Source organism: Salvelinus fontinalis, chromosome 25 (assembly GCF_029448725.1).
Source record: "Salvelinus fontinalis isolate EN_2023a chromosome 25, ASM2944872v1, whole genome shotgun sequence".
NCBI lineage: Eukaryota > Metazoa > Chordata > Actinopteri > Salmoniformes > Salmonidae > Salvelinus > Salvelinus fontinalis.
In genome coordinates, this window is record NC_074689.1 from 14,633,165 (window position 1) to 14,889,409 (window position 256,245).

Genomic DNA, 256,245 nt, shown 5'->3' on the forward strand with positions numbered 1-256,245 from the left:
GGGAAAAGGGGGAGGCTTGCAAGCCGAAGAACACCACAACTGTGAAGCACGGGTGGCACCATCATGTTGTGGGGGTGCTTTGCTGCAGGAGGGACTGGTGCACTTCACAAAATAGATGGCATCATGAGGTAGGAAATGATGTGAATATATTGAAGAGACATCAGTCAGGAAGTTAAAGCTTGGTTGCATGGGTCTTCCAAATGAACAATGACCCCAAGCATACTTCCAACAAAGTCAAGGTATTGGAGTGGCCATCACAAAGCCCTGACCTCAATCCTATAGAAAGTGTGTTTAAATGTATTTGGCTATGGTGTATGTAAACTTCTGACTTCAACTGTAGATCTGTCTATCAACCAACAACATACTGATGTGCTCAACACAAAACACTACTATGAATAGCCCATCAGTAGGTTTATGCCTTTTCAGTGTTACACTGTAGCTGGTTGCAAAAGATTGTTACAGTAATGTATACCTACTCAATTGTAGATAAAACAAAAGCAATACAGTAACAAAAACATTTATTTCCAAAATTCTGTATTTTTTAACACTTGTGTTTTGTATGTAACACTTTCCATACCCAACAGCAGAAAACCAGGAAAAACATTCAGTAAGAAAGGGTTTTCTGTACAAAAATAAAGACAAACTCTAAAGACAAAAACACTTGCAAAATGTAAGAACAAATACAGGCTGCCTCCAATTTTGGTCTGGCCATAGCACCTCATCTAGATCACAAGCGATGTTCTTCCTGGCTAAACAGCGGGGAAAGAATCTTCTGGAGTGATGGTTCCAGCTGCCAAAAGCCCCCACATCAACTTCACCATATGCGTCCTCCATTGCCTCAGCAAAAAAAGAAATGTCCACTCACTGTCAACTGTGTTTATTTTCAGCAAACTTCACATGTAAATATTTGTATGAACATAAGACTCAACAGCTGAGACATAAACTGAACAAGTTCCACAGACATGTGACTAACATAAATGGAATAATGTGTCCCTGAACAAAAGGGAGGGGGGGTCAAAAGTAACAGTCAGTATCTGGTGTGGCCACCAGCTGCATTAAGTACTGCAATGTATCTCCTCATGGACTGCACCAGATTTGCCAGTTCTTGCTGTGAGATGTTACCCCACTCTTCCACCAAGGCACCTGCAAGTTCCCGGACATTTCTGGGGGGAATGGCCCTAGCCCTCACCCTCCGATCCAACAGGTCCCAGACATGCTCAATGGGATTGAGATCCGGCCTCTTCGCTGGCCATGGCAGAACACTGACATTGCTGTCTTGCAGGAAATCATGCACAGAATGAGCAGTATGGCTGGTGATATTGTCATGCTGGAGGGTCATGTCAGGATGAGCCTGCAGGAAGGGTACTGCATGAGGGAGAAGGATGTCTTCCCTGTAATGCACAGCATTGAGATTGCATGCAATGACAACAAGCTCAGTCCGATGATGCTGTGACACACCGCCCCAGACCATGACGGACCCTCCACCTCCAAATCGATCCAGAGTACAGGCCTCGGTGTAAAACTCATTCCTTCGACGATAAACGCGAATCCGACCATCACCCCTGGTGAGACAAAACCGCGACTCGTCAGTGGAGAGCACTTTTTGCCAATTCTGTCTGGTACCTCTCCCGTAGGTGTGATGTTTGGATGTACCTATCCTGTGCAGTTGTTGTTACACGTGGTCTGCCACTGCGAGGACGATCAGCTGTCCGTCCTGTCTCCCTGTCTTATGCTTCTCACAGTACGGACATTGCAATTTATGGCCCAGGCCACATCTGCAGTCCTCATGCCTCCTTGAAGCATGCCTAAGGCACGTTCACGCAGATGAGCAGGGACCCTGGGCATCTTTCTTTGGGTGTTTTTCAGAGTCATTAGAAAGGCCTCTTTAGTGTCCTAAGTTTTCATAACTGTGACATTAATTGCCTACCATCTGAAAGCTGTTATTGTTTAACAACCGTTCCACAGGTGCATGTTCATTAATTGTTTATGGTTCATTGAACAAGCATGGGAAACAGTGTTTAAACGCTTTACAATGAAGATCTGTGAAGTTATTCGAATTTTACGAATTATCTTTGAAAGACAGGGTACTGAAAAAGGGATGTTTCTTTCTTTGCTGAGTTTATTTACTTGCACATAGTCATAACGCTGTTCTTTAACTCTGAGTTTCGCTCAAATGGCACCTGTAGACCTGTTTCATCCAGATTCGGTTGCGCTGTAACACACGGTCCAATGTAGACAAGTCCACATGGAGAATGTTATTGAATTTGTGTTGTCTGCAATTATGTGGTTCTGGATTTCTCGTAGTCTAATGGTATTGTTTGCCACCACCATGTTCACAATAGCGGTCTCCTGTTCTGGTGTGAACAGCCGGTGTCTTCCACCATGGCCTGGCCAGCTCTGTTCTGCAGAAGATCTACAAATATGATATGATTGGTTACAGTAAGCTAAAATAATCTTTCTTTCAATATGAAATGACATTACTGACATTTGCTATTACTAACATTGGCCAACAATCACTGAGTAACATAGGCCTACTGATATGTCAGACTGCAGTATACATACATAAAGACCATAGTGTAGATGGTAGGTAACTTACCGGTTGTCATTTCTGAATGTACGGATGATAGATGCAGTAATGTAGATGGTAGGTAACTTACCGGTTGTCATTTCTGAATGTACGGATGATAGATGCAATAGTGTAGGTGGTAGCCGACTTACCGGTTGTCATTTCTGAATGTACGGATGATAGATGCAACTGTGTAGCGGCTCAGGTTGGGCTGAACTCTCTGCCCAGCCCCCCTCATACTCAATCCACGGTTGAGCACATGGTCAACCAAAGTGGCCCTGATCTCATCTTTGACAACTGTCCTTCCTCATCCTCATTCTCCTCTTCCTCTCACTCCTTCACCTCTAGCTCTTGCTTTACCATTGACTTCCATTTTCCTCCAGAACAGGAGAGCTCATCTGTGGCCTTTTATAGTGCTAAAGCTCTGATTTCTAAGTGAACAATTCAACAACTAGTGTTTACACCTGTGAGGAGTGGGTGTTGCCAATTGGTGTATAGAGCTTGGCATTGTGCTTGGCGATGCTTTCCAAAGGGGCTAAAGAAATGTTAATTTTGAATGTTGTGCCTAAACTGTGTGTCGTGTTTCACAAAAAGTGTGATGTAGAATTGAAAACTGAGTGTAAAGCAGGAATTGTGCTTGCAATTTTGCAGACTTGGTTTAGGTTTCGGTGATTGCGTTTCAAGTCCCAATTTTAGTATGTAAACAATTGGGAAAAACTGTAATATTTGCATGGAACACATTGAATCGCATTCATTGATCGCATATTGAGAATTTAAAATCAGACAACCATTCTACTTTCTATTTACAAAGACAAGATGCCTGCCTGAATGTTACAATCCCAAGCTATCACAACAGACTTCATACGCATATTAAATTAAAATAAAGTTTAATTAAAGTTAAATCACAGCATCTGTAAATCACTAAACACAGGTTAGTAGAAAAGCATGTATAATTTCCTGTTAAGGCCGTACAGTATAGCCTATGTACACTCTTGCGTTAGGAACAAAAATATACATAAAGTAGATAGACATAGATTACACCTATTATCAAGACAGTGCACTCTTGCCTCCATGTGACTAGGTCATCTTATGCACTGAGCTTCTTCAGAAGGTCAAGGGCTTCTTTATGGACCTATGAAGAACAGGAAATAAACCAATTAGCTCCTATACAATCAGAGTATACTGTGATAATGGTGCGTTCACGTGCTGTGGGAGTTCTCAAGTTCTGAGTTCCGACTGGGAAGTTTCACATCACACCCTCGAGGTCGTTGTGGGAAACTCAGAACAATGTGGATAATGTAACTAGTATGACCATATTGTCAATGTAAATGAATTCTGGCTAACTTGATTATTAATAAACTTAGCTTATTTAGCTAGCTAAAATATTATTGGTTGAATCATTTTCCGTCTTCAAAAGCACTTGAATATAATGTCAGACTTGCGACTTCCTTATTGGGAAGTTTCCCACTTTCGGCGAGCTTTCGGCGAGTAAATGTCCAATTAAATTACAGATAAGTTATAGGGCCGGTTTCTGGACACAGGTTAAGCATAGTCCTGGACACTAAAACACCCTTTCAATGGAGAATCTCCTGGACCAGGTTAAATATGTGTCCAGGAAACCGGCCCACATAGTATTGCATTTTACCTGCTTGTCTTCCTCTGTGTGAGGTGGGTAGTCCCGTGCCTTTCTCAGCCAGAGCACAGCATTCCCCTGGTCCTTCAATGCCATGTAGGACTTCCCCAGCATAAGTAGATTCTTACTGTAGAAGTTTGGGTCCACTATGGAAAGATGATCAAATGAGAGATAAACGTTGACTTGTAATTGCATAGAATTTGGCTTTAGAAACACAGACGGAACAATGAGACAGATATTTCATAGAATGTATAAGTGTGAAGCATCCAGTTGGCGTTTCTACTCACTATCAAGGCAGTGGGAAAAGATGGAGCGAGATAGATTTTTGCAGACATTATGCTAATTTTCTCATCAATTAAACATTTAATTTCAATACAGTTTTCTGTTCCCAAAACTAAAATATTTTACGAACAGAGTGGAATATGTTTGTTAGAGTTTTCGCTTTGCCAAAGTTTTAAAAATTGTGTTGATTAGAAGGGGTGCAAGGGCAAATTGGGTGAATGCACACATCAGAGTAGGCGTTCCCTAACGGAAATATGCAAATACATGCTAGAACGTGCCAATAGGATCTCGCTAGCTTGTGCTTTGCTCTGCCCCCCTCCTTGCTTGTTCTGCCCACTATGACTCATTTGTTCCTATTGGAAACGACAGGCTGTGGTCTATCATTACATTGTATTGTGTTCGAATTTTACATTTAGAACAACGAACCTTCTTCAGCTTTCAGGAAGAACGCCAAAGCCTGAGGTGAAACAAAAATGATAGTCAAACATGATGCCTTACATTTTTCAAAGATCTTGTACTGTTCATATACAAAGAACTGTGGGTAAAAAAATAAGTATGACATCACGTATCTCTCCCAAATTGCCCCCTATCACCTATATAGTGCACTTCTTTTGACTAGGACCCATAGGTCCTAGTCAAAAGTAGTGCATACAGTGAGCTCAAAATGTATTGGAACAGTCCAATGTTCCATCTACTGCGCAGCTCACCTCAGACTGCCGCACAGAAGAAATATGAGCCAGCACAGAGAAGCACGAGATTGAATTTCACTCAACTTTCTCAACGTTTCACTCTACTGTGGCAATTGTGATCGAATCAACACAATATTAGCCACTTTCAATGTAATATACCGAAACAAAACTATTCAGGATTTATTATGCAAAACGAACTATGCAAGAGATTTTATTGTAAGCAGAGCGCATTGGAGTAGGATTCTATTGCATTTACAGGCACGACCTGCTGCATAACCAATCAGAGCTGCAGTAGGCCTATATGTAAATAGCCATTGCCATATGTGGATCTGTGCCATTCGTCGTGAGTAGATGCGCTTGTTTTGAGATCAAAGTGAGAACTGCATATTCTTAGCTAGTTAGTGAGTTATTAGCCCAGCTCTAGTCAACAACGGGGGAGTGGTTACTGCCAACAAGAGCATAAAATGTGTGCATTTCTAGCCATCTTTCAAAAGCGAGTCAGGCTTTTCTATGTCTTAAAGGGGTAGTGTTGTATTTTGAGACGTCTTGAATAAACTAATTAGCCAATAGGCAGAGCGTAGCATAATTTGTCTGATTCTCTGTAATAATGGTATGAGAATAATAATTCATTGCATTTTGTAAAGTGGTTTCTTGCATCAAATACAACATTTCAGTCAACTCGTCTGAAGGACAAGTGAATAAACAGGTTAATACATGTTTTTTTTCTTCAGAAGTCTTGAGGATGTAGGCATTGAACACCATACATTGGCTGCTTCTGTAGGCTGAATGATAGAACAGTTATTTCCATGTCAATATGTTATGGGATGTGTTTTTCTCCATTGATTTTGATGGTAGGCAACTGCTAGGCCTACATTACGATCAAATAGCCACAGGATCCTACTTGGCCACTGTTAAAATGAACTTAAAGTGGGTACAGCCTCAGTGTTCACAGTAAACGCGCGCTGGAAGTCGCACAGAATTGTCATACTGTTCAAGTTTGCACTCATTGACAGTGACACATTTTCAGCAATGACATGTGTCACTGTCCCAATACTTTTAGAGCTCACTGTATATAGGGGATAGGGTGCCATTTAAGATGTAACACACCTCTTCGTATGTGGCAGTGGGAGGAGAGGCAAAGATCATGGCTGCCACTTTACGTTGATACCACGCCAACTCAGCGAAGGCAAAACACCTAAATGAGAAAACAGGCTGTGTCACTACCCCATTATTAATTTTGATATTGTTTTAGACAGGAAACATGTAATTAAAGATTGGGAGACAGACATAAAGAAGAGTACTGAAGGTACAGCACAGACAGTTGACCAAGCTGGGCCTCGAACCCCTGAAAACCTTGTTGCCCTGGTGCCATGTGTGGTCAGGAATCGGGAGCTTAGACCACTACCCCAGACTCCGGCAAAACAGGCTGTGTATCTTTAGACACGGAACAAAAACTTGCCTAAGAAGTAACAGTTCTATTTTATAAACACTACCGTTCAAAAGTTTGGGGTCACTTAGAAATGTCATTGTTTTTAAAAAGAAAAGCTAATTGTCCGTTAAAATAACAAAAAATTGATCAGAAATACAGTGTAGACATTGTTAATGTTGTAGCTGAAAACAGGCAGATTTTTAATGGAATATCTACATAGGCGTATTATCAGCAGCCATCACTCGCGTGTTCCAATGGCACGTTGTGTTAGCTAAACCAAGTTTATCGTTTTAAAAGGTTAATTGATCCAATGCTTCCCACAGTTGTGTCAAGTTGGCTGGATCATTCTTGATACACACTGGAAACTGTTGAGCGTGAACCCAATTCTTGACACACACCGGCACCTACCACCATACCCCGTTCAAAGGCACTTATATTCCTTGTCTTGCCCATTCACCCTCTGAATGGCACACATACACAATCCATGTCTCAATGCCTAAAAATCCTTCTTTAACCAGTCTCCTCCCCCTCATCTACACTGATTGAAGTGGATTTAACAAGTGACATCAGTAAGGGATCATAGCTTTCACCTGGATTCACCTGGTCAGTCTGTCATGGAAAGTGTATAACTCACCAATAACCCAAGATATGGATAGATGTGGCATCTTTTGGATTTAGCTCGATGGCCCTCTATGGAAGATACATTTTGTTTTAGAATGCTGCCAATATTTAAATGAATAATCATATGATATGACACTGTAAATTATTAAACACTTACCTGTAAATGTTCTTTAATGATGTAAGAATTTCCTATTTTTACTTTGACCCCCTCGTAATCGCCTATGTCACTGAGGCACACTGCATACCACTAACCAAGAGAGACGAGGGATAGAAGAATTAGAATACCCACATAAATAATACTGTAGGGGCCGACCAGGATGCCAAAACCATGACCAAGATCGTCGTCCATATTCTCACATATTTTTGCTTATGATTAGCATTAGCATTAATATGATTCGCCTACTTAATTGCTTGCACAACTTTAAAACGGTCTGAAGTAGTTTATAGATCTACAAGTGTTTTCTATTATCAGAGTTCAAAACACAGAATTATAGGTCTCAAAAACAGACAATCCTGCCTTGCACTTGGTTAACTGCCGAATTTTCCTCTTTGTACCAGTAAACATTACAAAGTAGCAAATGTTTCACTATTCAATTGAAAGTTGTATCAGTTTCCTATGAACCAACGTCTGTACTGATGCATGTATACATACAGTATATCACAAAAGTGAGTACACCCCTCACATTTTTGTAAATATTTGAGTATATCTTTTCATGTGACAACACTGAAGAAATGACACTTTGCTACAATGTAAAGTAGTGAGTGTACAGCTTGTATAACAGTGTAAATTTGCTGTCCCCTCAAAATAACTCAACACACAGCCATTAATGTCTAAACCGCTGGCAACAAAAGTGAGTACACCCCTAAGTGAAAATGTCCAAATTAGCCATTTTCCCTCCCCGGTGTCATGTGACTCGTTAGTGTTACAAGGTCTCAGGTGTGAATGGGGAACAGGTGTGTTAAATTTGGTGTCATCGCTCTCACACTCCCTCATACTGACTGGTCACTGGAAGTTCAACATGGCACCTCATGGCAAAGAACTCTCTGAGGATCTGAAAAAAAGAATTGTTGCTCTACATAAAGATTGCCTGGGCTATAAAAAGATTGCCAAGACCCTGAAACTGAGCTGCAGCACGGTGGCCAAGACCATACAGCGGTTTAACTGGACAGGTTCCACTCAGAACAGGCCTCGCCATGGTCGACCAAAGAAATTGAGTGCACGTGCTCAGCGTCATATCCAGTGGTTGTCTTTGGGAAATAGACGTATGAGTGCTGCCAGCATTGCTGCAGAGGTTGAAGGGGTGGGGGGTCAGCCTGTCAGTGCTCAGGCCATACGCCGTACACTGCATCAAATTGGTCTGCATGGCTGTCGTCCCAGAAGGAAGCCTCTTCTAAAGATGATGCACAAGAAAGCCCGCAAACAGTTTGCTGAAGACAAGCAGACTAAGGACATGGATTACTGGAACCATGTCCTGTGGTCTGACGAGACCAAGATAAACTTATTTGGTTCAGATGGTGTCAAGCGTGTGTGGCGGCAACCAGGTAAGGAGTACAAAGACAAGTGTGTCTTGCCTACAGTCAAGCATGGTGGTGGGAGTGTCATGGTCTGGGGCTGCATGAGTGCTGCCGGCACTGGGGAGCTACAGTTCATTGAGGGAACCATGAATGCCAACATGTACTGTGACATACTGAAGCAGAGCATGATCCCCTCCCTTCGGAGACTGGGCCGCAGGGCAGTATTCCAACATGATAATGACCCCAAACACACCTCCAAGACGACCACTGCCTTGCTAAAGAAGCTGAGGGTAAAGGTGATGGACTGGCCAAGCATGTCTCCAGACCTAAACCATATTGAGCATCTGTGGGGCATCCTCAAACGGAAGGTGGAGGAGTGCAAGGTCTCTAACATCCACCAGCTCCGTGATGTCGTCATGGAGGAGTGGAAGAGGACTCCAGTGGCAACCTGTGAAGCTCTGGTGAACTCCATGCCCAAGAGGGTTAAGGCAGTGCTGGAAAATGGTGGTGGCCACACAAAATATTGACACTTTGGGCCCAATTTGGACATTTTCACTTAGGGGTGTACTCACTTTTGTTGCCAGCGGTTTAGACATGAATGGCTGTGTGTTGAGTTATTGAGGGGACAGCAAATGTACACTGTTATACAAGCTGTACACTCACTACTTTAAATTGTAGCAAAGTGTGATTTCTTCAGTGTTGTCACATGAAAAGATATACTCAAATATTTACAGAAATGTGAGGGGTGTACTCACTTTTGTGATATACTGTAATTCAGAATTACTATATAATCTTGAGACACAGAAGAATCATTCAGATTTTTAGCCAGCAGCCCATTAAAACATTTAGCCTCTGTGCTATTAGGGTTTGAATTTTCACATGACCACCTTTCACCAAAGCTCTGTATTAGAATGTTTACCTCAAACGGACTTGTAGCAACTTGTCCACTTGGTCGATAGCAGCAAACCAGGCGTTAACGGATTAATCTTATTACCATAGCCCCAAAATTATGCAGGCAAATTAACCTGATCAAAACCATGATTTAGCTTAGTTTCACAGCAGTAATAGTGTAGTAGGTTGTCTTCAGCGATTCAATGAGAAGAAACCATAGGCTTTATTACTTTGTGTGCTGCGAAGCAGGCCTCATTTTTCTCCAGGGCCTTCTTGGCATATTCAAACGCCTCAAAGGTCAGCCTCTTCTTCTCGTCAGCAGCAATGTGAGCGAGGAGGGAGAGGTCACGAGATGCCCGCGCCAGCCTCCACAGGAACTCCGCATCATCACTGGACACACACACAAATATTTTATTTCCAAAAATGTCATTGCTGAATGGTCAGTAGAATATAGTGGGACAGAAACAGAAAGAACATTTTAACAGTATTTGGAGGGCATTCAGTGTTGTTGTTTTACGGCTTAAGTCACCTGACCTCGATTGCTGAGTTCCTGAACGGTACTGTAGCTTTGTCACGGATTTTTACTCGTTAGTTCAAAGACCCCAAACTGATGCCTAAACAGTGAAACAACCTGACTGGCAAAATCATTCTGGATCCCAGCCAAACCCAATCAATACATACTACCATTCTGTTTTTGCAATGGTCACTGTCTGTCTTATACACATGCCTTGACATGTTTATGAAATACAGTAGGGCTACCTGTCCTTATACTGTAGCAGAAGCTGGTAGAGTTTCTCTGTCTCCCCACAGCTGTACAGGTAGTCTGCTTGTTCCACAGCCTCTTCAGCTAGAATACAAAATAGAGATTGCAAAATGGAGGTGCCATTGGATAGGAAAAAGCCCAAAATCATACATTTGCATGTTTAATCATGCATTTTTGTCTGATTCAACAGCTGTATCCCTTTCAAATTATTTTTATATTACATATAATTAAAACCCTTCTGAATTACTCATTTCCAGGTGGTGTGTACCTTTTTCCAGAGCATGGACCACAGTTGCACTCTGCACCCTCCTGTAGGCTTCCAAGCCTAGATAAGATAGTACTGGTAAGGTGAGAAAGAATGCAGTTCTTCCACCCTGCACCAGAGAACGGGACAGACAGAGGTAGTTGAGTTGAAGACATAAAACACTTGTCAATGTCAGTCACAGCCTGATAAAACCAGATATGACTAAGGACTGCTTCACAAGACGTTATATGCTCAGTAGGTAGACCATGCCTATATCGAAAATTTCACCACAGTTACCTCTGGCTAGTCTATATTAGACCCTCTGCCACCCACCCTTTCACTACTTGTGAGGAATCCACTTGTTGGTGTGCATGAGACGTTTTGTTTTTCACACTGGCTCAGGTCCCTCTGACCGAAAGTAGCCCTACCGAAAGTACCCAAGTCACAACAGGTGCAGAGCGACAATTCTGAGGGAGAATCTCAATTGCATACTCCTTGCGTCCTCTCTCCTCAAAAACCATTGGAGGAGAAGGTTAAAGGTGCAGGACCTCTGGCTTTCTCATCCAATGGGTTTTGAGAATGAGGTGAGGAGAGAGGACGATATTAACTGAGATTCTCCCCTAATAAAGGCAGTAGGCCCCTTGCCCTATTTATTCAAGACACACTGTTGTTGTTTGTCTTGGAACCTGTCCAAGCTTTGCAGGGGAAAAAATGTATTGTATGCAAGTAATATCAAATGAACACAACAATAATGATAACAAAATGTCAATATTGTCAAATGTAATTTATATTGTCATGTGTATTCTGTATCATGTGCATCCTATTGTCCTTTCAATAGTGATACTGAACAAATGTTAAACAATGTGCAGAGACAATCACATCACATAAGAATACCCTACCTACCATACTGTATAACCCTACTGACCTTTCACCTACATCCATTCAGATAAGGGTAGTTTATCTAGTTACTGTATGTTTTACATATTCAGATACTTTCAACAAATAGCCTACCAATCTGGTTCTATTCTACCAGGTCGCATGTAACACTTTCACATCAGCAACTGTAGAAACTGGGCGGATGAAGTAAATAGAGGTTTATTTACGTTAATAGTTGAGGTATTGCTCCTGAAAGTAGTCAAGTATTGTCGATGATATCCTCGGATCTTGACGGCTTTACAAGCAGGTGCCGATAGCACAGTCCGGGCAGAAAATCGCATAAAAGTTGCTCCTGACATCTTTTTCCCAAATCAAGTCAAGAACTGAATGATCACTTCTAAGTCTGAGCCGAACAGCCTGGACTTTGAACGGTAGAATGCGATACAAACGCGGGTCATTCAAGATCCCAATTAGCTAAAACGTTGTGAAACAACACGAACTTCAAATCGGGTTGTTGTAAATCTGTTTAAGATTGATCGGGCATTTTTACAGTTTAACTTGTATTTCCCTCAGTATTTTCTCTGGTATCAATTGTTCAACTTCGAAACTATTGCACTGGTGGGTATGCTTTTCAAAACAGTTTTTCTGAATGGTTATCTTAAATGCATCTTCGTAAATTACGTCCTCGGTTTATGGTGTCGACTAGAAACCAGAAGCTACTTCATAGGTTCCGTAGTCAGAACTGACATCAACATAATATATAATTATATGAGACCAGTTTCTCACCGTTGGAAACCGTAGCAAAACGTTTTGCAACAAAAAAACAGGGGTTTTAATTGGACACGTTCTGTAGTCCCTCTCCATTTTGGTCCGTTTTTCTCCGTTTGTTTTCGACACAACGCAAAGTATGTATCTGGGACACACCTAAGGCGGGGTTTGAGCCGGAGGGTCCATTCGACACGGAATAGTTGTGGAACAGCTCTTGATCCGAGTAGCACACAGATTACTTCAGGGACTCAAAGTATTGTAAAGTAAGCTAATTTAGGTAAGAAACGATTTCATAAATAATACCGTGCATGGCTTGTTTATGTTTAGCTATTGCTGTGAAATGGTTTGACGCGTTGTGTTTCAGGAGCTAACAGAAACCGCTAACGTTAGCTAGAGAAACAGCTAACGTTAGCTAAGCTAGAGAAACAGCATGCTAGCCAGCTGTCAGTTACATGTCAAACCAAAACCAGGATAGAAAGACAGCAACAACTGTCATTCGATTACTGTGTCTAATATTTTATAGGTAATACCGGTATATGGCTAGGTATGTTATTAAATTAGCTAACAAGTAACATAACTCTGCTAACTCCCACGCACCATCTACAGTATGATATATTTGTGCTGCGTTCATAACCAAGTGGGAAGGTGGTAATTACTATTAGTTAAGTCGTAAATACTAGTTAGATGTGCTTTGAATTCGTTGAGAAACGCTAATTAGCCAATGGTCATCAAGCTGGGTCATAAACTAAAAGGTACAGCTATCATGCTTGTAAAATTTATGTTAAAAAATTATACGAATATGTTTTACATTTAACTCCCGAAAATGCTGTAATTTAGGTCTTTTTTTAAGTCGGTGGTGCCAGAGGCCAGCATGTGGGAGAAGTCAGAGCTCAGGGATGATAAACGATTTTCCTTTTACACTGAACAAAAATATAAACGCAACATGTAAAGTGTTGGTTTCATGAGCTGAAATAAAATATCCCAGAAATGTTCCATACGCCCAAAAAGCTTATTTCTCTCAAATGTTGTGCACAAATTTGTTTACATCCCTGTTAGTGAGCATTTCTCATTTGCCAAAATGATCGATCCACCTGACATGTTTGGTATATCAAGAAGCTGATTAAACGGCGTGATCATTACTTGACTCCCGAGTGGCGCAGCGGTTTAACGCACAGCAGTCCCTGGCTTGAATCCATGCTGCATCACATTTGGCCGTGATTGGGAGTCCCATAAAATAAAACAGGTGCACCTTGTGCTGGGGACAATAACAGGCCACTCTCAAATGTGCAATTTTGTCACAAAATGCAATGCCACAGATGTTTTAAGTTTTGAGGGAGTGTGCAATTGGTAATCTGACTGCAGGATTTCCACCAGAGCTGTTGCCAGAGAATTGAATGTTAATTTCTCTACCATAAGCTGCCTCCAACATAATTTTAGAGAATTTGGCAGTACGTCCAACCGGCCTCAACCGCAGACCACGCCAGCCTAGGACCTCCATATCTGGCTTCTTCACCTGCGGGGTCGTCTGAGGGGGTATTTCTGTCTGTAATGAAGCCATTTTCTGGGGAAAAACTCATTCTGATTGGCTAGGCCTTGCTCCCCAGTAGGTGGGCTTGGCTGCCAAGTGGGTGGGCCTATGCACTCCATGGCCCACCCATGTCTGCACCCCTGCCCAGTCATGTGAAATCCATAGATTAGTGCCTAATGAATTTATTTATATTAACTGATTTCCTTATATGTACTGTAACTTTTGATTTAAAGGTGCAATATGCAGAAATCACTCCTGGTTGCAAAAATTCTAACTTTTTGCCTAATTTCAGTTTGTGACAAAACAAGCAATGTATAGTGTAGAGAATCATTGTTCCATCTAAACTGCTGTGAAATATATTTTCAATTACCAAAAATATTGTATTTTCAGCTGTTTGAATCTGGTGTAGAAAAGTAAAAGACAAAAAACGAAATTTAAGAATGGGAAGCATAGAAATAGCGGACACAGAACAGATCTACCGCTTATTCAACTTGCTTTCAATGAGAATGACAGATCTATAACTCACATTTAGCCCAAAAAGTTACATATTGCAGCTTTAACTCAGCTGTATTGATATAATTTTTAAAACTAAAATAAAAATAATAGCTAATGTTTCCTACTGTAGTGCGTCAACAGTCAAAATAATAGTGACGTTAGACATTTAGCTTAGCTGTCCACACCCTTGCTACTCAGATTTATTGCCTAGCCTCACAGTTAATGTTGGTAAAGTATCTGTAATAAAAGCAAACTTTACATCAAACCTAGTTAGAAAAAACACATCTTTGGATGCTCGTATGTACAGTAGCTCACAGATTGTTTAATTTTGCCTAGGGACATTATCTGTCTCTTCTGTGTTACAGGCAGGTCCAATGGCGACACAGTGTGTGACAAAGGTGGAGCTGACTGTCTCCTGTGAGAATCTTCTGGACAAGGACATTGGCTCCAAGTCTGACCCACTGTGTGTTCTTCTCATGAACACTACTGGGTCACAGTGGTACGAGGTCAGTCACAGATTCTTGTTTGTCCAAGAAACACTGTGAAATTGTTAAATGTTAACCCAACTAGGCAAAAAAACGATTTCTCCCCAAAGCCATCATCATGCAAAATTGATTAGCTTGAATCAGTATTCCGCTTCACTGTTTGGAAAAGCATCTCAGCGTTGTAGAATGGCTAAAGTGAGCATGAACTATTTCCAGGAAGAATCTGAAATGTTGGGCCAATTCAGTATCACTTGATGTTGTTGATTAGTTTCACGAGGGTGTGAGAGTGTGTGTTTTGATTACTAATTGACTGAATTTGTGTTCGTAGGTGGGCCGCACAGAGAAGGTACAGAATTGCCTTGCGCCAAAGTTTGCCAAGAAGTTCATCGTCGATTACTACTTTGAAATAGTGCAAAAGCTGAAGTTTGGAATTTACGACATCGACAATAAAACTGTTGACCTAAGTGATGATGATTTCCTGGGAGAGCTGGAGTGTACCTTGGGACAGGTGAGATCTTTTTCTTTCCCCTCCTCTCTTAATAAAGCCCGAGAAGCCTGTGTTTGGAGGATATATTGGCACGGGTGTTGTTAGGCCAAACACCGACTTCGAGGGCATCACTTTTTATACAACGGGTTACCAACATGTTCAAATATTGATTGATATATTTTAGTTAAACTTTATTTTTATTAATTTATTCATACTATTTCATCCTTCCACGAGATATAGTCCTCACACAAATCTAGGGTTGCTACCCAAGCTGGCAAGTCGTTTGTTCTATCGGTTCGGTTGCCCGAGACGTGACCCAGTCGTTAAGTCTTTTTTAGTTCTGCATCTATCGAACCGACCCAGTCGTTCGTTCTAGATGTTCTATTGCCATACTGCCTGGCAAGATTCTTATCCCTTGCTTGCTAGCTAGCCAACTACGGCTAACTCAGTCACATCAAACAGTGCAGCTAGAATAACAACAAAGTATTTGCATTTGTTTAAGCTGTTTTCTAGAGACATTTATTTGTATATGTCTGTAGAAATTATGCTGATTCATGATTTCGACTGGCTGAGAAAAGCTGCCTGTCTGTCTCGTCCTGACTCCCACAAGTTTTATACAAATCTTTGCTATTGAAAATCTATTGCTAGTCTAAAAGAAATGGGAGATAATGTCTAGATGCTTTTTACAGTGGAAATCAAGTTTATAAATTGTCTGGCTAGGCTGATGAGACAGTGAATTGCGCAGTGAGATGGAACAGGGTAAATAGGCATTTCAACGTCATAGCTTTAGCCGGTGGTAACTTGTGGAATAGACACAGGCTGGATTGCGGTTTTAACCAATCAGCGTCCAGGATTAGACCGACCCATTGTATAACTATTGATAGACGTTGCAGTAGTCTTTTGGTGATTCCAGTCAGTGTCCCACTGTCACTCACGTAGAGAGTTAGCATCATGCACAGTCGATACAACCCCTATACAGACGTGCAGTGGCTGTGCAATCTGTAACTTGACACTAAAGGTTTCTTTTAACTGTTTGTTCAAACAATCTGTATGGACTTTGTCTGTCTCAAGTGCATCGGTGTCAATGCAGGCAATGAGCCCTGAGGTGGTGTGGTATTGTTTTTTTCCCACATTTAGTTGCGTTACAAAGTGGGATTGAAATAGAATTAATGTAGATTTTTTTGTGACATTGAACTACACAAAATACTCCATAATGTGAAAGTGGCAAGAACATTCTAAGAATGTTTACTAATGAATAAAAATGTCATTACTAAAATGTAGTTGTTGCATAAATATTCACCATTTTGTTTAGGCAAGCCTAAATTAGTCCAGGAGTAAAATGTGGCTTAACAAACCACATAATAGGTTACATGGACTCTGTGAAATAATAGATGTTTTACATGATTTTTGAATGACTACCCCTTCCTCTGTTCCCCATAGATACAACAAATAGTCCCTCAGTCATGTATTTCAAGCCAGATTCAACTACAATAGCTACAATAGTTCATTGGCTGTGATTGGAGAAAACTTAGAATGGATCAACAACATTGTATTGACTCCACAATAATGACCAAAAAATGTACAGAGTAAACATATTTCAAAACTTGTACCCTGTATATTCTCTACTTTACGTGCAGATAACAGGCTACAGGTGAGGTTAGATCAACATGAGAAAGCTGAATCGATGTCTGCAAGATCACGTAATGATCACAGGATTCTACTTAACATAACAGAACCGAATATAACAGTATAACCTTACTATAAGACAAAAAAAACATCACATTTTTCTCAACAGCGCGCGCCACTAGGCAAAATGCACAGGAAGGCTATGCTAATGCTACAGTTTAACACCATCTGCACTAAAACTAGCTCACTGTACATCATTCAAAACAACACTGTAGGCTACAACGACAACACTAACTCAAGATCAAAGTGCATATCCCGATGAAACTGATTGAGATCAAATGGCTGATTTACTATGGGTAAAACTCATTCACGATTGAATGCGGGGATGTTTGTGTCTTACAGTAATGTTATACTATGCTATTATATTTGGTTCTGTTCTGTAGAATACTGTGATCATTATGTGAGATCTTGCAGACATTGATTCAGCTTGATCTAACTTTATTAAACGACCACCATTCGCCTGAGTAGCCTGTTCTCTGCGCGTAAAGTAGAGAATACACATGTGCAGAATCTTCGGGAAGCTCTGGATCTTTTAGTCAGCTGACTAAAAGATCCCCAACCTGAAAAAGTTGGATCTGCAGCCATGGCCTAAAAATAATCTGGATGGAGCTAAGCACAGGCAAAATCCTAGAGGAATACCTGCGTCAGTCTGCTTTACAGACTGACGCAGGTATTTACCTTTCAGTCGGTCAATAACCTACAACACAAGGCCAAATCTACATTGAAGTTGCTTACCAAGAAGACAGTGAATGTTTGTGAGGGGCCGAGTTAGTTTTGACTTAAATCTGCTTGAAAAGATCCCCAACACCTTGACAGATAATGGGCAAATATTGCACAATCCAGGTGTGCAAAGCTCTTAAGAGACTTACCCAACATGTTTCTAATATGTATTGACTCATGGGGGAATGCTTATCTAATTAAGATATGTTAGTGTTTTATTTTTCATTAATCTTCACACAAAAAAAGACAGTATTTTGTGTTGATCGCTGACAAATAATTTGAAAACCTCTTGGACGTAACAGGGACCTGCGTGGTTCTGGTACCGGTTCCGACTGACAATTTTGCTTATAAATCGATCTATAGACACCGTAGATCAAAATGGCTTGCTTTGAGCGATAGCCCTGGTTCCCGCAGACAAACTAGTATTTTTTTCTGAGCCTGTGTTGACGTAGAATGTGAAATCTGAAACCACTTGAAGCTGGGATGTCCCTCCTACCATTTCATTTGCTCTTTTAACTGTACATAAACTCCTGGCTGAACCCTACATCACAGCCACTGACATGCCTGCAATCGTTACATCGTAACGCAGCAGGAGATAGTGGTTTCACCACAGTAGCCCATTCAGAGATCGATTTATAGCCATTAATCTAAAATAATTCATTGATTTTAAGCAAACACTTTCTGTTTGTCATAGACGGACAATATTGACATGAGATGAAAGGTGATTTCCCAGCGAGTTCAGGAAGCCAAGCTAGAGTTTTGTGAGACATTCACAGCAATAGGGGGCAAATGTTTTGATCAAGAGAGACCTTTAGAAAATATGCAAATGCTTTCTCTAACGCTAAACATACAAATATGTATTTTACAGTTATAAGGAAGGTGAAATCTTAGTTGGTCATTTTATTATTTGATTATGCTATATTTAGAAAGCATATGTAATTTCAAGCCTTATTCATACAGTTTTTTGTTGAATAGGAAATACATCATAAAATATTAATATTTTCAAATTTGTACTATGTACTTGAGCTTTTGTCCTCAAAAGTGACTACACCTCAGCAATTTATAACTCGTTTTACCAGGAAGGTGATATTTTGACCTTTGAGTATGCAGCATTTATAGTTATGGTTTATGGCCCTCATGATAAATAATGGATGCGTAGATTACATTTTTGATAATATTTAGTTACATTTAAGTGATTAATCCCACTTTGTAACACAATGAAAATTGAAGGAGGATGAATAATTATGATAGGCACTGTACACAATGCAAGGCGGAGCGCCTGGATACAGCCTTCAGCCATGGTATATTGGCTACAAACCCAACATTAATAGAACCGTAAACAAGTATTTTTGCATCATACATGTGGTATATTGTCTTATATACACACAGCTGAATGCTGTTTCAGCCAATCAGCATCCAGGATTCAAACTACCTGGTTTGTAGTACATTTTATAAACCGGGTACCAGTTTATAATAGTAGTAAGGCACTTCAGGGGTTTGTGGTATTTATTTTTATTTAACCAGGTAGGCTAGTTGAGAACATTTCTCATTTACAACTGTGACCTGGCCAAGATAAAGCAAAGCAGTGTGACACAGACAACAACATACCATGGCTAATACCAAGGGCTGTATCCAGGCACTCCGTTTCGAGTCGTGCATAAGAACAGCCGTTAGCCATGGTATATTGGCCAATGTACCACACCCCATCGGGGCTTATTGCTTAAGTGTCCATGTACATTACAAGTGTTTCTTACGCATCAAATTGTCTTTTTCAGGTGGTGTCTAGTAGAAAGCATACTAGACCACTGGTGTTGAAGAACAACAGGCCTGCAGGAAGAGGATCCATTACAGTGAGTCATTTACAGAGATGTTTGTTGTTTATCATGTTATGTTTGTCGTTGTCTGTTTTTTTTAAACTTCATTTTCTTTGTAGATAATTGCTGAAGAAATAAAAGACAACAGAGTGGTGAATTTTGAGGCTGAAGCAAGGAAGCTGGACAACAAGGTATCGATGCAATATTGAAGAATGTGCACCAAGCACGGGTCATCCCATGAGTGACGAATCTGTTGAAGTGATACTTGCTGCTGTGTAAAGTCAACAATTGAGGGAGATAAAGCCGAGTTGCTTGTGTCTGTTGTGACTGTTTATGACTTATGTTTTGACATTTTACTTTCTTTTTTTTAAATTATGGCTGTTTCCAGGATTTCTTTGGGAAGTCTGATCCTTACCTGGAGTTCTACAAGCAGACAGAGACTGGATGGCAGCTGGCTCACAGAACGGAGGTACAGTACAACATAGACATATTTCTACGGAGTACAACACAGACTCTCATACGGCCCATTTCAACTGAGACTTTTTAACTGGTTTTACAACTATACACGACTTCCATCCAGGTATGCAGCACATAGTGTACTCCTGGTCTTCTTTTGCAAATTGTGAATGTTAAAGGAAGTTTTATTGTCTGTGTGAAATGTGACGGCAATAACCATAGACTACGTAATATCCTGTTGCACACTAGAGATGGCACGGTTAATCGAATATCCGGATATCCTAACAGACATTAGGACCTTGTGAGTTCAATTTTGTCAACAAAGAAAAAGAGGCCTATTTTAACAAGCACACAAGGATACGACATTTGAAATGCTTAATTTAATAAAACAACAAACGTAAGAATGTAGTGTTTATGTACACCGCCTTGAGCCACTGCTGCTTTAGATATCATGTGGCTTTGACAGTACGTTGTTTACAGTTGGGCATTGTAAATGTAGCCTACAGTTCTGAGGACGCACAAAGTCGTTTTATTTTCAAGCTAATTGCGTTTTACATGAAAAGGCATTTTACTATCATAGCGTATTTAGCCCTTCAACGTTTTGCTATTTTCCCCACTTCGGGGATTAGCCTGTATGCGCGCCAACGGAGGGTCCACAAGACCTGACACAGATCAATGCAAAATACTCACCAGATATCCTTTTTGAAACAATCAGTTCTTTGATAGTGAACATCGGACTTCTTTCCCCTTTGCTGTTAGCCGAGGCTACCCTTAGCCAAAAACTACCGAGCTAGCACCCTGAAAACAACTGTGCGCTGTCTGCATTTTGCGTAATTCTAATTGGTCAAGAGAGTAGCGTTTTTTTTTTACTTCGTTATTATTCAAATAGTGAAATAATTTCAAATGCCCATCAGTATTGTGCACTGTGTTCACTGACTGACACTGGAAACAGTATAACATTTGCGTGGTTTCCTCCTTTTGTCTAGAAACTCATTACTCTCCTCCTATTCTTTGTCCAGATGCCTCTAATGTGATTGAACCAAATGCTATGTAGCTAATGAGTGTCTGCTCTTGTACTGTGTCCAGACACTGGTGTTGTGTTACAGATTGTGGTTAGTTGTAATGCGATACAGATAACGGTTACCATATTTGTCCCTGTGCCCTGCATAAGGTGGTGAAGAACAACCTGAACCCAACATGGAAACCCTTCAGGATCCCCCTGCAGTCTCTGTGTGGAGGAGACATGGACAAACATATAAAGGTATGCAGACCCACAACCACACCTGTACCAGTACTAACCTAACTTACACATCAGCAACTCTTACCGCACAGACACTGAACTATTCCATATCTTTTGTATTTGATTTGGTGAATGTTTTGGTGTAACACCCTTCCTGGAATTGTGTGTGGTTTGCATGATAATAACACAGGTAAATAACCTTAAGATACGGTCACCTCCACAATTATTGGCACCATTTGATAAAAAGATAAGCAAAAAAGATTGTATAAATAATACAAATATTGAGCTATATTGTATGCAAGAAAAGGGGGGAAATTATTATTTTATACGAATACAATTGCTCAGAGAAGGATTCTGTTTAACAAGTGTTTTTTGTTTTTGCATCAAAAAGATAGGTGTCAATTATTGGCATCTACTTTGTGCTTCCTCCCCTTGCAAGGCTAATGCCACTGAACCTTTTTCTATAATGTTTTGAGATTGAAGAATTTAAAATTGATTAAACTGAAATGTTGTGCCACTGATCTACACACAATAGCCCATAATGTCAAAGTGGATTTTGTTTGTATAATTTTTTTTAAATTAATTTAAAAAAATGTGAAGCTAAAATGTCTTGAGTCATTAAGAATTCAACCCATTTTGTTATTGCAAGCCTAAATAAGTTCAGGAGTAAAAATGTGCTAAGCAAATTGCATAATAATTTGTTGAGTAATAGTTGTTAACATGATTTTTTTAATGACTACCCTATCTCTGTACCCCACACATACAGATAATTGTAAGGTTCCTCAATTGAGTTGTGAATTTCAAGCACAGATTCAACCACAAAGACCAGGGATGTTTTTCAATGCCTCGCTTAGAAGAGCAGGCACCGATTTGGTAGATGTCAACAACAGCAAAAAAGCAGACGCTGAATGAATATCTCTTCGAGCATGGTGAAGTTAATTACACTTTGGATGGTGTATCAATACACCCAGTCACTACAAGATACAGGCGTCCTTCCTAACTCGGTTGCCAGAGAGGAAGGAAACTGCTCAGGTATTTCACCATGATGCAATGGCGACAATGGCGATTTAAAACAGTTTAATGGTTGTGATATGAGGAAACTGAGGATGGATCAACATTTTAGTTACTCCACAATACTAACCTAAATGACAGAGAGAAAAGGAAGCCTGTACAGAATAAAAATATTCCCATATATGCATCCTGTTTGCGACAAGGCACATAAGAAATACTGGGAGAAAAATGGCCGTAAAGAAATGAACACTTTCTATTCTAGACAAAAAGTTATGTTAGGGGCAAATCCAACACATCACTGAGTACTACTCTTCACATTTTCAAGCATGGTGGTGGCTGCATTATGTTATGAGTATACTTATCATCGGCAAAGACTAGCTATGGCAGGGGTGTCAAACTCATTCCAAAGAGGTCCTAGTGTCTGCTGTTTTTTGGGTTTTCCTTTCAAGTAAGACCTAGACAACCAGGTGAAGGGAGTTCCTTACTAATTAGTGATCTTAATTCATCAGTTACAAGGGAAGTACAAGGGAGGAGCGAAGACCTGCAGACACTCGGCCCTCCGTGGAATGACTAAGATGTTTTTTGGGGGGGATAAGAAAAGGAATACAGCTAAACACAGGCAGTTTTGACTTACATTTGCTTGAAAATGTATGGCAAGACTTGGTAATGGCTGTCTAGCAATGGTCAACATTCAACTTGACAGAGCTTGAATAATGGGCAGATATTGTACAATCCATGTGTGCAAAGCTCTTAGACTTACCAAAAAAAGACTCAGCTGTGATCGCCACCAAAGGTTCTTCTACAAAGTATTGACTGAGGGCTGTGAATACTTATGTAAATGAGGTATTTCTGTATTTCATTTTCAGTAAATTTGCTAAAACTTCTCACTTATGTTCTCACTTTTATTATGCGTTATTGTATGTAGAAAAAAAATCTAATCCATTTTGAATCCAGGATGTAACATAATGTAGAATAAGTCAAGGGGTATGAATACTTTCTGAAGGCAATGTATGAAGGGCAAAAATCATTAGTTTCTTCATTTTTGAGTTCTTTGCCTTTCCTCATTGTGATGGTTGACTTTTTTTTTTTTTTTTTTTTTTTACATGTGTGTTACCTCATTTTTATACCCCAGTTGAAACAGGAAGCCATGGTTGGCCACAAAGGTCCTTAAACTGAGATTAACGTGAAAAAAGTAGAATGTTAATGCAGATTTTATTTTGTTTGATTTTATAAGAATCTTTATGGGTGCCAATCATTTTGACACCTTTTTTTTTTAGATTTTTTGTATTAGTTTAACAATCTCTTTCTCTGAGCAATTGTATTAGTGTAAAATAATATAATTTCCCCAATTTTGGAGGCCATACAATATAGCTTAGTATTTGTATTATTTATTGTATAGTCTTTTTTTGTTGCTTATCTTTATCAAGGGTGCCAATAATGTTGGAGGTGACTGTACTTGTTAACGGTTTTAAACAGAGCGGGGGGGAAATAACTGCATTAACTCTCACATTTTATAATAGATTTTAAATGGTTCTTTCTCTACTATTAGCTAAGTGGACTACTACTGTACATAATCTGTACAGCATTAGAGGGCATTGATTGATGTTGACAATTGGTGATTTTTCAGCTGTAAATACCCCTAATGCAGTCTTTTAAGGAACAACTGATACCCACACTGGAGGACATGTGAGTTACCCTCGGACCTGGGTTCAAATGTTTTGGGGTTTGATTGAGCCTGCCTGTGCCTACACTTTAAGGACTCTTTCATTGGTGTCAATGTCACAGACAAGCTCAATCGAGCAGGAAACAAATCTTATTTAAACTCAGGTCATCTACCGTCATCAGCACGGTGTGTGTGTCCAACTCCAACCTCATGTGCCTTCAGTAGAAGGGTGAAGTGACTAGTCAGTAGTGGAAGACTGGAATGGGTGGGGAACACTTACCCTGTAGTAGGCTGTGTCCATACTGTACTGATAGCCACGGATCCAGCCCTTCCATAGACATCCATATTGTCTTTGTTGGACAAATGGCGGAAATTGATGAAGCCTCCTCTGTCATCATGGCATCATCTTTTTGTTGTGCATTAGTGTTAGTTAACTTAGTGTGTGTTACCTTTGCTCTGAGTTTGGTTTGCCGTCTTGGTTTGGTGTTTTCCATTGCATGATCTTCTTGTTCACCCGCTGTCTGATTCTTACTGAGTGTGATGTGAATGATGTTTGTTTGGGGTTTGAAACCGTTTGTATGTTCATGTTACACACACCTTTTTGAGGAGTATATTTGTGGCTTGTTGCTAACCTGTTAACTCAGACTCTATGCTCGTCCTAAGGTGGAGTGCTACGACTATGACAATGATGGATCTCATGACCTCATTGGAATCTTTGAGACCACCATGACACGTCTGCAAGAGGCATCGCGCTCCTCACCGGTGAGATGGAGTCCAAGGGTTACGCTGCGTGTGTCTGCCTGTGTGGTTTTTCTCATCGTTGCTCCTCTGTCCCTCCCCAGGCTGAGTTTGAGTGTATCAACAGTAAAAAGCAACAGAAGAAGAAGGGATACAAAAACTCTGGTGTGGTGAGTGTGAAGCTGTGTCAGGTGGTGAAGGAGTATACCTTCCTGGACTACATCATGGGAGGTTGCCAGATCAACTTCACTGTGAGTAAAGATTTCTCTCTAAATGACCTCCAGCACAGAAATGTCCCTTTCATGCTGAGGTTTTCTGTATTGTACGTCACACTTGTTTGTTTTTATTATTCATTGTCTTTCAATTTGTGTCCTATGCCTGCCAGCAAAAATGTCTTGAATAAAGTTAATTGAATTGAACTGCCACCACAATAAGCTCGGTCTCCCTCTCCATCTGTAGGTGGGTATTGACTTCACAGGGTCAAACGGTGACCCCAAGTCTCCCCAGTCTCTCCACTACATCAGTCCACAAGGGGTCAATGAATACCTGTCTGCCATCTGGTCCGTTGGCATGGTGATCCAAGACTACGACAGGTAATCTGACCTGTACTACTCCCCATATGCTACATTATATATGGTGCGGTGACTGGGAAACTCAAACCCATAATATGCTGAATAATTTTTTTTCCCCATGTAAATGCAATGGTGCTGTATGTTTTTACTTGAACTGCCTGCCCCTGGAACTGTTGGATGCAAAAATACCATTCTTACCATTTATCTGGCTTTGCATTCTGTTAACCTTAGGCAATAGTTGTATGTGTGAATATTAATGATTAGGAGTAGTGTCTGTGGATTGTCATGATTAAAGATGGAATGTGCTGATGCAGGTTAGCAAGTTAACTCTTTAGTTAGACTGAGGTGGTTTCCATAGACAAGGTGTGAGGATATGATCCTGCCTCTTAGTTTCCATTGTGGTTGTATCATTGTTTTGAATGATAGGGAAGTATCTGACTGAAATGTTCCCTGCAGTGACAAAATGTTCCCTGCCTTTGGCTTTGGAGCACAGATCCCACCTACCTGGCAGGTAAATATGGATTTTCATATGGTGAACATCATCATCTCTTGTGGACAGATGCATGTAACAGGATGATGCAAGGAAACCCTATCACAATGCTAATAAAATTAGCACAAACTAATAGCGAAATCACATTTTGCCGCCACTGTTAGCTGAACGCTAATGAGCGAAAACGAACAAACTAATTGCAAAGACATGCAAATCCATAAACTTAAACAAGCATAGCTAGTTGCTACCGAATGTCATTTTTGGTGGGTGTGGACATTTTATGAGCGAAATTGTGCAAAAGAACAAAGTTGTGATGCATGCTTTTCTGAAGGAAGAGTAGCATGTGTACGCAGAGAAGAACGAAGGACTAAAAAACACTATTAGGAAGCACAGGGAAAAAATGGCATCCAGAGCTCTGACTTCTGGCAGATATCGTAATAATGGCTATCTGATGGCAAACATTTAGTTGTGAATTGCATGCAAGGTTAACTTCATCACCTCGTGCACCGCATAACAGGGACTCACCGGTAGATGTAGAACGCTATCGACTCAACAGCTCCCACTTTCTCCCGTTGTGATATTTACAAACACCTGACTGGCTCAGCTGTTCTAGGGAACTATGGTAAGCTTCATAATGTAATCAGTGAAATGAAGAACGCAATCTGCTTTATCTCCTAACGTATTGCACAAGTTGACAGCAGGTATTAATTGTAAAAAGTAGCTACAAATATTCAAATTTGGTGAAACACTTCAAAGAAATAGGTTTGACGGTATTGAAAAACCATCCCGTGGCTTTTTCCAAATACCCCGGTATATGGCATATACGGAATACCGCCCAACCCTACCATGTAACTAAGAAATTTGCTGGAAAGAAAAGTATTTTTTGTTGAATAGTCATGACTGGTTTGAGATATCCGTCGTAAAATGACAGTGGAGAAGGATATCATTGCTACTTAACGCAGATCCAAGTTCAGTTTTGAGATCCAATGGTGTCATTAGTGTAGGGTTAGCTGGACATTTCTGATTGGTCTTGGAACTGTGACAACTGTCAGCCTCTCCCCGCTTGACTAAGTTGGATATTTAGTGATTTTGCCAACACAGCCAGATATGTTCACAATCTTTAACCCTTAACTTTGTTTAAACAATTGTATTTGTTGATTTAAATCAGACTTTATTAATGCAATGAGTAATCCAGGAATGTCACAAGTTAATTCACACAAGAAAAATAGCAACTCTACAGGGCACAATGACTAAAATGAAAGGCTAAATTAATTCCGGACACAAAGGATCCGCGGAGCTCTACCTTCTCACCAATCTATTAGGCAAGGTTTTAGTTCTGGGATTGTGAACATCGCGTTCCCACATTAAATGATGTTCAGTTTATAAAGGCTTCATAAAGCCATAATGCCTTTATAAGCACTACATGTGTTAGAAAGCATCTGTCATGTGGCGTAATCACCAATGTCGAATGTGACATAACCCACTGTCAAATATGATATAAGCACATGCTTTATAAAGGGTTGCTTGTTGTGCTAAAGGGTGGCATACGCTCTGAAGTGATGTGCTGTCACATTACACCTAATCTCATTCCCAGACACTTCTACCCAAATGCCCGGAAGGTCTGGTGGACCAATGCATCAAACTTGGCCTTTACTAGTTAGGGTTAGGTTTAAACACTTCATTTAAAGTCAGACCCATTTGGTAATTTTATAACACATACATATATTTCTTGTATCATGACCTTTGTGTTTTTTTACATTGGATAAAAGTAGAAACTCAGAGCTAGAAAATGGTATGTCACACACTACAGTTGATGAACAATGGGAAAGTAATTCTGCTTTGAAAGTTGAAAAACTTGTAACCCCACTTTTGAGAGAATTGCCCTTGAACGTTTTGGTACACCTACTAGAGAGCTTTTCTCTACACCCATTCAGCATTGTTCACACCCTCTTAAGCTTTAGCTCCACCCATCTCTTTAAGGATTCACATGTGAGGCCATGTGCTAAACAGAGTGAGTACGGTACTAAACAACCAAAGATTTCAAGACTAAAGGCTGCCTTATACTACGTCTAGCGTCATGTCTGTAGACAGTTGTCGCAGTGACATCATGAACATTCTGTTGTCGTTATGAAAAAGTATAAACACAAAAACGACAGGCTGCATGACATCAGCAGCCTGGTAGTCCAAAATAGCGTAGTGTATTTTAACAACCAACCCATCTGTTTAAAAATGTATTTAGTATATGTCAATCTAGCAACTAAAAGCAACTTTCTAAAAAATGTTTTGGTTCGTTTCTTGCTTGTTAACGTTAAGTTCGCTGGCTAGCCAATTCAAATAATGACCATATCATACCTGACAATGTCTTAACTTTAGATAATACTTAATAATGAATACAAATTAAGTATTTTTTGTTGAATAGTCATGACTAAAATGAAAGGCTAAATTAATCTACTTTGTGCATGATACAAGTAATTTTTCCAACGATTGTTTACAGACAGATTATTTCACTTATAATTCACTGTATCACAATTCCAGTGGGTCAGACGTTTACATCCTTGGGAGCAATTTCCAAACGCCTGAAGGTACCACGTACATCTGTACAAACAATAGTACGCAAGTATAAACACCATGGGACCCCTCAGCCGTCATACCGCTCAGGAAGGAGCATCTTCACAAGATCCTTTGCTGTTGTTTGCTCCTTCCTGAGCGGTATGACGGCTGAGGGGTCCCATGGTGTTTATACTTGTGATACAGTGGTGTTTATACTTGTGATATTGTGATACAGTGAATTCTGTGAGTGAGTGAATTCTGTGAGTGAGTTCTGTCTCCTAGAGATGAACGTACTTTGGTGTGAAAAGAGCAAATCAATCCCAGAACAACAGCAAAGGATCTTGTGAAGATGCTGGAGGAAACGGGTACAAAAGTATCTATATCCACAGTAAAACGAGTCCTATATCGACATAACCTGAAAGGCCGCTCAGCAAGGAACAAGCCACTGCTCCAAAACCGCTGTTAAAAAGCCAGACTACAGTTTGCAACTGTACATGGGGACAAAGATCGTACTTTTTGGAGAAATGTCCTCTTGTCTGATGGAGAAGAAAATAGAACTGTTTGGCCATAATGACCATCGTTATGTTTGGAGGGAAAAGGGGAAAGCTTGCAAGCCGAAGATCACCATCCCAACCGTGAAGGACGGGGGTGGCAGCGTCATGTTGTGGGGGTGCTTTGCTGCAGGAGGGACTGGTGCACTTCACAAAATAGATGGCATCATGAGGCAGGAAAATGATGTGGATATATGGGAGCAACATATCAAGACATCAGTCAGGAAGTTAAGGCTTGGTCGCAAATGGGTCTTCCAAATGGACAATGACCCCAAGCATACTTCCAAGTTGTGGCAAAATGGCTTAAGGACAACAGTGAAGGTATTGGAGTGGCCATCACAAAGCCCTGACCTCAATCCTATCCACTAGAAAATATGTGAGCAGAACTGAAAAAGTGTTTGTGAGCAAGGAGGCCTACAAACCTGCCTCAGTAAACCCAGCTCTGTCAGGAGGAATGGGCCAAAATTCACCCAACTTATTATTGGAAGCTTGTGGTAAGCTAGCCAAAAAGTTTGCCCCCAGTTAAACAATTTAATGGCAATGCTACCAAATACTAATTGAGTGTATGTAAACTTCTGACCCACTGGGAATGTGATGAAAGCAATAAAAGCTGAAATAATAAATCACTCTCTACTATTATTCTGACATTTCACATTCTTAAAATAAAGTGGTGATCCTAACTGACCTAAGACAGGGAATTTTTACTAGGATTAAATGTCAGGAATTGGGGAAAGCTGAGTTTAAATGTATTTTTCCTAGGTGTATGTAAACTTCCGACTTCAACTGTATATATAAGGACTTTTTTAAGCGGTGCTTATGCCATCTCTTGTAAAGCATAGGTTTGTCATATTTGACAGTGGGTTGTGTCACAGTTATGCCAAAACCTTTATAAAGCATGACATACAGTTATAGATTTAACACATTTATGTAGCGGTTATGAAGGCTTTATGGAGCCTTTATAAGCTGAACGTCATTTCAATCGGGACCCATTTGGGTCTACAAGTATTATTTCTAGCATAAATTCTCATAAAAATGTTCTGGATGTATTGTGTTTTTCAGGTTTCTCATGAGTTCCCTCTCAATTTCAACCCTGCAAATCCATTCTGTGCAGGTATGTGTGCAGACAGTTTTTGAAGGAAACAGTTATAATATGGTAACATAGGGTTTTGGAGTTTTTCAGTTTGTGTGTGCGTCTACAGGTATCGAGGGTGTAGTGGAGGCCTACAGAGTGTGTCTTCCCCAGGTGAAGCTCTACGGTCCCACTAACTTCTCTCCCATCATCAACCATGTAGCCCGCTTCGCTATGCAGGCTACCCAGCAGAAAACTGCCTCTGTGAGTAGCTATAGTATGCTACATATTGTACTGCCTCTGTCTGTACTGTAAGGTTTTCCAGCACACAGATTTGACCTACTACAGTAGCTATGTTGGTCTACTGTACTTCAAACAACATGTATGCATGTTGCTTAGGATTCCAACCTCAAATAGCCTAATTCATACTCCTCATCCTCTTCTCCTCCTCCAAGCAATACTTTGTCCTCCTGATCATAACGGACGGCGTGATCACGGATCTGGACCAGACACGCTCCGCCATCGTTAACGCCTCCCGTCTGCCCATGTCCATTATCATCATCGGTGTGGGAGGGGCCGACTTCACTGCCATGGAGTTCCTGGACGGTGACGACGGGCGGCTCAGAGCGCCAACGGGAGAGACTGCTGCACGGGACATCGTCCAGTTCGTCCCCTTCAGACAGTTCCAGAACGTGAGTAGATCGTCATGCTGCTTAAAGCTGCTCTGCTCTCTGGAAAGGCTTGGATGATGGTATCCATATGTTTCTACAACGTTGTTTATAGGATGACTGAGGTGTTGATACCATAGAAAATTGTCCACAATTATGGCATCATTGACTTGAGTGGGAATCCTGTTCTGCTCATTCTAGGTCTGTGGGTGTAGTCTGTCTCCTGTGCACAGGAGACAAACTGCCTGCTTTAACTAAGGCCACCCAGCATAGGTTTAACCACCTAAAATTATCAAAAACATCTCCTTTGCAATCATCATGGATCCTCAATTGCTGAAATCTGCGTCACTTCAACGATCCCCCCCAACCCTTAGAGCCTCTCCCACCCAGCATTGTTACTGTACCTTCTCATCTTGTTTCAGGCACCCAGGGAAGCTCTTGCTCAAAGCGTACTGGCAGAGTTGCCTGGACAAGTGGTGTCCTACTTCAGTATACACAAACTGAAGCCTCCCCATGACCCTGAGTCCCAGCCCTCAGCCCCGTCAGCCTCAGCCCTATGAGTCCCAGCCTCAGCCCAGTACTTCGTAGAAATGTAGGGATACATCCCCCAAATGCTTCAGCTACTTCCCATTGGCTTCTTCAACCCAACCCCTGCCTGTGTGCTTGCCTGTATTGTCAGCCTGGTATTTAATCATTGTCAAAATGCCTGCCCTATATGATCAGTTGTCACAAATAGATACTCATTTTCTCAAACGTTTTTTTTTCCCTCTCTGCATTTTCCTTTACTTTCTCCATTACCCCCTCTTTTCTTTCCATCTCCAGTCTCCTAAAGAAGCTCTGGCCCAGTCTGTGTTGGCTGAAGTCCCTGGTCAGGTGGTCACCTACTTCAACATGAACAAGCTGAGTCCTCCCAACACTGACACGCCCCCTGCCCCCGTCCCTACACCGCCAGCTACCGCAGACATGCCCACCCTCACCTCCTAGTGCCCAGGAGAGGAACCAACCCCAGTACCCAGCACCAACCCCTCCCCACCTGACCGAAGACAAAGTACACTGTCGGGATGAGTAGACAGTCGCTCATCTCAGTAGCTACCATAAGCACACTCTGCTATTTATCATTGTGCCAAAGGGATCATGACAGGTATACAAAGCTCTAGCCATTACTAACTAGCATGTGTCAGGTTGAATTGAGCAGGATGGAAGTTTTGTTGGAGGAAATTCTACAAAACACTGCATGTGTACTTACAGCAACCAACAACACATTGGTTCAGTCTGGCTTGTTCCCAATCTCCGTCAGCAGGCCAGTCCCAGAAGCATGTGTACATATACCCATATGCACAGTGTCTAGTGAAAGTCTACACATCCCTTGCACAGATGTCACATTTTGCTGCCTTACAATTTAATCTCTTTTTAGATTTAGTTTTATTTCTTCCTACGATATGTATTGCGATTTGATGTTGCAAACATATTGCTCACTATATGTCTGCTGAACGCATGATACATCTTTTGTTTGTTAATCAGTCATGGAAAGGAAAGTTAGCTTTACAATTTAAAAAGATGGAGAACAAGCTATATAGGATGAAAAATACAGGCGTTTTGGCGCAGGTACAGCCGACTAGCCAAACAATTGTAATAATTTTTTTTACAAATCAATACTTGTCAAAGTATCGATATAATATCGTCCAAAATAATATTACGACATGTAACTATCAATTACTGCCCCATCACTACTTTAATTGCTGCCAAAGGTGCTTCCACCAAGTATTAACTCTGGGGTGTAAAAGATGTAAATTTTTTGCAATTCATTTTGACAATTTTCTTTACTTCATTCAATTTGAAAATGTGGAGCAGGCTGTTTAGATCAGTATGAAAAAACATCTAATGAAATCCCTTTTTAAAGATGTAAAATGTGACAGCTGTGGAAGGGGCGTGTAGACTCACTAGGCAATGTATATATCCTTTTTAAGTAGCCTAATGCTTCTTAGTTGCTCTTATTTTATACTGTTTTGCCATTTTTAGTAGACCCTTAAGCATAATTGCTCCTGTAAGTTGCTCTGGATAAGTGCCTTGCTCAACGACATATTTTTCACCTAGTCAGCTCGGGATTCGAACCAGTAACCTTAGTTACTGGCCCAACGCTCTTAACCGCTAGGCTACCTGCCACCCTATTTCACTATAAACCTTGCTTCATCAGAGTTTTTTTATAGTTTGGTACATTTGTATATTTTTACTAAGTTTAATGCTTAGTATAGATTAGTTATGAAGCTGTGAGTAGCATTATATCTTCAGTAATTATCCAGTCCTCAAATTAATTTTGAGGTAAATTTTGTTTATTCAAACAGGCTAAATTCATGCTTCTTTTTAAGTGATGGTTTTTAAACTGACGGCTTAGCAAATTGGATATTGTGTTGTGAATGCAGCTTTTGAGTGAATGACATTCATAGTGTATTAATCGTTCCACTCCAGAATAAGGATGATTTCTGGATGTTTGTTTATTGAGTCGCTATAGAGCGCTCGCTTTTCTTTCTCTTGTGCCAATTATGCTTGCAGAGCCACTTTATGGACTAGCTTGCAGAGTTCCTATTCCATTAGAGCATAAATAATTGAATTCAATTATGACCATATTCATTATGTAAATGTCAGCTTTAGCTCAGAGTATACATTTTGTGTTAATATAGGTAATATTGATAAACAATTTACTTTATTTAACCTTTCCTTCCCCACTGACAATTGATCAGGTTTAAACTGGATTAGTTATTTTGTCATTCATAATTGTTTATGGGTTCCTAAAAATTGAAGGCCTTATATTATAAATACTACTACAGTATAGTAAGTAACACAATCAAATGGTTCTTTCTGCTCTTCCATGTTATGTCAATGCCCTATATTATATACTGGGTGGTTCGAGCCCTGATTAGCTTAAAGCAGTGGTATATCAGACGGAATACCATGGGTATGACAAAAAAAGTACTTTTACTGATCTAACTAGTTTCGTAACCAGTTGCATCGTGTATAAGAGCAGCCTGTAGCCATATACCACACCCACTCTGGCCTTACTGCTTAAGTATACTCATGTGTGCCTTGTGCCATTAAAGCTGTTTTCCCCCCCAAAGGAATTGAGCATATTTCTGATTATATGATGATCATGATTATATGATGATCACAAGTAAACGTTGTTTATCTACCACAATGTGTGTCTCATCCTTCTTAGGGGAAGAAAAATGTTACATTGATTCCATAAAATTCAAAGGCTGCGTTTACACAGGCAGCTCAATTCTTAATTTCATTAATTGGTCTTTTGACCAATCAGATCAAAAAAATATCTGATGTGATTGGGAAAAATATCATAATTGGGCTCGTTAACTGAAATGAAAAAGATGGCAAGACACTGCAGTTGTAGTAAACATTTTAATAGTTTTATGAAAAGTACTATTTACAGTGTACAAAGTTTAACATGCTGGTATTCTCCATCATATTGGCTAACAGCTCCGAGATCAGAACTCACTCACTCACTAATCAAAGCATAATAAATTGTCAACAACGCACGCAAAATTTGGTTCTGGGTTCAATCAACAAACAAAAATACTTCTAACATGTTGCTAAACGTTTTGCTATGGTGTGCACTAATGAATACACTCCAGCACAGTAGAGGAATATAAACGAAGATGGCGGATCCAAGTAAAGGATCAGATGTCTCACCCTCTACTTTTTTTCTTCTTTTTTTTTACTTCCCCTGCTGCTCCTTCGCTTGTGCAGCCTGGAAAGAAAGAAGAAAACATGAACCTCATAGATATTTCTACTGTAGGTAGCCTTTATCCTTATAAATCAAATACTGTATGAGATTTAAGGGTTGATCACCTAAGCCAGATAGCATCTACAGTGCCGTGAAAAAGTATTTGTTCCCTTTCTGATTTCTTTTTTTTATACTGGATGTTATCAGATCTTCAACCAAAACCTAATATTAAAGGGAATCGGAGTTTACAAATAAGAAAATGGATACCTATTTCCTAACAAAGTTAGGCATCACCCAATTCCCCTGTGTGAAAAAGTAATTGCCCCCTTGCGCTCAATATCTGGTTGTGCCACCTTTATCTGCTATCACTGCAACCAAACGCTTCCTGTAGTTGTTGATCAGTTTCTCACATCGCTGTGGAGGAATTTTGGCCCAATCTTGCATGCAGAACTGCTTTAACTCAGCGACATGTGGTTTTTCAAGCATGAACCGCTTGTTTCAAGTCCTGTCACAACATCTCAATTGGGATTAGGTCTGGACTTTGACTAGGCCATTCCAAAACTTCAAATTTGTTGGTTTTTAGCCATTTTCATGTAGACTTGATTGTGTGTTTTGGATCATTGTCTTGCTGCATGACCCAGCTGCGCTTCAGCTCACAGACGGATTGGTCCCATTATGCCTGGCGAAAACCAAACACTGCATTCCACAGTAAGAACCTTTTATACCAACGGTCAGGCATGGTGGTATTGTGTGATAGTTTGGGGATGCTTCGTTGCCTCAGGACCTGGACGACTTGCCTAATAGAAGGAACCATGAATTCTGCTCTGTATCAGATAATTCTACAGGAGAATGTCAGGCCATCAGTATGAGCTGAAAATAATCAAGTCTCATGAAAATAGTTAAAAAGCAACAAATTTGAAGTTTTGGAATGGCCTAGTCGAAGTCCAGACCTAATCCAAATTTAGATGTTGTGGCAGGACATTATGCTTGAAAACCCACATGTCGCTGAATTAAAGCAATTCTACATGGAAGAGTGTGTCAGAATTCCTCCACAACAACGTGAGAGACTGATCAACAACTGTTATTTGTTCACTCAGGTTTCCTTTATCTAATATTAGGTTTTAGTTGAAGGTCTGATAACATTCAATATCAAAAATATGCAAAAGAAAATTAGAAAGGGGCTAATACTTTTTCACCGAACTGTATCCCGGTAACAGTGCTCAACTCAATATTGAACACAGTCTGGTTGACAACATGGACATGCTGCAATGTCAAGAGCTATATCTTGTCAGTGGGTGCTTTGCCATGTGTAATGTGGGTGCTCTGTCGTAGTGCGTAATAATAATGTAAAGGGAGCTGTAGCTGAACTGTACCTTGAGTTTCTCCAAGAAGCCTCCTTTGCCAAAGCCTCCGAAGATGCGTGCCATTTTAGGAGTGGGGGGTTTGGGTCCGAACAGCGCCATTCCTTTCGTCTTGTCAACCTCACCCTTAGCACCAGCTGGACCCTTCGCCTTCATCAGTTTCCTTTCAGAGCAGACTCGCAACAGTCAATAATCTCAGTGACACACAACGATCACAATCTTGCAGAGCGGTTGATTAAAAACACACACAACTTGATTTAATTCTGGCAAGTCTAACTTTGCTCATTCTTAGTATAGGTCTCATACATTAGCTAGCTCACACAAAGAGCATACCTTCCTTTCTTGGCCAGCACTCTCTGGGAATTTGGGTAGTGGACCAAGATGTCAACCAGGTCTTTCTTATCCAGGACAAAAAGGTTGACGAAGCCATGAGCTTTTACGTTAGCTGTCCTTCTGTTCCCGCCATCTTTGGCAGACTGTAGCAGACTGAGGAAGAGCACCGATTCAGAACGCTGAAGATCCTCGACCAACACTCACACTTAGAAATTCATCTGTAATAGTAACCCACTGGGCACAGACAACAGTTCAACATCTGCTTTTGATTTATATTTGTTTGTATTGTCAACTAATGTGAATTTGCCGAATAAGAAAAAATGTCATTGGATTTAGGATAAGTTGTGTGGGAAAAAATGAATTAACTTACATTGACTTCTTTAAAATATAATCAGTTTTCCACGTTGATTCAAGGTCAATCACATAGATTCTTTGGTTTGAAATGACGTGGAAACAACTTTGATTCAACCAGTCTTTGCCTAGTGAGAAGCTCTTCTACTGGAGGTTAATATTATTACATTGGAATATTGTAGTGCAATGATATAATGATAATACCTGATTTCTCCAAACACACAGCCGGCCTTTAGCGTCACAAACACAATGGAGTTATCTGGTCCACCAACCACCTGCACCTCTCCACCCTTTATGATGTACATCTCTTTACCAATGTCACCCTATAGAAGACAACGATCAAACAGAACACAGATTGGAAAATGTAAACTCTGCAAAAAAAATAAAAATTCCTCTCACTGTCAACTGCATTTATTTTCAGCAAACTTGTGTAAATATTTGTATGAACATAACACGATTCACAACTGAGACATAAGCTGAACAAGTTCCACAGAAATTGAATAATGTGTCCCTGAACATAAGTGGGGGTCAAAATCCAAAGTAACAGTCAGTATTTGGTGTGGCCACCAGCTGCATTAAGTACTGCAGTGCATCTCCTCATGGACTGCATCTTATTTGCCAGTTCTTGCTGTGAGATGTTACCCCACTCTTCCACCAAGGCACCTGCAAGTATAGACTAAGACGGACCCTCCAAGTCCAAATCGATCCCGCTCCAGAGTACAGGCCTCGGTGTAACGCTCATACCTTCAACGATAAACGCAAATCCGACCATCACCACTGGTGAGACAAAACCGTAACTCGTCAGTGAAGAGCACTTTTTGCCAGTCCTGTCTGGTCCAGCGACGGTGGGTTTGTGCCCATAGGCGACATTGTTGCCGGTGATGTCTGGTGAGGACCTGCCTTACAACAGGCCTACAAGCTCTCAGTCCCGCCTCTCTCAGCCTATTACGGACAGTCTGAGCACTGATGGAGTGATTGTGCGTTCCTTGTGTAACTCGGGTTGTTCTTGCCACCCTGTCCCGCAGGTGTGATGTCCGGATGTACCGACCCTGTGCAGGTGTTGTTACACGTGGTCTGCCACTGCGAGGACGATCAGCTGTCTGTCCTGTCTCGCTGTCTTAGGTGTCTCAGTACGGACATTGCAATTTATTGCCCTGGCCACATCTGCAGTCCTCATGCCTCCTTGCAGCATGCCTAAGGCACGTTCACACAGATGAGCAGGGACCCTGGGCATCTTTCTTTTAGTGTTTTTCAGAGTCAGTAGAAAGGCCTCTAATGTTCTTAGTTTTCATAACTGTGACATTAATTGCCTACCATCTGAAAGCTGTTATTGTCTTAACAACCGTTCCACAGGTGCATGTTCATTAATTGTTTATGGTTCATTGAACAAGCATGGGAAACAGTGTTAAAACTCTTTACAATGAAGATCTGTGAAGTTATTTGGATTTTTATGAATTATTTGTGAAAGACAGGGTCCTGAAAAAGGGATGTTTCTTTTTTTGCTGAGTTTAGTTTAAAACCACACGGTGACGTTGTGGATGCTCTGAAATTACATATTGACTTTTATCCTCATTGCAAGGAAGAAGCCCCTCCCTCATGGAAGGAAGCCATCATAACTGTCATACCAAAAGAGGGTAAAGACAAAGAACATATCAGTAATTATAGGCCAATCTCGATTTTGAATTATGACTATAAGCTATACACCTCGGTTATTACCAAGAGACTTGAAACCTTTGTCGGATCAAATTGAGTTGGACCAAACTGGGTTTATTAGAGGCCGTCAAACCCAAGACAACTACATATCATAAATCAGATTAAGGAAAAGCACTATTGGTCCATTTAGATGCAGAAAAGGCATTTAACATAAATTTTACTCATGTCTAGTTTTAGAGAGATTTGGCTTTAAAAAGGACGCAATCCAATATTTAAAAAAAAAAAACATTTGTCATTAAAGTGAATGGCCATCTGACAAAATAACTTTATAGCGTGGCACATGTAAGGGATGTTGCACCTCACCTGAGTTATTGCCTTGTACATTGAGCAGAGCGATAAAGCAAAATTATGGTTTACAAGGTATTAGCATCAGAGGAAAAGATCATAAAATTGACTGACCCTAACACTTGCTTCCCAAAACTAATGAACATTCTGGAAGAATATGCCATCAGAACAGCCTCAATTCGTAAGGGCATGGACACGGTGTCGAAAGCGTTCCACAGGGATGCTGGCCCATATTGACTCCAAGTCACAAGGTCTGAGTCTAAAATCGAGTCCCAAGTAGAATGGGTCTAGACTCAAGTCAAGTCCAAGTCATGCATTCTAAGAGCAAGCCTCAACAAAAAAAATCGATACATGCAACGACTTTTTGTCAATTTATTGAGTCTACCAAACAACCCTTTTCATTACTTTGTCTATAACACATTTTAATGGTGTAAATTGTAAAATAGGGACCCCAGGACCATACATTTACCCAATTGGCAATAACAACCAATAAACTGGTTCTGCAATGTAAAAGGCCATTTCTACATCCATTGTTACATTGGTATATTAGTCTTAATCAGATTAAATGATTATTATCAGGGCTTGACTTGGGCTGAAATAGGTGCAGGTACTGTTTATATTTAGGTTCAGGAGCTCTACAATAATTTTGAGCTAATATTCTATAAGAGGAACAGGAGCTCAAGCACTAGAACATTTGAGGTGGCCGTACTCAGCTCTGATGAGGGACTGCCCAAGTCAAGCACTGATTATTCATGATATTCCAACACCATGCATATATGAAACAATCATTTTATCTTATTCAACGACTCCAACGTGTGGAGTGCAGGCCACGTAGCCTATTACACCCTCTTATTACGCACAACCAGAATGACAGAGGACACAGAACTCTGACATAACCCGGGAAATATGAACAAAGAAAACCAAACATTGAATTTAATAGAACTTCTACCTCGTGAGTCTTGTGAACATTCATGTGCAGAATAAACATTGTGCCCACTGAGGGTAAGAAATGGTTGGCTATATAAAAATGTATCGTAGGCCTATCAAACAGAAATGTCTGTGTTGCAATAAACTGTACGGGGATGGAATGATGAAACGCCAGCAGTTATTGTAGTATGAGATGGAATATAGATTTACCACATGGGGTCGGCCTATGCATTTAAATGTGTGAAAGTGAGAGCAAGCATTTCAACAAGAGAAAAAAAAGCACTCCACTGGCGGTAGTTTGGAGAGCGCAAGTTAAGAGCCGCGCCTATGGTACGTCTTCACCACAGTAATACACTATATATACAAAAGTATGTGGACACCCATTCAAATTAGTGGATTGAGCTTTTTCAGCCACACCGTTGCATAAAATCGAGCACAAAGCCATGCAGTCTCCATAGACAAACATTGGCAGTAGAATAGCCTTACTGAAGAGCTCAGTGACTTTCAATGTGGCACAGTCATAGGATGCCACCTTTCCAACAAGTCAGTTTGTCAAATTTCTGCCGTGCTAGAGCTGCCCCGGGCAACTGTAAGTGCTGTTATTGTGAAGTGGAAAGTCTAGGAGCAACAATGGCTCAGCCTTAAAGTGGTAGGCCACACAAGCTCATAGAACGGGACTGCAGAGTATTGAAGCGCATAGCGAGTAAAAATCGTCTTTCCTCGGTTGCAACATTCACTACCCAGTTCTAAACTGCCTCTGGAAGCAACGTCAGCACATGAACTGTTTGTCAGGAGCGTCATGAAATGGGTTTCCATGGCCGAGCAGCCGCACACAAGCCTAAGGTCAGCATGCGCAATGCCAAGCATAGGCTGGAGTGGTGTAAAGCTTGCCACCATTGGACTCTGGAGCAGTGGAAACGTGATCTCTGGAGTGATGAATCACACTTCACCATCTGGCAGTCTGACTGACTAATCTGTGTTTGGCAGATGCCAGGAGAACGAATGCATAGTGCCAACAGTAAAGTTTGGTGGAGGAGGAATAATGGTCTGGGGCTGTTTTTCATGGTTCGGGCATGGGGGAAATCTTAACACTACAGCATACAATGACATTCTAGACAATTCTGTGCTTCCAACTTTGTGGCAACAGTTTGGGGAAGGCCCTTTATAGTTTCAGCATGACAATGCCCCTGTGCTCAAAGCGAGGTCCATACAGAAACGGATTGTCGAGGTCGGTGTGGAAGAACTTGACTGGCATGCACAGAGCCTTGATCTCAACCCCATCGAACACCTTTGGGATGAATTGGAACGCTGACTGCCTAATCGCCCAAAATCTGTGCCTGACCTTACAAATGCTCTTGTGGCTGAATGGAAGCAAGTCCCCGCAGCAATGTTCCAACATCTAGTGGAAAGCCTTCTCAGAAGAGTGGAGGCAGTTATAGCAGCCAAGGGGGGACCAACTCCATATTAGTTCCTATGATTTTGGAATGAGATGTTTGACGAGCAGGTGTCCACATACTTTTGGTCATGTTGTGTAATTAATTTTAAACAAATTCCAAATGCAAGCTTCATAAGTAAATGATCTATTTCAAGCAATTGTTACATACCACAATACCAGTATGCCTATGCTAGTAATTGCCAGCAGCATACCACCCTGCATACCACTACTGGCTTGCTTCTGAAGCTAAGCAGGGTTGGTCCTGGTCAGTCCCTGGATGGGAGACCAGATGCTGCTGGAAGTGGTGTTGGAGGGCCAGTAGGAGGCACTCTTTCCTCTGGTCTAAAAAATATCCCAATGCCCCAGGGCAGTGATTGGGGACACTGCCCTGTGTAGGGTGCCGTCTTTCGGATGGGACGTTAAACGGGTGTCCTGACTCTCTGAGGTCATTAAAGATCCCATGGCACTTATCGTAAGAGTAGGGGTGTTAACCCCGGTGTCCTGGCTAAATTCCCAAGCTGGCCCTCAAACCATCATGGTCACCTAATAATCCCCAGTTTACAATTGGCTCATTCATCCCCCTCCTCTCCCCTGTAACTATTCCCCAGGTCGTTGCTGCAAATGAGAACGTGTTCTCAGTCAACTTACATGGTAAATAAATAAATAAATAATTGTTGCCCATTTGCTGATGAGCTTGCAAAGTAAACAGCTAATATTCTCGATCACCAAACCATTTAAGGATCTATCTATCCTCTCTTCCTATAATTTGACGTTGACGTGGCACCTGATCCGATAGCTGTACAGCAAGTCAGCAATCTCTGTTCGCTAGCTCACCACCCTTCCTGTTTTGATTGACAGTTTGCTGGAACAATCAGTGCCGAGTGTACGTTTCACTGGCCAATCTGTTGCAAGGGCGATGCTGCTGCGGCTACTCTCTCTGGCTGCGTGTAGAGTAATCCACGTAGACTCTGTGCCACAAAATGAGTGTCAAAACCTGGCCAGTTCAAATTATCAATCTCAAGTCAAAGTTGAGTCCCGAGTCTTGAGACGTCAAGTCTCAAGTTATTTTATATCAAGTCGAGTCTCAAGTCATCAAATTTGTGACTCGATTCCAAGTCATGTGACTCAAGTCCACAACTCTGACTCCAATGCTTCCCACGGTTGTGTCAAGTTGGCTGGATGTCCTTTGGTGGTGGACTATTGTTGATACACACTGGGAACTGTTGAGTGTGAAAAACCCTGCAGCGTTGCAGTTCTTGACACAAATGGGTTTGCCTGGCACAACCACCATACCCTGTTCAAAGGAATTAAAATATTTTGGCTTGCCCATTCACCCTCTGAATGGCACACGTACACAATGTCTCAATTGTCTCAAGGCTTAGAAATCCTTCCTCCCCTTCATCTACACTTATTGAAATGGATTGAACAAGTGACAATAAGGGATCATAGCTTTCACCTGGTCAGTCTATGTAATGAAAGGAGCAGGTGTTCATAATGTTTTGTACACTCAGTGTATATAACAAATTATAAACCAATTATCCTAAATATTCCTAAAAATATACAGTAGAAAGATGGTCCCTTCATTTAGATTTCAGCTCTATAATAGAGACAGTTAAATTAATATTTTCCCCAGATTGCTTTACCTATTCCAGTCTCTATCAGTTGCGGTCCCCCTGAAACAATTAATATCACAGTTCATTTAAAAGTAACCAAGGATTAGATATTAGACTCTTCAGCTCCCTAAAGACAAAGGGGGAGGGCACTACCTAATCTTAGGGAATATTACTTAGCTGCACAATTTAGGCCAATAGTGTGTTGGTGTGACTCACAACACAGTGCTATATGGAAAGATATTGAGGCTGCCGTTCAAGGTCGCCCAATCCAGTCTGTAGCTGGGGATAAAGACACATTTGGGACATTAACAGGAATGTTGAAATGGTTTGCGTTTTGATCCAAAATTTAAACCAGCTATTTATGATTTAAAAAATAAGGAATGGCCTGAGAGGCATTACAACATGTAATGTAACATTGTAGAAGATGGAGAACTCTTAGGTTCTCTTAGGTAGAGGAATATGGCATGGAAAACCAGGATTTCTTCAGATACTTAGTTAAGGGACTATTTTGAAAAATAGAGAAATGTATTCTTCAATAGCAAACCAAATATGATTAACCATGTGATTTGAAATGCATATAGTAAAATTAAAATTGGGAAAAGGAACTGAATATAGACATCTCAGAGGAAGACTGGGACAATATATGCAGTACTCAACGTACTTCTACAAACTCAAGAACATGGAGAGAGTTTTGTTGGAAAAATATTAGCAGGTTTTTTGTCACTCCTAGAATCAAAAGTCAACAGCTAGGTATACAACAGCCAAGCTGGCGGCTGTGGGACCATGTGGATGCCAACCACACCCATTGTTTTGGGGAATGTCAGAAGATGTCATTGTTTTGGGATTATGTATGTTCGGTGTTAAAAGATGTCCTAGTATATGAAGTCCCTAGAACTGTAATGTACCTTGGTAATGTTCCAGAGAATGTGATGGACAGATACCTGATAAAAGTTATCCTTGCTGCAAGTAGAAAAGCCATTACCAGGAACTGGTATAAAGTAGAAGCCCAAAATGTTAAGAATGGCAAAGTATAATCCAAGAAATCTTTAATATGGAAAGCTTGACATATGCTTTAAGACTCCAAAAACCTGTATTTGAAAGTAACTGGGACAAATGGATATTCACAAACCAGGAAGACCTGATTAACTAATATCTTGTTAACAAAACAACTCTGTATACTTACTTTATATATTATTCAGTACGTATTGGATGGCATCTTCTGTTTGCTTTTATTTATTCTTCAGTTTCATTGTTTCTGTTGCTTTTTGCTGTATTGTTTTGAAAAAGACTAAAATCCAAGTCAGTGGAGGCTGCTGAGTGGAGAACGGCTCATAATAATGGTTGGAACAGAGCGAATGGAATGGCATCGAGCACCTGGAAACCATGTGTTTGATGTATTTCATACCATTCCACCTATTCCGCTCCAGCCATTACCATGAGCCCGTCCTCCCCAATTAACATGCCACCAACCTCCTGTGATCCAAGTGTATATGAAGAAAATACATATTGACTATATTATGCAACAGTGACAATCCCATACACTCACCTTCTTCACCACAAAGTCCCCAGGTAGATATATAATAGACTTGAGCCTCAGCAACATGTCTACCAACATCTGCTTATCACAGCCCTTGGGAATAAAGACATCGAGAAAACAGTCAGATAACATTTAGCCAACATTCAGAGGGTGATGCAGGTGGGCTGTTAGTTGCCTGTTGGCATAATGACAAGTTCATTTTGACCTATATTTACCTGAAAAAGAGCAATTTTATCGAAGGTGGCAAAGTTTACATCCACACCAATGGCTGTTCTCATTACAAGAGGCATCTGCTCCAGCAGTATAGACTCGTCTGGAGAGAGAGATGTAAGAGGAAGAAACATTTTTTTCAAGACATTACTACAGAGCAAATGTACACCATGTTAGTTGACGATTTGCCATAAAATGACATTTTAACATTATTTACAGCACAATTATGACAGCATGGAGTCAAGATTAATTTATTCCCCACTATTATTTATTGCTTACCCAGCATTCCCTGGGCGTCCCAGGTGTAGTTGTACCAGGTGCGTACTCTGTTCTGCACCAAGTCGGGGATGGTGAAAGTGTTCATGTATTCCACACAGCCGTCCATGGAGGCCCGGAAATATGTCTGGCCCTGCGTGGCAGCCCCGATGACATCTCTCATCTGTACCAGAAGAAACAAATAAAATACTTTCAATCCAGGACCACACAACAAACCAGTGTTGGGGTCAATTCCATTTCAATCTATCAATTCCAGAATTACATTTTAGTCCATTTCCTCATTTGAAAGAAAAAAGAAATTTGATTTGCAATGTCAGTTGACTTCCTGAATTGAAATGGAATTTACCACAATCATACTTGTCACAAGAGGATGGCTGCCTCTTGCCTGGAGTGCATTCTGCATGTCTTTAGAATAGTGATACTGTACCTGTCCAATCAAACTGGAGAACACAAAGACACCAGTGAAGAAGTTGGTCATCTGGAAACAGATCTCAAACACAGTGCCAGGCTCAGGAAGACCCCCGATGTTGATCAGACTACGAACAGCGAAGTAATAACAACGCAGGTACCTGTAGGAAGGAAGACGGTTACTCACACCCCTAATCCACAGTGAAGGCAATGGAGACACTGGTTTAGGGAAAACTACAAATTGAGAAACTGTTAAACTGTAACAGAAGTCTCGGAGACAAGAGACTATATTGGAAGTATAGAACATTTTACTCCTCATGATGCAAAATTCTGTTAATTTCCTCAAAATTCCCAGGTTTTACCAGAAGTCCCAGTTGGAATAAGCAGGACAGCTGGAGTCCTCCTAACAGGATTTCTGGAAAACCTGCCAATTCTGAAACCCTATATACTCTACACAATAATATACGTACGCAGTTCCCTCTCCATCGTAGACCCATTTGGAGGTGCCGATGCCAAGGTACACTGACGCCACGTAGTAGAAACAGGCATTGAGATGGAGCATGTACAGCAAGTAGCCAGTAGTGCGACCAACTCTGAATAAACGGCAGGGAAGAAGAAGTCTTAGATAATGGTTTTCTGTTGCGGCTCTGCTAAAGCTACAGTATTCTAGCATCCTCCATTCATCCTGTATCATCTTCATAATGTATTACCATCATTCATCACTATGCCACATAGCAGACACTTCCATTTTATAGATTTGAAAAAAGTCACATCCGAAATTATTCGCACCCTTGATAAAGATGTCAAGGAAAAGGAATATATATATTATATATATATAATATCCGTACCAAACTTTAAATTGTATTTCCAGACGTTAGCATTTTACCCCATCCTGAATTGGTTTAGAAATGATTATTCCGCCCCCTGGTGTCTCCTATTGCCCTGGAACAGGTGGTCTTCACTGATATATCCCTTAAGAATGTAAACTACACTTTGGTCCTATTACTGCTCACACAATTTCCATTTGGTGCCACATTTTAAAGCAATGTAACTGGAAATCAAAATGGCATGCCCATACTCCAATATTTCCCAATAATGGCTTGCAATCTGGAGGGCGGTCCTTTGCATCCCCCCCCCCCCCCATTGTTCCAAATGTGGAATCCGTACCCTTACCAATTTCATGGACAGTAACGGTTTGAGAATATTCAAAGATTTGAAAGATACATACACATTACTGGGTAACTCCTTTTTATATAGGCCTGCCACTTGAGAGCCAGGCTCACCCACTGGGAAACCAGGCCCAGCCAGTCAGAATTAGTTTTTCCCCACAAAAGGGCTTTATTACAGACAGAAATACTACTCAGTTTCATTAGCTGTCCGGGTAGCTGGTCTCAGATGATCCCGCAGGTGAAGCTGCTGGATGTGGAAGTCCTGGGCTGGCATGGTTACAAGTGGTCTGCGGTTGTGAGGCCGGTTTGACGTACTGCTAAGTCTCTAAAACAACGTTGGAGGGTTATGGAAATTAATATTAAATTCTCCGGCAACAGCTCTGGTGGACACTCCTGCAGTCATCAGGCCAATTGCACCCTCCCTCCTAAATTTTAGACATCTGTGGCATTGTGTTTTAGAAAACTGCACATTTTAGTGTCCTTTTACTGTCCCCAGCAGTGTAATCATCATGCTGTTTAGTCAGCTTCTTGATATGCCACACCTGTCAGGTGGATGGATGATCTTGGCAAAGGAGAAATGCTCACTAACAGTGATGTAAACAAATGTGTACACAACATTTTTGAGAAATAAGCTTTTTGTGTGTATGGAATATTTCTGGGATATTTTATTTCAGTTCATGAAACATAGGCTCAACACTTTACATGGCCCGCTAATATTTTTGATCAGTATATATTTACAAGTTAGGTCAGCTATATTGGCCTATGGGGTCCCTTGGGAAACGCAACTACGAGGAACATCCAATGATGGGATTTATAAATAAATTATCTGTGCTCCTGAAAGGTCCGATCTCTATAATATATAAACAACTTTTGGAAAGCTCATATTCTGAGCTAGCCATGCAAAAAGTATGGTCCACAGATCTAATTGATTCTGAACCACCCTTTAACTGGAACAGAATATGGAAAAATATGACTTTGGCATCCTGTAATCCGAACCAACAATTTATACATTTTAAGTTTGTTCACAGACTGTATTTAAAACCAACTAAACATTTTATGATGAAATTGACCGCAACTCCTTACTGTTCACTGTGTCCCCTAAACCAGGTAGGCGGGGTGGGAAGCATGGGGACAGTGGGTTATGGGTTATCTTTGTATGCATTTATTTCATTCTTTTTGTACCTGCAACCTCTCTGAAAAATAAAATGACAAAACTGAGTCAAAAGTTGGTCACAAACAAACAAAAAAGGATTGGCACCCCTAACGATTCTTCCAAATAAAATCAAACAAAATGTAATCTGCATTAACATTCAATTTTTTTTATTTTATTAATCTCAATTTAAGGAACTGTATTGTGGACTTTCATGGTTACCTGTTTCACTGGAGTATAAAAACGAGTTAATGTGTATGTAAAACCAATTTGTCATTACCATGAGCAAAGAACTCACAAATGAAAAGAGACAACTAGTTGTTGACTTCCAATAATCAGCCAAATGGGTACAAAAAACCCACTGAAAACGAAATATACCACTTACACTATTAGGGCAACAATTAAGAAGTTTAATACTACTGGAACAATGGTAAACTTGACCCAAGTGTACCTTCTCCCCACTCATGTCCAAGGAAAGGAGTTGGAGAATTACAGAACTACAGAACGTATCTTGGGTCCAAATCTACAGTTAGATGCCACCTCCATACCAATAGGGGTTGCCATGACAAAGCCTTTACTGAGAGAAACCAACAAATGTAAACGCCTGAAGTTTGTTAAACACCATTGGCACTTAGATTGGAACCGGGTGCTGTGGTCAGACGATGCATACCAGTGGTGGGTTTGGCCTCAATAGAAGGATGCATATGCAGAAAATAACCTCATACTTACTGTAAACATGGTGGTGGATCATTTATGTTATGGGGCTGCTTTGCTTCTACTGGTCCTGGGGCCCTTGTTAAGGTCAACAGCATCATGAACTCTACCAAGTACAAGGACATTTTAGCCAAAAAAACATGGTTGTCTCTGCCAGGAGGCTGAAATTTGGTCACAAGTGGATTTTCCAGCAAGACAATGACCACAACCACACATCAAAATATACAAAATGGTTAATTGACCACAAAATCAACATTTTGCATAGTCCATCTCAGTCTCCGGACTTGAACCCTAAACCTGTGGTTTGAATTGAAGAGGGCAGTCCATAAGCGTACACCGAAGGATACAAAGCATCTGTAAAGATGCTGTATTGAGGAATGATCTAAAATCCCTCCCAATGTGTTCTTCAATATCATAAAACATTATAGAAAAAGGTTAAGTGCCGTTATCCTTGCAAAGTTTCAATAATTTTGACACCTATCTTTTATTTTCCCCCGAGCAATTGTATTATGATAAAATAATATATATTTCCCTTTTTTTTGCATACAATATACCTCAGTATATTCATAAAATATTTTATACAGTATTCTTTATCAAGGGTGCCAGTAATTTTGGATGTGACTGTGTCTGTTTGATGGGAATACCTCCAGATGTAAGCCTTGGCCATGATACTCTCAAGCCGATCGCTGAACTCGAAAAACATGTCTATCTGTGAAACGAAAGCCAGAAAAACTGTCATGAGAGAACAAAAGGAAACAAATTGCATCTATCATCAGATATCCATCATTATTTTTTCAAACTGAGAGTCAGCATACGTCAAAGCTTCATAGATGTGCATGCATGTTGTTCCCCAAACACTATCTAATGTCCTAATGTCACCCTCTAGTCTAATGTAATCTATAGCAATTTAATAGAAGATGAAGAACGAAACATATCATGTTTGGGGATAAAGATAACTGCAGTGTCTACCCTCAGTAGACGGTTGAGTCTGTATAAAGCAGAGAATCCAAACGGGATACCGAGCAGTTCGAATGGGATGATGCTGATCATATCCAACTGCCCCAACAGAAAGAAAATACAATGTTAGGTGGAAATAATATACTCAACTTGAAACAAGTACAACATATCTACAGTACAGTACATGGTCTTGATATTTCTACATCAATATGTGTGATATGTTACTTGAATTATGCCTCGAAGTGGAATGAACAATGGTGCACTGTGTGTATCTCTGTATAGTATAATGTACGCAGAGTGAATACCATCAACAAGGTTTATGGGTGTACACAAGGTGAAAGTGTGAGAAATGCTGAAATAAGAGCTCACATTAAACCTCGAAATCTCTCGATAATGTAGCTTCGTCACAGTCCGGTCTTTCTGAAATATAACACGAAGTCTTATTAACCTGCATGTTTCTCTACATTATGGTGGAATTGTTGCCTAATAATATAATATATGTTAGAAGTACATACAAAGCATATGCATGCGCACTTGCACATACACAAACTTGCATGTACGAACACACACAAACACACCAGCGGATGCCGCTGATTGGAGAATGTCTCATGATAATGGCTGGAATGGAATACATTGAATGGTATAAAAAAACATGGTTCTCATGAGTTTGATACCATTCCATTCACTCCATTCCATCGTACTGCATTCCAGACATTATTATGAGCCGTTCTCTCCTCAGCGGCCTCCACTCTAACACACACACACGCAGTATCAAGACCTTCATCTTTCTCTAGTGAGATTTAGAATGCCTTACAATAATGTCTCCTCCTTTCACAAACTGCAGTCGGGGTTGCCAGAGAACGATATCTATGACGTTGACACTGTCAGCAAGAATGTCAGCAAATATCCAGAAAGGAACGGTCACTGGAGTGTGGATGGGGAAGACCAAACGAACCGGTGTAAACCAAGCGTTGTAGTTGAATGCCAAACTTACAAGTGTTATCCAAGTAATATACTTGCGATCTAGAGAAAGAAAGAGAGAGAAAGACAGATACAGAGAAAGAAAATGAATGAACAAATGTTAAAGAAGCCGAAACTACTGTGTAGTCCATACCTCCTCCTGTAGTGTAGTGTGTAGCTGTAGTGTAGCTGTAGTGTAGTGTGTAGCTGTAGCATAGTGTGCAGCTGTAGTGTACTACTGTAGTGTTGTGTGTAATTGTAGTGTAGTGTATTGTTTAACTGTAGTGAGTAACTGTAGAGTGTAACTGTAGTGTGTAGTGTGTAGCTGTAGTGTGTAACTGTAGTGTGTAACTGTAGTGTGTAGCTGTAGTGTAGTGTGCAGCTTTAGTGTGTAAATGTAGTGTGTAGTGTGTAGCTGTAGTGTAGTGTGCAGCTGTAGTGTGTAAATGTAGTCTGCAGCTGTAGTGTAGTGTGTCGCTGTAGTGTAGTGTGTAACTGTAGTGTAGTGTGTAGCTGTAGTGTATTGTGCAGCTTTAGTGTGTAGCTGCAGGGCACAGCTGTAGTGGTGTGTAGTGTGTAGCTGTGTGTAGCTGTAATAGTAGAGAGTAACTGTAGTGTAGTGTGTAACATTAGTGTAGTGTAAGTGTAGTGTGTAGCTGTAGTGTGGAAGTGTAGTGTGTAACTTTAGTGTAGCATGTAGGTGTAATGTGTAGCTGTAGTGTGTAACTGTAGTGCAGTGTGTAGCTGTGGTGTGTAGCTGTAGTGAAGTGTAGCTGTAGTGTAGTGTGTAGCTATAGTGTAGTGTGTAGCTATAGTGTAGTGTGTAGCTATAGTGTAGTGTGTAGCTATAGTGTAGTGTGCAGCTATAGTGTAGTGTGGTATGTAGCTGTAGTGTGTAGCTATAGTGTAGTGTGTAGCTGTAGTGTAGTGTGCAGCTGTAGAGGTGTGTAGCTGTAGTGTGTAGCTGTAGTGTAGTGTGCAGCTGTAGTGTAGTGTGCAGCTGTAGTGTAGTGTGCAGCTACAGTGTAGTGTGCAGCTACAGTGTAGTGTGTAGCTGTAGTGTAGTGTGTAGCTATAGTGTAGTGTGCAGCTATAGTGTAGTGTGTAGCTGTAGTGTAGTGTGTAGCTGTAGTGTAGTGTGCAGCTGTAGTGTAGTGTGCAGCTATAGTGTAGTGTGCAGCTATAGAGTAGTGTGCAGCTATAGTGTAGTGTGTAGCTATAGTGTAGTGTGCAACTGTAGAGCTGTGTGGTATGTAGCTGTAGTGTAGTTTGTAGCTATAGTGTAGTGTGTAGCTATAGTGTAGTGTGCAGCTATAGTGTAGTGTGCAGCTATAGTGTAGTGTGCAGCTGTAGTGTAGTGTGTAGCTATAGTGTAGTGTGCAGCTATAGTGTAGTGTGTAGCTGTAGTGTAGTGAAGTGTAGCTATAGTGTAGTGTGCAGCTATAGTGTAGTGTGTAGCTATAGTGTAGTGTGCAGCTATAGTGTAGTGTGCAGCTATAGTGTAGTGTGCAGGTATAGTGTAGTGTGCAGCTATAGTGTAGTGTGCAGCTATAGTGTAGTGTGCAGCTATAGTGTAGTGTGTAGCTATAGTGTAGTGTGTAGCTATAGTGTAGTGTGCAGCTGTAGAGCTGTGTGGTATGTAGCTGTAGTGTAGTGTGTAGCTATAGTGTAGTGTGTAGCTATAGTGTAGTGTGCAGCTATAGTGTAGTGTGTAGCTATAGTGTAGTGTGTAGCTATAGTGTAGTGTGCAGCTGTAGTGTGGTATGTAGCTGTAGTGTGTAGCTGTAGTGTGTAGCTGTAGTGTGTAGCTATAGTGTAGTGTGCAGCTATAGTGTAGTGTGCAGCTGTAGTGTTGTGTGGTATGTAGCTGTAGTGTGTAGCTGTAGTGTGTAGCTGTAGTGTGTAGCTGTAGTGTAGTGTGCAGCTATAGTGTAGTGTGCAGCTGTAGAGTTGTGTGGTATGTAGCTGTAGTGTGTAGCTGTAGTGTGTAGCTATAGTGTAGTGTGCAGCTGTAGTGTGTAGCTGTAGTGTAGTGTGTAGCTGTAGTGTAGTGTGCAGCTGTAGTGTAGTGTGCAGCTATAGTGTAGTGTGTAGCTATAGTGTAGTGTGCAGCTATAGTGTAGTGTGCAGCTATAGTGTAGTGTGGTATGTAGCTGTAGTGGGTAGCTGTAGTGTAGTGTGTAGCTATAGTGTAGTGTGTAGCTGTAGTGTAGTGTATAGCTATAGTGTAGTGTGTAGCTGTAGTGTAGTGTGCAGCTGTAGTGTAGTGTGGTATGTAGCTGTAGTGTGCAGCTATAGTGTAGTGTGCAGCTATAGTGTAGTGTGGTATGTAGCTGTAGTGGGTAGCTGTAGTGTAGTGTGTAGCTATAGTGTAGTGTGTAGCTGTAGTGTAGTGTATAGCTATAGTGTAGTGTGTAGCTGTAGTGTAGTGTGCAGCTGTAGTGTAGTGTGGTATGTAGCTGTAGTGTGTAGCTATAGTGTAGTGTGTAGCTATAGTGTAGTGTGTAGCTGTAGTGTAGTGTGTAGCTATAGTGTAGTGTGCAGCTATAGTGTAGTGTGCAGCTATAGTGTAGTGTGGTATGTAGCTGTAGTGTAGTGTGTAGCTGTAGTTTAGTGTGTAGCTGTAGTGTAGTGTGTAGCTGTAGTGTGTAGCTGTAGAGGTGTGTAGCTGTAGAGGTGTGTAGCTGTAGTGTAGTGTGTAGCTATAGTTTAGTGTGTAGCTATAGTGTAGTGTGTAGCTGTAAAGCTGTGTGGTATGTAGCTGTAGTGTGTAGCTGTAGTGTAGTGTGGTATGTAGCTGTAGTTTAGTGTGTAGCTGTAGTGTAGTGTGTAGCTGTAGTGTAGTGAAGTGTAGCTATAGTGTAGTGTGTAGCTGTAGTGTAGTGTGTAGCTATAGTGTAGTGTGCAGCTATAGTGTAGTGTGGTATGTAGCTGTAGTGTGTAGCTATAGTGTAGTGTGGGATGTAGCTGCAGTGTGTAGCTGTAGTGTAGTGTGCAGCTGTAGTGTAGTGTGCAGCTATATTGTAGTGTGCAGCTATAGTGTAGTGTGCAGCTGTAGTGTGTAGCTGTAGTGTAGTGTGCAGCTATAGTGTAGTGTGCAGCTATAGTGTAGTGTGCAGCTGTAGTGTAGTGTGTAGCTGTAGTTTAGTGTGTAGCTGTAGTGTAGTGTGTAGCTGTAGTGTAGTGAAGTGTAGCTATAGTGTAGTGTGTAGCTGTAGTGTAGTGTGTAGCTATAGTGTAGTGTGCAGCTATAGTGTAGTGTGGTATGTAGCTGTAGTGTGTAGCTATAGTGTAGTGTGGGATGTAGCTGCAGTGTGTAGCTGTAGTGTAGTGTGCAGCTGTAGTGTAGTGTGCAGCTATATTGTAGTGTGCAGCTATAGTGTAGTGTGCAGCTGTAGTGTGTAGCTGTAGTGTAGTGTGCAGCTATAGTGTAGTGTGCAGCTATAGTGTAGTGTGCAGCTGTAGTGTAGTGTGTAGCTGTAGTGTAGTGTGGTATGTAGCTGTAGTGTAGTGTGTAGCTGTAGTGTAGTGTGCAGCTATAGTGTAGTGTGCAGCTGTAGTGTAGTGTGTAGCTGTAGTGTAGTGTGGTATGTAGCTGTAGTGTAGTGTGTAGCTATAGTGTAGTGTGTAGCTATAGTGAAGTGTGTAGCTGTAGTGTAGTGTGTAGCTGTAGTGTGTAGCTGTAGTGTAGTGTGTAGCTGTAGAGGTGTGTAGCTGTAGTGTAGTGTGTAGCTGTAGTGTAGTGTGTAGCTATAGTGTAGTGTGTAGCTGTAGTGTAGTGTGTAGCTGTAGAGGTGTGTAGCTATAGTGTAGTGTGCAGCTATAGTGTAGTGTGTAGCTGTAGTGTAGTGTGTAGCTGTAGAGGTGTGTAGCTATAGTGTAGTGTGCAGCTATAGTGTAGTGTGCAGCTATAGTGTAGTGTGCAGCTATAGTGTAGTGTGTAGCTGTAGTGTAGTGTGGTATGTAGCTGTCGTGTGTAGCTGTAGTGTAGTGTGTAGCTATAGTGTAGTGTGTAGCTGTAGTGTAGTGTGTAGCTATAGTGTAGTGTGCAGCTATAGTGTAGTGTGCAGCTATAGTGTAGTGTGGTATGTAGCTGTAGTGTAGTGTGTAGCTGTAGTGTAGTGTGTAGCTGTAGTGTAGTGTGTAGCTGTAGTGTAGTTTGGTATGTAGCTGTAGTGTGTAGCTGTAGTGTAGTGTGGTATGTAGCTGTAGTGTGTAGCTGTAGTGTAGTGTGCAGCTATAGTGTAGTGTGTAGCTGTAGTGTAGTGTGCAGCTATAGTGTAGTGTGCAGCTATAGTGTAGTGTGGTATGTAGCTGTAGTGTAGTGTGTAGCTGTAGTGTAGTGTGTAGCTGTAGTGTAGTGTGTAGCTGTAGTGTGTAGCTGTAGAGGTGTGTAGCTGTAGTGTAGTGTGTAGCTATAGTGTAGTGTGTAGCTATAGTGTAGTGTGTAGCTGTAGTGTAGTGTGTAGCTGTAGAGCTGTGTGGTATGTAGCTGTAGTGTGTAGCTGTAGTGTAGTGTGGTATGTAGCTGTAGTGTAGTGTGTAGCTGTAGTGTAGTGTGTAGCTGTAGTGTAGTGAAGTGTAGCTATAGTGTAGTGTGTAGCTGTAGTGTAGTGTGTAGCTATAGTGTAGTGTGTAGCTGTAGTGTAGTGTGTAGCTATAGTGTAGTGTGCAGCTATAGTGTAGTGTGGTATGTAGCTGTAGTGTGTAGCTATAGTGTAGTGTGGGATGTAGCTGAAGTGTGTAGCTGTAGTGTAGTGTGCAGCTGTAGTGTAGTGTGCAGCTATAGTGTAGTGTGCAGCTATAGTGTAGTGTGCAGCTATAGTGTAGTGTGCAGCTGTAGTGTGTAGCTGTAGTGTAGTGTGTAGCTATAGTTTAGTGTGCAGCTGTAGTGTAGTGTGCAGCTGTAGTGTGTAGCTGTAGTGTAGTGTGGTATGTAGCTGTAGTGTGTAGCTGTAGTGTAGTGTGGTATGTAGCTGTAGTGTGTAGCTGTAGTGTAGTGTGCAGCTATAGTGTAGTGTGTAGCTGTAGTGTAGTGTGCAGCTATAGTGTAGTGTGCAGCTATAGTGTAGTGTGGTATGTAGCTGTAGTGTAGTGTGTAGCTGTAGTGTAGTGTGTAGCTGTAGTGTAGTGTGTAGCTGTAGTGTGTAGCTGTAGAGGTGTGTAGCTGTAGTGTAGTGTGTAGCTATAGTGTAGTGTGTAGCTATAGTGTAGTGTGTAGCTGTAGTGTAGTGTGTAGCTGTAGAGCTGTGTGGTATGTAGCTGTAGTGTGTAGCTGTAGTGTAGTGTGGTATGTAGCTGTAGTGTAGTGTGTAGCTGTAGTGTAGTGTGTAGCTGTAGTGTAGTGAAGTGTAGCTATAGTGTAGTGTGTAGCTGAAGTGTAGTGTGTAGCTATAGTGTAGTGTGTAGCTGTAGTGTAGTGTGTAGCTATAGTGTAGTGTGCAGCTATAGTGTAGTGTGGTATGTAGCTGTAGTGTGTAGCTATAGTGTAGTGTGGGATGTAGCTGAAGTGTGTAGCTGTAGTGTAGTGTGCAGCTGTAGTGTAGTGTGCAGCTATAGTGTAGTGTGCAGCTATAGTGTAGTGTGCAGCTATAGTGTAGTGTGCAGCTGTAGTGTGTAGCTGTAGTGTAGTGTGTAGCTATAGTTTAGTGTGCAGCTGTAGTGTAGTGTGCAGCTGTAGTGTAGTGTGTAGCTGTAGTGTAGTGTGGTATGTAGCTGTAGTGTGTAGCTGTAGTGTAGTGTGTAGCTGTAGAGTTGTGTGGTATGTAGTGTAGTGTGTAGCTATAGTGTAGTGTGTAGCTATAGTGTAGTGTGTAGCTATAGTGTAGTGTGTAGCTATAGTGAAGTTTGTAGCTGTAGTGTAGTGTGTAGCTGTAGTGTGTAGCTGTAGTGTAGTGTGTAGCTGTAGAGGTGTGTAGCTGTAGTGTAGTTTGTAGCTGTAGTGTAGTGTGTAGCTATAGTGTAGTGTGTAGCTGTAGTGTAGTGTGTAGCTGTAGAGGTGTGTAGCTATAGTGTAGTGTGCAGCTATAGTGTAGTGTGTAGCTGTAGTGTAGTGTGTAGCTGTAGTGTAGTGTGGTATGTAGCTGTAGTGTGTAGCTGTAGTGTAGTGTGTAGCTGTAGAGTTGTGTGGTATGTAGTGTAGTGTGTAGCTATAGTGTAGTGTGTAGCTATAGTGTAGTGTGTAGCTATAGTGAAGTTTGTAGCTGTAGTGTAGTGTGTAGCTGTAGTGTGTAGCTGTAGTGTAGTGTGTAGCTGTAGAGGTGTGTAGCTGTAGTGTAGTTTGTAGCTGTAGTGTAGTGTGTAGCTATAGTGTAGTGTGTAGCTGTAGTGTAGTGTGTAGCTGTAGAGGTGTGTAGCTATAGTGTAGTGTGCAGCTATAGTGTAGTGTGTAGCTGTAGTGTAGTGTGTAGCTGTAGAGGTGTGTAGCTATAGTGTAGTGTGCAGCTATAGTGTAGTGTGCAGCTATAGTGTAGTGTGCAGCTATAGTGTAGTGTGCAGCTATAGTGTAGTGAGCAGCTATAGTGTAGTGTGTAGCTATAGTGTAGTGTGCAGCTATAGTGTAGTGTGCAGCTATAGTGTAGTGTGTAGCTGTAGTGTAGTGTGGTATGTAGCTATAGTGTGTAGCTGTAGTGTAGTGTGTAGCTATAGTGTAGTGTGTAGCTGTAGTGTAGTGTGCAGCTATAGTGTAGTGTGCAGCTATAGTGTAGTGTGCAGCTATAGTGTAGTGTGGTATGTAGCTGTAGTGTAGTGTGCAGCTGTAGTGTAGTGTGTAGCTATAGTGTAGTGTGTAGCTATAGTGTAGTGTGTAGCTGTAGTGTAGTGTGTAGCTGTAGTGTGTAGCTGTAGTGTAGTGTATAGCTGTAGTGTAGTGTGTAGCTGTAGAGGTGTGTAGCTGTAGTGTAGTGTGTAGCTATAGTGTAGTGTGTAGCTGTAGTGTAGTGTGTAGCTGTAGAGGTGTGTAGCTTTAGTGTAGTGTGCAGCTATAGTGTAGTGTGTAGCTATAGTGTAGTGTGTAGCTATAGTGTAGTGTGCAGCTATAGTGTAGTGTGCAGCTATAGTGTAGTGTGCAGCTATAGTGTAGTGTGCAGCTATTGTGTAGTGTGCAGCTATAGTGTAGTGTGCAGCTATAGTGTAGTGTGCAGCTATAGTGTAGTGTGCAGCTGTAGAGCTGTGTGGTATGTAGCTGTAGTGTAGTGTGTAGCTATAGTGTAGTGTGTAGCTATAGTGTAGTGTGCAGCTATAGTGTAGTGTGCAGCTGTAGCGCTGTGTGGTATGTAGCTGTAGTGTGGTATGCAACTATAGTGTAGTGTGCAGCTATAGTGTAGTGTGCAGCTAAAGTGTAGTGTGCAGCTGTAGAGTTGTGTGGTATGTAGCTGTAGTGTGTAGCTGTAGTGTGTAGCTGTAGTGTAGTGTGTAGCTATAGTGTAGTGTGCAGCTATAGTGTAGTGTGCAGCTGTAGTGTAGTGTGTAGCTATAGTGTAGTGTGCAGCTATAGTGTAGTGTGCAGCTGTAGAGTTGTGTGGTATGTAGCTGTAGTGTGTAGCTGTAGTGTAGTTTGTAGCTATAGTGTAGTGTGTAGCTATAGTGTAGTGTGTAGCTATAGTGTAGTGTGTAGCTATAGTGTAGTGTGTAGCTGTAGTGTGTAGCTTTTGTGTAGTGTGTAGCTGTAGTGTAGTGTGTAGCTATAGTGTAGTATGTAGCTATAGTGTAGTGTGCAGCTGTAGGGTAGTGTGTAGCTGTAGTGTAGTGTGTAGCTGTAGTGTGTAGCTGTAGTGTAGTGTGTAGCTATAGTGTAGTGTGTAGCTGTAGTGTAGTGTGTAGCTATAGGGTAGTGTGTAGCTGTAGTGTAGTGTGTAGCTGTAGTGTAGTGTGTAGCTGTAGTGTGCAGCTGTAGTGTAGTGTGCAGCTATAGTGTAGTGTGTAGCTGTAGTGTGTAACTATAGTGTAGTGTGCAGCTGTAGAGTTGTGTGGTATGTAGCTGTAGTGTGTAGCTGTAGTGTAGTGTGTAGCTGTAGTGTGTAGCTGTAGTGTAGTGCGTAGCTATAGTGTAGTGTGTAGCTATAGTGTAGTGTGTAGCTATAGTGTAGTGTGTAGCTATAGTGTAGTGTGTAGCTGTAGAGTTGTGTGGTATGTAGCTGTAGGGTGTAGCTGTAGTGTAGTGTGTAGCTGTAGTGTAGTGTGTAGCTGTAGTGTAGTGTGTAGCTATAGTGTAGTGTGTAGCTATAGTGTAGTGTGTAGCTATAGTGTAGTGTGTAGCTATAGTGTAGGGTGTAGCTATAGTGTAGGGTGTAGCTGTAGTGTAGGGTGTAGCTGTAGTGTAGTGTGTAGCTATAGTGTAGTGTGTAGCTATAGTGTAGTGTGTAGCTATAGTGTAGTGTGCAGCTATAGTGTAGTGTGCAGCTATAGTGTAGTGTGCAGCTGTAGAGCTGTGTGGTATGTAGCTGTAGTGTGTAGCTGTAGTGTTGTGTGGTATGTAGCTGTAGTGTGGTATGTAGCTGTAGTGTGTAGCTGTAGTGTTGTGTGGTATGTAGCTGTAGTGTGTAGCTGTAGAGCTGTGTGGTATGTAGCTGTAGTGTGTAGCTGTAGAGTTGTGTGGTATGTAGCTGTAGTGTAGTGTGTAGCTGTAGTGTAGTGTGCAGCTATAGTGTAGTGTGCAGCTGTAGAGTTGTGTGGTATGTAGCTGTAGTGTGTAGCTGTAGTGTAGTGTGGTATGTAGCTGTAGTGTGGTATGTAGCTGTAGTGTAGTGTGTAGCTATAGTGTAGTGTGCAGCTATAGTGTAGTGTGTAGCTGTAGTGTAGTGTGTAGCTATAGTGTAGTGTGTAGCTATAGTGTAGTGTATAGCTGTAGTGTAGTGTGTAGCTGTAGTGTAGTGTGTAGCTGTAGTGTAGTGTGTAGCTATAGTGTATTGTGTAGCTGTAGTGTAGTGTGGAGCTGTAGTGTAGTGTGTAGCTGTAGTGTAGTGTGTAGCTGTAGTGTGTAGCTGTAGAGGTGTGTAGCTGTAGTGTAGTGTGTAGCTATAGTGTAGTGTGTAGCTAAAGTGTAGTGTGTAGCTGTAGTGTAGTGTGTAGCTGTAGAGCTGTGTGGTATGTAGCTGTAGTGTGTAGCTGTAGTGTAGTGTGGTATGTAGCTGTAGTGTAGTGTGTAGCTGTAGTGTAGTGTGTAGCTGTAGTGTAGTGAAGTGTAGCTATAGTGTAGTGTGTAGCTGTAGTGTAGTGTGTAGCTATAGTGTAGTGTGCAGCTATAGTGTAGTGTGGTATGTAGCTGTAGTGTGTAGCTATAGTGTAGTGTGGGATGTAGCTGAAGTGTGTAGCTGTAGTGTAGTGTGCAGCTGTAGTGTAGTGTGCAGCTATAGTGTAGTGTGCAGCTATAGTGTAGTGTGCAGCTATAGTGTAGTGTGCAGCTGTAGTGTGTAGCTGTAGTGTAGTGTGTAGCTATAGTTTAGTGTGCAGCTATAGTGTAGTGTGTAGCTGTAGTGTAGTGTGCAGCTGTAGAGTTGTGTGGTATGTAGCTGTAGTGTGTAGCTGTAGTGTAGTGTGCAGCTATAGTGTAGTGTGTAGCTGTAGTGTAGTGTGCAGCTGTAGAGTTGTGTGGTATTTAGCTGTAGTGTGTAGCTGTAGTGTAGTGTGCAGCTATAGTGTAGTGTGCAGCTATAGTGTAGTGTGCAGCTATAGTGTAGTGTGTAGCTGTAGTGTAGTGTGTAGCTGTAGTGTAGTGTGTAGCTGTAGTGTAGTGTGTAGCTGTAGTGTAGTGTGTAGCTATAGTGTAGTGTGTAGCTATAGTGTAGTGTGCAGCTATAGTGTAGTGTGTAGCTATAGTGTAGTGTGTAGCTATAGTGTAGTGTGCAGCTATAGTGTAGTGTGCAGCTATAGTGTAGTGTGCAGCTGTATAGTTGTGTGGTATGTAGCTGTAGTGTGTAGCTGTAGTGTAGTGTGTAGCTGTAGTGTAGTGTGTAGCTATAGTGTAGTGTGTAGCTATAGTGTAGTGTGTAGCTGTAGTGTAGTGTGTAGCTGTAGTGTAGTGTGCAGCTATAGTGTAGTGTGTAGCTGTAGTGTAGTGCTTAGCTGTAGTGTAGTGTGTAGCTATAGTGTAGTGTGCAGCTATAGTGTAGTGTGCAGCTGTAGTGTAGTGTGTAGTGTGCAGCTATAGTGTAGTGTGTAGCTGTAGTGTAGTGTGTAGCTGTAGTGTAGTGTGTAGCTGTATTGTAGTGTGCAGCTATAGTGTAGTGTGTAGCTGTAGTGTAGTGCTTAGCTGTAGTGTAGTGTGCAGCTATAGTGTAGTGTGCAGCTATAGTGTAGTGTGCAGCTGTAGTGTAGTGTGTAGCTATAGTGTAGTGTGTAGCTATAGTGTAGTGTGTAGCTATAGTGTAGTGTGTAGCTATAGTGTAGTGTGTAGCTATAGTGTAGTGTGTAGCTATAGTGTAGTGTGTAGCTATAGTGTAGTGTGTAGCTATAGTGTATTGTGTAGCTGTAGTGTAGTGTGGAGCTGTAGTGTAGTGTGTAGCTGTAGTGTAGTGTGTAGCTGTAGTGTGTAGCTGTAGAGGTGTGTAGCTGTAGTGTAGTGTGTAGCTGTAGTGTAGTATGTAGCTATAGTGTAGTGTGCAGCTATAGTGTAGTTTGCAGCTGTAGAGTTGTGTGGTATGTAGCTGTAGTGTGTAGCTGTAGTGTAGTTTGTAGCTATAGTGTAGTGTGTAGCTATAGTGTAGTGTGCAGCTGTAGGGTAGTGTGCAGCTGTAGGGTAGTGTGTAGCTGTAGTGTGTAGCTGTAGTGTAGTGTGTAGCTGTAGTGTGTAGCTATAGTGTAGTGTGCAGCTGTAGTGTAGTGTGTAGCTGTAGTGTAGTGTGTAGCTGTAGTGTGTAACTATAGTGTAGTGTGCAGCTGTAGAGTTGTGTGGTATGTAGCTGTAGTGTGTAGCTGTAGTGTAGTGTGTAGCTGTAGTGTGTAGCTGTAGTGTGTAGCGTAGCTATAGTGTAGTGCGTAGCTATAGTGTAGTGTGTAGCTATAGTGTAGTGTGTAGCTATAGTGTAGTGTGTAGCTATAGTGTAGTGTGTAGCTGTAGAGTTGTGTGGTATGTAGCTGTAGGGTGTAGCTGTAGTGTAGTGTGTAGCTGTAGTGTAGTGTGTAGCTATAGTGTAGTGTGTAGCTATAGTGTAGTGTGTAGCTATAGTGTAGTGTGTAGCTATAGTGTAGGGTGTAGCTGTAGTGTAGTGTGTAGCTGTAGTGTAGTGTGTAGCTGTAGTGTAATGTGTAGCTATAGTGTAGTGTGTAGCTATAGTGTAGTGTGTAGCTATAGTGTAGTGTGTAGCTATAGTGTAGTGTGTAGCTGTAGTGTAGTGTGCAGCTATAGTGTAGTGTGCAGCTGTAGAGTTGTGTGGTATGTAGCTGTAGTGTGTAGCTGTAGAGTTGTGTGGTATGTAGCTGTAGTGTGGTATGTAGCTGTAGTGTAGTGTGTAGCTATAGTGTAGTGTGCAGCTATAGTGTAGTGTGCAGCTATAGTGTAGTGTGCAGCTGTAGAGCTGTGTGGTATGTAGCTGTAGTGTGTAGCTGTAGTGTTGTGTGGTATGTAGCTGTAGTGTGTAGCTGTAGAGTTGTGTGGTATGTAGCTGTAGTGTGGTATGTAGCTGTAGTGTAGTGTGTAGCTATAGTGTAGTGTGCAGCTATAGTGTAGTGTGCAGCTATAGTGTAGTGTGCAGCTGTAGAGCTGTGTGGTATGTAGCTGTAGTGTGTAGCTATAGTGTTGTGTGGTATGTAGCTGTAGTGTGTAGCTGTAGTGTAGTGTGCAGCTATAGTGTAGTGTGTAGCTGTAGTGTAGTTTGTAGCTGTAGTGTAGTGTGTAGCCTAAGTGTATTGTGTAGCTGTAGTGTAGTGAGAAGCTGTAGTGTAGTGTGGAGCTGTAGTGTGTAGCTGTAGAGTTGTGTGGTATGTAGCTGTAGTGTGTAGCTGTAGTGTAGTGTGCAGCTATAGTGTAGTGTGTAGCTGTAGTGTAGTGTGCAGCTTTAGAGTTGTGTGGTATGTAGCTGTAGTGTGTAGCTGTAGTGTAGTGTGTAGCTGTAGTGTAGTGTGTAGCTATAGTGTAGTGTGTAGCTATAGTGTAGTGTGTAGCTGTAGTGTAGTGTGTAGCTGTAGAGTTGTGTGGTATGTAGCTGTAGGGTGTAGTGTGTAGCTGTAGTGTAGTGTGTAGCTGTAGTGTAGTGTGTAGCTATAGTGTAGTGTGTAGCTATAGTGTAGTGTGTAGCTATAGTGTAGTGTGTAGCTATAGTGTAGTGTGTAGCTATAGTGTAGTGTGTAGCTGTAGTGTAATGTGTAGCTATAGTGTAGTGTGTAGCTATAGTGTAGTGTGTAGCTATAGTGTAGTGTGCAGCTGTAGTGTAGTGTGCAGCTATAGTGTAGTGTGCAGCTGTAGAGTTGTGTGGTATGTAGTTGTAGTGTTGTGTGGTATGTAGCTGTAGTGTGTAGCTGTAGAGTTGTGTGGTATGTAGCTGTAGTGTGGTATGTAGCTGTAGTGTAGTGTGTAGCTATAGTGTAGTGTGCAGCTATAGTGTAGTGTGCAGCTATAGTGTAGTGTGCAGCTGTAGAGCTGTGTGGTATGTAGCTGTAGTGTGTAGCTGTAGTGTTGTGTGGTATGTAGCTGTAGTGTGTAGCTGTAGTGTAGTGTGCAGCTATAGTGTAGTGTGTAGCTGTAGTGTAGTTTGTAGCTGTAGTGTAGTGTGTAGCCTAAGTGTATTGTGTAGCTGTAGTGTAGTGTGGAGCTGTAGTGTAGTGTGGAGCTGTAGTGTGTAGCTGTAGAGTTGTGTGGTATGTAGCTGTAGTGTGTAGCTGTAGTGTAGTGTGCAGCTATAGTGTAGTGTGTAGCTGTAGTGTAGTTTGTAGCTGTAGTGTAGTGTGTAGCCTAAGTGTATTGTGTAGCTGTAGTGTAGTGTGGAGCTGTAGTGTAGTGTGGAGCTGTAGTGTGTAGCTGTAGAGTTGTGTGGTATGTAGCTGTAGTGTGTAGCTGTAGTGTAGTGTGTAGCTATAGTGTAGTGTGTAGCTGTAGTGTAGTGTGTAGCTATAGTGTAGTTTGTAGCTATAGTGTAGTGTGCAGCTGTAGGGTAGTGTGTAGCTGTAGTGTAGTGTGTAGCTGTAGTGTGTAGCTGTAGTGTGTAGCTGTAGTGTGTAGCTGTAGTGTAGTGTGCAGCTGTAGTGTAGAGTGCAGCTGTAGTGTAGTGTGTAGCTGTAGTGTAGTGTGTAGCTGTAGTGTGTAATTATAGTGTAATGTGCAGCTGTAGAGTTGTTTGGTATGTAGCTATAGTGTGTAGCTGTAGTGTAGTGTGTAACTGTAGTGTGTAACTGTAGTGTAGTGTGTAACTGTAGTGTAGTGTGCAGCTGTAGTGTAGTATGTAGGTGTAGTGTAGTGTGTAGCTGTAGTGTAGTGTGTAGCTGTAGTGTAGTGTGTAACTGTAGTGTAGTGTGTAACTGTAGTGTAGTGTGTAACTGTATTGTAGTGTGTAACTTTAGCTGTAGTGTGTAACTGTAATGTGTAACTTTAGTGTAGTGTGTAACTGTAGTGTGTAGCTGTTGTTTGTAACTGTAGTGCAGTGTGTAGCTGTAGTGTGTAACTGTAGTGTGTAACTGTAGTGCAGTGTGTAGCTGTAGTGTGTAACTGTAGTGTGTAACTGTAGTGCAGTGTGTAGCTGTAGTGTGTAACTTCAGCTGTAGTGTGTAGCTGTAGTGTGTAGCTGTTGTGCAGTGTGTAGGTGTAGTGTGTAACTATAGTGTAGTGTGCAGCTGTAGAGTTGTGTGGTATGTAGCTGTAGTGTGTAGCTGTAGTGTAGTGTGTAGCTGTAGTGTGTAGCTGTAGTGTAGTGTGCAGCTGTAGAGTTGTGTGGTATGTAGCTGTAGTGTGTAGCTGTAGTGTAGTGTGTAGCTGTAGTGTGTAGCTGTAGTGTAGTGTGTAGCTATAGTGTAGTGTGTAGCTATAGTGTAGTGTGTAGCAAAGTGTAGTGTGTAGCTATAGTGTAGTGTGCAGCTGTAGAGTTGTGTGGTATGTAGCTGTAGTGTGTAGCTGTAGTGTAGTGTGTAGCTGTAGTGTAGTGTGTAGCTGTAGTGTAGTGTGTAGCTATAGTGTAGTGTGTAGCTATAGTGTAGTGTGCAGCTATAGTGTAGTGTGCAGCTATAGTGTAGTGTGCAGCTGTAGAGTTGTGTGGTATGTAGCTGTAGTGTGTAGCTGTAGTGTAGTGTGTAGCTATAGTGTAGTGTGTAGCTATAGTGTAGTGTGCAGCTATAGTGTAGTGTGCAGCTGTAGTGTAGTGTGTAGCTGTAGTGTAGTGTGTACCTGTAGTGTAGTGTGTAGCTGTAGTGTGTAGCTGTAGTGTAGTGTGTAGCTATAGTGTAGTGTGTAGCTGTAGTGTAGTGTGTAGCTGTAGTGTGGTATGTAGCTGTAGTGTGTAGCTGTAGTGTAGTGTGCAGCTATAGTGTAGTGTGTAGCTGTAGTGTAGTGTGCAGCTGTAGAGTTGTGTGGTATGTAGCTGTAGTGTGTAGCTGTAGTGTAGTGTGTAGCTATAGTGTAGTGTGTAACTATAGTGTAGTGTGTAGCTGTAGTGTAGTGTGTAGCTGTAGTGTAGTGTGTAGCTGTAGTGTAGTGTGTAGCTATAGTGTAGTGTGTAGCCATATTGTAGTGTGCAGCTGTAGTGTAGTGTGTAGCTATAGTGTAGTGAGTAGCTATAGTGTAGTGTGCAGCTGTAGGGTAGTGTGTAGCTGTAGTGTAGTGTGTAGCTGTAGTGTGTAGCTATAGTGTAGTGTGCAGCTGTAGTGTAGTGTGCAGCTGTAGTGTAGTGTGTAGCTGTAGTGTAGTGTGTAGCTGTAGTGTGTAACTATAGTGTAGTGTGCAGCTGTAGAGTTGTGTGGTGTGTAGCTATAGTGTGTAGCTGTAGTGTGTAGCTGTAGTGTAGTGTGTAGCTGTAGTGTAGTGTGCAGCTGTAGTGTAGTGTGCAGCTGTAGTGTAGTGTGTAGCTGTAGTGTAGTGTGTAACTGTAGTGTGTAACTTTAGTGTAGTGTGTAACTGTAGTGTAGTGTGTAACTTTAGCTGTAGTGTGTAACTGTAATGTGTAACTTTAGTGTAGTGTGTAACTGTAGTGTGTAGCTGTTGTGTAACCGTAGTGTAACTGTAGTGTGTAACTGTAGTGCAGTGTGTAGCTGTAGTGTGTAACTGTAGTGTGTAACTGTAGTGCAGTGTGTAGCTGTAGTGTGTAACTGTAGTGTGTAACTGTAGTGCAGTGTGTAGCTGTAGTGTGTAGCTGTAGTGTGTAGCTGTTGTGTGTAGCTGTAGCATAGTGTGTAACTGTAGTGTGTAACTTTAGCTGTAGTGTGTAACTGTAGTATAGATGTTGTGTAGTGAGTAACTGTAGTGCAGTGTGTAGCTGTAGTGCGTAACTTTAGTGTAGTGTGTAGGTGTAGTGTGTAGTGTGTAGGTGTAGTGTGTAGGTGTAGTGTGTAGGTGTAGTGTGTAGCTGTAGTGTAGTGTGTAACTGTAGTGTAGTGTGTAACTGTAGTGTGTAGCTGTAGCATAGTGTGTAACTGTAGTGTGTAACTTTAGCTGTAGTGTGTAGCTGTAGTGTGTAGATGTTGTGTAGTGAGTAACTGTAGTGTGTAACTGTAGTGCAGTGTGTAGCTGTAGTGCGTAACTTTAGTGTAGTGTGTAGGTGTAGTGTGTAGTGTGTAGGTGTAGTGTGTAGGTGTAGTGTGTAGCTGTAGTGTAGTGTGTAAATGTGGTGCAGTGTGTAACTGTAGTGTGTAGCTTTAGTGTTTTACTGTAGTGTGTAGCTGTAGTGTGTAGCTGTAGTGTGTAGTGTGTAGTGTGCAGCTGTAGTGTAGTGTGTAGCTGTAGTGTAGTGTGCAGCTGTAGTGTAGTGTGCAGCTGTAGTGTAGTGTGTAGCTGTAGTGTAGTGTGTAGCTGTAGTGTAGTGTGTAGCTATAGTGTAGTGTGTAGCCATATTGTAGTGTGCAGCTGTAGTGTAGTGTGTAGCTATAGTGTAGTGAGTAGCTATAGTGTAGTGTGCAGCTGTAGGGTAGTGTGTAGCTGTAGTGTAGTGTGTAGCTGTAGTGTGTAGCTATAGTGTAGTGTGCAGCTGTAGTGTAGTGTGCAGCTGTAGTGTAGTTTGTAGCTGTAGTGTAGTGTGTAGCTGTAGTGTGTAACTATAGTGTAGTGTGCAGCTGTAGAGTTGTGTGGTGTGTAGCTATAGTGTGTAGCTGTAGTGTGTAGCTGTAGTGTAGTGTGTAGCTGTAGTGTAGTGTGCAGCTGTAGTGTAGTGTGCAGCTGTAGTGTAGTGTGTAGCTGTAGTGTAGTGTGTAACTGTAGTGTGTAACTTTAGTGTAGTGTGTAACTGTAGTGTAGTGTGTAACTTTAGCTGTAGTGTGTAACTGTAATGTGTAACTTTAGTGTAGTGTGTAACTGTAGTGTGTAGCTGTTGTGTAACCGTAGTGTAACTGTAGTGTGTAACTGTAGTGCAGTGTGTAGCTGTAGTGTGTAACTGTAGTGTGTAACTGTAGTGCAGTGTGTAGCTGTAGTGTGTAACTGTAGTGTGTAACTGTAGTGCAGTGTGTAGCTGTAGTGTGTAGCTGTAGTGTGTAGCTGTTGTGTGTAGCTGTAGCATAGTGTGTAACTGTAGTGTGTAACTTTAGCTGTAGTGTGTAACTGTAGTATAGATGTTGTGTAGTGAGTAACTGTAGTGCAGTGTGTAGCTGTAGTGCGTAACTTTAGTGTAGTGTGTAGGTGTAGTGTGTAGTGTGTAGGTGTAGTGTGTAGGTGTAGTGTGTAGGTGTAGTGTGTAGCTGTAGTGTAGTGTGTAACTGTAGTGTAGTGTGTAACTGTAGTGTGTAGCTGTAGCATAGTGTGTAACTGTAGTGTGTAACTTTAGCTGTAGTGTGTAGCTGTAGTGTGTAGATGTTGTGTAGTGAGTAACTGTAGTGTGTAACTGTAGTGCAGTGTGTAGCTGTAGTGCGTAACTTTAGTGTAGTGTGTAGGTGTAGTGTGTAGGTGTAGTGTGTAGGTGTAGTGTGTAGCTGTAGTGTAGTGTGTAAATGTGGTGCAGTGTGTAACTGTAGTGTGTAGCTTTAGTGTTTTACTGTAGTGTGTAGCTGTAGTGTGTAGCTGTAGTGTGTAGTGTGTAGTGTGCAGCTGTAGTGTGCAGCTGTAGTGTAGTGTGTAGCTGTAGTGTAGTGTGTAAATGTAGTGTAGTGTGCAGCTGTAGTGAAGTGTGTAGCTGTAGTGAAGTGTAGCTGAGATGTAGTGTGCAGCTGTAGTGAAGTGTGTGGCTTTAGTGTAGTGTGTAAATGTAGTGTAGTGTGTAGCTATAGTGTAGTGTGTGGCTGTAGTGTAGTGTGTAGCTATAGTGTAGTGTGTAGCTATAGTGTAGTGTGTGGCTGTAGTGTAGTGTGTAGCTGTAGTGTGTAACTTTAGCTTTAGTGTGTAACTGTAGTGTGTAACTTTAGCGGTATGTTGTTAAGTTACAGCCTTGTTCTAAAATTGATTGAATGAATTGTTTTCCTCATCAATCTACACACAATACCCCATAATGGCATAGCTAAAACAGTTTTTTTTTTTACATGTTTGCAAATATATAGAATAAAATAAACTGAAATACCTTAGTTACATAAGTATTCAGACCCTTTGCTATGAGACCCTTTGCCACTGATCATCCTTGAGATGTTCCTACAACTTGATTGGAGTCCACCTGTGGTAAATTCATTTGATTGGACATGATTTGGAAAGGCACACACCTGTCTATATAAGGTCCCACAGTTGACAGTGCATGTCAGAGTAAAAATCAAGCCATGAGGTTGAAGGAATTGTCCGTAGAGCTGCGGGACAGGATTGTGTCGAGGCACAGATCTGGGGAAGGGTACCAAAACATTTCTGCAGCATTGAAGGTCCCTAGGAACACAGTGCCCTCTCTCGTTCTTAAAGGGAAGAAGTTTGGAACCACCGAGACTCTTCCTAGAGCTGGCTCCCGGCCAAACTGAGCAATCGGTGAAGAAGGGCCTTTGTCAGGGAGGTGACCAAGAACCCGATAGTCACTCTGACAGAGCTTGGGAGAACGTTTCAGAAAGACAACCATCTCTGCAGCACTCCACCAATCATGCCTTTATGGTAGGGTTGCCAGACGAAAGCCACTCCTCAGTAAAAGGCACATGAGCGTCCGCTTGGAGTTTGCCAAAGGGCACCTAAAGGACTCTCAGACCATGAGAAACAAGATTAAACTCTTTGGCCTGAATGCCAAGCATCACGTCTGGAGGAAACCAGGCACCATCCCTACAGTGAAGCATGGTGCTGCCACCACCATGCTGTCGGGAGGTTTTTCAGCAGCAGCAGGGACTGGGAGACTAGTCAGGATCGAGGGAAAGATGAATGTAGCAATGTACAGAGAGATCCTTGATAAAAACTTGCTCCAGAGTGGTCAAAACCTCAGACTGGGACAATTGTACACCTTCCAACAGGACAATGACCCTATGCGCACAGCCAAGACCACGCAGGAGTGGCTTCGGGACAAGTCTCTGAGTGTCCTTGAGTGGCTCAGCCAGAACCTGGATGAACCTGATCTAACATCTCTGGAGAGACCTGAAAATAGCTGTGCAGCAACACTCCACATCCAACCTGACAGAGCTTGAGAGGATCTGCAGAGAAGAATAGGAAAACTCCCCAAATACAGGTGTGCCAAGCTTGTAGCGTCATACCCAAGAAGACTCAAGGCTGTAATCGCTGCTTCAACAAAGTACTGAGTAAAGGGTCTAAATACTTATGTAAATGTGATATTTACATTTTTATAAATTAAAAACAGTTTTTGCTTTGTCATTATGGGGTATTGTGTGAAGATTGATGAGGGGGACAAAAACTATTTTATCCATTTTAGAATTAGGCTGTAACGTAACAACATGTGGGAAAAGGCAAGGGGTTTGAATACCTTGTGAATGCACTGTAACTGTATTATGAAGCTGTTCATTTTTTGTCATTTAGCAAAAGCACTTATCCAGAGCAATTAGGGATAAGTGCCTTGCTCAAAGGCATATCGAACGATTTTTCACCTAGTCGACTCGAAGATTCAAACCAGCGGTTACTGGCCCAGCACTCTTCACCGCTAGCTGCCTACCTAGTGTGTAGCTGTAGTGTAGTGTGTAGGTGCACTTTAGTGTGTAACTGAGCACTACCTGTGAATGGATCTATGGTGTTACCAAGCACTGAGTCCATGGCGTCTTCAACTGGTTGGATCATAGTGTCAATGAAGGAAAAGCTGATCATGGGACAAATGGATGCATCTCTAGCTGCCTGCTCCTCCTCCTGTTTCTTTAGCCGCTCTGCCTCCTTCTTCTCGGCGTCCGCCTTCGCTTTCTCCTCCTTTTTCTTTGCCATCTCTACTGCCTTTATCGCGTCTGCTTCTGCTTTTTTTATTGCGTCCTCCTCGGCTTTTATCCTCTCTGCCTCCTTCTTCCTCAGGTAGTCTGATTTCCTCAAGACCGGGGCTGTAGAAAACAAGCAGAAACCATTATGAATGATATGAGTGGTATGGAATAGCAGAGGAGTTTATAATTATATAGTCTAACATTTGTGCTTCATCATTGAGAATATCAGACCTTCTAAATTCTAACATGGTCGATATGTATTGAAGTATAATATATTATACGTACAGTATGATACATATACTGGTCCTTATTAGACGACTGGAAACTAATCAAAAACGAAAGTGATTGATTGATTGACTGACTGACTGAAACAACATCTGTTTACAGTAGGTCCACTTACTGATAGGGGGGCTGATTTCAGGTGTGGTAGCATAGGGGTCAATAGCGCTCTCTTTGTAGGTATTTGTCCGGTCTCTTAGCCGTTTGACAACTTCCCGGAGTGTGTCATCTGCATACCTGTTGTACACAACCGGCGGAGGTGGAGGAGGGGGCTGCTCTTCACTGCATCAAGAGACAAGATGACAAATTGTTTAACAGGGCTCTAATTAATTCAAATAATCAGAAGAACATGATTTGTTTTCAAATAAAAGGAGGATGAATGTTATGGCATGTTCCTTAAATAGATATTGCATGTAAGGGCAGTCCGGACCAGGTGCAGAGATTTTTTTTTGTGCACTACTGATTACATCAGTACAGTTGTGACCGGTCAAACATTTAAAATATATTTTTTGTTGTTGCCTGTTCTACATGTTATTTTGGCATTAATACGTGTCACATATCAGTTTGCAAACAATGTAAAAAATAAAATAAAATTGGACTTAATAGAGTTACAGTAGAAGTGCCCATCCAAGAAGGCGTCAAATACAAGAATCCATGTATATACACACACATCTTTAAAAAAAAAAATATTTTCCTTTATTACTTTCTAACCCTACCACTTCTCCCCTAATTGGAGTAAACTAGTGAACAACATTTCTTAGGCTTCTACCAGCTTATACATTCTATATACATTTTACAGGCACAGTAATTTTACAGGCACTATTATACAATAGTTATATTTTATTTATTTTTACTCCTGTCCTTTATCTAACCTCAACCTCTCCCATCTACAGTATTTCTTTCACAAAAGTTCTGAACCTATATGGACACAGTATGTTTTACATTAGTTATCTTGTTGTTATTAGTTGTTATTATTCCCAACCTTCAGGTCCATTCAACCGCTCCCATCTATTTCATAACACCATCCATATTGCAGAGTTAGCTTCAGGTAAAAGTTGCAATTCTTCAGCCATTCCTGAACCTGCAACCAAAAATAAGCTACTGTACGTATGGACAGTACCAAAACTGATCTAATGATTCTGTCTCTTCGCAGCAAGATCTGCAGAGATGGGAAGGTTGTACCCGCCATATATACAACTCTATTGGTTGCAAGAATTTGGGATAATAATTTAATTTGAAAAATGTTACATTTTGAATCCAGCGCTGTTTTGAGTATCAGTTCATAAACCATGTGCCATGGAATCGGTACGTTGAAAATCTCTTCCCAAATATTTTGCCATCTATATGGCACAGCTGTCCATTTTTTGGTCCTTGAAGGAAACTCGTATACTTTTTTATTTATCACAATTTTTCTTTAACCAATTATGGTGTTTAATGAAGGGCCGACAGATTCCCTACTTTCCCCCTTCCACTTTCCTCTTCCAATATTGCGGTAATGCTGCAATTAGTTGGTTGTAATTTTGGGTAGAGCACACATTTCCATATATTTTTGTTTGATGCACGTGTGACATAAATCTACCAGTCTTACAGTATTTGTAAAGTTTTAATCTGAATAAAGGGGAAAAGGCCTTTCTTGTACACGGGGTGAGACATTCTTACTAATTTGCTAGAGAATCAGTTTGGATTGAAGTATATCTTTTGTATGACTGAAGGCTTTAGTGAGAGATCTAAAGCATTAATATTTAATCATGTCAGCCCTGCAAATTCATATTCATTGTATAAATAGGCCCGTTTAATTTGGACTATTCTTTAATGCAAAATCTACATAGGCGTACAGAGGCCCATTATTAGCAACCATCGCGCTCCTGTGTTCCAATGGCACGTTGTGTTAGCTAATCCAAGTTTATCATTTTAAAAGGCTAATTGATCATTAGACAACCCTTTTGCAATTATGTTAGCACAGCTGAAAACTGTTGTTCTGATTAAAGAAGCAATAAAACTGTCCTTCTTTAGACTAGTTGAGTATCTGGAGCATCAGCATTTGTGGGTTCGATTACAGGCTCAAAATCGTCAGTCTATTCCTGTTCTGAGAAATGAAGGCTATTCCATGTGAGAAATTGCCAAGAATGAGATTGCCATCTCATAAAACGCTGTGTACAACTCCCTTCACAGAACAGCGCATACTGGCTCTAAACAGAATAGAAAGAGGAATGGGAGGCCCCGGTGCCAAACTGAGCAAGAGGACAAGTACATTAGTGTCTAGTTTGAGAAACAGACGCCTCACAAGTCCTCAACTGGCAGCTTCATTAATAAATAGTACCCGCAAAACACCAGTCTCAACGTCAACAGTGAAGAGGCGACTCCGGGATGCTGGCCTTCTAGGCAGAGTTCCTCTGTCCAGTGTCTGTGTTCTTTTGCCCATCTTAATCTTTTCTTTTTATTGACCAGTCAGATATGACCTTTTCTTTGCAACTCTGCCTAGAAGGCCAGCATCCCGGAGTCACTGACATTTCTAAGTGACCCCAAACTTTTGAACGGTAGTGTCAGCGATTGGGTGCAGAGATGTAGCGGAGTCAGGCGCAGGACACAGTTTAGAGTAAAACAACTGAGTTTACTCAATTAAACAAACAAGCAATATTCCAATAAGGTAAATACAAACTAACACCTACTAACAACCACTAAGACACCAACAATCACGGACAGAACAGAAAGGTATGCCAGAGGGTTAAATAAGGAACATGATATGGGAATTGAAACCAGGTGTGTGTAATACAGACAAAACGAAACGAAAATGAAACATGGATGGTGGTGACTAGAAAGCCGGTGACGTCGACCGCCGAACACCACCCGAACAAGGAGAGGGGCCGACTTTGGCGGAAGTCGTGACAGGTAGTGTATATATACAGTGGCTTGCGAAAGTATTCACCCCCTTGGCATTTTTCCTATTTTGTTGCCTTACAACCTGGAATTATAATGGATTTTGGGGGGTTTGTATCATTTGATTTACACAACATGCCTACCACTTTGAAGATGCAAAATATTTTTGGGTGTGAAACAAACAAGAAATAAGACAAAAACTGAAAACTTGAGCGTGCGTAACTATTCACCCCCCCAAAGGCAATACTTTGTAGATCCACCTTTCGCAGCAATTACAGCTGCAAGTCTCTTGGAGTATGTCTCTATAAGCTTGGCTCCCGTACGGACTCGGGAGGGACGAAGGTCGAGAGCCATGCGTCTTCCGAAACACAACCCAGCCAAGCCGCACTGCTTCTTGGCACAATGCCCGCTTAACCCGGAAGCCAGCAGCACCAATGTGTCGGAGGAAACACCGTACACCTGGCGATGTGTCAGCGTGCTCTGCGCCCGGCCCGCCACAGGAGTCGCTAGAGCGCCATGGGACAAGGACATCCTGGCCGGCCAAACCCTCCCCTAACCCGGACGACGCTGGGCCAATTGTGCGCTGCCTCATGGGTCTCCCGGTTGCGGCCGGCTGTTTTACTCCTCCACAGTTTAAAACTTTCTGAGAAGTAGCCATTATTTACTATTTTCCACCTAAGATTACTATACATGACTTTAACCCATTTTATAAGAGATTCTCCTAAATTGAAATGTTCCAGGCATTTATATATAAACTCCAGTCGTACTTTATCAAAAGCCTTTTTTAAATTCAGCTATAAATAGCAGGCCTGGTTTCCCAGATTTTTCATAGTGTTCTATTGTTTCCAATACTTGTCCTATATTATCTCTAATGTATCGTATATGTAAAAAAACATGTCTGATTAGAATTAATAATATCCACCAATACCTTTTCAAATCTATGCACTATACATTTTGCTAGAATTGTTTTCATCGCAACACTGAAGTGTAACGGGCCTCCAATTTTTTATATTTACCGCTTATATCCTGTTTCAGTAATAATGAAATCAGACCATCTTGTTGAGTGTCCGATATTCTACCATTGGTTAAAACATCCTAATACCGGTCCTCTGAGAATATCAAAAAGGTATGCCATCCAGCCCTGGAGCTTTCCCAGACTTAAAAGCTTTAATTGCATCAAGAAGTTCCTCCTCTGTAATTTTGCCTTCACATGAGTATTTCTGTAAAGCTGTTAATTTTACATTATTAATAGAAAGTAGCCACTCTTTGCCTTGATGACAGCTTTGCACACTCTTGCCATTCTCTCAACCAGCTTCATAAGGAATGCTTTTCCAACAGTCTTGAAGGAGTTCCCACATACAGTGGCAAGAAAAAGTATGTGAACCCTTTGAAAATACCTGGATTTCTGCATAAATTGGTCCTAACATTTGATTTCATCTTCATCTAGGTCACAACAGTAGACAAACACAGTCTGCTTAAACTGACAACACACAAACAATTATACGTTTTCATGTCTTTATTGAACACACTGTGTAAACAGTCACAGTACAGGGTGGAAAAAGTATGTGAACCCTTGTATTCAATAACTGGTTGACCCTCCTTTGGCAGCAATAACCTCAACCAAACGTTTTCTGTAGTTGTGGATCAGACTTGCACAACGGTCAGGAGGAATTTTGGACCATTCCTCTTTACAAAACTGTTTCAGTTCAGCAATATTCTTGGGATGTCTGGTGTGAACTGCTCTCTTGAGGTCATGCCACAGCATCTCAATTGGGTTGAGGTCAGGACTCTGACTGGGCTAATCCAGGAGGCATATTTTCTTCTGTTGTTGATTTACTATGGTGTTTTAGGTCGTTGTCTTGTTGCATCACCCAACTTCTGTTGAGCTTCAATTGGCGGACAGATAACTTAACATTCTCCTGCAAAATGTCTTGATAAACTTGGGAATACATTTTTTCCGTCGATGACAGCAAGCTGTCCAGGCCCTGATGCAGCAAAGCAACCCCAAACCATGATGCTCCCTCCACTATACTTTACAGTTGGGAGGAGGTTTTGATGTTGGTGTGCTGTGCATTTTTTCCTCCACATATAGTGCTGTGTGCTCCTTCCAAACAACTCAACTGTAGTTTCATCGGTCCACAGAATATTTAGCCAGTAGCGCTGTAGAACATCCAGATGCACTTTCACAAACTTCAGACAGCAATGTCTTTTTTGGACAGCAGTGGTTTCTTCTGTGGTGTCCTCCCATGAACACCATTCTTGTTTAGTGTTTTAAGTATTGTAGACTCATCAAGGATGTTAGCGTGTTCGTCTTTAGCTGACACTCTAGGATTCTTCTTAAACCTCATTGAGCATTCTGCGCTGTGCTCTTGCAGTCATTTTTACAGGATGGCCACTCCTAGGGAAAGTAGCAACAGTGCTGACTTTATTTATAGACAATTTGTCTTACCGTAGACTGATGAACATCAAAGCTTTTAGAGATAAAATCCTTTCCAGCTTTATGCAAGTCAACAATTCTTAATCTTAGGTCTTCTGAGATCTCTTTTGTTCGAGGCATGATTCACATCAGGCAATGCATTTTGTGAATAGCAACCTCAAATTTTGTGAGTGTTTTTTATAGGGCAAGGCAGCTTTAACCAACATCTCCAATCTTGTCTCATTGATTGGACTACATGTTAGCTAACTCCTGACTCCAATTAGCTTTTGGAGAAGTCATTAGCGCAATTTAAGCACACTATGTTTGTCTATTGTTGAGACTTAGATAAAGATCAGATCAAATTTGATAACCAATCTATATGCAGAAATCCAGGTAATTCCAAAGGGTTCACATACTTTTTCTTGCCACTGTACGCTGAGCACTTGCTGGCTGCTTTTCCTTCACTCTGCAGTCCAACTCATCCCAAACCATCTTAATTGGGTTGAGGTTGGGTTATTGTGGAGGCCAGGTCATCTGATGCAGCACTCCATCACTCTCCTTTGTGGTCAAATAGCCCTGATACAGCCTGGAGGTGTGTTTTGGGTCATTGTCCTGTTGAAAAACAAACGATAGTCCCACTAAACGCAAACCAGATGGGATGGCGTATCACTGCAGAATGTTGTGGTAGCCATGCTGGTTAAGTGTGTACTGAATTGTAAATAAATCACCAACAGTGTCACCAGCAAAGTACCCTCACACCTCCCCCCATGCTTCACCGTGCGTCATCATCCGCTCAGCTACTCTGCGTCTCACATACTCTGCGTCTCACAGACACGGTGGTTGGAACCAAAAATCTAAAATTTGGACTCATCAGACCAAAGGACAGATTTCCACCAGTCTAATGTCCCTTGCTCGTGTTTTTTGGCCCAAGCAAGTCTCTTCGTCTTGTCCTTTCGTTGTGGTTTCTTTGCAGCAATTTGACCATGAAGGCCTGATTCACAGTCCCCTCTGAACAGTTGATGTTGAGATGTGTCTGTCACTTGAACTCTGTGAAGCATTTATTTGGGCGGCAATCTGAGGTGCAGTTAACTCTAATGAACGTATCCTCTGCAGCAGAGGTAACTGGGTCTTTCTTTCCTGTGGCGGTCCTCATGAGAGCCAGTTTCATCACAGCGCTTGATGGTTTTTGTGACTGCACTTGAAGAAACTTTAAAAGTTCTTGACATTATCCTGATTGACTGACCTTCATGTTCTAAAGTAATGATGGACTGTCGTTTCTCTTTGCTTATTTCAGCTGTTCTTGCCATAATATTGACTTATACTTTTACCAAATAGGGCTATCCTCTGTATACCACCCTTACCTAGCCACAACATAATTGATTGGCTCAGACGCATTAAGAAGGAAAGAAATTCCACAAATTTACTTTGAACAAGGCACACCTGTTAATTGAAATGCATTTCAGGTGACTACCTCATGAAGCTGGTTGAGAGAATGCCAAGAGTGTTCAAAGCTAGATGGTGCCGACAGAGATGGTCGCCTCGCTTCAGGTCCTTAGGAAACGATGCAGTAATTAGATGTTTTATACATTATTTCTTACATTGTTAGTCCAGAAAATCTCAGGCGTCATTACATATAGCCGGGAAGAACTACTGGATATAAAAGTGATGTCATTTGACCAACATTATGACCAGGAATACGACTTTCCCGAAGTAGATCCTTTGTTCGGACCTCCACCATGGACATGGGATCTTATCCCAGAGGCCGACCCAAAACAACGTTGTCGCCGCAGGAGAGGCAGACGGAGTGGCCTACTGGTCAGACTTAGAAGGCGGGCACCCCATCCACCGCTTCCTAGCATATTACTCGCCAATGTCCAATCTCTAGAAAACAAGGTGGACGAAATTAGTGCACGAGTTGCCTTCCAGAGAGACAAAAGATTGTAACATTCTCTGTTTCACGGAAACATGGCTCACTTGAGACATGTTGTCAGAGTCGGTTCAGCCACCCGGTTTCTTCACGCATTGCGCCGACAGAAACAAACATCTCTCTGGTAAGAAGAAGGGCAGGGGTGTATGCCTTATGATTAGCGACTCATGGTGTAATCATAACAACATACAGTAACTCAAGTCCTTTTGTTCACCTTACCCTAGAATTCCTTACAATCAAATGCTGACTGTATTATATACCAAGAGAATACTCTTCGATTATAGTCACAGCCGTGTATACTCCCCCCCACCCCAAACAGATACCTCGACGGCCCTGAAAGTACTTCCCTGGACTATATGTAAATTGGAAGCATGTACCCTGAGGCTGCATTTATTGTAGCTGGGGATTTTAACAAACCTAATCTGAGAACAAGGCTTCCTAAATTCCTTCTGCATATCGAATGCGCGACACAAGTTGGTAGCATTCTGGACCATTACTACTCTTACTCTAACTCGACTCCGCCCTGTGCAACTGGGTCCTGGACTTTCGACCCCGCCTCCAACTCAATCATCAAGTTTGCAAATGACACCACAGTGGTAGGCTTGATTACCAACAACGACGAGACGGCCTACAGGGAGGAGGTGAGGGCCCTCGGAGTGTGGTGTCAGGAAAATAACCTCTGACTCAACGTCAACAAAACAAAGGAGACGATTGTGGACTTCAGGAAACAGCAGAGGGAGCGTCCCCCCATCCACATCGACAGAACAGTAGTGGAGAAGGTGGAAAGTTAAGTTCCTCGGCGTACACATCACGGACAAACTGAAATGGTCCATTCCTCCTGACAGAGCTGGTGTAACTGAGTCAGGTTTGTAGGCCTCCTTCCCCACAAATGTTCTATATGATTGAGGTCTGGGCTTTGTGATGGCCACTCCAATACCATGACTTTGTTGTCCTTAAGCCATTTTGCCACAACTTTGGAAGTATGCTTAGGGTCATTGTCCATTTGGAAGACCCATTTGCGACCAAGATTTAGCTTCCTGAATGATGTCTTGAGATGTTGCTTCAATATATCCACATAACTTTCCTCTCTCATGATGCCATCTATTTTGTGAAGTGCACCAGTCCCTCCTGCAGCAAAGCACCCCCACAACATGATGCTGCCACCCCCGTGCTTCAGGGTTGGGATGGTGTTCTTCGCCTTGCAAGCCTTCCCCTTTTTCCTCCAAACATAACGATGCTCATTACGGCCAAACAGTTCTATTTTTGTTTCATCAGACCAGAGGACATTTCTCCAAAAAGTACTATCTTTGTCCCCATGTGCAGTTGCAAACCGTAGTCTGGCTTTTTTATGACGGTTTTGGAGCAGTGGCTTCTTCCTTCCTCAGCGGCCTTTCAGGTTATCTCGATATAGGACTCTTTTTACTGTGGATAAAGATACTTTTGTACCTGTTTCCTCCAGCATCTTCACAAGGTCCTTTGCTGTTGTTCTGGGATTGATTTGCACTTTTCACACCAAAGTACGTTCATCTCTAGGAGACAGAATGCGTCTCCTTCCTGAGCGGTATGACGGCTGCATGGTCCCATGGTGTTTATACTTGCGTACTATTGTTTGTACAGATGAACGTGGTACCTTCAGGCATTTGGAAATTGCTCCCAAGGATGAACCAGACTTGTGGAGGTCTACAATTCTTTTCTGAGCTCTTGGCTGATTTCTTTTGATTTTCCCATGATGTCAAGCAAAGAGGCACTGAGTTTGAAGGTAGGCCTTGAAATACATCCACAGGTACACCTCCAATTGACTCAAATTATGTCAATTAGCCTATCAGAAGCTTCTATAGCCATGACATCATTTTCTGGAATTTTCCAAGTTGTTTCAAGGCACAGTCAACTTAGTGCATGTAAACTTCTGACCCACTGGAATTGTGATACAGTGAATTATAAGTGAAACCATCTACCTGCAAACAATTGTTTGAAAAATTACTTGTATCATGTACAAAGTAGATGTCCTAACCGACTTGCCAAAACTATAGTTTGTTAACAAGAAATTTGTGGAGTGGTTGAAAAACAAGTTTTAATGACTCCAACCTAAGTGTTTGTAAACTTCTGACTTCAACTGTATTTATATGTACATATTCTTATTAATTTACATTTGTGTGTATTAAGTAGTTGTTGTGAATTTGTTCGATTACTTGTTAGATATTACTGCACTGTCGGAACTAGAAGCACAAGCATTTCGCTACACTCGCATTAACATCTGCTAACCACGTGTATGTGACCAATAAAATTTGATTTGATGTGCTTTGAGCTGTCATCAAGACAAAGGGTGGATACTTTGATAAATCGCAAATATAAAATATATTTTGATTTGTTTCACACATTTTTGGTTACTACATGATTCCATATGTTTTATTTAATAGTTTTGATGTCTTCAGTATTATTCTACAATTTAGAAAATAGTAAAAAATAAAGAAGAACCCTGGAATGAGTAGGTGTGTCCAAACATTTGACTGGTACAGAATATATGATTTTTTTCTCCCACAGAAAACTTGGGGGGCCAAATAAAACCACCCCTGGGCCAAATTCAGTTGGGGAACCCGACAGTATGGTATTAGACAGGGCCTAGATTTGATCCTAGGTGTACAGAGTTGCATCGGCTACATTCAAATAACTCCTCGTAATCATTATGGTTGTGTTTACAAAGTCTGCCCAATTCTGATCTTTTGCAACTAATTGGTCTTTTGACCAATCAGATCTTACGCCAATAATTCGGCAAAAGATCAGAATTGAGCTGCCTGTGTAAACGCAGTGGGACCACCATGTCTGTGTTGTCCATGGGGACCTATTGAGTCATACTCAGCACAGCAGCATACCACCCACCTGCCATCTTAGTACTAGGAACAAATATAATCGCCGTCTCTCTCTCTCGTGCTCTCTCTCACTCTCTCCAGGCGCACTGGAGGTAATCCTGGTGCTAGTGATTAGTTGGTTACACAGTAATTGCCAGGTGTACCAGGAAACTAAGTATACTTTCCTTCTGTACTGTACATCCCTAATATACTCTGAGAAGATGCTGTATTTACACTGGACTGGTATTCACATTTTATCTGTCCCTTTTTAATTTACTGCAGTGGGCTAAATCAGGGTCACACATAATATTTATTGGTACGGTTAAACAATCTACTTTGAAACAAAAGTATACACATCACATACATGGTTGTACCATGTCAGATATAGAATTGTAATGTATTCAATTTTAGTTTGCATCCCAATATTACACTTTTATATACATCACAGAAGACTGAAAAATAACAAAACTGTTTGACATAGAAACAGCTGATTTTCAGCATATTCTTTGAAAAACTCTTTATTAATTATGAAATTATGAAAAATATTATTGACATTCCACCCATGAGGCCACTAGAGGGCACTTTGCTCAGTCAAATCAAATCAAATAATTCCACTGCAGGAAAGGGCTACAATGGTTCTCGTTTCTCTGCACTGTACTTAAAGATATTTCCCACTAGCATCTTATAAGAATTCTATACCAGATGAAGCGTTTAAGAAAACACACACACACATTAAGAGGTATGGAGCTTACTACTCTGTCTAGTCAGAAATAGAAGCAGGTGGGATTTCCGTTCTGTTTTTACCTGGCTGTACCTCAAGAAGGAAATAGGATTTCAGTACACGTCACACACACTGTATGTGAAATCAGCCTTTACAGAAGCCAAATACAGAATACAAGTTCTCTCAATCAAGACCAGCGACTAATCCACTCTAAAACGTAGCATACTTCCTTGAAGTCAGAAATTAGCTACAGTACAGAGAAAGCAAAGAAAACCTTTGCAAATAAAACTTACACGTGAACTACCACCACCCATCCCCTGACCTCATTAAGTCACAAATACCCATAATCCCATAATCTTATTCAGCTACTTTGGGAGTCACAAGCTGCAAGTCATTCTGTAGTGAGGAGGGAAAACATCAAGCCATCGCTAAGCAGCTGCCTGCAGACAAAATAGAGGCCTACACTGCACTATTAGTCTATTTGTAATCTTGCTTATGTTGTCCTTAGTACTGTAAACATGTAGACTATTGTCTTCCCACAAGCCACAGACACAGCCACAGCCACTGCAGTTGTGGGAAGAGACCAGTCTACATGTTTCTGTGCTGTGTACGGACACCACATGTATAAGCTTTGTACACATGTTGTATTCGGCACGTGTCAAATAAAATTAGACTGGATTTGATTTGTTTTAGCTACATGGAAGACACATAGATCTCTTTAACTAAACACTGAAGAGATTGAACAGAAAGTATTTGCTCTCTGGCTACCAGACTATTATCAACACATCTCATCTCAGTAGATGAACAGCCCCACTATGAACTCTCTCTCACTCCCCAGGTTCTCCCCTATCTCCTTAACAACTCTGTGATGTCCTACTACCCCTATTTGGCAGTTCCTGTGGGGTGTACTGGCTGAACTAATAGCCCATAGACAGTTTCACAGCTAGGTGTTATTCATGTTCTTACCCTTCAGCCCCATCAGCGGGTTTGTCCCCTTCTGCAGGTGCTGGGGCAGCGGCCGGGGCTGGGGCAGGAGCTGCGGCAGGGGCTGGGGCAGGAGCTGCGGCCGGGGCTGGGGCAGGATCTGGGGCTGGAGCTGGGGCAGGATCTATGGGTAGTGTACAAAAGATAAAATGAGCAAGTGGATCAGTGTAGAATGTGAGTAGAGACTGAAACTTAAGACCATACACTGAGTATATCAAACATTAGGAACACCTTCCTATTATTGAGTTGCATCCCTTTTTGTCCGCAGAACAGCCTTAATGCTTTGGGGCATGGCCTCTACAAGGTGTCGAAAGTATTCCACAGGGATACTGGCCCATGTTGACTCCAATGCTTCCCAAAGTTGTGTCAAGTTGGCTGGATGTCCTATCTGGTGGTGGACCATTCTTGATACACACAGGAAACTGTTGAGCGTGAAAAACCCAGCAGCGTTGCAGTTCTTGACACACTCAAACTAGTGCGCCTGGCACCTACTATCATACCCCGTTCAAAGGAATGTAAATATTTAGTCTTTCCCATTCACCATCTGAATGGCATACATACACAATCCATGTCTCAATTGTCTCGGCTTAAATATCCTTATTTAACCTGTCTCCCCCTCTTCATCTACACTGATTGAAGTGGATTTAACAAGTGACATCAATATGGGATCGTAGCTTCACCTGAATTCACCTGGGCAGTCTATGTCATGGGAAGAGCATGTTTTGTATACTCTATGTATATTACTTAGGAGAAAAACAACATGACAACATCTGAAAGTAATGGAATTGCTTACTGCCATCACACACAAAAAGCTATCATAAATGAAGCCTTTGTTGTTCTAGAATGCACTGAGTGTCAGTGTGTGTCTCTGAGATGTGGATTATAGTGAAAGAGAAAAGGTGCAGAGGGAATGGATATGTGTTGTTTCTGCTGCTGATGTATAGGAACAGACAGTTGGACTAGGGAGCAGGCTGCCATGTCTGTCCTACTTCCCAAACCAGCACTCGTGTCTCCACAACACAACCCAGGTAGACCAAACATTAGCTTTTCTTTCACCTCAGCAATGAAATAGTTAACTGGAATGATATGATAAACCAATTTAATTATATAATGGAATCAAATTTAGTTGTTACTAAATAAAATAATTGAATGATATGATGGAGTAAAATGTAGTATAGTAAGTTACTCTCTTTGAATGAGAGCCTGAGAGAAAGTGAGGATATTGAAGAATCAGGGAGCCAAAGCTTCACATGTCACAATCACTTTGGGAGTTTGGGCCTTGTTAAATCAAATGTAGAGGTCTGCCAGATTCCCAGTGTAAGAAAAGGTATTTTTGGAATAATGTAATCAACAAACAATGTTTTGTTTGCATTATACTCTGTTAGTTACACAAAAATAAACTCAACTGGATCCCAAATCAAACATACTTTTTTTTGCCAGAAACCTTCTGCTTTGTTTTTGTTCTTTACCTGAAACCCAGCCCATTGTTATAGTTTTGTTAGGTAAAATAAAGCAGAGATCACAGTAAACATATATCTCCTGGAGTTCCAGGAAATCCATAGACAAGAGGTTAGAATGAGACTTTGTTAATGTTGTGGCTGCAACATTTCTGGGTGTGTGCCAGAGGGTATGCCACAGCCAAAACACCAACAATGAAAAGTCTTAATTCTGTCCCCTTGTGTTTGAGTATTATACACTGCTCAAAAAAATAAAGGGAACACTTAAACAGCACAATGTAACTCCAAGTCAATCACACTTCTGTGAAATCAAACTGTCCACTTAGGAAGCAACACTGATTGACAATAAATTTCACATGCTGTTGTGCAAATGGAATAGACAAAAGGTGGAAATTATAGGCAATTAGCAAGACACCCCCCAAAACAGGAGTGATTCTGCAGGTGGTGACCACAGACCACTTCTCAGTTCCTATGCTTCCTGGCTGATGTTTTGGTCACTTTTGAATGCTGGCGGTGCTCTCACTCTAGTGGTAGCATGAGACGGAGTCTACAACCCACACAAGTGGCTCAGGTAGTGCAGTTCATCCAGGATGGCACATCAATGCGAACTGTGGCAAAAAGGTTTGCTGTGTCTGTCAGCGTAGTGTTCAGAGCATGCATGCGCTACCAGGAGACAGGCCAGTACATCAGGAGACGTGGAGGAGGCCGTAGGAGGGCAACAACCCAGCAGCAGGACCGGTACCTCCGCCTTAGTGCAAGGAGGTGCACTGCCAGAGCCCTGCAAAATGACCTCCAGCAGGCCACAAATGTGCATGTGTCAGCATATGGTCTCACAAGGGGTCGGAGGATCTCATCTCGGTACCTAATGGCAGTCAGGCTACCTCTGGCGAGCACATGGAGGGCTGTGCGGCCCCACAAAGAAATGCCACCCCACACCATGACTGACCCATCGCCAAACCGGTCATGCTGGAGGATGTTGCAGGCAGCAGAACGTTCTCCACGGCGTCTCCAGACTCTGTCACGTCTGTCACATGTGCTCATGTGCTCAGTGTGAACCTGCTTTCATCTGTGAAGAGCACAGGGCGCCAGTGGCGAATTTGCCAATCTTGGTATTCTCTGGCAAATGCCAAACGTCCTGCACGGTGTTGGGCTGTAAGCACAACCCCCACCTGTGGACGTCGGGCCCTCATACGAACCTCATGGAGTCTGTTTCTGACCGTTTGAGCAGACACATGCACATTTGTGGCCTGCTGGAGGTCATTTTGCAGGGCGCTGGCAGTGCACCTCCTTGCACAAAGGCGGAGGTAGCGGTCCTGCTGCTGGGTTGTTGCCCTCCTACGGCCTCCTCCACGTCTCCTGATGTACTGGCCTGTCTCCTGGTAGCGCCTGCATGCTCTGGACACTACGCTGACAGACACAGCAAACCTTTTTGCCACAGTTCGCATTGATGTGCCATCCTGGATGAACTGCACTACCTGAGCCACTTGTGTGGGTTGTAGACTCCATCTCATGCTACCACTAGAGTGAGAGCACCGCCAGCATTCAAAAGTGACCAAAACATCAGCCAGGAAGCATAGGAACTGAGAAGTGGTCTGTGGTCACCACCTGCAGAATCACTCCTGTTTTGGGGGGTGTCTTGCTAATTGCCTATAATTTCCACCTTTTGTCTATTCCATTTGCACAACAGCATGTGAAATGTTTTGTCAATCAGTGTTGCTTCCTAAGTGGACAGTTTGATTTCACAGAAGTGTGATTGACTTGGAGTTACATTGTGTTTTTTAAGTGTTCCCTTTATTTTTTTGAGCAGTGTATGATACAAACTGAGCAAGTTCAATATCATATAGAAGCAAGAGAAAATGCTAGATGAAAACAAAGAAACTTACCTGCTGGTTTAGCCTCCTCCTTCTTAGGTTCTTCCTCTTTCTTCTCCTCATCCTTTTTCTCTGCAGGCTTCTCCTCTTCCTGGGAAAACAACACTGTTACGTCACTGAAAACAATAGCCCATATTCACCAACAGACTTAGAGTAATGCTGATCTAGGATCCGATTTCCCATTTTATTCATTATTACCTGAAAAGGCAAAACTGATCCTAGATCAGCACTCCTACTCTTAGATATGGTCCAATGATACATGAAGACAGGTGCCCATTAGCACCGAAGTGACACAGTTTCTCTTGACCCCTGCAAGGTCATAGCTTTGCTTTAGCTAATGGATAAATGTTTATTGGTAGAACTATTTGGTCGATATTTTCTCATGTTAAGCCAAACATTTCACGAAGCAACAATAATATCATTCCCTCAGTCATTTAAAGTTGGAAATTCAAACATTGCAGATTGTCAAATTTATTTTCAACATGACAGCATACTAATCAGCGACCAATTGATTAAAAAATACAACTATCCTGTAGCCTACCTGAACCTGCATGACATGAGCCCTGCTCGCACTCTCTCCCAGCTTGGATAGAAAGTTGTTGTGCGTAAAACCAGTCTATTAATGCCAAGTAATATAGTCAGTCCACCCTCAAAACACTAGCTTACTATGGATTGTTTTATTATGCAGTGTAGCTACTATCTATAGCGAGATACCGTATTTAGCTGCTATTTATAAACCTTTTATAAAAATGATACCTCAAATAGCCTAACAATGAGGGAAAAAAAGTAATCGGCTTTAGGATAAATTTAGCCACTATTTATTGTTGAACTCAGCAGGTTTTGTCTGGCTAATAGCCTACACAAAAAGGGTAAATTAAATGAAATCCAACTTGAGATACTGGTCTTCTGAAGTCCTCCTGAGACATTATGCATTATATTGCCCCAGTGCTTCCTATACAGCTAATCTCTTTCCATAACGTGTTGAGGCCTGCAATTAAGGAGAATGCGAAAGGTTCAATTTGAATCCCCACTCCCTTCTGCCCAGTTTCCCTGATGTTGCTACTGCAATCAAACAGTTTTTAACCATCCCTGTAACTGTTGTTTCTGTTGAGAGATCATTTTCTAAATTAAAACTCATAAAGAACTACCTAAGAAGCATTAGGCTCTTGGTCTGACATGTGCTTTTGAACACCTGAGTAAGCTCCACTCATTGCACTGGCGCCGTAGCCTTGACCAAGGTATTTGTTCATGATATCCCCTTACTTTCAATCAGTTCAATTATTATTTTTCAAGGCCTGAGGCTTTTTGACCAGTCATATTCTTGAAGCTCAAGAAACAAACACTTAACTTTCCTAGTACATATGGAAATTAAAAAGGTTCATTAATTACTTTTTGGAGGGTTACTGTCAAAAATATTTATTACATTTATTACAAAAAAATAGGCATCGATGACAGGCGCGTGGGCCCTCCCGCCTTGCCAGGTGTGCGGGGTTGTCCGGTACGCCAGTACTCGTAAGTATGATGCTGTGGAAACAGTTAAGTGTATCACATCTCACAAAATCAAACTATTCTTTTTCGGAGAGCTTGGGTTCTTCATTCAATGCCCAGGATGCACTTGGAGGGAGGCAGAATCCATGTTGGAAATAAAGTGTATGAAAACTCATGGCTTGTAGACAGTACATCTGTCTAACTCCAAAGCGAGCATTTTCTTACTTTGGAGTCTATGATAGATTAATGGCTTTTGTCTTATTAACAAACATCTTACTTACATCCTAAGAAAAGGATGATCCAATAATGAATCACTGAAAATCATCTCGGTGTCTTTCATACACGAACTCCCTCCTCCTCTTCAATAACAAACACTTCCTATAAGAGTCTTTCCAGACTGAGAAGGCCAATTACTCAGGCCACTGACGGCCGAAACGTTACAGTTTGAACTTTAACTCGATAAATAATCAAGAATTTAATTGTGAGCAACAGTCACACATATTCCTTCTAAACGCCATTATGATGTTTGGTTACACCTCATCTCATGTTGGTTGACAACTTCTTCTCCTCCCCAAAAGCCAATTAATCAGCCTGAAACCCAGGCTATAAGTGCTTCTCCACTCTAGTGCTATTGCTATACTGTTGATAGGAGCTATTTGAGATAGCTTGGTTTCAATGCTTCAGAGTCCAGCATGTTTCAACCTGAGGCTTTCCCTAATCTGACTGACTCAGCTGTCATGGTTTGCTGTCCAGTCCATCACACCATCTCATGAGTCACTGCCCAGTGTCCTCACCCAGTGTCACAATCTTTGAGAGATACTGTTGAATCTAACATTCGTTTAGAACATGACATTTTGTCCACTTTAAAGGGACAATCTGGGATTCAAACAACAGCAGACTGGATGCCCCGACACTTTTTTGGTAAACAGCAAGCATTATTCAATATAAAGACAATATCGTTTCGAGCAATTTGTCATGGGATAAGGTTATTTAGTCAAACTGTATGTTGACTGTATAAATGTCAACCATATTATATGACATTTTTAGGGCCATTTAATCCTGTGTACAGTTTAAGACATTTAGAAACAATCCTAAACAACATTTACATACATCAATAACAGCCAGTCATTATACTAAAGTCCTACAATATCTATATAATCAGTGGTAATAATATAGGCAGTGTTTATTCAACCGCTCTAAAAAAATAAATACATTTCTACCCCTATGTCTAAGGATTCGTCCTGCCGGCAAACACTTTCAATGATATATCCTGCTGTAGTGTTTCGGAAAGAGAGGCGATGCCTTACCTTCGCTGGAGATGCTGGGGCAGGAGCAGGAGCTGGTGCGGGGTCAGGAGCAGCAGTGGCATCCGGCTTCGGAGGTGGCTCGGGCACCGAGAACAGTGCTTTGAGCTTTCCAAACATGGTGGTTGTTTGGCTAGTGGGCAGTGTGGGCAACAGAGAACCCGGCGAGCCTATCCAGGGTTACAGATCTGATCCTTAGACTCTCTCCTCTGTCTAACCAACTGTCTAACCCTGAACGCCTGACAGTCGGAGCGACAGCCTGCCTCAGGTAATTAATCTCCTGTTCCATTAATTCCTTCATAGGAACTCCCCCTCTGCTCTTCACACTTCTCCACTCTTCCTATGGGATGGGTCAACAAAGAGCAGCTATCACTGCCACCTATGGCTGCTTCACATCCCCAACACTCTTCCTGTGACGTTGGACTGTTTGATAAATATACTGTACTCAAAGGTGTTGAATGAGCAGCAACTCTACCGTAGGAGGCCATTTTGTTTCTTGTCCATGGCTGCAGCAATCTTGGCAGTAGGTTTGGATAATTGACAAATCAAATTCAAATCAAATAATTGATCAATCAGAGAAGTCCAGGAGTTGATCAACAAACTTCAAATAGGTTTAACACCAGATTCGGGTACATTTCTTAATACACAATAGTAAAGTAGCAACAGAATAATTGCACTGTGACTCTTAGGTAGGGACTAAACTCAGCTATGTTGAAGTGAATATAGTATTTGGGTTATTCTTAGCTTCGCTGGCTACTGTGTGTTAAAGCTGGGGACAGATACAGAGAGGAGACCACTTACTTAATTAAACATCACATTGTCCCACCCCTTTCCTAGCTAAGACTTCACAATGTCCCACCCTGGATAAGGGGATTACTGGACTGAGATCTCCATGGTTGGCTTTCTTTCACATTCAACTACTATTCAACACAACACACAATAGATCATGAAGAAGAATATGATACTATGGAGCTGATGCAGTCGTTAGTAAATGAGAAATGATTTATTTAGGTAAATGTGTATCTTACAAAGCAGACAGATCGTATTAAATGTCACTTAAGTAGCTTGTTTCGTAGCTAAACTGTTACCCACCCGTTACACAGACAAATAAATCCTTTGATTGGCACTGCATCCATAACTGTCACCACAAACTACATGAGCTGTGTATTGGCAAATAAAAATTGTGATTGGTCCAAAATATAACAGTTTCTAAACCTGAAATATCATTTATAATTGATATGAAAAGAAAAACAATCAAAATACTTCTAGACATATTCGTTTTTTCCACTTTGTCTTGTCTTTAAATATTGCACATCTTAATAAAGTTTTGAAAGATTAAACAATTCTAAAGGATAGTATGCGAGAGGGTAGTAGAATCCCTCAAAATAGTGTTCTGTACACACACTCACATACTGGTCATTCAGCTGTGAGTGTAAAGAGGGGATTGAACAATAATGCACTGCAAATTCACCACAAAAGTAGTAAATATGAGAAACGATGCAGTTTGATATTCTCAATCTTGTTGATTTTGAGTGGCATGCTACAAGAGAAAGAAAACCACAACACAATACAGTAGATTACAAACCAGCTTGAGCCACTAACAGTATTTATAAAGTTGTCTTGTACAATTATCATCTGTAACTGAACATCAATATACTGTACATACCTGCTGTTAACAACAGGTCAACGTGAGAGTAAGGAATGTTTCTTACCTTGAGTTTCTCCAAAAAGCCTTTGCCGCCCCCAAAGACACGCAGCATTTTAGGAGTGGGGGGTTTGGGTCCGAACAGCGCCAGTCCTTTCTTTTTATCTTCAACAGCCTTAGCAGCAGCTGGACCCTTAGCCTTCATCAGTTTCCTTGGAAAATAATGAGTTATAAAGGAGTCAAGTGTATCTCTGTTACATGACATGGTAACATTTTATTTGAATAGTCCATCTATAGCTCAATTAACTATAAATAGAGTTTGATGAGCTATTACTGTATAGATGGATTATCCAAATACCTATTTGTATTGATAAAGGTTAGCAGGGAAGCAGTATTCTTTAGCATTTTAAATGTTTTCCCTACAAGAGACTACTACTACTACTACTAACTAACTATCTTAGATTAAAACTAGGAACTAATCCAATGCAGTACCAATAATACAGCCAATCTCCTCTCTTACTTTCCTTTCCTGGCCAGAACTTTCTGAGCCATTGGGTAGTGGACCAGAATTTCAAAGAGATCCTTCTTTTCCAGGACGGACAGGTTAGCAAAGCCGTGAGCCTTGACATTAGCTGTCCTCCTGTTCCCGCCATCTTTAGACGACTGCAACAGGCTGTTGAATAAAAACACTCCAATTGTATAATGTAATCTCACAACAAGGCATCTCGGTGTAGGCTACACCATGTCTGCTTCTGAAATGGCAGCCTATTTCCTACATAGTGCACTACTTTGATTTAGAGTGCATAGAGGATTACTTTTGAACAGAGCCTTATTATATGGGCCCTGATCAAAAATAGTGCACTGTAGGAAATAGGGTGCCTTTTCAGATGCAGCCCATTGTTTCATGTTCACAGGAGAGCTCTGTTCTGTACCTGATTTCTCCAAACACACAGCCAGCCTTCAGTGTAACGAACACAATGGAGTTATCTGGTCCACCAACCACCTGCACTGCTCCAGACTTGATTATGTACATCTCTTTACCAATATCTCCCTACGGGACAAAATAGTCAGTCAGAAAACTGTTATGCTATAGATCTACAGAGCCTTCAGAAAGTTTTCACACCCCTTGACTTTTCCACATTTTGTTGTGTTACAGCCTGAATTTAAAATAGATTACATTTAGATTTTGTGTCACTGGCAATACCCCCATAATGTCTAAGTGGAATTTTTAACAAATTAATAAAACAGGAAAAGCTGAATGGTTTTGAGTCAATAAGCATTCAACCCCTTCATTATGACAAGCCTAAATAAGTTCAGGAGTAAAATTGAGTCATGTCTGGGCTATCATTAAATGTGAAGACTTATTTATATCAAATCATAGGTTTAATTATTGCGTGATTGAAATAATCATGTAAACATTCATTAACTAGGAAGTCGGGGCACCAAGGAAAATGGTGATTTACAGAGTTATAATTTCCAGAATATAACTCTTAAGATATTTTTAAATCTGATCAATTACAGTCTTCTATTAATTAATTATTATTACCTCATCAGTACTCATTACCGAACGTCGCAAACCCTTGGATATCTGCACGAACCCTAACTTAAATCATGAATCAGCGATATACAAATTGGCTTAATTATTTATTTACTAACTAACTAAATAATCACACAGAATTATATAACAAACAAACAGTAGACATTTGGGTTACCACATGATACAAATAAAAAGTCTCTAGCGGACAAAGCCGATATGACGACTTGGTAGACAAAGGAAATCACTGAGACTGAGGAATTTTTTGGCGAATGAGAAAGAGCGGGCAAGACAAAATGGATTCACTATACACAGTCTACAGTTATATTCATTGAAAATATAATCCTTTGCACATGAACGGCTGCTTTTTCGAGAATAATTGCAATGTTTATATTTACGCCCGTATGCCGTTGCTGTCTTCTCTGTTGGAATCGCCGGTCCGTCTACTGGTTAACTTCCCCAGAAGTCACAATGTTCTTTGTGGTTGTAGCTTTCTCCGCAGCTCTGGATAGTGTCTGTTGTAATGGATACGTCAAGCCTACAGGTGGTCGTTGCATAGATGATGCTATAGATGCTTCCGCGGTTGTCAGTATTCTTGTACTAGACTTACGTACAGTTGAAGTCGGAAGTTTACATACACCTTAGCCAAATACATTTAAACTCTGTTTTTCACAATTCCTGACATTTAATCCTAGAAACAAAACATGTCTTAGGTCAGTAAGGATCACCACTTGATTTTAAGAATATGAAATGTCAGAATAAAAGTAGAGAGAATGATTTATTTTAGCTTTTATTTCTTTCACAGTCCCAGTGGGTCAGAAGTTTACATACACAAGGGAAGTATTTGTTAGCATTGCCATTAAATAGTTTAACTTGGGTCAAATGTTTCGGGTAGCCTTCCACAAGCTTCCCACAATAAGTTGGGTGAATTTTGGCCCATTCCTCCTGACCGAGCAAGTGTAACTGAGCCAGGTTTGTAGGCCTCCTTGCTCGCACACACTTTTTCAGTTCTGCCCACAAATTTTCTATAGGATTGAGGTCAGGGCTTTGTGATGGCCACTCCTGTAACGGCAGTCTTCGTTCTCCTCATCTGAGGAGTCAGAATGGTCGGACCAAGATGCAGCGTGATGTGTATTCATATTTAATCAAATACTTTCAAGAACGAACAAAACAAAAAACTGACAAAAACAACCGAAGACGCTACAGTCCCGAAAATGTGAACACAGAACACAGGAACACACCAACAGGAACAATCACCCACAAAACACATTACAAAACAGGCTACCTAAATATGGTTCCCAATCAGAGACAATGACTAACACCTGCCTCTGATTGAGAACCATATCAGGCCAAACGACAAACCCAACATAGAAACACAAAACATAGATAACCCACCCAACTCACGCCCTGACCATACTAAAACAAAGAAAATACAAAAGAACTATGGTCAGAACGTGACAACTCCAATACCTTGACTTTGTTGTCCTTAAGCCATTTTGCCACAACGTTGGAAGTATGCTAGGGGTCATTGTCCATTTGGAAGACCCATTTACGAGCAAGCTTTAACTTCCTGACTGACGTCTTGAGATGTTGCTTCAATATTTCCACATAATTTTACTCCCTCATGATGCCATCTATTTTCTGAAGTGCACCAGTCCCTCCTGCAGCAAAGCACCCCCACAACATGATGCTGCCACCCCCGTGCTTCACGGTTGGGATGGTGTTCTTCAGCTTACAAGCATCCCCCTTTCTCCTCCAAACATAACGATGGTCATTATGGCCAAAAAGTTTTTTTTTTCCCCCAATAGACCAGAGGACATTTCTCCAAAAAGTACGATCTTTGTCCCCATGTGCAGTTGCAAACCGTAGTCTGGCTTTTTAACGGCGGTTTGGAGCAGTGGCTTCTTCCTTGCGGAGCGATCTTTCAGGTATGTAGATATAGGACTCGTTTTACTGTGGATATAGATACTTTTGTACATGTTTCCTCCAGCATCTTCACAAGGTCCTTTGCTGTTGTTCTGGGATTGATTTGCACTTTTCGCACCAAAGTACGTTCATCTCTAGGAGACAGAATACGTCTCCTTCCTGAGCGGTATGATGGCTGCGTGGTCCCATGGTGTTTATACTTGCGTACTATTGTTTGTACAGATGAACGTGGTACCTTCAGGCATTTGGAAATTGCTTGAAGGTAGGTCTACCATTTTCTTTCTGAGGTCTTGGCTGATTTCTTTTGATTTTCCCATGATGTCAAGCAAAGAGGCACTAAGTTTGAAGGTAGGCCTTGAAATACATCCACAGGTACCCTTCTAGTTGACTCAAATTATGTCAATTAGCCTATCAGAAGCTTCTAAAGCCATGACATCATTTTCTGGAATTTTCCAAGTTGTTTAAAGGCACAGTCAACTTAGTGTATGTAAACTTCTGACCCACTGGAATTGTGATATAGTGAATTATAAGTGAAATAATCTGTCTGTAAATAATTGTTGGAAAAATTACTTGTGTCATGCACAAAGTAGATGTCCTAACTGACTTGCCAAAACTATAGTTTGTTATAACAAGAAATTTGTGGAGTGGTTGAAAAACGAGTTTTAATGTCTCCAACCTAAGTGTATGTAAACCTCCGACTTCAACTGTAATTTCTCGCTTCAGACTAGTAATTATACGTCTAGGAAATTCTGAAGTGTTCGATAGTCTCAGAGTTTAACCATTTCCAGCCGTGTAGCCAAATCTACAGCTGTATGGTCTACGTGGCCTATAGAATTGTAGCCATTCCAACGTGGGGACTGTACACTTTAAGAGATACAGTTGTGTGTTTCCTGTCCTTGATGAGATCACCAAATGAAACACACTCGACATGACTCTCCCTTAAGTGTCCACAGACCATTCCCACATTCTCATTCACATCCCACATTCTCAACAATAGAAACATTGTTTAATTATTCAATCTTTTGATGGGGTCTCTCTGTTTCTCCATATATATGTATCTCCATATCTCCAAGGGCCTCTCTGTGTTCCATAGTTTACATTTCAATCTCAAACACTACAGAGCATAGGGGCAGCGTATTTTATGGCCAACCATAAAAACAGTCGACTTTCCGCTCTCCCCCTCTATGAGAGAGAGCATGTTGTAGAGCGGACCCCCATGTAACCTGATCCTTCAGATCGTCACAGGAGAGTTATGACAATTGTCACATAGTAAATTGCATGGATTCACTCTGTGTGCAATAATAGTGGAATAAATCAAGGGGTATGAATACCTTCTGAAGGCACTGTACATCTCTTTAACATTATCCCCCTATGGGGAACCAAATATACACACATATAGCTGATTTTAAAAAGCTGAGTATACTGCATGTCTTTACCAATATTACCCTATGCGGACGAAATAGTGTGAGCTGACCACATTTAACAGTTCCTTTATAGACTACATGAAACAGCTAATTCCATGTCTGCGTCTCTCTCTCTCTATCACCCCTTCTTTTTTATCTTTATCCCTCCTCTCTCTCTCTCTCTCTCTCTCTCTCTCTCTCCGTTCTCCCGCCTGTCTCGCTCTACGTAATTTCACCTCCAGCGATGACAGGATTATGTTTGACATGTTTAAGGAAGTGCTTCGGCAGCAGCAGATCGAGAAGGTAGTCAATAAAACACACACACACACACACACACACACACACACACAAAAACTCACCTTCTGCACCACAAAGTCCCCAGGTAGATATATAATAGACTTAAGCCTCAGCAACATGTCTACCAACATCTGGTTATCACAACCCTGAGGAAATACAATTCAACATCATAACTAAAGCATTACAATGTATTACATGTACACATTTCTGTGAGGTTGATTAAAGGAACATTCAAGGTATGATGCATGTATTTCTGTACTTTGAAAGTTTTATATCTTGAACATTTGATCGCTGACATGCAAAATATTTTGGGACTATATCAACAATGGCCTAATGAAACAAATACCGAAATATAGTTTTTGGATGGAGTTTTCCTTTAAGTAATGTTTGTCTGTGCTGTAAGTGTGTGTGTGTGTGTGTGTGTGTGTGTGTGTGTGTGTGTGTGTGTGTGTGTGTGTGTGTGTGTGTGTGTGTGTGTGTGTGTGTGTGTGTGTGTGTGTGTGTGTGTGTGTGTGTGTGTGTGTGTGTGTGTGTGTGTGTGCGTGCGTGCGTCCGTGCGTTAGTGATGTGTGGGTTGACTCATATCCTGGCGGGTTTAGGGTCATGAAATATTGTATGGATGAAGGGCGGGCGGGCGGATTGAATAAAGAGAAAACAATACCTTAAATAATCCATAAATGTATAATTCTTATGCAATTTATGTCTATAGGCTACATTTAGGTTTTCCTTTTATGAATATAGGCTATCTGGCATTAGTGTGTAAGCCTAATGCTTGATGTCCACCAGATGCATTTAGTTTGTTTTGCTGGCCAGCATTTTCAGTACTTGACCTACGTGCTTTGCTTTTCATCTTGCTAGCTGGTTGGAGTCTGTGTATGCACTTCTGTTTGTACCACCGCATGGTAAAGCAACAAATGAGCTGAAAATATTGAACACATGCTGTACACAGAACGCACCGCGGCACCCCTAACATAGCGTTGCAGACTGCTCCATTGACAATGAATGACTTCCAACTGAATGCAAAGTGTATGATGCATCTGGTGGACATGAGGCGCTCGCTTTAAGGCCTAACTGTACTGTACATGGGCCAAATAGACTACACGCCAAATGCTTTTGGGAACGGGCAGAAAAAATCCACAACAATCCACAGAGGCAAAAACCAATGTGTCATAGTTTAATTCAGTAAGTGAAAAGCTGCAAAATGGAGAGTTGAAAACAAAGAGAAGGGAGGGCCAGAAAAGTCATGTTTGGGAAAGATTTGGTGAAGTGGTAAAAAAGGATGATAGAAGTGCTTGCTATGTTATGTGTGATGATTGTGAGGTGTTATACAAAATCGACAATAACAAGATGGGGACTTAAAATCAGCCAGGTCACCAGTGATACAAGTCAGTATTCGACGTCCATCCATTTCGGAAGTACGTCAGGAGATGACGTGGATACCGGCCACAGCTGCGAGAGCTGTTACGTTCAAGTAGGTTTCGGTTTTGCTAGGGCATTGGGGATGGCAGATGGGCAAAGTATTTGCCTCGGATTCCAAAGGTTGCACGTTCGAATCCAGCGATAGAAAGTTGATTTTTACATTTGAGTTTTAAGCCTATCCCAAACCTTAACCCTTACCTTAACCATTCAAAGTTAATGCCTAACCTTAAGAATTTGGAGTTAATTCCTGAACTTAAGACTTTAACCTTTAACATTCAGAGTTAATGTCTGAACTTACCCTTAAACACTTGGAAATTTGAGGTTTGGAACAACTTTGAAATGTGACATTTGAGAGAAACATGGATGAACGTCTAATTCTGAAGTGAGACTGTGAGAGCTGGTCGCTTCAAATAGGCCTATCAAGGGAACTGTAGCCTACTGTTCAGTTGGGCTAAATGGAAACTGAAATCTGGACACTGACTGTAGGTCTATAACCTCTCACACAGTCTTAATATTAACTACTGCAGAATGAAGTATGTCTTGCATTAAAATGATACACCAAATGTAGGGTAAATATATTGACTCGGGAACAGGAGTGGAGTGATTTCTTTCTTTCACCATCTTGAGAGAATGTGAATTCGCAGTCTGTAGAGGTGCTATCTTCATTAGCATCATAAAAGCTGATAGTATTTCAACCACATAAATATGCATCCAATCCAACCTGAAATATTACCAGAAACATGTTGGGTCGTTTTCACAGTTTTCTATTTCCTTACAACTGGTCAAATGTATGTCATTTGGAAAATTTGCACAGAAAATATTTCCTGTAAAAAAAAAATTCCGCATTTTATCGCAGGTCCTTAAACGTCTTTGCTCCGCGAAAGAAGCAGAGATGACAGAGAACTGTATCGATGTCAACTAGATTGAATCATTCATTGTATCGATTATTGATATTATTCTGGTGAGCAAGGGTTTATTTAGTCTTCCAGGGCAACATATAAGGTCAAAAGAAAAGCTACATGTATCTAACTATAGACAAGTTAACTAACAAATAGCCTACAAAAATATGGAACATTATAAGCAGAAACATATCTAAATCAGGACCAAAACAATCCTGCACCCCCTGTCAAAAAATCATTCCGCAGTCTCTGATTGTAGCCTATAGTGCATGTTCGATATTAGCAGGTTAGGGCCTCCGATTTTCACTTTATCACATATACATGCTTTCGTGTGTACCTTAAATAGATCAATTTTCTGGAAGGTAGCCAGGTTGATGTCAACAGCAATGGCTGTCCTCATGACCAGAGGCATCTGCTCCAGCAGCTCAGACTCATCTAAAGGCAGGCAAGAAGAACCATAAATACACAGGTAATTACTGATGCATTATCGAACAGAACTCTTATTCACTTAGACCTGAGCCTCTGTTAAAGGTAGACTCAGCGATATGATGTAGACGCAGAAAGTAAACAGCATAGTGGGTCAATTTCTGGAACAACTAATTGCGAGGCTCAACTTCTCCACTGTTATACCACGCTGTACACAATGTGAAGCACACCCGTGCTTATGCATAGATACTGTGTGTGGCTGTGGGAGAGCCAAGTGTTGCATCTCGCTCATCTCACTATTTCTGGTGCTGCTCCTGGCAACGTCATTTTGTAGAGTCTACCTTTAATGCTTGAAGTAAAATATTGAGGTTGCGTCTCAAATAGGGAATACAGTGCCACTTGAGACGCAGCCTGAGAGTTTCCTTACCTAGCATACCCTGGGCGTCCCAGGTGTAGTTGTACCAGGTGCGTATTCTGTTCTGACACAGTTTGGGGATGTTATTTGACACCATATAATACACCGTGTTGTCCATGGAGGAACGAAAGTAGGTCTGGCCTGCGGTGGCTGCCCCAATGACATCTCTCATCTGGAATGGATCATATTAGACACATAGATCAGCTGAGGTCAAGCTCAAGTTCAATTTATAACTTCATAGGTGCGTTTGTTACAAGTTGGTTGTTAGCAAAATTATACATAAATACTTTTTTACAAACCCCCACCCCCGCGCACACACCAACTTGTAACAAATGTAGTAAGTGACATTTACAATATATCAAATAAACATGTCACAGGAATTCCAAGCTAAATATTGGTCAGTGAGGCTGGTCAGTAGGATAAAATCATATTTGATTCATTACCAACCCACCACCTGACTACTTACCTGCATTTTTACAGGTTTATAATCTACTAAACTCAGCAAAAAAAGAAACGTCCCTTTTTCAGGACCCTGTTTTTTCAAAGATAATTTGTAAAAATCCAAATAACTTCACAGATCTTCATTGTAAAGGGTTTAAACACGGTTTCCCCTGCTTCTTCAATTAACCATAAACAATTAATGAACATGCACCTGTGGAACGGTTGTTAAGACACTAACAGCTTACAGACGGTAGGCAATTAAGGTTATAGTTATGAAAACTTAGGACACTAAAGAGGCCTTTCTACTGACTCTGAAAAACACCAAAGGAAAGATGCCCAGGGTCCCTGCTCATCTGCGGGAACGTGTCTTAGGCATGCTGCAAGGAGGCATGAGGACTGCAGATGTGGCCAGGGCAATAAATTGCAATGTCCGTACTGTGAGACGCCTAAGACAGCACTACAGGGAGACAGGACGGACAGCTGATCGTCCTCGCAGTGGCAGACCACGTGTAACAACACCTGCACAGGATCGGTACGTCTGAACATCACACCTGCCGGACAAGTACAGGATGGCAACAACAACTGCTCGAGTTACACCAGGAATGCACAACCCTTCCATCAGTGCTCAGACTATCCGAAATAGGCTGAGAGAGGCTGGACTGAGGGCTTGTAGGCCTGTTGTAAGGCAGGTCCTCACCAGACATCACCAGCAATGACGTTACCTATGGTCGCAAACCAGACCAGACAGGACTGGCAAAAAGTGCTCTTCACTGACGAGTCGCGATTTTGTCTCACCAGGGGTGATGGTCGGATTTGCGTTCATCGTCAAAGGAATGAGCGTTACACCGAGGCCTGTACTCTGGAGCGGGATCGATTTGGAGGTGGAGGGTCTATCGTGGTCTGGGGCGGTGTGTCACAGCATCATCGGACTGAGGTTGTTGTCATTGCAGGCTATCTCAACGCTGTGCGTTACAGGGAAGACATCCTTCTCCCTCATGTGGTACCCTTCCTGCAGGCTCATCCTGACATGACCCTCCAGCATGACAATGCCACCAGCCATACTGCTCGTTCTATGTGTGATTTCCTGCAAGACAAGAATGTCAGTGTTCTGCCATGGCCAGCGAAGACCTCGGATCTCAATCCCATTGAGCACGTCTGGGACCTGTTGGATCGGAGAGTGAGGGCTAGGGCCATTCCCCCCAGAAACATCCAGGAACTTGCAGGTGCCTTGGTGGAAGAGTGGGATAACATCTCACAGCAAGAACTGGGAAATCTGGTGCAGTCCATGAGGAGATGCACTGCAGTACTTAATGCAGCTGGTGGCCACACCAGACACTGACTGTTACTTTTGATTTTGACTCCCCCTTTGTTCAGGGACACATTATTCCATTTATGTTAGTCACATGTCTGTGGAACTTGTTCAGTTTATGTCTCAGTTGTTGAATCTTGTTATGTTCATACAAATATTTACACATGTTAAGTTCGCTGAAAATTAAAGCAGTTGACAGTGAGAGGACATTTCTTTTTTTGCTGAGTTTATATCTATATCCGTCTGGATAGATCAGAGTCCGGAGACTGAGGTGGCTATGGGCCAGGGAAATAACGCTATAATCAAACATCTTCTTTTGTTCACTTAAACAGATTGAGTCTAATCCTGGACTTCAACAGCGATTCTCCAGTGAGATTGCTTTTTAGTCAAGGACTAGGCTTAATCTGTATCCAGGAAACTCAGTTTCTTTTGTAACCCCAATTCTCTGATATTATGAGTGAGATATCTCACATATGGGATTGACCTGAATCTCAGAAGCTCAAAGAACCAATTGCACACGTTTGTTGGAGACAGACAGGTCGAGTGGCAAATGAGGTGAGCCCCCACCTCACGATAAGGAGCAACTCACCCGCCCTCTAGTCATTTTCAAGCATTCCGAACTTCCTCACACTCTCACTCATAATATTAGAAAAACCGGGGTTACGAAAGTAACCTTGAGTTCTCTTTCAAAAATCCCACATAGTATCTCACATGTGGGATTTTGGCCAACTCCCGTATCGCAAGCATGCTCTCCGAAGCCAGGTAGCCTCAAAGGCCACGACACTGAGGACAATATGCACCAAAGAAGGTACAGTGATGTCTAGCTGGTAGAACCTCATAAAAGTATGAGAGGACACCCAACAAGCCACACCGCAAATCTCCTGTAAGGAGATGCCCTTGAACAGTTCCCAAGAGGTAAACATACCTCTGGTGGAGTGAGCCCTCAGACTATCTGCAGGCTGTAAGCCCTTGCTATTATAGGCCAATATAATAGCTTCCACAATCCAATTTGATAACCGTTGACAAGAGAGGGGCCTCCCCTTGCAAGGAGGTGCCCAGGACACAAAGAGTTGGTCGCTTTTGTGCAAAGCTCTTGTTCTATTCAAGTATACATGTAATGCACGTACTGGACACAAATTATGGATATGCTCTTCTTCCGTAGAAGTGAAGGGTGGCGGGTGGAAAGCCAAGTTTGCTGACCTTAGGCATAAAGACGAGATTGGGCAACAAAGAAACCTTGGAAAAGCCCGGGGCAAACTGTAGACACGAATGGTAAGCTGATAGTGCATGCAGCTCACTCACTCACTTTGCGGACATAAAGGCGACCAGTAAAGTGGTCCTAAGGAGAGATACCTCATCTCAACGCTTTCCAGCGGCTCAAAAGGCTGCCGTGAAATAGCCAAAAGATGGAGCAAAGGCTTTGATATTGGAGGTAAGTGGACTTCCCCTTCATGAAACAATAACAAGGGGTGTTTTCCTACTGTTATTGTTAAAGCCTATATGACAGGCCGAGATAGCAGCTAGATAGACCTTAAAACTTCTTATGGCTGAGATCCCGTTAACGGGATCGACTGGACAACAGCCAGTGAAAGTGCAGAGCGCCAAATTCAAACAACAGAAATCTCATAATTAAAATTCCTCAAACATACAAGTATTATACACCATTTTAAAGATAAACTTGTTGTTAATCCCACCACAGTGTCCGATTTCAAAAAGGCTTTACGACGAAAACATACCATGCGATTATGTTAGGTCAGCACCTAGTCATAGAAAAACACAGCCATTTTTCCAGCCAAAGAGAGGAGACACAAAAAGCAGAAATAGAGATAAAAATAAATCACTAACCTTTGATGATCTTCATCAGACGACATTTATAGTACTTCATGTTACACAATACATGTATGTTTGGTTCAGTAAAGTTCATATTTATATCCAAAAATCTCAGTTTACATTGGCGCGTTATGTTCAGTAATGATTTGCTTCCAAAACATCTGGTGATTTTGCAGAGCCACATCAATTTACAGAAATACTCATAATAAACATTGATAAATGATACAAGTGTTATGCATGGAATTATAGATATACTTCTCCTTAATGCAACCGCTGTGTCAGATTTCCAAAAAGCTTTACGGAAAAAGCACACCATGCAATAATCTGAGTACAGTGCTCAGAGACCAAAACAAGCCATACAGATACCCGCCATGTTGTGGAGTCAACAGAAGTCAGAAATAGCATTATAAATATTCACTTACCTTTAATGATCTTCATCAGAATGCACTCCCAGGAATCCCAGTTCCACAATAAATGTTTGTTTTGATCGATAAAGTCCATAATTTATGTCCAAATGCCTCCTTTTTGTTCGCGCGTTTAGTTCACAAATCCAAATTCACGAAGCGCAGGCCAGACAAAAAGTCAAAAAGTTCCATTACAGTTCTTAGAAACATGTCAAACGATGTATAGAATCAATCTTTAGGATGATTTTATCATAAATCTTCAATAACGTTTCAACCGGAGAATTTCTTTGTCTTTAGAAAGGAAAAGGAACGCAGCTACCTCTCACAGGTGCGCGCCTGACTGAGCTCATGGCATTCTGCCAGACCTCTTACTCAATCAGCTCTTATTCTCTCCTCCTTCACAGTAGAAGCCGGAAACAAGGTTCTAAAGACTGTTGACATCAAGTGGAAGCCTTAGGAAGTGCAATATGACCCCATAGACACTGTATATTGGATAGGAAAAGACTTTAATACCTACAAACCTCAGATTTCCCACTTCCTGGTTGGATTTATTCTCAGGTTTTTGCCTGCTGAGTTCTGTTATACTCACAGACATAATTCAAACAGTTTTAGAAACTTCCAAGTGTTTTCTATCCAAATCTACTAATAATATGCATATCTTAGCTTCTGGGCCTGAGTAGCAGGCAGTTTACTCTGGGCACCTTATTCATCCATGCTACTCAATACTCCCCCCAACCATAAGAAGTTAACAGTGGGGAATGTCGTCCCTCTGTTAATAAGGTACTGCAAAAAAGCATAAAACCTTGGATACAGAGAATTGGTAAGGAATGATCTGTTTTTGGTCACACCACTTCTCAAATAGGCACCACTTGTCGTGTAGAAGGGGCCCTGGCACTCTGGATAGTCTCAATGACTCCAAGCTGCAGGCCTGTCGCATCCAAATTTAACCTCTCACGGGCCAGGAGCAGCGGGCCATGGTATCTGGGTGAGGGTGGAAAATCTCTCAGTTCGCTTGGGTCAAAAGATCACTGCATAACGGGAGTTGCCAGGGCTCGTCGTACAACAGGAGAATGATCTCCGCTACCCGAAGCTTGCCTGGCCATCAAGGGGCTACCAAGATGAGGGATGAGCCTTCTTCCCTCACTCTGACTGAGCTGCCTCTATACATTTGTTGAATGTTTATGGAGCTATTTGTAGACTGTGCCTTGAAAAGCAAACCTTAGAAACCTCCTGTGTGCTGGCAGGATGCTTATGTGAAAATAAGTGTCCTACAGGTCGACTGATGTGAACCGAGACAGAATGTTGAATGTAAACATATGGGAACATGAACATTTTCAGATAGCTGTTGAGGCCCCGTAGGTCCAGAATGTGGTTTACCCCTCCACCTTTTTTTGGGAAGCAGGAAGTACTGGGAATAGAAGCCGAGGTGGCTCTCTGCCGCTGGTATTGCCCTGATAGCCTCTTTGCTTAATAGAGAGGAGATTTCCTGCTCTAGTATGCATGCTGAGTCGCCAATCGCCACTGATTCCAAAATGCAGTTGAAAACGGGTGGTCTCATAGCAAACTGCAGTCTGTACCCCTTTGTCACCATGGACCAGACCCAGGGCTGGACTGCGCATGCGCGCCAGTTCCCTGCTCTTGTAGCGAGTAGCCCACAGGTCAGTAGACTCTCACTCACCAGTGGTGCTGGAGTCGCCTTTTCATTTCATTTTTGCTCTGTGTCCTTAGTATGACGCCTGGATGCAGCAGATATTTTTTTTATTGACAACGGCAGTGTTGACACAATGGAAAATAGGGACAGTGGTTGGTCGCAACTGCCAATTCGTTGTCCTGCCCCAGCTGCTTGAACGAGAGTCGAGGGGGGGAGTCGTATCACAGAGGGCACTCAGGGGTAGAGTGGATTCCCCTTGTCTTCCTTGAGAGCGAATGCAAGGGAATGGGTTCCAGGAGCACAGAGGTGAACTGCTGGCTGCCCCTCTCTGCTGCAGGGGGTGTATCCCTTCCCCCATATAGGGAAAAAATCAGCTGGGTGGGTCCTTGATTTTCCCCACTGTCAACCCTTGTTCAGGGACCAGAATTGTGGGTTCGGTCTCTGCTGCGTTGCTGGGGGATTCAGCTAATTGTCCTCTCCCTGCCGTGAAGCCTTGGCTCGTGGAGGGTAGGCCGGGTAGCCACATTTCCCAGGTCTGTGGGATGGCTTGACAGGAGGGTCAAGGAAATCTGCTTTCTCTTTGTCCAACAGGCTGGACAATTTGAGCCACAAGGCTCTCCACCCCACCACTGCAAGGCTCATGGCACAGCCACAGCCTTGAATGGTGCCTCTGGAGGATCTGAGGTAGAGGTCTGTGACGACACAGATCTCATCCCAAAAGTCTGAGTTAGACTTGCCAACAGCTAAAAGATGATGCATCTCCAGCATCAAATCGGATTGGTAGGCAAGTAGTAAGGAAAAACGTTCAATGCTTGTACAGAACAGGTAGACTTTTTGGCAGATAAATGCGAAAAATTTGTCCATCTTACCACAGAAGGAAGTGCCTTTCAGTGACGAGGCACTGGGGTTGAGGTGGTTGACCAGTGAGGGCTCGATCACCGGTTGGAAAAAAGTCAGGTTTGAACCTTGTCGGTCAAGGGTTTGTCCCAGTTACGTTTGGCTTCCGTCACACAAGCTGGGATGGATGAGAGGAGTTGCTTGCAACAATGTGAACGTAGCTACCAAGGAATTTGAAATTCAAAAAAATTTGGCTTGTCACCAAAAGCACTCACAAACTTTTACAGATGCACAATCGAGAGCATCCTGTCGGGCTGTATCACCGCCTGGTACGGCAACTGCTCCGCCCACAACCGTAAGGCTCTCCAGAAGGTAGTGAGGTCTGCACAACGCATCACCGGGGGCAAACTACCTGCCCTCCAGGACACCTACACCACCCGATGTCACAGGAAGGCCATAAAGATCATCAAGGACAACAACCACCCGAGCCACTGCCTGTTCACACCGTTATCATCCAGAAGGTGAGGTCAGTACAGATGCATCAAAGCAGGGGCCGAGAGACTGAAAAACAGCTTCTATCTCAAGGCCATCAGACTGTTAAACAGCCACCACTAACATTGAGTGGCTGCTGCCAACATACTGACTCAACTCCAGCCACTTTAATAATGGAAAAATGGATGTAAAAAATGTATCACTAGCCACTTTAAACAATGCCACTTAATATAATGTTTACATACCCTAAATTACTCATCTCATATGTATATACTGTACTCGATACCATATACTGCATCCTGCCTATGCCGTTCTGTACCATCACTCATTCATATATTTTTATGTTCATATTATTCATCCCTTTACACTTGTGTGTATAAGGTAGTTGTTGTGAAATTGTTAGGTTAGATTACTTGTTGGTTATTACTGCATTGTCGGAACTAGAAGCACAAGCATTTCGCTACACTCGCATTAACATCTGCTAACCATGTGTATGTGACAAATAACATTTGATTTGATTAGATTTTACCATTCGCCTCATGTGCTAGTAACTTAGCTAGTTAGCACAATGTTAGCCAAAGGAAGCTAGCGCTTTGTTGGACTTGTGACGAACAAAAGCATGTCTCTCGACCTAAAAAAAGCTAGCTAGACTTGCAGCGACCTAGCCAGGTTAGCTAAGCCTTGCAGCTAAGCTAGCCAAGTCTCAGTAGCTTGCCATGTACCACAGGAGACAAAGGGAAGAAAAAGTAGAAAAGCAAATTCTTACCCGAAGCGAAAACATTCCTTTTGGTAAAGTCACCCAACACAGAAGATGAGAACTGAAAAACCTGCTGTTGAGATTCAGGTCAATTCCACATGTGAGATATTGAAACTAATAATTGAAAGAGAACCGCCCACCCAGTTATTCACTACAACATCTATGCTATGGCTATGACAAAGACAGAGACTAGGTTGTGGTGTAAGAAACACTGCTAAGGTTAAGGTTTCCAGATGAATCGTGGGAGAATGGGGGGCTTTGATTAGTTCAATAGGAACTCTAGATCCTAGATGGGAAAGCCAATGGGAGATCTATCTGACTATGTCTCTTCCTGTTACCTGTCCAATCAAACTGGAGAACACGAAGACACCCACGAAAAAGTTTGACAACTGAAATGTAATCTCAAAGACTGTGTGGGGCTCGGGAAGACCACCGATGTTGATCAGACTGCGGACTGCGTAATAGTAACAACGCAAGTACCTGTAGAGAGGAGGGGGGTATTAGACAGGTATCTGCGTGTGGAGAGGGGGTGGCGTTAGGAGGGGTGCTAGTCTCTCTGCTCCGCAGTAGCTAGGTCATTTGATTGTGTGTTTTTGACCACCCTGGCACTGGATCAAAGGTTATGACAGGAGTTGGGAAAAGTGTTAAAATTGTTGGGTGGAAAATCATTTTTGGGGAGCGGTCATTTTTGAAGAGAAAAACTGCACCAAAAAAATCAAGAATTGTAGAAAAAAGGAAATTGTCAAACACCAAAACAAAATAAAAGACAAAAATCTGACAAAAATCAAGCACACTAAGAAGACTACCTGGCCAAGAAAGATGGACAAAAAGAAGGCGCCGAAAAAATAGTTGGCCATCTGAAACACCTGGCCGAATAAGGTGTCGGGAAATGGCAACTCTGCGATCATCAGCAGGGATTTCTCCGCATAGAAGAAACTGCTCAGGTAACTAAAACAAAAAATACATTAAGGCAGTCCAAATAGAGAAAAAAAGTAGACATAGTCCAAAGTATGTCCAAATTATGTATATAGATAATCAACTACAAGTAACATGCATGGTCTCATTTTACTAATGTGTATAGCTTTAGAACAGTACTTCCTTACAGTATTGACATGGATATACAGTGCAAAAGTATATGACAAATGAACAAGTTGCAAATGACTAATGTTATACAGTAGATACGGTCATGCAGTAACTAAAATTGAACAATAACTTGAGCTCTGCATAGGTGTGCACTGACAACGGGAGATATACAATTGAGTTGGTGTAATGTACATACGCGTTGCCTTTGCCAGTGTAGACCCATGTGGTCTTGCCGATGCCCTGGTAGGCCGAGGCCACGTAGTAGGCACAGGCGTTAAGGTGGAGCATGAAGAGCAGGTAGCCAATGGTGCGGACCACTCTTGTAACACAGCAAGCAAGGGTATAGCACTTCAAGATACAGTACCAGTCAAAAGTTAGGACACACCTACTCATTCAAGGGTTTTTCTTTAATTTTACTATTTTTACATTGAAGAATGTAATGAAGACAATGAAGACGTCAAAACTATGAACGCATATGGTATCATGTAGTAACCAAAATATGGTTAAACAAATGAAAATATACACCACCATTCAAAAGTTTGGGGTCACTTAGAAATGTCCTTGTTTTTAGGGGCCTCCCGGGTGGCGCAGTGGTCTAGGGCACTGCATCGCAGTGCTAACTGTGCCACCAGAGTCTCTGGGTTCGCCCCCAGGCTCTGTCGCAGCCGGCCGCGACCGGGAGGTCCGTGGGGCGACGCACAATTGGGTTAGGGAGGGTTTGGCCGGTAGGGATTTCCTTGTCTCATCGCGCTCCAGCGACTCCTGTGGCGGGCTGGGCGCAGTGCGCGCTAACCAAGGGGGCCAGGTGCACGGTGTTTGTGTTTCCTCCGACACATTGGTGCGGCTGGCTTCCGGGTTGGAGGCGCGCTGTGTTAAAGAAGCAGTGCGGCTTGGTTGGGTTGTGCTTCGGAGGACGCATGGCTTTCGACCTTCGTCTCTCCCGAGCCCGTACGGGAGTTGTAGCGATGAGACAAGATAGTAATTACTAGCGATTGGATACCACGAAAATTGGGGAGAAAAGGGGTTAAAATTTAATGTCCTTGTTTTTGAAAGAAAATAAACATTTCTGTCCATTAAAATAACATCAAATTGATCAGAAATACAGTGTAGACATTGTTAATGTTGTAAATGAGTATTGTACTGTACTGTAGCTGAAAATGGCGGATTTTTTATGAAATATCTATATAGGCGTACAGAGGCCCATTATCAGCAACCATCACTCCTCTGTTCCAATGGCACGTTGTGTTAGCTATTCCAAGTTGATAATTTTAAAAGGTTTATTGATCATTAATAAACCCTTTTGCAATTACGTTAGCATAGCTGAAAACTATTGTGCTGATTACAACATTAACAATGTCTACACTGTATTTCTAATCAATCATCATCAATTTGATGTTATTTGAATGGACAAAAAAATGCATTTCTTTCAAAAACAAGGACATTTCTAAGTGACCCCAAACTTTTGAACGGTAGTGTATGTTATATTTTTCAAAGTAGCCACCCTTTGCCTTGATGACAGCTTTGCACACTCTAGGCATTCTCTCAACCGGCTGCATGAGGAATGTTTTTCCAACAGTCTTGAATGAGTACCCACATATGCTGAGCAGTTGTTGACTGCTTTTCCTTCTTTCTGCGGTCCAACTCATCCCAAACCATCTAAATTGGGTCGAGGTTGGGTGATTGTGGAGGCCAGGTCATCTGATGCAGCACTCCATCACTCTCCTTCTTGGAAAAATAGCCCTTACATAGCTTAGAGGTGTGTTGGGTCATTGTCCTGTTGAAAAACAAATGATAGTCCCACTAAGCGCAAACCAGATGCGATGGTGTATCGCTGCAGAAAACTGTGGTAGCTATGCTGGTTAAGTGTGCCTTGAACTCTAAATAAATCACTGACACTGTCACCAGCAAAGAATCCCCACACTATCCCACCTCCTCCTCCATGCTTCATGGTGAGAACCACACATGCGGAGATCATCCATTCACCAACTCTGCGTCTCAAAAAGACACGGCAGTTGGAACCAAAGATTTGGACTCATCAGACCAAAGGACAGATTTCGACCAGTCTAATGTCCATAGCTTGTGTTTCTTGGCAACTCAACCATGAATGCCTGATTCACGCAGTCTCCTCTGAACAGTGGATGTTGAGATGCGTCTGTTACTTGAACTCTGAAGCATTTATTTGGGCTGCAATCTGAGGTGCAGTTAACTCTAATGAACTTATCCTCTGTAGTAGAGGTAACTCTGGGTCTGCCTTTCCTATGGCGGTGCTCATGAGAGCCAGTTTCATCATAGCTTGATGGCTTTTGCGACTGCACGAAGAGCCACACATGTTAATTGAAATGCATTCCAGGTGACTACCTCATGATGCTGGTTGAGAGAATGCCAAGAGTGTGCAGAGCTGTCATCAAGGCAAAGGGTGTCTACTTTGAAGAATCTCAAATATAAAATGTATTTTGATTTGTTTTAACACTTTTTTGGTTACTACACAATTCCATATGTGTTATTTCATAGTGTTGATGTCTTCACTATTATTCTACAATGTAGAAAATAGTAAAAACAAAGAAAAACCCTTGAATGAGTAGTTGTGTCCAAACTTTTGACTGGTACTGTAAATGTTGCTGTAAAAAGGAATATAGAAATGTACTGTATTTGATTGATTGGTCGTTTGATTGATTGATTGAAGGGCCATCAGCTCACCGCTGACAGTCATGTCAGATTTCATCATATTTGGAGTTGGTACAGTATAAAGGATTGATTCTAGGCAAAACATAGGCATACTTAAGTTGTAAAGTTAGTGACATACCTCCAAATGTAGGCCTTGGACATGAGGCTCTCCAGACGATCACTGAACTCAAAGAATGTGTCTACCTAAAGAAGACCTCAAAATCAACACCCCAAAAGTAGCAAAAAAAGAGGACCACAATGAAAGTCTTTTTACGTTGTTTATCCTCGACTGGATCTGGTATATGTATCTGTTGCAGGGTTGTACATTTTTAAGCATTTTAAATTGTTAAATTGTCAAATAAAATCTAAAAGTAGCAAACATAAAACAGTAGAATCAGTGTTAACAGTTGAGTCATGCTTGTTTCAGCATAAGATGACCATAACAGAAAATGCTTTACCTTTATCATTCGATTGAATCTGAAGATGGATTTGTATCCGAAATGGAAGCATAGCAAGTCTATGGGTGCCATTGCTATCATGTCCATCTGAGAAAAGAGACAAATAAGTTACAGTAGGTGGTAACTCTGAAGCCCCTGCCTTGAAGACATTCAGAAAAAAATAAGTTTTTTAATCAAATTCATAAATGTTAGATGTTTGTGTTTAAGCCATGAAAAATGATCTACAGTTTACATAACAAACAATTACATCTTTGAAGTACCTTAAATCTCTCAGAGTTTCTGTAGTACGCTTTGGTTATAATCCTGTCTTTCTGAAAGACAGAACATTAAAAAGTTGAAATCACATCTACCTTAGCAATGTTTATGCAGAATACCCGTTTACACAACTACTGCCAGTCCACTGCACACAAGTCTCATTTTGAATACCGGAAGACTGAAAGGGTCGACCTGTGTGGGGAAGTCTATCTGGTCTTTCTAAACACCTTATAAACCATATAATTATGAGATTTCATTGGATTATGGGAAAGACTGATACATTTATACACTGCTGCAAAACTTATGCAATGCAGGTATGCTTAAATTGAGCTGAAATTGTCATCTTGGCCATTTATTTTTCATATTTAATTGTTCATAAGTGTTCAAACTGTAACACTCACAAAATGCACTCATAGTTTAAGGACAGTAGTAGTCCTACTTCCTGAGGGACTTACAACCACGTCCCCTCCTTTGACGAACTGCTTGCGGGCCTGGAAGAAGATTGAATCAATGAGATAGATGAAATCAGCCACAAGGTCCATGGCTATCCAGTAAGGGATCCACTCCGGGGTGTGGTAGGGGAAACACAGACGAGCCGTCATGAACCAGGTGTTGTAGTTGAAGGCCAGAGTCACCAGAGTGAGCCACACGATGTACGCACGATCTACAAAGAGAGGAGGAAAGGGAGAAAGTATGAGGAGAGAGAGACAGGAGGGAGAGCGAGAGAGAGAGAGAGAGAGAGAGAGAGAGAGAGAGAGAGAGAGAGAGAGAGAGAGAGCAAGAGAGGGAATCAATGTAAAAGCTACTGTTCAAGTAGCTGCAAGGCTCGAATCCAAACTCTTTACTATTACTGCATTAACACTGAAAAGGAACATACATGCAATAAATCATCGTATTGCATGGTCAATTATTTACAAAACAATTTCAGTAGATGTTGCTTAGCAGTTTACCAGAGCAGCAGCAGAGTCGGCATACAGTACGTACCTGAGAATGGATCTATGGTGGATGGCAGCACTGAGTCCATCGCATCCTCAATAGGTTTTAGCCTCCTGTCAAGGAAGGCGGCAACTTCCTGGCCAAAAGTTGGTTTGACCACAGGCTCCGATGCTTTTGCTTCATCTTTCGCTTTTTGCTCTGCCGCTTTCTTTTCCGCCATCTCCTGCTTTTTCCTCTCTGCCGCCTCTCTCTTTTTTAAGTCTTCCTCTTCTTTCTTTATCCTATCTTGCTCTTCTTTTATTAGCCTCTCTTTAATTAATATTTCATAATCGTTTTTTCCATAAATGGGAGCTTGAGTAGAATAAAGAATTAAAACATTACAAAGTTACATCCTATGATAACCCATAGTCAACAAATATAGCTAAGGAGTCAGAAAGATATTTTACACAAAACGGTGCTAAAGCTAACAGGTTTACTAAATAAACTAAATAAAGAACAAACTAAATATGTGTATCCTCTGTGTATTTGAATCCCTTATGACTCCCAATGAATCCACTTTATTCCTTATGACTACCTTGAGTGTGGAAACTTACTGACTGGAGGGCTGAATTCAGGTGAGGAAGCGTGTGGGTCTATGAGCTTCTCGCTGTATATTTCTGTTCTCTCTCTCATCCTCTTCACTATGACCCGGAGCTGATCATCAGAGTACCTATTTACCACTATAGGAGGTGGTGGAGGAGGGGGAACTTCTTCTCTGGAATGGAAAATAAAATAACTTGACAGTGAGTTTCACCATTACTGCATCACAGAATAAGACTCCCATTACATTGCCCTTATTGCAGAATTATTTCAAAATACAGCTCTTTCAGAAAGATAACTGTGTCAACACTGTCTCAAGTTTTTATTCTGAGTGGCAGTCTTTTTGTGCCAACTCATGCCAGAGCACAAACAGATCTGGGACCTCAGACAATATCTCAGTTTTGCTCAATTTCAACTGAATATGTTGGTGAAACACTATAAACGAATAAAGTGTTCCCTCTGCTGGAAAAAGCCCCACATTACAACCATGCTTTAAAAGGGAACTGCACCTGCTGATTTGGCCTCGTTTTTTGGTTTGCTCCCCAAGAAATGCTGACGACCATGACAGAAGCAAGATATGTTTTTTAATTGATCTCATTGTTCTATCTGTGCCTACCATGAGTTGGCTTGGGGGTGTGGTTTGATGTGCGTGTTTCCTGCGTGTGTCCTTGCCACCAAGACACATATCTGTCAGAACCTTGCCTGCAGTTGTCTCCTTCCACTATATAACAACAAACAAACGCCCTGCAGGTTGATTTCAATAACTACAGGCAGATGTACAGTATGGTGAGATGTCGGATGAAGCTTTGAATAGGTCAGTAGCCTATAGAGTAATATGAGAACAATGACATTGCTTTATTTCTGTGGACATTCTAAATTACAGTGACTTCAGAAAGTATTCACACCCCTTGACATTTACCACATTTTGTTGTGTTACAAAGTGGGATTAAAATGTATTTAAGTCATTTTTTGTCAACGATTTACACAAATTACTCTGTCAAAGTGGAAGAAATATTCTAAAGAATATATATACAAAACTGATCAAAAAAAGAAACGTCCTCTCACTGTCAACTGCATTTATTTTCAGCAAACTTAAAATGTGTAAATATTTGTATGAACATAACAAAATTCAACAGAGGAGATGGGTATGTTCCTGACAACTTGTCCGAGTTGAAAGAGACAGACTGGCTGGGCGACTTTGCTTTCGGTGGTGACATATTGGGGCATCTGAACGATCTAAATGTGAAACTGCAGGCAAATGGTATTTTTGTGCATGAACTGTATTCCAACGTGAAAGCATTCAATGCTTATGTTATTCTCCAGACAAATGAGCAGCCGGTCTCTTGCTCATTTTCCAACACTGGCCTCACTGAACGCGCCCACATCGCAGTGCCGCACTGAGACATACAGTAGCACTTCCATCGACCTGCATGCTGAGGTTTCCCGCCGCTTCTCAGACTTCACCAAGATTGAGACTGAGCTGGAGCTTGTTTCATGCCCCCTGTCTTTCGACAGTGAGAAAGCACCACCACACACACAATTGGAGCTCATCGACATCCAATGTGACAGTGCTTTGGAGGAGAAGTACAAAAGAGCAACAATAGATCAGTTCTATGGCTCCCTGAATGAAACACGCCCAAAGGATGCTTGTTTTATTCAGGTCCACATATGTGTGTGAACAAACGTTCTCATTCATGAATTACAACAAATCGAGTCACAGGTCAAATTTAACAAATTACCACTTGTCAGCTGTTCTGAGAATCTCTACATCAATGATGACACCAGACTTTGATACCATTGCCAAGAGAGGTGACCAGACCCATTGTTCATATTAAGACTCAAATAACCGTGACTGGGGTAGGCAAGGATTATGCTTTTTCATGGTGATGGTTATGCAGTGAGAATTATCCAGCAATGCACTTGGATACAGGTAATAATTAATGAGTCAGATTTGGGCTGAGATGATTGGATAACTGTAAATATGTCTCACAATGGAGATAAGAATTGTTCCTTACTATGCTTTAAAAACAGACCATTCCAAATTAAACAGATGCCCTTACCATATGATTCACTCAAATTTGAGAATAGTTTTTTTTTACACATCTGCTATTACATGTTGCATGTCTCCAGTCATGAAATATACAGTATATACATTTTTTTGTTTGCATATTGTGACTACGTTTGATTGTACTTTACAAGGGTAGAGATGCAGGATCTGTGTGTGTTTTTGACTGTGTCTTTGTAGTTAGAAATTATATACATTTTGTGAAAAACATATGAAAAATCTGTTCACAAAAAACAAGGGTAGTGATGGTGCAAGGGAATAATTGTTCTGCAAGCATTTGTACACCTACAGTACACTAGTAGTTCCGTGTCAATTTGCAAATGAATAAAGGCTTCACATGTTTTGTCACGCATATAGTGTCCCTTCACTTGGTTTCAAAAACTCAATGTGGCCATTGAGCCAAAAGGTTGCCCACCCCTGGGTTATGGTATGGGCAGGTATAAGCTACGGACAACGAACACAATGGCATTATATTGATGGCAATTTGAATGTACAGAGATATCGTGATGAGATCCTGAGGCCCATTGTCATGCCATTCATCTGCCACCATCACCTCATGTTTCAGCATGATAATGCACAGCCCCATGTCACAAGGATCTGTACATAATTCCTAGAAGCTGAAAATCTCCCAGTTCTGGGCCTGCCGAGTGGCGCAGTGGTCTAGGGCACTGTATCGCAGTGCTAGCTGTGCCACTAGAGATTCTGGGTTTGAGCCCAGGCTTAATATCCCTGATCTTACCTGTTTCAATACGCAGAGGCAAAATCCCTGATCTTACCTGTTTCAATACACAGCAACAATATCCCTGATCTGACATGTTTCAATACACAGAGACAATATCCCTGATCTTACCTGTTTCAATACACAGAGACAATATCCCTGATATTACCTGTTTCAATACGCAGAGGCAATATCCCTCATCTGACATGTTTCAATACACAGAGACAATATCCCTGATATTACCTGTTTCAATACGCAGAGACAATATCCCTGATCTGACCTGTTTTAATACACAGAGACAATATCCCTGATCTGACCTGTTTTAATACACAGAGACAATATCCCTGATCTGACCTGTTTTAATATGCAGAGACAATATCCCTGATCTTACCTGTTTTAATATGCAGAGACAATATCCCTGACCTTACCTGTTTCAATATGCAGAGGCAATATCCCTGATCTGACATGTTTCAATACAGAGAGACAATATCCCTGATCTGACCTGTTTTAATACGCAGAGACAATTTCCCTGATCTGACCTGTTTTAATACACAGAGACAATATCCTTGATCTTACCTGTTTCAATACGCAGAGACAATTTCCCTGATCTGACCTGTTTCAATACACAGAGGCAAATACTCTGATCTGACCTGTTTCAATACGCAGAGACAATATCCCTGAACTTACCTGTGCACATTTCGATCTCTTGTTGTGTTTTTATATTTTTGATCAGTATAAAATGCAACATTTTGGGTTTGGCTTTAAAGTGTTATTTTTCCTTAGTCCACTGTTGATACAGCCCCAACAAGTTTTGCGTGTCAGCAGTCAAGTTTTCAAGATATTGGACTCTCAAGAACCAAGTGTCACCGCCACATGCTTCTTGAAAGTCCATTCCTTGAACACTTGACTGCTGACATGCAAAACATTTTAGGACTGAACAGTGGTATAATGAAAAAAATACTAGAAGAGAGTTTGAGTGGATTACCCTTTAACAAGCAATATTAGTGTGCAAAGCCATGGTGTTTAATTTTTTTTACCTTACTAACCAAAAGCAGCTCCAGTGAGCTTCGATCAGCTAATCTTCTTATCTCGTTTCAGCTCCTCTCTCTCTCCTTTAATCTGCATGTTTCTTTGCTGTGGGATATAGATCCTATAGATCACGCTTGTGTTTGTCTCACACGGACTGAGAGATCTTCTCCACTCTCTGTGTCAGCCTTGATTAGATTATTAATTTGATACTGATTTGGTGTTAAGATCTCTTGGGAGGTGGCCATTTTGGAAGGGGTTCAAATTCGGTCATCCTCCCATTGTGTGGTTCAAGAGAAGGTGAGTAGGTTACTTTCACTCACACTCTTCTCCTTAAGGGTGTTATCAATATTTACTATACATACTGTAAGTAAGTGCCAGTGTTGGAAGTTGAAGAGAGCCTTCTATGGACAGTTACCAAAGCCATAACCAAATCTCCAGCTATAAATGTTGGTAGAGACTAATGGAGAATGGTACTACACAAGGTACTGCACTTACCCCTCTGCTCCCTCCTGGCCAGGGTTGGCTGGGGTAGCGGCTGGGGCTGTAGCTGGAGCGGCAGCAGATGCTGGGGCAGTGGCTGGGGCCGGGGCAGTGGCTGTGGCCGGGGCAGTGGCTGTGGCCGGGGCTGGGTTATGTGCAGGCTCTGCTAAGACAGGCGGGGATGGCAGTTTCAATCAAGGTGTATAAGGAAAACCAGAGAAACAAACAATATATACCAGGTCTAAGAGGCATACTGACGTCTTTATTTAATAAGAGAAATCCATAAAATAACTATCAACTATTTAATCTGCCACAGAAATATCTAGACATTAAATTTTGGGGTGTATGAGCCTTTGTGAGGAGCTTCCTAAGTAGTTTCCTGCATGGTCACAACAGAAAGGAGATGGGGGACATGGGGGGCCTTCTCTGTGACCAGTCTTGTGAATCTTGGGCATCTGCTACAGTAACAGACTGGCGCTAATGCATTAATGCAGATGAACCAATGTGACCATTGACCTGCATAGCTTTAACTTCTTGCTCACCTCGCTGCTCCACTTAAAGTATAAACAGACAGTTGAGCTGTCTATATCCAACTACAATAGCTAACCAGCCAAGACATGCCCCCACCTCAGCCTCACAGTAAAGTAAAACATACAGCACAACAACCAGCATTTTGAAATAAGTTGTGTTTTTGTTTGCTTGTACCTTGTCAGTAACGGCTTGCCTTACAAGGACAGTAAAAAGCTCAAACTATATTTAATCAAGCATAAACATGATCCAAAATATTCAGTAGCTAGCTCTAAGCAATGAGAAGCAGCAGGAATGAGCCAACAGTCGAGTCTCTTTACCTGCTGGTTTGTCCTCTTTCTTGGCCCCATTTTCTTTATCTGCAGGCTTATGTTCCTGCTGAGATGAGTAACATTGCCTCAAAGTCAAACTCTCATCTTCATTATTCAAGTCATAGTGATTAGAGGACATTTTAATTTAGAAGACAATTTCCAACAGAGGGAGTAGATCTACCATTCAGCAACAAAACACTACTTGTGATAGACAGTTTCAAATGAAGGCCTAATCATAATGCAATGAATTTGAATGTGCCTTTAAGTAATGAACAATTGATATGGGACAAATGAAAGAAAAAAACAACAATCATGATTCAATTGTTTTTTTGCCTGAAGAATAGAAACACATGGAGAATGGAGAATAATTGATTGCTACAAGTAAAGCATTGGAATCCAGAGTGCAAATCTCATAGCAAAAACATGATAATGCAAAATGAAATTGCTTGATATTTCTGAATGTTAGACATTGTTGGTCCTTACAAAATGTGACGAGGAAATAGAAATGAAAAAGACAGGGAAAAAAATGTTGCAAAAAAAATAAGTAGGATAACCATTATTAACATAAGCATTACTTTGTCCAAGCATCAATGGACAGTGATAATCATTCAGCTACACTAGCCTACAATATGTTGTTAGTATGCTGCATATAACACAATGGATCAGCCTAATGCTGCTACAGTATTGGGATGGACCAGTGGTATCTTACCTTAGCAGGTGTAGGAGCTGGGACTGTGGCCAGGGCTGGAGCATGGGCCGCGCCTGGGGCAGGGAACACAGCTGGGGCAGGGACCGCGGCAGAGGCCGCGCCTGGGGCAGGGAACACGGCTGGGACAGGGACCGCGGCTGGGGCAGAGGCAGAGGCCGTGGCTGAGGCAGAGGCCGAGGCTGGAGCAGAGACCGGGGCTGCTGGGGGTTGGGGGATAAACATCCTCTTCAATTTGCCGAACATGGCTGTATAGCTGGGTAGCTAACAGACTCTGCTGTGGACAGAGGTGGTGGTAGTGAGTTCCCCTCCAAGCCTTTCCCTTCTGTTCTCTTCTCTCTCTGTCTCTCTATGTCATGCTCAGCAGCAGCTATACAGTCCTCTAGGTTGCTGTCCCCATAACCTGCGGACCTCTGATGGAATTAGACCTCTGATGCTGTTATACCCACTAATGCAGAACACTAATACACCCTCTGAGGCAAGCAGCCCCCACTTTAGGGGCCGGCCTGGCAGGGTGTGTAAGTCCATTGCCAGCTATCATAATAAGAACAAATTGGCTTTGTAAGTCACCACCGAGGTGGGGGTGGGAATCAGGATAATCTCTGAACACTGAAAGTACAATACAGACTATCTGCCAGACTCAAGAAGTTGTCCCAGTGTATTTCATCAGAGGTTAAGTTATTTGGCCTATATCTACTGACGATAATATGATATATGCAGAATTTGTTTTGCGCCCACGCTACAGACGGCTATATCGGCCCACTAATAAATGACTAGTAAACGCCCAGTGCAATACTTTTGTGAATTTTTGTATTTTTTATTAATTCTGATTTTTTTTCAGGGCGTGCTGCAGCACCCTCAGCACCCCTACTTCCCGCAGCTATGATAATGTCCATTCCTCTTGTGAACCATCAATTACATAGTCCACAGCCAGGCAGGCATTCAGTAGAGTAGATAAAGAACTGGCAGACAGACATACTGGAGCTTAGTGCGTCAATTGGCCAATAAACTTAGATATCACTTACTTAATTAAACCACAAGCTATACTTGCCAATGAGGGGATTACTTTAGTGTCTCCTAGGTGAATGTGACGCAGGTAAACATATACAATATGCTACAGTGAAGAAATATTTTAAAGTTCAAACCAAGTCACTGCCAACAGTATGCCCACAATATATAGGCAACTATTTGCCTTCTGCACAGACCCATGCACCAGAAAGTGTAATGTAAGCTACTTTAGTAGGCCTATTATAAAATGTGCCATTGTTTTGCATTTAGTTTTAGAAGGGATGCAGGGTATTCTTCCATGTTCAAGCATCTCAACTGAGTTTTGATGCACTGTTTGGTTCCAGAACTAAGAACCTGCCATAACATACTGCTGAGGTCAAATCAAATCAAACTGTATTTGTTACATGAGCCAAATACAACAGCTGTAGACCTTATGGCGAAATGCTTACTTACAAGCCCTTAACCAACAATGCAGTTTTAAGAAAAATATCTAAGGTTCGCTGCAACTTGGTCTCAGAGCATTTCATATTATTCTGTATGTAAATCCGAGAGACTACATTTAGTATGATAGGGTACGTTTCGTATGGTATGTATTAATTTGTTGACATCCAACACCCATGTCGTATGATAGGAAGAGTGGGTCTGAAGGAGATGGATGCCGTTTTACTATCCCATAACCAATTGTGCTATTGTGTATGTTTTTTCGCGTTTTTTGTAACTTATTTTGTACATAATGTTTCTGCCACCGTGTCTTATGACCAAAAAGAGCTTCTAGATATCAGGACAGCGAGTACACACCCCATACTGGAGGAATACTTTTTGTTCAACAAGACAGACGGGAAAGATTTAATTCAGGCGCCTGACAAAGGCCCTCATCCCCGTCATTCACAGGAGAAAGAGACGGAGGTATCGTAGACGAAGGTCCGGGTACCTTGTAAGGATCCGTCGCCGAGAGGGTAATCTACCTTACCATCGGTCCTATTAGCACATGTACAATCTAAAATAAAATAGACAAACTACGATCACGTATATCCTACCAACGGGACATTAAAAACTGTATTATCTTATGTTTCACCAAGTCGTGGCTGAACAATGACATGAATAACATACAGCTGGCGGGTTTATGCTTTTTCGGCAGGATAGAACAGCGGCCTCTGGTAAGACAAGGGGTGGCGGTCTATGTATAATTTGTAAACAACAGCTGCTGCACAAAATCTAAGGAAGTCTCAAGGTTTTGCTCGCCTGAGGTAGAGTATCTCATCATAAGCTGTAGACCACACTATTTACCAAGAGAGTTTTCATCTGTATTTTTCATAGCTGTCTATATACCACCACAAACTGATGCTGACACTAAGACCACACTCAATGAGCTGTATATGGCCATAAGCAAACAGGAAAACGCTCATCCAGAGGCGGCGCTCCTAGTGGCCGGGGACTTAATGCAGGGAAACTCAAATCTGTTTTACTTCATTTCTACCAGCATGTTAAATGTGAAACCAGAGGGAAAAACAAACAAAATGATTGTGGGGGCTGTCTTGTTAGACTTCAGTGCAGCTTTTGACATTATCGATCATAGTGTCCTGCTGGAAAAACGTATATGTTATGGCTTTACACCCCCTACTATAATGTGGATGAAGAGTTACTTGTCTAACAGAACACAGTGGGTGTTCTTTAATGGAAACCTCTTAAACATAATCCAGGTAGAAGCAGGAATTCCCCAGGGTAGCTGTTTAGAAAAAAGCAAGGGGCCTATCTTTACTAACGACATGCCACTGGCTTTGAGTAAGGCAGTGTGTCTATGTATACGGATGATTCAACACTATACACATCAGCTACTACAGCAACTGAAATGACTGTAACACTTAACTTAGAGCTGCAGTTAGTTTCGGAATGGGTAGCAAGGAATTAGTCCTAAATATTTCCAAAACTAAAAGCATTGTATTTGGGACAAATCATTCACTAAACCCTAAACCACAACTACATTTTCCAATGAATAATGTGGAAATTGAGCAAGTTGAGATGACTAAACTGCTTGGAATAATCCTGGATTGTAAACTGTCATGGTCAAAACATATTGATACAACAGTAGCTAAGATGGGGAGAAGTTTGTCCACAATAAAGCGCTGCTTTGCCTTCTTAGCAACACTATCAACAAGGCAGGTCCTACAGGCCCTGGTTTTGTCGCACCTAGACTACTGTTCAGTTGTGTGGTCAGGTGCCACAAAGAGGAACTTGTAAAACTGCAGTTGGCTCAGAACAGGGCAGCACAGCTGGCCCTTAAAAGTACACAGAGCTAACATTAATGACATGCATGTCAATCTCTCATGGCTCAAAGTGGAAGAGACTGACTTCCTCATTACTTGTTTTTATCATAGGTGTTGACAAGCTGTAGTTAACGAGTACACCACTCCTCAATGGCTTCATCAATAAGTGCATCGATGACATTGTCCCCATAGTGACCGTATGTACCCCAACCAGAAGCTATGGATTACAGGCAATATCTGCACTGAGCTAAAGGAGCGGGACTCTAACCCGGAAGCTTATTAGAAATCCCGCGATGCCCTCCGACGAACCATCAAACAGGCAAAGCGGCAATACATGACTAAGATTGAATCCTACTACACCGGCTCCGATGCTCGTCGGATCTGGCAGTGCTTTGAAACTATTACGGACTACAAAGGGAAGCACAGCCGCGAGCTGCCCAGTGACATGAAACTACCAGACGAGCTAAATTACCTCTATGCTCGCTTCAAAGCAAGTAACACCGAAGCATGCATGCGAGTATCAGTTGTTCCGGGCGACTGTGTGATCACGCTCTCCGTAGCCGATGTAAGTAAAACCTTTAAACAGGTCAACAATCACAGGGCCGCAGGGCTAGACAGATTACCAGGACGTGTCCCCCGAGCATGCGCTGACCAACTGGCAAGTGTCTTCACTGACATTTTCAACCTGTCCCTGACTGAGTCTGTAATACCAACATGTTTCACGCAGACCACCATAGTCCCTGTGCCCAAGAACACTAAGGTAACCTGCCTAAATGACTACCGACCCGTAGTCTTCATGTAGCCATGAAGTGCTTTGAAAGGCTGGTCATGGCTCACATCAACACCATTTTCCCAGAAACCCTAGACCTACTCTAATTTGCATACCGCCCCAACAGATCCACAGATGATGCAATCCCTACTGCACTCAGCACTGCCCTTTCCCACCTGGACAAAATGAACACCTATGTGAGAATGCTATTTATTGACTACAGTTCAGCGTTCAACACCATTGTGCCCTCAAAGCTCATCACTAAGCTAAGGACCCTGGGACTAAACACCTCCTCTGCAACTGGATCCTGGACTTCCTGATGGGCCGCCCCCCAGGTGGTAAGGGTAGGTAACAACACATCCTCAACATGGGGGCCCCTCATGGGTGTGTGCCCAGTCACCTCCTGTACTCCCTGTTCACTCATGACTGCATGGCCAGGTACGACTCCAACACCATCATCAAGTTTTCTGATGACATAACAGTGACACCAACAACGATGAGACAGCATATAGGGAAGAGGTTAGAGACCTGGCCGTGTGGTGCCAGGAGAACAACCTCTCCCTCAACGTGACCAAGACAAAGGAGATAATTGTGGACTAGAGGAAAAGGAGGACCGAACACACCCCCATTCTCATTGACAGGGCAGCATTGGAGCACATTGAGAGCTTCAAGTTCCTTGGTGTTCACATCACGAACAAACTATCATGTTCCAAACACATTAAGACACTCGTGAAGAGGGCACAACAAAGCCTATTCCCCCTCAGGAGACTGAAAAGATTTGGCATGGGTCCTCAGATTTTCAAAAGGTTCTACAGCTGCACCATCGAGAGCATCCTGACTGGTTGCATCACTGCCTGGTATGGCAACTGCTCGGCCTCCGACCGCAAGGCACTACAGAGGGTAGTGTGTATGGCCCAGTACATCACTGGGGCTAAGCTACCTGCCATCCAGGAACTCTATACCAGGCGGTGCCAAAGGAAGGTCCTAAAAATGGTCAAAGACTCCAGCCACCCTAGTCATAGACTATTCTCTCTGCTATCGCACGGCAAGCGGTACCGGAGTGCCAAGTCTAGGTCCAAAAGACTTCTTAACAACTTCTACCCCAAAGCTATAAGACTCCTGAACAGCTAATCAAAGGGCTACCCAGACCCCTCTTTTACGCTGCTGCTACTCTCTGTTTATTATCTATGCATAGTCACTTTAATTCTACGAACATGTTCAACATGTACAGTACATATTACCTCAATTACTTTGACCTTGACTAACCGGTGCCCCCGCACATTGATTCTGTACCGGTAACCCCTGTATATAGCCTCGCTATTGTTATTTTACTGCTGCTGTTGAAGTATTTGTTACTTTAATTTTCAATTTTTTACTGAACACTTTTTTAAAGCATTGTTGGTTAAGGGCTTGTAAGTAAGCATTTCACTGTAAGGTCTACACCTATTGTATTCGGTGCATGTGACAAATACAATTGTATTTTATTTGAATTTTCAAAACGTATGACATGTTACAAATTCTAGCTACGTAGCGAGGTGGCTAACGTTAGCTAGGAGGTTAGGGTCAATGATTAGGGTTAAGTTTAGGAGTTATGTTAAATGGTTACGAGAAGGGTTAGCTGAAACGGTTATGGTTTGGGGAAGGATTATCTAAAATAGTTAAGGTTAGGTTTAGGGGAAGAGTCGGCTAACATGCTACGTAGTTGCAAAGTAGCTAATTACCTAAAATGCTAAAGTTGTCCGTGATGATATTCAAACTCGCAACCTTTGGGTTGCCTTAAGTCAGTGCTTCTCAATTATTTTCTGTTACGCCCCCCCTAGGAAGAAGTAAACATTTCGCGCCCCCCAATTCTCCGCCGCTACTATAAATAGTATCATCTGTCTATAAAATTGTTATAAGTACACCTCTGCATAACATTGTATCCTTAATAACATAAAAGAAAATAAAAAAATAAAAAATAAAGAAATATAGATCAACTTACAACAAAGAATAACTTTATTAACATTGGTTTTTAGTCTGTAACAGAAAAGACTTAAAGTGCATCAATTTGCCTGAAATGTAAAAAAAAAATCAACCCTTATGTAAAAAAAATGTAATTTTTTTTTGACCATTTGATACTGAAAAATAAAATAAAATATAATCAATAAATAATAATACATTCAAATTGATCAGCAACATTAACTCAGGAGCACAATATATTAAACACTTTGACCTATAAAACAAAAATGAATAAAACAATTTGTGCTGATTTTTTAAAATCAAAATGAGGAAGTCAGGATTAATGGCTACAATGAGCACGTTTTGCAGAGCACAGCTTTTCGAAGCGGGGTTTGAAGCATGATACTGCAACTCTCAGCTCCTGCTCAATGTTTAGCTGGGACCTGTACTTGGTCTTCAGTGCAGCAACAGCAGAGAAGCCAGTCTCACAAAGATAAGATTGCAAAAGGAAGAAGAATGCCCATGGCCTTCTGCCCTAAGAGTGGATACTGCCTCTCTACACTCAGCCAGAATTCACTCAGTGTCTGTGATGTGAACCTCAGGCTCAATGTGGAGTCAGACGTCATATCAATAAACTGGTCCTCCTCTGCAGAGCTGAAACCAGTTGGAGCTGGTTTCAGGGAAGTACTTTTTAAAGAATCCCATCAGTGATGAAATATGCTCCTTAATATATGGAATCACTGAGGTGGCATCATAGTCAGTAGTGTCAACAAATTCATGCAAGTTCTCGAATGAATCAGTATTTCCTTAATCAAGTCGCCTGCCCCACATTGCAAGCTTTCGAGTGAAAGAGCTGATGTTGTCTGTGACCTGAGGGAGGTGTTTATCTTTCCCTTGAAGCTGTAGATTTAGTTCATTTAGCTTTCCAAATATGTCACTTAGGTAGGCCAGTTTTGCCAGGAAGTTCTCATCACTACATTTTTCTGCGAGGTCATATTTGTGGCCCTGCTCTGAAAACATTCTTATCTGCTCTCTGAGCTCAAGAACTCTGGACAAGACTTTTCCTCGTGACAGCCACCTTGCTTCACTGTGAAACAGCACAGCTTGATGTTCAGCTCCCATCTCCTCACAGATAGCAGAGAAGACTCTTGTTTTTAGTGTCTGGTCTTTATAAAATTGACTACACCTACAATGTCAGTCATAACCTCCGTTAATTAGGAGGAAAGGTAGTTTTTTTTTGCCAAACTAACAATGTCTTACTGTATTTAAATTATTTTATTTGATTTCAACTAACTTATGTTTTAATTCAATTTAATTCAATTGATGCCAGTGCTTCTCTGTGTATAACACAGTGTGTCCACTCAGCATTAGGTGAGGCCTTCTTGATGAGTGCCCGAAGTCCTTTTCTCATCCCTGCCATGGTCTGTGCACCATCACTGCAAACACCAATGCAGTTCTCCCACTTTAGCCCATTCTCAGTCAGGAAGCAGTCCAGCATTTTGAATAGCTCTTCAGCTGTGGCTCTGTCTCTGACATATTTACAAAAAAGTAGATCCTCACACAGGGAGTTTGTCATGTCAAAACGTACATAAGCGATAAACAAACAGTCTTTGTTGCTGTAAGTTGCTTCATCGAACTGTAAGGCAAAACATTTATCTTTGAGTTTATCTACCAGCTGTTCTTTAAGATCGTTAGCAATGTCATTTATACGTCTGGCAACATTGTCATTGGACAGAGGGATAGTTTTTATTTTTGCAGCACTTGCGTCATCCAGCATGACAGAGACCATGTCTAATGCTGCAGGCAGTATCAGCTGCTCTGCTATGGAGTGTTTTTTTTTGCACTGAGCAATTTGGTACGCCACCTTATATGATGCTAACAGTGCTCGCTGGTTTACTGAAGTAGCATTCACAAAGCGGGACGATTGTTGGCAATATTCGTCACGTTTTCGCTGAAAAAACTCAAGCGGCTTATCAGTGTCATTGGGGTGTAATGTCTTTAAGTGACGCCTTAATTTATTTGGCTTCATGCTGTCCTCTGCGAACATTTTTAGACACAGTAAACATACCGGTCTTTCCTCGTCTCCCACCGTAGTCACAGTGAAGCCAAGCGCTACATACGCTTCGTCATATTTCCTCGTCTCAGCTTTCGGGAGACTTACGCTTGTCTCATTATCTCCGTCTCTCTCCGCCTTTCTTTTCATCCCTGTTAAATATTTTTCCATGGTGTCTCTTAAGGGTTTGTTATCTGCACTTCATATCTCCTGCTCTGTGCTGTGTGCTCTTGTTCAGTGCAAAAAAAAACTACTCCCTGCGGCAAAAAAAAGCATGTTCCCCGGGGTCACACGCGCCCTCCCCCGGCATCGCTCCGAGCCCCCCCAGGGGGGCGCGCCCCACTATTTGAGAAGGACTGCCTTAAGTAACCATCTGTCTTATGTAACCATACCAAACGTTACATATCATACTAATACCAGATTTACATTTAATATGTTACGTCTAGTCTGAGACCAGGCTGTTCCAACCTGTGAGGGTGTTACCATGGCGAGAGGAAACTAGCCAAACACATGTCAGTAGTATCTTTTCAAAGCTTGTGGGACACTGGGCTGTGGGTTGTCAGGGGTATTTTGTTATTTCGTTTTCTTTCTCTTCTTTACCTTAATTCTATTATTTTATCCCTAGGGAAATGCAGCTTCATCCCTCTAGTTTGCAGCGCACGGGTATGTTTTGCTTCTTTCAGGTGGTCAAAAGAGAAACAATGTTGCAGTAGCTAGCTATCATGCTAGCATCGGCAGCTAACTTTATAGAGATATCATGTTGATACATTGTGCGCACAAAAATGACACTTTGTAGCTAGCTAGCAACTTACTGTAGGTGTAGCATCACGTCCTTCCTACAACAATGTGGTGGTGACCTTGGAAAAAAAAAGTTTTACCTTCTACGAAACATTGTCGGAGCTAACTACACAAAAATGGACCAACTGCCTGCCAAGTGAAGTTGCTGTTGATTTATTGAGTGCCACATTTATTACGCCAACCTCTATTCATGTATCTCTCATCAGATGATCAGAAAATCCTGGGGATAGATTACACTAATTTGAAGGCTTTGTGCAGAATCCACGGGCTTAGACTCAGAGACAGGTAGGCCTATGACTCTCTACTCTACCTTTCATGAATTACGCTTCTTTCAGTTTCAGTTTATTCATATCAGTCAGTGACAGTGTACATCGGAGACTGTATTTAATGTGGTGGTTTCTAAAATACCAACAGATGCCTACTATATCAATATTGTAGGCTACCATGGGCACTTTTTAAAAAATTCATCATGATTCAGAATAGCTCTTGCACTCTAAATCACATCATCACATGTAATCAGTTTGTTGTTTGCTCCTTTGATAAACTTGTTTTTACAGCAACAGATACCAATCAACTGAAGAGGCCCATAACGATTTCATGAAATCCTATCGAAATATATTTCTCCTGCCAAAGAAAATGGTTGCTCGGAACCCTTTCCAGGCAGATAGCAAAGTGTAAGTATCTTACAGCTAGATAACAACACCCTATGCAAAACCGATGTCTTCTTCTGGCTAGACTACTTTATAAATGAATCAAGAACAGCCAGATAGCAGCATACTGTTTTCAAGCATCATTATTTCAAATAAAAAGTTAACATAAGAACATTTTCAATTTCACAGTAGGAGTGGTTTCCCGGACGCAGATTAAGCCTAGTCCTGGACTAAAAAACAAGTTCAATGGGAAATCTTCATCGGAAATGTTTTTTAGTCCAGGACTAGGCTTAATCTGTGTCTGGGAAACCGCCCATAGAAGTTTGTGAAGAAGAAAATGGGATCACTGCTTTTCTGTGCACTGTGCTTTTTCTAGATACCAGCAGATGTTAGTAGCTAATTGTTTTCAAAGCCAGACTAGTGTCGCAAGAAATGATTGAAGTTTTCCACGTCTTATGAGGCTACATGTTTATGAACCTAGAGGGGGATGCTTTCAGGGGGATGAGGGGGATGCTTTCAGTAGCATCCATTTAAAAAAAAATTAAAAAAAGTTTCTCCATGTAGTAAATAATCAAATGGCAAGGGGGGGGGGGGGGAGTGCAGATGCACCACTATTTTATACCTTTCCAATGTTTACTGATGCAAGTAGGGCGGTCATTAGATCTCTCCATCTCATCCATTAAACTGATTAAGCTCAAAGAGTTCGAGCTGTGGACCTTTTCGCCAAAGCTCTCACTCACTCCCTAAGCCAGAAAGCTAAGTGCATGTAGATCTTGCTTTGCACTGTAATGAATTCACAGAACGTTTAAGAAGTAGACCTCTCCATAGTGGAAGGACAATGTAAAAAAATAAAATAAAATCATAACATTTTACTTTAACTTTGACAAACGTTTAAGCAAGAAAAAAAGGTAAACAAGTGAAAAGCAGCGTGGGATGTTTTTACTAAGTGCCCTGGAGTGGAGTGACGCACAGTAGTGAAACCTGTCAATCAAACATGGTTTGACAACACAACAACAAACCCACTCACAGAGAGACAGATGCATTGAGTAAAACATAATGTGGTACAGTGGAAAGAAAGGAAGCGCTACTTTCAGCTACTGTAGAAATTAGTGTTCTGGTGGGCAGTGACATATGAGTCACAGCTTTAATTGCCGTGAATATAGATCCGCTCTCAGTCGGGGTTGGGCCGCTTGAAAAGGCCTTGCCATGAGAATGCTGGTGCCGGGGTACTCATTTTGGGTGCCAGTATTCTTTATATGTACTCTACCGTTCAAAAGTTTGGGGTCACTTCGAAATGTTCTTGTTTTTGAAAGAAAAGCACATTTCTTGTGCATTAAAATAACATCAAATTGATCAGAAATACAGTGTATACATTGTTAATGTTGTAAATGACTATTGTAGCTGGAAACGGCTGATTTCTAATGGAAAATGTACAGAGGCCCATTATCAGCAACCATCACTCCTGTGTTCCAATGGTACGTTGTGGTAGCTAATCCAAGTTCATCATTTTTAAAGGCTAATTAATCATTAGAAAACGCTTTTGCAATTATGTTAGCAGAGCTGAAAACTGTTGTGTTCATTAAAGAAGCAATAAAACTCTCCTTCTTTAGACTAGTTGAGTATCTGGAGCATCAGCATTTGTGAGTTCGATTACAGGCTCAAAATGACCATAAACAAAGAACTTTCTTTTGAAACTCTTCAGTCTATTCTTGTTCTGAGAAATGAAGGCTATTCCATGCAAGAAATTGCCAAGAAACTGAAGATCCCTTCACAGAACAGCTCAAACTGGCTGTAACCATAATAGAAAGAGGAGTGGGCCCCGGTGCACAACTGAACAAGACATTAGAGTGTCTAGTTTGAGAAACAGACACCTCACAAGTCCTCAACTGGCAGCTTCATTAAATAGTACCCGCAAAACACCAGTCTCAGCGACTCTGGGATGTAGGCCTTCTAGGCAGAGTTGCAGCGAAAGCCATATCTCAGACTGGCCAATAAAAAGAAAAGATAAGCAAAAGAACACAGACACTGGACAGAGGACAATTGTTAAAAAGTGTTATGCACAGACTATTCTAAGTTTTTAGGTGTTCCGATCGCAAAGAAGAACTTTTGTGAAAAGATGCTGAAGGAGTGCTTGATGCCATCTGTCAATTATGGTGGCGGCAATGGGATGGTCTGGGGGTGCTTTGGTGGTGGTAAAGTGGGAGATTTGTACAGGGTAAAATGGATCTTGAAGAAGGAAGGCTATCACTCCATTTTGCAACGCCATGCCATACCCTGTGGACGGTGCTTAATTGGAGCCAATTTCCTCCCACAACAGGACAATGACCCAAAGCACAGCTCCAAACTATGCAAGCAGTCAGCTGGTATTCTGTCTATAAGGGAGTGGCCAGCACAGTCACCGGATCTCAACCCTATTGAGCTGTTGTGGGAGCAGCTTGACCATATGGTACGTAAGAAGTGCCCATCAAGCCAATCCAACTTGTGGGAGGTGCTTCAGGAAGCATGGGGTGAAATCTCTTCAGATTACCTCAACAAATTGACAACTAGAATGCCAAAGGTCTGCAAGGCTGTAATTGCTGCAACTGGAGGATTCTTTGACGAAAGCAAAGTTTGAAGGACACAATTATTATTATTTAAATAAAAAATAATTTATAACCTTGTCAATATCTTGACTATATTTCCTATTCATTTTGCAACTTATTTAATGTATGTTTTCATTTCTAAGTGACCTCAAACTTTTGAACGGTATTGCGGGAGCTGCACAATCCTTTTATCTAATATTATAGAAGAGGAACAGGAGCTCAAGCAGCAAAACATGGTAGGCGCTGGTACTCAGCTCCGGTGAGCTCCTGCCCAAGTTAAGCACTGTTAATAGGATTAGTCTACATAGGACATGCCACTATGATTAACTTAACCTAGTTCAATTAAGTGAGTTTGTCGGTGGGGTCTCTTTCTCTGGTTGACAGAAAGTTAACATGCTCAATGTGACTTTTCCCCTGAGAGGACTTAAGTGTCGTCAGTTGAAATGTGTTTCCTCCTACACATTGGTGCTGCTGGCTTCCGGGTTAAGCGGGTGGGTGTTAAGGATCGCGGTTTGGCGGGTCATGTTTCGGAGAACGCATGACTCGACCTTCATCACATGACTCAGGTAGCCTAGTAGTTAGAGCGTTGGACTAGTAACCGAAAGGTTGCAAGATCGAATCCCCGAGCTGACAAGGTAAAAATCTGTCGATCTGACCCTAAACAAGGCAGTTAACCTGGGCCGTCATTGAAAATAAGAATTTATTCCTAAGTTCTTAACTGACTTGCCTAATTAATAAAGGTAAAATAAGACTCTCCCGAGCCCTTGGGGAGTTGCGGCGATGAGAGAGGATCGCAATTTGGGGAGAAAAGGGGGGTAAAAAATAACTGTTGTCATTGTTCCAGCGCTCCCGGCCCTGAGAAGCTGAAGGCCAGTGAGAGCCAGGAGCCAGTGAACAGGAACCAAGGTCACGGGAGACAGACTCAAGAGACACTCATCAACCAAATGATCAAAGCCCTCAAAAAGTTGTGAGTAGAGAATTGTCTGTCAGAGTGATACAGCCATGTCCTGATCTACCAGCTGGTGGGCAAGATAAATCCTGATCTAATACTGAGGGGAGTTCAATAAAGGCTTGTTTGCAGCGAACATGTTGCCAGAGTGACAATTTCAGTTGAACGATTTGAATGAGCATTCCAAAATGCTAGGTGAAACATCAAACAGTTTTTTAATTTTATTTATTTCACCTTTATTTAACCAGGTAGGCAAATTGAGAACACGTTCTCATTTACAATTGCGACCTGGCCAAGATAAAGCAAAGCAGTTCGACACATACAACAACACATAGTTACACATGGAGTAAAACAAACATACAGTCAATAATACAGTGAAAATAAGTCTATATACAATATGAGCAAGTGAGGTGAGATAAGGGAGGTGAAGGCAAACAAAATATATATATAAATAAATAAAAAAATATATAAAAAGGCCATGGTGGCGAAGTAAATACAATATAGCAAGTAAAAAAAATAACACTGGAATGGTTGGTTTGCAGTGGAAGAAGGTGCAAAGTAGAGATAGAAATAATGGGGTGCAAAGGAGCAAAATAAATAAATACAGTAGGTAAAGAGGTAGTTGTTTGGGCTAAATTATAGATGGGCTATGTACAGGTGCAGTAATCTATGAGCTGCTCTGACAGCTGGTGCTTAAAGCTAGTGAGGGAGATAAGTGTTTCCAGTTTCAGAGATTTTTGTAGTTCGTTCCAGTCATTGGCAGCAGAGAACTGGAAGGAGAGGCGGCCAAAGGAAGAATTGGTTTTGGGGGTGACCAGAGAGATATACCTGCTGGAGCGCGTGCTACGGGTGGGCGTTGCTATGGTGATCAGCGAGCTGAGATAAGGGGGGACTTTACCTAGCAGGGTCTTGTAGATGACCTGGAGCCAGTGGGTTTGGCGACGAGTGTGAAGCGAGGGCCAGCCAACGAGAGCGTACAGGTCGCAGTGGTGGGTAGTATATGGGGCTTTGGTGACAAAACGGATGGCACTGTGATAGACTGCATCCAATTTATTGAGTAGGGTATTGGAGGCTATTTTGTAAATGACATCACCGAAGTCGAGGATTGGTAGGATGGTCAGTTTTACAAGGGTATGTTTGGCAGCATGAGTGAAGGATGCTTTGTTGCGGAATAGGAAGCCGATTCTAGATTTAACTTTGGATTGGAGATGCTTGATGTGAGTCTGGAAGGAGAGTTTACAGTCTAACCAGACACCTAGGTATTTGTAGTTGTCCACATATTCTAAGTCAGAGCCGTCCAGAGTAGTGATGCTGGACAGTCGGGCAGGTGCAGGCAGCGATCGGTTGAAGAGCATGCATTTAGTTTTACTTGTATTTAAGAGCAATTGGAGGCCACGGAACGAGAGTTGAATGGCATTGAAGCTCGCCTGGAGGGTTGTTAACAAAGTGTCAAGAGAAGGGCCAGAAGTATACAGAATAGTGTCGTCTGCGTAGAGGTGGATCAGAGACTCACCAGCAGCAAGAGCGACATCATTGATGTATACAGAGAAGAGAGTCGGTCCAAGAATTGAACCCTGTGGCAACCCCATAGAGACTGCCAGAGGTCCGGACAACAGACCCTCCGATTTGACACACTGAACTCGATCAGAGAAGTAGTTGGTGAACCAGGCGAGGCAATCATTAGAGAAACCAAGGCTGTCGAGTCTGCCGATGAGGATGTGGTGATTGACAGAGTCAAAAGCCTTGGCCAGGTCAATGAATATGGCTGCATAGTACTGTTTCCTATCGATAGCGGTTAAGATATCGTTTATGACCTTGAGCGTGGCTGAGGTGCACCCATGACCAGCTCTGAAACCAGATTGCATAGCGGAGAAGGTATGGTGGGATTCGAGATGGTCGGTAATCTGTTTGTTGACTTGGCTTTCGAAGACCTTAGAAAGGCAGGGTAGGATAGATATAGGTCTGTAGCAGTTTGGGTCTAGAGTGTCTCCCCCTTTGAAGAGGGGGATAACCGCAGCTGCTTTACAATCTTTGGGAATCTCAGACGACACGAAAGAGAGGTTGAAAAGGCTGGTAATAGGGGTGGCAACAATTTCAGCAGATAGTTTTAGAAAGAAAGGGTCCAGATTATCTAGCCCGGCTGATTTGTAAGGGTCCAGATTTTGCAGCTCTTTCAGAACATCAGCTGACTGTATTTGGGAGAAAGAGAAATGGGGAAGGCTTGGGCGAGTAGCAGAGGGGAGGGCAGTGCTGTTGACCGGGGTAGGGGTAGCCAGGTGGAAAGCATGGCCAGCCGTAGAAAAATGCTTATTGAAATTCTCAATTATAATGGATTTGTCGGTGGTGACAGTATTTCCTATCTTCAGTGCAGTTGGAAGCTGGGAGGAGGTGTTCTTATTCTCCATGGACTTTACAGTGTCCCAGAACTTTTGAGTTTGTGTTGCAGGAAGCAAATTTCTGCTTGAAAAAGCTAGCCTTGGCTTTTCTAACTGCCTGTGTATACTGGTTTCTAGCTTCCCTGAAAAGTTGCATATCACGGGGGCTGTTCGATGCTAATGCAGAACGCCATAGGATGTTTTTCTGTTGGTTAAGGGCAGTCAGGTCAGGAGAGAACCAAGGGCTATATCTGTTCCTGGCACTAAATTTCTTGAATGGGGCATGCTTATTCAAGATGGTGAGGAAGGCATTTAAAAAAAATATCCAGGCATCCTCTACTGACGGGATGAGATCAATATCATTCCAGGATACCTCGGCCAGGTCGATTAGAAAGGCCTGCTCGCTGAAGTGTTTCAGGGAGCGTTTGACAGTGATGAGTGGAGGTCGTTTGATCGCTGACCCATTACGGATACAGGCAATGAGGCAGTGATCGCTGAGATCTTGGTTGAAAACAGCAGAGGTGTATTTGGAGGGCAAGTTGGTTAGGATGATGTCTATGAGGGTACCCGTGTTTACGGAATTGGGGTGATACCTGGTAGGTTCATTGATAATTTGTGTGAGATTGAGGGCATCAAGCTTAGATTGTAGGATGGCTGGGGTGTTAAGCATGTTCCAATTTAGGTCGCCTAGCAGCACAAGCTCTGAAGATAGATGGGGGGCAATCAGTTCACATATGGTGTCCAGAGCACAGCTGGGGGCAGAGGGTGGTCTATAGCAGGCGGCAACAGTGAGAGACTTGTTTTTAGAGAGGTGGATTTTTAAAAGTAGGAGTTCAAATTGTTTCGGAACAGACCTGGATAGTAAAACAGAACTCTGCAGGCAATCCTTGCAGTAGATTGCAACACCGCCCCCTTTGGCCGTTCTATCTTGTCTGAAAATCTTGTAGTTAGGGATGAAAATGTCAGAATTTTTGGTGGTCTTCCTAAGCCAGGATTCAGACACGGCTAAAACATCTGGGTTGGCAGAGTGTGCTAAAGCAGTGAACAAAACAAACTTAGGGAGGAGGCTTCTAATGTTAACATGCATGAAACCAAGGCTATTACGGTTACGGAAGTCATCAAAAGAGAGCGCCTGGGGAATAGGAGTGGAGCTAGGTACTGCAGGGCCTGGATTCACCTCTACATCACCAGAGGAACAGAGGAGGAGTAGGATAAGGGTACGGCTAAAAGCTATGAGAATTGGTCGTTTGGAACGTCTAGAACAGAGAGTAAAAGGAAGTTTCTGGGGGCGATAAAATAGCTTCAAGGAATAATGTACAGACAAACGTATGGTAGGATGTGAATACAGTGGAGGTAAACCTAGGTAATGGGTGATGATGAGAGAGATATAGTCTCTAGAAACATCATTGAAACCAGGTGATGTCATCGCATATGTGGGTGGTGGAACTGAGAGGTTGGATATATAGTGAGCAGGGCTAGAGGCTCTACAGTGAAATAAGCCAATAAACACTAACCAGAACAGCAATGGACAAGGCATATTTACATTAAGGAGAGGCATGCTTAATCGAGTGATCATAAGGGTCCAGTGAGTAGAGGTTGGTTGGGGGCACGGCGATCCAGACAGCTGGCCGGGTAGCTGGCTATCGGTAGCAAGATAACATAGGATGGAGGTCTGTTTTTATTTTATTTTATTTTATTATTTTTTTTGTCACCTCGTTCGTTTCCGTCGGTAGATTAGTGGGGTTCCGTGTGGTAGAGGGGATCGATCCAATTGGCAAAATAGATATAGTGACCCAGGAAAAAGAAAAAAAAAAGTTGTCCGGTATATTTATTTAGATAGCAGCCGATAAGACAGCTAATAATTAGCAGATGGGTATTCAGAAACGTCGCAATGGAAAAGCCTGTTGAAACCACCTCGGACAATTACGTCGGCAGACCAGTCGTGATGGATCGGCGGGGCTCCGTGTCGGCAATAAAGGGTCCAGTCCAATTGGCAAAAGAGGTATTGTAGCCCAATAATTCGCTGGTAGGCCTCTTCGGCTAGCCGGCAGATGGGCCTAGCTCGAGGCTAGCTCAAGGCTAACTGGTGCTTGTTTCGGGACAGAGGTATTAGCCAGTAGTAGCCACCTGGTTGCAGCTAGCTAGCGATGATGATCCGGTGTAATTGTCCAGAGCTTGCGTCAGGAATCCGGTGATGTGGTAGTGAAAAAGCAGTCCTATATTCTCTGGGTTGATATCGCGCCTGCAGACTGGCAGGTATTTGCCCGAGCTGAAGCTGGCTGGTGTCCGAGTTAAGGGCGAAGACCGCAGCAGTGGCTAACTGACTACTAGCTAGTAGCTAGTTATCTGGCTAGCTTCTGATTGGGGTTACGGTTCTAAAGTATAAAAAATAGCAGATCCGTACCACATTGGGTGAGGCGGGTTGCGCGAATGTATATTCAGTTCCAAGATGGAAAGTGAAATTAAAATATATACGAAATGTATACAAAAAATACGAGGACTATTTACGCGGGACAGGACGGGACAAGACAAGACAAACACACGTCCGACTGCTACGCCTTCTTGGTTTTGCTGGTGTTAATAGTTAATTTTGGAAGGATTACTGTGGCTTTTTAGCGACAATATTCAAACGTAAAACAACTTAACTATTCCTACTAAATATTGTAGAAATTCTACATGGCCACTTTATTATTTTTAGCGGCAGTTTATACCCGAAACACACTTACGTTCGCTGCACATTATCATCTCAGACTGTAGGCTAACACAAAACAAATGGAATATGTTAGCCAACGTAAGCAAATGATTTCCCTTGTTGAACGCAACTCTAGTTATATTGAAGTAAAGAGTATATACTGTGATGTATGCACATTTAAGTGCAAGAACTCCTGTCCACGTCCGATATATTTTTGCATGCGTCCGTTGCGTCTTAAAAAAACATGGTATTACCTTGAAGTAGTATATATTACTGTATAATATCCTTGCACATAACTTCTGTAGCTTAAATTAATTCAGGTTTTTACTGTACAGTACAGTATCTCTGGTTGAGTCAAAGACAAACAATGCTGTGAATATTGCACTTCTCTCCAAAACCAGAAGGGGGCAGTGTATTCCCTTTGTAACTGTCTCATCAAATTTTCTGAACATGTGCTGAGCTGCGCTCCTTCTTCACATTTCCCCCCTTGGCTGGCCAACAGATGATGAAGTACTGTTTTCATTAGAATTAGCCAGATGCAGTCGAGGATCATTCTGGCTGCATTCCAAATGGCACCCTATTCCTTTTCCCTATACAGTGCACTTTTTGACTGGGGTCCATATGGCTCTGGTCAAAAGTAGTGCACTTTGTAGGGAATAGGGTGCCATTTGGGTCAGAGACCTGAGTTCTACAACAACAACTCCAGCAGCATGACATATTAAGAATGTCAAATCAATAGCATTTGGTGCCTCCACTACGCATGGAACTGTCTCAAAGTAAACAAACCAAATCACTATACCAGCCCCAGACCTCCTTGTAATGATCAAAGCTCCTTGTAGCCTTGATTCATTTGGATGGGACAGACAGTTTATGTATGCCCTTTTGCCTTCATGTTTTGATTTCCCTGCTATCATGGTTAATCATTGTGAGATTATCCCAGACCAGCATGTTCAGTAAATGAGTTTATTTGGGCCTCCCTGACCATATCGTGACAAAGGCTGTGTCTGAAATGGCACCCTAATCCCAACATGCAGTGCCTTCAGAAAGTATTCACACCCCTTTACTTTCCCCACATTTTGTTGTGTTACAGCCTGAGTTTAAAAAATATGACATTTAGATTTTGTGTCACTTATCTACACATAATAGCCCATAATGTCAAAGTGGAAATGTTTTTAGAAATGTTTATAAATAAATTACAAATTAAAAGCTGAAATGTCTTGAGTCTACTGTAAGTAATCAACCCATTTGTTATGGCAAGCCTAAGTAAGTTCAGGAGTAATATTTGCTTAACAAGTCACATTGACTGAGTCCATGCAACTTTATGTATAACAATAGTGTTTTACATTTCTTTTTTATATGACTACCTCATCTCTTTACCCCATACATACAATTATCTGTAAGGTCCCTCAGTTGAGCACTGAATTTCAAACACCTATTGATAGATGGGTCAAAATAAAAATAAAACATACCATGACTATCCCTTTGAGCATGGTGAAGTTATTAATTACACTTTAGATGGTGTGTCAATACACCCAGTCTCTACAAAAATACATTTGTCCTTGCTAACTCAGTCACCATGAGGCCAATGGTGACTTTAAAACAGAGTTTAATGGCTGTGATGGGAGAAAACTGACGATGGATCAACAACATTGTAGTTACTCCACAGTACTAACCTAATTGACAGAGAAAAAGGAAGCCTGTACAGAATAAAACGTCTAAAACATGCATCCTGTTTGTAACAAGGCACTAAAGTAAAACTACAAAAAAAAATGCCAAAGCAATTAAGTTTTTATCCTGAATAGAAAATAGTATGTTTGGGGCAAATACCACTCTTCATATTTTCCACTCTTCATATTTTCACACATAGTACCACTCTTCATATTTTCAAGTATTGATGTGGCTGCATCATGTTATGGGTATGCTTGACCTCATGATAAAAAACAGAGTGGAGCTAAGCACAGGCAATATCCTAGAGGAAAACCTGGTTCTTTTCACCAGACAATGGGAGATGAATTCACCTGTCAGCAGGACAATAACCTAAAACACAAGGCCAAATCCACACTGGAGTTGCTTACAAAGATGACAGTGAATGTTCCTGAGTGGCCGAATTACAGTTTTTACTTAAATCTGCTTGAAAATATTTGTCAAGACCTGAAAATGTTTGGGTGATCAATTTGACAGAGCTTGAAGAATTTTGAAAAGAATAATGGGCAAATGTTGCACAATCCAAGTGTGAAAAAGCTCTTAGACTTCTCCAGAAAAACTCTTTAATCACTGCCAAAAGTGTTTCTAACACGTATTAACTCAGGACGAGGGGATGAATACTTATCTAATCAAGATATAGATTTAATATATATATATATATATATATATATATATATATATATATATATATATATATATATATATATATATTTTTTTTTACAAATGTCCACTTTGACATTTGAGTATTTTGTCTAGATTGTAGACAAAAAATGGCATTGAAATTCATTTTATTCTCACTTTGTAACACAACAAAATGTGGAAAACGTCAAGGGGTATGAATACTTTCTGAAGGCTCTGTAGTGCACTACTTTCTTCCTATAGCGAATAGGGTGCACTTTCAGATGCTGAGATGGACATCCCTCTGGTGAAATAAGGTAGCAACATCCTCCTGGGCCTCATGTTTCTATTTGGGGTGTCTGTTTCCAGCCTGCCTGTGTAGAATTGATTCATTGACATTCCTAGTGTTTTTATTTAATCTTTCCTTTTCATCGAGGCAGTGGGTTTTACAAAGTTGCATTATTATGTGGTGTTTTTGGCTTCTCTTTGCCTGGTAGTGTTGGACAGGACAAGACCTGTGCAGAGAGAGAGGCCTCAGAGTGCTGTAGTATTTCATTGAGGGGATCATTGGGGTCTAATGTGTTGTACAGTAGGTGTGTGAAGTACTATTAGAACGAAGCCCCTCAGTGTCATCACCAACTCTCTATTCAAACATTACATCAATACCATTTCAATTAGTCAAATCAGAAAGTACACTGAAATTCCAATTCCATTGAATGCTTTTGAATTAGGAAAATTTGAAATTTGAATTTGGTTTTCTTTCTGAATTGACTGTAATTGAAATGGAATTGACCCCAACTCATGTCTTCTCTATGTTCCTGACACAGTGCTCTCTTCAATGAAGACAAACGATTTAGAGAAAGCATTTTATATTACTGCGGTAAGGCTCCCAGAATTGCTCTGAATCCGAAAAAGCGCCACACAGGGTTGGCAGGGTTTTGTACAAAACCCATGTTGCCCACCTGCCTCGAAATATCCATTGTCTGAAGCAATCAGAGACAAAACTAACTGCACCAACCTTCCACCAACCTTTGTGCAGTATTAAGCTACTGTATTATTCTTACTTAAAGCTCTGTCAGTGTGTTGTTTTACCATCGGCTTATCTTCTGATCTGAGGTCAGTGTGTCAGCATCAGCAACAACAGGAGGAAGGTCAAGGTTAATGAAAGGTATCTCTCTCTCCTCTCTGCCACCTGGCCTACACAGATGGAACTACAGATATCCTTTTCCTCCCATCCATATGCCTGGTCTGACTGACTATGAAGCCCTGCCTGCACTGTTTTGGCCCTAGGCTCCTGCCCTGTTTGCCTCGCTGCTTCCCTAGTTTTTCACTTCCTCTCTGTAAACTGTTTGCGCTAGGCTGGGGTATCTTCATATCTAGGCTGTGGATGCCAACTGCAATCTGTCAGGTTTAAGAATAAGTCTGTCTAAAAGATCTGCGCTCTGGCATGAGGAAACAAGGGTTGTGGTTGTTTCTATGTTAAAACATTTATTAGTTGTTCAAATCAAATGTTATTTTTCAAATGCTTGGAAAAACAACCTGTGTAGACTAACTGTGAAGTGCTTACTTAAGGGCCCTTCCAACAACGCATATTTTATTTATTTAAATAAGAGGTATTAACACGAGGAATAAATATACAATGAATAACGATAATGACAGGGGTACGAGGTAAATATGTACTCATAGGTAGTGACTAGGCAACAGGATAGATAATAAACACTATGTGACGAGTCAAGAGTTAGTGCAAAGGGGGGTCAATGCAGATAGTCCGGGTAGCTATTTGGTTAACTATTTAACTGTTCAGGGTCCTATTCAGGGTCCTGTTGGTTCCAGACTTGGTGCATCGATACCGCTTGCCGTGCGGTAGCAGGGAGAACAGTCTATGACTTGATGGCTGGAGTCTTTGACAATTTTTAGGGCCTTCCTCTGACACCGCTTGGTATAGAGGTCCTGGATGGCAGGGAGCTCGGCCTCAGTAGTGTACTGGGCCATACACACTACCCTCTGCAACGCCTTCCGGTCGGATGCCAAGCATTTTTCATACCAAGCGGTGATGCAGTCAGTCAAGATGCTCTTGATGGTGCAACTGTATAACTCTGAAGATCTGAGGTCCCAGGCCAAATCTTTTCAGCCTCCTGAAGGGGAAGAGGCGTTGTCGTGCCTTCTTCACAATTGTGCTGGTGTGTGTGGACGTTGTTAATTCTTTAGTGATGTGGACACCGAGGAACTTGAAGCTCCTGACCCGCTCCACTCCAGCCCTGTTGATGTGGATGGGGGCCTCCATTTCCTATAGTCCACCATCAGCTCCATTGTCTTGCTGACGTTGAGGGAACCACACTGCCAGGTCACTGACCTCCTTCCTATAGGCTGTCTTATTGTTATCAGGGATCAGGCCTACCACCGTGGTGTTGTCAGCAAACTTAATAATGGCGTTGGAGTCGTGCACAGCCATGCAGTCCTGGGTGAACAGGGAGTACAGGAGGGTACTAAGCACGCACCCCTGAGGGGCCCCTGTGTTGAGGGTCAGGCCTAGTTTTAATCTATTCTAACAAGTGCAGTTATTGTAGTTCTCTGCCTGTGAAATATGTATACTCAAAATAGAGTTAAGGGAATAATCTGTCTGTAGCCCAGTTACGGTATTACACAAGTCTCTTCAAAGAGAAATACAACAGTCGTGTTGAAATAACAAAAGAAAATTGGCATCAGTGAAAGGGTGCATGTTGTGCTTCCTATTGATCTTTTGAAAATAGATTCACACTTTTCTTTTGAACATGATGTCATGAACAGATAAATGGGAGTTAAAGGCACTGAATGTGTATTGCACACACAGTGTGATTTCTACATTCTGTGCTGACACACATACTCGTTCTTCTATCCTCTTGGGGACCTAAAATGTTTTTCAATTCAAAATCCTGTTTTGCCTAACCCTAACCCCTAAGCTTAAAATAGCCCTCCCCACGAGGGAGACTTTTCCTTGTTTTACTATCCTTGTGGGGACACTCGGGGATTTCAGGTCCTCACGAGGATAGAAGAACAAGACCACGCACACACACACACAAGCCAGGCCGATGGCCTCAGCGCCGGTGCTTCTGGGTAATGGTCCGAGGGAGAAGGGGGCCTCTGATGCTCTGGCCAGCAGGAAGAAATAGGCTTGTTTTATGAAGGAAACTGGCCCGCACAACCTGCTTTGTCTGCACTTTCACTCTGTTTTTGTTTTATTTCATGTATTTATTTTTCTTTATGAATCAGCGCCCTGCTCTGCTCTGTCCTGTCCCACTCCACTCCTCTATGCTTTCCATTCCGAAAGGATTTCCTCTTTCCAACCGTTCTAGTGTTGGGAGCTTCCTCAGCTACGTGATGCCGGTACGGGTTGGTTTGGGGAAAAATGGTGTAACCTTCTTTTCTTTTGTCCGTCTGTCTTGTCTGTAATCCAATCCAACCAGGTTGTGGGCAAAGATGTATTGTGCTGTGTGTATGCCTTTATTTACACGTGGTGTAGGGTTGCAAAACCTACTGGTAATTTACCAAAGTTACAGGAACTTTCGGTAATTAACAGGCAATCTATGGTATCTTTGGTCATGTATTTATGTATAGTATTATTTTTTGTGTGTCCATATTGTTCATGAGTTTCTAGTGGATAGACCATATGGTTCAAGAGAGATTAGGCATTATTTTCAATAAGCTCTACAATTCTCCCAACTATAAACCTTTTTCACCACTGCCACCAGTTTGGCACCAACACTTTTAAAACAAATAAATTGACACAGTAAAATAAATAAGTGTGTAAAAAAATATAAAGGAGATTTCATTCTCATATTAAACACAATAGTATTCACTAAGTTGATAGTTTACATTTAGCATAATGTTTTACAGCTTTCCCAGGCTCTTATTTTATTATTTTATATTTTACCTGTGATAAGGCAGCACAGAGGGCCAGAGATTATTACAGACGTACCCAAAAGATGTCATGCTATAAAATGTCCCCCAAAACCTGGTAGTTTACCTCTAAACTTCAAAAGGTACCAGTAATATACCCTCTCTTTGCAACCCTAGAATGGTGTGTGTGTGTTGTGACTAGATTATTGTACCTAGAAGGATTTATATCAATAGCACAATGACATAACAAACCAGAAATCCCCGAAAATCTTGTAACACCGGAGCCCAGATATAAGCATCTCATTATGAGGTAGTGATGGGAGAGAGATACTCAAACCATTCAGTATACTGTCTGTCTGCACATTTAGGCGTTTTCAATCTATTTCATAAGATAAGTCAAATACAATAGACACAGAGAGAGAGAAGAGCCAGACAGACCTAGAATCTACCTCTATGTGATATACTCTCAGAACACAGCAAATCAATGTTGCTGTATGCCTTCAGCTATTAATTTCCCTGATTCATCCTCCTCCACTGATGGGTTGGTGTTCCGAAACCCATCTATTATCATTATCCATCTATTTGGCAGACACCATTATCCAATATTACCTCTTACAGTAAATCTGTGTGTGTATATATAAAAAATATATTATATATATATTTCTTCATCTTTATGGAGGGTAATAACAGGGTGTCTTACTCCAAGCTAAAGGGGATATACAATGCTGTGGGGATCTGTATGAAGGATGCAAACTTGTATGGCTGAATGCTTCAGAGGTATTTATCAGACAATGTGTCTTTGACGACTATCGTGATGTCTAAAACCACAGGTCCAACCATCACATGCAGCCCAGGCAAATCAAGTCTTCTCAGGGTTTTACTAGAGAACTAACAACTACATTACATTTTTGGGGCTCTTATCTAGAGTGACTTAATTTGAAGTGTATTCAACTAAAGTAGGCAAAACAACCACACACTACTGTTCAAAAGTTTGGGGTCACTTAGAAATGTCTGTTTTTGAAAGAAAAGCAACTTTTTGTCCATTAAAATAACATAACATTTATTGATCATTAGAAAACCCTTTTGCAATTATGTTAGCACAGCTGAAAACTGTTGTAAAGAAGCAATAAAACTGGCCTTCTTTAGACTAGTTAAGTATCTGGAGCATCAGCATTTGTGGGTTCGATTGCAGACTTTCTTCTGAAACATGTCAGTTGATTTTTGTTCTGAGAAATTAAGGTTATTCCATGCGAGAAATTGCCAAGAAACTGAAGATCTCGTACAACCCTGTGTGCTACTCCCTTTACAGAACAGCGCAAACTGGCTCTAACCAGAATAGAAAGAGGAGTGGGAGGCCCCGGTGCACAACTGAGCAAGAGGACAAGTACATTAGAGTGTCTAGTTTGAGAAACAGACGCCTCACAAGTCCTCAACTGGCAGCTTCATTAAATTGTACCTGCAAAACACCAGTCTCAAAGTCTCAGTGAAGAGGCAACTCCGGGATGCTGTCCTTCTAGGCAGAGTTGCAAAGAAAAAGCCATATCTCAGACTGGCCAATAAAAAGAAAATATTAAGATAGGCAAAAGAACACAGACACTGGACAGAGGAACTCTGCCTAGAAGGCCAGCCTCCCGGAGTCACCTCTTCACTGTTGACATTGAGACTGTTTTTTCTAGACCTGAACCCCATTGAAAACCCCATTGATCAAGGGGAAGATGGATGGTCTCAAACACATACCTATAAATAGTAAAACCAGAGAAACTGATCATTTTGCAGTGGTCTCTTAATTTTTCATTCCAGGGTTTTTCTTTATTTTTACTATTATCTACATTGTAGTATAATAGTGAAGACATCCAAACTATGAAATAACACATTATGGAATCATGTATTAACCAAAAAAGTGTTAAACAAATCAAAACATATTTTATATTTGAGATTCTTCAAAGTAGCCACCCTTTGCCTTGATGACAGCTTTGCACACTCTTGGCATTCTTTCAACCAGCTTCATGAGGTAATCACCTGGAATGCATTTCAATTAACAGGTGTGCCTTGTTAAAAGTTAATTTGTGGAATTTCTTTCCTTTTTATTGTGTTTGAGCCTATCAGTTGTGTTTGTGACTAGGTAGGGATGGTATACAGAAGATAGCCCTATTTGGTAAAATACCAAGTCCATATTACGGCAAGAAAAGCTCAAATATGCAAAGAGAAACGACAGTCCATCATTACTTTAAGATATGAAGGTCAAACCGGAAAATGTCAAGAACTTTGTGCAGTCGCAAAAACCATCAAGCGCTATGATGAAACTGTCTCTCATGAGGACCGCCACAGGAAAGGAGGACAGAGGGTAAGTTCATTTAGAGTTACCAGCCTCAGATATCGGCAATTAACTGCACCTCCGATTGCACCTCACAGAGTTCAAGTAACAGACACATCTCAACATCAACTGTTTAGAAGAGACTGTGACTCAGGCCTTCATGGTCAAATTGCTGCAAAGAAACCACTACTAAAGGACACTAATAAGAAGAAAAGACTTGCTTGGGCCAAGAAACACGAGCAATGGTGGAAATCTGTCCTTTGGTCTGATGAGTCCAAATTCCAACCTCTGTGAGATGCAGAGTAGATGAACGGATGATCTCTGCATGTGTGGTTCCCACCGCGAAGCATGGAGGAGGAGGTGTGATGATATGGTTGTGCTTTGCTGTTGACACTGTCTGTGATTTATTTAGAATTCAAGGCACACTTAACCAGCATGGCTACCACAGCATTCTGCAGCGATATGCCATCCCATACTACAATTTATACAGCAAGACAATCGGTTCAACAGGTACAGCAAGCTCTACAAGTAGATTGTGAAAATATCAGGGAGTGGGTTTGTCGGAACAATCTTTTAAACACCAAGAAAGAACAACATAACTTTGGTTGTTTCACCAGAAAAAAGCCAACACAGCAATGGATACAATGAAGTATGGGGGGAGTACAAATTCAGCAAGTGGCAGAAACCAAACTACAGGGAGTGCATCTAGACAACCGATTATCATGGTCGTCTCAAATAAATAATCTATGTGAAAAAAAAAAGTATTACAACTGCATGCATGATCAGAAGCATAGCTAAATATTTACCGGAAAACATTCTTAAGCAAATAACACAAGCATTAATTGAGAGTCAGGTGAACTACTGTTCTGTGGTCTGGGGAAATGCATCATCAAGTAAAGTTAGGAGGCTGCAGAATGCACAGAACAAAGCAGCAAGGAATGTTATAAGGTGGAGATATGGTTCTTCTGTTGCAGTCATGCTCAGTGCTCTTGGTTGGTCATCAATCGACAAGATAATTGAAAAACACATGCTTATTTTATTTCATAATATACACCATTTAAAAAACTATATTCACAACAGCAAAACTATATTCACAACAGCAAAAACAACGGCAAAACTATATTCACAACAGCAAAAACAACGGCAAAACTATATTCACAACAGTATTCAGTTGGTAAGGGACAGACATTCAGTAAATACTTGGAATAGATTGTCCAACATCTATGTGTTATCCAGACAAAAAAGAGAAATGGGCAAAGAACATTTAGTTTTGGAGCAATTAAGAAATATAATAATTTATCTGAGCAAATCAGAAACCTCTCAATATATACATTCAAACAATACTTTAAAACCATTTAAATATAATACATAGGAAAGTTGTGCTGGACTATGGTCGATGAAGAATCAATCTATCTTTTTAGACTGTTAGAGTATTTATCTGGTCAATATGTTAGTGTATTATGTCTCTTTGTAACAGTGTGTTATATGTGAAAATGTGACCATATTATAAATTCTATTTTAATGTTTATGGACTCTTGGAAGATTAGTCCAAATCAGGACTAAAAGATATCCAAATCAAATGCCATCTGGTTTGCGCTTAGTGGGACTATCATTTGTTTTTCAACAGGACAGTGACCCAAAACACACCTCCAGGCTGTGTAAGGGCTATTTGACCAAGAAGGAGAGTAATGGAGTGCTGCATCAGATGACCTGGCCTCCACAATCCCCCGGCCTCAACCCAATGAGATGGTTTGGGATGAGTTGGACCGCAGAGTGAAGGACAAGCAGCCAACAAGTGCTCAGCATATGTGGGAATTCCTTCAAGACTGTTGGAAAAGCCAGGTGACTACCTCATGAAGCTGGTTCTTGAAATTGTACGGCTTGACTGACCTTTGTCTTAAATTAATGATGGACTGTCGTTTCTCTTTGCTTATTTGAGCTGTTCTTACCATAATATGGACTTGGTCTTTTACCAGATAGGACTATCTTCTGTATATCACCCCTACCTTCTCACAAACACAACTGATTGGCTCAAACACATTAAAAAGGAAAGAAATTCCACAAATTAACTTTTAACCAAGGACACCTGTTAATTGAAATGCATTCCAGGTGACTACCTCACGAAGCTGGTTGAGAGAATGCCAAGAGTTTGCAAATTTGTCATCAAGAGAAAGAGTGGCTACTTTGAAGAATCTCAAATTAAATATGCTTTGATTTGTTTAACACTTTTTTGGGTACTACATGATTCTATATGTGTTATTTCATAGTTTAGATGTCTTCACCATTATTCTACAATGTAGAAAATAGTAAAAATAAAGAAAAGTCCTGGAATGAGTAGTTATGTCCAAACTCTTGACTGGTACTATATATACAGTGCATTCTGAAAGTATTCAGACCCCTTTTCCACATTTTGTTACGTTTGTCTTATTCTAAATTTGTATTAAAAACAAAAAAATCCTCATCAATCTACACACAATACACCATAATGACAAAGCAACAACAGGTTTTTAGAAATTTTGCAAATGTATAGAAAATTAAAAACTGAAATACCTTACTACATAAGTATTTCCAATCCTTTGCTATGAGACTTGAAATTGAGCTCAAGTGCATCCTGTTTCCATTGATCATCCTTGAGATATTTCTTCAAATTGATTGGAATCCACCTGTGGTAAATTCAATTGATTGGACCTGATTTGGAAAAGCACACACCTGCCTATATAATGTCCCACAGTGCATTTCATGGTAAAAACCAAGCCATGAGGTCGAAAGAATTGTCCGTAGAGCTCCAAGACAGGATTGTGTCGAGGCACAGATCTGGGTAAAGGTACAACAAAAATGTATGCAGCATTGAAGGTCCCCAAGAACACAGTGGCAGCCATCATTCTTAAATGGAAGATGTTTGGAACCACCAAGACTCTTCCTAGAGCTGGCTGCCCGACCAAACTGATTAATCGGGGGAGAAGGTAATGGAGGTGACCAAGAACCTGATGGTCACTCTGACAGAGCTCCAGAGTTCCTCTGTTGAGATGGGAGAACCTTCCAGAAGGACAACCATCTTTGCAGCACTCCACCATCAGGCCTGATGAAACCAAGATTTAACTTTTTGGCCTGAATACCAAGCATCACGTCTGGAGTAAACCTGGCACGATCCCTACGGGGAAGCGTGGTGGTGGCAGCAGCATGGTAGTGGCAGCATCATGCTGTGGGAATGTTTTTCAGCGGCAGGCACTGGGAGATTAGTCAGGATCGAGGGAATGATGAACGGAGCAAAGTACAGAGATCCTTGATGAAAACCTGCTCCAGAACGGTTCCATCAGGACAACGACCCTAAGCACACAGCCAAGATAACGCAGGAGTGGCTTCTGGACAAGCATCTGAATGTCCTTGAGTGGCCTAGCCAGATCCCAGACTATGTATATGTGATATTTCAGTTATATATCTTGAATACATTTGCAAAAATGTTTTAACCTGTTTTTGCTCTGTCATTATGGGGTATTGTGTGTAGATGAGGGGGGAAAAAACGATTTAATACATTTGAGAATAAGGCTGTAATGTAACAAAATGTGAAAAAGTCAAGGGGTCTGAATACTTTCCGAATGCACTGTATATATTGAGAATATCATTGCAAAGAATATTTAAAAGATTGAATGTTGCCCAAGAACTGTAGGCAGCAGGCTTGTGTTTCTGGGTGGGACCGCATGATGCCTATGCCTCATGAGTAAATGGCTTAACCATTATGTCTGTTTAACATCCAGATCCTAATGTGGTTTGTACGCAAAATTAATCAAAGCTGACGACTGCAACATGTTTTATACAGTACAGCCAGTGTGTGTGTACCAAATACTACCCTTTTCCTTATTTATTGCACGTGTTTTGACTATGGCTCTGGTCAAAAGTAGTACACTATATAGGCAATAGAGTGCCATTTGGGATGTAGAAGTGTCATTTGCATTGCAAATACTGAGCAGATGGATTGGATGTAGTGGGAAGGTTTAATGCCAGCAGTCTAACGATGCGTCATCTCATGCAGCAGACCCCATGTCGATGTTTCACTCCATGTGAGATCTAGCATGGCTACAGAACAGTAGTTTGCCATGTGTGGTGTTATGGATGACCAGGCTGTTATATGCAGTAGTCATAAGGATTCACCACATGTGTTTAGAGTAACAGAGTGAGAAGTGGTCCTTTATAGCTTAGTTGGTAGAGCATGGCGCTTGTAACTCCAGGGTAGTGAGTTCGATTCCCGGGACCACCCATATGTAAAATGTATACACGATAAAAGTGGCATATATTATATTATTGTGTATAGGGGTGTACTCGTGGGTGTGCATGTGGGGTGCCAAGCCAACACTATGCTTGCCTCCGCATGAATTATTAAGTGATTACCTCTACTGGCCCTGTTCATCACTCTCTGGTATTAGACAGGTGCCTGGACCACACTCCTACCACCACTGGTGATAAACCCATCTCCCATCCATAACTACAGTGTAGGAAAAGACTTGAAATACCCTGCCCCTGTAGATTACTCTCTGCTCTTTTTTCCACCCAATCTGTCTGACAATCCGCCGGCCACGAAAAAAAAGACTTCGGAACATAAATATCAAGTAGGCGTCCATCTTGTTGTGGAAACATCAACACAGGCGAGGGGAGTCGTTGGAGAGAAACGGGAAAGTTCCTGTCTGGTCTGTCTGGTGTGTGAGAGTGAGTCACCCTATGGTAAATGTATTTTCCTGACACAGTGGAAGGTCAAAGGAGGTAGCGCGTCATTTCAGATTGCAAGTGCGGGAACTCTTCACCAGCTGTCTGTCTATGGAGAGACTAGTCACTACACCATCCAACTATGTGAGAAGAGAAGGGAGTACATTAGGTTGTGGAAAAAAAATAGGGGAGAGAAGTCAAACTGGAGACAGACAGGTCTGGGATGTCTGGCCACGTTGAGATGGATTGTTGGACCTGTCTCTCTGAGTTTCCATTTAATTAATAATCCTCAAGTCTATTGATGCGCCCGTGCGCCAATCAATGTAACATAATAAGGAAATCCCCATCAGAATCAGTCAGTTTAAGCTAGAGATATCTGTTTTTTGCATGGGCTGCGTCTCAATCCATAGCATCCGCCTATGTCGGCCTTCCGCATCTGCGGTGGAAGGCGGCTGAGCTACAGGACTTGTCTGAAGTTGGTACCGCCGATGTGCCAACTTCTGTCTGTAGCGTCCGACCCGTTTGGGATACAAACTAATATGAGCTTTTGTATAGCTCCTAGATTTAGGACAGACACTTCAAAACCTTATTCCTTATGATTTATGTTTTGACTGTCTGTTTTACCATGTATTATTCAATGTGTTTCTATGGGCTATATTAGTAAAGGCCAAATTCAGTATTTTATCAAATACACTACATAACCAAAAGTATGTGGACACCTGCTCGTCAAAACATATCATTCCAAAATCATGGGCATTAATATGGAGTTGGTCCCCCTTTGCTACTATAACAACGTCCAATCTTCTGGGAAGGCTTTCCACTAGATGTTGGAACATTGCTGGCGGGACTTTCCATTCAGCCACAAGAGCATAAGTGAGGTCGGGCAATGATGTTGGGCGATTAGGCCTGGCTTGCAGTCGGCGTTCCAATTCATCCCAAATGTGTTTGATGCGGTTGAGGTCAGGCCTGTGTGCAGGCCAGTCAAGTTCTTCCACAACTATCTTGACAAACCATTTCTGTACGGACCTCGCTTTGTGTACGGGGGCATTGTCATGCTGAAACAGGAAAGGGCCTTCCCCAAACTGTTGCCACAAAGTTGGAAGCACAGAACTGTCTAGAATGTCATTGTGTGCTGTAGCGTTAAGATTTCCCTTCACTGGAACTAAGGGGCCTAGCCCGAACCATGAAACACTGTCCCAGACCATTATTCCTCCTCCACCAGTCTTTACAGTTGGCACTATGCATTGGGGCAGGTAGCGTTCTCCTGGCATCTGCCAAACCTAGATCCGTCTGTCGGACTGCCAGATGGTCAAGTGTGATTCATCACTCCAGTGACTTATACATCTGTTAGCAACGGGTGGAACTGAAATAGCTGAATGCACAAATTTGAAAGGGTGTCCACATACTTTTGTATATAAAGTGTACTTTTTATAACTACAGTGGTCCTAAAATTCTAAATGAAATAGCTAAATGATCCATGGTATGACCATCTTTAAACAATTTCACGTCATCTTAGTAGAACCCTCATCCCCCCAAAGGCTTCGACTTTTAGAGGTTTTTACCCCAGTCAGCAGATAACACAAACAGCTATAGGTCTCAGTCCCTCCTGTCCCCAAGCTAAACAGAAGAACTCTGATGTTGCGTCTCATCGGTGTGAGTGTCGATGCTGTAATGTTACTGTATGATCAAGATTACGATCAGTTATGGATATTGCTGAAATGTAAACAAGACTGAGCAACAGCCACTCTTGCCACACCTACTGGGCTCTGCCATGGAACGCTCTAGTGCTTTGTTGAAGCTGTGTTATTGCAGTCCACTCATATCAGCAGGACACGTATCTGATTGGCGTTTTCAGTAGAGGGGGGATTAAGCAATATTTTTTGGAGAATATACAATCTGTCCTTTTCGGTCTGTCACTTATTGCAAAATATCTCTATTTCTGCATTCGTCGTTGCAAGGTGCCCAGTTTTTATTTCTACTCTCTCTCTCCCAGCTGACTGTGGTCCAGAAAACCGTCCCCCAGATTTGATGACACACACATTGGCCTGGGAATCTGATTTAAACTGAGTTATAATAGTTTTCTAATCTTTTTTTTTTGTCGTTGTCAAGACTCTTTCTGGCACACAGAGGGACATGACCTCAGATCCAGCTGTCTGTCCTGGCCTCCAGTCAGTTCCATCTCTCTCTCTCTCTGACAGCTGCTGTTGGGTTGGGTTTGGGGGGAAACCCACAGAAAAGGATGACTTCTTCCTCTTCTGAATGCCCTTCCCCCCCCTTTCTTTCCCCCAGGAATGTAAACAATAACAGGAGACAGGGTATTTAATCATGTCCAGTGTTAGATGGCTTGGCTGGCTGGCGGGATGCTCTCCAAACTGGGTGATGGTAGACAATTAACCTCTATCTCCACTGCCACGGCTACCCTGCCAAGGCCTAGCTAGCTGGTGTCGGTGGTTCCAGCCATACTGCTGAGCTTTAGCAGTACTATCAGTGGCGGATGCAATACAGAACATTTCTTAATGATATGATATTACCTTGATGAAAATGGTTCACTTGTGACTATGACGATTTCTGTGTCTGGCTCATTTTAGAATCTGTGTTAGGGCTGTAACGTTTCACCAAACCAACGGTTTTGCGCTTTTGGGGTCATGATTCGGTTTCGGTACAGCAGGAAAGTTAAATTCCGACAGTTACTGTAGTTAATGTTTGTTACAAAAATACAAAGCGTTGGTGTTCCTAATTCCATATATGATCATGCGTTCTATAATACCTGATGAGAGCACAATCAGGAATCCTAACACTTTGTATTTTCTATAACAAATGAAAACACACAATTACTCAACACTAAAATAAAGTGCAATATGCACGTGAAATCAATATGTACAGTTGAAGTCGGAAGTTGACATACACCTTAGCCAAATACATTTAAACTCAGTTTTTCAAAATTCCTGCCATTGAATCCTAGTAAAAATTCCCTGTCTTAGGTCAGTTAGGATCACCACTTTATTTTAAGAAAGTGAAATGTCAGAATAATAGTAGAGAGAGTGATTTATTTCAGCTTTTATTTCTTTCATCACATTCCCAGTCAGAAATTCACATACACTCAATTTGTATTTGGTAGCATTGCCTTTAAATTGTTTAACTTGGGTCAAACGTTTCTGGTAGCCTTCCACAAGCTTCCCACAATGAGTTGGGTGAATTTTGGCCAATTCCTCCTGACAGAGCTGGTGTAACTCAGTCAGGTTTGTAGGCCTCCTTTCTCTCACACGCTTTTTAAGTTCTGCACACATTTTCAATAGGATTGAGGTCAGGGCTCTGTGATGGCCACTCCAATACCTTGACTTTGTTGTACTTAAGCCACTTTGCCACAACTTTGGAAGAATGCTTGGGGTTATTGTCCATTTGGAAGACCCATTTGCGACCAAGCTTTAACTTCCTGACTGATGTCTTGAGATGTTGCTTCAATATATGCACATAATTTTCCTGCCTCATGATGCGATCTATTTTGTGAAGTGCACCAGTCCCTCCTGCAGAAAAGCACCCCCACAACATGATGCTGCCACCCCTGTGCTTCACGGTTGGGATGGTGTTCTTCGGCTTGCAAGCCTCCCCCTTTTCCCTCCAAACATAACGATGGGCATTGTGGCCAAACAGTTCTGTCAGACCAGACGACATTTCTCCAAAAAGTATGATCTTTGATTACGTCTCCGTAATCTAGCATGGGTAGGATGTTCCTCTGAATTAGGGTTAGTTTGGCAGTTTTGGTGAAAGAGGAGTGATTACGCTCTTGTAATTTCTTTGGCCCGGTCAGAATCAACTGTGAAGGGTTGCTTGAATGCAGAGGGGAGACGAAGTTGTGTTGTTTTTTTGCCTTTCGGTCTTGCTCCGGTGGTAGGAATACTGGGTCGACGTCGGGTACGTAGGGTATTCTCGTTGAGCAGTGGCGACATGCTCTCTCTGTCCATTGCCATTGTAATCTACTGGGAAGACAAAATGTAGCCAAACTGAAGATTTAAACGATGGAGAATTCTCCTGGTTTATCGACGCCACCACTCACCACTCGCCATTGTACAGAACTAGTTCCTGGCTGCGCCTCACAAAAGGGCAGTTTGAAATGCGGCAATTAAGATTTGAATTTATATTACAACGTGACCATAGGCTCTTTAATGTTTTTTCACCTCAAATTTACTCGACAAGGGTGTCCAATTCCTCCCCCAGCCTATTGTTTTCATTTTTTATTTATTTCTGTAGTCATTCGGGTTCACAGTGTGGACCAAGAGTGGTCCCCGGTATGAATACATGTACCGTTACACCCCTACTATGAAAGGAAGTCACGCTGCTTGCTTAGCGAGTACCGCTTCCCCCTGATTCAGCTCATACAGAGACTCGGGACCTTTGCCTCGCAAACACACGTGACCGCCCTCGTGAAGTTTTCCAACCCATCAGGCCATTGGAAAAGGCAATTTATAATTGCGTAGGGGGCGACACTCACTGAGGAGTGAGTTTCAGAGATCCCCGTCTGCTACATTCACACCCCAAACTCACTCCACAGCGACCCCAGCGGTTGAGCTGAGCGCAAGTGCAGATCCGGGTCACAGCACCACTGTAAAGGATAATTGTGCAAGGGGCGACACTTCAGGCTGAGGAGTGAGTTGGACAGATCCCCATCTGCTACATATGTGTGTGAACATTAATGCAGTATATGTGATCTATATGTGTTCACAAAGGCTCTTTGTTTTTCCCTCAGAATGAATTAGACAGTGGCAGAAAGTTTCAAGGCTCTCTTGTCTTCTCCCCTCCAACCAAAGATTGATTGGCTCCCTTGCTCTGCACAGGCCGCAGGCATCAGCCATCTCTGATAAAGGTCTAAACTGCTGTATAACACACATCGTATCACTGTGGTCCCCAAGACATTGCCTTTCTACGTCCCCTCTCCTATGGGAAGTGTATTGTGTGAGTGCTCAGTCAAAGACAAGGATGTCCAATTCCCCCCCTATAATTTTCTTTCCCATTTTCGGAAAAAGTGCAGTTGAAAAGATTAAAAGAAGAAAAGAAACAGAGGCATCGGAGCTGTGATTTGAGTCTTCCTGATTAAATTGATTACCTCGAAGGTCCCCCCCTGTTATCTTCAAAGTGGACTTTGAATTTGAATTAAGTTGGCTAGCCTAGCCAGCATTTTTTTATTTTTTTGCCCCGGCCGGCCATCTGAAGAAAAGTGCCTTGTGGCTCTAACTTCCAGACAGATAGCTCTTATCAAGCTCTTCTCTCCCTGTGATTTATGTCACTGGCTGGGTCCGCTTTAGGGGCAATTTTCCCCCAGCGTCCTTTGGTGATAGGTGAGAGGGAAGGAAGGTATTTGGTGCGGCGATAAGATGGTGATGGAGCGGCCGGAGCAGGCTGTAGGAGGCTGTAGATAAGGCTGATTACAGTTATTTGTGAGAAGAAAAAAAGTGTTCGCTGCCTCTCCTCTCTTAAAAGCAAGGGTCCAGTGTTGAAACCGATCTGATAGGACTTTCGTCTTGTCTAAAGGCTCTCGATGGTGATGACACTTTAAAAGCCTGTAAGCCAAGGAGAGTGCAGGCCAGGGTGTCTTCTCTCCTGAGCTTCCTGAACTTTGGTAATAACGTTTGTCCTGATAAGACCTTGTAGACCAGCCATACTCAACTGGCGGACCGCAAGTTGAATGCTCCTTTGGGCTTTGAACTTGCTGCTGTTGATGGTTGTAGTAGCAGAATGCACAAGGTGCAATTTCAACATTTGGAAGTGCATGGGCAGTTTTCCTCTTATTTCATTCACTGACAGACCCTTGAGCTATTTATAACCTGTCAGACATGTCCAGTTGATCAATTACTAGCCCATGTTAGCCATATTGCTGGTTAGTTTAATTTACCTATCTAATTCGTGTAGTTAATATGTCTAGATTTACGTGCCCAGGGACTCGACCACCAGGGGTCCCTCATTTGATTTTGGTGAGTCACTTAGGTATGATTTGAACACATAAGGCAACACATTTTTCAGTAGAATTTCAGGAAATCTGCAAACATTTCTGTCCTCCAACAAGAGGGGTTTGAACAGATTGGGGGCGCATGGGTTGCGAGGTTGGTACACCGAAAAATAACAATATCCATCCGGACCTTTGCCACTTAGGAAATTTGTGTGACCGTACATTCTCAAAGTAGTTGAGTACCTCTGTTGTAGAAGATTTGTGTTTTTTTATTTTAATTTAGTGAGAAATTAGAAATGTGCTGCTTAGTAGGGCTGTGACGGTCATGGAATTTTGGATGACCGTAATTGGCCAGCGAAAGGACTGCGGTCACCGTAATAACCGTTCGAATGGCATTTTTGTTTTGTTTTTTTACATATTTTCTCCTCTTTTCCACTCCTGATTTGCATGTATTGCAATAGAAATATAACGACTAGAACGGTCATTCCCATTCAAGTCAATGATGGCATAATGAGCGGACTGGCAAACATTGCGAGTGTACCCATAGCAAAGCAGGAAGTAAAATATGAGCTAAAAACTGTGCTGTGATTTGTTGATTCAACTCAACTGACATTACAAGAAATACAATCCATTGCATGAGCCACATCAGTTGACATAATTTGAATAGAAATTTTACATCATCATGGAAATTATTGCATCACAATATCAGGCAGCCATTGCGAGTATACCCATGAGTTTACCAGTAAAATTGCCAGGGTTAGAGGTTCCAAACCTGTTCTATTCATTCTATTTCTGTGTGCTGCTGCTGCATTTGTTTCAGCAAGGACCAACGTTTCATCACATTGTTAAGAGTCCATGTAACTACCAACACGGCAGTAACGTTGTTGTTTTATTTGAACAACAATGTGTGCTTTGGATTCGGCTTGATCCAATGCTTGACTCAAATGCTAGATAGATTGAAAAAAGAGAATGCGAGTCAGGAGTGGAGCAGGCGGATGGACTGTGTCAGCATCCCTCCAGGCCTGAGCTAAACTGAGCTGAGCATCTCTCTCCCTCTCAATCCCCCATGCTGTTCTCTGAGCCACAAACCCTCTGGTGTGTCCTCTACAGGATCTCTTCTCTCAGCTCCTCTAAGCACCACGGTTAGTACAGCGTAGCCAGCAGCCCCCTTCGTCACACACACACACACACACACACACACTGCCTCAGCCCCGCACCCCGCAAATTAATCTGCCACTCTGTTTACACAACCACCACTTTCTGTCTGCTCAGCTCCTCACTGTGTGTTTGTGAGAGAGAGCGGGAAAAATAAATGGGGAGAAAGAACCTTGTGTGTGTGTTAGAGGCTACAAATCCTTCACGTTTGCAGAAATGACTTATTCACACAAATGAGTCTTTCCCTGTCCTTCGAATGATAAACCTTCATCCAGTTAATTAGAAACTTATGGAAAGGGATTAGCGATAGCAATTACTATTATCATTGGGGAATTTATGATTAATACCAGCGTATGGAAATGTCAACTGGAAGTCTTGGAATTGGTGGTGTAAAAATGTTTACATTACCAAAGTGACCCTCATAGTTCAACCTTTTGATTATACATGTATCTTATAAGCTACTACGTTGTAAATCAAGTTAACTGTTTAATTAACCGATTTTTCCAGAATATGACTGAGGACCATTGCAATTTAAGGGACTGATGTTTTTTTTAGACGGGATTAAGTTGAAAGGAAAAAATTCCTGATGTAATGTCTATACTGTAAACATGTAGTAAATGTGGCCCTAGAATTTCCAAGGACATCACTACGAGCTAACAATTAAGATATGTAATCAGATGCTGTGGGATGCTCTAATAGGACGTATCTGGATAATTGTGTGGAAGGAAGGCAGTGGTATACACATTTCAGACACCAAAGCATTCCAACGTCCAACCTCAGATGTGTCTGATGGATGCTGCGTCAAGCAAGCAGGAAGTGCATAACTCTGGGTCAAAGGTCATGTTGGGGGCACGGGAAGGGTACCAGGAAGTGAGAAGGCAGGGTGGAGGGGTGCTGTATGTACTCTCAATGGCTGATGTGGAAGAGAGGGTAACACTTTTACAGATGTGGTCAAATATACTGGCACTCTTGCAATGGAGCAGAATGTTCTGTTTTTTCTTTTCAAAACTGGTTGAATGGCTATTTTTGCCCTGTAGGCACCTGCAACTTACCAGAGGTGAAATTGCACAGTAAATGACAATCATTGCCTACAACATAATTTAGTCAAGGCCATTGTTTGTCTTTGACATTTCTCAATTTCAGTGTTTTCAATTTCAACTTATTTTAGAAGAAAAAGTGAATCCAATATATTTGACCACATCTGTATGCCAGTAGTTTTCAAGTCTCAGACAAGGCTAGTCATCACACAAGTGTAGATCACTGAACCACTTCCACCTACACAGACACTAGGTCATCCCGTCTATAGGCCTGTTGTGAAGACAGTCAATGAGGTTGAATTTAGCGCTGCACCGCTTCGACATGCAAAGCGTAATTTGCTTGCAAGTCTCTCCCCTTTCTCCCGATGACAGAATAGATAGTACCACTACCCCGCCCATGTTAATTTATATTTCCCCCTAAACAGCTGCTATAGCAATCATTATATGGTAAGGAAATGGAATACAGATGCCCATAGTCCCTTGATATTTCCCATGGGCTTAGTGTATATTGAGTGTATGCTGTACAGTGTGTGCATGTGCATTGATTTAGATGTGATGTGTTTAGAATTATTAGCTCATCGCTGCTGAACCTTGAAATAGCATGCTGCGATATTAACCAGAGCTCAGCATAAGTCACGCGTTACTATCAAAGAGGATACTCCCTCGGGATGCTGGGTGGGTTACACCACTGACTTTATTGTTCCCGTATAGGGAAAAGTTGTCGCAGTATCATGTACACATTTAAAAGACGTTTTAAAAGGACAAGAACAATGAATTCCCAGTGACAAATTTAGAACCATTTCTATACAGTTTGAAAACTTAAAGCAGCAATCTGCCGTTTCAAACAGTAACAAAGCCATCACCCGCCTCTGTTTTGGTAAAAAGCTGAGGAATGGGGCTGGAAAATTGTAACCACTCTCAAATGCATAGACAGCTTTGGATACAAGGACTTGCCATCCATGATTTTAAAATTATAGTTTTAACTATGTTTTGAGGCTGTATACAGTGTTCGTTTAGATGTATATTGTTTGTAAACATTGGAATAAGACAAGCTTATATTTTGGGTTCTGATAGAGAACGACAGTTGATGTAAGCTCATGAAGCATGTATAAAAGTTATATTATTCAAGAATCAATGGGTATATATCATGTGTCAATCGCAGATTGCCCCTTTTTAATGGATGGGTAAGGAGATGACCCCGGACCCGTTAGGACGGATATGGCGCGAATGATTGTCTAGTCCCGTTTTCCATGCAAGCAGGTGACTGGCTGGCTTGTCACGTTTGTCTTTTTTAAGACCTAATTCAGATCTTAGACGTGTTCTATATCTGTCGTGAAGATGAGTGTTTTAAGAACTTAACTGATAATAATAAGAATCTCACATTGTTATAGTTCAGGTATGCCTAGAGATGAGTGACTGGTGTCAGAAGTCTCCGTCTGAATGTGCGCGATCTTCAATCACACAACTGTCTCTCATCGTTTTGATACTTTTGTGCATTGGCCGTTCAATAGGTTGTGTGTTTCTCCATAGTTCAGAGAGTCTGACTCAAAGTATATGTGAACCATGGTAGGGAGACACCACAATAGCACCCATCTTAACATTGCCTTCTGGAGAGTGAGGGTGAAGTCGCTTCCTTCCCGGTCTCCTCTCTCAAGCGGTCCGTCTCAGTTGTGAGTGAATCTGAGATGAAGGAACAGTTGCTTTGTTTTTTAACCTGCTGCTCTCCTATGCACACTCATGCCGTCTCTCTCTGACCACAATATTTAAACATAAAAAAAATGTACCCTGTATTTAATAGACAAGTCAGTTTAAGAACAAGTTCTTATTTACAATGACGGCCTACCAGGGGAATAATGGGTTAACTGCCTTGTTTGGGCGCAGAACGACAGATTTTTACCTTGTCAGCTCGGGGAGTCGATCCAGCAACCTTTCGGTTACAGGCCCAACACTCTAACCACTAGGCTACCTGCCGCCCTGCAGAAGTATTCATCCCACTTGGCGTTTTTCCTATTTTGTTGAATTCCAACCTGTAATTTAAATGTATATGTATTGGACATACACAAAATAGTCCAAATTGATGAAGTGAAATGAAAAAAAAAATTCAAAAAGAAAGAAGGACCAAGGCACACTTCATATAATTATTTTAAATGCCTTTATTTGTATGGCATGTTCAATAGAAACAAAGTGTTAAAAATCTGACGCGTTTTGGCTGCATGGCCTTCGTCAGGGAGTACAAAGAAATAATACAATGTCCTCTTTTGAACAGCTTTTCCAATTAGCCCTAATAGCCCTAAAACTTTGTTTCTATTGAACATGCCATACAAATAAAGGCATTTTAATTAATTATATGAAGTGCCTTGGTCCTCCTTTCTTTTTGATGACCAATTTACCCCTTTTACCAAAGAGCACCTTCAGTCTACCAAAATTGACTATTGTGTACCTTAGCAGCGCTTCCCGTCCTCTTCTTTCTACTAGAAAAAAAATTCTTATTTAAAAAAAATCTTAAAAATAAAACGGAAAAGTGGTGCGTGCATACAGTGGGGAGAACAAGTATTTGATACACTGCCGATTTTGCAGGTTTTCCTACTTACAAAGCATGTAGAGGTCTGTAATTTCTATCATAGGTACACTTCAACTGTGAGAGACGGAATCTAAAACAAAAATCCAGAAAATCACATTGTATGATTTTTAAGTAATTCATTTGCATTTTATTGCATGACATAAGTATTTGATACATCAGAAAAGCAGAACTTAATATTTGGTACAAAAACCTTTGTTAGCAATTACAGAGATCATAGATTTCCTGTAGTTCTTGACCAGGTTTGCACACACTCCTCCATACAGACCTTCTCCAGATCCTTCAGGTTTCGGCGCTGTCGCTGGGCAATACGGACTTTCAGCTCCCTCCAAAGATTTTATATTGGGTTCAGGTCTGGAGACTGGCTAGGCCACTCCAGGACCTTGAGATGCTTCTTACGGAGACACTCCTTAGTTGCCCTGGCTGTGTGTTTCGGGTCGTTGTCATGCTGGAAGACCCAGCCACGACCCATCTTCAATTCTCTTACTGAGGGAAGGAGGTTGTTGGCCAAGATCACGCAATATATGGCCCCATCAATCCTCCCCTCAATATGGTACAGTCGTCCTGTCCCTTTTGCAGAAAAGCATTCCCAAAGAATGATGTTTCCACCTCCATGCTTCACGGTTGGGATGGTGTTCTTGGGGTTGTACTCATCCTTCTTCTTCCTCCAAACACGGCGAGTGGAGTTTAGACCAAAAAGCTATATTTTTGTCTCATCGGACCACATGACGTTCTCCCATTCCTCCTCTGGATCATCCAGATGGTCATTGGCAAACTTCAGACGGGCCTGGACATGCGCTGGCTTGAGCAGGGGGAGCTTGCGTGCGCTGCAGGATTTTAATCCATGATGGCGTAGTGTGTTACTAATGGTTTTCTTTGAGACTGTGGTCTCAGCTCTCTTCAGGGCATTGACCAGGTCCTGCCGTGTAGTTCTGGGCTGATCCCTCACCTTCCTCATGATCATTGATGCCCCACGAGGTGAGATCTTGCATGGAGCCCCAGACCGAGGGTGATTGACCTTCATCTTGAACTTCTTCCATTTTCTAATAATTGCGCCAACAGTTGTTGCCTATTGTCCTGTAGCCCATCCCAGCCTTGTGCAGGTCTACAATTTTATCCCTGATGTCCTTACACAGCTCTCTGGTCTTGGCCATTGTGGAGAGGTTGGTGTCTGTTTGATTGAGTGTGTGGACAGGTGTCTTTTATCTAGGTAACAAGTTCAAACAGGTGCAGTTAATACAGGTAATGAGTGGAGAACAGGGGGGCTTCTTAAAGAAAAACTAACAGGTCTGTGAGAGACGGAATTCTTACTGGTTGGTAGGTGATCAAATACTTACGTCATGCAATAAAATGCTAATTAATTACTTAAAAATCATACAATGTGATTTTCTGGATTTTTGTACAGTTGAAGTGTACCTATGATAAAAATTACAGACCTCTACATGCTTTGTAAGTAGGAAAACCTGCAAAATCGTCAGTGTATCAAATACTTGTTCTCCCCACTGTATGTATTCACGCCATTTTGCTATGAAGCCCCTAAATCTAGATCTAGTGCAACCAATTACCTTCAGAAGTCACATATGTTAAATAAAGTCCACCTGTGTGCAATCTAAGTGTCACATGATCTGTCACATGATCTCAGTATATAGAGTCTGCAACACCAAGGGGCACCACCAAGCAAGCGGCACCATGAAGACCAAGGAGCTCTCCAAACAGGTCAGGGACAAAGTTGTGGAGAAGAATAGATCAGGGTTAGGTTCTAAAAAAAATTGAATATGCCACGGAGCACCATTAAATCCATTATTGAAAAATGGAAAGAATATGGCAGCACAACAAACCTGCCAAGAGAGGGCCGACCACCAAAATTCATGGACCAGGCAAGGAGGGCATTCATCAGAGATGCAACAAAGAGACCAAAGATAACCCTGAAGGAGCTGCAAAGCTCCACAGCGGAGATTGGAATATCTGTTCATAGGACTACTTAAAGCCGTACACTCCACAGAGCTGGGCTTTACAGAAGAGTGTCCAGAAAAAAGCCATTGCTTAAAGAAAAAAATAAGCAAACACGTTTGGTGTTCGCCAAAAGGCATGTGGGAGACTCCCCAAACATATGGAAGAAGGTACTCTGGTCAGATGAGACTAAAATTGAGCTTTTTGTCCATCAAGGAAAACGCTATGTCTGGCACAAACCCAACACCTCTCATCACAACACCATCAACACCATTTTTTTAATCGGCAGGAACTGGGAAACTGGTCAGAGTTTAAGGAATGATGGATGGCGCTAAATATAGGGAAGTTCTTGAGGGAAACCTGTTTCAGTCTTCCAGAGATTTGAGACTGGGACAGAGGTTCACCTTCCAGCAGGACAATGAGCCTAAGCATACTGATAAAGCAACACTCAAGTTGTTTAAGGGGAAACATTTAAATGTCTTGGAATGGCCTATTCAAAGCCCAGACCTCAATCCAATTTGAGAATCTGTGGTATGACTTAAAGATTGCTGTACACCAGCGGAACCCATCCAACTTGAAGGAGCTGGAGCAGTTTTGCCTTGAAGAATGGGCCAAAATCCCAGTGGCTAGATGTGCCAAGCTTATAGTGACATACCCCAAGAGACTTGCAACTGTAATTGCTGAAAAAGGTGGTTCTACAACGTATTGCCTTTGGGGAGGTGAATAGTTATGCACGCTAAAGTTTTCTGTTTTTTCGTCTTGTTTCTTGTTTGTTCCACAAGAAAAAATATTTTGCATCTTCAAATTTCCCAAAATCCTGAAATGTCCTTCCCTAACTAATTTCTGACAAGATAGAACTGCCAAAGGGGGCGGAGTTGCAATCTACTGCAGAGATAGCCTGCAGAGGTCTGTCATACTTTCCAGGTCTGTGCCCAAACAATTCAAGCTACTACTTTTAAAAATACACCTTTTCAGAAACAAGTCTCTCACCGTTGCCCTGGACACCATATGTGAATTGATCACCCGCCATCTATCTTCAGAGTTCGTACTGTTATGTGACCTAAACTGGGACATGCTTCACACCCCGGCTGTCCTACAATCTAAGCTAGATGCCCTCAATCTCACACAATTTATCAAGGAACTTAACAGGTACAACCCTAAATCCATAACCATGGGCACCATCTTAGATAGCATCCTGACCATCTTGCCCTCTAAATACACTTCTGCTGTCTTCAACCAGGATCTCAGCAATCACTGCCTCATTGCCTGCGTGTGTAATGGGTACGCAGTCAAACGACCACCCCTCGTCACTGTCAAACTCTCCATAAAACACTTCAGCGAGCAGGCCTTTCTAATTAACCTGGCCCGGTATCCTGGAAGGATATTGACCTCATCCCGTCAGTAGAGGATGCCTGGTTGCTCTTCAAAAGTGCTTTCCTCTACATATTAAATAAGCATGCCCCATTCAAAAAATGAACTAAGAACAGATATAGCCCTTGACTGCACTTGACCAGCACAAAAACATCCTGTGGCGTTCTGCATTAGCATCGAATAGCCCCCGCGATTTGCAACTTTTCAGGGAAGTCAGGAACCAATATACTCAGTCAGTTAGGAAAGCTAAGGCTAGCTTTTTCAAACAGAAATTTGCTTCCTGTAGCATTAATTTCAAAAAGTTTTGGGACACTGTAAGCCTATGCAGAATAAGAGCACCTCCTCCCAGCTGCCCACTGCACTGAGGATAGGAAACACTGTCACCACCGATAAATCTACGATAATCGATCATTTCAATAAGCATTTTTCTACGGCTGGCCATTCTTTCCACCTGGCTACCCCTACCCCTGCCAACATCTCAGCACCCCTTGCAGCAACTTGCCCCCCCCCGCCCTCGCTTCTCCTTCCCCCAAATCCAGACAGCTGATGTTCTAAAAGAGCTTCAAAATCTGGATCCCTACAAATCAGCTGGGCTAGACAATATGGACCCTCTCTTTCTAAAATGATCCGCCGAAATTGTTGCAACCCCTATTACTAGGCTATTCAACCTCTCTTTCGTATCGTCTGAGATCCACAAAGTTTGGAAAGCTGCCGCGGTTATCCCCCTCTTCAAAGGGGAAGACACTAGACCCAAACTGTTATAGACCTATATCCATCCTGCTCTGCCTTTCTAAAATCTTCGAAAGCCAAGTTAATGAACAGATCACCCACCATTTTGAATCCCACCGTAACTTCTCCACTATGCAATCTGGTTTCTGAGCTGGTCATGGGTGCACCTCAGCCACGCTCAAGGTCCTAAACGATATCATAACCGCCATCGATAAAAGACAGTACTGTGCAGCCGTCTTCATTGATCTGGCCAAGGCTTTTGACTCTGTCAATCACCACATTCTTCTCGGCAGACTCAATAGCCTTGGCTTCTCAAATGACTGCCTCGCCTGGTTCACCAACTACTTCTCAGAAAGAGTTCAGTGTGTCAAATCGGAGGGCCCGTTGCCCGGACCTCTGGCAGTCTCTATGGGGGTGCCACAGGGTTAAATTCTCGGGCCGACTCTTTTCTCTGTATGTATCAATGATGTCGCTCTTGCTGCTGGTGATTCTCTGATCCACATCCACGCAGACGTCACCATTCTGTATACATCTGGCCCTTCTTTGGACACTGTGCTTACAAACCTCCAGACAAGCTTCAATGCCATACAACAGTCCTTCCGTGGCCTCCTGCTTTTAAATGCTAGTAAAACTAAGTGCATTGTCTTCAACCGATTGCTGCCCGCACCCTCCCGCCCGACTAGCATCACTATTCTGGACGGTTCTGACCTAGAATATGTGGACAACTACAAATACCTAGGTGTCTGGTTAGACTGTAAACTCTCCTTCCAGACTCACATTAAGCATCTCCAATCCAAAATGAAATCTAGAATCGGCTTTCTATTTCGCAACAAAGCCTCCTTCACTCATGCTGCCAAACAATTCCTCGTAAAACTGACTATCCTACCGATCCTTGACTTCGGCGATGTCATTTACAAAATAGCCCCCAACATTCTACTCAGCAAACTGGATGTAGTCTATCACAGTGCCATTTGTTTTGTCACCAAAGCCCCATATACTACCCACCACTGCGACCTGTATGCTCTCGTTGGCTGGCCCTCACTACATATCCGTCACCAAACCCACTGGCTCCAGGTCATCTATAAGTCTTTGCTAGGTAAAGCCCCGCTTTAGCTCAGCTCACTGGTCACCATTGAAACACCCACCCGTAGCACGCGCTCCAGCAGGTATATTTCCGTGGTCATCCCCAAAGCCAAAACTTTCTTTGGCCGCCTTTCCTTCCAGTTCTCTGCTGCCAATGACTGGAACGAATTGCAAAAATCTCTGAAGCTGGAGTCTTATATCTCCCTCTAACTTTTAAGCATCAGCTGTCAGAGTAGCTTACCGATCACTGTACCTGTACATGGCCAATCTGTAAATAGCACACCCAACTACCTCATCCCCATATTCCCTCATCCTCATCCCCATCCCCTCATCCCTAACCCCCAAAAAATCTATTTTAATTCTTGGTTGTAAGGCAACAAAATAGGAAAAGTGCCAAGGGGGTGAATACTTTCGCAAGCCACTGTATACGCACACACATGTACACACACTCACACATACACCAGGCAGTTTTAAGGGGTTGCTTGATTGATAGTTCTAACATTTTCTGGGCTCAGACATACTGACACGTCTGCATCCTAATTGCCCGGTCATCATCATCTCTCCAAATTAGTAGAGAAACACCCAGCGATCATCATCAATTAATGCACACGTGTGCACGTCCGTGCTCCCATGCACACGCAAAAATACACTGTGTGTAGTCATTTTTTGGGGAGTATTGAAAAATGTTGCTTTCTCTTTCTCTGTGTGTGTGTGTGTGTTAGCCCTATAGAGCGGTCCCAGTTGGAGCACCATTCTATCCATAAGATGCTGAAGGTGTTCCCGTGTCTGACAGCCCACCTCTCCAAACATGAGTTACAGCAGATCAGCACCATCGCCATCATAGAGACCTGGGATAGGGCACAGATCAGTGAGTCCCACACACACACACCATATATTTCTTGCATTGTAAACTTAAACATGCTCTAGCATAGCATTGGCAATATATAATTTTGTCTTTGGAAAACTCCCTGCATTTTCCTGAATACTGCGTTGACACATAAATGCATAAGAACACAGCCTTATTTAGAGCTTTTTATCACACAAACACAGAGAGAAATACTCATCCAGGTTTTTATAAGGCCTTGATTTTGTTCTCAGGTATTCATTCTAGTCCATTCCCATGGTCTTTAACAGGAGATGCTGTCTGTCAGAGAGCTCACAGTCGGTGTTATAGCTACTGTTTGTCTTAAGAAGTACTGGAGGGCTGTGCATGCGGTGATGTTATTGATTGAGACAGCACTATTCCAGCGCTGTAGACCTCAATCATCCCAAATTCACCATCTATTATTCATGCTATTCAACAGTAATCTGAGTACATCACACGTGCTTCTAGGCTGTTCTATCTATCACATTTCACTGGCGGAGGCTGGTGGGGATAGACAAACAACAAACTCTCATCACGCATGCCTAAGCTGATACACACACACGGTTATACATTATGCATAATGTTCATGCGCACACACGCATACAAACACCCTTCAGCCTCACCCCAAAACACACCCCTTCACCCCAAGAAGTACATCGCTCCCTTCACGCCCCTGCCCACAGTGCATCTGACTGTGAACATACAGTACTGAAATGGAGTCTTTTTGCTTCCCTTCTGTGAGGCCTGACTGGTTTCACAAGAGCAGTTTTATCTGTGTCCGTTTCTTTTCATCATTCATCCCTCGTGTGTGCGCGTATACCGTGTGTGTGTGCGCCGATTTGGGCAGATTGAAACCCCTCTAGCTACTCTCTGAGATAGAACATCTACAAGTGGTGGTGAGATATGCAGCAGAGCACCGCAGGGAAATATAGAAGCTGCTTGTATATGAAACTCTGCGAGCTGGTTTGGCTTCTGAAATGACTGTCATCCATAGAGGCAGGCAGCACTATCAACGGAATGCTTAGACTCAATCCCCTCTCCTGTTATGTTTGATTTGGTGGTTGGATATTGCTTTTCTGTTACCTTTCCCAGGAGCTTGAGTCGGGAGGCTGATATTTTTGTAGATTTTGATGAGGGGAAAGAAGTACTCTATATTCTAGAGAGGGAAATGAATACTTTAAATAAATTGATCTCTGCTTATGTACACACAGTGTGTATATATATATATATATATATATAGTACCAGTCAAAAGTTTGGACACACCTACTCATTCCAGGGTTTTTCTTTATTTTTAAGCGCAAAGCAGATGGGATGGTTTATCACTGCAGAATGCTGTGGTAGCCATGCTGGTTAAGTGTGGTTAAATTTGCCTTGAATTCTAAATAAATGATCTTCTTATTGGTGTTCTTTAGTAGTGGTTTCTTTGCAGCAATTTGACCATGAAGGCCTGATTCACACAGTCTCCTCTGAACAGTTGATGTTGAGATGTCTGTTACTTGAACTCTGTGAAGCAATTATTTGGACTGCAATTTCTGAGGCTGGTAACTCTAATGAACCTATCCTCTGCAGCAGAGGTAACTCTGGGTCTTCCTTTCCTGTGGCGGTCCTCATGAGTGCCAGTTTCATCATAGTGCTTGATGGTTTTTGCGACTGCACTTGAAAAAACCTTCAAAGTTCTTGACATTTTCCGGATTGACTGGCCTTCATGTCTTAAAGTAATGATGGACTGTCATTTCTCTTGGCTTATTTGAGCTGTTCTTGCCATAATATGGACTTGGTCTTTTACCAAATAGGGCTATCTTCTGTATACCACCCCTACTTTGTCACAACACAACTGATTGGCTCAAACGCATTAAGAAGGAAAGAAGGCACACTGGTTAATTGAAATGCATTCCAGGTGACTACCTCATGAAGCTGGTTGAGAGAATGCCAAGAGTTTGCAAAGCTGTCACCAAGGCAAAGGGTGGCTACTTTGAAGAATCTCAAATATAAAATATGATGGCAAGGTTTTAATGTCTGAGACGTGTGATGTGATAAGCTATTTGAAACGTTCTGAAAAGACGAGACCGGTGCATTTGGGATAATTGTTTTGCTGTGAGAGAGATGTTTCTGTCTACTATAGTGTACTGGTCTAAAGTAGTGCACTATATAGAGAATAGGGTGCCATTTGGGATGCAGGCAGATTATGTGATGTTCCTCTATGTGATGGACAGAGGCATTTCTTAACTTTTTTTAGTTTTTATAACACTTTAACATCCCTTTCCTCCTGCAGTATTTGGACACAATGGATTCTTCCTCATCCTGAAAGGTTCAGTAGCTCCGTACACTCAAGACAGATCCAAGGAGGCTGTTGATCCAAAGGGCTCAGTGGTAAGCAACCACACCATGGCATTGCCACAATGTTACTCCGGAGTGTTAAAGATGGTATCTGCAGTAGGGAGAAACGGCGACACTGGCCGCCTCACCACCATTGTTATCGTTTTTGTTGCCGAGCTGAGGAGCATCGTGCAGCATGGTAAAAGCGGAAAGAACGGTGTTCGTCGTTTGTAGTGACTTCTCTGTTGTAATCTCGCAATCGAATGTGGCTGTTTCACCATTAAGGATTCTTTAAGCTTTAAGGTATTTTCACAGTTTTCGTTAGTTGATTGATTTGTTGGTTGATTGAGTGATTGATTGCGTGTTTCAGATAGGTGTGGGTAGCAGCTTTGGATCGTTTGAACCTCCTGCAGGTACTGAGGCAGGCATCACCATCCAGTGTACATTAACACAGGAACCCTGCGAGATCCTGAAAATCTCTCACTCAGGCTACGCCAAGCTGAAGAAGGTGAAGGAGCTATATTTATTCAAAATGAATATGCTACGTACCTGATTTATATGCATACCAGCATATGTGACTGTATTAATCAACCACAAATACAAGTTACTTATACTTCCATATGTTTCAATGTCTTTAGACATCCCCTAATGTTTTCAACTTTATTTGTACACTAAGACATGTGTCCTTGCCCACTGTCTTGAATCTGTATTGTGCTGTATGTCTCTTGTCGTAGGAGATCTTGGCCCAGAACTATGCTCTGAAGGAATCTCTGATCCAGGGTTGTCACTTCTACCTGCATTGGCCCAAGCTCTCCATCGATAGGCTGGCCAACCTCATCCAGATGAAGAACTTACCAGCCAAACACGGTACAGTTCAGTAATAAACTCCCCTCAGTCAGCCAATCACGGTAAACCCATTTCTGTCACCCAATTATGGTACAGTAATACCCTCAGTGAGCCAATCACGCTAATACTCACCTCACAGTCAGCCGATCATGGTAATACTGTACTACTACCTTATTCGAATCATGGTAGTACATGGTAATTCCATAGTGCATGGGAGTTAGGCTGTGTGTTCCTGTAATGAATAAAATATGTTCTCTTTTCCACACATTTATCTCTGTATGAGTTAAATTAAATCCCTTTGTTGTTTTTTATCTGGGAAAATATGATACATCATGTATGAAATAAGTCTTTGTAATGTGTGGCAGTTTTTTTATTACATCTTTATTTGTCAGTAATTAGGGACAGATGCTGTGTGCTTCATTGAAAACAAGACAGACTTAGACCTAGACGCAGATGGTTGCATATGAAACAGAGGTTACTATCGTATACCACTAGATCTTAACAACTTCAATACATTGTCAAAGCGACATGAACGGCTTATGCATTAACTTCCCCGCCCTAGTTTGTGCCGTCTGCCAAGCAAACAAACACAAACAAGGCGACAGTAAACATGTCGTCCCCCACGAATGATACAGCGCCCCCCTTCGGCCAATCAGTGTAATTTGTGTAAATGGCGGCTCTCTCGTGTAGGACTAACGTATCAACAGTTGATTGACTGGCTCAAGAGGGCGCTACAGTAATATAATTTTGTAAATGCCGGATCACTATGGCAAGACGCATCATTCACCAATTTCAGTCAAACAGATCAAGAGATATAAATAATTGCCCGTTATAGCACCACCGGGTGGTCAATATTAATATTCTTGCACATGTTGAGTGATGATAGTGTTTGCAATATGTGTGCCACATTTTGTTACAATACGAATATCCTTGACTAATTTCTATTTATTAATGTGCTAGAGCACGCCTGCTTGAATATTTATTCGTCAATATCGGCCAAATTGTTTAAGGTAGTAGTCTGGAAAAAAATTGCATTGAGATACCTTTGTCCATAGATGTCACGTATGAAGTTTCTTGCAGATTGGTCATTCGGGGCCAGAAAAGTAGCGTTTTGCCCAAGATTTTAAATGGAAGAAAATCAATCATGGCGGACCTTATGGGTCCTTGAGGGAAATGTGTTCTTTGTAAGAAGAGGGACCTATGTACCAAATTTCATGACTAGGTCAAATGGGGTGAGGGGCGTGACCTTTTAAAGTTTGCTTTTTCAATCTCCTGTTATAGCGCCACCATCTGGCCAATCAGTAAATGCCAGATCTCTATGACAAGATGCATCATTCACCCAAGTTTAGTCAAAATCGGGCTAGTGCTGTCTGATATTGCGTGACTAACGTACTAATGGACAGAGACAGATGCATAGTCCCCGCCCCAATTTAATTTGGTGGGACAACAAATTAGATCCATCCTCTACTTCTGCCTCTCTCTCTGTCTTTCTCTCTTCTTTCTCTCTAGCCTCTACCTATTCCATCTTTAGATGTGGTCGAGGCGACAGGAGAGCATATGGCGAACGTTGAATGGAGACGTTACCCAGTGCAGCTAAAGGCACCGTACCAAATGTTTTATATCAAACACTTAACTCAGAACCTTGTCTTTTCCACTACTTGTAGTGCATGTCATTATCACTGATCCCCTCCCTCTTCTCTCACCTTTCTTCTTGTCTTTTATGGAGAGAGAGAGCCAGGGCCTTCCTACAGCTCCCTCCATCCCCATTTTCCTCTTCATCCCCTTCATCTGAATGCAATGATACATTCCCTTTATCAGAGGGAGAGTGAAAGGGAAAAAATGGTGGATACGTGTAGTGTGCATACGTGTATACGTGTAGCCGCTAGTGATTGGATATGTTGGTTGGAGGGTAAGGGTGGGGTATAGGATAGTATCATACTGTCAAACGATAGGATCTCATTGCAGGCTGGAATAAGCCGAGCGAGTGGTGTGTGCTGTGTGTGCCGTTCGTTGATTGCTGTAGGGCCGATCTCTAGCTCTATTTGCCTAGTGGGGAAGCTGAAGCTAGCCAACCGGCTGAATCTGGCTGGATCTGGGTTTATGTATCCTGGATAGATGAACGGTCTGCCTGGAGGGCAGGACTCCTGTCCTGAGGTTTGTACAGATGAATGACTTGTTTACATGCTGCTGCCTATCATCAGAGGCCTAGTCTGCCTCCCAAATGGCACCTTATTACCTATTTAGTGCACTACTACCCATAGGGCTTTGGTCAAAGGTGGTGCACTATATAGGGAATAGGGTGTCATTTGTAATTCAACCCTATAACACATAATCCCCATTTGTCTCTCTGTACTTTGGCCTGTGACATGGAGAGGATACCTTAACCATCTGGCTTACCTGCCTGCCATGTTAACCTATACGGACGCCTAAGACTGTCTCTCGATCCCCAACAGGCTACTTGATCACCTTGATTGGCTCCATGTTGATGCTTCAGTGGCTTTGAGAGGGATAGTGTTTCATGTAAAGGTTTGTGAGAGCAGAATGAATGTTATCTGCTGATGCCACCATAGAGACGTTCAACTACTGTCTGAACAGACAATTACTCTGGAGGTTAGGCCTGGCCATGACATTTGGGGCCATCTCAATTTGGGGCAAGTCAGTGGAGAAAGGCAGTGTAACAGAAGGCTATTACCTCACCACTGCAGTGGGACTCTTCATCTCAGAGGGGTGTGTGTCTAACTCTGGTGTTAACACTTCATGTCACCACAGGCACAACTGTCCTACAGTAGCTGCTTCAAGTTTCCACATACTGATCCTTTGTCTATATGAGATGACCTCAGTCACAGTGAATGTGTTGGACAGGCTGGCTGGCCGGCTGACTGACTGACTGGCCGACTGGCTGGCTGGTTGCTTTAACTGCGCCAACAGCTCTCCAGGCTGGCTCTGGTCCATCCAGTACCCTTTTTACATTACTATGCGTTTCACATTGTCCTTTCCAACATGGTTCAAGCAACTAAGGAACTGTAATGTAACCAAGCCAGGTTCGGCTTGGCTCGGTAGTGTAAAAAGGGTACATTCGTTTCCCTTCTGGCTCCAGCACAACAGAAACAGCAGTCTGCCTGGAGACCAAGGCGTTTTCCCACGCGAGGCTTTTTCAGAACGTCCGATAGACAAGACTGTCTGTATGGGAATACTGTGTCCCCATCCCAGACGGTCATGCTTGTCCAAGAGCTCTCCTCTGGAATGTAGTCCTCTTACACACGCGGGCGCGTACAAACACACACACTGCACATAGTCTGGCAGATTGTTTTACATTGATTGTTCACGGGGATCAAACATCCAGCCGGTATCTTAATCCAAGCAAGAGATGGATTACATTACGCTTTGTGTGTAAAGTGGCTGATGGATATTTTCATAGTGGTGCATGGCATGAATGAAACACATGTTTTCGGGGTATTGTAAAGAGTTGAGTGATTCACCATGCCTTTAGCTTAGTCTTACAGACTCGCATACGTCTTCAGCGAGGTATCCTGTTACACTTAATTGAATATGACCGCTCTGCCTTATGACGTACGTCGAATGCCTCCGAGGCCGACAGGTAGAGTAGTGGTTGATCACAAGCAGATAAGTATGCTTTTCCCCTTCCTGGAATCTGGTGAGGCCAAGACAATTTCGACGTATACTGGTAATAGAAAATAAAACGTTTCATTTAGAAAATATCCCTTTCCTTCCGTTGTAGGCATTTCCTCTTCTTAATAATTCTCAGCTGTCATCTTTGTGCCCTTTTCACCCCTTCTTCAACCACCTCACCCTCCTCCCATTCTCCAAACTGTGGCAAGGCTCTACTATCCATCATTGGTTGATTATTGTTTCAGAGAGCTCATTACTGTAGACGAGGGCCTCAAACAGACTAATAACTGACTATTAGGGCCCTATTAGAGTGGCTAATTCAACCCCTATTTGGATTTCCTCCCTCCGTCCCTATATACAGTGAATGAGGTCTACCACAGTGTTTGGACAAAACTCCCTTCCGAATCTTTCTCTGTCTGGCGCATGAATGCACATGCACACACAGAGGAGAGGAGAGAGGGTTTGGCTGTCCCCCATCACACCAGTAAAAACACTGGCATTAACTACCCATTAGTTCTGTGACAATCAAAAGTCTGTCAGGCAGCAACTTAAACGTTAAGGGGAGAGGACAGTGAGGCTAGAGACGATATGGCTTGTCAGTCAAGAGGTACTATCAGCTCCAGGAAAGATTATGGACTGCACGCTTGTTGTTTTGATTTCACGGTAGATGCTGTATGCTTGGAGATATAGTAAGCACAACCAATGCACTCTGATGTATGGGAAAATCACACCAAAGACAACCTCACACTAACCCTGCCATCTAGCAGTTTATCCTAAATACCCTGCACATTGCCTATTTTTCATTTTCTATGTGAAAAATGATAACAATACAGACATGGCCACTAAATTAACCTGATCGCCAGGGGAAAACAGCCCTCTCACTTAATATGTGACGGCAGTTTGAGTGAACCTTGGCCCCAGCCTGTTCTGGAGAGAACATTGACTATGACTGTGTTAGAAATTACAGCCTGTTCCCTATAAAGTGCACTATTTTTGACCAGAGCCCTATGCGTCCTGGTCAAAAGTAGTGCACTAGGGTATAGTGTGATATTTGGAATGCAGACTTTGACAGAGAGTTGGAGCAGACAGACACAGTCCAGGGGATCCTACTGGGTAATTTCCCAGGTGAGGCCCTGTTAACTGTTTGATTATTCTGGGGCCTGAGTGAGTGAGAAAGGTCAAAGGGGATCTTGAGGTTCTGAGGTCTTAAATAAAAGCTGCCAAGCGTTTCATTGGAATAGGCCGGGATGAAATTAGGCCCGAGAATGACACACACACACACACACACACCATGGCTCCCCCGGTACTGGGGAGCACACATAACAAATGGGCCCCGTTTGTCCAACTTTCCCCTACATAGAGATAGCATTTAAAAACACCTGTCAGCGCTAATATACCGTGTTTCTCCTAGCCGTTAAAGGCTAGAGGGCCGTGAATCAATATAATGCTCACCTCCCAATGCACACAAACCAAAGATTTGTCACATGAAAAAATAATCCTCCAGCACAGACTTGCTAAAACAAGAGGACTTCTTCTGTCATTTACAGTGTAGCCTACTTTTTTTTCACAATACTTTTGGTAGATTTTGTCGGTTGTGATGCATTAGTCAAAGAAGCGGTGGATTGGGTGTTGCTGTGGGGGTTAGTAGGATGTGTGTGTGTGTGTTTGTCTGTGTGTGTGCGCGCAGTAACCCAAGAGTGTTCGAGGCGATGAATAGACACATAGAGTACAGCTTCAAGTAAGGTTAAGAGGGAGATGTGTGTCTCTTTGTTAACTACAGCTGGTGAGCGATCTCTAATGCTAAGGAAGTCTCAAGGTTTTACTCGCCTGAGTTAGAATACCTCATGATAAGCTGCAGACCATACGTAGATGTCTGTTTACTTGAGCGAGCTAAGGCCGCACTCAAAGAGCTGTATAGGGCCATAAGCAACAAAGAAAATGCCCATCCAGAGGTGGCACTCCTAGTGGCCGGTGATTTTAATACAGGGAAACTGAATTCTGTCTTACCTCATTTTTACCAGCATGTCTCCTGTGCAACTAGAGGCGACAAAACTCTAGATCACCTCTACTCCACACAGAGAGACATACAAAACTCTAGATCACCTCTACTCCACACACAGAGACACATACAAAACTCTAGATCACCTCTACTCCACACACAGAGACACATGCAAAACTCTAGATCACCTCTACTCCACACAGAGAGACACATACAAAACTCTAAATCACCTCTACTCCACACACAGAGACACATACAAAACTCTAGATCACCTCTACTCCACACAGAGAGACATACAAAACTCTAGATCACCTTTACTCCACACACAGAGACACATACAAAACTCTAAATCACCTCTACTCCACACACAGAGACACATACAAAACTCTAGATCACCTTTACTCCACACACAGAGACACATACAAAACTCTAGATCACCTTTACTCCACACACAGAGACACATACACAACTCTAGATCACCTTTACTCCACACACAGAAACACATACAAAACTCTAAATCACCTCTACTCCACACACAGAGACACATACAAAACTCTAGATCACCTCTACTCCACACACAGAGACACATAAACTCTAGATCACCTCTACTCCACACACAGAGACACATACAAAACTCTAAATCACCTCTACTCCACATACAAAACTCAGCCCAGTGCTGGTTATTCCACCTCACCGCACCGGCCGGGCTAAGGGGAGTATTCAACCAGGTAAGGTTGGGCAGGCTCGGTGCTCAAGAGCTCCAGTACGCCTCACGGTCCGGTGTATCCGGTGCCACCTCCCCACCCCGGCCCAGTACCACCAGTGCCAATATCACGCACCAGGCTTCCTGTGCGTATTCAGAGCCCTGTTCCTCCTCCACGCACTCGCCCTGAGGTGCGTGTCTCCAGCCCGGTACCTCCAGTTCCGGCACCACGCACCAAGCCTCCTGTGCGTCTTCAGAACCCTGTATGCTCTGTTGCTGCTCCCCGCACTAGCCTTGAGGTGCGTGTCCTTAGCCCGGTACCACCAGTTCCGGCACCACGCACCAGGCCTACTGTGTGCCTCAGCAGGCCAGAGTCTGCCGTCTGCCCTGAGCTGCCTGTCTGCCGAGCGCCGTCTGAGCTGCCCGTCTGCCCAGCGCCATCTGAGCTGCCCGTCTGCTCAGCGTCATCTGAGCTGCCCGTCTGCCCAGCGCCATCTGAGCCGCCCGTCTGTCCAGCGCCATCTGAGCTGCCCGTCTGTCCTGAGCCGCTAGAGCCGTCCGTCAGTCAGGAGCCGCCAGAGCCGCCCGCCAGTCAGGAGCCGCCCGCCAGTCAGGAGCCGCCCGCCAGTCAGGAGCCGCCCGCCAGTCAGGAGCCGCCCGCCAGTCAGGAGCCACCCGCCAGTCAGGAGCTGCCAGAGCCGCCCGCCAGTCAGGAGCTGCCAGAGCCGCCCGCCAGTCAGGAGCTGACAGAGCCGCCCGCCAGTCAGGAGCTGACAGAGCCGCCCGCCAGTCAGGAGCTGACAGAGCCGCCCGCCAGTCAGGAGCTGACAGAGCCGCCCGCCTGTCAGGAGCTGACAGAGCCGCCCGCCTGTCAGGAGCTGACAGAGCCGCCCGCCTGTCAGGAGCTGACAGAGCCGCCCGCCTGTCAGGAGCTGCCAGAGCCGCCCGCCTGTCAGGAGCTGCCAGAGCCGCCCGCCTGTCAGGAGCTGCCAGAGCCGCCCGCCTGTCAGGAGCTGCCAGAGCCGCCCGCCTGTCAGGAGCTGCCAGAGCCGCCCGCCTGTCAGGAGCTGCCAGAGCCGCCCGCCTGTCAGGAGCTGCCAGAGCCGCCCGCCTGTCAGGAGCTGCCAGAGCCGCCCGCCTGTCAGGAGCTGCCAGAGCCGCCCGCCTGTCAGGAGCTGCCAGAGCCGCCCGCCTGTCAGGAGCTGCCAGAGCCGCCCGCCAGTCAGGAGCTGCTAGAGCCGCCCGCCAGTCATGAGCCGCCCTCCAGTCATGAGCCGCCCTCCAGTCATGAGCCGCCCTCCAGTCATGAGCCGCCCTCCAGTCATGAGCCGCCCTCCAGTCATGAGCCGCCATTCAGTCCGGAGCCGCCATTCGGTCCGGAGCTGCCATTCGGTCCGGAGCTACCTCTCGGTCCGGAGCTACCTCTCGATCCTGAGATACCCCTCGGTCATGAGATACCCCTCGGTCATGAGATACCCCTCGGTCATGAGCTACCTCTCGGTCAAGAGCTGCCCTTCAGCCCGGAGCTGTCCCTCAGTCCGAAGGAGTTTCCTCAGTCATGAGGCGCCGCTCAGTCCAGAGGCACTCCTCAGTCCATTGGGGACTTTTGTTAGGGTTCCTAGGCCAAGGTCGGCGGCGAGAGTCGCCACTCAAAGAACGCTAAGGAGGTGGACAAAGACAATGGTGGAGTGGGGTCCACGTCCAGCGCCAGAGCCGCCACCGAGGACAGAGGCCCACCCAGACCCTCCCCTATAGGTTTAGGTTGTGCGGTCAGAGTCCGCACCTTCGGGGGGGGGGGGGGGGGGGGTACTGTCACGTTATGACCATAGTTCTTTTGTGTTTTCTTTGTTTTAGTGGTGGTCAGGACGTGAGCTGGGTGGGCATTCTATGTTGTGTGTCTAGTTTGTCCATTTCTATGTATGGCCTGATATGGTTCTCAATCAGAGGCAGGTGTTAGTCATTGTCTCTGATTGGGAACCATATTTAGGTAGCTTGTTTTGTGTTGGGGTTTGTGGGTGGTTGTCTTCAGTCTTAGTGTTCATTGCACCAGATAGGACTGTTTCGGTTTTGCCACATTTGTTATTTTGTATTTGTAGTGTTCACGTTTATCGTCTGTTATTAAAACATGTTGAACACTAACTACGCTGCGTATTGGTCCGATCCCTGCTACACCTCCTCTTCAGACGAAGAGGAGGAATGCTGCCGTTACAATAATTCCATGTGTATAACTTGTATTATCATCTGTATTTATGAGTATTTCTGTTGAAACGATGTGGCTATGCAAAGTCACTTGATATTTTTGCCACTAGTGAATCTAGTCGCCTCAATGTAAACTCAGATTTTTTTATATAAATATGAATTTTATCAAACAAAACATGCATGTATTGTGTAACATGAAGTCCTATGCGTGTCATCTGATGAAAATAATCGAAGGTTAGTGATTAATTTTATCTCTATTCTGGTTTTTGTGAAGCTATCTTTAGCTGGAAAAAATGGCTGTGATTATTGTGGTTTTGTGGTGACCTAACATAATTGTTTGTAGTGCTTTCGCTGAAAAGCCTATTTGAAATCAGACACTTTGGTGGGATTAACAACAAGATTACCTTTAAAATGATATAAGACACATGAATGTCTGAGGAATTGTAATTATGAGATTTCTGTTTTTTGAATTTGGCGCCCTGCACTTCGACTGGCTGTTGTCATATCGATCCCGTTAACGGGACTGCAGCCATAAGAATTAAAGGCACAGTCAACTTCGTATAAACTTCTGACCCACTGTGATACAGTGAAATATAAGTGAAATAATCGGTCTGTAAACAATTGTTGGGAAAATGACTTGTGTCATGCACAAAGTAGATGTCCTTACCGACTTGCCAAAACTATAGTTTGTTAACAAGAAATTTGTGGAGTGGCTGAAAAATGAGTTTTAATGACTCCAACCTAAGTTTATGTAATCTTCTGACTTCAACTGTATAAGAAATCCCGATACGAACACCGACAAGCCATCAAACAATCAATACAGAACTAAGATCAAATCCTACTAAGTTGGTTCTGACACTCGTTGGATGTGGCAGGGCTTGCAAACTATCATTGATTACAAAGAGAAACCCAGCCACGAGCTTCCTAGTGACACGAGCCTACCAGACGGGCTAAATGCCTTCTATTCTTGCTTCGAGGCAAGCGACACTGAACCATGCATGAGAGCACCAGCTGTTCCGGACGACTGTGAGATCTCCGTACCCAATGTGGGTAAGACCTTTAAACAGGTTAACATTCACAAGGCCGCAAGGCAGATTACCAGGACTAGCTGCATAGTGTCTTCATTGACATTTTCAACCTCTCCCTGATTGTCTGCAATACCTACATGTTTCTAGCAGACTGCAACAGTCCTTGTGCCCAAGAATGCCAAGGTAACATTTTTTTATTTAACCATTATTTTAGCAGGTAAATTGACTGAGAATACATTCTCATTTACAGCAGCAACCTGGGGAATAGTTACAAAGGAGAGAAGGGGGATGAATATCGCCCCGTAGCACTGCTTTGAAAGGCTGGTCATGGCTTACATCAACCCCATCATCCCAGACACCCTGGACCCACCCAAATTCGCATACTGCCCCAACAGATCCCCCACAGATGATGCAATCTCTCTTGCACTCCACACTACCCTCTCCCACCTGGACAAAAGGAACACCTTTTTGAGAAAGCTGTTCATTGACTACAGCTCAGCGTTCAACATCATAGTGTCTTCCAAGCTCATCACTAAGCTCAGGACCCCGGGACTGAACACCTCCCTCTGCAACTGGATCCTGAATTTCCTGACGGGCCGACCCCAGGTAATGAGGGTAAGCAACAACACATTCGCCACACTTACCCTCAACACGGAGGCCCCTCAGGGATGCGTGCTTAGTCCCCTCCTGTATTCCTGTTCACCCAAGACTGCATGGCCACAAACAACTCCACAGCCATCATTAAGTTTGCTAACGACGCAACAGTGGTTGGCCTGATCACCGACGATGTTGAGACCGCCTATATGGAGGAAGTCAGTGACCTGGCAGTGTGGTGCCAGGACAACAACCTCTCCCTCAACATCAGCAAGACAAAGGAGCTGATCGTGGACTACAGGAAATGGAGGGCAGAGCACGCCCCCATCCACATCACTAATGAATTATCACGCTTCACACACACTAACACAGTCGTGAAAAGGTACAACAATACCTCTTCTCCCTCGGGAGGCTGGGAGAGAATCTTGACTGTGTTAGTGTGCACCATTGAGAGCATCTTGACTGGCTGCATTACTTCTTGGTATTGCAACTGCTTGGCATCTGACCGCACAGCACCACACAGGGTGCCGTGGAGGAGCTGATCGGAATGGCCGATTTAATTACGGCCGATTTCAAGTTTTCATAACAATCGGTACCGGCATTTTTTGACACTGATTATGGCCGATTTACATTGCACTCCACGAGGAGACTGCGTGGCAGGCTGACTACCTGTTATGTGAGTGCAGCAAGGAGCTAAGGTAAGGTGCTAGCTAGCGTTAAACTTGTCTTATATAAAACAATCAATCTTAACATAATCACTAGTTAACTACACATGGTTGATGATATTACTAGATTATCTAGCTTGTCCTGTGTTGCATATAATCGATGCGGTGCCTGTTAATTTTTCATTGAATCACAGCCTACTTCGCCAAACGGGTGATTTAACTTCCTATGGCTGCATCCCGCTAACGGGATCGATATGACAACAGCCAGTGAATGTGCAGGGCGCCAAATTCAAACAACAGAAATCTCATAATTAAAATTCCTCAAACATACATGTGTCTTATATCATTTTAAAGGTAATCTTGTTGTTAATCCCACCAAAGTGTCCGATTTCAAATATGCTTTTCAGCGAAAGCACTACAAACGATTATGTTAGGTCACCACCAAACCACAATAAGCACAGCCATTTTTCCAGCGAAATATAGCAGTCACAAAAAGCAGAAATAGAGATACAATTAATCACTAACCTTTGATGATCTTCATCAGATGACACTCATAGGACTTCATGTAACACAATACATGCATGTTTTGTTTGATAAAGTTCATATTTATATCAAAAAATCTTAGTTTACATTGGCGCGTTACATTCACTAGTTGCAAAAACATCAGGTGATTTTGCATAGCCACATCGTTTCAACAGAAATACTCATCATAAATGTAGATGATAATACAAGTTATACACATGGAATTATAGATATACCCCTCCTTAATGCAACCGCTGTGTCAGATTTCAAAAAATAATTACGGAAAAAGCAAACCATGCAATAATTTCAGATGGAGCTCAGAACAATAGCCAAATTAGCCACCATGTTGGACTCAACAGAAACCAGAAAATACATGAGAAATGTTTCCTTACCTTTGATGAACTTTGATGCAGTCCTAGGAATCCCAGGTCCACAATAAATGCTTGATTTATTCGATAATGTCCGTTATTTATGTCCAATTAGCTACTTTGGTTAGCGCGTTTGGTAAACAATTCCAAAGTCACAAAGCGCGTCCACTATAACGTGACGAAATGTCCAAAAGTTCCATAACAGTCAGTAGAAACATGTCAAACGATGTATTGAATCAATCTTAAGAATGTTGTTAACATACATCTTGAATAACGTTCCAACCGGAGAATTACATTGACTTCAGTTGAGATATGGAATGGAGCTGCCTATCACGTGAACGCGCGTGTTCAATGCGTGGTCACCTCATGGCAGTGATTACTCATTCCTGTCTCCTTCGGCTCCCCTTCACATTAGAGTCATCAGACAAAGTTCTATTGATTGTTGAAAACTCATCCATATCTCGCTGTAATTTCATTGGGAGCTTGGTTGAAAATCTAGCAGCCTCAGAAAAAATCCAAACAGGAAGTGGAACTTCTCAGGTTTTTTCCTGCCATATGAGTTCTGTTATACTCACAGACATAATTCAAACAGTTTTAGAAACTTCAGAGTGTTTTCTATCCAATACTACTAATAATATGCATATATTAGCAACTATGACTGAGGAGCAGGCCGTTTACTCTGGGCACCTCTGTGCACCTTTCATCCAAGCTACTCAATACTGCCCCTGCAGCCATAAGAAGTTAACAAGCGCATTCGGGAAAAAAAGCACTGTCGTTGCACCAATGTGTACCTAACCATGAACATCAATGCCTTTCTTACAATCAATACACAAGTATATATTTTTAAACCTGCTTATTTAGTTAATATTGCCTGCTAACATGAATTTCTTTTAACTAGGGAAATTGTGTCACTTCTCTTGCGTTCTGTGCAAGCAGAGTCAGGGTATATACAGTAGTTTGGGCCACCTGGCTCGTTGCGAACTGTGTGAAGACCATTTCTTCCTAACAACGACTGTAATTAATTTGCCAGAATTGTACATAATTATGACATAACATTGAAGGTTGTGCAATGTAACAGCAATATTTAGACTTATGGATGTCACCCGTTAGATAAAATACGTAACGGTTCAGTATTTCACTGAAAGAATAAACGTTTTGTTTTCTAAATGATAGTTTCCGGATTTGACCATATTAATGACCTAAGGCTCGTATTTCTGTGTGTTATTATATTATAATTAAGTTTATGATTTGATAGAGCAGTCTGACTGAGCGGTGGTAGGCAGCAGCAGGATCGTAAGCATTGTGTCAATGGTATATGAAATACAAATGGTATAGAGAGAAATAGTCCCATAATAACTACAACCTAACATTTCTTACCTGGGAATATTGAGACTCATGTTAAAAGGAACCACCAGCTTTCATATGTTCTGAGCAAGGAACTTGAAAGTTAGCTTTTTTACATGGCACATATTACACTTTTACTTTCTTCTCCAACACTTTGTTTTTGCATTATTTAAACCAAACATGTTTCATTATTTATTTGAGACTAAATTGATTTTATTGATGTATTATATTAAGTTAAAATAAGTGTTCATTCAGTATCGTTGTAAATGTAAAAATCGGCCGATTAATAGGTATCGGCTTTTTTTGGTCCTCCAATAATTGCTATCGGTATCAGCGTTGAAAAATCATAATCGGTCGACCTCTAATCTGCATTGACCCTTTTTGCGCTAACTCTTTTGACTCCTAACATACGCTGCTGCTACTGTTTATAATCTATCCTGTTGCCTAATCACTTTTTCCCTACCTATATGTGTTTATCTACCTTAATTACCTTATATCATTGCACATCAACTCGGTACATATCCCGTGTATATAGCCAAGTTATCGTCACTCAGTGTGTATTTATTCCCCATGTTATAATTTTTCTCTCTGCATTGTTGGGAAGGGCCGTAAGTAAAATGTCACTGTTAGTCTATACCTGTTGTTTTCAAAGCATGTAATGAATAACATTTTGATTTGAGTACAGAACATACTTACAAGGTCTCTGTTACACACACCGACCCACACTACTCACGTACTGTATGCTGGTTCATAACCTCATCCATCCTATGATAAAGGAGCCCACACTCTGACCTGAAGAAGCAGAAGAACATTACTTGATCTGAGTAGGCATGCAGGTAGAGAACTTATTTCCCTATTTCCTCCTCTTTTTCCTTCTCTCTTCTTTCTGTAGTACTGGTGAAGGAAGGTAAGGTGTGTCCCTTTGTGGCCTACATCCGAGAGGGGGAGTGTAACATCCTCCAGGACATTAACTCACTGATGAGGACCCCACTGGAGAAGGTGTCAGTCTGCGCACACACATCACACTGTAACAGTAGGCCTTCCTCCAGGCTGCTGCATGTTCCCTGTTTGATTAAAAACCACTTCGTCTAAATCAAGGAGTGAAAGAGCAGGACTTGATTTGAATATTAATTACATGGTTAAGACTGATTACCATAATTGTGTTACATTTTATACCGAGAAATGGGAATATTAATTCCAGGAACATGTCATTTGTGATAATGATTGGGCCTTGGCTATTTTTCCTTCATTGGTTGTTGATTTCCAGGGCAGCAGGATAAAGTTTGTTGTCGTGGGGAAGCTTGGACCAATGGAATCGTTCGGTGAGGTGAGCATCCTGCTTGATCAGCCCTCCCCCTGCAGCATCGTCACGGCGACAGAGGTGCAAGTAGGGATCCTCCAACCAGATGCTCTGAAAGGTTAGTCACATGTTCTTATATCATATCTGGTAGCCTATACAATCTCCTGTTGGATGTTTGAAAGGAAATAAAAACTGAGTTGATTACTGTGCGTTAATTTGATTTATGTTCATATTTTGATTAGGACTTGATTCAGTGACATCGGCACTGATGTTACAAACAGCACAGCCGATTTACGGGAACTTGAGTCAGGTACTGCAGTCAATTTGTCCAACATATTAACCTTACATTATTCACCCTTTCCCTTTACCCTGATACTATTGTGTTATAGAACAAGTGGAAAAGCACTGGTTCGAATAGTGAATAATATTCTGTTGCATTCACCTAGAATACGGTTGACCACTTGGTTCTGTATGACTTGTCCCTGTCTTATTCCAGGAAGAGATTAACAAGGAGTACATCAGACAAGAGCGGCACAAGGAGTGGGACCACATAAAGGTGTAGTGTACAGTACGTCAGTAAAGCGTATTGTTACAGTACTTTCTTTCCTTTTCTCACTAATGAGCCTTTTCATTCTACTAAGCCTTTTCACATTACAGAGCTGTACAACACTGGCCTGATTATGCATCCACCAGAGTTTCTGGACCCGTGCTGTGAAGGACAATGTGAATGGAAAATAACAAGCCAGCACAGTACGGTTCGGCTCAGTAGTGTGAAAAGGGTCTCTCTCTGTCTTAGGCTCTTATGGAATACCCAGCACAGTACGTTATAATCCCTGTGCCTTGTCCAAACCCAGAACACAAACACAACGTTTCTTCTGAGAATCAGCAGCCATGCAGCCAGCCCTAACTAATTCCCAGGCCTGAGTGCCAATGTCTGCCTTTGTTCTCAACCAACAGTGTGTGTGTGTGTGTGTGTGTGTGTGTGTGTATATTTGCGCATGTTCGCTTGTGTATGCGTGTATGCGTGCCAGTTTCCCATAGATGATTACACCACTGTGTAGCTCTGCTCTGTTATTGCCATGGCAAAATCCTTACTTGGAAGGAAATTCATTATGGACGCTGGCTAACTGGCTAACCGGTCCAGTGCAGTCCTCTCTGACGTACCTTTCTACAGCTACAGCTTGTGTATCTCCCATGTAATAAAGACAGACGGACAGGCCGGCCAACCTCCCTTTCTCTGGCTGCTTGTTTCACAGGAATATAACCTTTCAGACCCTTCCCATGTAGTTCTGGGTTGTAGGCCAATAGAAAGGGTCTCTTTGTGCATTTTGTCAGGAACACTATACAGTTTGTCTGTCAGGAGGCTAAAGTGATCATCAGCCCCAGCTGTCTGCCTCTGTCATGGTTTGGTTTGGTTTAGTGTGTGTGGTCTGGATCTGGGTCTCGCTGCCAAGCTTTCTCGGCTGAACAGACAGGAGGCGTTGGAGGTTGGGAGCCCCGGCCTGTTGGGGTGTGGTGGGAACCGACATGCAGTGTCCCACGGCCAATGAGAGAGGAGGATCTTGACCGATGAAAGCCTCACAAAGCAAACCGTTACCGTAACAATCAACTGTCATAAACAGTGTTCTGATAGTGACATAGAGCTCAGTGGGGGCAGGGTGTTGAGTGTTGTCATCCTAGCTAACACATAGAGACAAAGACAGACAGGTGTAGCTAGTTGTTTCAAACAGTATGTTGCTGTACAGTATATGGTCAGCTGTTCTGCACTAGTATGAATCGGCCCGTTGTTCTACAGGGAGGCCGCTGTAGCACCACTGTAGCTTCTCTCTTATATGCAGCCTTTTCCTGATCCCAGATCTGCTTGTGCTGTATTTCCAAGATCATGGGAGTTACCTATACAACCCATCAGGTTAATGCAGCCTCTCTCTGCATGGAGCCATATACGTCTCCTTCTCATGTTAAATGCCTTTTGAACTGTGGTTCATGCCAGTTCATGCCGTTTAAAAGACATTTAAAGCTCCAGTGTCAGTGCTTGCTTGTATGTCATGCTTGTTTATCGCAATTACGCAGTCTGACAAATGGACACTGATGAACCTAAACAGAAACAAAAGATATGTGTCTATTGAAACCTTTCGTTCTTGCTACGTCTGATGGCATTTTCCATCTGCCATTGCTAAATGGTGTTAGATCATTTACGATCTGTAGCAGGAGCACAGAGCTGGAAAAACGACTGTAGCCTCTCTTTGATTGAGACGGGCAGTTATTATGCCTGTTTGATTGCTAATCTTACTGTTGAGCTGACGAATGACAACAGTCACAGCGTTTGTTTGCTGTCAGGCTTTATTTTTCAGCTCCAGAATAAGGACAGATTTGTTTGTTTCTGCTCTCATATGGAGAACCCAGAGTGGCTATGATTAATAGGACTGTGAGTGTTCACGTTTCTGACGCAACACCCCATTTTTAGCCAAACATCGGAACTCTTTTTTTTGCCTTTGAAATAGATTTAGGAGTTAAGAGTTTCCAAAGTATTGGGACAAGGGTGAATCACCTATAAATTATGTGTTATTCCTATGTTATGCTCAGTAATCTAGGCTGAGTGTGTGTAATTTTGGGCGGTGGAGTTTTACGTCAGACGGTAGGTTCTAAATATGGGTTGGAGAAGAGGTTCTGTGTCTTCCTGGTTTATTTAGACTCTGGTCACTCTTACTACAGACATCTACAGACATGAATGTTGGTGTGGTGGGGGAAAAAACGCAAACAGACAGACAGTGACTATTATTCCTTACTTGTGTAACCTTGTCTGAGACCTAATGACTTGAAATAGCTCCCCGAGTCACAAACAGACAGCGTTTGAAACACACTGTACTCCTAGGTAACAAAGATAGTGAACAATGCTCACTTGATGAGTAACCTTGCTTGAGACCTGAAGACTTCTATTAGCCCCCGGAGCTAACGCCCAGTTTTTGGCTCAGATCGCTAATCAGTCTTGAGGTACACTACCATGATTGCAAGTGTCATGCCCTTGAGAATATGGACGGATCACTCAAAAAAGAAATGACTTAGAAATTTCACCAGACAACGACAAAATGTTCAGCAGCTTTTCCTTTCAGAATGTTCCAATTTACATTTTCTTATTAAAGGTTTTGAGTCCCTCAAAATATCACTCAATCCACACAAAAGAAAAAATCCTAACAAATACACGATTGTCTAATAGGAAAATAATAATGAGCAAAGCCTTTTGTTCAATAAATTCTTAACATTCCCCAAAATAACAAGTTCTAACCGTTATGTGATTGTTTCATACTGAGGAACTGCATGAATTAATTTCTCAGACAGAACCATCTGAATTGAACCAATCAATATCTGACCAGACTGAATACAGAGCACCAGTTTGCAAGAGAGTGTTTGGGCAAGATAAAATTCTGCAGCGGAATATGAAAATGGTCCTGATGTTACATCTTAGCCACACTGATATGTAGGATGATGATAATTGTGTTGAATGCTTCACTTATAACCAGTGCTATATAGTGGGAGAGCGTGTGGGTGTGGGTGTGTGTGGCGCGTGTGTCGAGCAAGAGAAAAGGTGTCAGAAAGACAAAATTCATCCACAGACAGAATGCATTCACTTTAATCATTGCAAACTTTAAACATGATGGCCCTTTGAAAATGTGTGTTCATAAACAAATTGATATTGATCTGTGATTTGTGTGCTCACACATCTGTTTAGACTGCAGCCCAAATAAAGGCTTCACAGAGTTCAAGTAACAGCCACATCTCAGCATCAACTGTTCTGAGGAGACTGCGTGAATCAGGCCTTCAGGGTCGAATTGCTGCAAAGAAACCACTACTAAAGGACACCAATAAGACGAAGAGACTTGCTTGGGCCAAGAAACACGAGCAATGGACTTTAGACAGGTGGAAACCTCTCCTTTGGTCTGATGAGTCCAAATTCCAACCGCCGTGTCTTTGTGAGACGCAGGGTAGGTGAATGGATGATCTCCAAATGTGTGGTTCCCGCCATGAAGCATGGAGGAGGAGATGTGATGGTGGGGGGGGGGGGGGGGGGGGGGGGGGCTTTCCTGGTGACACTGTCAGAGATTTATTTAAAATTCAAGGCACACTTAACCAGCATGGCTACCACAGCATTTTGCAGCGATACGCCATCCCATCTGGTTTGTGCTTAGTGGGACTATCATTTGTTTTTCAACAGGACAATGACCCAACACACCTCCAAGCTGTGTAAGGGCTATTTGACAAAGATGGAGAGTGATGGAGCGCTGCATCAGATGACCTGGCCTCCACAATCACCAAACCTCAACCCAACTGAAATGGTTTGGGATGAGATGGATCGCTGGGTGAAGGAAAAGCAGCCAACAAGTGCTCAGCATATGTGGGAACTCCTTCAAAACTGTTGAAAAAGCATTCCAGGTGAAGCTGGTTGAGAGCATGCAAAGCTGTCATCAAGGCAAAGTGTGGCTCCTTTGAAGAATCTGAAATATAAAATATATGTTGATTTGTTTGACACTTGTTTTGGTTACTACATGATTCCATATGTGTTATTTCATAGTTGTGATGTCTTCACTATTATTCTACAATGTAGATAATAGTAAAAATAAAGAAAAACTCTTGAATGAATAGGTGTGTCCAAACTTTTGACTGGTACTCTATGATTGATTATCTGTTTTCTATAATCAGACCCATGTTGTGTGGGATGCCAAAGACCAATGTAATAACGCTCCATTGATTGGTGCTTCTGATCTTTAGCACTGGGCATACAGTGTGATATACTGACAGGGGCATCATGCACAGTGTGATATACTGGCAGGAGGCACAAAGTATGTGAGGATGGCTGAAGGGTGGTCCGTAGGGGCGCTAGGCTCCCCGTCCGGAAGTTGGAGAATTTTAGTATTTTTCAAACACGTGAAATAGCCTTTTCCTGCTATGTACAGCCATAATCATTATGCTTAATTCTATGTAAAAAAAAAAAATCTGCAGATCTTTCTGCATATCAAAGCATACCTCTTGAGCTCTCTCCTTCTGACTGGTGGTTATTTTCTTTGTAACGGTCGTTCTCCTCCTCTTCGTCTGAAGAGGAGGAATAGGGATTGGACCAAAGCGCAGCGTATGTTGAATCCATAATTACGTTTATTAAAGAAAAGACAAAACACGAAGAACACTTGAAATGATTACAAAATAACAAAACGAACGTAGACAGACCTGAACTATGAGAACTTACATATAACACGAAGAACGCACGAACAGGTACAGACTACAACAAACAAACGAACAAACGAAACAGTCCCGTGTGGTGCACAGACACAAACACGGAAGACAACCACCCACAAACAAACAGTGAAACCAGCCTACCTTAATATGGTTCTCAATCAGAGGAAACGTCAAACACCTGCCTCTAATTGAGAACCATATCTGGCAACACATTAAACCCAACATAGAAACACAACACATAGAATGCCCACCCCAACTCACGCCCTGACCAACTAAACACATACAAAACAACAGAAAACAGGTCAGGAACGTGACAGAACCCCCCCCCCCCCTCAAGGTGCGAACTCCGGGCGCACCCCTAAAACTCAATTGTCTTTGTCCCCCTCCTTAGCGTCCTCCGAGTGGCGATCCTCGCCCCCGACCCTGGTCTAGGAACCTTAACACCGGTCCCCCCTAGATAACTCAGGACAGAGAGGTAGCTCAGGACAGAGAGGTAGCTCAGGACAGAGAGGTAGCTCAGGACAGAGAGGTAGCTCAGGACAGAGAGGTAGCTCAGGACAGAGAGGTAGCTCAGGACAGAGAGGTAGCTCAGGACAGAGAGGTAGCTCAGGACAGAGAGGCAGCTCTGGACTACTGGCAGCTCCGGGCTGAGGGGCATTTCCGGACTGGGTGGCAGCTCCGGACTGGAGGGCGGCTCAGGACTGGAGGGCGGCTCAGGACTGGAGGGCGGCTCAGGACTGGAGGGCGGCTCAGGACTGGAGGGCGGCTCAGGACTGGAGGGCGGCTCATGACTGGAGGGCGGCTCATGACTGGAGGGCGGCTCTGGCTGATCCTGTCTGGCGGACGGCTCTGGCTGATCCTGTCTGGCAGAAGGCTCTGGCTGCTCCTGTCTGGCGGAAGGCTCTGGCTGCTCCTGTCTGGCGGAAGGCTCTGGCTGCTCCTGTCTGGCGGAAGGCTCTGGCTGCTCCTGTCTGGCGGAAGGCTCTGGCTGCTCCTGTCTGGCGGAAGGCTCTGGCTGCTCCTGTCTGGCGGAAGGCTCTGGCTGCTCCTGTCTGGCGGACGGCTCTGGCTGCTCCTGTCTGGCGGACGGCTCTGGCTGCTCCTGTCTGGCGGACGGCTCTGGCTGCTCCTGTCTGGCGGACGGCTCTGGCTGCTCCTGTCTGGCGGACGGCTCTGGCTGCTCCTGTCTGGCGGACGGCTCTGGCTGCTCCTGTCTGGCGGACGGCTCTGGGCGGCTCCTGTCTGGCGGACGGCTCTGGCGGCTCCTGTCTGGCGGACGGCTCTGGCGGCTCCTGTCTGGCGGACGGCTTTGAAGGTTCAGGACAGACGGGCGGCTTTGAAGGCTCAGTACAGACGGGCGGCTTTGAAGGCTCAGTACAGACGGGCGGCTTTGCAGGCTCAGTAAAGACGGGCGGCTTTGAAGACTCAGGACAGACGGGCAGTTCAGGCGGCGCTTGACAGACGGACAGCTCAGACGGCGTTGGGCAGACGGACAGCTCAGACGGCGTTGGGCAGACGGGCAGTTCAGACGGCGTTGGGCAGACGGGCAGTTCAGGCGCCGCTGGGCAGACGGCAGACTCTGGCCAGCTGAGGCGCACTGTAGGCCTGGTGTGTGGTGCCGGAACTGGAGGTACCGGGCTAAGGACACGCACCTTCAGGCTAGTGCGGGGAGCAGCAACAGGACGCACAGGACTCTGGAGACGCACAAGAGGCTTGGTGCGTGGTGCCGGTACTGGTGGTAATGGGCTGGAGACACGCACCATAGAGCTAGTGCGTGGAGGAGGAACAGGGCTCTGGAGACGCACAGGAGGCTTGGTGTGTGGTGCCGGTACTGGTGGTAATGGGCTGGAGACACGCACCATAGGGCTAGTGCGTGGAGGAGGAACAGGGCTCTGGAGACGCACAGGAAGCCTGGTGCGTGGTGTAGGCACTGGTGGTACTGGGCTGGGGCGGGGACGTGGCGCCGGATATACCGGACCATGCAGGCGTACTGGCTCCCTTGAGCACTGAGCCTGCCCAACCTTACCTGGTTGTATGCTCCCCGTAACCCGCCCAATGCGGGGAGGTGGAATAACCCGCACTGGGCTGTGTATGCGAACCGGGGACACCATGCGTAAGGCTGGTGCCATGTATGCCGGCCCGACGAGACGCACTGGTGGCCAAATGCGTAGGGCCGGCTTCATGACATCCGGCTCAATACTCAATCTAGCCCTGCCAGTGCGGGGAGGTGGAATAACCCGCACCGGGCTATGCACACGTACAGGAGACACCATGCGCTCTACTGCGTAACACGGTGTCTGCCCGTACTCTCGCTCTCCACGGTAAGCTCGAGGAGTTGGCGCAGGTCTCCTACCTGACTTCGCCACACTACCTTGTATCTTCCCCCCAAGACATTTTTGGGCTTGCCTAACAGGCTTCCTACTGCCTCCATTCACCGGTATCCCTCCTCACACTGTGCCAGAGAATCCCAGGCGGGCTCCGGCACTCTCTTAGGGTCGATCGCCCACCTGTCGATCTCCTCTCACGTAGTGTAGCCCAGATCCTTCTCCTGTTTCCGTGCTGCCTCCTCATACCGCCGCCTCTCGGCTTTCGCTGCCTCCAGCTCTTACCGAGGGCGGCGATATTCTCCAGGTTGAGCCCATGGCCCTTTACCGTCCAGTATTTCCTCCCATGTCCAGAAATCCTGCGATCGCTGTTGTTGCTTTTCACGCTGCTTGGTCCTTCGTTGGTGGGTGGTTCTGTAATGGTTGTTCTCTTCCTCTTCGTCTGAAGAGGAGGAATAGGGATTGGACCAAAGCGCAGCGTATGTTGAATCCATAATTACGTTTATTAAAGAAAAGACGAAACACGAAGAACACTTGAAATGATTACAAAATAACAAAACGAACGTAGACAGATCTGAACTATGAGAACTTACATATAACACGAAGAACGCACACACAGGTACAGACTACAACAAACGAAACAGTCCCGTGTGGTGCACAGACACAAACACGGAAGACAACCACCCACAAACAAACAGTGAAACCAGCTTACCTTAATATGGTTCTCAATCAGAGGAAACGTCAAACACCTGCCTCTAATTGAGAACCATATCAGGCAATACATTAAACCCAACATACAAACACATAGACACATACACATAGAATGCTCACCCCAACTCACGCCCTGACCAACTAAACACATACAAAACAACAGAAAACAGGTCAGGAACGTGACATTCTTAAAGAAAAAAAATATGCTTCTCTACTAAAATCTGGGTAAAAGATTCAAAGGAATTTGAGTGTTATTTGTACATTTAGTTATTGATTGCTTTTCTAAAGTCTACCAACCTTGCCAGCAGGCATGTCAGCTAAGATAGACAAGCTAGCTACTCTAACTAAATTGATTGCCTGAAATGGCTTCTTGGTAGCTATTTATAAGGTTGGGAAATTTGGAAACCATCTGGGCTAGCTAAAGCCAACTTCCTAAAATTGCTAAGTCGCTAGTAGTATTACAGAAGGAAAACAAATGTGTAATTACAATTTGTATTATTATAATATAGTTTTTTTTACTGGACAATTCTGAGGGAGCACGTACCCCTGTGCCCCTTATGGGCATGACGCCTCTGTACAGCAATGCAGTGTGACATCCTGTAATGCTCATCATAAGTGTGTATTTTAATCTCATGTTTTGTCTCTTATTTCCTCCACAGAAGAGAGTGTTGTCTGATGCCCTGCTCTACAACGGGATCCAGCAGGGGAACGGGAAGTGGACCTTCACCAGGGGAGGTGGAAGAAGATCTGTGGACAAGAGCAACCCCTTCCAATAAACACAGCTTACACACAAACACCCCAGCGTGTACTGCCTGCTTTGACTCCAGATGTTACAACAACAACGCAAGAAAACACAGGAACTGACATTGCCAAACCCTAATTTGCTGTTTAAAAGTATAACTCCAGTCCCATGCTCCAATCCAACTTCTGGAACCACACCCTCCAATATCCCGCCACATACACTTTTGTTCTCTGCCTGTATCTTTGGACTCAACGTACAGTGACCACTCCAGATGTACACTAATATAGCATCAAAGAAAATAAACTGTTATTCTCCCCAGCTTTCACTCTCACTCAAAGCCTTTCAAATAAGAGGCAGTTATTGTCAATCAGCTAGCAGCTTTCACTGCAGTGCTTCCTATATCCCTGCCAGGGCCAGAGGAACTCTGAGGACAGTGACACATCATGTTGTCTTTCACCCACTTAGTATAACCTAACCAGACATGTCCTACGTGTGCAAATACAGAGCCTGACCCAGCCCAAAACAACCCACCCTAACCATACACCCCCAACACAGGTCAAAACAACACAGCCTTATTGGATCTTATACTTGTGTGAAACAGTGTTGGGTAAGACATACAACAAGTCTGCAATGACATACAGAGCCCAACACAACATCTTGTTGCGCAGACACTGTGAATACTGTAGAGAACTGAAAACAATTCTTTATGAAAGAGAAAATACTGAACCGTATCGTAGAGAAACTGAAATGACATTTGACCGTATAATTAGTTTTATGTCTAAATATTTGGGTCGAGACATAGACTTTTTAGATTGCTGGAATCTGTATGGAAACAGAAACACAGACCTTAAAATACATGGTGTTTGTTTAGATTTGAGACCGTAACTGACCTTGACAGAGACTTTTTCACATTCCCAAAGGAAAATAGCTCTTTATTGCTTCTTTGTATATATTTTTGTTTTCTCCTCAGATGACAGTTCTGTACTGAAATGACCTACTGAAATTGTCCCTCAGTTTGGAGAATGATTTGAGATGAGAATGGGCTTGAAACGAGCTGTGGTAAATGATCTGGTTTTATTGTAGCAAATATTGTATCATCTCCTCGTCTGCATAAGCCTAATTTGATTAAATGTTTTTGTGCGTGTGTTATGGAAATTTTACCTGAATAGAAATACATTTAGCAATTTTGGCTCTATTCATTGGTTAATATTTTATCCCCGCCAAAAGTGTTCCTTCATGTTAGCAGAGATTTCAGAAACTCAAACAAATAGCTAATTTCAAAGATGAGTGAGGCTCTTAACCCTTAACATTGATACAAGTAAGATGAATTATGCTTTCAAGTGGTTTTGTCCACACACATAAGCGCGCGCACACACGGTCATTTCACACAGTCCAAGAGCTGCTTTCAATACAATGTTTGGGAGGTTAGGTTGGTGAGGTGAGGCCTCTTTGATGCGGGCTCTCTGTCCGCATCAAAGAGACAATTTAACAAGTCACAGGCGTGTTGCTCTGCGTTTTGTTGCCAACCTTACTTTACTAGCTGACAACTTTACGTTTGTTTTTTTTTTCTTTTTAATTACCGTTTATATTTTTAGTTTTTCCATCACAACTTTTTCCCTCATTCAACTTTTTCACTCCGGACGCTTTTTCTGGACATGGTTCGTCAGCACTTTCAACAGCCGAAGCTAAGTAGTAACATTAACACGATGTCTTATAATTGCAGTCGCTGTACTCATAATATACAGGAGAACGATCGCCTTATGGCGAGGATAGCTGTGCTGCAAGCCCAGCTTCAGACGCAATCGTTAGGCAAGGGTAATTTCAGTGTAGGAAAGGATGAAACAGCGTCTGTGCCACCAGTAAGTACAGATAGTAACGTTAGTATAAATCCCCCCGCACAGTCCCCGCAGCCGGACAACTTTCTCATGGCTTCTGGAGGGAAATGCTGTAGGAATGCTCAACTGGTGTCGCTCATTCAGCCGAAAGAAACTTTCAACCGGTTTTCCCCATTAAGTAGCGAGTCGGAGTCTGAGGCCGAGTCTTCTCTTGTCTCTACTCCTCCCGTTACGGGGTCTGAGATGCCGAAGGCTCTCACCATTAGCTCTGACAAATTGAAAACCCTAGTCACTGGCGACTCCATTACCCGCAGTATTAGACTTAAAACGAATCACCCAGCGATCATACACTGTTTACCAGGGGGCAGGGCTACCGACGTTAAGGCTAATCTGAAGATGGTGCTGGCTAAAGCTAAAACTGGCAAGTGTAGAGAGTATAGAGATATTGTTATCCACGTCGGCACCAACGATGTTAGGATGAAACAGTCAGAGGTCACCAAGCGCAACATAGCTTCAGCGTGTAAATCAGCTAGAAAGATGTGTCAGCATCGGCTAATTGTCTCTGGCCCCCTCCCAGTTAGGGGGAGTGACGAGCTCTACAGCAGAGTCTCACAACTCAATCGCTGGTTGAAAACTGTTTTCTGCCCCTCCCAAAAGATAGAATTTGTAGATAATTGGCCCTCTTTCTGGGACTCACCCACAAACAGGACCAAGCCTGACCTGCTGAGGAGTGACGGACTCCATCCTAGCTGGAGGGGTGCTCTCATCTTATCTACCAACATAGACAGGGCTCTAACTCCTCTAGCTCCACAATGAAATAGGGTGCAGGCCAGGCAGCAGGCTGTTAGCCAACCTGCCAGCTTAGTGGAGTCTGCCACTAGCATAGTCAGTGTAGTCAGCTCAGCCATCCCCATTGAGACTGTGTCTGTGCCTCGACCTAGGTTGGGCAAAACTAAACATGGCGGTGTTCGCCTTAGCAATCTCATTAGGATAAAGACCTCCTCCATTCCTGCCATTATTGAAAGAGATCATGATACCTCACATCTCAAAATAGGGTTACTTAATGTTAGATCCTTCACTTCAAAGGCAGTTATAGTCAATGAACTAATCACTGATCATAATCTTGATGTGATTGGCCTGACTGAAACATGGCTTAAGCCTGATGAATTTACTGTGTTAAATGAGGCCTCTCCTCCTGGTTACACTAGTGACCATATCCCCGTGCATCCTGCAAAGGCGGAGGTGTTGCTAACATTTACGATAGCAAATTTCAATTTACAAAAAAAAAAAGACGTTTTCGTCTTTTGAGCTTCTAGTCATGAAATCTATGCAGCCTACTCAATCCCTTTTTATAGCTACTGTTTTCAGGCCTCCAGGGCCATATACAGCGTTCCTCTCTGAGTTCCCTGAATTCCTATCGGACCTTGTAGTCATAGCAGATCATATTCTAATTTTTGGTGATTTTAATATTCATATGGAGAAGTCCACACCAAAAGGCTTTCGGATCCATCATCGACTCAGTGGGTTTTTGCCAACATGTCTCTGGACCTACTCACTGCCACAGTCATACTCTGGACCTAGTTTTGTCCCATGGAATAAATGTTGTAGATCTTAATATTTTTCTCCTCATAATCTTGGACTATCGGAACCCCATTTTATTTTATTTTGCAATCGCAACAAATAATCTGCTCAGACCCCAACCAAGGAGCATCAAAAGTCGTGCTATAAATTCTCAGACAACACAAAAATTCCTTGATGCCCTTCCAGACTCCTTCTGCCTACCCAAGGACGTCAGAGGACAAAAATCAGTTAACCACCTAACTGAGGAACTCAATTTAACCTTGCGCAATACCCTAGATGCAGTTGCACCCCTAAAAACGAAAAACATTTGTCATAAGAAACTAGCTCCCTGGTATACAGAAAATACCCGAGCTCTGAAGCAAGCTTCCAGAAAATTGGAACGGAAATGGCGCCACACCAAACTGGAAGTCTTCCGACTAGCTTGGAAAGACAGTACTGTGCAGTATCGAAGAGCCCTCACTGCTGCTCGATCATCCTACTTTTCCAACTTAATTGAGGAAAATAAGAACAATCCCCCAAAAAAATTGATACTGTTGCAAAGCTAACTAAAAAGCAGCATTCCCCAAGAGAGGATGGCTTTCACTTCAGCAGTAATAAATTCATGAACTTCTTTGAGGAAAAGATCATGATCATTAAAAAGCAAATTACGGACTCCTCTTTAATTCTGCGTATTCCTCCAGGGCTTAGCTGTCCTGGATCTGCACAGTTCTGCCAGGGCCTGGGATCGGGAGAGACACTTAAGTGTTTTAGTACTATATCTCTTGACACAATGATGAAAATAATCATCGCCTCTAAACCTTCAAGCTGCATACTGGATCCTAATCCAACTAAACTACTGAAAGAGCTGCTTCATGTGCTTGGCCCTCCTATGTTGAACATAATAAACGGCTCTCTATCCACCGGATGTGTACCAAACTCACTAAAAGTGGCAGTAGTAAAGCCTCTCTTGAAAAAGCCAAACCTTGCCCCGGAAAATATAAAAAACTATCGGCCTATATCGAATCTTCCATTCCTCTCAAAAATTTTAGAAAAAGCTTTTGCGCAGCAACTCACTGCCTCCCTGAACACAAACAACGTATACGAAATGCTTCAGTCTGGTTTTAGACCCCATCATAGCACTAAGACTGCACTTGTGAAGGTGGTAAATGACCTTTTAATGGCGTCAGACCGAGGCTCTGCATCTGTCCTCGTGCTACTAGACCTTAGTGCTGCCTTTGACACCATCGATCACCACATTCTTTTGGAGAGACTGGAAACCCAAATTGGCCTACACGGACAAGTTATGGCCTGGTTTAGATCTTATAAGTCGGAAAGATATCAGTTTGTCTCTATGATTGGTTTGTCCTCTGACAAATCAACTGTATATTTAGGTGTTCCTCAAGGTTCCGTTTTAGGACCACTATTGTTTTCACTATATATTTTACCTCTTGGGGATGTTATTCGAAAACATAATGTTAACTTTCACTGCTATGCGGATGACACACAGCTGTACATTTCAATGAAACATGGTGAAGCCCCAAAATTGCCCTCGCTAGAAGCCTGTGTTTCAGACATAAGGAAGTGGATGGCTGAAAACTTTCTACTTTTAAACTCGGACAAAACAGAGATGCTTGATCTAGGTCCCAAGAAACAAAGAGATCTTCTGTTAAATCTGACAATTAATCTTGATGGTTGTAAAGTCGTCTCAAATAAAACTGTGAAGGACCTCGGCGTTACTCTTGACCCTGATCTCTCTTTTGACGAACATATCAAGACTGTTTCAAGGACAGCTTTTTTCCATCTACGTAACATTACAAAAATCAGACATTTTCTGTCCAAAAATGATGCAGAAAAATGTATCCATGCATTTGTTACTTCTAGGTTAGACTACTGCAATGCTCTACTTTCCGGCTACCCAGATAAAGCACTAAATAAACTTCAGTTAGTGCTAAGTACGGCTGCTAGAATCCGGACTAGAACCAAGAAATTTGATCATATTACTCCAGTGCTAGCTTCCCTACACTGGCTTCCTGTTAAGGCAAGGGCTGATTTCAAGGTTTTACTGTTAACCTATAAAGCGTTACATGGGCTTGCTCCTACCTATCTTTCCGAGTTGGTCCTGCCGTACATACCTACACGTACGCTACGGTCACAAGACGCAGGCCTCCTAATTGTCCCTAGAATTTCTAAGCAAACAGCTGGAGGCAGGGCTTTCTCTCATAGATCTCCATTTTTATGGAACGGTCTGCCTACCCATGTGAGAGACGCAGACTCGGTCTCAACCTTTAAGTCTTTACTGAAGACTTATCTCTTCAGTAGGTCATATGATTGAGTGTAGTCTGGCCCAGGAGTGTGAAGGTGAACGGAAAGGCTCTGGAGCAACGAACCGCCCTTGCTGTCTCTGCCTGGCCGGTTCCCCTCTCTCCACTGGGATTCTCTGCCTCTAACCCTATTACTGTGGCTGAGTCACTGGCTTACTGGTGCTCTTTCATGCCGTCCCTAGGAGGGGTGCGTCACTTGAGTGGGTTGAGTTACTGACGTGATCTTCCTGTCTGGGTTGGCGCCCCCCCTTGGTTTGTGCTGTGGTGGAGATCTTTGTGGGCTATACTCAGCCTTGTCTCAGGATTGTAAGTTGGTGGTTGAAGATATCCCTCTAGTGGTGCGGGGGCTGTGCTTTGGCAAAGTGGGTGGGGTTATATCCTTCCTGTTTGGCCCTGTCCGGGGGTATCATCGGATGGGGCCACAGTGTCTCCTGACCCCTCCTGGCTCAGCCTCTAGTATTTATGCTGCAGTAGTTTATGTGTCGGGGGGCTAGGGTCAGTTGGTTATATCTGGAGTACTTCTCCTGTCTTATCCAGTGTCCTGTGTGAATTTAAGTATGCTCTCTCTAATTCTCTCCTTCTCTCTTTCTTTCTCTCTCTCGGAGAACCTGAACCGTAGGACCATACGTCAGGACTACCGGGCATGATGACTCCTTGCTGTCCCCAGTCCACCTGGCCTTGCTGCTGTTCCCGTTTCAACTGTTCTGCCTGCGGTTATGGAACCCCTACCTGTCCCAGACCTGCTGCTTTCAACTCTTAATGATCGGCTATGAAAAGCCAACTGACATTTATTCCTGATTATTATTTGACCATGCTTCTCATTTATGAACATTTTGAAAATCTTGGCTCTCTAATTCTCTCCTTCTCTCTTTCTTTCTCTCTCTCGGAGGACCTGAGCCCTAGGACCATACGTCAGGACTACCGGGCATGATGACTCCTTGCTGTCCCCAGTCCACCTGGCCTTGCTGCTATTCCAGTTTCAACTGTTCTGCCTGCGGTTATGGAACCCCTACCTGTCCCAGACCTGCTGTTTTCAACTCTTAATGATCGGCTATGAAAAGCCAACTGACATTTATTCCTGATTATTATTTGACCATGCTTGTCACTTATGAACATTTTGAACATCTTGGCCATGTTCTGTTATAATATCCACCCGGCACAGCCAGAAGAGGACTGGCCACCCCTCATAGCCTGGTTCCTCTCTAGGTTTCTTCCTAGGTTTTGGCCTTTCTAGGGAGTTTTTCCTAGCCACCGTGCTTCTACACCTGCATTGCTTGCTGTTTGGGGTTTTAGGCTGGGTTTCTGTACAGCACTTTGAGATATTAGCTGATGTACAAAGGGCTGTATAAAATAAACTTGATTTGATTTGATTTGATTTTCCCTCAAGGTGCAGGGGGAAATGACAAAGCTGTTTCCTTTGTTTGAACAAGGCCCCGTGAGAATGTAGTCCAAGGCTAGAGGAGAGGTGTTGCATGTGTCTCCAAGGCGAGAGGAGAGGTGTCACTAGGTGTGGTGTGACACAGTCACGGTAGGGGGTGTTATTAGGAAACGAGGTGATGAAGCCTGAAATATCCCATTCACTTCCCATGACCTCACAACAGGACATGCTATCCCACACAACCCTTCACTGGACTCCTGGGCATTTCAACACGTGTATATAAAAATGTTAATAGCCACGCATTGTGTAGTTTTCATTTAGCTTTCTCTTATCTGTAAAATATCAGAATACTTGTCAGATAATTGATTGGTCAGATCAGATGATTATTCCAAAAATGACTGGTGCATATCTTGTTCAATTACACTCTGCATTTATTTCCCCTGTCTTTGGGAATTTAATTCTCCTGGCATTTATTTCCCCTGGGATTTCATACAACATGTTATAATAAACACAGTGTAGACTATATGGAACATGGATAGGCCTAAATGGCACCCTATTCCCTATGTAGTGCACTACTTTTAAATAGAGCCCTTATGGCCCTGGTCAAACGTATTGTACTAGGGAATAGGGTGCCATTTGGGAGACACGCACTGTCTTGGGCCTGTCAAGGTGATCCATCATAGCTGCTGCTGACCTGTTAATTTCTTGTTTATTAAGCAGTAGAGAGGCTGGAGCTCTTCCCAAGGATCTACACATCACACACACTGTATGGGAGTTGTCTGCCTGGCTGTGTCAGTGAATCTGCACCCATTGACATCAACCATTGTTTCTCTACTCTAAGCAAGGAAACCGTAATAGATAAACACAGCCAGTTATCCTGGCACAGAGTTTTGTCTTCGTCAGAATAAACTCTAACCCCTGAAGTCGAGGGCATAATCTATCATGGCTCTCTCTGCTGTGTGTCCCCAAGTAGGAAAAAGCACTCAAGTTGTTCTATAGCAAGACGAAACAAATAGCAACTGATTTGTCCCCCCCAAAAATGCGGGGGGCTTATTTGTGCTGTTTGGCTGGGAATTCGAAATCCACGTTTCCTGGTTGTTAGATGGCAAATTGTTTGTCTAGCTATCGGATCTTCAAGTATTTTGATACTTTTCCATTCCTGTTTTATATAAAGTAGTGTCAAGACTTGTCATGTTTCCAGATATACCCTAAGTGCATGGGAGAATGTCAGATATTGTTTAGTTGAAGGCAAATCTTCCGTACTGTATGTGGACATCAATTCTCTTCCACCCACACACACAGACTTTCATAACACAAGGTTACACTAAGCGAACTGAGTCATGGCTCAGGTTCAGGCCTAATGTCTGCTATGTAGTGTTGTGTTGTCTGTGTCTCTGTAACCTACATCTCACATCTCAATGGGATCTCTCTTCCATATCTCGTGGTTTCCATTTAGCACTACTATGTCTCTGTCTGTTGTCAATGCAGTGTCACAGAGGACCAACCCCAGGGGAAATAAGGATGCCCTTCTCATTGTTTCCTACATCGGCAGACAGAGTATGCGTCCCAAGTTGCACCCTATTTCCTGTATGGTGCACTACTTTTGACCAGGGCCCATAGGGTAGTGCATAGGGAATATGTTGTCATTTGGGACACAGGCTGAGAGGTAGCTAGTTAAACCATATGGGACATGCTCCACATCCCCTCAGAAGCAGGCACCTCAAATTCATTTCCTATCATAGATTAGATTGGTATCTGTGATGTTATTGTCTTCTGACAGGTGGCGTCACTCCAACACGACGCAAAGTCAATGCGCTATCTGGTGTAAGACAATGTTGTGATGTTGGTTAATGCATGTCTTGAACAGTCTTTTTGATGTAATTTGATGCATCTATTTTGTGTACCTCAACTCTGTGGCATTAAAGGCAAAGGCAGGTTTGAGTCAGGTTGATGTACAAAAGAGTACATTTCGTCAGAACAAACGTTCAGTTCAGGTTTTTCAGAATAAGTATATTATTTTGTTAAAAGGGCAGTGCAGTCAAAAACATGATTTCCCTATGTTTTATATACACTGAGTATATCAAACATCAGGAACACCTTCCTAATATTGAGTTGCACCACCAGTCCCCCAGAACAGCCAGGCAGTTGCACCACCTGCTCTCAGAACAGCCAGGCAGTATAAGTTAATACACAAATTCCCTCCTCTCTGCCAATAACAGCTAGTTTTCAGGTTACACATCCCTCCCATTAGCCTCCTCCAATTAGACTCCTCTCTCAAACCACTCCCAGACAGTCCTAGCAAAAATCTTGCTTAAGAAATGGCATTTTGCTAACAGCCTGTTTTTGTTTCTTTTTGACTATTTTAATTGGAAACAATCAAAGTAAGGTACATAATTATTGTTACCCATAAATGATTTGATATTGACATAAAAACACCTGCATTAGAGCTTTAATTTGTGAACAGAGATACTCCTGCATATTACACCTATTGTATAAAAGAAATGTAGACATACAAACAATGGCGGTTAGAACACACACTTAACTGTTGCCTGTACCAGATGGGGGAGGTCAAGTGAGTCTGGGGCGGCATCCTAAATGGCCCCCTATTCCCTATAGGCCATATGGATCTGGGCTAAAGGTAGTCCACTATGTAGGGAATATGGTGCCAGTTGAGACTCACACTGGGTTCTATTAAATCTGTTTCTAAATCGAGAATGTACGGTTGAGAAAGGAAGAAAGTCCAAAACAAAAAAAGTGGGTAGCCTTTAGGGCATTGGCTCTGTTGGAAAGTGGAACCATATGGTAGGAAGCAGCGTCCCTGCTCAGTCGTCCAAACCAACAAATACAGCCGTTTGGTGTGGTGACTCCTTCCAGACGGGAGTCAAATGCTTTAGTGTATTTCTGGTTTAGAGCACTTTCAAGGAAAGGGATGGATATGATTGTTGGCTGTGCTTAATGTGTTTTATTTACATTTCAACTTGGTTCTGATGATGTAAAAGATGAATAATTGCATACAAATTCATAGTCTAAGCAGAAATGATTCCAAGGAACCACTATTGTCTGTTGTCTGTGTAATGCAGTATGGATTGCTCTTAACATTGAATGGAATACTATTAAAACATTTTCATCACAACTTCTATGGTAATCACTCATTCAACTTGGTGAGAGTCATCTGACAGATATAAACAAAGATGGTTGTCATCAGACATCAGAGATTAAGGTTGGATAATTGGGATAACTTTCCCAAATTATCCAGGTTTTACAGAAATCCCGGTTGGAGAATCCTTGGATTCCCAGTTTATTTCCTCATTACTCCAGGAATCTTCCAACCACGATTTCTGGTAACCTGGTAATATTAGGAGTTACCAGAATTGGGCAGCCCTAATTGAGATGACCTCATCAAAGTAAAGAGTTATTTTTAGAAAAAGTGCCTATTAGTTGGTGTAGCCTAATACTGTAATGTTCTGTGGTCAGAGGGTAATATGTCTCGTTGTGGTATCTTCAGACCACGGTCCAGTTTGATCCTCCTCCGGTAGTGGTGAGTTTGTAGTCTGTATCCATGCCCAGGAGACACTGGCTGTGTCTTAAATGACACCCTTCCTTTTATGGTGCACTACTTTTGCCCGTATTGGACAAAAGTAGTGCACTACATAGAGAATAGGGTGTCATTTTGCAACCACTGTAAAACATTGGTTCCTGTCCTCCCAGTCACACTGTCTGAGCTTAAAGCTTCTCTGAAGAGTCTGTTGGTTTTGGTACAGTTAATACTGAGACATGTATTCTCAGAGTTCTCAACATGTGCACCCCCCCTTCCTCCTCCTCTTCCTCTGACTTCACAATAGAATAAGTAAATGGATGTCATATCATTGAAACCTGTTTTCATCTCAATTGTTGATGGATGGTGGAGAGCTTCTGGGGGCTTAAGCAAATGAGACGTGTGTGAAATTGAGTCTGAGAAAAGCTTGATCTGCATCATTCCTTCTCCTACAGTACATCTATCTCCATTTGGATGCCAGAGCAGAAAGGTCAGCTTTGAGAGAGAGAGAGGCCCTCTGTCGTCAGCTCCAGTAGTTTTAGATTATAGACAGTGATCCAAATGATGGATTGCATGGCATCACATTTGGCATTTAAACTGGCCTAAATATTCCTATATGCCTAAGATAGGCTACTTGCTTCACTATTGTTTTTGGAGTTATGACGATTCATATTCAACAATAATTTAGCGTTGCTGAGTTGGACATTATGCAGGCAGACAGATATGGTCATACCACTGATTACAGCCCTAAGCACTAATCCTAAAATATAATGAAAAAACAACACTTTTCATTTCATTGTTAGAGGTGGAAGCCAGACTAGCCTCAAAGGAAGTGGTCAGTGGAATGATTCTGTCTCCGCTGTGTCCTCTGTCTTATAGAAGCTACCTTATTAATTTATACTACACTGCACAGCTCATGACATTACTTCATTGTCAAGAAGAAGCATTTGAAGCAGATTACATGTCAGGTAAAAGAAAACCCATTTGTATTGTGGCTTGATTAGGTGGCAAGAAAACTACAATAAACCAAATTGCATTCTGTCAGGAGCGTTGTCAAAACCAAACAGGAGCCTATGGTGCCGCTACGTACAGTGACACATCTCACACCTTGCCTCGACAGTTCTTTGGTGTTTCACTCTTTTTTTAAAGAATCGATTAAAGACGCTTATGTCATCCTTTGACACATACACTACTATCCAATCTTGTCTTCTATAAACCAATATCCAATCTTGTCTTTTATAAACCAATATTTACTCTATCTAACATTACTGTTGCCAGCTACAAACTACCATATTAATACTCAGATCAGGGATTCATTTACTCACTGATTTTATGACTGTTTGCATTGTCGTTTCTTATCATTATCTACAATATAAAAGACGAGCATGGTTCATTTCTCTGGCACCCTCTGGCCTGGACACCACATCGGTTATACTGTCATCTCGATGCAGTCTACTGTCATGAAGATGCATCTCTCTCTCTCTCTCTCTCTCTCTCTCTCTCTCTCTCTCTCTCTCTCTCTCTCCTCTCTCTCTCTCTCTCTCTCTCTCTCTCTCTCTCTCTCTCTCTCTCTCTCTCTCTCCTCTCTCTCTCTCTCTCCTCTCTCCCTCTCCCTCCCTCTCTCTCTCTCTCTCTCTCTCTCTCTCTCTCTCTCTCTCTCTCCTCTCTCTCTCTCTCCTCTCTCTCGCTCTCTTTCTCTCTCTCTCTCTCCCTCTCTCTCTCTCTCTCTCTCTCTCTCTCTCATATATATATATGTAGTGGTCTGGTTACTAATTATTTATGATGTCATTAGCCATATGGGGAAATTACATTGAAGGATCTTAAGTTAGACCTCAGGGAACTTTAAACACTCCATCAGAGGAGGGGGAGGTGCTTTGATATCTCTGAGCTAATTCAGAGTTTTCTTTAAGTGGATTCTGTATCCCAATGTCAACCAGGTACAACTTTACTTATTCACTTCATGATGCCCCGCCCACTTGAGCCAGTTCCTGATCGAACATGATTGCTTTCCTCCTTTCGCACATTCACAAACAAGCAAAACATTGTTAATATGAATTACATTTGTCAAAACTATTAATAGAGTCTATTAAGTAACATAATCAAATAAAATACATTTTGCATGGGCACCGCATCCGCCTCTGTAGTCCTTCCGCACCTGCGGTTGAAAGAGGCAGAGCTACAGCGCTGTTTGTTAAACCAGGAGACATCACGAAAATCAGTCTTCTGACAAAAACTAACATGACAACTCTATAGAAAGGGGAAGAGTCTCACGGACACGATGGTGTTCTCCGTTTTTCTCTACGACCCACACAAGCCCTACAGGACTCGTCTGACGTCGGTAACGCTGATGTGCCAACTTTGGTCTGTAGCGTCCAAACTGTTTGGGCTACAAACTAATATGACCCCACTTTAGAATAGTTGCCCCCCCCCCCCCCCCCCCCCACATTCTGAAATTGTATTTTTGTCCCCCCCAGTTGTATCATTGGAATGTAATACAAAATGAGGCAAAGGTGTGCATTCGGACCATGTGGACGCCTCCGAGCGGTCAGGTAGGCTGTTTTGGAGTGTTTATCTGTCAAGAAAAAAAAGAAAAACACAAGTAATGTCCCCCCCCCACTTCTAAAACCAAAGTTGCGCCTCTGCATTTATGAATGTATTATTCAACGTGCTTCTATGGGCTATAGTAGTAAAAGCCAAATTCAATATTTTTTTAAAAAAAATTGGGATACCTAAAGGGGTCCTAAAATTCTAAATCAAACATCTAAATGATCCATGGTATGACCTTCTTAAAACAATTGCATGTCAGCTTAGACTTTTAAGAGTGAAATAACTTGGATAGAATTTAAAAGAAAAAAAAGTGAAACGTTTGTTTTCACGAAGTATAATATTTTCATGAAGTATTAACACTCGGAACGCCGACCTTTTATAGCATTAGAATTCTCATACAATTTGACTGGGTGGGTTAGCTAGCTAGCATATTAAGCTGTTTATAATGGTTGTTATCCCTACAGGCTGTAGGCCTATCCCTTTTCAATCAAAGATCCTATGCTTGAAATTACAATGTTGTTAGACACAGAATATCAATGACAAAAAACTTGTGCCAAAATGTGTATATGAACATTAAGATAATTGTTGTTCTACAAAGCTAACTAGCTAACAAAGGTTTACATTTTTTCTGTAATTTTTCTCAACATTAAATTAACATATCTTTAAAATTCTGTGCACATTATTTCAGAGTTTTTACAAATGTAATTCATATTTAACAATGTTTTGCTTATTTGTGAATGGGACGGAAGTAGGAAAATAATCGCAACAGGTTGAATGCCCCCTTGTTGCCAGGCGTCATAAAGGTGAATGATGTGAACATGATTGTTTTGCATTCGCTAGAAGCACAAGCATTTCGCTACACTCGCATTAACATCTGCTAACCATGTGTATGTGACAAATAACATTTGATTTGACTTGATTTATTTGCCTCAGTTAAGGTGGGAGATTCTGAGTAGGGGAGAATGGGGTAAGTTGAACCAAAGGGTAATTTGAGCTGCCCTTGTTTCTAGGAAACCACACACAAAATTAATAATTTGACCAAAATATTTAGGAAGAGGTCATCATTTCATGGAGTCTGTGAACAAAGAAACCACATGGTAAAGTGGTATTTGTATTTTTTATTTAGTAGGGATCCCCATTAGCCTAGACAGCTGCCCTGAGGAATTCTTGATTCTACCTGGATTATTTTGGAGAGGCTTCCATTAAAGAACACCCTCTGTGTTCTGTTAGACAGGTAACTCTTTATCCACAACATAGCAGGGGGTGTAAAGCCATAACACATATGTTTTTCCAGCAGCAGACTATGATCAATAATGTAAAAAGCTGCACTGAAGTCAAACTAAACAGCCCCCACAATCTTTTTATCATCATTTTCTCTCAGCCGATCATCCGTCATTTGTGTAAGTACTGTGCTTGTTGAATGTCCTTCCCTATAACTGTCCTGAAAGTCTGTTGTCAATTAGTTTACTGTAAAATAGCATTGTATCTGGTCAAACACAATTCTTTCCAAAAGCTTACTAAGGGTTGGTAACAGGCTGATTGGTCAGCTATTTGAATAAGGAAAGGGGGCTTTACTATTCTTAGGTAGCGGATTTACTTTTGCTTCCCTCCAGGCCTGAGGGCACACACTTTCTAGTTGGCTTAAATGGAAGATATGGCAAATAGAAGTGGCAATATCATCTGCTATTATCCACAGTAAGTTGTCAGACCCCGGTGGCTTGTCAATAACAAATAAATTTAACTCTTCCACACTCACTTTACGGAATTTCAAAATTACAATGCTTGTCTTTCATCATTTGATCAGTTATACTTGGATGTGTAGTGTCAGTGTTTGTTGCTGGTATGTCATGCCTAAGTGTGCTAATCTTGCCAATGAAAAAATCATTAAGGTAATTGATAATATCAGTGGGTTTTGTGATGAATGAGCCATCTGATTCAATGAATGATGGAGCTGAGTTTGCCTTTTTGCCCAACATTTCATTTAAGGTGCTTCAGAGCTTTTTGCTATCATTCTTTATATAATTTATTTTTGTTTCATGGTATAGTTTCTTCTTTTTACTCAGTTTAGTCACAATTGGAAGACCAGATGCTGCTGGAAGTGGTGTTGGAGGGCCAGTAGGAGGCACTCTTTCCTCTGGTCTAAAAAGAAATATCCCAATGCCCCAGGGCAGTGATTGGGGTGTTAACCCTGGTGTCCTGGCTAAATTCCCATCTGGCCCTCAAACCATCATGGTCACCTAATAATCCCCAGTTTACAATTGGCTCTTTCATCCCCCTCCTCTCCCCTGTAACTATTACCCAGGTCGTTGCTGCAAATGAGAACGTGTTCTCAGTCAACTTACCTGGTAAAATAATGGTAAAATAAAAATAAAATCCCTCTCAACCATACCATTTTTCAATTCCTCATCAATCCACAGGGATTTAACAGTTTTTACAATCATTTTCTTAATGGGTGCATGTTTATTAGTAATAGGAATAAGCAATTTCAGAAATGTCTCAAATGCACTGTCTGGTTGCTCCTCATTACACATCACGTACCAACAAATATCACAACAAAACTTATTGTCTGACCTATTGTCACGCCCTGACATTAGTTATCTATGTTTTCTTTATTATTTTCGTTAGGTCAGGGTGTGACGAGGGTGGGTATGCTTGTTTTGTCTTGTCTATGGTTTTTGGAGGTCTATGGTGGCCTGAATTGGTTCCCAATCAGAGGCAGCTGTTTATCGTTGTCTCTGATTGGGGATCCTATTTAGGTTGCCCTTTTCCCTTTTGGTATCGTGGGTTCTTGTCTATGTGTATTTGCCTGTTCAGCACTCTTTGTATAGCTTCACGGTTTGTTTTGTTGTTTTGTTCGTTTTCTTCAGTGTTCATTTTTATAATAAAGAGAATGTACGCATACCACGCTGCGTCTTGGTCTCCTCCCTACGACGGCCGTGACAGAAGAACCCACCATAAAAGGACGAAGCAGCGTGAAAAGGAGGAGCAGCGTTTGATGGAGAAATGGACCTGGGAGGAGATGAAGGATGGAGCAGGATGGAGCAGGACCCTGGACGCAGCCGGGGGAGTATCACCTTCCGAAGGAGGAAATTGAGGCAGCTAAAGCGGAACGGCGATACTATGAGGACAAAATACAAACATGGCAAGCACGAGAGGCAGCCCTAATAATTTTTTGGGGGGGCACACGAGGAGATTGGCTGAGTCAGGTTGGAGACATGAGCCAACTCCTCATGCTTCCCGGGGGGAGCGTGTGACTGGTCAGGCACCGTGTTATGCGGAGATGCGCACGGTGTCTCCAGTTCGCAATCTTAGCCCGGTGCGCTCTATTCCAGCTCCTCGCAGTTTCCGGGCTGGAATGGGCATCCAGCCAGGACGGATGGTGCCGGCTCAGCGCTCCTGGTCTGCAGTATACCTCCTTGGACCAGGATATCCTGCACCGGCTCTGCGTAATGGGTCTAGGGTGCGTCTGCACAGCCCAGTGCGTCCTGTGCTAGTGCCCCGCACTTCCCGGGCTCAAGTGAGCATCCAGCCAGGACGCATTGTGCCAGCTCTACGCTGCAGATCTCCAGTGCGCCTCCAGAGTCCAGTGCGTCCTGTTCCTCCTCCCCGTACTCGCCCTGAGGTTCGTATCCCCAGCCCGGTACCACCAGTTCCGGCACCACGCACCAGGCCTCCAGTGCGCCTCCAGAGTCCAGTACGTCCTGTTCCTCCTCCCCGCACTCGCCCTGAGGTGCGTATCCCCAGCCCGGTACCACCAGTTCCGGCACCACGCATCAGGCCACCAGTGCGCTTCCATAGTCCAGAGCTTCCGGCGACAGTACCCAGTCCAGAGCTTCCGGCGACAGTACCCAGTCCAGAGCTTCCGGTGACGTTTCACAGTCCGGAAACTCCAACGACGGGCCACAGTCCGGAACCGCCAACGACGGGCCACAGTCCGGAACTTCCAACGACGGGCCACAGTCCGGAACCTCCAATGACGAGCCACAGTCGGGAACCTCCAACGACGGGCCACAGTCGGGAACCTCCAACGACGGGCCACAGTCTGGAACCTCCAACGACGGGCCACAGTCTGGAACCTCCTACGACGGGCCACAGTCCGGAACCTCCTACGACGGGCCACAGTCCGGAACCTCCTACGACGGGCCACAGTCCGGAACCTCCAACGACGGGCCACAGTCCGGAACCTCCAACGACGGGCCACAGTCCGGAGCCTTTCAGTTTTAATACTTATGTCATGCAATAAAATGCAAATTAATTACTTAAAAATCATACAATGTGATTTTCTGGATTTTTGTTTTAGATTCTGTCTCTCACAGTTGAAGTGTACCTATGATAAAAATTACAGACCTCTACATGCTTTGTAAGTAGGAAAACCTGCAAAATCGGCAGTGTATCCAATACTTGTTCTCCCCACTGTATATACAGTATATATATATATATGTGCAAACATTTCTAAAAAACAGTTTTTGCTTTGTCATTATGCGGTATTGTGTGTAGATTAATGAGGGGAAAAAACTACTTAATCATTTTTTGAATAAGGCTGTAAAATAACAAAATATGGAAAAAGTTAAGGGGTCTGAATACTTTCCGAATGCACTGTATGTACCTGTATATACTCGGCAGTTACACTTGCATGCTTCAACACACACACACACACACACACACACACACACACACACACACACACACACACACACACACACACACACACACACACACACAAAATTACTTCAAGCGCTAATCTCAGTCTAAGGCTATTTAGACAAAACTTTTTCCTTAACTTTGATGGGAGAACTGCGCTACTGCTCTTATCCATCGAATCTATCCAAATGTCTTTTTTACTCCAAACAAATGTTCATCATTCTGTCAGTGTAAAACCTCCCTTCTGCTGATAGCTTAATGCTTAGTCACACGTGTTAGAGAAGGAAGAACCAGTGAATTATGTGACTGTAATTAGTTGAATAATGAGAGGAGGGAATAAGGGGATTGGAACAGGATACAGCTAGTCAATTTTCTCATTGTATTACAGATAGAAGAAAGGGACATTATCTATCAGGGAGGTGGAGGGGAGTTGGCAGCTTGGTGGAAGGAAGGAGTGGTGTTGGGAGGCCTTGTTGGTAAAACAACATTAAACACCTGTTACTGTTCCAGATTGTTCTCCCTCTGGGTCCCAGCAGCCAGCCAGAACATCCTTCTCCCCTCCACCCTAATTCTCCTGAGAGCCTGCATCCCAAATGGCACCCTTTTCCCTATTTAGTGCACTAATTTGACCAGAGACCCAGGCCCTAGTCAAAAGTAATGTACTACATATGGAGTAGGGTGCAATTTGGGATGCATCCAGAACCTCTATAGCTGAGCTCATGTTTGGCCTTAGTATAGAGCTGCATGGGCGATACCCCTGCAGCTAACAGCAACAGGCCTAACTCCTTACACATCTGGCAAGAAATAAAAATCACCCTCAATGGGATACAAATGATATTTTATAAGATATCCTATCATTTTAATGTGATGCCGTAAAAAGTCTTGTTTATTTTGTATTCTTCAACTCTTTTTATTGCCAGCTATGCTGTTTCCTGGCCCACATGGCGCTGCATCTTTCACCATCTCTTTAGCGCTGTGGATTTCTCACTTATTTTTATGCATCAGTAACACATCTTCAGCTAAATTGGGTGGTATATAGCCAGCAGGTTACTAAGTGCTAAATGCAGCCAGGTTTTGTTGCCTTCCTCTAAAAGAAAGGAAGTGAGAGATTTCCCACCAGGTGATTGGTGTTAAATGCAGCCAGATTTTGTAGTTTGTAGTTTACCTACTACTTCATGAAAGGAAGAGGGAAAGAAAGAGAGCAGAGAGAGAGAGAAAGGAGAAATGCTTTGTTGTCCCCCTGTTTACTTTCAGCCGCTGGCTAACTTTATCTGTGTGATATATTCTCCTGCCAGTCTGAAGCAATGGTAGATTGACCAGACAATACTGTGTGATGCACAAGTAGCATGGGAAAGCTTTGTTGGTTCCACAACATTACACCGCTGCTTTTTATAGGACATCTGTGGAAGAGGTGAACATTAATTCTCGGAGAAGATAAAAAGAGAAATATAACAAAATGGACAGGGCTTGCATCCCAAATGACACCATTTTACACTACTTTTGACCAGGGCCCATCGGGGCCCATATAGGGAATAGAGTGTCATTTAGGATGCATACAGGGTCTTTTTTCTTCCCTGTAGTTTCAACATCCATACTAGCGTACAATGTATGACAAATACAGTAGTGCAGTGTAAGTAGAATGGTAGTATAGACATAGAGCCTGTGTTCCCATTGAAATAGAGCCCATGTTCAGTTCACTGCCATGTTGCATCTGAACAGTGAATGAGTGTTTTAATGTGTTGTTGGCTCTCCATAAAGCTAAGCAGGGATTTATATCTTACAACATACAAAGTCTTGGTCTACGCCTCTGCTATTCAAATGTGTTTATTTGTTTGTAAATTTGGTTATTTTCCAAGCGAGCAGTCATGAAGACATATAGGCGCTGCAACAATTCTGAAATAGCTCCAAGGTTAGTCGATACAAACTCTCTTCATCATATTTTCCAGTTGCCAAATGTTAAAGTGTTCCCCCTCCCCCTTCATTTCCTGTCCCTGTACAGAGGGCAGACACTGAAGAGGAGAAGGATGAGGAGACGGAGGAAGAAGAGGAGAAGGAGATATGAGTGTCCTTCTCTGTCTGTCTCTTTGATACCCAATGTTCCATCATAGTGTTTCGACAGCGTTGGGGTTCATGGTGCGCCTCAGGACCCAATGGACTGTTAAATGTGCACCAGCTGGTGTTTGTGTGTGTGAGGTGAGCGGTAGTGCTGCGCCGTCTCAGCGCAGAACAGGCAGCTCGACTTTACCGTGATGTCTGCCGCCATGAAAGACAATTTTTTTAGAACCATGTCCATATAATGGGACACATCTGGCCGGGCTTTCTGAGGAGGCTTCAGACGGCCACTAGTGACAGGAGCTGGCGCTCCCACACCAGATGGTCCAGGGGGGGGGGGGGGGGGGGGGGGCATGCTCAATTTGAGGTGAAGTGTGTTGTGTTGTGTTGTGTTGTGTTTTATGGGACAAAGTATCGCTGTATGTGTGTGTATTAGACCTAACTTGGGAATCTTATTCTCAGACCAAATCTAAAGTCATAGCAGTTTGACCGTTACCCCTCACCTTTGCCTTGGGTTGTAAAATGGCCATATAATGTTATGGCTTTGACGAAGGCAAGTTCACTGAATAAGATGCCTTGTTTTCATGGTCGCCCCCTTATTCATCTCTCCTCAGAATTATCTATTAATCACCGGGGCCTTTCAGCACCTGCTCATTTTAAGACTATTAGACCAATAAGGGAGGCCCATTCAGGGAGATGCAGGAAGGAACGTTGTAACTCAGCCAACCAGCCAACCGCTCCGCTCTTACGTACCAAATTGCACCCTATTACCTCTTTAGTGCACTACTTTTGACCAGAGTCAAATGGGCCCTGGTCAAAAGTTGTGTACTATATAGAGAATAGGGTGCCATTTGTGATGCATATTCAGTGAGGAGAATCAGCTCTTAGTTCTCACCAGCTCCCTTCACTCCCATCTGTAATGAAATGTGGCCTCCAGACCTAGCCTCTCTCCTCTTCTTTGATGTCAGTTTAGGGGAATTGAGGGCTCCTGGAAATTTGAACCGGCTCCACAGACAGGACAGACAGTGGGGGAGATTGTCTTTGGGTGGATGGATCTGTCATTGAAGACATTCACAAGGACCCACTGACAGGCTTGACGAATCACTGTGGGTGGTTCAGACTCACTGCTAGCTTGGGATCCAAAGCCATCCTCTTGTTTTTGTGTTATCCATGTTGTTAAGGCTGATATCTACTGCATCTCCTTGACCAATGTTATAATGTTTCTATGGTGATACTGTAGGCCTGAAACAACAGTCAACCTTGTGTCCTTCCTTGGTACATGCTGTCACATCAGGGAATTTCACAAACTTTCCAGTTAGTTGTTGCTTTATCTTTGAGCCCAAGACACCAACAAGTAATCACATATATGAGCTCTACCTCCACCATTCTGGAGGTCCTCACAGTAGATCATCACATTACTTCTACGAAACACAAGCAGATGGTGGGTGAAACGGAAGATGGACACTACTCAATTGGTTTATCTAATTTCCTTCACATTGGAAATTAGTTTGACCTCCTGCTATTTCCTTATTTGTGTAACTTTTTTTCCGGATACACATTGCATGCGTCCAAGACCTACTTCCATAAACAATTACAAACATTCTATTGAGATTAAGGATCTGTTAATGTTCAGCTGACATGTTTGTGTAGACAGTCCTCTGCAATTGACCCTTCCTATTAAATGGTAACAGTCAGCTGTGAGATTGTAAACCTTCATTTCAGTGGTATTAGTCTACTGCAGGAGTAAGCTGATTGTCAGTGCAGGCCATTTGATCCTGTAGGGACCATCCAGTATTGATGTCTGTAGAAGGAGATTCAATACCTTGGCTTTACACATTACAATTAAATGGGCTTGGGTTGTCAGGCTCTGTCTGGATTCCCACTGTCACCATCTACATTGATCAATGGCTCTCATTCTATGTATTGACTTTCAATCACGTTTCCCCAGTTTTCTTGTTCAACACGAGCCACACAGACCAATGACGCAGTAAAGGGTAAATAAACGTATCTAGGGCAACAATCTGAGCTGAAACACAATGGGTTGTGGGCTGGCCTAATGGAAAGTTTCACTCGTCATTTTACATGACTGTCCAAGCTTCCGTCTGTCCCTCTGTCTGTCAGACTCAATCATCACACTTTCCAAAATGGCGTTGACCTTTAACGCCAGCAGTAACAATACATATCCGCTCTGGTTTCTGTTAATTCAGCAAAACGAAGTCTCTGAGGGACACCACAAAAAGAAAAACAGAATCATCTCCTTTGGAAAATATTATTGGTGCACTCCACGGCTGTGTACACAAGGTCTGCCTTCAGCCGTGTATACAAACACAGATGACTTTTACTGTCTCTCTGGCTCCCTCTGAGAGGTCAATCGGGACCATTTCCTGTCTCCTGTGACCCACCGTTCACTGAGTTACGAATCGATGACATCTTTTCTTCCACCGTGGTGCTTTTGGAAACGGGAAAGGTTTAAGATAGGGAGAGAGAGAGATGTTGGCTCATGCCTTTCATCGTTTAGGCGGGTTAGAACATCAATTGAGCGCGTGGTGGAACAAATAATAAAAAGATGAGAGAGATGACATCAGGATGGGATGGGGGAGACCCAGGGAGTTGTGGCGAAGAGAGGAGCCATATGGAGGAGAATGAGGAGCTGGCCGGCAGGGGAATTCCTCCTCATTTCTCGTCCCTCCACCCTTCTTTTCCTATTGAAGTTGATGGAGATTGAGGCATTAAAGGGATTATGATCACGTTGCTCAGGGGGACAATTGATGTTGATGTGGCAGGGCCTAGGAAAACAAAGAAAAACAATCTCAACCTGTCGTTCCTCCATTTATCATTGTTTAGACGACAGCTGCAGTACTCTCACCCTGGTCCCCCCAGAGTCTCTCTAAGCTGCAGCTCTACTCTATTGTCTGGGACCATATTTCTACACGATGAAGACAGTTATTTCACCAGAGTAGGCTGGCTATTTGAATGGAATCAGGAGAGGTAAAGGAAAGGTGGGTGTCTCCCAAATGGCAACATATTCTGTATACTCGACAGTGCACTACTTTGTTTCCAGAGCCCTAAAGTGCAGTAAAAAGGGAATATGGTGCCATTTGGGATGCACACCATGTAAGTGGAATTGGGATAGGGGAAAGGAAAGAGAAGCTTATGTAAGAATTAGTGGAATGAATGTAGGTTTACCTGTGGAATGTGTGAATTGCTGGTGAAAGAGAACAGTATGCTTTTCACATTCAACGTTTGCTTGTTCGGACATTGTTTGTCATCAAACGTTCAGTGTGTGTGTGCGCATGCGTGTGTGTGAGGACGTCCCGGGCAAGACATGAGTTGACTGCTGAGTCAGTGCATTACTGTCATTGCCAATAAATCCCCTAACAGCCCCTGGGCTCCCGTGAATGTCCATGAGACGTATTCATCTGCACTGTGTGGCACTCTGCCTGATGAGGCTGCTGTGCAATGGCCCCACTAAGAACTGATGTCCCCATTTGGGTGTATGCGTGTGTGCGTGTGTGTGTGTGTATGTGTATGTGTATGTGTATGTGTATGTGTATGTGTATGTGTGTGTGTGTGTGTGTGTGTGTGTGTGTGTGTGTGTGTGTGTGTGTGTGTGTGTGTGTGTGTGTGTGTGTGTGTGTGTGTGTGTGTGTGTGTGTGTGTGTGTGTGTGTGTGTGTGTGTGTGTGTGTGTGTGTGTGTGCGTGCGTGCGTGCGCGCTGTGTGCGTGTATAGTTGATCGAAAGAGGAGAGGTGTACTGAACAGTGTACTTGTATGGCTAACTGACTTCCATTCCAGAGATTAGGATATGCTCTTTTAGTATAGCCCACTCAGGGCTTTCATTATCATGACAAATTTATTATGAGAGAAAAAAAAATCTATTTTCCGGAATGTACTGTAAGAATCGATGACTCTCACATCATACTTGGAGAGCGCATGCTGTTTTATGACCTGCCCATCTTTTGAGTGCCTGTTGTGGGGTAGAAAAAAGGAAAGCTATGTGATTTGCAATGTAAATCCATATCGCTGGGACTTACAGGTAATTACCTAGCTGCAAGCCAACAGGAGAAAGCTTGCATGTTAAAATATACAGGAATTAACAACAGGAAGAGTGATTTCCTTCATTTGCATTTTGATTCTCAAGGTTAGTAATTTAGTCCTTCCTTCATTGAGGCAACAAGTGTCAGTAACAGGAAGTGACAATGGATGGAAGATAGCATTTGAAACAGAGACGGTAGAGGGAGCGAGACACCCCCCTCGCAGTTTTTTCCTGGTTATTTGTGTTTCAATTGAAGTCAATGAACTAAATATACCAGACCCAGATGCTATCGCATTGATCTTTATAGGAGAGCCACCCCGTTAAGCAGACAGAAACTGACCATTTTTTTGCTATAGAAAAAAGCCTGAGTGAACTATTCATTTATCAACCATCTTTGGTTTAAATCAAGGGGTTCATCCCAATAATGTCTCCTTTCTCCTGAAGTGTGCACTCGTTCACCACTTCCCACAAATCTTAAAGCATTGGATTGGTGGAGGTATGAGCTAGTGTGGGTTTCCATCATATTTATGTCAATTACTTTCATATCAGTGAAGGGAAATAAACAAAAGCACACTTTGGGAGGAAGGAGAGATAAAGGAGACATAGCCATAGAGTTTATTAGAAAGATGTGCCCTTTTTCTATGCAACTCTATGCACCTCACCAACCATAGTTGGTTTCCTTGGTTTAAAGCAACACTGTTAAATAAAAACATATAGGGCGCTAACCTATTCAGATTAACTTCCAAAAGATAATGAACAGTCAAACTGAAAAGGTAATAGTTCTTGAAAGGTTAGCGTATACATTATATAATTTTTCGACAGGTTTTTCTTTCTCTATTTTCCCTTATAATCTTCCCATTTTCATGGTGCACAGCATGCCTTTGAGTGAGTGCATCTCTGTTTAGTCTTGGCTAATTTAGAAATGATTTGGGTGATTCAGGGGTGCGTTCAGGGGCAGGGGAAGGAGATGACGTTCATGTTCGTTTGACACACCTCTGATTCATCAGCTCCTTCCTGCTGTACGCACTCCGTTCCTTCGTTAGGAATCGGTAATTAGCAATTAGCCCCAGTCCTATTAACGAGGTGAGGTAGGAGTGATTTCTACATAAAGTATGGCTGTGTGTGTGTAGGCAGGTGTGGACTGGGACAAGAATTCGGCCCTGAAATTTGATCCACACCAGCCCACCTAACTCTTGTTCTGTCTGTCTGTCTGTCTGTCTGTCTGTCTGTCTGTCTGTCTGTCTGTCTGTCCGTCTGTCCGTCTGTCTGTCTGTCTGTCTGTCTGTCTGTCTGTCTGTCTGCTTAAAGGGTAGGAAGCATGATTTTGAATCACCAAAGTAACAACAGTGTGGTCAAAGACTTAGTAACTTAGTTGTAGTCACGATCTGGTTACCTATAACTACAAGCTAGCTCAAGCTGCTGATGTTAGCCACACCTCATGCTCTTCATTTTTGCAATGGGCTGCCTTCTTGCAATGGGCTCAAAACGAGAGAAAAAATCATACCTGCTTTCTCTAACGGCGGTACCTTGTCTGTTGTCCGTTTTGTATTGTCAACTTTTCAGCCTACATCAGAAAAACTCCAAAAGCAACTTGTCTTAGTGCTAGCACGCTAACTGACTGACATCTGCAATCTACTTTGGATTTTTCTCTACAGCAATTGGATTGGCCTCCAGCCGACAATCTGTAAATCTCTGCTCTTTTCATCTGCGGTTATGTGTTAGTTGTGTTCTACCTGGACTCCAGTAGTTGGGCTCTAGCGTGCCGACCATAGCCATGCCGGTTTGCTAGGTTTGCTAGACTAATAGCTAATGTTAGTTGGCTAAATAGCTAACGTTAGCTGGCTGGTGAGCTTCTTTTTTTTTGCTGGCTAGTTTGCTAGCTAAAAACTGCACATACAGTTGAAGTCGGAAGTTTACATACACCTTAGCCAAATACAATTAAACTCAGTTTTTCACAATTCCTGACATTTATTCCCAGTAAAAATTCCCTGTCTTAGGTCAGCTAGGATCACCACTTTACTTTAAGAATGTGAAATGTCAGAATAATAGTCGAGAGAATGATTTATTTAAACTTTTATTTCTTTCATCACATTCCCAGTGGGTCAGAAGTTTATATACACTCAATTTGTTTTTGGTATCATTGCTTTTAAATTATTTAACTTGGGTAAAATGTTTCGGTAGACTTCCACAAGCTTCCCACAATAAGTTGGGTGAATTTTGGCCCATCCCTCCTGACAGAGCTGGTGAAACTGAGTCAGGTTTGTAGGCATCCTTGCTCGCACACGCTTTTTCAGTTATGCCCATAAATGTTCTATAAGATTGAGGTCAGGGCTTTGTGATGGCCACTCCAATACCTTGACTTTGTTGTCCTTAAGCCATCTTGCCAACTTTGGAAGTATACTTGGGGTCATTGCCCATTTGGAAGAACCATTTGCGACCGAGCTTTAACTTCCTGACTGATGTCTTGAGATGTTGCTTCAATATATCCACATAATTTCCCTACCTCATGACACCATCTATTTTGTGAAGTGCACCAGTCCCTGTAGCAAAGCACCCCCACAACATGTTGCTGCCACCTCTGTGCTTCACGGTTTGGAAGGTGTTCTTTGGCTTGCAAGCCTCCCCCATTATCCTCCAAACATAACGATGGTCATTATGGCCAAACAGTTCTATTTTTGTTTCATCAGACCAGAGGTAATTTCTCCAAAAAGTATGATCTTTCTCCCCATGTGTAGTTGCAAACCGTAGTCTAGCTTTTTTTATGGCGGTTTTGGAGCAGTGGCTTCTTCCTTGCTGAGTGACTTATTTTACTGTGGATATAGATACTTTTGTACCTGCTCTGGGATTAATTTGCACTTTTGCACACCAAAGTACGTTCATCTCTAGGAGACAGAACGCGTCTCCTTCCTGAGCGGTATGACGGCTGCATGGTCCCATGGTATTTACACTTGCATACTATTGTCTGTACAGGTGAATGTGGTACCTTCAGGCGTTTGGAAATTGCACACAAGGATGAACCAGATTCGTGGTGGTTTAAAAAAAAACACTCCTGAGGTCTTGACTGATTTCTTTTGATTTGTTGGAGTTTAAATCATAGAGAATAGAATGGCTTGCCGGGTCCTCCATATTACATTACACCCCATGTGTTTTTCCCGACATTACTTCGGCATTCTGATCAGTTTTATAAAATATCTCTAAATATAAAAGTGAGGTGTAACTTTGCATTGGGAATTTTTATGCATATACTAATGCAAATCCAAATGTTACGTTTATGCTACCTACCCTTTAAGCCTCATGTTATAAAACTTAGGCTACAACACTGTTGAATAAGTGCCTGCCCTGTCATTTGTGTTCCCCAGAATCAAAACCTACCCTGGGTGTTAATTACCATTACCGGACGGTAGACTAACACTTTCCCCTGGTGTCACTAACTTTTAGTTAGTGGAAGCAGCCCATGACTTTGAGTATTCATCTTATGAAGTCAGTGCTTTATTAAGTATAATAAATAGACTTGAAGAAAGGACGGACTGCAAGCTAGGTTCAGGACTGTTGCTGCCACCATGGAAAGGGAAATAGAAAGGGGGATCCCTAGTCCAACTGAATGTATTCAACTGAAATGTGTCTTCCGCATTTAACCCAACCCCTGAGCATCGATCAGAATGCAAATGAGGATATGGAGAAGGAATATAATTTCACACACACACACACACAGGAAGGAACAGAGGAAGGTGAGGAAGGATGAGTTATGAGTTGTGGCTTGTAAGGCCATGGAGATAGAATGTGGTGGTTTTAGGAAGGATGTGTTTTAGGATGTGGTGGTCTGGAAGGGAAATACAAAAGGGAAACATTAGGCACACAACATAAAGGTTCAGGGGAATGGACTTAACATATAGCTACAAACTAAGGAAGCTGCCATAACAGGGAATTAGCATAATCAAACTGAGGACATAGATATAACGTAGGGCAACAAATTATATATACTGTAGTACCAGTCAAAAGTTTGGACACACGTACTCATGCAAGGGTTTTTCTTTATTTTTACTATTTTCTAATAATAGTGAAGACATCAAAACTATGACATAACACACATATATATATATATGTGTGTATATATATATGTGTGTATATTTATGTGTATATATACACACATACACACACATACAGTACCTTCGGAAAGTATTCAGACTCTTTGACTTTTTCCACATTTTGTTAGGTTACAGCCTTATTCTAAAATGAATTACATATTTCAATCTACACAAAATGCCTCATAATGACAAAGCAATAACAGTTAGATTTTATTGCAAAATAAATAAATAACTCATACATTTACTTAAGTATTCAGACCCTTTACTCAGTACTTCGTTGAAGTACTTTGACAGCGATTACAGCCTTGAGTCTTCTTGGGTATGACGCTACAAGCTTGGCACAGCTGTATTTGAGGAGTTTCTCCCATTCTTCTCTGCAGATCCTCTCAAGCTCTGTCAGGTTGGCACTCCAAAAGGTCCCAGTTACATCACAAATGGTCCTTTTGTTCGATAATGTCCTTCTCAGTTTAGCTGGTGCGCTTCAGTCAATAATCCACTCAGTTTCCCTCCATCAAAATGCATACAAAATGAATCCCAAATGTTACTAATAAACTTTTCCAAACAAGTCAAACAACGTTTATAATCAAACCTTAGATATCCTAATACGCAAATAGACAATAACATTTAAGTCGGAGAATAGTATGTTCATTACCGGAGATAAATAAGAAAGAACGGACTTTCCTCCACGCGCTTGGAAACACTACAGCCAAAATGGGAGCCACCTAGAAAAACTACAATTTCTGTGTAATTTTTCCAAAAATCAGCCTGAAACTCTTTCTAGAGACTGTTGACATCTAGTGGAAGCCCTAGGAACTGCAATTTGGGAGGACTTGTGCTTATAATTATAGTACTAGCCATTGAAAATAGTGGTAAGCTGAATTTGTTTTGGGGGGGATTGTTTGTCCTCGGGGTTTCGCCTGCCATATCAGTTCTGTTAAACTCACAGACATCATTTTAACAGTTTTAGAAACTTTAGAGTTTTCTATCTAAATCTACCAATTATATGCATATCCTAGCTTCTGGGCCTGAGTAACAGGCAGTTTACTTTGGGCACGCTTTTCATCCGGATGTCAAAATACTGCCCCCTACTCCAAAGAGGTTTACACTTTTTTGGTTACTACATGATTCTATATGTGTTCTTTCATAGTTTTGATATCTTCACTATTATTCTACAATGTAGAAAATAGTAAAAATTTAAGAAAAACCCTTGAATGAGTAGTTGTGTTCAAACTTTTGACTGGTACTGTATATATATATATTATTTAGGACATTCTTCTTACAGTATAATAACAAAGGGCACTTGATCTTATCGCACACAATGCAAGGAGGAAGAATTGAGCCGCCCCATGGCATCACCAAGCATAAACTGATCCTGTGCAGATTAAATGGGGTAACATATGAGAGGTAGAGGAGAGGTGATAAAGGGAGTGGTAACAGGTGTGGAGGGAAGGGGTTTGGCCTAGGGTTATGAGGTGACAATGTAAAATGTGGTCTTTCTACAGTTATAGGCACCTTTTCTGTTTTTTCCAATCCATGATCTAACTGATGACAAAGTCGGAGCAGGTCTCTTTGACTTTGAATGTGAGTTTGTGTCATCAGAAAACCATGGTGGCCCATCTTGGAAGGGGACTGGTTGTTGCCCACGGATCAGCCAAAGGCTCATTATAGATTAGTATAACAGAGAAGTTGTTCAAAAATCTATTACGTGAAAACACATTTTAACAGGCACATGGGCCACTGGCCTATTGTATATTTTTCATTGTTTTATTTCTATACATATATATATAAAAGTGTGTGTGTCAATTTCGACCAGCCCACATGACAAAAAAATGGTCCAGCCCATCTGGCATTTGCCAGAATTGCCAGATGGACAATCCGCCCCTGTGTGTGTGTGTGTGTGTGTGTGTGTGTGTGTGTGTGTGTGTGTGTGTGTGTGTGTGTGTGTGTGTGTGTGTGTGTGTGTGTGTGTGTGTGTGTGTGTGTGTGTGTGTGTGTGTGTGTGTGTGTGTGTGTGTGATATCTGCATAAAGTCTGGCTGATGAGCGGAGGAGTCCATGGAGACAAGAGCCAATCAGAATGGCGCTCCTAAGCGGCCTATAAACACAACTTCCTGCCTATGCTCCTACCGCACCCCCTAACCTGCACAGCTTGATTATCTTAGCGTTGATTTCCGCAAGGACACAGCAGTGCCGCACGACACTGATGACGCTAAAGACTGACTGCTACTGACAGTTTAATGTACAGATTAAGAGGGAGGGAGGGAGGGACAGGCCGACAGAGGGAAACAGAAATGTAACATGCTAGTTACACTTATACATGTTACACTTATACATGTTAGAACGGCTCATAATAATGGCTGGAGTGGAGTTTAATGGCTGGAGTGGAATGACTGGAATGGTATCCAGCAGATGTTTATGATACCATTCCATTCACTCATTATTATAAACCGTCCTCCCCTCAGCAGCCTCCACTGATTGTAAAGTGTGATGTCCCAGCCTAATATGTATGCCTTAATAACTAATTTATATTTTTGCATTTAAGCCTTCAGTTTGGATTTCCTCTATCTTTTCTATTAGTCTCCCAGACCCAGTATTGCTCTGTATCTTGCTCTTTGAAACTGTCAACAGTCTGTCTCTCTCAGAAGAGTTGGGGAATATCGTTGCTTGCACCTGTTGGAGAGGTAACCTGATCCGGCCTCTTAAGCAGAGGAAGGAGCTCTATGATGAATCAGTAATTATGGAACTCTCCCTAGAGAGGTTAGATATGTCGGTTCCATCATAGCTCAAGAGAGGGGCACACACAGCCCCCTCAGCCCCCAGTACAATCCCATCTTGCCCCCCATTATATCATGAGACCCTCCTCTACTGTCACATGTTCTCGAATAGAACTGCTGTCGTGGTAATTTCCTGTATTACTACGTGATGAAAGAGCAAACCACACACAAGTCAGAGTTATATTATAAAGTCCATCTTTAATTATATGAGCTTCACCATAGCCCTTTTGACTCTCAGATCAATTCAGTGTATATAAAATAATACTTAGTATCTTTTATAGCCAAGATACATCCCTGTCAACTCACATGACGAACAACAGATCTTAGGAACATTACAAAGAACCTTTAACTTGAAAGAGGAGTATCCCATCCAGATAGCATTAGCTATAAATTATCGTTCAGTTTGGTCTCTTTAGACGAGATTCTAATCTTGTTCTTGGTACCACTTAGGACCAAAACATTACCTCATCCAATGGCATATATCAATTGTCAATTCTAGATACCCCCATCTCAAATACATCCCCTCCTGGACAAGCTCAGAAAGAGGAGTGATTCTCTAGGTCATATACCAGGTCAAGATTCATACAACATCAGAGGGGTAATACAATGATTCCAGACACTGCCATACTCCTCCCCCCAATGGGAAAAGAAGGGAGTGACTAGCGTACAGACATAGTGGAGCCCTTCTCCCTTTCTGATATTCTGCATATTATGAAAGTAAATAAAACATCTTATTTATCTATGTTACCTAACTAATTCTGATTCAGCTACGACACTACTTAGCATTCCAGAACCCCACACTCCTCCACACCTCCCACACCCATAGTCATTAACTTCCCATTAAACACTAGCCCTTCTCAGAACATCATAACACTTAAGGGCTAATGTTATGATTATGACCTGTATTCCTGCATGGACCAAAGAGGCAGCAACAGCAAATAGCCAGCAGCAGCTGAGATTTGGTATCCTTCCATTTTCCCTGAAAGAGAGAAACAATATCAGAAATGACTACTAGACATTCTCCTGCTGTGTCTGAATGTCACCCCCTACCTCCTAGATACAGTGCATTCTGAAATAATTCAGACTCCTTGACTTTTTCCATGTTGTTTGTAACGTTCGTCGTATGGAGGAAGAGAGGAGGACCAAGGCGCAGCGTGAAAAGTATCCATTTTAATCGAATACGTCAACAAACAAACAAAATAACGAGAATCGAAACGAAACAGTTCTGTCTGGTGCAGACACACAAAGACTGAAGACAACCACCCACAAACCCAACACGAAACAGGCTACCTAAATATGGTTCCCAATCAGAGACAATGACTAACACCTGCCTCTGATTGAGAACCATATCAGGCCAAACATAGAAACGGGAAAACTAGACACACAACATAGAATGCCCACTCAGCTCACGTCTTGACCAACACTAAAACAAAGAAAACACAAAAGAACTATGGTCAGAACGTGACAGTACCCCCCCCCCCCCCCCCCCCCCCCCCAAGGTGCGGACTCCGGCTGCAAAATCTGAACCTATAGGGGAGGGTCTGGGTGGGCATCTGTCCGCGGTGGTGGCTCTGGCGCTGGACGTGGACCCCACTCCACCAAAGTCTTTGTCCGCTTCAGTGACGTCCTTTGAGCGGTGACCCTCGCCGCCGACTCTGGCCTGGGAACCCTAATAAATGGGCCCTCAGGACTGAGGGACAGTTCTGGACTGAAAGACGCCTCTGGACTGAAGAAAATCCTCCGGACTGAGGGGCAGCTCCGGACTGAGGGGCAGCTCAGGACTGAGGGGTAGCTCAGGACTGAGGGGTAGATCAGGACTGAGGGGTGGCTTATGACTGAGGGGTAGCTCATGACTGAGGGGTAGCTCATGACTGAGAGGTAGCTCATGACTGAGAGGTAGCTCATGACTGAGAGGTAGCTCATGACTGAGAGGTAGCTCATGACTGAGAGACAGCTCCGGACTGAAGGGCAGCTCTGGACTGAAGGGCAGCTCTGGACTGAAGGGCAGCTCCTGACTGGCGGGCAGCTCCTGACTGGCGTGCGGCTCTGGCGGCTCCTGACTGGCGTGCGGCTCTGGCGGCTCCTGACTGGCGGGCGGCTCTGGCGGCTCCTGACTTGTGGGCGGCTCTGGCGGCTCCTGACTGGCGGGCGGTTCTGGCAGCTCCTGACTGGTGGGCGGCTCTGGCGGCTCCTGACTGACGGACGGCTCTAGCGGCTCCTGACTGACTGACAGCTCTAGCGGCTCAGGACAGACGGGCGGCTCAGATGGCGCTGGACAGATGGGCGGCTCAGATGGTGCTGGGCAGACGGGCAGCTCAGATGGCGCTGGGGCAGCTCAGGTGGCGCTGGGCAGATGGGCAGCTCAGACGGCGCTGGGCAAACGGGCAGCTCAGGCGGCGCTGGGCAGACGGAAGACTCTGGTCTGCTGAGGCGCACAGTAGGCCTGATGCATGGTGCCGGAACTGGTGGTACCGGGCTGGGGACACGCACCACTTGGCGAGTGCGGGCAGCAGGAACAGTGCGTACAGGGCTCTGGAGACGCACAGGAGGCTTGTTGCGTGGTGCCGGAACTGGTGGTACCGGACTGGGGACACGCACCACTGGGCGAGTGCGGGGAGCAGGAACAGGGCATACTGGACCCTGGAGGCACACAATAGGCCTGGTGCGTGGTGCCGGAACTGGAGGTACCGGGCTGGAGACACGCACCACTGGGCGAGTGCGGGGAGGAGGAAAAGGACCCACAGGGCTCTGGAGACGCACAGGAAGCCTGGTGCGTGGTGTTGGCACTGGTTGTAATGGGCTGAAGACACACACCTCAAGGCGAGTGCGGGGTGCTGGAACTGGAGTCATGGTACTAGGCGCCGGCACCGGAGGGCTGGTGCATGGGGCTGCCACAGGAGAGCTAGTACGTGGGGCTGCCTCAGGAGAGCTGGTGCGCTGAGCTGGCACAGGACGTGCAGGGCTAGGGAGGCGCCCAGGAGGCCTGGTGCGTGGGGCTGGCACAGTCTTCACCAGACGGCTAGCACGCACCTCAGGACGAGTATGGAGAGCTGGTGACTCAGGTGACATCCAATCCCCGACATGCTCCGTCGGGCGGATGTCGTGCCTCATGCACCAAACCAGCAAATCCCCATAACTCTCTCCTCCAATCTCCCCATTAACTCCTTTACTGTCTCTGCTTCGCTCACCTCCAATACCGCCCTGACCGGCTCTGGTTCCATCCTTGGCTCCTTACGGTAAGCAGGGGGAGTTGGCTCAGGTCTGACTCCTGACTCTGCCACACTCCCCGTGTGCCCCCCCAAGACATTTTTGGGGCTGCCTCTCGGGCTTCCAGCCGCGCTGCCGAGCTAGCTCCTCATAATGCCTCCTCTCAGCTTTCGCTGCCTCCAGCTCTGCTTTGGGGCGGCGATATTCCCCCGGCTGTTCCCATGGTCCCTTGCCGTCCAGTATTTCCTCCCAAGTCCAGGAGTCTTGTGTTTTTGGCCGCTGCTGTTGCTGCCCGTTACCACGTTACTTGGTCCTATTGTGGTGGGTGGTTCTGTAACGTTCGTCGTATGGAGGAAGAGAGGAGGACCAAGGCGCAGCGTGAAAAGTATCCATTTTAATCGAATACGTCAACAAACAAACAAAATAACGATAAACGAGAATCGAAACAAAACAGTTCTGTCTGGTGCAGACACACAAAGACTGAAAACAACCACCCACAAACCCAACACAAAACAGGCTACCTAAATATGGTTCCCAATCAGAGACAATGACTAACACCTGCCTCTGATTGAGAACCATATCAGGCCAAACATAGAAACGGGAAAACTAGACACACAACATAGAATGCCCACTCAGCTCACGTCCTGACCAACACTAAAACAAAGAAAACACAAAATAACTATTTATTTATTTATTTATTTATTTACCGTTATTTTACCAGGTAAGTTGACTGAGAACACGTTCTCATTTGCAGCAACGACCTGGGGAATAGTTACAGGGGAGAGGAGGGGGATGAATGAGCCAATTGTAAACTGGGGATTATTAGGTGACCATGATGGTTTGAGGACCAGATTGGGAATTTAGCCAGGACACCGGGGTTAACACCCCTAACTATGGTCAGAACGTGACATTGTTACGTTACAGCCTTATTTTAAAATTGATTATATTACTTTTTTCCTCATCAATTTACTCACAATACCCCATAATGACGAAGCAAAAAGATTTAGAAATGTTTGCAAATGCATAAAATATATTTTAAAAATGAAATACCTTATTTACATAAGTATTCAGACGCTTTGCTATGAGACTCGAAATTGAGCTCAGGTACATCCTGTTTCCATTGATCATCCTTGAGATGTTTCTACAACTTGGAGTCCACCTGTGGTAAATTCAATTGACTTCCTGTTGAGTGCAAAATGAGGGAGAGCTCGGTGTGTTGTTTTGGAAAGTTTTTTAGTAGCTAGCTAACATTTTATTTTGGATCCCGCGACGCAGTTTGCATCAGTTGCTGGGACTGCTGCTCTCTGTCCCGTGATCCTGTCAACCAAGGCTGGGTCTGAGGAGTTATTTGGCATAGCAGTTAGCCTAGCTGCTTGCTAGCTGCCTACCAAGCTAGCAGGGTTTCTTGTGGGCTTGAACGCAGCCCGCGACACAGTTAGCCATTGTGGCTGGGACTGCGGATTGTCCCGGATTGGTGGCTGTTTAGATACCTGCTATTTGTTGTTTTCAATCTTCTCTGTGACCTGCCCTGTCTGGAACTGTGAGGAGTAACAGTGTAACCTACGTTGCTAGCAACCATGACAAAGACCAAAGCCGGCGGGAGTACCGTTGAGGACAGTGGTGTCTCTCTATCACAGGTGAAGGATGTTACAACAACAGTTGTTACAACAATACTGGTGGATTCAACTTATAAAATAATGGACGGCCTGACCAGAGAGGTCCAGGACTTGAAGAACAGCTTGCAGTTCTCCCAGGGTCAGCTCGATGAGTTGAAACAGGAGAATGGCAAGATGAAAGCAATCTGTAAGTCATTGAGAGAGTACATCAGTTCTGTGTGTGAATCCATGATTACAATGACGGAGAAATCAGAGGGATATTCAAGGCGGAATAACATTGGTGTGGACGGAATTACAGAATCTCCACATGAGACCTGGATGAACAAAGTTAAAGAAATTGAAGATGGACCATAGGAAGATTGAGGTGGAGCGCACCCACAGGACTGGAAAACCCACCACCGGCCCAGGTGACAGGCACAGGCCAATAGTGGTCAAGTTCCTGAGATTCAAGGACAAGATAGCTGTTCTGGAAGCCAAGAACTTGAGAGGAACATATATCTTCCTCAATGAGGACTATCCTGAAGCTATGCACCAGAAGAGGAAAGAACTTATCCCAGCCATGACAGCTGCCAGAGCACATGGGGTGATTGCTTACATCCTCTATGACAGGCTCATTGTCCACCCTCCCTCCCAGAAGCCTGGAAGGGAGGAGAGAGCCAAACCATGAGTCTGTAGCTTAAACCCTGCAACACACACACACCAATTGATTAAATGGAGTGCTGCGTGTATATTTTTTTCTCTTGCTTTGTTTGCTCTTTTCCATATTATGTCCATCTCTGATAAGCTACCCAGGAAAGAGATGAAAATAGCCCATATTAATATATATATTAATATACAGTGGGGAGAAGAAGTATTACAAAGCATGTAGAGGTCTGTAATTTTTATCATAGGTACACTTCAACTGTGAGAGACGGAATCTAAAACAAAAATCCAGAAAATCACATTGTATGATTTTTAAGTAATTAATTTGCATTTTATTGCATGATATAAGTATTTGATCACCTACCAACCAGTAAGAATTCCGGCTCTCACAGACCTGTTAGTTTTTCTTTAAGAAGCCCTCCTGTTCTCCACTCATTACCTGTATTAACTGCACCTGTTTGAACTCGTTACCTGTATAAAAGACACCTGTCCACACACTCAATCAAACAGACTCCAACCTCTCCACAATGGCCAAGACCAGAGAGCTGTGTAAGGCTGGGATGGGCTACAGGACAATAGGCAAGCAGCTTGGTGAGAAGGCAACAACTGTTGGCGCAATTATTAGAAAATGGAAGAAGTTCAAGATGATGGTCAATCACCCTCGGTCTGGGGCTCCATGCAAGATCTCACCTCGTGGGGCATCAATGATCATGAGGAAGGTGAGGGATCAGCCCAGAACTACACGGCAGGACCTGGTCAATGACCTGAAGAGAGCTAGGACCACAGTCTCAAAGAAAACCATTAGTAACACACTACGCCATCATGGATTAAAATCCTGCAGCGCACGCAAGGTCTCCCTACTCAAGCCAGCGCATGTCCAGGCCCGTCTGAAGTTTGCCAATGACCATCTGGATGATCCAGAGGAGGAATGGGAGAACATCGTGTGGTCTGATGAGACAAAAATATAGCTTTTTGGTCTAAACTCCACTCGCCGTGTTTGGAGGAAGAAGAAGGATGAGTACAACCCCAAGAACACCATCCCAACCGTGAAGCATGGAGGTGGAAACATCATTCTTTGGGGATGCTTTTCTGCAAAGGGGACAGGACGACTGCACCGTATTGAGGGGAGGATAGATGGGGCCATGTATCGCGAGATCTTGGCCAATAACCTCCTTCCCTCAGTAAGAGCATTGAAGATGGGTTGTGGCTGGGTCTTCCAGCATGACAACGACCCGAAACACACATCCATTGCAACTAAGGAGTGGCTCCGTAAGAAGCATCTCAAGGTCCTGGAGTGGCCTAGCCAGTCTCCAGACCTGAACCCAATAGAAAATCTTTGGAGGGAGCTGAAAGTCCGTATTGCCCGGCGACAGCCCCAAAACCTGAAGGATCTGGAGAAGGTCGGTATGGAGGAGCAGTGTGTGCAAACCTGGTCAAGAACTACAGGAAACGTATGATCTCTGTAATTGCAAACAAAGGTTTCTGTACCAAATATTAAGTTCTGCTTTTCTGATGTATCAAATACTTATGTCATGCAATAAAATGCAAATGAATTACTTAAAAATCATACAATGTGATTTTCTGGATTTTTGTTTTAGATTCAGTCTCTCACAGTTGAAGTGTACCTATGATAAAAATTACAGACCTCTACATGCTTTGTAACTAGGAAAACCTGCAAAATCGTCAGTGTATCAAATACCTGTTCTCTCCACTGTATATATGTGTATATGTATGCATACGTGTATGTATATGGATATATATATTTACCCAAAAAATATATGGGGGATTGGAAATGATGCAGAAAATTACATTGATGGAAGTAACAATCTATCCGCAATATTAAGCTGATCCACCCTTAATAAAAAAAACAGGACAATGACCCTAAGCACACAACCAATCAAATGCAGGAGTGGCTTCGGGACAAGTCTCTGCATGTCCTCGAGTGGCCCAGCCAGAGCCCAGACTTGAAACCGATTGAACATCTCTGGAGAGACATGAAAATAGCTGTGCAACGACACTCCCCATCCAACCTGACAGAGATTGAGAGGATTTGCAGAGAAGAATGGGAGAAACTCCCCAAATACAGCTGTGCCAAGTTTGTATCGTCATACCCAAGAAGACTCAAGGCTGTAATCACTGCCAAAGGTGCTTCAACAAAGTACTGAGTAAAGGGTCTGAAAACTTATGTAAATGTGATATTTAAGTTTTGTATTTTTAATACATTTGCAAAAATGTCTAAAAACCTGTTTTTGCTCTGTCATTATGGGGTATTATGTGTAGATTGAAGAGCGAAAAAAATGATTTAATCAATTTTAGAATAAGGCTGTAACGTAACAAAATGTGGAAAAAGTCGAGGGGTCTGAATACTTTCCGAATAAACTGTATATGCACCCTCCTTTAGTCCATGCTCCTTGTGTCCCAAATAGTTCTTTTGACCATGGGCCCTGGGTAAAAGTAGCGCACTAAATAGGGAATAGGGTGCCATTTCATAACAACTTTGAAGAAAGGGAATGTTTGACCTGGGTCCACTAAAGCCTCAGTCATTAGTTTGATGATGACCTATTCCAATACCCAATTATTTCCACCAGCTAATGCCTCTCTAGTTGATCCTCTCCTCGCCTCTACTCGGAGCGAAGCTGCCCAGCTTTAATGGCTTTTCAGTTATCCTGTAAAGTATGGCTAATGCCCGTTTATGTGAAGGGATGATGACTGTATTACTTGTGCAACGAAACCTCTTCAATAGTAAGTCGAGCTCAATTTGACAAAACCATCTGGGATATAGGAATAATGGAATGTATATGTGTATGGTATATGTTTAGACAGTTTGTTTGATAGAGGGTTGTGTCACGTTCTGACCATGGTTCTTGTGTGTTTTGCTTGTTTTAGTGTTGGTCAGGATGTGAGCTGGGTGGGCGTTCTATGTTGTGTGTCTAGTTTGTCTGTTTCTATGTTTGGCCTAATATGGTTCTCAATCAGAGGCAAGTGTTTTGTGTTGTCTCTGATTGGGAATCATATATAGGTGGCTTGTATTGTGTTGCGGTTTGTGGGTGGTTGTGTCCTGTCTTTGTGTTTTCTCTACACCAGATAGGGCTGTATCGGTTTGCCACATTTTTGTTATTTTGTATTGTTGTAAGTGTTCACTGTTATCGTTTTATTTAAACATGTTGAGCACTGGCTACGCTGCGTGTTGGTCCGATCCCTGCTACACCTTCTCTTCTCTTGAAGAGGAGGAAGGCTGCCGTTACAGGTTGATTCATATTTTGTCTTTGCTTATGATACCATAATACTAAGATGTGATTTTACCATCAGTCAGTGTGATTTTTTTCACTTTGTCTATATGATTATCCAATACATTACATTGTTCTGACTTTCCCTGGGACAGACTTAAAACATCATAACTTACTGAATTGTTGATACATTATCTTTCACCAAGTGTCCTTGGAGAGCCAGGGGTGTTTGCTGAAGTGGGAAATGGATAAATACAGTATGTACTGTATGGATTCAGTGAATATTTTATACAAATGTTTACTAGGTAAGTTGACTGAGAACACGTTCTCATTTTCAACAATAACCTGGGGAATAGTTACAGGGGAGAGAAGGGGGATGAATGAGCCAATTGGAAGCTGGCGATGATTAGGTGGCCACGATGGTATGAGGGACAGTTTGGGAATTTAGCCAGGACACCGGGGTTAACACCCCTACTCTTACGATAAGTGCCATGGAATATTTAGTGAGCACATAGAGTCAGGACACCCATTTAACATTCCATCCAAAAGACAGCCCCCTACACAGGGCAATGTCATTGCCCTGGCACATTGGGATATACATATTTTTTGACCAGAGGAAAAAGTCCCTCTGGGCTCTCCAACACCACTCCCAGCAGCATCTATTCTCCCATCCAGGGACAGACCAGGACTAACGCTGCTTAGCTTCAGATACAAGCCAGCAGTGGGATGTAGGGTGGTATGCTGCTGGAAATGTGATACGCTATCAGACTTTCCTTTGTTTCAGTATGACAGGTTTTCTCACAGTCCGGTCATGACCTCAGCAGAACTGGTAGTAATTATGGCCTATAACGGAGCCATTCTTTACCGCCGTTACCATAGCAGCGCCACTGACAGCTAATACCATAAACTTTGTCTCATCAGAATGAGATTGTTAAAAAACATTGAAATGTTAGGACGTGTGGAAATCCCCCTGTTCAAATGTCGACATGTGTTCTCTCTCTCATTTTCCTGTATGAACTTATGTTCAACGATATTTACCACTAAATATGCGTTTGTCTTGTGTTTTCTGATGATTGGTTTAACATGACCGCATGTTGCAGCTGGGTTCTATTTTATTATGTCAAATGTAATACTCCGGCACACTCGAATTGCGAGGATAACAGCACTGAGCCTCGTTTTATCCTGTAGTTAACAACACACAAGAAAAACATATTTTCTATATGTCTGAGGTTACTAAATTTATCCTTTCACCCCAATAACTATTGGAGTGTTCTCCAAAAGAACATCATGAAATGTTTTTATTAACGACTTATACACCCTCTATAAATTCTTTATTATCATAGCTGAAGGCCCATACTGGGAAATGTTTACACAGACAAGCATGCACAGTAGAACAAATCGCAGGCACTGTAAACTGCACACACCTAGATATAGTTATGTGTTGGTGTACTGATGTTGAATTGTAGCCTAGACATACTTGCCTCTTTGGATTGACCTCAAGAATAATGTTTTTCCCATGCAGGAAATGGCATTATGAGTTCTTGCACTACTATGCGGGCCTACACGTTTCACCTGTGACACCTGACATACTTGTCTCTCCCAGACAACCCTTATCCATCACAACAGCCATCCATGTCAAAACAATCTCAACCAATCAGCGGTGAGACAAACAAGTACCCGCCCCTCCCCCCAAACTCACACAATATTTACTCTCAAACTCCTGTCACTTGCTTTTTCTCCTTCTCCACACTTTCATTGCAGTCATTGACATTCACATTTTCCCAAGGCCAAGTTTCTGGGTCTGCTATTCCAATTCTAATTGTAATAATAATTGTGGTTTGGGCTAATCTGTAGTCTCACTGTGCCACTGCTCCAGTGTTAGCAGGATTTCAGATAATGAAATAATTATGCCTAAACGCAGCAGTCCACTTTTCCTCCGCGCAGCAGTTGAAACCTCCTGCACCCTGGGACAGAGCATTATCATCATTCATTGAGCATCTTTAAACCCTGTTTTCCACTTTCATTGAAATGTAGATTATTGTTGACCCCTGGGGTGAGGGTTGGTGGACTGAAGAGGGAGAGGATGCTATAAACCACTAACGCGTTCTGTATCATTGAGATTGGAGGGGGGATGCCATCTATCTTTAGAGTGTGTGTGTGTGTGTGTGTGTGTGTGTGTGTGTGTGTGTGTTTGTGTCAGTCGAGGATGGTGGGAGGAGCTATAGGAGGGTGGGCTCATTGTAATGGCTGGAATGGAATTAATGGAACAGAGTCAAACGTGGTTTCTATATGTTTGATGTGTTTGATACCGTTCCATTTATTCCATTCCAGCCATTACAATGAGCCTGTCCTCCTATAGCTCCTCCCACCAGCCTCCTCCTGTGTGTGTGTTTTTTGTGTGTGCCTGAATGTAAGGCTTAATAACTGAAGGGTGTTCTCTCTGTGTTAATTACCAATGGAGGCCTCTGGCCAGATAACCGCTCAACAGGGATGAGAGGCCAATCTCTGCATTACTGGACATAATGTACAGTCACAACCTAAATTATTGGCACCCTTGATAAAGATGAGCAAAAAAGACTGTATAAAATAAATAATACAAATACTGAGCTATATTATATACAAAAAAAAGTTGGAAAGTTATATTATTTTATACTAATACATTTGCTCAGAGAAAGAGATTTTGTTTATCAAGTAAAACATTTTTTTATTGCCACCTCTGTTTTTAATACTTAGGCACCCTCCCCTTGCAAGGATAACAGCACTGAGCCTTGTTTTATCCTGTAGTTAACAACAAAGAGATAGGATAAAATATTTCTATATCTCTGAGGTTACTTACTTTATCCTTTCACCCCAATAACTATTGGAGTGTTCTCTAAAATAACATCATTCATATTTTTATTCATGACTTATACACCCTATAAATCCTTTATTATCATGGCAGAAGGACTGTACTGGGCAATGTCACACACGCATGCACCCAGACAAGCATGCACAGCAGAGCAAGTCACAGGCACTGCGATCAAGCTAACTGCACACACCTTCTAGTTATTATCCCATGTGTTGGTGTACTGATATTGAATTGGCTTATTATCTGTCACTTTCCTCTGTCTTTTTCCCTGTCTTTCTCTTTCTTTCTCCTCTCCTTTATAACAAGACCTGAGGGATATCAATGGAGTGATCTCTATAAACACAACACCGACCGGTGGCCATGGCAGCTCTGCTAGCATCTCTCTCCCAGGGACCATCAGCCTGTTCTCTGTCTGTTTGCTACCTCTTGTTTTCTCTTTCAAGATCATCTCTAAAACAGGAGTCAGAACGAGCTCAAATGGAAAATAATTGTATCGTAGAAATGTTTGTATTAAAATGTGTAAATTAAACTACTACATACGAATCCTAGTTTCTTATACCTACCTCTGCTTTATTTATTTTTATTTAATTATGCAAGCCAGTTAAGAACAAATTCTTATTTATAATGACGGCCTACCCCAGCCAAACCCTAACAACACTGGGCCAATTGTGCGCCGCCCTATGGGACTCCCAATCACAACCGGTTGTGATACAGCCTGGAGTTGAACCAGGGTCTGTAGTGACGCCTCTAGCACTGAGGTGCAGTGCTTTAGACTGCTGCGTCACTTGGGTGCTTCCTCAAATCACTTCTGTAATTGCATGTGAGACAAGACCATTAAGTGTTTTTCACTCCTAAATGGTTAACACAAAGTTTAACTGGTGGGACCGCTACAGTATTTGGAATGGAAGGTTTTGCATTGTCTTTCTAATCCAAAAGGTGGAGAGAATAACACACACACACACAGTGGAAAAGTACCAGTCAAAAGTTTGGACAAACCTACTCATTCAAGGGTTTTTCTTTATTTTTACTATTTTCAACATTGTAGAATAATAGTGAAGGCTTTGAAATAACACATATGGATTCATGTAGTAACCAAAAACGTGTTAAACAAATGAAAATATATTCTTCAAAGTAGCCACCCTTTGCCTTGATGAAAGCTTCACACACACACACACACACACACACACACACACACACACACACACACACACACACACACACACACACACACACACACACACACACACACACACACACACACACACACACACACACACACACACACACACACACACACACACACACACACACACACTGTCTCCTCATGCAGCCCCATATGCCTTGCCTTGTCTCCAGTTACAAGTCACAATGGGAATAATTATTTCTGTTAAGCCACTTCAGGGCCACTGTGACCTGAGCCTCCAGGAATCTATCTTGAAATCAGAATTATTGAATCCATGGAAAAGACTGGGAGTAATGGGAATATGGGACACCACTTAGGATTCAAGGACACTCATGTGGGGTAATAGACAGACAGAGACTAACAGGATATGAGTCTGGATCAGGCTACTGTAGCTACATGATTTCATCAGAGATGGACTGTCACGCCCTGATCTGTTTCACCTGTCCCTGTGATTGTCTCCACCCCCTCCAGGTGTCGCTTATTTCCCCCAGTGTATTCATCCCTGTGTTTCCTGTCTCTTTGTGCCAGTTTGTCTTGTCAAGTCAACCAGCATTTATTTCCCGTGCGTCTGCTTTTTCTATTCTGTATTTTGCTAGCCCTCCTGGTTTTGACCCTTGCCTTCCCTGACTCTGAACCCACCTGCCTGACCATACTGCCTGCCCTGACCTCGAGCCTGCCTGCCACTCTGTACCTCCTGGACTCTGACCTTGTTATGATATTTTGCCTGTCCACAACCTGTCTCTTGTCTGCCCCTTGGGTACTAATGAATATCAGAGACTCGAACCATCTGCCTCCCGTGTCTGCATCTGGGTCTCGCCCTGTGCCCTTATAGGAATATGTAAAAAGGCTGTGGTTTGATTCTTCCAGTATTGGTCCCTGGCTTGCAGAGTACTTGACGGATGTTGTACTGTCCTTGTTTATTGAATGAGGCTCCAGCTGTTAGAATTATGTACAAGAGTTTAAAAACACATTTTTAAAAGGGACATAAGAGATTTCATATTTCCCCAGTCAAAATGAATCATGATTTAACACGCCTATTGTTTATTGAATAGCTGAAGAAGAACAGAACAAGCCATTTTCCGGCTTCTATCTGAAGAACTTGTATGTCCTCGTTTTTCTGAAGACATTCACTCAGCAATCTAATTAAAGTTTCTGAAGGAACAAAAAGCTGAGCCGAGGCGATTGAGGGCCATTAATTGCTTTTGACACAACACGTAGCAGATCATGGTAGATCAGATATAACCGTGGACTTAAGGGCGATTTTAATTAGCAGGGTTTTGTAAGAGCGATTTGTAAGGCCAAGAGAAGTCTCTGTACTGTCGTTATATTCCTATTTTAGACTATTACAGCCACCAGTTTAAGGGAAGCCCTAGAGAGATAATGGCATAGAAACTTCTAATATTATCCTCAAGGTTTTATTGGAATAGACAGTAATATAAAAATACTGTACAACTTTCACAAATTGGACTCTCTTGACACGTGGCAAAGGAGATGGAGGAAAAGGATCTAACACAAGGTTATACTTTACATAATTCAACTCATTATATAATCATCAAGCACTATTGTGTAAAGCCTAAAGTCAGCTGTAACCTGGGCAGAGGAACGGACAGTTCGGGTTGGGTATTGATTGGTTCCAAAAAAAAGTAAACTTCAGTAGCTTGCTTATACCTGTACACTGTTGAATGTGATATGAAATTGAATGCTTCTGATATTACATTCTTAGACAGATGTTTTATGTGTGTTTATTTTAGGAGGAAGACCTTGGTCATTTAAAATGGCCCCCGGTTGTGTTGGCTGAGCCACGTATAGCACAGATAGAACAATGAGACAGATATTTCACTGGATGTATAAATATGAAGCATCTGCTTGGTGTTTCCACTCACTACCAAATATGGTAGTGAGAGGAAGCCCACTGGCGGGAAGGGGAAGAAGATTGAACAAGATGGATTTTGGCCTACATTCTATATTTTCTCATCAATAAAACGTTTGATCTCAATACAGTTATCTGTTCCCTAAACTAGAATCTGTTATGAACAGAGTGGACATTAGCCTTTGCCAAAGTTTTAAAAAATCTCATTGTTTAGAAGGTGTGCAAAGTCGAATTGAATTATTGCACACGTGCATTTCACAGAGTAGGCGTTCCCAAATGGAAATATGCAGATATATGCTAGAACGGGCCAATAAGATCTCGCTAGCTCGTGCTTTGCTCTGCCCCCCTCCTTGCTTGTTCTGCCCACTATGACTCATCTGTTCCCATTCGAAACGACAGGCTGTGGTCTACCGTATCTGTGGTGAACCTGATTGGTCAACCTCAATGAGGTCAGCAGCAAGGCTACGCTGCCACCACTCTGAAATGACAGGCTTTGGGGATTTGGGAGGTGTCCATCATGAATCCCTGAGGTGTTCTAAAATCCCCTTAGGAATGGGACCATGGGTCTTTTTATCTCAGACTTTGTATGGTCTGTCTCCCTCTTTCTCTCTCACTCTTCCTTCTCTCGCTAAATGAAAGCATAAAATGAAAATTAAATTAAACACGGCCCCTAAAAAAATATATATATGAAAATAATGTGTTATTGTATGTACTCGACCAACACTATTTTACTGATAATTACCTAATAAGCAGTAGTCCTTTAAGGCTGCAGGTATGGGTCTGGTTGGAGGTGTGTCCAACCCACAGGTGCCATTTTGAATTAGGCTGCAGGCCCATTGTTTGAGAGAGCCCAGCAGGGTTGTTCCACGAAAAGGGTGCCTACTGCATCCCTTTGATATTTTAAGTAGAAATTGTTCACCAATATAACATTTTAAAAGCCTGTTATATTAAATTAAGTGCCCTTTAATGAGATTCTCTGGTACTTTTTTAATACTTTTTAGCAAGTAGTTCTGAAAGTAGCACTTACAAGCCAAAAATGGTCCCTGAAAATTGCATACTACGTCACATAGTGTATGTGCAGATGCTGTATGTGCACAACGTCATTGCTCTCTCTCTCTCTCTCTCTCTGCTGTGTACACTGAGCCTTATGAATAAAGGCTTGCTAAAGTGCTAATGTCCCTCTGTCAACCCCGTGTCATTTCTGGGAAGATTTCAACCCACTTAATTCCCCAAATTCTCAAAATTTCACCATCATTGTAAAGCCCTAGTTATTTGTTGCTTTGACAAAGTCTTTCTGAAGATGATTATTTATTTCACGTGATTAGTGATTCATTTACGTCTGTCCCTCGTTTTAACATCGAACATCTAATAAAATAGTATCTCTATCCTTGACCTGGTCTTGTCTATTATTGTTCTGAATTACGTTATGTGTTATGCTTTGTGTGGACCCCAGATAGAGTAGCTGCTGCTTTAGCAACAACTAACGGGGATCCAAATTAAATCCTAACTCCTAATCCTACTGTTCAAATCATAGTTTAAAAATAGGTGAGCTGGTTCTACTCTTTTTGGCCGTTTTTTTGGCGTTTTGGGGAGTGAAACTAAGCGGGTCAAGCATACGACGTCAACCCTGTGACCCATAAATAGACAGGCTAGAAATGTTTTGGCAATTGTTTTTTTTTTTAGGAAACTCCCTGTTGTACACAACAAGCTTCCATTCCCACTGTCACGAGGGGATTTATGGGTAATGTAAGATGAAATTGTCAACCATGTTACTGTCAACCCTGTTACTTTATTTGGCGCACTTTAGGTAATTTTTTATTTAACCTCTTGAGATGTGAAAAAAACATGTATGAAGTGGAACATACCCACTGTGCACACAATGGTTGAGTCAACATTGTTTTCATGTCATTTCAATGTAATGTGGAATAGATGTTGAATTGACATCTGTGCCCAGCTCTTTATGAGAGAATTTAAAAAGTCGGTGAGTTAAACTTCTCAAAATGCACCACATTGGTGGAACCACCCAGCATTGTTTGTTACGGAAAGGGAATTCACAATTATTTTGGTAGAAAATAGATATTGAATAGTTAAAGGGCGGCTGAACTCACTGTTTCCGCATGTGATTTTCTGATGCTCATTAAGAAAAAAAAGATTTGCGTCTTGAGAGTGTGTTTCAATGTGGGTGTGTTATGTTGGCTAAATTGTAACCTGGCAGCCATTGTTGTTTGTCTCTCTCGAGTCACGGTAGCAACATTTTGCCCTCAAAATAGTCTGAATTAATATATATATTAATATATTAATATAAGATAAATCAAGAAATCTGTAATTAATGTTGACGTTTTTGCCAAGGAGATCTTACGGCGTCCGCGTCCTTCCGAGCCAAAACAGTTTGGAAGAGTTTGTGCATATATTATGACAATATTTTGTGATTTTTTATTTTTGTCTTGGACTTCGGTGAGGGTTTTTTCAACTATTCGGGACAAAAAAAAAAATTCTAGAGGCAAACCAAAGTCGATAGCCGAAGTCTCCGCCCCTTCATCTGTGATTGGTCATCAGTAGGGATTCTTCAATAAAGTCTTTGTTGTCATTCAACGAGAGATGACTCGTTTTCATGCAAATTCTTTCACTGAGAAGTACTGCACCAAACATCTTAGTTGCAAGTAAAATTGCGCGACTAAGATCTCTTCGGCAAAAACATCATTAATGACAGATTTATTGAGTTACTTGAGTTACCTAGGAAGTGTATAGTGGCGACGGCATCTCTAAATGGACAAACAGTACTATTGCTGCTTTTTTCTAATTTTCAAGCGTAGGTCTTTTAACCACTTAAATATAATTAAATGTAATCGAAAATGTCATCTACGTAAACCCCAAAAGTAATTATTTAAATTGAGAGGGCCATAAACAATAATGAATAATACTGCATACTCAAAGAAAGGTTCAAATCACCTTTCTGGTAAACATAGTTTTAAATTGCTGAGTTTGAGGACACAAGCTCAAGTACACAATACAAAATATGATACAAATATGAACTATTTTATATGATGTTTTTCCTATTCAGCAAAACTGTATGAATTAAGGCTGGACATTACTTATATGCTTTCTAAATATAGCATAATCAATTTATAAAATGACTATAAGATTTCACCTTCGTTATAACTGTAAAAATACATATTTGTATGTTTAGTGTTAGAGAAAATGTGCATATTTTATGAAGGTCTTTCTTGATCATAACGTTGGCCCCCATCGCTGTGAAAGTCTGGTCACTGTGAACATTTGTCTATGACAAACAGAAAGTGCTTTTTGTTTACAATCTATTAATTATTTTTGATTAATGGCTATCAATCGATCTCTGATTGTGCTACCGTGATGAAACCCCTCTCTCCTGCTGCGCTACTATGTAACGATTGCAGGCATGTGCTTTGTCAGTGGCTGCAATGTAGGGTTCAGCCAGGAGTTGATGAAAAGTTGGAAAAGCAAAATAAATTGTAGGAAGGACATCTCAGCTTCAAGTGGTTTCAGATTTCACATCCTACACAGTCTCAGAAAAAAATACTACTTTGATTGTGGGAACGACGGCTATCGCTCAATGCAAGCCATTTCGATCTACTGTGTCCACAGGCCGATTTATAAGTGAAAATGTCGGTCAGAACTGGTAGCAGTACCAGAACCATGCTGGTCCCCAAAATAGGGGACCTGTGGTGGAAAATATTGAATCAAATACTTCTCAGATACCGGAGCTTGTGAATTCAAATAGACTTTATTACAGAGAGTAAGAAAGCCGAGCAATTCCATGGAAGAACCAACTCTTCATTCTTAGTACTTGGCTTTTATACAGTCTTACCCTTACATAACATCATCATCACTCCACTTTACGAATCTTGTTGTCTTACATAGTTTCCATTCTCTTTTTTATTTATTTTTATTTATTTTACCATTATTTTACCAGGTAAGTTGACTGAGAACACGTTCTCATTTGCAGCAACGACCTGGGGAATAGTTACAGGGGAGAGGAGGGGGATGAATGAGCCAATTGTAAACTGGGGATTATTAGGTGACCATCTTATTGGCTCAGACATTGGGGCATAGATTCTAATGGTGGCGTGACATGCATACTCCTACTGTTGCCTATCACTGATTAGCTTCCTGACCAAAGGTCTTCACAAGTTCAGACCGATGTTGTCTATGTATGATTAACCCATGTGCGTGTCCAGTAGCCTTCACAAGATCAGACATGGCCCAGACCAGACAAGTCTTGTTGGTTTACCTTGCCTAATCCACACAGATTCTGCTTACGTTCTGTTTTTTACATGTCTAATGGTTAACTTGATGTTAATGCAGCTTTGTACACTCACATGGGCTTCAGCCTTCATTCTGCTTAGAAATGTCTAATATTTGAACTTATATTGATTATTCTTTCTACTTCAAAGAGAACAGTATAGTTACTGAGAATCACCAGATGGCTGTAAAATCCTCCCACAGACCTTACATCTAAGAGGTTTTAAGGGAGTATGCAAGCTCGGATAGGCGCCAGCCGAACTGAAGCATGCTGATGCCTGGAGTCACAACTGAACATCTAGCTAAAGTGTTTGGTGCGGTATTTCTCAAGTGAAAAAATGGGCATGACTGCAGACCGTATCGAGTCAGCTGCTGCTGCCCAGGAAAGATTACTGAGAAGATGTCAACAACTTCATCAGCAAGCTGTAAAACTATCTTAAATTCTCTAAAGCACAAGGTACACTCTCTTTATCAGTGCACAGAATCACTAGCCAGCTAAGCTCCATCTCTGTGTTTGTCAATGAAGCTGGCACATTGAGCAGACAGTCCACGTTAGCTACTGTAAATCAGCTTACCAAGTCACAGGCAAGTGGCAAAGTGCTTTGGTCTCGTTTTTACAACTTTCTCACAATCTATTACCGGAGTGTGCGTTTGTCTGATATTGTTTCTTAGCGAATCATGAGCACAAGAATAGGTTGCGAATTTTGGAGTATTGTCAAGTGGCAGTTAGGATGTAAGTGTGCGCCTTCTCAAAATCTCACTTTGCACAAAATAGTGGTAGACTTGAGTGATGACTATCAAACATATCAGCAAGTAGCCGCTCGATAAAGAGCTTAGGGGCCAAGTGTTGTTTTAACATAACATTGGTGAGTGTTGTCTGAGGTTCTGCATAATGTGAGCAGGTCTGTCTGCCATACGATTGGATAGAGCGTACATGACAATTCTCCGCAGGCGTGACCCATCATTCAGCGCATGTGAGGCAGAGCCCCACCTGTTTTGAGCCCTACCTGTTTAGCAATTGATATTTTCTTCTTGCCTGTTTTGCATGTTATTTTGGCGTTAATACGTGTCACATATCAGTTTGAAAACAAAACATTTATTGAGTTATTAAAACAGCATACAAACATGGTCTTTTTTTTGGTTTCTTGAGTTTTGCAGCTGCAAAATGCAGGTGTTTCAGCCTAGCTCTGTGCTTTCTGTGATGGAGGGTCAGTCAGCAAAAAATACAAAGCGTAGGGGTTGGTAATCTTCTCTAGTGATTGGCTCAGTGTTCTGTCACTCATGGGGACACTACGTCACTGCAAAATCTACAGGGAGAGCTTTAAAGTTCAAGCCCCCTTGGGTGCTGCCATAGAGATTTACATTAGAAGTGTCCATCCAAGAAGGCTCAAGGTAATTGGCCACAGATAAAATTACGTCAAATCACGTTATATCTACCGTAGCTCTGAATGGACTGATCATGTCAACATCATACCTTCAAAATCTTAGCTAGCAAGCTAGACAAGCAGTCATCATCATGAATCACGTCGACAATATACTGGCGAAACCTTTTCAATCCTTTTCATATGAAGAGAAATTGACACAAAAATTACACAAGAAGTTGGAAATCGCAAATTCAACAATGAGTGGTTTGGAAGGAATCAGTGGCTAACTGCAAGCGTTGCAAAGCAATCATTATTTTGCTTCCCCTGCTATTCGGTGTAAAGGGTCCAAGTCTGGGTTTAAGGGTCTCTTAACCAAGCATAAAAGGATAAACATTCACTCGCAAAACCATGGGCCAGAAAAGGTTGAATACATTGGCCATGCTGTCAATCCAGCATGACACCTGCCGCGTTCAAATCAACTGGAAACTCGGTACTGGGAAATCTCAGACTTCAGTGAGTTCAAGACAACTGGGAACTCGGGAAAAAACTAGCTCTGACTGGAAAAATATGTTTTGAACGGTCATCCAACTCAAAATTCCAAGTCGGGAACTCGGGCATCTTTCTAGAGCTCTGACCTGAAGATCACTGACCTCATGATTCAACCTTGTTTATTCTGCACAATAAATCCAGAGAATTTCAGACTTTGATGACAAAGTTTCATGACATAATTTGCCCACAAGAAGGACTGCTGCACCACCTTCCTGTTCAAGTGAGAACAGCACAACGGTGAGTCCAAGAATGTATTGTATGCTGCTGCATAAATGATGTAATATGCCAAGGAGATATGTATACTGTAGCTAAGAAAGTAATACTAAGTGTATGTTGTTTAGTAAGCTGCTAGTTGCCCATGTGCCTCACCCTAATAATTTGGTCCCTTTCCCCTCATAACTTAGCCTACTGCTCTGACTTGCTGGTGCACATGTAGCCTATAGCCTGTTATAGAGAAATGTCATCATTGAATATTGTAAGAGCTTTCATTGTCTGCTTATATGAACCCCTTTATTTATCCTACTGTTCTGACTTGGTGTACAGGGAGAATACTGTAAGATTGGCCCATGTTCTGAATTCTGTCGCTGTAAATGTCAAAAGTGCTGAACAAATAGTTATATTGACTACGTCTGTCTTAGCACGCTCATTAATATCTTAATCAAAATTACGGATTGCCTTTTATCTGCTCATCGCTCCCTTATGCCCTGTTTACACTAGAATCATAAGCGTTTTCAACCAGATACATTTTAGTTCAGCTGCCCTTTTAAGAAATCTATTTTCCATTTCAGGGGCATAGACCAAAATTCGGGGGAGGGGGGACTGAGGAATATTTAAAAAAATATTCATATATAATTATTTGTTTTTTGCTCAATCTGATTGTGGGCCTTTGCAGGGCCTGGCTCCCCAGTGGGTGGGCCTGTGTCCACCCACACCCACCCATGTCTACAGCCCCTGATTTCCATTACATTTTTATTCCCCATTGGATTACAAATATTTATGTAGACTTGGACTTGGTTTTCCTTTCAAAGACCTTTTCATTTATATTGTGGGTTTGCTCTTTGGACTGTACAAGCAGGTCAAGGGACAAACTGCAGGCTTATGGAGACAGATACTCTACTTGAGCTTACATGTTCCTGCACTCTCAGATGGCAGAGCTGTGTGAAAGGCAACCAGCATTTCATAAATAGTTGAACATAGCCCATCTTATGTGTATACCTTCATGAAAAACCACATGATTTCACTTGTGGTTTTTGAACACTTTACATGTGATGTAATTTCACAAGAAGTTTCACGTGGATATTTTTCACAGGTGATGCCCTGCAAACCAAAATGTGTCATTAGGATGTCCCCGGAACATTACGCAGTCAGAGTTCAGCTTACATATTCGACATACAGTGCATTCGGAAAGTATTCGGAACCGTTTTACACATTTTGTTACATTACAGCCTTATTCTAAAATGGATTAAATGTGTTTATTTTCCTCATCAATCTACACACAATCGACCATAATTACAAAGCAAAAACGTTTTTTAGAAACGTTTGCAAATATATTAAAAATAAAAACTGAAATCACATTTACATAAGTATTCAGACCCTTTACTCAGTACTTTGTTGAAGCACTTTTGGCAGCGATTACAGCCTTGGCTCTTCTTGGGTATGGTGCTACAAGCTTGGCACACCTGTATTTGGACTCCCGAGTGGCGCAGCGATCTAAGGCAATGCATCTCAGTGCTAGAGGCATCACTACAGACCTTGGTTTGATCAGGAGTCCCATAGAGCGGCGCACAATTGTACTTAAATGACTGGCCTGGTTAAATAAAATAGAATTTGAGGAGTTTCTCCCATTCTTCCCTGAATATCCTCTCAAGCTCTGTCATGTTGGATGGGGAGCATCACTGCACAGCTATTTTCAGGTCTATCCAGAGATGTTCGAACAGGTTCAAGTCTGGGTTCTGGCTGGGCCAACTCAAGGACATTCAGAGACTTGTCCCAAAGCCACTCCTGCGTTGTCCTATTGGAAGGTGAACTTTCGCCCCCAGTCTGAGGTCCTGAGCACTCTGGAGCAGTTTTTCATCAAGGATCTCTCTGTACTTTTCTCCGTTCATTTTCCCCTCAATTCTGACTAGTCTCCCAATCCTTGCTAGTGAAAACATCCCCACAGCATGATGCTGTCACCCCCATGCTTCACCGTAGGGATGGTGCCTGGTTTCCTCCAGACGTGACTCTTGTCATGCAGGCCAAAGAGTTGAATCTTGGTTTCATCAGACCAGAGAATCTTGTTTCTCATGGTCTGAGAGTCCACAGTGTTTTTGGGGACCTTCAATGCGACATAAAAAATGTGGTACCCTTCCCCAGATCTGTGCCTCGACACAATCGTGTCTCTGAGCTCTACGGACAATTCCTTCGACCTCATGGCTTGGTTTATGCTCTGACATGCTCTGTCAACTGTGGGACCTTATATAGAAGGATGTGTGCCTTTCCAAATCATGTCCAATCAATTGAATTTACCACAGGTGGACTCCAATCAAGTTGTAGAAACATCTCAAGGATGATCTGGAAACAGGATGCACCTGAGCTCAATTTCGAGTCTCATAGCAAAGGGTCTGAATACTTATGTAAATAAAGTTGAAAAAAAACATATACAGTATATACATAAATACATTTGCAAAAACAAAGATGAAATGGTTTTGCTGCTTTGTCAGTATGGGGTATTGTGTGTAGATTGATGAGGACATAAAAAATAAAATAAAACGTGGTAAAAGGGGAAGGGGTCTGAATACTTTTCGAATGCACTATACATGAGTACATTGTGTATGTTAATTTATACAGTAATTATTATTCAACATGTCCTCACCTGGGATTTCTAAGTGCAGAGATGTATTATAGGTAATACATCTGTTGTGGACTTCTGAAAGTGCTACAGACTTTGTGGCTCAGCAGAAAGATCAGTGTATTCTAAATCCAGAGGTTGTGAGTTTAAATCCCAGGTTGGGTCATAGTGAAAAGTCAGTACTAAGTGATCAGGTCACATTTAATCATATTGTTTAAAGATGTTTACACTGCCACTTACCTTAAACCCCCATACCATTTCAAATCAAATTGTATTAGTCACATGCGCCGAATACAACAGGTGAAATGCTTACTTACGAGCCCCTAACCAACAATGCAGTTAAAAAAATACGGATAAGAAAAATAAATAAAAGTAACAATTAAAGAGCAGCAGTAAAATAACAATAGTGAGACTATATATAGGGGGGGTTCAAGAGCTTGAAGCTCTCATAGACATGAAGCTCTCTCTTCCTACAAGCTCTCACAGTCTTACGTCAGAATTAGACATTCATCCATGTTTCTCAAACATCAAAATTCGAAATTGTTCCAAACGTCAAGTTTCAAAGTGTTTAATGCTACTTCCCTTCCAAAAGAACACGTGAAATAGCAGTTTTCATGTTGAGATGAAACTTTCAAAACAAAACAAAAGAGACACGTGTGAGGTCAGTTGTTCACATGTTAACACCACCTTTTCACATGTGAGGAAAATGTCATATTTTTTTCGAATTTGCATTTTCACATGCGAAAGACTTTTAAATGTTGTCACGTGTAGTTTCATGGTATCAGTTGTTGAAATTTTGCATCCCCGTGTTGTCAGATTTATTTCATATGAGATCGCGTTTTCACATGTGCTCAATGTTTTCACATGTGCTCAATGTTTTCATATGTGTAGTTTCATGTTATCACGTTGCTTTTACATGTTGTCACATGTTATTACATTAACTTCACATGTGATTAAATGTTAAAAGTAGGTGTTTTTTCAGTAAGGGTACTGTATACAAACCCATTGTCTTGAGAATGCACACACACTCAGTATACATTATTTGTGAAATCTCTAATACACTAAATATTCACAAGAATATTAATGTACTGTAATGTTGATACTTTCCGGTGGATAAAAAAAGATATGTCTAGACACACATACCCCCCCCAGTTTGAGATGCTAGGGTCTCAGGTCTCCATGGTGATGTTAGTTAGGCTCAGTGGTGGTTGTGACATGATGGCTGAGGACTGACCTGGTTTAGAGTCCAGCAGCATGAATCATACATACAGGCCTCAGGGCAGAGAGATGGAGAAAGAAACTCTGCTGTCCGTCTGACCATAGAGCACTTAACTGCTCTGTTGGATCACTGCAGTCATCTTCCACTGAGCTGAGTCCTCTCACTTACACACAGATACACACACCTTGGACCTGTCTATGTTGAGTGCTCTCTTTATCTCTCTCTCTCTCTCTCTCTCTCTCTTTATCTCTCTCTCTCTCTCTCTCTCTCTCTCTCTCTCTCTCTCTCTCTCCCTCTCTCTCTCAAATTTCCCCCCATCCCCATTCTTGCTGTAGAGTCTATATCAGCATCCTCTCTTCCTCCACAGCAGACAGGCATCATCATCATCTGTCTGTCTGTCTGTCTGTCTGTCTGTCTGTCTGTCTGCCTGTCTGTCTGTCTGTCTGTCTGTCTCTCTCTCTCTCTCTCTCTCTCTTCCCCTGTCTTCCCTCTATTCCTTCACGGCAGGCTTAATTAAGCAGAGATGTTTTGATTACCCCTGAGAGGGAGAGAGGGAGGGAGCAGGGAGAACAGGGACAAGAAGTGATGGTTCAAACAGATGGTGGAGGAAAAATACCACTTAGAGGAACAGACCATCCTTACTCTCAGCTCTCCATTCAGGAAACCATTTAGTAAACACCTTGGAATGATAGCTCATGTGAATATGTACATGTTTTGAGCATCTCATTTGTTGTGTACCTATACTTTAACAAAGTGTCCCAATGTCAGAAGAACAAATATAATATAGTATTTTCTAGTCACATGTTGGTAATATGGGGCTAGTAAGTGGTTTCTTCCAAGGTGTACCACAGAGCAAGAGTGAGAGTGCCGAGTGACACACAGCATTTGATTTCATTTTAGCTGCCGGTGATTGGCAGGACTCGCAGGAGGTACAGTATGTTTGTAAATTAATTTGATCAAGCTATGTAGCCTATTACTTCTTGATGAATAAATAAGACTTAAAATGTTTTGTTTCTCTGTAATACCAGCCATGTAGAAATGTTATGAAGTTGGCTTTAGGTAGCCAGCTAGATAGGTTCCTAATCTCCCAACCTCATACCTAGCTACCAAACCATTTCAGGCTATCAATCATTTTAGCTGGCATGTCTGCTGGCAAGTTTGCTAGACTTTAGAAAAGCAAGCAATTAGTAAATGTACTGAATAAGACTCACATTCCTTTCAATCATTTCCCCAGATTTTTTGCAGAGATGCAGAGATATTTAGTTTATTTAAAAAAACGAATGTTCAGGAAGATACAGACAGTTCAAGAGGCATGCTAGATATGAAGAAAAATACTTGGTTTCAATGTAATCTAGCACCTTATGATAATATCATGATATTTGTGTATTAATTCCGATGCCATGATATGTGCCTGTATTGATGATGTGTGCTATGATTCCATGTACTGTGTTGTAATTTGGATGTAATAGCCTAGGCATGTTGGTGCAGTATATTGACATGTGTTATTTACAACAGGCAGCGTGACCCTGTCATTAAAATGACAATTGAACCGGTAAAGGGGTATGCTTAGATAACCTTTGCAGAAATGTTTTAATATATATATTTAATATATTTGACATATAATTAGGCATAATGATTATGTCTCTAGATTGCAGGAAAAAACAGTTTCATCTGTTTGAAAAATGGGAAATTATTAGTGCACTATAAAGGGAATAGGGTGCCATTTGGGATACATTTTGGTGCAGCAGATTGCCACGAGGACACAGCTCAGTGGGACTAGAGCCAGGGACACACTCTCCAGACTGTCCCCTGGACAGGACAAAAGAAGATTTGTGAGCAAAAAGCTGAGACAGTTTTTCCGTGAGAACTAATGTAGACTTTGGTTTGCTATTGTAAAAATGATGGATCACTCATTCACTGAGTATGAAACTTGCTGAGTGTAAAACTTTCAGCAAAAAATAATTGCTAAACACAAAACACTAAACTAAACATGATGGTCTGTTAGAGCTATACTGTACACTTGTAGATCTAGGGAGCCGAACCTCAACGGTGTAAGTGGATATGAGGCTAACGTTGTTGCCAATAGGCTCCCCAACACAAAAATAACTGGAGCAAAGACCCAATTAACTTCACAAGGCTAGACACAACACAAATAAATGGAAAGTAAATATATCAGACTGCCGACTAACGAGTAGCCGGTGTTTTTCAGTTTTTGAAATGAATGCGTTACATTTCCTAAACCTGTGTTTCCACAAGGAACCCATGAGAAAATAAATGAGCAGTGGAGAGAAAGAAAAGGAAAAATGTCTGTGGCTATGTCTGCTTAAAAAATGTGTTGCTGAGGTATTCAGAATGGTGCAAAAGATCACATGTGGGGCTGTAGACTAGCTAGCCCGTGTCCCTCTCATGTCTTCTTTTGAGAACAATCGGAAAAAAACGTCACAGTTTCTGAACGCAGAAAGAATTCACAGGACTAACAGCTGCATTCATTCAATATATGGATTTTTGCATTCATTCAATATATGGATTTTTGGAAATGGGCTATTTGACTTCTGTACATTGTCAAAAAGTCAATGTTGACAGAGTGGTTGGGTTACTTTCTTATATTTCTATGGAGATTACAGAACCACAGAAATTCAGATATAGAATTGCCCTTAGGACTATGTTGTACAGTAAAAATATGTATCTCAACAATAGGCCTATGTGTACTTAATAACCCCCACCCCCCCCCAAAAAAAAGGTTTGGGACTTTATTCAAGAGGTCTGTAAAATAAGATATTTCTGTTGGCAGTGAAATAAATAACTAGTGTACATGGCAATGTTGTATCCTGTCATGATCAGTGGCAGCTGAAACATCTGCTGCAGTCATCACTGACCTCATCCACCCCTGCCAGTTTTCAGGGAACGTCTCTCCTCTCCCACTCAGTCCTTTTTTTCTCTTCATTCTCTCCCAGCCTTTCGTTTTCTCTTCCTCCTCTCTCATTCTCATGACTGAGACCAGAAACATAATTTCCCTTGGTCTCTTCTTCAAAGACTAAAGCAGGGATGGGAAAACACATAAATGGAAATCCCATCTACTGTTCTTTTTCTCATGGAAAGAGGGAGCGTGAGAGACAGGGAGGGAGAGGGAGAGAGGGCGAGAGAGGAGAGCGAGAGCAGGTGAGAGGATAGATGGATAAGATCGATATCACCACATCATTTAGCCTGGCTGACCGCACGTCTTTAGACAGGAGATCCCCATGACAACGGTAACAAAACACAGGTGAATCCACGCATTAGCGTCTGATGATCATCCAACCACGTCCCACCTCTCAGACAAAGGAGATAACGTATCATATTCAGCAGAAACTATTGTTACCTTTCGCCTTAAGTCCATGCTTGAATTCTCACTGACTCCGTCCCAAATGGTACACTACTTTTGACCAGGGCCCACAACTATTATTCAGTTGTAAGCCGGAGTCAGTGGTGTGAGTCGCCGGTGTGAACGCTCAATTGGTTCAGAAGACAACTATGGAGTATTTCTATTTCTCTCAGACACACACAAGCACCATGGTAACAGTGTATTCCTCTGAAAGATAGGAAATGCGATACATCAATCAGATATAAATCTTTCTCACCCAAAAGTTTGGCCCCTCAAAATGAGAGCAGTTAATGGTCTCTGAAAAAAATAATAGTCTCTGGTGTTGGATCTGACTCTGGCTGAGAGCTCTCTTGAAAGATGAAATGAGAAGTGTTTGGGGACAAATTATAGTTGAGAGTCTCCTGCGAATGAACAAAGAATGGGAACGTTTTCAGGCCAGATACTTAATCTAAATGACGACAGTTATTGATTGCAGATCTATTTCTGCAAATAGGAAAACACAAACCATTTCAAATTTCAAAGTATTTTTCCTCACTCTTGACATATACTTTGAACTAGTTTCAGTTCCCATATCCTTCCAGTAGCTGGATTGTGAAAGAGAGGAGAGAGGAGAGGAAGAGAGGGAGGGCAAGAAGGGACTGTAGAAGGGCAGGCAGGCGGGGCACAAAGCACAGCATGCTGGGTAGTGGAATGGTAGTGGAATCAATGGAGTGATAAATGGAACTAATTTCACCTGGATGCTCCAATCATTACCTTAGCTTTGTCTCTCTGAATGCACAGAGAAGTGTAGTGTAGGGAAAGTCTCAAACCAATAACTACCTCCAATCATTACCTTAGCTTTGTCTCTTTGAATGCACAGAGAAGTGTAATGTAGGGAAAGTCTCAAACCAATAACTACCTCCAATCATTACCTTAGCTTTGTCTCTCTGAATGCACAGAGAAGTGTAGTGTAGGGAAAGTCTCAAACCAATAACTACCTCCAATCATTACCTTAGCTTTGTCTCTTTGAATGCACAGAGAAGTGTAATGTAGGGAAAGTCTCAAACCAATAACTACCTCCAATCCTTACCGTAGCTTTGTCTCTCTGAATGCACAGAGAAGTGTAGTGTAGGGAAAGTCTCAAACCAATAACTACCTCCAATCATTCAGTCGCCGGTTACCTTAGCTTGGGTTCTGGTCTCTGTCTCCTCCTGTACGACCCTATGAAACCTCTCTACTAATGAGTTTTAAACATGGATGTATAGTGCATTGTACTGTATGACCAGTCGTATAGCCAGCCTGGGAGTGTTGGGCTAGTCTCACACTATGCATCTGTCCTCTCCTTTCCTCTCTAGTCTTCTCCTGTCCTCTCTTGTCCTCTCTCACTCTTTCCTTTTCTTCTTTGTAATTATTTTCCCACTGGGCACACACTGGTTGAATCCACATTGTTTCTACACCATTTCAATGAAATGACGTTGAACCAACGTGGAATAAGCGTAGAATTGAAAATGAAGATGACGCTGCAGTGGATAGCTGCTGTTTTTACTGGCTCCTGACCAATTTATTTACGCTGATCTTAACTTTTCTTCATATAATATTTCCGCCATCATTTCCTATGACCGAAAACAGCTTCTGGACATCAGAACAGCGATCACTAACGATCAGCTGGCAAGTGTCTTCACTGACATTTTCAACCTCTCCCTGACCCAGTTTCAAGCAGACCACCTTAGTCCCTGTGTGCCCTCCAAGCTCATCACTAAGCTAAGGACCCTGGGACTAAACACCTCCCTTTGCAACTCGATTCTGGACTTCCTGACGGGAAGCCCCCACGTGGTGACGCTAGGCAACAAGACACACATCACTCTGACCCTCAACACGGGGGCCCCTCAGGGGTGCACGCTTCGTCCCCTCCTGTACTCCCTGTTCACCCACAACTGCGTGGCCGTGCACGACTCCAACACCATCATTAAGACAGCCTATAGGGAGGAGGTTAGTGACCTGGCAGTGTCCTGTACTCCCTGTTCACCCACAACTGCGTGGCCAGGCACGACTCCAACACCATCATTAAGACAGCCTATAGGGAGGAGGTTAGTGACCTGGCAGTGTCCTGTACTCCCTGTTCACCCACAACTGCGTGGCCAGGCACGACTCCAACACCATCATTAAGACAGCCTATAGGGAGGAGGTTAGTGACCTGGCAGTGTCCTGTACTCCCTGTTCACCCACAACTGCGTGGCCGTGCACGACTCCAACACCATCATTAAGACAGCCTATAGGGAGGAGGTTAGTGACCTGGCAGTGTCCTGTACTCCCTGTTCACCCACAACTGCGTGGCCGTGCACGACTCCAACACCATCATTAAGACAGCCTACAGGGAGGAGGTTAGTGACCTGGCAGTGTCCTGTACTCCCTGTTCACCCACAACTGCGTGGCCGTGCACGACTCCAACACCATCATTAAGACAGCCTATAGGGAGGAGGTTAGTGACCTGGCAGTGTCCTGTACTCCCTGTTCACCCACAACTGCGTGGCCAGGCACGACTCCAACACCATCATTAAGACAGCCTATAGGCAGGAGGTTAGTGACCTGGCAGTGTGGTGCCAGGACAACAACTTCTCCCTCAATGTGAGCAAGACAAGGGACCTGATTGTGGACAACAGTAAATGGAAGCCAAGCACACCCCCATACACATCAACAAGACTGGTTCAAATAGTTGACCCTTTTTGCACTAACTCTTTTGACTCCTCACATACGGTGCTGCTATAGTTTATTTTCCATCCTGTTGCCTAGTCACTTTATCCCTACCTATATGTACATATCTACCTCAATGTACACTGGTACCCCGTGTACATAGCCAAGTTGTCGTTTCTCAGTGTGTATGTACCCACCTAGGACTGAGACCCACTTGACAGTATAACTGTGGTTTTAGTTTGGGTCTCCTGTAAGACTATGTTTGCCCACTGCGCTAAAGCCTAGGCATTCTCTCGGAGAGCTAACACCAGACTTCAGGTCTCAAGCAACTCCTGGGAAACACTGAATCATGGGTCAGTGATTAAACAGCTAAAGTACTGTACAGTCAGGAATCCTTTAAGTGATCGATCTCATTTGAGTGTCTGGAACATATAACACGTCTTAAATATGTTTTCATACCCCACTAGATGTTGTTGTAAGTACATTTTAGCAAGTACCATTGAAATGGGGGAAACTTTGGAACCATTGATAGAAATTGAAAACAGCTGTCCGTCCAGTGCATTCTGAACCTTATTGGAGGCCAAGGGATACAGCCAGACGTTAGACTATGGCTATGTCCCAAATGGCTACCTATTCCCTATTTAGTGCAATACTTTGACCATGGGCCCTAGTCAAACGTAATGCACTATATAGGGAATAGAGTGCCATCTGGGACACCAGCCTTATTTCTGGATCAGACCTTTACTTTACCACAGCTGGAGAGGAATGTACTGTACTGTACGGAAAGGAACTTGAATGTACAGTTTATATATGGAATGGAACTCAATGTACTGTATTTTGTTTCTATATGGGAGCTAACTGAAGGCCCGGGAGGAACCTCTCACCTGTCACTTCCTTCCTATAATGGTTTTTATCCTTGTGGGAGGGTCAGTAAAAGTACTGAGGTGCTGTGGGAAGATATTTGACTTAACATGACCCCTGGGGTGGTAGTGTATGGATAGAGCAATAATGAAGATGTAAAAATAGTTAATTGACCAAACCATCCATGGAGGAAATAGTTCAAATGCTTTCCTGCCTTGATATACACTCTACTGCAGCCATAGTAAGACCTGGCTCATGACAGTGAAACACAGCTGAAATGTCACAGCCAATTGATTTAACTTATTTTATATTGCTGAGGTTGAATGAATATTAGTGAACATCAATGGAAAACTAACTGAAACTTGACATGGAAAAGATGTGTTAGTATCACACTTGCATGAACATGACAAAACGCAAATGAGGACATTTTTAAAATGTCTTTATTGATCAACAAGATGGATCCAGGCTCCATTGATACAACACAATGTAGAGAATGATGCTCAGCATGTATGTAAGATGGAAAATAGTATACAAAAGATGGTTAATGTGTATTTCATTGTTTCTTATTTATCTTAATAAGACCCTTCCCCAAATGTAATGACATGAATACAGGAATATTAAGACATAGCATAGTGTTTGTGTGTGTATGAGGGGGGGGGGGGGGGGGGGGGGGGGGGGGGGGTCAGTCCCCTTGATACACACATACTGTACACTCACATATACAATGAAACAGAATACATCTGACTCAGTACACACACACACACACACACACACACACACACGTCCTGTGGTTATCACTGTTAACCCCTCCACTCTCTGTCTGATACACAAGGTCATAACAGGTGTGGACGATGGTGAGAAGAGGTAAGAAGATGGTTGAACAATTATTTATATTTCTTAGCTATTCCAGAAAACAGAGGATCAACCTGTATTTCCAACCCGCTTCCAATCGCAGGTGTATTACAGTGAAACATAAATAACCTTCACCTTTTCAATTTCTTGATCCCTCCTTTCTTTCCTCCCTCCATACCATCAGACCTTGTAAGCTATGGGAGCGCACCAAATGGCACCCTATTCCCTTTATAGTGTCCTACTTTTGACCAGAGCCCACAGAGCACTATCAAGGGAATAAGGTACCATTTGGGATGCAGGCTATACACCACTGGGTCTGGGTGACTATTTGACCCTGTGACCTTTTAGTAGCGACCCTGGTCTCTCAGCAGAGTGGCTGCTGGGATACATTACATTAACAACCACCAGGATGATATATGCTTTCCATTTACCTACAGCCATTAAACACTGCACCGTAACGACTTGTGTTAAATGAAAATGTATTACTCTTGTTCACGTTGTAATCACTCAAGTTTAAGTCAATGACAGAATAGGAAAAAAAGAAGAAGAAAAACGGAAAGAAAAACAGCACCATAAAACCAGCCCTGCGCGGCCATGGCTCCAGCCCTGGCTAGTGTTCTGTAGGTTCGGTTAGCACCAATGTTTCAGCCTGCCTCCCAGAGCAGCACGTCTCCAAGGGATAGTGCAGGCTCCAGTCTCGAGCTACAGACCCAGATACAGACGTAGATACACACACACTGACTGACATGTAGACGTAGACAGAGACCCAGACATACATTTGTGAATAAGCACACAGCCAGTGGTAAGTAATGCTAGAGTTAAAAGGCAGACACGCAGGCAGCAAACACGCCCGCACACACACACACACACACACACACACACACACACACACACACACACACACACACACACACACACACACACACACACACACACACACACACACACACACACACACACACACACACACACACACACACACACACACACACACACACACACACACAGGCATTTGAAACAAAACAGGAGTGTATTTGCATCACTGGGTAAGTGGTAAAAAGTGCAAACAGAAGAAAAAAAGCACTAGAAGAAAGCCATGGCTGAATTGTGCTCTAAACATATCTGTAACCATTATGCCATTGTCTAAGTCAGACTCACAGCACAGACGCCATTTTGCAGCTGAGTTGTATTGTGACGGGGAACAGTGAACTCTCTAGCCACAGAAGGGCTATCGTCTTACTACCGTATGTGTGTTCATGACCACAACCAAAGCCCAAGTAAGTGAACTGGGTCGACTTCTTTGTTGATGGCAGTTAGTTACCGTCTGGACTGGAGTGCAGTGGCAGTAGAATAAACACTACTGTCTGGCGTCTGCCCCTGTAGCCTGCTATCCAGCATGCTTTTAAATGATCAAAAACAGCTGTAAAAATCACAGAGTGGGCCTTTAAATGCCTGCATATCTTTAAAAGGTCTGATTTTTATCACGCGACTTAATGTGACACATAATACCAGTTAGAAGGATGTTGAGCTTTCAGTCTTGGTATTTCCCACATAAACATCAACATGGTTTAACTCTGAAATATAAATGTTGTCATTTTTCCTTTTGTGGTCGGATTAGACTAAGGAAATCCCCCTAGAGTTTGGAGAATATATTTAGAGTTTGTTTTATTTGTCCTGGCTGCGGTATACTTGCTGAGTGTCTGGTAAATAAGGTTTAAGTACA

The 256,245-nt window shown here is 42.5% G+C and overlaps 5 protein-coding genes across 8 annotated transcripts; 2 read left to right on the forward strand and 3 right to left on the reverse strand.

Annotated features, from left to right (window-relative positions):
• Positions 1-3,436: 3,436 nt before the first annotated feature.
• rmdn1 (regulator of microtubule dynamics 1) lies at positions 3,437-12,222 on the reverse strand. Its single transcript, XM_055881348.1, has 10 exons — positions 11,737-12,222; positions 10,658-10,763; positions 10,386-10,473; positions 9,857-10,016; positions 7,378-7,467; positions 7,234-7,289; positions 6,278-6,365; positions 4,908-4,938; positions 4,212-4,345; positions 3,437-3,698 (listed from the first exon to the last, which is right to left on the reverse strand). Exons 1-10 carry the CDS (start codon positions 11,866-11,868, stop codon positions 3,654-3,656), a joined length of 930 nt encoding a protein of 309 aa, XP_055737323.1. The 5' UTR covers positions 11,869-12,222; the 3' UTR covers positions 3,437-3,653.
• A 65-nt stretch (positions 12,223-12,287) lies between these two features.
• Positions 12,288-33,684, forward strand: cpne3 (copine III). Of its 3 annotated transcripts, XM_055881346.1 has the most exons (16): positions 12,288-12,554; positions 14,666-14,806; positions 15,114-15,293; positions 19,454-19,528; positions 19,612-19,683; positions 19,881-19,961; positions 21,120-21,209; positions 24,526-24,624; positions 24,705-24,851; positions 25,060-25,193; positions 25,629-25,683; positions 29,823-29,874; positions 29,963-30,096; positions 30,288-30,524; positions 30,923-31,092; positions 31,323-31,414. In XM_055881346.1, the coding sequence occupies exons 2-15, from the start codon at positions 14,675-14,677 to the stop codon at positions 31,058-31,060; spliced, it is 1,626 nt and encodes a 541-aa protein (XP_055737321.1). In that variant the 5' UTR covers positions 12,288-12,554; positions 14,666-14,674; the 3' UTR covers positions 31,061-31,092; positions 31,323-31,414. The 3 variants fall into 3 exon arrangements, with proteins under 3 accessions (XP_055737321.1, XP_055737320.1, XP_055737322.1); XM_055881345.1 differs by lacking the exon at positions 30,923-31,092 and having other exon boundaries at positions 31,323-33,684; XM_055881347.1 differs by lacking the exons at positions 12,288-12,554; positions 14,666-14,806; positions 15,114-15,293; ... (3 more) ...; positions 21,120-21,209; positions 30,923-31,092 and adding an exon at positions 23,825-23,885 and having other exon boundaries at positions 31,323-33,684.
• Positions 33,685-33,914: 230 nt separating this feature from the next.
• On the reverse strand, positions 33,915-87,290 carry LOC129823310 (cyclic nucleotide-gated cation channel beta-3-like). Its single transcript, XM_055882237.1, has 18 exons — positions 87,174-87,290; positions 84,391-84,469; positions 81,033-81,174; positions 69,401-69,561; positions 68,809-69,120; positions 49,487-49,695; positions 49,042-49,092; positions 48,685-48,771; positions 48,360-48,424; positions 45,153-45,275; positions 44,702-44,843; positions 44,278-44,437; positions 44,004-44,101; positions 43,798-43,881; positions 36,483-36,601; positions 35,928-36,080; positions 35,607-35,757; positions 33,915-34,257 (listed from the first exon to the last, which is right to left on the reverse strand). The coding sequence occupies exons 1-18, from the start codon at positions 87,288-87,290 to the stop codon at positions 34,225-34,227; spliced, it is 2,286 nt and encodes a 761-aa protein (XP_055738212.1). The 3' UTR covers positions 33,915-34,224.
• An 861-nt stretch (positions 87,291-88,151) lies between these two features.
• Positions 88,152-117,068, reverse strand: LOC129823311 (cyclic nucleotide-gated cation channel beta-3-like). The gene is made up of 18 exons (XM_055882238.1): positions 116,671-117,068; positions 115,971-116,025; positions 115,138-115,288; positions 110,845-111,005; positions 110,300-110,602; positions 109,771-109,979; positions 109,321-109,371; positions 109,061-109,147; positions 108,742-108,806; positions 106,135-106,257; positions 105,662-105,803; positions 97,147-97,306; positions 96,631-96,728; positions 94,038-94,121; positions 89,748-89,866; positions 89,336-89,488; positions 88,883-89,027; positions 88,152-88,710 (listed from the first exon to the last, which is right to left on the reverse strand). The coding sequence occupies exons 1-18, from the start codon at positions 116,911-116,913 to the stop codon at positions 88,684-88,686; spliced, it is 2,376 nt and encodes a 791-aa protein (XP_055738213.1). The 5' UTR covers positions 116,914-117,068; the 3' UTR covers positions 88,152-88,683.
• Positions 117,069-125,191: 8,123 nt separating this feature from the next.
• On the forward strand, positions 125,192-192,369 carry cnbd1 (cyclic nucleotide binding domain containing 1). Of its 2 annotated transcripts, XM_055881353.1 has the most exons (13): positions 125,192-125,362; positions 125,704-125,782; positions 126,055-126,171; positions 129,574-129,696; positions 164,522-164,667; positions 166,938-167,035; positions 167,352-167,489; positions 167,716-167,848; positions 181,772-181,878; positions 182,147-182,297; positions 182,422-182,489; positions 182,676-182,735; positions 191,100-192,362. In XM_055881353.1, the coding sequence occupies exons 1-13, from the start codon at positions 125,329-125,331 to the stop codon at positions 191,214-191,216; spliced, it is 1,371 nt and encodes a 456-aa protein (XP_055737328.1). In that variant the 5' UTR covers positions 125,192-125,328; the 3' UTR covers positions 191,217-192,362. The 2 variants fall into 2 exon arrangements, with proteins under 2 accessions (XP_055737328.1, XP_055737329.1); XM_055881354.1 differs by lacking the exon at positions 129,574-129,696 and having other exon boundaries at positions 191,100-192,369.
• The last annotated feature ends 63,876 nt before the right edge of the window (positions 192,370-256,245 follow it).

Bases quoted from the DNA above. Each gene is read 5' to 3' on its own strand.
- rmdn1 (XM_055881348.1), bottom strand. From the start codon at position 11,868: ATGTCAGGAGCAACTTTTATGCGATTTTCTGCCCGGACTGTGCTATCG. The intron at 7,468-9,856 runs GTAATAAAGCCT...TCTCTTGGTTAG, and splicing joins CCTGCTTCGCAGCACACAAA to TGGTATGCAGTGTGCCTCAG. The intron at 6,366-7,233 runs GTGAGTTATACA...TTTCTCATTTAG, and splicing joins ATCCATATCTTGGGTTATTG to GTGTTTTGCCTTCGCTGAGT.
- cpne3 (XM_055881345.1), top strand. From the start codon at position 14,675: ATGGCGACACAGTGTGTGACAAAGGTGGAGCTGACTGTCTCCTGTGAG. The intron at 21,210-24,525 runs GTATGCAGACCC...GCTCGTCCTAAG, and splicing joins ACATGGACAAACATATAAAG to GTGGAGTGCTACGACTATGA. The intron at 30,525-31,322 runs GTGAGTAGATCG...TTCCATCTCCAG, and splicing joins CCTTCAGACAGTTCCAGAAC to TCTCCTAAAGAAGCTCTGGC.
- LOC129823310 (XM_055882237.1), bottom strand. From the start codon at position 87,290: ATGTTTGGAAAGCTCAAAGCACTGTTCTCGGTGCCCGAGCCACCTCCG. The intron at 44,438-44,701 runs GTACAGTATCAC...CTTCTGGTACAG, and splicing joins TCTCCAGTTTGATTGGACAG to ATGAGAGATGTCATCGGGGC. The intron at 35,758-35,927 runs GTATGCTCTTTG...CTGCTCTGAAAG, and splicing joins GTGCTGGCCAAGAAAGGAAG to GAAACTGATGAAGGCGAAGG.
- LOC129823311 (XM_055882238.1), bottom strand. From the start codon at position 116,913: ATGTTCGGCAAATTGAAGAGGATGTTTATCCCCCAACCCCCAGCAGCC. The intron at 115,289-115,970 runs GTAAAGAGACTC...CGCCTGTCTTAG, and splicing joins GAAAGAGGACAAACCAGCAG to CAGAGCCTGCACATAACCCA. The intron at 111,006-115,137 runs GTAAGTGCAGTA...TTTCCATTCCAG, and splicing joins GGCCAGGAGGGAGCAGAGGG to AGAAGAAGTTCCCCCTCCTC.
- cnbd1 (XM_055881353.1), top strand. From the start codon at position 125,329: ATGCAGCTTCATCCCTCTAGTTTGCAGCGCACGG. The intron at 181,879-182,146 runs GTGTCAGTCTGC...GTTGATTTCCAG, and splicing joins TGAGGACCCCACTGGAGAAG to GGCAGCAGGATAAAGTTTGT. The intron at 182,736-191,099 runs GTGTAGTGTACA...TTTCCTCCACAG, and splicing joins AGGAGTGGGACCACATAAAG to AAGAGAGTGTTGTCTGATGC.